General features: G+C 37.3%; 1 protein-coding gene, 1 non-coding gene and 1 pseudogene across 3 annotated transcripts; 2 read left to right on the forward strand and 1 right to left on the reverse strand.

Annotated features, from left to right (window-relative positions):
* Nucleotides 1–7207: 7207 nt before the first annotated feature.
* Nucleotides 7208–129114, reverse strand: CDH7 (cadherin 7). Of its 2 annotated transcripts, none has more exons than XM_065889895.1 (11): nucleotides 116965–117174; nucleotides 73466–73760; nucleotides 69698–69817; nucleotides 62514–62681; nucleotides 59815–60002; nucleotides 42759–43012; nucleotides 29879–30015; nucleotides 28501–28622; nucleotides 27736–27853; nucleotides 23386–23637; nucleotides 7208–7740 (listed from the first exon to the last, which is right to left on the reverse strand). In XM_065889895.1, the coding sequence occupies exons 1-11, from the start codon at nucleotides 117172–117174 to the stop codon at nucleotides 7247–7249; spliced, it is 2358 nt and encodes a 785-aa protein (XP_065745967.1). In that variant the 3' UTR covers nucleotides 7208–7246. The 2 variants fall into 2 exon arrangements, with proteins under 2 accessions (XP_065745967.1, XP_065745968.1); XM_065889896.1 differs by lacking the exon at nucleotides 7208–7740 and adding an exon at nucleotides 129066–129114 and having other exon boundaries at nucleotides 22981–23637; nucleotides 116965–117369.
* Nucleotides 129115–174110: 44996 nt separating this feature from the next.
* TRNAG-CCC (transfer RNA glycine (anticodon CCC)) lies at nucleotides 174111–174183 on the forward strand. The gene has a single exon. It is a non-coding gene; the product is annotated as a tRNA-Gly (tRNA).
* Nucleotides 174184–191432: 17249 nt separating this feature from the next.
* LOC136132898 (large ribosomal subunit protein uL4 pseudogene) lies at nucleotides 191433–192758 on the forward strand (annotated as a pseudogene).
* The last annotated feature ends 95600 nt before the right edge of the window (nucleotides 192759–288358 follow it).

Genomic DNA, 288358 nt, shown 5'->3' on the forward strand with positions numbered 1-288358 from the left:
TGAACATAGATGCAAAAATCCTCAACAAAATACTAGCAAACAGAAACCAATAGCACATTAAAAGGATCATACAACATAATCAAGTGGGGTGTATCCCAGGAATTCAAGGATTCTTCATTACACGCAAATCAATCAATGTGGTACACCATATTAACAAACTGAAGGATAAAAACCATATGATCATCTCAATAGATTCAGAAAAAGCTTCTGACAAAATTCAACACCCATTTATGATAAAAACTCTCCAGAAAATAAGCATAGAGGGAACCTACCTCAACATAATAAAAGCCATATATGACAAACCCACAGCCAATATCGTTCTCAATGGTGAAAAACTGAAAACATTTCTCTAAGATCAGGAACAAGACAAGGCTGCCCACTCTCACCAGTATTATTCAACATAGTTTTGGAAGTTTTAGCCACAGAAGTCAGAGATGAAAAAGAAAGAAAAGGAATCCAAATCGGAAAAGAAGTAAAATTGTCACTGTTTGCAGATGACATGATGCTATACATAGAGAATCCTAAAGATACTACCAGAAAACTACTAGAGCTAATCAATGAATTTGGTAGAGTAGCAGGATGCAAAATTAATGCACAGAAATCTCTTGCATTCTTATACACTAATGATGAAAAATCTGAAAGAGAAATTAAGAAACACTTCCATTTACCATTGCAACAAAAAGAATAAAATACCTAGGAATAAACCTACCCAAGGAGACAAAAGACCTGTATGCAGAAAACTATAAGACACTGATGAAAGAAATTAAAGATAACACAAACAGATGGAGAGATATACTATGTTCTTGTATTGGAAGAATCAACATTGTGAAAATGACTCTACTACCCAAAGCAATCTACAGATTCAATGCAATCCCTATCAAATTACGAAGGGCATTTTTCACCGAACTAGAACCAAAAATTTCACAATTTGTATGGAAATACAAAAGAACCCGAATAGCTAAAACAATCTTGAGGAAAAAAAACGGAGCTGGTGGAATCAGGCTCCCAGACTTCGGACTATACTACAAAGCTACAATGATCACGGCAGTATAGTACTGGCATAAAAACAGAAATATAGGTCAATGGAACAGGATAGAAAGCCCAGAGAAACCCACACACATATGGTCACCTTATCTTTGATAAAGGAGGCAAGAGTGTACAATGGAGAAAAGACAGCCTCTTCAGTAAGTGGTGCTGGGAAAACTGGACAGCTACATGTAAAAGAATGAAATTAGAACACTTCCTAACACCATACATAAAGATAAACTCAAAGTGGATTAAAGACCTAAACGTAAGGCCAGACAGTATCAAACTCTTAGAGGAAAACACAGGCAGAACACTATGACATAAATCACAGCAAATCCTTTTTGACCCACCTCCTAGAGAAACGGAAATGAAAATAAAAATAAACAAATGGGACCTAATGAAACTTCAAAGATTTTGCACAGCAAAGGAAACCATAAAGAAGACGAAAAGACAACCCTCAGAATGGCAGAAAATATTTGCAAACGAAGCAACTGACAAAAGATTAATCTCCAAAATATACAAGCAGCTCAATATAAAAAAAAAAAACCAATCAAAAAATGGGCAGAAGACCTAAATAGACATTTCTCCGAAGAAGATATACAGATGGCCAACAAACACATGAAAGGATGCTCAACATCACTAATCATTAGAGACATGCAAATCAAAACTACAATGAGGTATCACCTCACACCAGTCAGAATGGCCATCATCAAAAAACCTACAAACAATAAATTCTGGAGAGGGTGTGGAGAAAAGGGAACCTTCTTGCACTTGGTCTGTTGGTGGGAATGTAAATTGTTATAGCCCCTATGGAGAACAGTGTGGAGGCTCCTTAAAAACTAAAAATAGAACTACCATACGACCCTGCAGTCCCACTACTGGGCATATACCCTGAGAAAACCATAATTCAAAAAGAGTCATGTACCACAGTGTTCACTGCAGCTCTATTTACAATAGCCAGGACATGGAGGCTACCTAAGCGTCCACTGACAGATGAATGGATAAAGATGTGGCACATATATACAATGGAATATTACTCAGCCATAAAAAGAAACGAAATTGAGTTATTTGTAGTGAGGTGGATGGACCTAGAGTCTGTCATACGGAATGAAGTAAGCCAGAGAAAAACAAATACTGTATACTAACACATATATATGGAATCTAAAAAAAAAAAAAAGGTTCTGAAGAATCTAGGGGTAGGGCAGATATAAAGACGCAGATGTAGAGAATGGACTTGAGGGCACGGGGAGGGGGAAGGGGAAGCTGGGATGAAGTGAGAGAGCAGCATTGACATATATACACTACCAAATGTAAAATAGATATCTAGTGGGAAGCAGAGGCATGGCACAAGGAGATCAGCTTGGTGCTTTGTGACCACCTAGAGGGGTGGGATAAGGAGAGTGGCAGGGAGATGCAAGAGGGAGGGGATATGGGGATATACGTATGCATATAGCTGATTCACTTTGTTATATAGCAGAAAGTAACACAACGCTGGTAAGCAATTATACTCCAATATAGATGTTAAAAAAAAAAAAAATGAGGCAGTTATCCAGATAGCTCAGCTAAATGCTCTCCCCTTAGCACCCAAATCCTTTTCCTAATTTAGATTCTTAAAGCAAAGAAAATATTGCTCCCTTCCGTTTATCACACTTTCTAGTCTTATCGCCTAAAAGGCACTTGCCAAATAACAATAATACATTGGAATTAACAAGATAATATTAGATTACTTTTTTAAGGTCGCTTCAGACATACTTTCCAATGTCCCCCCTTCTCACACACACACAGGCACCTGTTCTTTTCAGTTAAATTCTGAGCCTGTACAAGTTAGCATAACAATGAAAAAGTGTCAGAATATCACTCACACTGGCTGTCTTGTTTTTGCTTGAAAAATTACTCCTGGAATTATACTTTACAGTGCCTGCCAAATCACAGCCTCAAATAACTTCCGTTTTTCTTAAGGGCTAATCCCACTCCTCTGAAACCATTTCAGTTACACTCAAAACGTAAATGCTCTTACTCCTTTCTTGCTCTTTTGATTATGACGATGATGTGTCAGCTAACGTTACTGCGTTAGCTTTTCTTGCCAAATTTGCATACACCGTGGCATATACGCGCAATATATATTAATAATTTAAAACTGACTCTGTATTTAAGATCAAATAAACTATATAGACTAACAAAGTGAATTTCCTTAGCTATTAACTGTAATATATATTCCATGTGCCCCCAGCCATCACTGACCAGAAGGAGTTAAGTTGAAGCTTGCTTTTAATCAACTTTAATTAGATCAACTGTAAATAAACCTTCAAATAGTGACTTAGAAACAATTAGGGTAACTAAAACAGTTTGTAAGTCAATAGATGTCAAAATAACATGGAAAATATTATGATTAATATTTGTAAGTGCTTAACGTCTTTGAAATATTTAATTAAACAAGGTGATTTTTGCCTCTTGCAATATATCTAACTTTATTTTAAGCTCTTCTAGATTTTACATTTGAATATAATGCTAACAGTCTGTCTGCATGTAAATTTCTTTGGGCCTGTGGGCCGTACCACAAATACCACTCCTCCCTTGTATAACCACCGTTTACATGAGAATTGCCAAAGACTGCTCATCATCCAGTGTAGTAAATGTAATTGTGCAAGAAGTTAAAGTAATTTAAAACATTCTCAGAGGGCAGAGTGAAAAGGCAGCTATCATTACCAAAACATTATTATTTCTTATCTGTGTCTAGTAGTTATCTAACCGCAACTGCAGTCAGCCTCAGCTGTGCTTCCTGTCAAGGGAGGAAGTTGACCACCTTCATCTCGGCCATTGCTTGTACAAAGATCTACTCGTGGCCTCCACGTAGCATCTTTTCCTCTTGTCTGCTTCCTAATTTTGGTGTACAGCTGACTTTGGAATATCGCTTTAGCGTAGAGATTGTTTTGTGAATCCAGAATTATAATTTAGGCTTGATCTGCAAAAGTCCACTTTCTTTTAAGACTTAGTTGTCATATTCTTTACGCTGACTTAAAATTATGCAAGGATAACAATCCAGAATAGAGGTCTGGGCCTATTTCCTTGACCTGGACAGTAACAAGTGAAATGCACATATTTTTTTAAGAAATTAAATTGTCCAAAAATGCATTACCTAATGTATACCTTGAGTTTCCAGTGGTGCTCCCATAGGGACAAATGGAAAATATGTAAACTTACTGACTTCCCAAACTGTTGTCTGCACTGGGAATTATTAAGCCATTGCTTTCCATAACGAAGTGGGTCCCCTCCCTTTCTCCCTGTAGCTCCAAGGATCTGATACCAGGAAATCACTACCACATGAGTCTGTATTTAGTAGTAGCACAGGACGTAAAGTCCTTTCATGTCATCATTATTTGATATTCTATTCACTCACAGTATATTTACAACCATCAGGTTTCCTTTTATAATTAAGCAGCAAAGTGTTGGTAAACATTTCACAACTAGTTCTATGGCGGAGGGGTGGGGAACGTAGTGTTTGGTGATTTCCATGGTGGTCTAAATATTACCACCAAGGCTGACCTACCGAAATGATATCACTAGAAGCAGAGGTGGAAAGACATATGCATAATTGGTACTTAGGAGTTGGTTTGAGCTGGCTCCAGTCCACCACGGAATTTTAGTGACTAGATAATAGGTATTTATTTAAATGCTTTTGGAGGATCTTGTAACAAGCTTTAACATTGATTTTTGTTGATCAACTGTTTTAGTCTCTGGGTTTAAAGGAGAGAGCCTATCTCTCAAGTATCATGTCAGATAAACATATACAGCCTTAGATTTCAAAAGGGAAAAAGAAAACTAAAATAACAAATTCACCACCATTACAAATAAGCTTAGCTAGAGTACTTCATAGAAATTCCATCTCTATTAGGGACATTCTTCCAGCCATCTCAAGATTTCTTTTAAATACCATTGAATCAAGTTCAATATTGTATTGTTATCATTTTCCACACATAAAATAGCAATTGAATATATGCAAGAATTTCAAATCTTTACTTAAATCTGAACTTTTTCCCCCAATCTATTGCTGGCAAAAACGAAATTAAAAAAATATGTATATATATAATATATATTTAAAAGGAGAGAGAGCAAGGTGAATGATGTGATGTTCCTTTTCTAAAATACATTCAAACTTACATTTATGCAACAATCAGCAGTTTTGATATCATAATCTAAAAGTACTATTTTATCTTCTTGCAGACAACAAGGGGCTTATTAAAAAACTATTCTCATTAGCTTGCTGATGTAACACCTATATAATTCCTGCACCACACTCTGATTTTATGAAACTGGGTAAGTGTACTATGCTTTACTTTTTTAATTTGAAAAACTTACACATGTGACTAAAAGTCATGAACAGTATCATTTACCATTATAAAATTGATTTTTCATATGTATATTAATACAGCAAGAAGCATCTAGTCATGAAACAACGTCTATAAAACTTTATTCAAATGAAAGGACTGTTTGCAGATAACCATATTGATTGAACTATTTATTTTGATGGAGCTGAAGGCCACTTTCACATACTTCATTTCTAAAGATGGGCTGCAATTTTACAGAATCCTACAGTTTCTCCTCATGTAATCAAAAGATTGATATTCTTGTTCCAGTGTTCGTCTTTCAGAAAGCAGCACTTTTAGAAACACAGTTTCCTATACAGTGTCCACTATCTGTAGATGTATTAGGAACCCAACAATAAACCCTTTTTTAAAAGGAGAAAAGAAAGAAAAAACTAAATTCATTCTTATGTGAATATATTCACATTAAACTAGTATTAATCTAGAAAATAATGTTAGGTAGAAATATTATTTTAGTCATAAAATTCTTCTTTCTCAAACACATGTGATCACTTAATTTTTCTCCTCACTTTGGCACATCTAAACAGGTATAGAAAGTAGACGGTGCTTGGTTAATTCTTGAGGAACATATTTGCATCAGAATTTAATGGTGGGTTTTGAAATTTATAACATTACATTGTTTAAGATATATTCAAAAAATCTGTCCTTTACTCAATATTTTTACAGCGATAGAGGGTGAGGGAAAAACATTCTTGAAAGTCTTTGGAGCATATAGAATTTGTGACCTTGAAAAATCAATCTTGCATCAAAGAAAATCTCAATTCTCTCTGAAATCTTCCTTCTATAGTACAAATACTTTCTTTCGATGTTTTGTAAATTTTAATGGCTCAGACAAACAACTTATACGTCCTTGTAGCTGTGTCCCTCTCTGAGACGTGAACAGCAACAGGCCTCAATTGCTCTACTATTTTTTTTTTTTCCATTTCCATGCTTCATTTTCTCCATGTAGCTCGGACTGGAGAAAAATCAGCACGTTCTGATGAGCTTAATATTCTGAGGCAGGAAGATGGACCTGAACTGAGTGGAGATTGGAGGTCCAAAATAAATGTAACACCATGTGTCAAATAAAAAAGAAAACATAGTCTCCTGTACAAATCAGAAGAGATAATAAAAAAATCAACGAATAGACAGCAACTTTTCTTCATACCTACACAAGCATCTCAAAACGACTGCCAACTTTAAGAATGATTTACCTTTTGCTTATTTGGAACATTTCAGAATTTATTTGCTGAACAATGGTTTATGTTGCCTTAAACCAAATTTTATTGGCTTGTATTGGAGGATTGGGGAGGATTTTCTAAGAATATTTATATTGCTAAATAAAAGGTATTTGCTAACTGACGGCAATAAAATTCTGCTGGATGCTCTAATCTAGCAAGCTGAAAGCATCACTGTGAATTAAATTTGTCCCAAGTTTTGATATGCAAGAAGCTCCAGGACTTTTCAATCCTGGCATATCATGTTTTATTCCCCTCCCTGCCAGTACCGTGAAGGTATGTACAGGACACCCTGGCAACACTGACAACACAGGGCACTACTTACAGAGGTTAGGTGCCTTTGCAGGTATCTGAGAGTTGCTATCTATTCACAAACCACTGAGCATTTCTTTTTATCAAAAAGCCTTCAAATGCTCAGTCTGTGGTCAGTGCAGTCCCTTGGATAAGTCTAATGAAGATATGCTTCACCAAGGCAGAACCCTAAACGGTTAAAAATGGAGAGAGATTTACAACCATTTCCTCTAGCAAGTGGAGTTCTTGTTTTCTGTATGTAGTGGTGTTTTGTTTTGTTCTTTGCTTTTATACTTTTTCTTCAGTACATTTCAAACTACCGTTCCAGGGCTATGAGTACAGACTCTCCGGGCCAGTTCCGTACATGTCTGCGAGTCGTTTAAAACGCGGTCCCCAGTCACTAAGGTAGTCGTAATTCTGATCAGAGTTTGAGCTGATGGAATCTAGCGAGCTGAGCGATTCAGCCACCGAGCCATTTCCTTCGAAGGCGTATGTCTGCAAGGAATCGTAAGGCGGGGCGCAGGGGTCAATGTCGGCTTCCTTCAGTCTTTCCCAAATAAATTCCCGGAAAATGACATTATCTGGGATGCTTTTAAAAGTCGGTCGACTCAAGAACTGAATTTCTGGAGTCACATCTCTCCGGGTCTTGGTGTCTCTGAGGACGTTGAGGTTTCTGAGCGCGGCCATGTCAAAGGCTTCTGTGTCTTCCTCCCCCCCACCCTCGTCATCGTATCTAACGATGTTTTCTCTGATATCTCTCTCTTCGTCGAAAATAAGGGGCTCTTTTTTCCTTCTTCTCATAGTAACGATCAGGAGGATCAACACTGAAACAAGGAGACAGCAAAGGGAAAGTTTCAGTAAACTCGCCGGCCGCTCCCTCCCCCTGGCGAAATTACGCCTCTGATGTTGATTTCAGATTTTTCTGCCCTTTAAAGGGAAATGAATGGGCCGCCTACTTCCATGGGAATTCACAGCAGTAAATGTGCTAAAATTGCTACAGCGCCTTTAAAATAGAACACTTTTTATACATCAAGAAACCCTTTTCCACACCTGTTCAGAATTGATGTCTCCCTCTTGAACGTAACCCCCAAAGCATTTGACAGAGCAAATGGAAGGACCAGGGGAGGATAAATAATTTCAAAGCCATGAAACACCAAGGGATTTTTTTTTTGAACTCCTTAATTGCTGGAAAGGCAAAGTGACATTCATAAATGTTTGGGGGTCTAATTTAACAACTGCAATTTCAGAAGGAAATGGATTATAGCATTTGGCTGGGTTCTTTGGAGAAATGCCTAGTACTTGTCTATGAAACTCAGCTGTTAAATAAAATCCAGCATGTTCAGACCATACACAAACATTAAAACCTTCTTTATAATAGAGTCCCACTTTCACTGAGCTTGGTTTTTATGTATTATACCTAGAGAGAGAGTACAGGTTGTGAGATTTTTAGCAGTAGCCAATCATCCCTTTAACATTAGGAATTTTCTTTCCTATATCAAAATTAATAAATGATAAAGCACATGTTTGCACTGGAAAGCAGAGAACAACTACACTGGCTACTCTAAACAAACTGAATATACTTTTGTGCCTTTTAATAAGGACAGCTCTCCCTCTGTATCTGCAGGTTCCACATCCAAAGATTCAAGCAACTCCGGGGCTGAAACTATTTTCTTTTTTTAATTCCAGGAAGTTTCAGAAAGCAAAACTTGGATTTGCTTTACATAGGCTACTATTTTATATAATATTTACATTGAATTTACAACTATTTATATAGCATTTACATTGTACTGGGTATTATAAGTAACCTAGAGATGATTTAAAACATAGGGGAGGATGTGCATAGGTTATATGCAAATACTATGCCACTTTTATACAAAGGACTTGAGCATCCTTGGAGTTTGGTATATCGGAGTTCCTGGAACCAATTCCCTACAGATAGAGCTGGCTGACTATACACTAATAAGAAGGTGACTACTCTGCTCTATGAGTGACTGAATGCTTGCCGAATCGGGAACACATTAGATTTCATGGCCTGTTGAATCAAGTTAAAATGAAGTAGAAAGTATTCTTGAATTTTGGAATTCAAAAATATATGTTAGTGAATTATCTTTAATGATCTGTCTACAAGTTATCTTTTTAATAATTTTTAATCCCAATATTTTTTTTCCTGCAAGGTCTAGGAGGCCCAAAATATACACTAAGTGGATTATTGTTTGGGGTACGTTACTCTCAGCATAGTTTTAAAAAGGACTTTGAAATATTTATATTTAAAATACCTTTTAAGGTATTTCTTTGGCATTAAGAATAATTTGAGAAAAAAAACATAAAACTAAGACATCAAGGTAATTCAGAGTAATTAAATGTAATGACTAGGGGTGAAGCATATTTCAGCCTTCAACTCAATCTGCTTTAAAAAACCAAAACTCTAAGGATTTATTTAACCAAAATGATTTTATTATCAATGAAAAGTATATGCTTTCTTAAGTATGTGTCTATTTGTTCTCTATCATCAACAGGAATATGACTGACAAAGATATTTTTACGGGAGATCTTTGGAAATAGTGGGAAATCAATTGTTTACTGGGGCACTTTTTTATTTCCTTTCCTATTTGACCCTGGCCTATTGCTCCCCCATAAGCTTTATCCACAGCCTACAATTTAGAAACTGAGATACATTTCTGAACTTTCTGGCCACCTTCTCATGTTGCCATGGCACATAAGTGCTTAATTCTCTTTTCTTGATATTATTTACTACATTTAAATGTTATCAACTGGCTTCATCAGAGTAGGAGACGTAGTTCAAAAGCCAATGCTTTTGAAATGAATGAAATACCATTCATTTCCTGTCTGTTCCCATAAATATTCTGCCATGCGTCTGCCCTCCCTGCTAAGTGTATTCCCAACCCTGTCTCTTTTGGTCTTCTGAAAATTAGCATTTCTACCACCCCTGAAGCCTTTTAGTTTTCAAGCTCCATGCTAGAATGTTACAACAAAGACATGTTTACAAGATTAATATGTTTCTGTGCTAACATTCTGGTATTTAGCTTTGCTGTCAAGAAGGCCTTGGATAAAAGTCCAGTCTTTCCAAATATTAGCTGTGTGATCATGGGCAAGTAACTTGAACTGTAGCCATATGTGACGATTATAGCCAAGTTCAGGGCTCACAGGGTGGAAAAGAGATTGGGGGGTAATGTCGGTAGAAGTAAACAGAATGCCAGGCACTTGCCGGTGTACAGCAGAGATGTTTTCATTGTTATCCTCCGACCCACCAGGAATGTTAACTCAAAATTCCGTGAACACAGCAAGTGAAGACACTGTGTTTCTCCTTTGATCAAGGAAAAACAATGAACGAAGTTAGGTAACAAGCAAAGTAGAAGGTGTATGAAGTATGCATCAGGGCTTGTGCACTAAAGATTAAACTGGAGAGAGAGAGAAGGCAGTAAGGTGGAAAATGATGGTCTGTACACAGGACGTATCTTGTGACCTTCACAGCCGTTCTCTGGGGTAGGTAATGTCCCATTCAATGGTTGTCTCAGACATGTGAAACAACCTGTCTGTGGTCAGTGTATTGATAGTAACTCGGGGTGAGGTGTACTCCTGTCTTCAAAGCTTTTGCACTTTCTATCACACTGTGGGCTTAGACCTTCCACAGAAGGTAACTGAGATACAAGCCGAGCACTCAGGTGACAATTGCTAGCTTGGAGGAAGACACATCAGGAAATCTGAATAAAAGAATTTTAGATTTATATACTTTAGTTTCTGAAACTTTTTACATAGTCTCCCAGAAATAAGTGATTGCAACAGAAAGGTGGACCAAGAAAGACTTCTCGTTAAGAAATCAAACCGAGTAAGACATGGAATGGAGAGGTAGCAGGGAGAATCGTGATGGGTAGGCAGGTGGAGGTAGGTGAAGATGAGAAATCTGTTACACATATTGGAGGGCAAAACTGAGGGGGAGCAAATGTCCAATTGAGTACAAAAATCGGATGGAAGAAGTGAATGGGCACAAGAGTAATGAGGGTATGAAGAAGAGAAGAATTAGGTAAGAATTAGATGCCCTTTTCATTTAAGTCAGTGTCTAAGAATGCAAAACGTTTCCAAGTTCTCAATTTTCTTTCCTTCTTATAATTACAACGGATCTTGTCATAGATATCTACATCTCACAATTATTACATTCTGTTGTAAGTGTATTTTCACGCCACCAATAATACACTTGCCTTTTGACCCTCAATTATAGTGTTTAGTAAAAGTGAAATGTGAGAACCCAGGGGTGCATCAGCCCATGGGTCCAATGCCCATTAAGCATATTAATATCTTATGGTGTTTGTCTTATTTTCCATTCTTGCCTGAAGCTGACGAAAAATGTGAAGTGTTTTAGAAGGTCAGACAATTTAACATTTCAGTGACTTGGGAGAATATTAATTTCTAACTGCTTGAGCACGCTATAAAAAATAAATTTTAACCTTTACGTGGAACAAGTATTAACTGTTCTTCAGAGGTTATGGAGATAATTGCTGTATTAAAAGGAATATTTTCTGCCTAAGTAAGCACAAGATTATATATTTTAAGAGGTTTTATCATACATCTTTTCTATCATATGGACTATATACTTCTGAGTGGAGACAGAAGGAAAGGTTTAGGTCTAGTTGAAGTCTAGATGTGTACTTGAATCGTGCTGGTTTGTGAATTTATATTCACTGATGTGCTAACCATTTTGTGCATTTGGTATAGTGATGCTATGGTGCACACGGCAGTAGACGTGACACATTTCCTCATGGAAGTTACAATTAAATGGGGTGGACAAATATTCACCACACAAGAGAACGGTATGTAAAAGCAGAACAGTGAGAATTCTTCCTAAAGAGGGAAGTATGATCTTTTAAGGCTATGTATTAGGGGAAACAGGTTAGAGGACGCCTTAAGGCAGAGTAACCGAAGGCTGAGGGTGGAGATGTGATACGGAAGAATATCCTCGGCACAGTCAACCAGTGAGCAAAGGTGTGAGGCCAATGTGTGGGTGGAGAGCAAAGCAGGAAACAGGAGGGAAGCCAGGAGACAGGCACCAGCCAGGCCCTGCCGGCCCACGAGCCAACTAGCGTGAAGGAGGGCACAATATGGTCAGGTGTCTTTTCTGAAAAAAAATCATTCTGATTAGACTAAGGAGGTAGGGAAGAGTAGATGTGAGAAAAGAAGTTAGAATGCATAATGTTGACCTAATTTCTGATTTTAGGATTCAGTTTCCTAATGTTTGATGCAACATTCTCCAAGCATTCCAGTATGTAGGAAGTAAGTGCTGGGCGCTGACAAAATCTAACGAGGTTCCCTGCATCCAAGTAGCTCACTGTGTAGGCTATATTTACACAGATAAAGAGAGTTCAAGTCGTCACGCAGTTCGTTTTAAGAAGGTACAGACACGCATGGGTGCAAAGCACGCAGACCAGGAGACCACCAGGTCTCCCAAACCCGAGAAAAACAGAACAGAAGATGGAGAAAAATTTAGAAGTTGATACTATAAGTTAGTGAACTCCTTTATTCTAACCTTCACTGTGGTGTGTGTCAGATACATATCCAGACAGTTAACCTGGAACATGCTTTCTACTGAACCACCTTGGCAGTATTTTAGTCTTACTTTCCTAACGCACTTCCCAGTGGCTAACGGTAGAATTATTTACCCAGAACTAAATAGAATTCTGCAGATATAATCTGATCACCACAAAATGCTGCCGGCTTCTAAATGACGCTACTTACACTAAAGAATAACTTCTTCCATTCATGTATTAACATATTTCAAATACTGAGTCTGGGCTTCATTTTAAACCACTCAGTCATGTATACTACCATCAGGCCAGTTTTCCCCATCCTTAAAAATCTGTAAAAGGTTTTTGTTTTCATTTGCAAGACTATATGTAAACCTGTGAAATATCAGTTTCTTAAGATTAACCCATTGTTTATAGACTTCTTCCAAAAGGTTAGTGCCTGAATTTCATTTAATTCAACAGTATTTTTACTGAGCACAGACCTTCTAAAACTGTAAGCCCCATAAGGGCAGTGATCTTATTCTGCACAGATATATCTAGAGCACAAAAAACAGTATCTGATACTAAGATTTCAATAAATATTTGTTAAATTGACAAAGTACGGGCAAGCTACTATGGAGATATGCAGATAGCTCTTGCCATTAAGTTCAGTATTTTATATAAGAAAAAAATTATTATATAATACAACTATATAGCATTATAACATACACTAAGGAAATATGTATTGGAAGGTACAGCCAGGATGCTCAGAGAATGCAGACAAGATGACACTAAGGTAAGACTTGAAGGATAAGCCAGCCTTCACCAAGAAACTTATAAACATTCAGAATTTCTTATTAGTCATAAAATACTTGTCTAAATCTTCACTATTCAACATGGTAGCCATGAGCCACAAGCGGTGAACAAGCGTTTGAAATGTGGCTATTCCTATTTAAAATGTGAATTGAGATGTGCTCTAAGTGTAAAATGTCCATGTGATGTTGAAGACTTAATTTGTTAAGTAAAATATATTAATAATTTTATTGATACATGTTAAAATTACGATAGTTTATACTACATTAAATTAAATATATTATTAGCATTTATTTCACTTTTTAAAAAGTTTTTGCTAATGAGGTTCCTTGAAAAATTTTAATTACATATGTGTTTCACACTTGTGAATCACAATGTATTTCTTTTGGACAGTTGATCTAAACAGAAGATTTGGGAATACTAGAAAACTGAACTGCATATGGTCTTAAGGTATACTACTCTTATAGTAGGAGATTTTATTACCAAATGACATATTGAATGGTGAAAATTATTATACTACAATTTATTAGGTGTAACTGAAAACTGACCTAAATGAAAACTTGCTAGCGCAATCAGGCTACAAGTTCAGTAATTTTTTATAATTATCCACATCAATGGGCAAGTAAACTTAGCTTTTAAATAACTTCTACTTCCCCCTGCCTGTTTCCTCCTCTCCAAAATGGAAATAATAGTACTTACTTCAAAGAAAATGTCTCATAGTAACTTTACAAAGATTGAGTTTATATTTGTATAGTACTTAAATAGTGCTACACATAGTAAGCACTGTGATTTTGTTAAAAATTTTGTTTTTCTAAATTTCTATAATAAATTCTTACACAGTTCAGTTCCTATCTTTGTGGTCTTGCTAAAATTTGAGTCATATAAGTGGTGCACAGAAAGAAACATACATTTTGCCATTCGTACACGTGTGATTTTGATAAACCTCAGTTGATTTAGTTAATGTGTTTGGTATCTACTCTCTTCCATTGATTGGGTGGTATAATAATGAAGAATAGAGATACCAGGCCTATTCATGAGGGGCTTAAAATATGTAACAAAGGTAGTAAAATAAGCAGTAGAGTGTGATAAGTACTATTCACTGATTCCCCAAAATATTTGTCCTCCTGGGTGCCCTATGCTAGGCCTTGAAAATATAATGGTTTTAAAAAGATATTAAGGTCATTACTCTCAAGGTGCTTTTATATTTGAGCAAGGTAAACATTTACTAATTGTGATATGTGCTACAAAGGAAACACAGGTTCATGATAAAGACCCACGGGCATGAGGAACACCTAATTTAATCAGTGGTTGAGGACATTCCCTCTTTGAAGGTAATACTGAGCTGGGGCATAAAGAATAGCATGAGACCAACAGGTGAAGGGAAGCAGAAAGAAGGTTTCAGAGACATGGGGGCATGTTTGAATCTCATGGAAATACAGGCCCTGTGGCTCTTCCTACTGGGAGAGTGAAGGATCAGATAGCCTGATGCCATCAAGAGGTGAGCAGGTGTCAGAATGTGCCTTGCTTTGTGGGCTGTGAGGAACATCTGGATTTCATATAAGTATATGTGACACTTCTGAAATGCTTCAAGCAAAGAAATTATGTTTTAAAAAGTGAAATGATAGGAAAAATACAGGGGTACTAGTGCATTCGCGCTGTGATCACAGATGGATGTCACTGGAAATGACATCTAAGCAAAAGATTTAAAGGATGAGAGAAGTCAACTTATCATTTTGTCTGGATTTACGTGCTGTGTAATCAGACAGATCCCCAGTAACAGAGGGCCAAACTTTGAATGTGCACTTATGAACCCACTCTATTAGTTGTAGTCACAAAGAATAAAGATTTGTAATTAATAAAATTCAAGTGTATGATTGAGATAAATTAGATATCAAATATAGCATTTTTAACTGAAATTTAAACTGAATTTTAAAGTATCCAACTGCAATAATCTTTAGACTCTAAAAATCATATATTCTTATCTTTTTTTCTTGAGCCCATGTATAACTCCAGGGCTATTAATCTGAAAATATAATCTAAATGCTTTTAACCTGTGCCATATCAATTTTCCAGGAAAATTAGAGAAATAGGCTGGATCTCAAAAGGCCTAAAACTGTAGAATGTTATGAAATGGGAAAATTCAGGTCCGCTACTTATGGATAAATGACAAAATCTAACGTTCTTCTCTACTACTGAGTACATCTAAACATTCATGGATTCATTCAGTATGCATGTATCATATGCCTTCTCTATTTCACATCAGCATTTTATGAGATGCTATGTATACAATGATGAAATAATGCTTGGTCATTGCCTCCAAAAGCAGGAGTCCACCAGAGGAGATAGACAAAGAGACAAACCACAGCCCATGAAGGATGCTCTAAGACTCTTTTATACAAGGTGTTATGCAGCCCCTAGGAACAGTACCCAGCTTGGACTCAGAAGCAAAGGAAGTAAGTCTTGACTACAAAAAAAGAGTTACTATTTGTGGATTCTGGGGAGAGGTATTCCAGGAAGGAGGAGCAAAGCATATAAGAAGAGGTAAAACAAAGCAGGATGAGTCTGAGAAAGTGCAACTCTGCAATTTAAAGTACACTGTGAGTGGAGAGAGAAAAGGCTGAACTGGGAGGGAGCATTTAGGTCATAGACAGAACGTGATTCTAGTCTGTAGACAATGGCGAGACACAGAGAAGGTGACTCTAGTCTGTAGACAATGGCAAGACACAGAAATCTTATTTTAGGCTGGGCACGCTGCAATCACATTTGCTTTTAAAAAGCTTACTCCCTCTGTGGTCCTGGATTGGAGCTGACAGAGACTGGGGAAATTACCATAATTCAGGGGCGGAAAGATGGACCATGGACAAAATCAGGTGCAACATCAAGGGAGAGAAAGACAGACAGATTCAAGAACCAAAGTAAAATGAACAGCACTTAGGGACTGATTGGCTATGGAGGATGGAACAGACAGAAGAGTGAAGGCTGACTGATTACACCCAAAAAACACTTAAAGTAGGCACTAAATCAAGGTAAGAGATAGGAATGTAGGATGATTGTTCAGTGTATGGTAATTTCAGATTTCTCGTGTCAGCAGTCCACCAGAACAATGACTGTACCTATCTAGATCTGCTGTTTAAGATCCAAACCAGAGATTTGCAAAACATCTGCATATATGAGATACTGTTTTTCATGTCTCAAGACAGGAAGAAGTTTAATCACAACTGAAATTGATCCTTCCTTCTCCCAGAATAAGTATCACAAAATTCCTCTCCATTAAATATGTGAGTTAGAATGATTTCATTTAAGGCTCATGTGAGACAGAAAAACTGACCTAAGTACAATGAATAGTTTATGCCCAAAGGCAATTGGTATATCTTGGTTGTAATGAAGCATAATCTCATATTTAACATACTCCCAACCTTGAGAGAACATGTTTAGAATTGTGTAAGTGGAGGACATTTTAAATTAGACACTCAGAGTTCACCAAAGACGTCCTAAAGTCACTATGTGAAACAAAGATGGAGTTGCCATATCCACAGATCTACAGGTGCTTCCAGAGACACACAGGTCTTTCAGATTAGAAAATACGTAGGGAAAAATACCTTATAAAGGACATCCAGAAGGCAGTCTGGGCTGTGTTTGGGTCCTGGGTCTGACACCTTATAACATTGTACATGTCTCCGCTAATATACAGTTCTCTCATACAAAACGTAGGAATAGCAATAACAATACTTAATAATACCTGCTTAGGAAATATGAGAATTAAATTAGGCAACACTTGTAAAGCACTTAGTATGAACTTGTTCAGTGTAATTCATTGTTTAGAATAAAAGAAACACATCTGCTATAATAAATTAGCAACTATAGTCTGCCTGTTATTACCACTAGGACTGCTATGTCAAATGTTCTTTCCTTACAGATTACGATGGGGATTTATCTTTTACATATTGCCCTCATTTTTTTCTCTGCAATTTAACATTTTTTGCTTAAGTAACACTATCACTTACAAAACCAGGAAACTAGTTTCCTGTTGAACCAAATCATGAATGGTCTCCACAGTTAAGAGCAGAGCAAATACCGTTTAGGTCTTGGTAGATCAGGGAAGAAAAGGGAAAAGATGCATGACAGCTAAACATCCAGCTGGCTACCCTGGACACACTGGAACTGGAAAAGCTTGAATTCCATGTAGTAGACAGTGGTTTCCACAAATGCCTTCTCAAACCTGGAGGTGGGCCAGTCTAATTAATCCCCACTGTGTCTGAAGAGCTAGAGGGGATGTTATAGGACTTCAATTACTTGGACTTAAGGTTGAAATAGGGAAAGAACAAAACTTAATATATAGTCAATTCAGTGGCAGTTTTAGTGAACAGGAAAAAACTCCTCTGTACAGACTAAAAGAAAGAAACTAGCTGTAATATTCTCTGAATAGATGTGCAATATTTAACACTGACACCATACATTAAAACAAAACAACTGAAATACTTTCCAGTTATTTCTGGAAAAACCACTGAAGTAATTAAGTGCTTTCAGCCTGGTAGGAAAAAAACTGGGTATATCAACAATTACAAATTTTACTATGACAGGACTTCCCTGGTGGTCCAGTGGTTATGACTCGATGCTTCCAATGCAGGAGACATGGGTTCGGTCCCTGGCCAGGGAACTAAGATCCCATATGTTGTGAGGCATGGCTAAAAAAATAAATTTAAAAAATTTTTAAAAATTATGTGAAAATGCATAATGAAATTTTTGTTGGAGTAAAATAGTTATTCAAGCCTTAGATTACTAAACTATCTTGCCACATATTGAGGACATCTTTCTACATGAAAAATAATTGCGGCATCTGCTTGATAATTTTATCATGAACTTTGAATATGAAAATAACATCTCCCGTTCAAGTGTACTCAGTGTAAATAAAGGAAAGCTCATGTTCTGATTTTTGGATCATCTCAGAGAATTCAGGTGCAAATAAATTATAGAGGATGACAGCAAGAGTGAGGAGACAGAAATCAGAAAAGAATTCACCCATAAAGTTAGAAGAATACAAATACAGGTGAAGACTGACAAATCCAATTTCACTTCAAATCTTGAGAAAAAAAAGAACTACATGTGAACAGCTTTTAAAAAAGTACTTGCAAGGTGTATTTCTTTTAGTTTAATCCAAAAGCAGTGATTGAGAAAAGGAGACCTAGAATCTGATGACTTAACAGCCACTAAATTATACCTCCTTTTCCTCCTCTGCAAAGGGCTGGAAATGATTTCTGTGATGCCTCCCAGTAATATTCTGAAACCTTCAGTACACCCCTTTCTATGTTACAAGTAGCTTTAATTTATCACATCAGTGGAACACAAACTTGGCATGTAGTGAAGCATGCTTTTTTTAGGCGTCTAAAGTGCAGATGTGTCCCCAGTTCCACTCTTAAATTGAACTTGATCCTCAAATTCTTCTCCCCTCTTCACCTTGCTTTTTTCTAACAATATTTGTTCAGAACCCTGAAAAGGAATGGGTTACAAACACTGGTGCCTAGTGTCTAGAAAGGAGGTGTTGTAAAAAATGAGTCATTTGTGCATCAGAAGTCAGGTTCATACCAGGCTGTGCATCCCATCTGCACCCCTGAGTACTGGCTCTGGCACCTGTCATAAAAACCCAGAGCCTATAACAGAAGAGACAGACCAAAAGAGTAAAAGGTCCTGGTCATCTGCTCTAAAAAGTTAATCAGGTGGCAAGATACTCTTTCTGAACTGAAATGCTAATATTTGAACATACAGATTACTAGGCAGAATCCTTACTGGGAAAAGGAAGCTGTAGACAGAAGCATTGGGTTCCAAACTGTATTTCAGTACAATAGGCTCTGTTTTGACTTGTTCTTGTAGAAACTTTTAAAAAATGAATAAACTATGGAACATAAACATTTGATTTTTAGAAATGCAAGAGGCGTTCCTCAACTAGTGTCTCTATAAGGAAAATGCTCAAATTTAACAAAAAGAGTAGTCATACTTAAAATCCCCCAAACCTATGACTTTACCCTGAAATATATGTATGTATGTACACACACACTCATATCTATCACATGCAAGAATGAAGTCTAATACAACTATTTCACTTACTTTCAGTAACAGCTACGTAATTATTTTAAATGAATTAGAATCACCAAGAAATATAAATTGCAAGGAATGCCTAAGTCACAGATGAAAGTATTTTCTAAAATGAAGTAGGCTTCATTAGAGGGACACCCTTTAAAAACAAAAAAGTTAACTGCTGTGCGTGATTAAATTCTAGGTAATAGAATTTTATCTTTACTCCTTTGAAATCAGGTATAATCTAAACTGTCTGTGATAAGCTAGTCAAGTTCAGAAGGAGTCATCCACACATCATCTACCTATGTCCTTTTGGACATAGGGCTGGTACCAGTCCCTCCCCCTAGGAAGTCTGCACAAGTCCCTGGACCATCCTCACCCACCAGGGGGCAGACCCCAGAAGTAAAAGGAACTATTAATACAAACCTGCAGCCTGCGAAAAGGAGACCACAAACACATAAAACATTAAAACAACATTAAACACACCAACATTCACATTATAGAGATCCCAGAAGTAGAAGAGAAAGGGCCTGAGAAAATATTTGAAGAGATTATAGCTGAAAACTTCCCTAATATGAGAAAGGAAACACTCAAGTTCAGGAAGCACAGAGAGTCCCACATGGGATAAATCCAAGGAGTAACATGCCAAGACACACATTAATCAAACTGACAAAAATTAAATACAAAGAAAAAATATTAAAAGCAGCAAGGGAAAAGCAACATACAAAGGAATCCCTATAAGGTTATCAGCTGATTTCTCAGCAGAAACTCTGCAGGCCAGAAGGGAGTGGCATGATATATTTAAAGTGATGAAAGGGAAAAACCTACAACGAAGAATACTATATACCCAGCAAGGCTCTCATTCAGATGCAACAGAGAAATCAAAATTTTTACAGACAAGCAAAAGCTAAGAGAATTCAGCACCACCAAACCAGCTTTACAACAAACACTAAAGGAACTTCTCTAGTCAGGAAAGAAAAAAAAAATGTGTCCACAACTAGAAACAAGAACATCACAAATGGGAAAGCTCACCACTAAAGGCAAACATACAGTAGGAAATCATCTACACACAAATATGATATCAAGACCAGCAACCATGAGAAGAGGAGGGTACAAATACAGGAAATGGGAAATGCATTTGAAATTAAGAGACCAGAAACTTGAAACCTCCTCTCTCTCTCTCTCTCTCTCTCTCTCTCTCTATATATATATATATATATATACACACACACATACATATATATATATAGCTATATCAAAACCTCATATGAACTGCAAACCAAAAAACAAGATACACACAAAAAAGAAAAAGGAATCCAAACACAACGCTAAAGATAGTCATCAAATCACAAAAGAGAACAAAAGAATGAAACAAAAAAGACCTAAAAAAACAATTCCAAAACAATTAACACATGGCAATAAGTACATATCAAGAATTACCTTAAATGTAAATGGATTAAATATTCCAACCAAAAGACAGACTGGTAGAATGGATAGAAAAATAAGATCTGTATATATGCTGTCTACAAGAGACCCACTTCACATCTAGGAACACATACATACTGAAAATGAGGGTATGGAAAAAGGCATTTCATGCAAATGGAAATCAAAAGAAAGCTAGTATAGCAATACTCAGACAAAATAGACTTTAAAGACTGTTACAAGAGACAAGGAAGGACACTACATAACGATCAAGGGATCAATCCTAGATGAAGATATAACAACTGTAAATATATATGCACCCAACATAGGAGCACCTCAATATACAAGGCAAATTCTGACAGCCATAAAAGGGGAAACCGACAGGAACACAATAATGGTGGGGGACTTTAATACCCCACTTACACCAATGGACAGATCGTTCAGACAGAAAATCAGTAAGGAAACACAGGCCTTAAATGACACATTAGACCAGATGGACCTAATTGATATTTATAGGACATTCCATCGAAAAGCAGCAGAATACACTTTCTTCTCAAGATGGACCACATCTTGGGCCACAAATCAAGCCTCAGTAAATTGAAAAAAACTGAAATCATATCAAGCATCTTTTCAAACAACAATACTATGAGATTATAAAGTTACAGGGAAAAAAACCCTAAAACACACAAACATGTGGAGGCTAAATAATATGTCACTAAACAACCAATGGATCATTGAAGAAATCAGGAAATAAAAAAAATACCTAGAGAGAAATGACAACGAAAACATGACGATCTAAAACTTATGGGACACAGCAAAAGCAGTACTAAGAGGGAAGTTTATAGCAATAAAATCTTACCCTCAGGAAACAAGAAAAATCTCAAACCTAACCTTACACCTAAAGCAACTAGAGAAAGAACAATCAAAATCTAAAGTTAGTAGAAGGAAACAAATCATAAAGATCAGAGCAGCACAGGGAACTCTATATTCTGTAATAACCTTTATGGGAAAAGAATCAAAAAATGAAAAAAAAAAAAATATATATATATAATAAAACAGATTCACCTTGCTATACACCTGAAACTAACACAACTATATACCAATAAAATTAAAAAACAAACAGAAAAACACCACAAAGGAAAATCTTTATCTTCTCATCTAGGTTATCCAGCTACTATAAAATACACAACTTACCTCTTAATATTTTTTGAAACCTGATAGAGAAATAATAAGCACTTTGCAATGGTTCCATATTTTTCAACTTAGTCCCTTATACTCTAATTAGACTTTAATTGGGAATTATTTGCCATTTCTAATGAATTTCTAAAAGTTTTGGCAATCTATGTGAAGCTATATGAGAAAAAGTTTATTTCCTTCTAGATATATTTGGTTAGCTGAAGTTATAGAAGATAATAACTTCCATTTTTATGAGATCATTTACACAGTGTATTAGTGAGTATGTTTTAGCTTGGTTAATACGTTGAGAACTTGCTTCATTGATAATGCTTAAAATTTACTCAATGTTCACTAGATGGTTGGCACATGAATTATCTCATTTAATTTTCACAACAACCTTATGAGTCTAGTTCTATTCTTTTCCCCTTTGAGATTAAGAAGCTAGCCTTAGAAGAAGTAATGTTTTCCTGGTGAAGAGCTAGTACATATTGGAGGCAGTCATAAAAGCTAGGTTTTATCGAACTCCATAAATCTTGTTTTTAAACATTATACAATTATGGCTCCCATTGCTAAATTTTGCATTTACAAAAATATAAGTGAATTTACAAATTATATTAAACCCCAAGAAAACACAGAGTACAGGCTCAGATGCAAAATTAAATGCTTACTGTCCTTGCTGTAGGAAGGTACACTTTGCCCTCACAGAATGTAAAGGAATAAACCCATTACCCAATGCCCATGTTGGATACCTCCCAATTTTTAAAAGGATGCTGCATAATCTCTTATAAAACTGCAATTCTAATGAGTTATAAATCTAACCTAACCACATAACAAAGTAATCACGGAAAAGTACGATTAAATGTAAATTCTTCTTGGGAAATTTTGCACTGCTGAAGTTTCAAACCTTTTAAGATTCGCAAATAATTATAAAACCCACCTTAAATCTTAAGAGAGGTAGGATGTAAAGCCATCATTTCTTTTTTTTTAAGCCCCCATATTCACTGGTCTTTTTTCATTATGTATTTCAAACACACAGGCAAGAATAGAGACTAATATAAAGAGTGTTCATGTCTTAAGGAATTAAATATCATAGATTCCACCCAGGGCCATTATTTCTAAAATAAGCATATTATCAAAGCAACATAGAAAAAATTCTCTTTACTCTAATACAGTTCCCGGAATTCTAAAGCAAACAGCTGGGAGATATAGTAAATGTTTTAAAGATCTTGAAAAAATTCAATTTTAAACATAAGCCATTTATCTTCACTTTTTAAAAAACATGAAATTGATAATTTTTCTGAGTTATCACTGGAAAGTGTGGCCAGTGATCATAGATTGCTCTGTGACCCAAATACCATGGATTAGAATATCTGCATGTGTTCTCAAAAGGTATGAAGAGGAAAAGAAAAAAGTTCTGACCTATGGTGGTGTGACTGCTCTTACAGAGCAAGCATTGCAAACAGTACCTACCCAGTAATGTCAGGACACAGGCCAGTATTGCGATCAGGGCTCCCGTGCTGAGGCCAGCAGGGAGGACGTAGGCCTCGGCGTTGCAGGTCTGGGCTACCCCATCTGCATCACAGTCACAGACACGGATGGTGAGGGTGTTGGTGCTGCTAAGTGAAGGTGATCCACTGTCCACGATGAAGACTGGCAGATAATAAACAGATTGCTCCTGTCTCCGGAAGCCATTTCTCCTGGTGAGAATTGAGGCTGTGTTGTCTAGAATAAAGAAAGCAAATGCATGGAACACAAGATTTCTGATGGACTCTGTCCCACCAAACTTTTAAGGACCTAAATGTAAGGCCAGAAACTATCAAACTCTTAGAGGAAAACATAGGCAGAACCCTCTATGACATAAATCACAGCAAGATCCTTCCTGACCCACCTCCTAGAGAAATGGAAATAAAAACAAAAATAAACAAATGGGACCTAATGAAGCTTCAAAGCTTTTGCACAGCAAAGGAAACCATAAACAAGATGAAAAGACAACTCTCAGAATGGGAGAAAATATTTGCAAATGAAGCAACGGACAAAGGATTAATCTCCAAAATTTACGAGCAGCTGATGCAGCTCAGTATCAAAAAACAACCCAATCCAAAAATGGGCCAAAGACCTAAATAGACATTTCTCCAAAGAAGATATACAGATTGCCAACAAACACATGACAGAATGCTCAACATTAATCATTAGAGAAATGCAAATCAAAACTACAATGAGGTATTACACTGGTCAGAATGGCCATCATAAAAAAATCTACAAACGAACAATGCTGGAGAGGGTGTGGAGAAAAGGGAACCCTCTTGCACTGTTGGTGGGAATGTAAATTGATACAGCCACTGTGGAGAACAGCATGGAGGTTCCTTAAAAAATAAAACTAGAACTACCATACGACCCTGCAGTCCCACTACTGGGCATATACCCTGAGGAAACCAGAATTTAAAAAGAGTCATGTACCAAAATGTTCATTGCAGCACTATTTACAATAGCCAGGACATAGAAGAAACCTAAGTGTCCACTGACAGATGAATGGATAAAGAAGATGTGGCACATATATACAATGGAATATTACTCAGCCATAAAAAGAAACGAAATTGAGTTATTTGTAGTGAGGTGGATGGACCTAGAGACTGGCATGCAGAGTGAAGTAAGTCAGAAAGAGAAAAACAAATACTGTATACTAACACATATATATGGAATCTAAAAACAAAATGGTTGTGAAGAACCTAGCCAGGACAGGAAATAAAGACACAGACGTAGAGGTGGACTTGAGGACACAGGGAGGGAGAAGGGTAAGCTGGGACGAAGTGAGAGTGGCATGTACATATATACATGACCAAACGTAAAATAGATAGCTAGTGGGAAGCAGCCGCATAGCACAGGGAGATCAGCTTGGTGCTGTGTGACCACCTAGAGGGGTGGGATAGGGAGGGTGGGATAGGGAGATGCAAGAGGGAGGAGATATGGGGATATATGTATATGTATAGCTGATGCAGTTTGTTATACAGCAGAAACTAACACACCATTGTAAAGCAATTATACTCCAATGAAGATGTTAAAAAAATAACTAAATAAATTAAAAAAAACTTTATCTGACTTAAGTCACTCTCCTTAGCTTCTTTTGACAGGGAGCTGTATTTCCAAATATCGGTTCGTGTGAATACATTTTAATACGTTTATGTCATGCTATATGGTTATATCCAAAGAAACAGTTATAAAGTAAAACTGAACGGGAAAATGTTTATACATCATTTATTACATTACCTGCAACTTTGTAAAAATCACATATACCTTTTTACTAATCTTAACATTTCAAACCATATGCTTATAAAGAAGATAATAAAAATTAACAGGTTAAGTATCATCATCAGATAGCATAGGTGAAATTTCCAATCCATCTTTTCTTGGACAAGTTCCAAGCCCAATATAGAAGTAAGTAAAATAAGCCACTCTAGTTTTAATTAAAATGAATATGCATAGATATTCAAAAGAGGAATTATTGTGTAATTTTTAAAAATCCATACTGGTACATAGGGTTACCAAAACACCATGTATATAAACATTTTGTCAGTGATAAAATAGGTCATTAGTGTTTAATTTATAATACATTCAATATTCTGTTTCATCTAACCTATTATGGTAATTATGAAACTTAACGGTGATCAGTAAGTCTGTATGACACAACTGTGATTTCTATATCAGAAATAGATTTTTAATCTGCTAACAATTGTTCAGTTAACTTAATTAATTAATAATGGAATTTATGTGATTTTAAAATTTAGAGCAATTAATGAAAATATAATGGAAAAGAAGGAACACCAGGACCATAGTTTTACCCAGTGTGCTTTATCCAGTGACATGAAAGAATGAACAATAATGAAAGAGCAAGCTGAAATCTGTTCTGTCTCGAACAGCACAGAACAGCAAGCGCACATGAGACTGGAATTATAAAATGTAGTAGGAAGAAAAGTGTTTGGTTTTCAGATTCCAGCTGGTAGGTTTTTATGTAAACAAATCTTTTATTTTAAAATGTATGAATTCAAGAGTGTTCGTTAAAAAACTACACATGCAGTTGTTGAAGCATATTGTCTTGAGTATGTTTCTGTACCCTTGACACACCCCTAGTCTTTGCCTTACAACCATTCAGATGTTATACATATTTATGATTTGATACACAAAGTTTTTTCAGAGTTCTTGATTTGTAACCTAACATGCCTGACATCAAATCTCACACACACACACACACACGACACGTTGAGGAGCACATGCTAAAATGCCCAATATCTGATGTATATGATTTTTAAATTTACAGCAATGTTCCCATGTTGAGGAACATAATGTTCACAAAAGAGATCATAAAATTCATCATGTTCTGTATGTGCTTCCTAAAATGGAAGTCAATGGATGAACTGACGTTCTTTCTTCCTATTTCTTATGTTTTCCTCCAAGATTCCCACAGATGAGGGAGCTCTAGGCTTGCCCTTGGGGAAATCTTTCAACTGTGTGGCTGTGTCAATGTCCTGGAAATCCAGCCATTTTAGTGCCTGTGCCCTCCTACAATCATGGTGGTACTGGATGGTAACAAATGGGGGAAACGTTCAGGCCCTTCTTGGGAAAATCATAAACTCCCCTCTCTGCATTTGTGCTGGATGAATGCAAATACTGAGGATTGTCCTTTCCAACTATGGTTAAGTCAGAGAGTTTGGGATTACCCACACAGAGAATGTGCTTCCTTTTATGTTACTACAGGAAAAAGACAGTATCCTCATTTAGCAGAGAGTGGGATCAAAAACATGTATTATTTTCAGATTGAATTTCTGAGGCCAAAGTTGAATTTCCTGCAGTAAAATAAGTGGTGACTTCAGGCAAAAGCACTTATAACGTCCATCTCCTGAAAGCAAGTATTTTTAGATAAGCCAGACTTAACTAACAAATTTATTTCTACATTGTGTTTATCTGAAAGCTGAGTAACACATTCAAACTTGAAGAATTACATTTCCTATATTGTTGGGGTATACTCCTTTCTCTATACAGAGAGAGAGAGAGAGAGAGAGAGAGAGAGAGAGAGAGAGAAAGAAATGTATTCAAAATTAGACAATAGATAGCAAGTTCTCATGCTTCCTTTGAAAGTTTTTACAATTATCTATATACTGTCTCTATGTCTAGAAGTATATATATATGCTTATATAATTGAGCAAAACCAGAATCTACCTATAGATATTTGTAATAATGTTTCTATAATGACATTTATAAAACTGATTAAGAGTGTTTATCTTTGAAGCAGAGAAACGGGATTTGGGATGATAGGGAATTCTTCTTTTGTAATTTTATATTTCTTGGCATAAAGAGTATATTTGTTATTTGCATGGATTACTTTTCTTTTTATGTTAAAAATAAAACGATAACTGATGTTGGCATTGAAATATTAAGTCATATTTTCCTAACCTCTCAGGTTATGCCTAGGTAGTATAATCCTTGTTAAGGCATTTAGCTGGTCCTCAACCATCCATAGATACTCTGGATGAAGAGCTTGGTATACAAGTAAGGAAGCAAATGTCTAGAAGAAAAGACAGAGAGAGATGGATCTGGCTTCCCACCTTCTTTGGATTTAGGCCTAAAATGATGTAAGTAGCAGTTTCTTCTTCATGACAGCAAATCCATAGATAAAAATTACTTAAGGGGCTCACTGCCCTTTAAATTAATGTCCTCGCTGGTATGAAGAAAAAAAAATTACATAATCAGCATTCCTGAGTGAGAAAAAGTACTTGCTTAGAAAGCTTCTACCTGTTGCCTCCTCTGACGAAAAAAATGATACCTTACCTTTGTTATCTTTCAGTGAGAAGTTGTGGTTATTCGTTGCATCCGCTGTTAAGCTGAAATAAAACTGGTGTCCATTGGATGGCTCATCTTTATCGACAGCACTGATTTTCTGGATAACCTAGGAATAGAGAATGTAACACTTGAAAGCATGTTGGTGTGCTCGGCTGTTTTGTGAGCCAGGACAGATGATAAATACCATCTTCCTGACTGAGCTGTGTGAGGAGAGGGGGCAGGTGGTGGTGTCAGGTGTACTAATATGAACCCAACCTAAAAAGGGCTCTGAAAATCAAATCATGTCCTTTTCAAAATTCATATTTGAATTTACTTTTGTGAACCTCAGAAATAAGCTGTACCAACTGATTACACCATGTCAGTAAACATCACAGGACACTGAGAGTATGGGTGAGTAGACCGAACACTTAATTCTTACAACTTCAAGGTACTTAAGCCCCGCTGTGTAATGTGGGAAGCGGCCCAATCGAGCTTAACATGCTGTATTTCTCCTTAAAAAAGCCTAAGCCCTTAACCGTTTAGCACAGCTTTTACAACGTTTACCTTTTCTTCCAGAGGAATTTTCATCATCCCAATTAAACAGAATTTGAAAGTTCCTTTAATATTAGTTTATGCTACACATCAAAGCGTGAGTTTTGCTGAAACATGCTGATTATATTTTATCTTAAAGCTGGTAGGATTTCAAAGGCAACCGCCGCTGGGCATCTTTAAAGGAATCACGAAGGAGGAGCGTGGCATTCTGGAGACTCTCACCTGGCCTGGCTGGGCATTTTCACAAACGGTGGTTTCATAGTCCATGGCAAATTCAGGGGCGTTGTCATTGATGTCAAGTATAGTGATGGCCACGTAGCCTCTTCCTACCTGAGATGGATTCTCTAATAAACGGGAAAACGTTTTATCATTTACAGGCACACCTCGTTCTATTGCACTTCACTTGAATGCGCTTTGCAGATACTGTGTTTTACAAATTGAAGGTTTGTGGCAACCCTTCATCGAGCAAGTCAACTGGTCCCATTTTTCCAATAACACTTGCTCACCTTGTGTCTCTGTCACATTTTGGTAATTCTCATAATATTTCAAGCCTTATTATATTATGTATTATGGTGATCTGTGATCGTGATCTTTGATGTTCCTGGTGTTCCTACTATAACTTGCTGAAGGATGGCACGACAGTTAGCATTTTTTGGCAATAAAGTCTTTTTAAAATAAAGTCTAAACATTGTTTTTTTTAGACACAATGCTATTTATTATATACTTAACCGATTACAGTATAGTATAAACACAACTTTCATAGGCACTGAGAAACCAAAACATCTGTGTGACTCCTTCATTGTGATATTCACTTTACTGTGGTGCCTGGAACCGAACCCACAATATCTCCACGGTCTGCTTGTGCTCAGAGTAAAGCTATTACTCCAACCTCATCTTACTTAGGAAACTCATAGTTAAAACGATTAGAATCAACCAAAAATGTTTGCCTCTCTAAAGCACAATCTAATAAGGAAATGACTAAGACTTGAATAAAATCTAGAACCACAACACTGTAGACTTTAAAGGGAGCAATGGAAACTCTGATACAAATGTCATACACACACACACAGTGACAAATAAGCCAGGAATTTCAATATTCTTTGATGCTAGAGCCGATTTTTGTATGAATATGTGTATATATTATGTACCTATTACGTATGTATATAACATGCACACAGTATAATTATGCATTGTTCTCTCAATGTTTTTCTTATCAAGGACCACAATTAGTTCCATATGAAAATGTAGAAATCTGAGTGTCTTGGTTAGAGATCAATTTACTATTTTTTTGTAAACTATGGGACCAACCCCATGTCAGCATAAATGCAGCACAAAGTATGACCACAACACAAGCAGAAGCCCTCTGAGGGTAACTCGGGCCCATTATTTTATGGTAACCTCTTTTCATTAACTTTGTAAGTATTAGCGAATAAAGTTAGAGAATATAGATATCTCGCAGCTTGAAATTAGAAATTTCAAATTTTTGCTGAATTCAAACAAACACCTAGTAAAATTCAAGTCGAAACTGTAAACTCATGTCAACCCATTCTCCACTCTCAACGTCCTCCATCCTAATTTAATGTTAAACCTTACAACTTACGGCTCTCCATTGCAAGGACTGTGATATTATGAACAGCATTTGTCTCTCGATCCAGAGATTTGGCAGTTGTAATAACTCCACTGTTGGCATCAATATTGAAGTATCTCTCCAAGTCTGTGTTTCTGTCAATTGAATACCTAATTGAATATTAAAAAAAAAAAAACACTTCAATATTTGTTTGATTATAATTTGCTGAATTTATTTCATTAATTGCACAGCCAATCACCAAATTCTGCTGGCTCCACAATCTGTCATACTAACATAAAATATGTCTAGTTTAAAACTCCACCAGTGTTCCAGTTGATTCATAACCTGCTTGTCAGTAATCTCTGCTTTTCTGTCCAACAGTACAAAATAAAGACAATAGTATAATTATCTTCACAGTGGATTTGAATATGCCATTATAAACTCCAAACTGTGTCTCCTAAAAAACATTCTCATCAGATTTAGTAGCCCTGGTCACGATTAGAGGTCCCTCTAAAATGAAACGCATGTAGACATCTAACCCATTCACATATACTTAGAAACATCTTTTGTTTTAATAACACCAGCTTGGTCTTAACCTTTCTGTTTTTATATAGCTCACTCAGGGGCCTTGACCAGGGTTCCACAGACATGCTTCAAAGCAGAACCCCTCAGTGTGGAGAAAAGGGAACCCTCCTACACTGTTGGTGGGAATGTAAATTGGTACAACCATTATGGAGAACAGTATTAAGGCTCCTTAAAAAACTAAATATAGAACTATCGTATGGTCCAACAATTCCACTCCTGGGCATATATCCAGAGAAAACCATAATTCGAAAAGGTACACGCACCCCAATGTGCATAGCAGCACTATTTACAATAGCCAAGACATGGAAGCAGCCTAAACGTCCATCAACACAGGAATGGATAAAGAAGATGTGGTACATATATACAATGAAATATTACTCAGCCATTGAAAAGAATGAAATAATGCCATTTGTAGCAACATGGATGGACCTAGAGATTACCATACTAAGTGAAGTAAGTCAGACAGAAAAAGATGTATATCATATGATATCACTTACATGTGGAATCTAAAAAAGTGATACAAATGAACTTGTTTACAAAACAGAAGCAGACTCACAGACTTTGAAAACAAACGTATGGTTACCAAAGTGGAAATGTAGGGGGAGAGATAAATTAGTAGTTTGGGATTAACATATACGATATAATCAACAAGGACCTACTGTATAGCACAGGGAACCCTACTCAATATTCTGAAAAGAGTCTGAAAAAGAATGGATATATGTATATGTATAACTGAATCACTTTGCTGTACACCTGAAACTAACATAACATTGTAAATCAACTATATATAATCCAATATAAAATAAAATTTTTTGAAAAAGTAGAATGCCTCAAATGACAAATATTTTGGCATGTAAAGGATCTTCTCAAAATATCTCTATCTAAATATTAGCAAATAACTACCACTCTACTCGTATTCTTGTTCAATTATGCTATTTTTTGATTCATATACAAAATTCACCCTTCCCTCATTAATGACTGTCTTCAAATGCCCTTGTCTTTCTAGGTGGGTGAAATAAGGACTCTCATTTAAAAACATAATTACACAAATGAACAAGTGAACAAACATAAACACACCCACTTTCAGAAAGTATTGTTTCCGTAGTTCAACTACGAACCATCTACTACTAGTCTGCTATATAACAAGATGCAAGAAACTTAAAAAAGAAAGAGAAGGCATAGGAAAATGTTACAAAAAACTGACCACAGATCAACAAATACTGTTTTTGTGCAGCAACAGGTATTTGAGAATATTACAAAGTTATTTTTTATGGCTTCTGTTTTCTTGATGGCATAGGAGACATGGTTGTCAGCTGAGACAGAGAGGAGGTGGTGGTTTGAGGAGGAGAGAAAATTCCTTTTTTTTAGAAGAGACAAAAATGCATATACTAGGGAGAATATAATAGAATAGCTGAGCATCGTGGATTGCCCCTTTGAGACTTATGTCCATTGACTTAATGTAAACCCAGTCATTCCGTTTGTCTGTCTTGCTTTGTTCTCATCTAAGTATTCGAAGATGCATAAAAAGGAGAGGGTTGGGTTTAACCAGTCATGGACAATGAGAGGAGAGGAGGGTTAGGAGGATAAGGGTACCAACATGTGAGTGATGATAATGAAGGTCCACAGTCTCTAAGTTTGTAAGAGAGAACTGAGGAAATAAGGGAAGGCAGATTGACATCGAGAAGATTCTGGTAGCACCAATCGGTGGTGGGACTTTACCAGGATGCAGAATTGCTGGAGTGGGAAGTAGGTGACAGAGAATGAGATGCCTGAAGTCGATTTTCAACAGTAGTAGTGTATCTATGAGAGTTAGCAAGCCAAGGCTATGTTCATAAGAATCTATGACAAAACCGAGGCAGAGAAACAGATCATTAAAGCCAAGACGACCAAGAAAGTGAGAAGCCAAAAGTGATGGTGGGGAGAAATAAAATAATCTGCATACTAAAATCCTCAACAAATCAGTGTGATTACTATATATTTGATGGTTGCTAGCAACATGAAAGATTTTGAGTAAAGTATGGTGATGCATTCTACAAAAGAGTTGAGAGTTTGAAAGGGAAAAGAAAATTAAATAGTTTGAAAATGGCAAAGGCAGTACAAAATGTACTCGCCCTCACCTCCGGGATCTGTGCTACATGAGATATGAGAGGAAAAATAAATCTTGAAGTTTCCCCATACCCTCTACTTAGCATCCTTTTATTGTAGCTAAGTGTCTTTATTCAAATCAAAATCAAACCATTCTACTTGAGCTATCCATCCTATCTGCTGACCTCAAGAATGTTTTTCCTGGGATTTGGATCCCTTTCCATCTATATAGCTTTTTTTGAATCAAAAACATGTGTGTTTTCTATTTTAAAAAACAAATTTCTTCCATTTGTGTCAAGTTCATCGTTGGCCTCCATATTGTCAAATCCATGGTTCACTTTTCTGTTCTTTTATTACTTTCTATCTCATTTAAATTTACCACAATTGACCACTGACGACTCCTCAAAACACATTCTCCTTCTGCCTTTATTAATACCACGTATTCCCTGTTGTTCTCCTACCTCACTCTCTGCTCCTTTCAGTCACCTCGGCTAGTTTACCCTCCCCTTTGAGACCTCTGACTACTCGCACTCCCCCAAAACCTTTCCCACGGATTCCCTTCTCTTCTTGGAAAAACACTTTTCCTTGCAACTTACAGAGTCCTCTATAGCTTAACTCACTTCTATATTTTTGATGACACCTACATTTATATAAAATCTCCTTGGCCAAACAAACTTACGTACTGAATTACTTAGTAGAACCACATAAATACACAATGTGCACTGAAATGTAACATGCCCAGACCGATGTTGTCTCCTAGCAACGCCCAAACCTCCTCCTCCCTCACGCGTTTCCACCTGAGCAAATGACACTACCAGTCACTTGCTTACTCAAACTAAAAACCTAGATTTGTTTTCCTTTCTTGTCCCTGCATCCAAGTTGTCAATAGTACTTGACGGTAAATGATATTCCAAGCTACCGCCTACTTTAGCCTAGACTTTGCATCTTTTTACTCCTTATCAACATACTTCAATTCTTATTGTCTACAATCTACTTCCCACACAACAGCCCTGCAAACAAGAAATGAGTTTATTTAATGTTAAAAATAGACTTTAATTTTCAATTACATAGAAGACCTAGATTTTCTCCTCTGAAATGTTGCTTTAGTCAAAACACTATATGCCAATATTTCATAGTATTAACGTATTCTCTCTCTATGTATGCAACGATTATACATATATAATTATTTAATTATATGTATAAATATATATTCTATGGATATATATATAATCCAATGGTAATAGAATAATTAATATTAATGTTTGACATGAAGATTGTAACTCAATACCCATGCACTCATGCATCAATCGAGCCAAAACTAAGAGCCTGAATTGTTCATTTTTTTCAAACTACTATGGTAATGTTTGTATATTCAGGAAAAAACAGACATTTAGATTCTTACAAAGCAAAAAGGCCTTGAACTCGGCATATATCTGTCTTAATGAGTTCATGTAATCCCCCACTGAGCTAAAATCAATAACTAAAACATTTGCCTCTATTATCAGTAGTCTCAAAACTCCCAGCACTCGAATAAAGGATATTAAACTTGAGAATTCATTTAATATGTTAAATATCTCCAACTTCTGTTCACCTCATAGAAAAACCCCTATATCTTTTGGGGATGTAGTTATCACCTATGCTTCTATAAATTTTGAGAAGAATGGACACCAAAGTTTCTATCATCCAAATATTAATTATTTCTAAATCATCAACTCTGTAGCTTCCACTTATAACTTGAGTGTATCTTTATTTTTTATTATTTCTTTTAAACTCTTTTCTTCCAGTTTTACTGGGATATAATCGACATACAGCACTATATAAGTTTAAGGTTACAGCATGATGATTTGACTTACATACAACATGAAATGCTTACCACAATTCAGTATATTTTTAAATAGTTATAACTCTTACTTAGCTTTCACTAAATAGCCTCATATATATGTATTTGGTATTTTGTGAATTATTCTGATATTCTTATGTCTCCCTTTCACTGATTCATACATTCAGCAATTAATCTGGAGGACCTGCATGCGACGCTCTATCTCAGGAAATACAGTATATAAACAAAATATTTTGAAAGGTAGCAATCTATAATAAGTATTTAGGAGAAAACCAACAAATTGCTATTCTCAATGAAGGAAACTGGGACAGGTGTGGGAAGAGACTGAGGAATTATCTTGAGAAGAGGCGGAAACCTGGGCAAGGACCAGGAGTAGACAAACCATGGAAAATAGTCACAGTGGTTATTATATTTCTTAATCACAAGGACTTGAGATACGCCCAGTATTAAAGGGGTTCCCTATTTTCTACCAGCCCCTCTGGACATGCAAAAAGCGAGAATTTATGTGTGAGACATTAGCTAATGATAAAGTTACCTGAAGGGGGGAAAAAAAATCCTTAACCAAGAGAAATAAAGAAAATATGGGCACTTTTTAGAGTGAGCGGGGGAAATTGTCTCTGAATTAGAATCTGGGAGGGCTGAGTGAGCCAAAAGAGAGAAAGGGTTCTGAAGAAGTTGGGAGAAGCACACTCTTTGCAGCTCCGGATCTACTGGCTTAAGGACAGAGAAATACAGTTGCCTGAATCAATTAGAGGCTGAACAGGAAAGAAAAGGACTGGTGTTTCTCTAATCATGCCCCAAAGTTATCTTTAAAGCAACTTCTGCTGCAGGTAGTGGTGTGCACACTCAGAACGATCCCTCTAGTTTCCATAAGTTACAACCTAAACTACTTGACCTCTTTCACTGTATGTTGGAGTGACCAATGAAAGAGATCACTTCCATATTTTTGCAGCACCAGCAGTTAAAGCTTCTGCCCTCTCCATTTATTATGCAGACACCTCCAAATCTCAATAACCAGCCTCAACCCTCTTTCTGAGATTTCCTAAACTACTCCAGATACCGGCAACATCTTCAACTGAAGCTCAGAATATCCAAAAGCAGATTCATCAACCTGTCCCTCCCTCTAAATATACTGAGAATGTAAAACATATACATTTTTTCCTAATCCTCAAACAGCTACGTAAGGTCATGTGTGACAGACTTTTACTCGCACGCCTAATATCCACTTGCCCTTAGTTCTTACTAATAGATCCCTGCTTTTGTTGGAGGCAACCATGTGTCCAGCTGAAAAACTACACTTGCTAGCCTCCCTGTAGATGCAGTGTCCTTATAGCTAAGGTTTAACAGATGAGATGCAAAAGAAAGTTGTGCTGAGCATCACTGAAAAACTCCCTCAAGGACACGACAGAGCTGCTAATTCAACTGGCGTTTGATTTTTGCCCCTTCCCCTCTATCTCATGTGGGACATGAACACAATGGACAGCAACCCAAAAGTCATCTTGTAAATATGAGGTGATGAGTGCCTGACACAAGAAGCCAAGCCCTTGATGACATTATCCTGCCAAACTGTCAGTCTTTGACTGCCTGGCTCCAGACTTCTCATTGGTAAGTCATTAGCGTTAAGCTTTGTTTCAACCAGCCAAGCACAATTTCTAACTAAGGCAAGCAGGTACCATTATTGCTGTATTTCAGTATTGGACTTTAAAGTCTCACAGCTGGTTGTTGATGGAACCAGGATTCAGAACCGTGTCTGTCTGAACCATCTTTCCAGTATATATCACATCACACATAGATGAGCTTTTAGTCTCTACTACCTACAACTCTAGAATTCAGCCTCTTTTCATTTTTTTTCCACTGCTTTATCCAAAACTCTAAGACAGTTACACTGATGTATTAATTGATTAAGTGACAATATGGTGTGTATCTCCTTTCCTCGTGTTGGCCCTCCTTTACTCCTATTTTTTCCTCCTTCCAATTACTGTAGTCCTACAACTCCTTAAAGATAATCCTGTCCTGGTAAGGCACCAAGCCTTCCCAATTACTTCAGAAATCGAGCCTTTTTAAGAAAGCCTGCAGTACATAGGGCCCATGGACTTCACTACCAGCTTCCTGTGCTTCACCACCACGAACCACAGACTGGGCAACATTTATAGCCACAATCCTGCATCAAACCTACCGTACTAATTTGGGCTTTTCATTCGCCATTTGTACTCTTCTGTTTCTTTATCTGCAAAATGAGAAAATTTTACAAGATGATTTCTCATTTCCAGATTTAACATTGGATTTTTTAAATAAGTTTTCGCCTAAGATCTCTCCTCCAGCTAGATAACAAGTGGGTTGGGACCGCATCTTATACATCTGAATATCCTCGGTGTTCCGTGCATCTGAAACAAAATCAATCCCCTAATAAATGCCTGTAGTTACAAGTGCTGCTGTCCAATGAGCTGTGAAGATGGACTAAAATGGCCCTCTCCGTACTCACAGGTAGTATTCGTATCACCCAGCTACGGCTATGCATGTTGATAATCACAAATAGAGTACGAAGGTGAGTGGGCTACATTAACACAAATGCTACTCCCTATATGGAAAAGATAACGTAACAAACGCCGACAAATCTGATCAATAGAAATAACTGAATCATCTGAGTTGAAACCTTAATCGCTTAAGAAATTTATGCACATGTGTGTGTGTGTGTGTTGCTACAAGCAGTGTACAGGTTTTGATACCGAACTTGCTAAAACCCTAGAACCACATTTTCTAACTAGAGTCATGTTTATTTATAACAGCAGAATGTTAACGCTTGCCTTATAGGGCTTTAATGAGAAATAAATTACTTCAAAATCAGCTATTGAGTTGAGTACTTCGTGGCGCCACTGTCTGCAGCCTCACCCCCTTCTTCTGATAATGGCAACTCAATTTTCCCTTGTGGATTTCAACCTTCCCAATCTCATGCAATCTTGATGGGACTCACCATGAAAACGCCCAGAACTTCCTGGGTAAGAGATGGACACGTGTCCTAAGACAGGACTAAAAAAACTTTTCAAGAAATGTGAACCTTAAACAGAGCCATGAGGAAAAAAAGGTGTCAGTGGTGCATCCACTGCCACGTTCAGAAGACACCGTCAGCTCACTCCTGCTGCTCGTATTTATAGAGAAACCTTCCTCCTCTCTTTTCTGAAGACTGGCTGTTCAGCCTTCCCTTTAATTCTGTGAGATAGTCACATAATTTAGATTAAAATAATATGTACAAATACATGCATGTATACAAGCCACTTAAAGTACACACTGAATTATTCAAACACCCCACATGTGCTCAGACTAGTCACACTACATAATGTAATATCCGATACTATTTTATCCCCTTTTTTCTGAGGACATACCATACCAGGAATGCCAAAAGATCCTGCAGGTGAATATTATTATCATCCTTGTATCCTTGAACATAAATACAACGCGAGCTCTGTATTTGGATTGTTAGAAATGCTGAAAATGATCTCCATTACTTCTCAATCACCCTTCTTCAAATCTGATCTTATTTGTAATAATATGTTTCAATTCATTGGCTGTTTTAAGCACAGGGACTTTGGGCTGGCTGTGCTGCCTACAGAAATAAATGTGCTGATTTCATAATACAGCACTAGACTCTTAGGATATAACTACGTAAAACATAAACAGACCTTACGTCTGGCTTGTCCAAATCCTGCCATCCCTCGAAGTCCAGCTCATGCATACACTCCTTCAAATGAAGTCTCATGTCCAATGACCTTGGAGTGATTAGTATTTATCTCACAATTTACCCTCTGACACAGCTGCCACTTTTTCCCCTTGTATTGTTTAACTCTTATGGAATCTTATTTCTTCAGCCAGATTGTAAGTTCCTTGAGGTGAGGGGAAATGTTTATTCATCTTTGTTTTTCCTGTATTTTCCCAGTGTCGTGCACAAGGCAGGTTTTTAATCAATGTATGTTGAGTCACTGATCAGTCTATGGATGCTGACATGAAGAAGTCAGTCCTCTGAACACTAGGCTGTGCTTACAGTTTTTACCATCTTACTGATGAGAAACACAGAAGCAAAGCTTTTACTCTTCAGAAAAATGATGAAAATCAGCGGAACACAATCTGTCCTTCCAAGTTCAATAGATAGAGCCTGATATTTGGTAGTTGGGGCCAAAATTTACATGAAATGGTAGGCAACTGCATAAAAAATACAAAGCCAGAAACATGCCGGCCCTCAATTACCCACTTTTGCTTTCAAAAATCTCTCTTTTTTTTTCTACGTAATCTCAAGTATTACCTAATTTCCAGCTTTGGCTTCTAATTTTCATATCAGGAAAGAGGACGGCAAAGTGCACATGAAATGCTGGGCCAGGTAAGCCCTCCGGATAGTGGGCAAGCTGTAACAAGACATACCAGTTCACAAAGGTGTTATATTCTGGCCAGCCGCTGGGCTCCGGGTTCATTTAATCTTTCAATCTACTTTTGCTATACTTCTTTTTTTTTTTTTTGCGTTACGCGGGCCTCTCACTGTTGTGGCCCCTCCCGTTATGGAGCACAGGCTCTGGACGCGCAGGCTCAGCGGCCATGGCTCACGGGCCCAGCCGCTCCGCGGCATGTGGGATCTTCCCGGACCGGGGCACGAACCCGTGTCTCCTGCATCGGCAGGTGGACTCTCAACCACTGCGCTACCAGGGAAGCCCTGCTATACTTCTAAACAGTCAAATGGAACCAACTGGTAAGGTTCCAACAGTAATGTAGATGCCGTCATCCTCTTTTAAGGAAAGGACAGATGCAAAGAGCTTTGGGTTGGTACATTAATGGAATAGGTAAAAAAAAAAAAAAAAAAAACTAGGCAAGGCATGGGTCATATGGGAAGAAGATCTCAATTTACCTTGCTGGAGGCAAGTACATGTATTTCTTTCTAGAATTCTAATCTCTTGCCCCATATATCAGAAAATATTCCAAATGTAAATGGCATATGCTAGATTTCAGTATTACACTACAAAGAATGTCAATGAATTCAAACTAATTATCCACCCTCCCATACTCTTTTACAATTCAAATACTATTGGCCTAATTTTAACGATGAAACAAATACTGCTTTTCCATTCCTCTAAGAACTACGATACTCCTAAAGGTGCAGAAGCGCAAAGCTCACAACTGTAAGAGTCTTCAGCTTCCATCTCAGCCTGGAGATTCACGTTTCCTAGGACCTCGGCAGACTGTGTGATCTACTCCTCCACTGGCCTCTGTTAAGAGGGCTTACATTTTGATAGTTACTTGAGTGCCCAATGCAAATACATGTTTATGTCCATTAAACGACTATGTAATATTTTCTACATATTGGAAAATATGTGAATACAAACCAACGTTCAATACAGATTGCCAATACAGTTGCTTGTAAAATATGTCTCTCTTCATTGACTTTATTGACCTTGAAATAAAAATGCCATGAAAACAATAAACTATAATAATAGCGATGTACAATGATAGTACATCCTAACAGTTTAGTCATGACTGACAGTTTAAAAGCATCCGTTATTTTCCCTTTCTCACTTAATCTTCAAAAACCTTGGGACAAAGCAGGGATTAAGTGTTGCTTTTCCTGGGTTATATGGAAACTTAGGAGGCTAAGTGACATCCCCTAGGATACTCAGAAAACAGCAGTGCTGGGAAGAGAACAAGTCTTCTAGAGAATGTCACTGCTAGGAGTACCCATCAACTCACCAAACTACACAACGAGGAGGCTAGCCTCTTATAAGAGATCATAAATGGACAGGAAAAGAGAAATATGTGAGAGACAAATTCAGAAACAAATAAGCTATGAGTGATTGTTCTGACCTTATGAAAAACAGTGCAAGGCAAAGAAATGTTGCAAGAATACAAGCATTAAGCCTAAGTCAAGAAATTCATTTTACAAAAGCAAAAGAAATATTCACACACACACAACATAACATTTCAGTTCACTCTGAACAAAATCTCTCCCTATTTGTGCAACTTAGAGATTAGAAAAGGATGTAAGAGGTACTAACCTGAACTTTCAAGGTCACCTTGATTAGTTTTAAGAAAATAAAAATGAGGTAAAATTACAGCGCTGGCCAGCTGCTCTTTCATTGATGGAAGTCACAGAGATCTTCACCTCCAAGGTCAGCAGAATGCAGCCTTTGGCCCTTTCTATCTCTGTGCTTCAGGGAGCAGACACAGAACTCACTTCACCTCAAACTCAAGTCACTACCCACTGGGTCCTACTCTCCCTTCTCCTTCCCCAAGTTATTATATAACGTTGCATTTTTTCCAAATAAAATATTATTAAAAGTGAGATATTTACACTGAAAGGCTTTAACAGGATAATACACAGGAAATGGGTAAAGAAAAAAATTTAAAAATAAGATTAAAATATCAATACCATAAATCAAAATTTTCTTAAATCCTCTCACTCAGTGAAGTACTGAATTGTGATACATATTAGTGTGTCTCTTTATTTTCCCAGATCCTCAATTTCATGAAAGCATTCTCTCTTTCTCCCCAGTAAGTTAAGTGATTTAAGCAGAAGTCAGACTACCCTGAGTAGCTGATGTATGACTACGATTGTACTGTGGTTGGTTGTTCTTGGGGGGAAGGAGACAAGTATGTCACTAGAGTTGCAATGCGATAACAAAACCCAAGTTCACATTTGTGCACATCAGTAGGACTCGGTAGATGGAGCTGAGCTTAAGTCAGGGAGCTGTTTGACAATGAAGCCTGGGCTATTACAGGGAGGAGGCGAAGGCTTACTCCATCTGCGTACATCTGTGACCCACAGATATTCTAGTGCACAGAAGGCTACATTCTTAGAAATGGTTTATGACCACTGCATTAAGAGTAAGATAGCCTCCATATAGCCTGAATTTCTTGTAAAGACAGAGAAGCAATGAGTATGACTTCATTTTTGGAATCAAAATTGGTTTATACCAATTCTTTACTAGGCCATGATATTACTGTCAAACAAAAGAGAAGGAAAGGAGAGTACTAATTACATATACACACACATATATATGATTATTATTTACATATAAATAATAAAATGTTATTTAATATTATTAAATGTGTATAATAATTTATTTATATAAGTAATAAGCCTAAATTGGCTTATTATTTTAGGAGGAAAAATGAATATGAGCTCTTAACTAAAAGTCATTGTCTAATGTATAGATATTTTTCTTGATACTCTGCAAGCAATGCCCAGACGTAGTTCAGAAGTTAGCTCAGAAGCACTTAGCAACATTAAATATCAGTTAAATCTAAAAGTTAGATCTGTTGTTAGCTTTTGTAATCAAAATCCAAACCATGACACTGAAAAATATTACTTACGAGCCCAAATTAAGACATGAAATACAATGTAATTTCTGGTATGTTCTACATACTCAATTAAATATTATTAAATATTTACTTAAAAAGACGTGCTTTATTATGGGCTTCCCTGGTGGCGCAGTGGTTGAGAGTCCGCCTGCCGATGCAGGGGACACGGGTTCGTGCCCCGGTCCGGGAAGATCCCACATGCCGCGGAGCGGCTGGGCCCGTGAGCCATGGCCGCTGAGCCTGCGCGTCCGGAGCCTGTGCTCCGCAACGGGAGAGAGGCCACAACAGTGAGAGGGCCGCGTACCGCAAAAAAAAAAAAAAAAAAAAAAAAAAAAAAAAAAAAAAAAAAAGACGTGCTTTATCATATGCACACACACAAATACATGCATATACAAAAACATGCATGTAGCTCTCAGATTGTAAAACTATAGTAAAAAGTGTGAACTGGAACGTTGTGATATTTTGAAACGCTTACATATCATCATTCTGTTAGTACTACAGAGTTGGTTATAACGATGTGTCTACTCTCTCTACAGGACTATTGAAAGGACATTTTTAAATAGTCCTTATATAGAGATATGGTATTATTTTATTTTTTATAAGTGGAATTAATAAACTAACAAACATATACTATCCATATAGACCAATATACAAAAGGGGTTGCTGAAAAATTAACCCCTAATTTAAATTGTTTATAAAATTAGTTTTCTAACATCTGCATTTATCCTACAACAAGGACATGCATCACTTTCTCTCTGAACACAGTTTGTGTTGAAAGAGCTCAGGATAACTGGCTGAATAGGCACATCAGCTCTGCTTGTGGATGACAATGGTGCCTAAAGACACTGCCACACAATAATGGCCTTGGATAATCAGGTGACACATTTTCGAATTACTAAAATGTTGCATTGTTCTGATGTTGTTTCACTTCTGCAGCTATGGCTCAATACGTATACAAAACTGGTTTTTGTTAGCTATGACCCCAAAGCATCATAACGTAGAGACATGAGTTGTGAATAAAGGCACATTGTTGCAAAATTACAGAAGAGGAGAGCAGTGAGCTCTTACCTCACAGGGCTGTTGGAAGAATCTGGGTCGTGAGCTGCTACGGTCCCAATGATATTCCCAACTTGGGTAGCTTCCGACACCTCCATGGGGTACAGGGGTGACGAAAACACAGGGGGCTCGTCCACGTCTTCCACAATTATCTTCACGGTTGTCGTGTCGCTGAACGGTCCCAAGCTTAGAAAGCGAGGGTCGGCATCTCTGTTTGCAGCTTCTATCCGTAGCGTGTAACTTGTTTTGGCTTCAAAATCCAAGTCCTATAAAGAAAGTTGTTAGGAAAATTAAATTACGGCAAAGCAGAGCCTTTTCATTCATGCGCATCAATAAGCATAGTATGGACTCAGCCAGGAAAATGCACCGTCAGCATTCCAAAGTAATAAATAATAATGCCAATCAGAATCCTTGCTGCTTTCTGGCTCATAGACAGTGTGGTAAGTACATTTGAGCTAACTTAATCCACTCTGCCGCGGTACACTGCATGGGCAAATGCAGGTCTTTAGAACATCATTTGAATGACAACTGCTAGGATTTTAAAATCTTTTCCGAGAGGACCTCAAGGTAGTATTCTTGAAGCATGTAATTTAACTGCAGTATCCAGGGGTGCACATTAAAAAGGAAGAAAAATACAACTTTCCGTTAAATTTCTCATTTACAAGGTCATTTTCATTGATTTGGGGGACTCCTTTACAATCCTTAACTTTCAAGTGTTCCAAATGCAGCTGTAGCAGAAGAGGTGGCATATCGAGGTTATACAGCCTGAACACACAGCTGATTCTTCTTGATGAAGCACCCACTGTTTCTGTCTTCAGTATTCCGCCATCAGTATACACTGTCTCTCTCTCTGTCTCTATTTGTATTAGAGGGTTGACAGTTATATTCTAGAATCACCATCCTGCAACTTTTCAACAGGATTAACATGCTAACACTTTTCTCAAAAACAGTGACCAAGTCAAACCATCTGGTAGCTTAAAAAATTGTAAGGGCAATTCAATGTTGTACTAATGAAGCACCATTTGTTAAAAAAAAGAATTCTATGCCCAACAGGTAGAACTTGTCTGTGACAATCACATGCTTCTCTTTCTTCGAGGGGTACAGAGAGTCCCAGCTTGTTGTGACTTTCAATCTCAATCTCACCACTAAAAAACTGTCCCAAAATATTTGTTACATTTAATGATATAAAAACAAAAACTTCAGAAAGAAACCAGTAGAAATACTAGCACATATAAAGCATAATTTACTTGTCATTTTTACGTGTTATTCAATAAAAAAGCATTAAGAAAAACGGGCTAAAATGTACTGCTGAGAACTGTAATCTAAATGTATCCATCATGTGTATGGGCGTATGTGTGCCATATATGCTATATATATGACAAAATGTACATACCACTTATATAAAATATAATAACACATATATATAAAACATAAAAATATATACTATATGTGTTATGTGTGTTTCCACATAAACAGGACATGAAGAGATTCCATGGCTCATCTCTTTTTTGATATATGAAAAATATATAAACCAATACTCAGAACAGGCTCACAATATCTCGGCCAGAGAGCGCTTTACTCAAATGTTTATCTGCTTAACGGTTGTCTCATCTAGTAGACTGTAAGCTCCAGACTGTTTTGTTCAGCACTAGCATTCCCAGAATTGCCTATTCTGAATTTGGTACACTGAAAGAACTCAATACATTCTTAACGAATTAGGAAAAGCTAGAAGGTAGCTATCCAGGCCTCAAGAGCCTCAAAACGGAACTACACCTTTGCCCCAGAGAATCCGGATGGCTGAAGCGGGAGGTAGAGGAAGAAAGAACCAGGTATATTGCTTTTCTTGACTATAAAAAACTTCATATAATTACTGCGGGAAAACCAAGTTTTAATTCTTATCTGAGGTCTCACATGAACATCCTGGGGCACGTGCTATACAGTGCCATAAACAGCACCTTATTAATAAATTCAGTGATATTTTTATGAGGCTACCTTTTTTTGTCTATTATCTAAAAATATTTCTACCCCAATGGTCTTCAACCAAAGGTAAGAATCAGAACCACTCAGGGGAACTTTCCAATACATTCCTGGCTCCTTCCAAGAAGATTTTGATTCAGCAGACCCAGGATGAGTCACAAGCATATGTATTTTGAAAAGGCTCTTCAAGTAATTGTGCTGCAAATCCTCTTCTAAGAAACTTGACCTCTTCGTTATAATTTTCTGGGGCCTATACATGTAATCCGATATTTAATTTGGGTTCTGCTAAAGATAAAACAAAGCATTCTTATTTACCTAAATGCATTTACTTAAGACACTCTAAACATACTCACACATAGCATGAATATGAACCTATTCAGTTTGTAGTCTTTTTTATTTTTACTTTTTGGCCACGCCATGCACCTTGCAGGATCTTAGTTCCCCAACCAGGGATTGAACCCGTGCCCTCGGCAGTGGAAGTGTGGAGTCCTAACCACTGGACCTCCAGGGAATCCCCTCAGTTTGTTCTTATAATATTTATAAAACTGATAAATTAGCAGAGAAATATTACTTTTATATATTATGTGTCTATGTAAGATAGACTATGTAAAAAAAAAACCAAACACCCTGTTTACCATCTCCTTTTCAACTGACTCAAAACCACAACTTTTTTAAAAAATTTAATTAATTTATTTTTGGCTGTGTTGGGTCTTCGTTGCTGCACGCGGGCTTTTCTCTAGTTGCGGTGAGCGGGGGCTACTCTTTGGTGCAGTGCGCAGGCTTCTCATCGCGGTGGCTTCTCTTGTTGCGGAGCACAGGCTCTAGGCGCGTGCGCTTTGGTAGTTGTGGCACGCAGGCTCAGTAGTTGTGGCTCGCGGGCTCTGGAGCGCAGGCTCAGTAGTTGTGGTGCATGGGCTTAGTTGCTCCGTGGCATGGGGGATCTTCCCTGGCCAGGGATCAAATCCGTGACCCCTGCATTGGCAGGCTGATTCTCAACCACTGTGCCACCAGGGAAGTCCAAAACCACAACTTTTAAGATATTCATTCCGGTTTACCAAAGGGACAGCTAGTCCTTCTGTATTCGAGTAAAAGTTTGACTGACTTATGAAAGAATAATTTACATCTACTGCACAAATGAATGCAATTATTTTATGGCAACTTGTTTTTTTTTAAATGTGTCTAAAAGACAACAACATGCAGTAAAGACATCTGGATGCTGCCAAGTCATAAAGAAACACAGGATCACACGTGATGATTGGTTGCCTAAAAGCTATTCTGAAAATCGAGCAATGAAAGAATTCATATGAAAGCCTATGAATCAAGGTTCCAGACGGAAGGAAGTGCCACACAAAATGATTTTCAGAGCAAACCGGAATCAGCCAGACTAGTTTGCAAAGAAGGGTGTGGTGTGACAGATAGGACTGTTAAGCAAATTGAAGAAAAGGCTTTTGCAATAAAATGTTAATTCCTGTTTCTCTTATTGATTTCTACAAAAGCAATACGTTCCATAACTATTAGATTTAATAAGCAAGGTTATACTCGGCGAAATAAGTTAAAATAATAACTGGGGAAAGACAAAGAAGAAGGAAAGGGAAGGAGATAAAGGTAATGTCTAAACAGATTCTATTCAATACTTGAAACTACGTAGCATTGGAGACTAGATATATTTGGAAATTTGACCAAAACACAGTTCAAGCTGCAGCTCACAAGAAAATAAATATGTAGGATTATTAAAGAACCTGAAACCAATTATTGTCACTTTGACCCAAACTACGGATGCCACAGAGAAGTTGCTTTTTCATCTGTCAAGTGACATCTATGTCAGAGATGCTGAAAGAGAAAGCAGCTTGTTGGACATACTCTTTCCTAAGCTATCAAATAGGGTTGTTGAAATGTATTGCCATCAAAGGATGATGAACTTTAGGACTGAAACAGTAAGCATTATAACTAAGACAGTGGTCAGCAAAATTTCCCTGTAAAGACCAGATAGTAAATATTTAGGCTTTGCAGGCACCACGTCCTCGGCCACAGGTAAATGGACTAGCTTGGCTGTGTGCCAGTAACACTTCACTTACAGACACGGAAGTCTGCTGAATTCTATCTAACTTTCACGTATCCTTTTTTAAAATTTTTTTCAGTCACTTAAAAATGTAAAACCTTCCTTAGCTCTTGAGCTGTCCAGAGACAGGCAGGCAGTTGTTTGCCAATCCGTGGTCTAAGGAGCCCCAAATAATATGCTTCTCTTTCCAGATCAGAGGTTCACCCCTCTTCCTCCCACCTTTTCTTTTTACTACAATTAAAATGAACTATTCACTATAAATAGCATACTTTGTCCCTTCTAGTTTGTATCACCTGCTGCTCCCTCCGTCTCATATAACTTTGTCTGCCATTTTTCTTACTGAAATCTTTTGGAGACCAGCTCTTTTCTTCTTTATGAGTGATCTCATAATCCCCTCACCTAAAACTAAAACTTCTTTATATTTATAGAGAGCTAACTCCAAAAAAAAGTTTTACACACATCTTTAATGTGCATTTTAAAAGACAGAAGGTTGGTATTATTGAAACTAAGTAGCAAAGAGCTCCAGTGAAAGCCCAAAATTTTATGTGTACTTAGGGGCAGACACACTACGTGAATTCCAAGCCACATCTGTCCACCACCCATGCCGTTTCTGCTAGAACAAGCAGGCATTGTTCAAACTCTAAGAGCAATTAGGGACTCATGGTGTATGGCATTATCACATCTAGGTATCTGCCTACCTCACCAAGTAAGTAGGGTTGCTGTAAATTGTCTATAAATTTAAAGCAGCTGGAACAGTCATGGACCCAGAGTAATTACTGTATAAGCATTTGCTGTTACTAGTATACTATTATTAGCGCCATGATTTCCGGCTAGATTATGAGCAAATCAAATGGAAAGTAAAGATTATGTCTTTCTCTTCTGTTTCCCCCATGACACCTCGGCCTATATCTTTGGCAAAGTCAGTCTATAATATTCATCTGTTACACTCAAAACAATTAACTATCATAAACAGTGGAGACTCATTAGTTCTCCCCTGCCATTTTTAACTTCCTCAATAGTAAAAACCTAAGTTAAAATATCATCTTGAATTCATTTAATAAAATCATTACACTGCATTTTTCTTTCTGCATATAGCTCGCCTTCTGGTCTATAGCCAAACACGCTCTCGTTAAGCTCAATGACCTCCTTTAGATCTTGTACTTTGGGCCAATGCTGTTGTTGATGTTTCAGGGACTGATCCAAGTTACATCATTCAGGAAATTCTTCCTTCTGTCCCTGTAACCACGGCTTGGTACCATTGGGGCTGGGGGTGTGTGTGTGTGTGTGTGTGTGTGTGTGTGTGCGTGTACGTTGAGACTATGTATATAGTGTCTTATGTTTAATACTGATTTTGTACAAAAGAACTGAGACCATTCATCATCTTTAAAAGCATTTCTTTCTCTGGAGCTTCTAGCTGTCTTTGGGATCAAAGCATATACTCTGTTGCTTTCAATATCCTCCCTACTTGATCAAATCAATATAAATCATTTTTCCTACGTAAATGGGCTTAAATGTAACTGTACCAATGGAAAAGAACCCACAATCATAACTTTCCCTTTATGATTAATTTATTCCAAATAAATCTACTACCCAGAACCTTAGACGTAATCTACAACCCTGGACAAGGTATCTTAGCAAAGAACAACTTTGTACATTTATATACAATAAGAATTCTAAAGTTCTTCCCTAAGCACTTTCCAAAAGCAAAAAACGCCATTATTATGCACAACTGCACTACTGCCTTTATTTCCCCCCGTCCCTGGGTTATGTCCAAGAAGGTCTTATTATCTCTGTCAGCTTGACTAAATGTAGACAGGCTTCTTCCTGACTCTAGGCCCCTGACCTACCTTTTCTTAGAACCAATCTTCAGCAAGAGTCTTGCTCCAAGTTACAAAACTGCCTGCTATCATGAAAATACAAGAAAACTTACTTTTCCTTTGGGTAAAGCAAATACAGTGTCACCTACACCCCTGCCCCCATTACACACACACACACACACACACACACACACACACACACACACACTCCAGCTCTTAAAAAATTCTCCAGGCCTTTGTTTCACCTGAGTTGAGTTTACACTGAATTCTCATCTCTCTCTCCTAACTGCAATATCCTTGTGGTCTTACTTGTTTAACTCTGTCCAGTGACATTTTTGCTTTCACAGCTACAAGTGATTTTATCAGCAGCATGCAGCTTTTACCTGTCTTGAAATCTGTGTGAATCACAAAACCTAGATCCAGATTTGGGCAATAGGTTATTTTTTTATAGGGAAGAAGGGAAGAGAAAGACGTGTTCTAAATTGTTATATATGTATATATATATATACACACACACACATAATTGTTATATATATATATGTAATAATTATGTATAGAATGGTCCACATTGATGCCCTCAGAGAGGCTCAGGTGTGAAGGGGGAGAAGACCTCTGGAAGTTTCGCCAGCTCTGTGGGTGTCCTCTACAAGGGACTGACCCTTTCGTGTCTGTCTCACTGTGCTAGGCTTTGAGATCTATGAGAGAAGCCAAATGTATAATCTTACACAGGTAGGTAGGTAGGCAAATTTAGAATAAGCAGTAAAAACTTACAGGGTGTCTCCATGTCCATTTTACATTTTTATGAGAGTCATTATTTTAACTTTCAAAGAAACCCATACTTTAACACAGCTGCTTCTCAGGTGCTCGATACAAACATTCACATTTTGCAAAGATCACTTCCACTACGTAGAAAGTGTCTGGTGCTCTACAGGTAAACTGGGACCCTGAGAAAGGGTCCAGTTTATGAGTAACTGCAGAAATGTTTAAGCCTAAGACATTAAATTATGTCAAGCTATTAGGAATAAAATAAGAATACTGATATCAGGAATTATTATTTCCATTAGCTAGCTCCACGAGTGCCCTCTGACCTCCAAGAGCACTTACATTAACATTTTAACCTAGATATAAAGATCACTGAATATTTTTTTAAAAAGCAATTCAAGCAGGTATCCTAACACATCTCCATTTTGTAACAATTTTTTTAAAAAATTCTATGACCACCAACTAAATGCACACACATTTCAAATTGCTAATTGCACTTGTCTACAAAGAGGCAGTGCCATAGACGGCTAAACGTATTTCCCGTGAACAATACACATTTATATAGTCCTTACCCTGCGCAGGTTACAGTTCTAAGAGTGAATTTAGGTGGGCTGTTTGGATTCTATAAGCAGAAGGTAGAAAACAAGCCTTGCAAATGACTATATTCCTGCCTAGCATCAAAAACCTCGTTCACAGTATAGCTCAGATTGATTCCCTTACTGTGCTGAGGTCCATATTTCCCAGCATGCACTACTGACTGGACCAGGAACTTCCATGAAAGGGTCTCGATCATTTTCAGGTAAGCTGAATCCAGATTATGACCCAAAGACAGTTTAGTTTATGTTTTCCTGGGGACCTTTAGCAAATAGTGGCAACTATTAATTAATCTTGATCCACACAATTACTCTGTGAGTAATGCTGACAGTGGAGAGGAGATTCAAGTGGAAGTCAGCTGATCTGAGATTCACCCTTACCTTTGCCACTTCATGCAAATGTAACCTGAAGGTTTTTTAGTTTCTCTGGAGCAGAGCTGGGACCCAAAATCTTTTTTCTTCTTTCACAGTATCCACAATATTTTATAGCTCCTCTCTCTTCATGTATTTCCCCCCCATCGCTCCTTGAATCTGGGTCACCTGGTCTTGCTTCGATCAATATAATGTGGTGGAAGTGATGTTGTGTCGGTTCCGGAAATCAGCTTCAGGAGACCATGGAGCTTTTTTTCTTGCCATTCATGGAACAAAGCCAGGTTAGCTGCCGGCTGCTGGGAGGCACACTTCCAGCCTCTCTTGTCATTCCAGCAGACAGACAGCCACCTCTACAGAGGCAGATCCACCAAGCTCACGAGTAGCTGACCTCTGACCCATGTGTGAGCCCTCGTAAGACCACCCTGCGGAGGCCCCACCAAACTGCTGACCCATGAAATCATGACCTAAAGAAATAATGTTTTAAAGCACCAGCTTTGGGATGACTTGTTAGGTAGCAGCTGATACAATCACAAAGAGGAAGAGAATAAAAGTGGGTGACTTCACTTTCTGACATGTGATGGCTGCATCTCCAGGGAAAATGAACCAAAACAGACTTGAAACGACCAAATGAACTAGTGGCAGAGAGATCAGATCTAGACGTGGAAATTTCCTTGAACTCCAGGCCTTTGACTCTTATCATTCCCTTATTGGTTATGTCCTGTCTTTACTATATAACATAGATTCCAGGATCCATCAATCCCCTCCCTCTACTGACAATATATGCAATTCTTTTTAATGATCTAAATATGAATTTTTTATTTGCTTTGTTGATGAGTTATTTTTAAATTCTCTTAAAAGATCTTAATCCTGGAAGAATACAATAGATTGCCTTTTCTGAATCTTTCTCTGCCCTAACTTAAATTTGTCAGTTTCACCAAGTAATGTCTAAAGCATTCTTTCCCTCCTTTTATATGCATGCTCTATGATGTTCTCAGTCGTCCCTTTCATTTTAATTGCCATGCATACGCTATGACCCCCAAACCTAAGTTTGCACTCTAGATCTCTCCTCTAAGCTACAAACCCTCATTCATGACCTTCTAGATATCACAGGTAATGCAAATATATTCCAAACCATTTTAATCACCTCCACACTCCCATTCTAAAGGAACAGCACATTTTTCATCTAGCTACTCATACTAGAATCATTAGTTTTATCCTTAAATTCTCTCTCCAATTTTCCTTAGGTAATCACTAAATCCCCTCTTATCTACTTCTTAAATATCTCTTTCTTGGAATCCTACCCATTGAAACTAATCTAGGAAACAACACACCATGGAAAAAGACAGAAATAAGGAAAACTGTGCATTATCTGTGACTTGTACTAAGCGAAACAAAAAACCATGAAGGGCTCACTGGAATATGTCTTTGACATACACATATTCTGAGAAGATTGCTCTGATAACTGCCCAAATCAAAGAAAATGGAAAATACTCCTAAGGAACAGGGTCCTAGTCTCTTTGATCAACTTTCTTCAAAGAGTGTTGCTATCTTATTTTTTTAAGACCCTAAATTCATCTCTAATCTTGACTATTTGAAAACGAGTAAATTTATACTCGATTATACTCGAAATATGTAGAGAACAGTCTATACACGTGCACCCACGTGCGTGATGATTAAGACGATGTTAGGATCCACTTATATATACACAGTAACAATGGGTGGAACAAACTGGAAAATATAATCTGAAATTCAGATGTTCACTAAATTAGAGTTATTGTATTAATCTAAAACTAAAATCCAAAATGTATGCTTTTTCACAGTCAAAGGAGACACATATCTTTCCTCCATTTTGAGAAATGTGCATCCACAGCGGCAGGATTACTTAAACAACATCTTTGAAAGAAAAAAATGTAATGAAAAGAAGAAAAATAAATTGGAAATGTTGTAGGTTTCATTTTCCTCTACCACACATCAACAGCATTTATGAAATACGGAAATACATACTTGACTCTGGGAATTACCGCAAGCAGCAGACAAAGGACGCGTCTCAATAACAAGACAGCAAACCCAGAGCTCAGAAATCTGCAGCTGAGTGGAAGTTTGACAGGATGTGGCATATTCTAACCCTTCCTCTCCCACAGGGAATGGAAGCCATGTTATCAATACCTCCCCAACACTGCTCTATTATTTGATGGTTTTGACTTCATTCAACCTTATTTTAGGGTATGGAAAATGAGGAGATTATGAAGATAGCAGAGCAAGAATGGGCCTGAAGAAGCTTAAATATGTTATTTGACAGTATGATATCAGCCACCGTACAAGTCATCCCCGTGCCAGAAAATGGATGTGTACTTATCCTTCATAGGAAATGCATTTTGATAAATGCTCATTTTTTACTGTACTGTAACTCTATGTAGTATTTTATAGAAGCACAATTCCATAGGTAATCCCAACTGAGGTCTTACATTGAAAACTGAAGTACGTTAAAGGTAAGATTGCCATACCTCAAAGGAAAAATAGAAGACTAAATTTCCTACATTGTAAATTATGATGGGGAAATGTAAACAGAAAGAATTCTAGGTAGAAAGAAAGACACAGTTTTCACTCACATGGGATAATACTTATGTTTATGCTTGGTGAATTTTGAGGCCCTATGTAAAACTGGTTATAAAGGGTATCATCAAATCATTCATAAATGGCTACAGAAATAGACTGTACTTTGCTTTAACGGTTTAACACTGTGGTTTTGTTATCATTTTTTAAAATACCTAAAATATATAAGCATGTCTATTCTTTATTTTTTGCGGTATGCGGGCCTCTCACTGTTGTGGCCTTTCCCGTTGCGGAGCACAGGCTCCGGACGCGCAGGCTCAGCGGCCATGGCTCACGGGCCCAGCTGCTCCGCGGCATGTGGGATCTTCCCGGACCGGGTCACGAACCCGCGTCCCCTGCATCGGCAGGCAGACTCTCAACCACTGCACCACCAGGGAAGCCCAGCATGTCTATTCTTAATGTATAGAAAGGATAATTGAATTCTGAAAAAATAATTCTATGGTAACATCTATACAAATCTTTAGCCTTGTGGATTCTGCATATTTGGTCATATGCAGAATTTATATTTCTATATAAGACATTGGAGCAAGAATAGCATACCTGAAGATAACTTTTTACAATTCTGTACTTCTTTTTCTAGCATATGTTTTAGAAAAAGATTGTTTTTCTGTTCTTCTCTCCCTGCTCCCAAGTTCACCCTATGCAAGTATAGCATATGTAGATGTTTCAAAATATGATAATAATTTGCTCAAACTGGAATAAATCTCATTATAACCATGACAGTGCATTGTTTATGAAAAAGCAACAGACTAAAGTTTTATTATACTATAGAGTAGAGAGAAAATAAGTTCAGATGATTATCAAGCATGGTTCACAGGTACAAAATAACTCAATTCCAATAGAAATGGCTATCTAAATGGACATAGGAACTCTATTATCCAAATGTGAAGTAATACTCTGAGACACACATCATCAGAACAAATATACTTATGTCTTTAACAAAAAGCTCATCAACATCTTAGCAGTGCCTGGTTGTAAAGGTTTTCCTATAGTCAGGAGAGCCTGGAAAACCTATGAACAAACGGTTCATATTTATGGACTGTCCATAGCATTCTCTAGTTTATCTCAGTGAAAATTTTAAAATATTCTGAGAACAATGGAAGAAGGCTTCATTTGTCTTCTTTCAGAATTTCTTAGTTTTAATCAGAATGCTCTTGTGACTCAGATTCAGAAATCCATTCTAGATTTCACAAATGATTCTCCTATTATCTGGTCATGAAAAGAATACTGAATTTATGGGACTCATATATGTTTTCTCAGACTCTGCTCAACTCGGAGGGGTCTCTGGAAATGTTTTAGCTGGAATGGAATATAGACCCCCACTTACTGAAATCTTGATAAGTAGAACTGAAAATCAAAATCCTGTCCTTGAGTGTCGTAAGTAGTTGTTAGTTCTTAACAGAGAGAATCAGCAAATCTTCAGAAAGGACTTCCTTCATTCTGAGAAAAACACTCCAAAGAGAGTTTAGTTAAAAAAAAAAAAAGTAAACAAAAGACACTCTTCTGAAATTGAGAATCAAGATACTGTTGGCTTCATGATGGAAAAGCGCTTGGATTTGGGAATAAAGATTGCCTTTGTGAGATCACACTGCTTTAAGATGGAAGGTTTAGGGAAACGGACAAGAGGGATGGATATTCCACACACAACTTCTAGTGGGCTGAAGCCATATGGTTGGATTGAAGACCAGAGCTCATACACATGTTCTCATGAGCTATAATGGAGCTACTGATTTGTAACTTACTTCTGTAGTTCTCATTACTGAAAGCCCTCCTTAATTCTAATAATTTTTCAATAAATTTTTGGAATTTTCTAAATCTATAACCTCATTGATGATTATTTTACCACTTCCTTTCAATTTGTTGTATCACTCTGTCTTAATCTCTTAGTATAAAGTAGCTTCTTTTCAGACTAGCTGGAATAATAAAAATAGTGTTGAGTTTTGAACAGCAATTTCTTTAAAAAAAGGATAGATTTAAAAATTTAAAAGCTCAGGAACAATGAAAATAGTTTTGGAGTGAAGCAATGATAACCAATCTTAGGGTAATGCCAAAGAGAGTAGGAAAAAACACGAAACAAAAAAACAAAGAGATAAGATCTATTATGGATCAAGAAGGGACAAGAAAAGAAACCAGAAAAGACTTTAAGGCTTTAAACCTAACAGTAAAAAAGGTGTGCTACTTGACTGTAGCCAGGAAAGTGATAATATTTTAAATAAATGTTTAAATAAATATCATTAAAATTCAGTGCTTTGAAAAGAAATGCTTTGAATTAGAATTATCACAGTCCCAACAATAAGGGTTAAAGAGAAAATAGCAAATATAATTTTCTATTCCGTAGCATATTTTATTATAGCTGAAAGTAAAATACCTTTTAATATTTATTGTTTGTAATCCACTCTCATTTGCAAAGCACTGTACATATATGTAACAGTGGCTTGCAAAGGAGGCATAAAGAGCCCATTCACTTACACTGCCTCATCTCATGCCAGCATCCCCTCCTCCCACACTGTGCTCCAGTAAAATGGCCCTATTTCTAGTTCTCTGAGCTTAACGTGCTGTCTCATATGACAAAGCTCTGCACAGGTGGTTACCTCCATAAGAAAGTCTCCCTCCCCCTGTCTACCTGGAGAATAGCGTTATTCATCTACTACGCAACTCCTTTCTCAGGTCATGTTCAAATCTTTAAGAGACTAGGTGGGACCAACCAGTTGGCTGGCAAATGGGGCTTGGGCTCTCTCAGACACTTCTACAGAGACTTAGATATTTGCCCAAATCTTTGGGACCACAGCTAAATTTATGGAAAAAAAACATGGTAATACATTTTTACTAGACCAGCTCCCAACATTGAAGGGATACACATGCGTGCACACACACCCTTCCTGGATCAAGAAAAACAAATTGTGGTACAGACAATTTTACTTCCCCTGTTTAATTATTTGGTTTAAAGAAGGAAGAATGGGAGCAATATTCCAGTCTTAAAAGATGAGCAACAGGGCTTCCCTGGTGGCGCAGGGGTTGAGAGTCCGCCTGCCCATGCAGGGAACACGGGTTCATGCCCCGGTCCGGGAAGATCCCACATGCCGCGGAGCAGCCGGTCCCGTGAGCCATGGCCGCTGAGCCTGCGCTCCGCAACGGGAGAGGCCACAACAGTAAGAGGCCCACGTACCACACACACACACACACACACACACACACACACACACACACACACACACACACACACACACAGCAACAGTAAGTGGGCACAGGAGCGGAGCATAAGTGAGTCCTGCAGGAGGGAACGTTTGAAGACCGAGAAGAAAATTTATGTTGCTTCTAGGAATTAAAAGTGGCTTAGGGTCTACTCTAGATCTTTGAATAAAACTAGGAATAGTGGGATATGTATCTGGTAAATATAAGTCTAAATAATTCTAGGGGTCCAAAACTAGCTCTTAGATGTCCATGTAAGGAGTTGGAATATGAGCCTTATTTGAGGTTTTTAAACAGGAGAAGCCCTGGATTAATACAAAACTAATACTAAGGTACAGTGCTAGGTGTAGTCACTGCACATAAAATGTGAATTGCATTTTTGAATAAATAAAAAACTTCTCAAAAATTAAAATATTACAAAGTAACAGTACTTTTTCATCTAAAAACTAGATTAACCTCTAATACCATAAGCAAGTTTTTCAAGTGAAAAGAATTCACTGATCACTAAAGCTTGAACTGCAAAGTAAATATTGGGTTGGCCAAAAAGTTCACTTGGGTTTTTCCGTGAGACGTTACAGAAAAACCTAAACAAACTTTTCGGCCAACCCAATATATCATTTCCACTATTTTTAATTAACTCTTAGAGAAGCCACTTTTTATGTTTATTTCAATATCGGTAAGAACTCTGTGTTGGGTTGGTTAGGCATTGGGATATATGAGCAGAAAATGCAAAACTATAATTTTTAAAAAGGAGTCTGTGGGTGGAGGGAGCTTTGGAAATCAGAATTAGGCTGATGTATACCACGTAATTACCTCGATATCTATTATTTATGCAGGAGTGTGTGGAGAAAGGGTAGGAGGAAAGTGTGGAGCAACATTTGCTAACACTAAAGATTTTCAGCGTGAAGAAAACTAAGAGTAACTGTTATTTCCACTTATTTCTATGTAGATATTATCCGACTTGGCTCTATGCTTTACAGAGTTCAAAGTGAACAAGATTCTCTTCATTAAATATTAAACATTTTACTGGTTATTTACGCCACAACAGTAAAATTTTCCACCATCATTGTCTCTCAAGATTTTCCTGTACACTGAGTGTGCTTAATTATCCAAAGGCCATCACTGACATTATATAAGAAAACAGAGGAGGAGAAACAATAAAAATTAGACAGTATTCATTAGAAGCCACTGGAGAAAATAAAACTTATTTTTCATTGTCAATAATTTAAACAGAAAATAACACAATTTTGATCTCATATTTAGCATAAGAAATTACTGAAACATTTAGCTAACTTCCCATATAATGACAGATTGATAAATTTTTAATTACCAATTATTGGGCATTTATTAGGTACAAATATCACTCACTTGGCTCTGCATGGGTAGAAATCTGTAGTATCAAAATTTTTTTAATCCATTAATCTAAATGCTTATAGGATTTGGAATGTTTTTGAATCTTAATTCATTACACAGAGGACAACAATGTCTTTTTCAATACCTGAGAAAGCTTCAACAACACATTAAATTTCAGTCTAGTGACTGACATCTCTGTGACATATTTCTGCATTTGGACAAGAGTTTTCATCAATACTAAAAGTAGATCAAACAGTGCTGTTAATGAAATATATTTTGGTTTGGTCATTGAATAATATTCTTATGAATCTAGGAACATTGTAATTATAATAACGAACGCATATTATATATTGAAAAACAGTGAAGATCCAGAAACAATTACTGTTATCATTTTAACATTTTCCTACAATTTTTATTCTATATAAATGAAAATTTGAAACAAAGGGTCTGTAAAATTTTGGATACTGCTTTTTTCATGTAATATTTTATACAATCATTTCCCATATTAGTTAATATGCTAATACAATGTCACCACATCATTTTGATGATGTACAAGATTCTACAATTTGGAAATATCAAAAATTATTTAACCATTTTTTCTTTTGTTGGACATTCTATAATGATTCCATATGTTCACTGTACTTAATAATACCTTCATGAGATTTGAGAATTAAGTAAGAAGGCTTTAAATTACTCAAGATAAATCCTAACAGATATTAACCACTACCTAGAACAGTAGTAATAATTATTTATGTGACTTTTATATCATTGTAAGTTATCATTAATTTTTACCTTGTAGTTTGTTTAATGAGTTTTATGCTGTGAGATTAAATGCATTTTATCCAGTTTTCTTAACAGCTTTTTTTTTAAACAATTCTCTAAAACTTCTAGAAATAATATCAAGGAACTGAGTATAAAATTTTTTCTATTACTGAATCAAAGATCTCATATCAATACATATATATTTGTATTTATATATTTCTTCAATGATTTATGCTGTCTCATTATATGAAATATACATGTGTTCAATAAAATAATTTCAATATATATTTAAAACTTCTGGAATATGAGCAGACTGATTTCAGATGAACCTCTGAAATCTTTGAGCAGCATTGCACCTTAGTGCATTCCTTTTATTTTAGACAACAAAACAAAATATTTTACCAAGAGTTGGCCTAGCCTACTTATTAAAACTTTTTTAGACAGACTGTCACCAGCTGAGCTAAAACAGCAGCTGTCCACTGGAAATAATTGCAGAAATGTTTTGCCCATTGGCCTGAAATTGAACATATGTTTTCCTATAACAACTAAAATATAACTTTCTTTATTGATGTGTTAATTATTGAGGAGTGTTAATTACAGAGCTATACACCTGGATTGTTACACTGGCATAAAATCCCAGTATCTTGAGTGTGGGCATTTTCATATATGTTTTAATTTTTAGTATTTCAAACATTTGAGAAAGTAAGACTATATTCTGGAACAATTCCTTTTGATTTTTTTTAAAATTAAATCTCTTTTGCACTTATTTTTTAAGGGATTATGATAGGCTTCACAACTTTCCATGCTCTGTTTATATAAATTTTTCAAATACTTCAGTTAATATAAATATTAAAAAGGAATGGCTGATAACGTAGCTAGTCTATAACATTTCAGTTTCTAGTTCCAAGTTTATGTATATTTTCATGTATGTGGAGTGCTTTCTAGTTGCTTACAAAGGCTTTTGGATGATTTTAGGGTTTCATTACTAAAATAGTCAACAAAGAAGAATATTCGGGGGGGGATGAATTGGGAGATTGAGATTGACATATATACACTCTATGTATAAAATAGATAACTAATGAGAACCTATTGCATAGCACAGGGAACTCAACTCTGCTCTGTGGTGACCTAAATGGGAAGGAAATCCAAAAAAGAGGGGATATATGTATACGTATAGCTGACTCACTTCGCTGTACAGCAGAAACTAACACAACATTGTAAAGCAACTATACTCCAATAAAAATTAATTAAGAAATAAAAGAATATTCATCTCACCAAGCAGGTCATTTAAAACGGCACATTTGCCAGTATGCTTTTCTGTTACAGAGCTTAGATAAGAGCTGTGGGTTTGCTCAGAGAATAGAACTGATAGAGTGTAATTACACGTTACTCAATTTTCTCTACAATCCTGACACATAAAAATAAATGCACAGCATTTTTTCCTAAAATTAAAATAACAATGGTCCCATAAAGCCATTCAATGTGTCTAACACGTTCTTCCATCAGAGCAGACAAGTTTTTTCAATAATCTCTATGATATTACCTTCACAGGAAACAAAAATAAATATTACCTTCTGTATAGTAATGATTCCTTCCTGTGAATCTTTGTCAACAGAAATCTTGAAAATCCCGAATCCATCACCATCCACAATTTTGTATTCCATTTCAGCATTAGCTCCGATATCTGCATCGGCAGCTTTAATTCTGGCCACAACGGAAGCCACCGGCAATGATTCTGGGACGTTATACTGGTACGACCCTGTGAAATTAAAAACAAGAAATGAACAAAACCTTACACCAAACTAACCAATAAAAATTTAATTATTTGGCTATTTTGCACCATCTTTGCTTAATTTGTTTTTATTTTTTTGAAAAAGAAGATAACAAAGCAATAAGATGCATATGACAAATTTCATGCAGCCTCAATAAGTTTCATGGAAATAATTAGATAATAATCAATAAGTAAGAGCAGAAACAGATGGCCTGGGGAAAGGCATGAGGAGATCCTCCATTCCGGTATTTCTAGTGCTGAGAAATATGCTACTTTTAATAGTAAAGGTAAATTTCAAATAATTATAAATACACTTAACATTGAGTATTGACTATAAAGAATTAAAATGCAATTAATACAAATATTGAATATTAAAAAATTAAAATAGTATAGCTTAGGCCTCAAATGGGCAAAAACCAAGCCTAAATAGTTCTGATTACTCAATGTTGGAATTTCCATAAAAGTATCTTTTGCTGCAAAAGTTTCAGAAAACTGGACAAGGAAGCTGAGGAAAGTCAATATTAAGTCTTCTTTTAGCTCATAAATTTACCAAGGATAAGAATTATTTGTGTGAGCTGGATGTAGAACTGATTTGGGGCACAATGGTACAAGAGCAGAGGCAATGTTATTTGAACAGGAGGAAAGAGAAGCCAAAGAAGAATAGTAACTTTTTTAAACTTTCTTTTGTAAAAACTCTTCACCATCCCTCAACTCCCCCCTACCCCTCCCCTCAAAAATAAATAAATAAATAAATAAAAATTTTAAAAAGCCAGTTTGGGAGGCAGATGAAGTACGTCCACCATCCCTTTGAAACTAGGCAACAACCCCTTCACCTTTGAAACTAGGAAACGTCCCTTCACTGTTTTCCTCTAATCATCTACTTTTTCCTGCTTCCTCCCCCCTTTTCCATTTCCTTCTGGCTGCTAACAGTGGTGCATTTGCACTTTCTTATGAGGAGAAAAGAAAGGATTCTCTTTGACACAGAGAAAGGAAAATGTATCCATATGAAGGGACCACATTCTAGGCTAAGAATGATTGCTTTTGCAATTTTCTACATTTTATAAACTGTTACTGATTTTAAAAAATGATTACAACACATACTTACTATTTTTGAGCGACCCTTTCACATATCTACAAGTGTCCTTAGGAAAATCCAAAAATTTCAAGGTTAGAATAGTAACTAAATGGTAGAGAAAAATCTCAGCCAAAATGAAAAACCTAATGACATATTTTTGGCTTCCTTCACTTTAATAAGTAGGGGAGTATCTAGTAAGCTAGAAAATCCATGCTCTATCCTATCAAATCATGTCAACTGAAACCACAAAAATTCTAAGTGTCAATTCTTATCACTGTAGTTAAAGAGAAACAGCTAATTCTATTATCAGCCAAATATGATCGCATTAATTGTTTTGTTTATTCTTCATCCTCCTCTCCTCCCCATTGTAAGCCATCAAGGACACAATTAAGGATAGGTTCTTTTTTTTTTTTTAATGTTAAAGTTAGTGGAATTTTCTTTATTTTGCCAGGAGGTATTGAAATGTCTGTCGAACAACAATATAAATATTAAAAATATGTAAAATAAAACATCTAAAGAAGCAGTATTTGAAGGAAAACGTGGTGGCACTCATATTTGCAGAGAAAGTGTCCATGTTTAACATTATTAGCTTTAAGATCTGTTCATAAGGGAGCTCAGTTCCCTATTTCTATCAGACAAGAATTTAAAAACATTGTAGTTTGTATGATTTCCTTATTTTCTTGAGTATTCTAAAGAAATACCACACACATTTACAAAAAAGCAGAAAAAAGGCGACTAAAAGAGAGTGAGATGAAATGCTTTTTTTACAATCAGGACAGCTCTACCCAAAGAAATTACTTTTTTCCTCTTGTTTAAAACAAAAGCCACTTTGGTCAAAGAAACTAAATTGAGGGAATGCAGTTTTCTGGTTCTTTGGACTGATTTCTTTTGAAATGCTGAGCGTTTGCATAAAAAAGATGTGGTAGGTACCAGAAGGAATGTTCAAGGTACATGAGCTGGTTAAAAAAAGTGTGGAATGAATAGTGAAGTTCAGGACTCTTATTTTTATCTTTAAAAATAAAGCAATATTTTTAGCGTAGAGAATTCACGAAGCGTATCTGAATGTTACTAATTGGCAACAACCTCATAACTTACAGAATGTAAAGAGTAGCATGTCTTTGAATAAAAAGATTAACGCATAAACAAACTTCACAACTGTCTAGTATTCAAAGTGTGAACAAAAGAAAAAGCATATTATATTTAAGAGAGAAGTAATACAAAGATATAATTACTTCTAATTATTTTCAATACCCTTATTATTCCATATTACTGAATTAAAAGTCATGCCTCTGCTGAAACTGGGGGAGAACGTAGTTAAGATAATTATTTGTTTGAGAAGTATTTGGAAAAACTCCTTTTTAAAGACATTTTTATAATCTGGCAAGAAAACGAATGTGCTTGCAACGTGCAACAGAACAGCTTACTTCGAGGAAAGCGAGGCGGGTTGTCGTTGACATCAGTTAGGGTCACGGTGACCGACGTGGTTCCAGAGAGCCCTCCGTTTTGACCAACCATATCCTTTGCCTGAATAACAAGCAAATACTGGTCTTTAGCCTCTCTATCCATGTTTGGAAGGGCGGTCTTGATGACTCCTGTAAAATTTCAAATCCCAGTAAAATGCATCATGAATCACTGCATTTATACTAGCGAAGAACACTGATATAGGTAGAAAATAGCTCTTGATTTGTTGCCTTTTGTTCTGTTTTTTCCTTTTAATAATTGCAATGCATATTAAAGGCCAAAGGGATATAATAATTATACACAACATCACAAACACAGAAAACACTGTAATGCGGAAAAGCGGAGAGAGAGGATTATCTTTAGATTTTACGGAAATGTATGGTTCAGGAAATACCAACTTATAATAAATAAAATATACTCCTCTAGAAGAATGGGCAGTGGCCTGTACAAGTATATGACAATGAACCTCTCTTTTTCTCTTTCACCCTCTCCAACAACTTAATTCCCAGTGATGTGAAATCACCACAAACCTTTTTCAGCTATGGTCCCTAACTCTCTTCCAGCTACTACCTCTTTTCCAGCAAAATAACTATTCCATAAATAAAAGGAATGAGAGTTATGTATGTTTAATAAACAAAACACCATTCCAAACTATGCTGCTGGATGACTTTATGCTGTATCTAAAGGTCTGAGAAAAAGTACTATAGATGAGAATGACTGTGTTAATGGAAATCAAGACACTAAAAATATTGATGTGTTGTATTGTTTCTTCGAACCAATTGCATTTAATGTGGATAGCCTTTAAGACTTCAGAGGTATGAAAAATGGATTTCAGACCTTCATGTTGCTTGGTAGGAAAGCTTGACTCAATAATCATTGCTGCACTAAATTAGTGGTTTTATATTAATAACTTTAATTATTACATAAATAGGTTAGGTAATAGTATGTTTATGAGATAGAATTTCGTTTACGCTATATGTAAATATATAAAATGACATTATATACTTAATATAATATACTTAGTATATGCACATAGAGATTATGTCAAATGAAAACCTATGTATTCAATATTGCCCTGTACAGATCTCAAAACTAGCAATGAGGCCATCTTTGCTAATTAGATACCAGAAGGAGTCTAGAATCCTACTTAATCATTTCCTGTACTTCTATCATTCCCAATGAAGACATCTTACCTACCTACCTAGAACCCTTTTATCGACTTTGTTTGAAAAATGTCTAATCATTTTATTAAACAGATTCTAACTTTTAGAGTTTAAGTCAGAACTTAAATCCCCAATGACTCAGATGTGAGGAACAGGAACTCTGGTATCACGGACTTCTCAGGGGCAAAACTGGGCTGTTTGATAAAGGATGATTCTTTGGGAGAACATAATTGTAAACAAGTTGGGATAAATGTTTTTATGTTCAGCATAAAAATGTTTTTATATCCTCCAAATTTACAAAATGTTTTTTAAAAGCTGCCAATTTAAATTGTTTAAATGCTGATTCTTCCATGGACACACGTAAAAATGGTCTCTGTGTGTTATATTTCAGCCCTAAGTATAAGTTACAAGCCTACATTATACTATATCAGGCCTTCCCTATTCTTCACAATATTCTACAGTTCCGTAAATATTCTAGGAGTGGGGAATAGATGAGAAGATCTTTCAATAGTTTAAGAATAACTTAAACAATGTTACTGGTTCTCAAGATTCCAAGCTGAGTAACACTCACACCATCTTAAGAAACCTTATTGTTACTTAGTTCTAAGCAGTAGCTATCAAATGCATACACACATATATATACACATACATACCCCAGCAATATATCAGTATTTTAAGCATTTAAATTATACTTCCTTGAGTAGGCCATTTGTTGTTATTGCTGTTGTTTTAACAATCACTTATTCTAATACACTATACTGGACGCTGTTGCTACAAGCACAGCAATACAAGGTCTAAGTAACCCTTTCACTGAACTCTTTCGGTTATCTACACACTGCTTAATCTCTGAAACATCAAAATGACAATCAAAAGAAACGTAGTCATATACCCATTTGGTTCATTGATAATTGTCTGAGACATAGATATTCTTCTTAGAGCCATAATGATTCTATGAGCATTTCATGTCTGTTCTTCAATACTTCCCTTAACTCTAATATATAAGGCATTGAGTACTGACACCTCACTAAGACACTCTGTTACCAAGCATAACAATCTTTGTCTAAGAGTTCTGGGACTTACATCTCTCTCTCTCTCTTTCTCTCTCTCTCTCTCTCTCCCTCCCCCTCCACCCCCCCCACCTTCCCTTTGCACTTTGATGTTAATCATCTTTACTTGTAATACTTTTTTATACATTGAGCATTGACAATCTTGAATATTTAACTAATGGTGCATTTCATATAGATCAAATATTAGTGAAGTTCTAGCAAAATTTCTTACTCATTCAGTTTTAATTTTTAATTTCTATTCATCTCTCATTTTCCTTCCAAAATCAACATGTGTGAGTTTGTACCCTTGCCCATGTATTATGATGGAGAGAGGTCCATAACATCTCAGCTAATCAGCAAAGAAAACACAGCCGCCTCATCTTCTCATGGTTTTGCTGAGCAGCGTTATTTGAAAGAAAACAGAATTATCAGGGGAGAAGTGTGGTAGTAAAAGTTACTCACTTATTTTTCACACATCTAATTGTCTCTTTACGAATGAGCCTATATATAACACTCCTCCAAAGCAAAAATCATCACAAAGTTTGCAAAGAAATGCAGGTGGCAAAGGTAATTTCCAAATACCTCAATTATTAAACATATTTTTTACAAGAATGAAATAACTGGGAGAGAAGTGAATTTAAATAAGAACATTCAAACATAATAGATTTCTAGTTCTATGGCTTTTGCTAGCTTTTTACTTTTGAGTATCAACTGTATACATTTGGAAAAGAATTCTCATATGTTGGATTTGATCTGCATTTTGCTGTATATTATATAGACACACACACACACACACACACACACACACACACACACACACACAAGAGTTGTTACTATGTCTCTGAAGTGGTAAAGGCCAGTCTTGCCTAATCATAAGCTTACAGTTCTGTGAGGTTTTCATGGGAGAGGATAATATTTAATTTTAATAGCCAATAATTTTAAGCCACTTATGATGAGAAGAATATATCCTGTAACTCTTTAGAAAAGAGACTGGCTCAGATTTTTGGCTTTCTGAATAATCATTTTTCTATAGATGTACATCTGACCAGTAACCCAGAACTTTTTATTTATTTATAATCCATGTCCACAAAAAAGTATTGTGTATGAACCATCAATCACTAGTATTATGCAAAAACTGTCTCGTTTTTGGTATGGAAGTAAATTTTCAGATGTTTTCTTATCTCCTACCCGCCATCAATGTTTTGTTTTGCTTTTTAAAGCATATTCTGTTATCATGGAATCTCCTTAAGAATTCAGATGTGTACATTTCTGAAGTCCATTCTGAAGCTCCGGATTAGTCCCAGGAGTCTAGGCAACCACATCAGTCAGGTAACACAAGACTGGGCTATTCATGCTGTCGGGTGCAAGATACATTAGATGTACAGGTGAATCTCTTCCGGTAAGTTTGTATTCTTTTCTAAATTTTCTGTCTAGGACTTGTACTATTTGGTTTCTCTACCTCTAAGTGAAGCGTATAACAGAACCATAAAAACATGGAGAAGAGCCAACAATAGTAGAGATGGAAGCTTCTGGATCATCAAAGGATTACAGAGCTGGCATCAAATAAAGAGTCGCTGAGTAAGGGAATGTCGTTACATCTCCTCACTCTTGTGAGAGGATGCCCTGAGGAAGCCCTGACAGGAGTGAGGGTCCTCTACACCATGAGCCATGCCACAGGATGGAACGTGCATGAAGGGTGTATTAGGGACGAGGGCTTTGTTACAACTGTATTACTTACCTAAAGCTAGGATGTAACAAGTATGCATGTAATCTCTAACGCAGGCACCACAGAGTCACACCTCTATGTTTAAGAAAGAACTCCTAAATGACAAGTGATATTTGACACTCCAACCATTTTTCAAGGCCAACTTCATGGCCTTGTGGTCTGTGCAGTCACACACTGTCCCCATGTCTGGTTTCTGCTCTGCTGATGACGTCTGAAATCCTACTAATTTTAGAACAAGAAGCCTGCACTTTCATTTCAAATAGCAAATTATGTAGCCAGTCCTGCCATATATGAAATAGATTGACAAACTGGATCTATTTGCTTGTAGGTTACAGACTAGATAAACACATTAGAATAATTCTCGATCTCCCTGTGAACTTGGGGACATTATGAAGATAGGTGATGAGAATCTTTTTTTTTTTTTTACATCTTTATTGGAGTATAATTGCTTTACAATGGTGTGTTAGTTTCTGCTTTATGACAAAGTGAATCAGTTATACATATACATATGTTCCCATATCTCTTCCCTCTTGTGTCTCCCTCCCTCCCACCCTCCCTATCCCACCCCTCTAGGTGGTCACAAAGCACCTAGCTGATCTCCCTGTGCTATGCGGCTGCTTCCCACTAGCTATCTACCTTACGTTTGGTAGTGTATATATCTTTGCAGTCCTTTTAATGCTACATTATCTTGTTTCTAGTGCCATTCTCTTTGCTTGCTGAATTGTCAACATTGTTTTTTGCAGCTACTCACATCCTGGCTTTGTGGACTGAGAAATTAACGTAGAAAATACACTTACCCTCTGGTCATGTGGCCTGTAAGTGTGCTACAGATGGAATACATGCTCAGAGTAGTTTTAGCCAGGCTAAGTTAATGATATGTGATTAACAAATAGTAATGGTTATTATTAATATTACTAATATTACTCCTTTTTAAAAAAGAAATTAGAGGTTAAACTTTCAGAGATGTATTTAACAGTGATTTCCTAGGCCTATTTTATATAATCTTGATTTAACATATTTTCAGCATTTTTCCTGTCAAAAGTTTTACATTCTTCTCAAAAGGCCTTAGATTTGGAGATGTGGGAAATAATGTTATTTCTTACATACATTAAGAATCATACACCAACTAAGGAAGACTACTTCAAACTGTCTACACAGCTTTTCATGCTTGTAAGACCTGAAAATTCTCCATCCATTTCTGTCAGAAAAATAGAATTCCATTTTTTTTTGCGGGGGGGGGGATGCACTCTCTATATTATGATAGCAGAGAGGACACAACAATCCCTAGAATACCTCTGCACAAATGACTATATGAAAGAGAAGTCCCAATGATTACCATGATTACAGCATTAAAAACTCTTAACCAGGGCTTCCCTGATGGCGCAGTGGTTGGGAGTCCGCCTGCCGACGCAGGGGACACGGGTTCGTGCCCCGGTCCGGGAAGATCCCGCGTGCCGCGGGGCGGCTGGGCCCGTGAGCCAGGGCAGCTAAGCCTGTGCGTCTGGAGCCTGTGCTCTGCAACGGGAGAGGCCACAGCAGTGAGAGGCCCACGTACCGCAAAAAAAAAAAAAAAAAAAAAAAAAAAAAAAAAAAACAAAACTCTTAACCAAAACAAAATTAAATGAAACTTTACCTCCTGTAATACACGGTCCTTGAGATTGAAAATTAAAATTAAGTTTGAAGTACTAATCACGTGATGCCATGACACAGACTATTGTCCAGTTGCTCAACAGGTGAGGTCTTACCTACACAGGGCCTATGAAACACCTATTATCTTACAGCAAAGCTAAAATCACAAGCCAATCATTAGTAGCAGCAAAATATTTAACCCTTGGGATTAGCACATGCTATTTTTGAACAGGTTATATAATGCAGGAGGTATACAATTTGTGGGCAAATTGTCAGAAACCTGTCAATGTCTTTCTAGGCTGCAGAGTAGATATAGAAGGGAATGGGTGGGTGTCTGAATTTAGGTTCTCAGATCCATCATTAAATCAACCACGAGCACAACTTCTACATTCCCAGGATTCAGATGATAAACCAGATACTTTCATTTACTTCTCCTTCAATACTCGCTGAATCAGAACTATTTCTCCTCTATCAGACTTTCTAGGCAGCTTCCAGACTTTATCACAACATTGGTAAAAAAATATATGCCACGGCCTCTATGAAAATTCTAATGAATGATGAACTTGCAACGAATTTACTGGTCTGTTTTTGCACAACTGTCATTCTCAAAAGACACTTAAAATGTTTATCCCCCCCACAGTGATTTGAGAATGATTTGATATTGCCATTTTTTATAATATGAAAAACAGGGTAAGTGGCATTAAAATATTCATTTAGGATCATAAGTACTATCAAATTTTCAAAATCACAAAGTTGCTATTTGAGGAAGAATTATTCTCCATGATAAAGGCAAAATTATTAAAATATAGAGAAATTTTAGATTTTCACAGTGATGAAGAAAACCAATGGCTCACACCCACCCATCTTCGCACCTGCCCACACTTCCCTATACCCAGAGCCAGGGGAGCAGAATAGATAAAATATTATTTTATAACCAAGAAAATAGTGTTCCAAATTAGAATCTTACGGTATATAAACTATTTCATCTTCGAAACAAAACAGAATATCTAGCCAAACAACCACATATTGTATCCAGGCAGCTTTGCAATTCATAATTTTTTTTTCTGAAATGAAAAGTCATTTAATTTAGTTTTTGATTTAGCAGATCATCATCCTAAGTGTTATGTTTCAACTAATTTCCCTGAGAAAAACCAGCCCCTGGAAGGACAAGCTGAACCTAGCACATATTCTACTGCATGGCAAGGAGATTTTGCTTAAGATTTAAATTTTACTGTGTGTAATTCCTATGTGAATTAATTAAATAAAACAAAGCAAAAAAAATTTAGAGACGATGAACATTTTCTTATATAGTCAAGAGGTAACAGCTGAAATACTTTTCAATATCTAATATTTTGTTTAATTTTGGTAGGAATACTGATAAATGTAATAAAATATTCTTAAAATGTGCTAATGTCTCTATAAATAATATGCTGTTTATTACCATGGTACACATATTGAGAGAACCACAGTAAAAATAGTGTCTGTTATCAATTCCAACTATACTGAATAAAAATAACTATTATTAATTCTATGCCAAGATATAAATGATGACTTTACAAAGAGAGTTGCATGTCAATTTTTACCTGTCTTTGGCTCCACTGAGAAGTATGGCTGTCCTTGCAGGATACTGTAGACCACTCGGGCGCTGTTGCCGTATGTAGGATCATCGGCATCCGTTGCTGTCACTTGTACCACTGAGGTCCCTACGTGCCAATCCCAAAACCAATGAGTTAAAAACTCCCAAATGCCACAAAACATAAGAACTCACAAATCGCTAAAGATTCTACACTAGATTTGTTTTTCACTTTTAATTTTTCTTATTCTAAGGTACATGAAAAATTGATATATTTTATTTTTTGCCTAAGACAAACCCCAAAATATGATAAATGATAATTCATCCTTCAGAAATATTTAAGGGACATGAAAATATGTTGGCAAAAAAATAAGACTGATGGTGCAAGTTAGGCAGGGATATATATTCAGAAGTGGATGGGACTCAAATTTTAGGCATCTCATCCATCAGGGTTGGGTAATAAATTTTTATCAAGAGCAATCTCTATAAGTCTCAATCACTGTCTAGAAGGCAGCATGACAAAAACTAACATCGTGACACTCAAATCACTGAGGCAACCTCACTGCTGTAGCAAAGTAAAGCCAGACAGAAACTGAAACTTCATTAACTGAATAAAGCATATTCAGTTGATATATTTAACTGGATATTAAGTGGCTACTGTGTCTCTTCCTGTAGTAGTTTTATTTTTCATTTGTTTTCCCTAATTGATTTAAAAACAAAAGCACGAAATGAAAGTTTAAACCAAACCCTCCCAAAGGAGAAAAAGCATGGCAACTTGAAAAATCACAACATTGGTTGTTTTTCTACATTTCATATGACAGAATGTCATATTGCTCTTCCTTTTACTATGCATTCACTTATTCCATATGGAAGGCATTTAGTGTGATCTGTTCTTTTTATTTCCATTTGGAATATCATCTTAAAAATATTAGCTACTCACATTTGCTTAGTTTAAATATTTAAGCACATGCTATTTTATCATTTATGACACAGCTGACGGGGATGGGACAAATCCCTTTCTGTTTTCTTTTAAGGTTCAAGTTGGTTTCTAGTAAATTCTTGAAAATATGGCATTTTTAGTCTAACGTCTCTTTTAGATATATTCCTATGTAGATCTCCCTCTCTAAATGCCTTAAATAAGTCACCAATACCCATCTTATTGTAAGTCTATTCTCTTTTCCAGATTATGATTTCCCTTACCAATTCTATTTTCTTTCAGATTGGGTGGAAAATTTGAATATGTATGTGTGTGTTGTGTATACACACACACATTTTGTAAATTCGAAAGTTTTATTTTTTTTTATTTGATAGACTTAGGAGACTGTGCTCTATGAATGCTTGGTAGGACCAAACAGTGAATGATGTATATTTAAAAATCTTTTTAACAATTAGATTTTGACTATTTTAAAATGTTAGAATCAACGACTTTGATGCTCCTCTATAAGGAAATAGAGAACATCTTTACAGCACCATCGTTACAGCAATATTTATTCTCGTGATACGGTTAAGTACCGATTTCCTACTTCACTGGAAAAGAAAACACCTTGAAACAAACAAAATAATGAAAACTACAGTAAATTTTGTTGTGTATAATTTTTTCTGAAGTGTTCGTTAAATAATTTATACACACGCACAGGCACACAGACGTATACAAACACACATGCACGCACACACACACACACTTGTATTGTCACACTTATCTATGCTCTTCTGGCAACAAATAAGAGATCCCAGGGACTTATGAGTGTGTTTCAAATCTTAGTTAGTTCTCAATGAAAAAAAAGTAGGCCTAAATAATAAATACTGAAAACTTGTGTTGTATATACCATACTATTCAGTGGCTATTATAACTATTTGGTTAGAATTAAACACTTTGATAAGCTGTCACTATAAGTCCATAGGATACATTTTATGTAGACAATTATTGTTCTTAGCTCAAATTTTGATATTAACCAAGTGACCTCAATTAGTGTCAAGTAAATCCTGAAGACACTGAGAAATCATTTTCTAAAAAGTTCTGAACCTGTTGGAATCAAATAACTAAAATAACTTACACATGCACATAATAATCACGCTGTTTGATATCAGAGTGGTACCACTGGAACCAAAACTACAGTGCATTATTCAGCCTCTAGAACAAAAAGCTCACAGTAATCCAATTTGCACTGCTGGGTTCTACACAGGAAAGGAAAACCTTAGCAAGCCCATGAAGAATGCCCAAAATGCCCAGGAGAATTACGGCATTGAACTGAATTGCTTCAACACACCTCAAAACCTCCTGTTTTTCTAAACATTACTACTGTGGAGAGGACAACGTGCCATCTCTTTTCTCTAAAACCTCCCAAATCTTGTTGCTGCTGGTGTCATCATCGTTGTTGTTTTTGTCATTAAACAAGAGCAGCAGGAAGCACTCTGAAGGAGTGGACAGTATTGAGAAGTGTGAATAAGCCCGTTTGGTCAAAGAAATATTTACACGGAAGATAATTATAGTGAGATGCTGCCACTGAAGTTCAGAACTTTTCCTGTCCGCAAGCATCGATTCCTCTGGCTTATTTTCAGTTCGTATTTCTTTAGCAGCTTGAGCCATGGTCCCAAAATAATGTTCCCTCTCCAAGCTGACTGGAACAGAAATTTAGGGTCACTAAATTGGGCACATGTAATACACATCTTTGCAATTCCACTCCTCTGCATGGCAGATGTGTGGATCGAAAGCTGGAATGAACACAATGACTTTTATTTAAAGTAAAACGATCAATCAATCAATCAAGTAAAACAAATCAAAGACTTGAGTTGAAATACGTGTTAAAATACAAGTTCGATTATTATTTTAAATAAACTTCCCCCTTCAATACTATAAACAACAGGAAATAAAAGATATAAATCAACTGGTCTCTATTCCAGCCCCATCATTTTTTTTTTTTTTGATAAGATCATCCATACCTAAATTACATACTGGCTGAAAACTATTCCAAAGGTACCTAAATCAGTGGAATTTAAAAGACAGTTTAATAGTATTTGAAATACAGTATATGCTAAAGGTAATTTACTTTCCATTTTTCCAGTAATGGAGCAACGTCAAAAGGCCTTTGAGTAAAACAGCCTTCATTATTCTTTTATATATCTCACACTGAGTATCACTTTACCATTATTATAAATTCAGTATAAATTTTCATGCATTTAAATTTCTGGAGAAATCACAAAAAGATTAGTGGTGGCAGGTGGATGGACATTTACAGGTTCAAGCATACTCTATAAGGAAATAGACCAGCTGATTCTAATATTAGCCTAGCTACACTGCCGGCCTTGCCTGATACCCTGGCCCCCAGAGAGATGCTTAGAATAGTGAATTCTTATTTTAACATGGGGAGAAAGGAAAAGAAAAGTAATAGATCATCACAGGGCTGTGCCTAGAATGATTTTTTTTTTTTGGTTTGATAATTTTATTGTGTTTTTTTTTAAAACTTCTTAGGCATAATTTGAATCATTTTTTAATTTTAAATATTAAATTGAAAAGGGATTGTAAGACCTATGTAATTTCTTGAAGACACTGAGACAGGTGTGTAAAAGGAAGAATTTCCTAATTTTCCGTATAAATAATGTGTCAAAAAATAGAATTTGGATACTGGCTACTAACACATCTCAAACATTCCCCTCACACTAAATGGCAATGTCTACACAAATGCTAATGTGGTTTCTTCCCCAGTATTTACGGTGATTTAATTTTAAATACAAACCTCCTAAAATCAGATGGTACAAGACCAACTTGCTCTTTACTTACCCACAGGAGACATTTCGGGAACTCCGGCAGTGTACGGGCCATCCAGGAATTTAGGTTCGTTGTCATTGATGTCCTGAATCTTGATGACGAACTCCGACTCGGGCTCCACGGGCTTGTTGGTTAGCCGGTCCAGCGCCTGGGCGCGGAGGGTGTAGTAGGCCTGCTCCTCGCGGTCAAGCCTCTTGGTGGCATGAATATCCCCCGTGTTCTCATCAATAATGAAAATGGAACTTGCCCCTTCGCCTGACAAGATGTATTTGATGGAACCATCTCCTTTATCAACATCAGAGTGAAGCTGGTGAAAAATTCATGTGAGATGAGATTAACTTACAAGCGAGTCAGCGATATGGAGATATGTCAAAATAATTCTTATGTCAGGCAGGAGCATATGAAATTTTACTGTTCTTGGAAAGATAAGCTGACGCATTTTGTGCACAACGGAAACGGCTATTAGAATGTGTTAGCTTGCACTTGTGAGCAAGAAATTTCATTTCTTCCTGTAAACAGTCTCATTTCCAAAGGAATTTTATACCATTCCCAAAGTTAGGAACTCGTTGTAGTGTTATTTTTGATTTGGTCTGTCCTTGCCAGTTTTAGCCATCTTCTTTGACCAGAGCAGACATTCAGTAACCATGCATAATTGGTTCATTTGATCGTATTCCAAGCAAAGGGACTTGCTATAGAACATTTGTAACTTTAGATCTAATATATTCTTTAATCTGCTTAGAAATCGCCACATCCTTTAAGGGTGCCCTTCCCTCCCAACTCCCACAACTTTTCAGGATTATTAAGGATGGATGGATGTCCAGTCACTAAATTGATCTCCAAATCCTGTTCTATATTTTAAAATTTGAAGCTGTAAAAGAAAAATTACACTGCTCTCTGAAGTAGGAATTTTAAATCAATATGTTCCTAAGACTTCAACGAAAACCTTTCTTGAAATACCAAGAACAGCATTAGATCTGCATGATTAACCCCGGCTACGGCTCAGGGGCAGCCCCTACTGATTTGCATTTCATATCTGGAACTGTCCCTTCTGTATGTCAGAACATTATGTTGAACAGAGGAACCTGAGGAAACTCAGAAATAATTACATATTTCCCTGAACTTCATAACCTGAGAAATACAGTGCTCAATCTGTAATTTCAACCATCTTTCATCCTCTATAACCGCTGTGATTCTGGACTGCAATTAATACAAACGCAAGAACCCAATTTACCAAATAACAAGGCTGTTCACTGCCCTGCAGAACTACGTTTGCATTCTTTGAAAGACAAGGTTCAAAAAATGTAAGATATGGGAAACTTAGGCAAGTGGACGCCCAGTCCATTTCCATCCTTAGCTGTTGAGGATACTGCTTCTGTACCACGAACTCCTGTAAGTGATTCTTCCATCGCGCTGTAACAGCTATGTTTATACTCGGCTTCAGAATACTTAAATACCTGATTTATCCTTTAGTTTCTGTAGTTTTCGGTTAGGACGAAATGATACCAAAAAATTAATTTCTGGCACAAGTTTTACTTTAGCTTTGTTCAGTGTGGAACACTGCAGCATGGTTATCCAGCATACGGAGAAGTCGTATTCTTGAAATGTGATGAATTATTTAATTTTCTTAAGTCATTCTCAGGGTGACTATTACATACATAGCTCCCTCTAATTTAAGACGAAGCAAGCTAAGAATTACTATAGTTTGAATTACTGAGCACTCCTGTGTGTCAGGAACTACTGCTAATGTTCTCTACATAGTAACTCATTCCACGCTCACACTGACTGACTTTATTATCCCTTTAACAGATGAGGAAACTGAGGCAGACAAAGTACTTTGCTGGTCATGCTGCCAGCTCTCCATGGCAGAGCTAGAAGAATGAAAACCATTAGGCTGGTGGAAAGCGCATCCTCCACTCCCTACAATGGGGATCCTGCCTCTGGGGGAGAAGCTGTGACCTGTGAGGTGAGGACATTAAAGTTGCCACAAAGGAGAACTCAGGGCAGAAGGGTACAGACAACCACTCCCACCTGATCACTCCCCAAATCTCAAAGACGCTCAGTGTTTCCAGGGGTTTCCATCAACACGTTTTGTGATGTACCAGAAGGGACCTTTCCTGACGTTACAGAAAAGCAATAAACCACACTCAACAACACAGAGCAAAAACCTGAGTCCAGAGACAAATGCAGATGACAGGCGAAAGTAAGTTGCTTTTCAGCAGCTAATAGCTCAAGTAGTCCCCCCTTACACACACTTCTCACAGTCATTCTCCCAACCCCTCCTCGCCCTTGATGACCACAAACATACAGAAGTTATACACAGGCTGCGTCTTTAATCAAAGGTTTGCTATCTCTCTAAATATCACTAGGGGCTCCCATTTATAGGACCAGCCCTTATGATTCATTAAACTAATTCCTATCAACTGACTGCTGGCTTCACAGCGTGGGGATACCATGTGTTCCTGGGGTATTCAGGTAAGGGAGAGAGGATGCATTCCTTTCAATACAGAATGTACATGAAATCCTCACTGATCTCCAGCCTGAGCTCTGATGCCTTATCTGACGTTATGCGGTATCGTTAGTTGTTCTCCATTACTGACAGCATAAGAACTTAAAGGTAAAAAAGGTTCATACTGGGCTCCCCTGGTGGCGCAGTGGTTGAGAGTCCGCCTGCCGATGCAGGGGACACAGGTTTGTGCCCCGGTCCGGGAAGATCCCACATGCCGCGGAGCTGCTGGGCCCGTGAGCCATGGCCGCTGAGCCTGCGCGTCCGGAGCCTGTGCTCCGCAATGGGAGAGGCCGCAACAGTGAGAGGCCCGCGTACCAAAAAAAAAAAAGTTCATACTGCTTGTTTTTCCACTTCTTCAAGGATCAGAATTCTTCTCTTCTACCTCTAACTGCCACCACCATCAACTGCCCGCCCCCAACCTACACAGACACACCCACACATCTATTGCAGGAGCTCTGAAATACCACCCTCCCCATCACTGACACTCTTCTCTCAGCTGGGACCATCACTAGGCTTGTAACCACTGCTAAAATTCACGAGCATAAAACTGCTATGAGTCTCGACTCGGTGTCCTTGCAAGGTTAGTGGAAGCATCTTTAGTTGAAAAGCGGAGGACCAACTCTGGAATGTTAAGATGGATGCGTACATAATTATCAGACGATGCAGACACTGAATCTGTGAGGCTACACCCACGATACTATCTTTAATACGTGGGGTGAAACCCCATGCTGTTAGGAAAAACTATTATCCTTCTGTGCTGAAAAAGCATGCTCAGAAAAGAAAAATGCTGCAAGTGTAGAAGGACTGAATGGCCTTAAGTTAAGACACGTGTCTATGTAGCCCCACCCTTACCCCCACCCCACCCGCCAAACGCGCGCACACACACACACTCATGCACAGTCTTTATCAATGATGATTATGGAATAGAGTAGGACTCTCCACAGTGAAAACCTCTGGCCAGGAAAAAAGAATTCTGCGGTCCCACAATATGGTAAGTGAGCAAATAAGCAATAATAAATGAAAAACACAATAAAAAACAACGATTTGCACTCTATTTGGGGCAGAGTAGAATTCATGTTGTTATGTCTATTTCACTTGCCAATAGCCTTGTAAACATGATCTTGTAATTCATCTAAACAATAACAACAAAATCTTGATTAATCACCAGACAAAACTCACTTGTACTGTGTCCCTAAATCCTTTTCGAAATATGTGTTGTGACTCCAAAGTAAATATTTACATTAAATATATAAATTGTTTTTTGTTGTTGGCAAATGAGCACAAACAGTAAGGAGCACAGCCCTCTTAGCTGAGTCCAGCTCGTGATAAGGCAAAAGAATAAGCAGGGAGGAGATCTAAGTATTATGCGAATCCAATGTCACTATGCCAGCACTGTGTACGGTAACAATGTAAGAAACATGAAACTGTTGGACTGAGTTATAACCTACACAGGCCAGGATGCAAAGCATACTTCACATACACCTAAGTATATTCTGTTTAGTCATCTGTTATGGCTCCATCATCCCCCGCTCGAAGGAATACGCACTCATGACCTCTAACATATCAACCCATTCTCCAGTCCCTCTGAACAATCACCCTAACTTGGAATCTTCAAATCTTTCACTTGGGCTATCACAAAACTCCCCAGTTATTTTCCACTTTTAATAACTCACATCATCGAGGCTGTTATAGTGCACGTCAGAAATGATCTCCCTAAAACATGCACTGAATTATGTCACACCCCTCATCAAATAATTGCTCCCCATGGGCTCTGGGTTTAACTCCAAATCCTAAGCACTCGGCTCCATGTGGCCGTGTGCCATCTCCCCAGTCTCTCTTTCCTGCCACATCCCAGAGGGCCCTCTGTGTCCCAGGCACGTGGGTCTAGTTACCACTGCCTGAGCAGAGCAAGCATCTCCATCTTTTCCAGACACGTCCTCCATCATCTAACCCACCAACTGACAACCAACTCTACTTAATCCAAGTTCCCTCTTACTGAAGCCTTAACAATCCTAGTTTTCCCACATGGCATGTTGTTTGAATTTCTATGACAAAATGCTTTTAATTCTGCTTTATAATGAAAATCTGGTTGTTTTCCTACCCAATCCCACCTTTAATGTATAAACTCCTTAAGAGCTGGGTTCTTTTTATCAGCATATTCCACATTCTGAATAAAAAATTTGTTGCAGTGAATTTAGTAAATTTTTAATCCACACTGTAAAACAGGAGTGCTTGTTTTAGTTCAATTTCTATCCTCTTAAGTTTTAATAGCACTAAGTAAAAAGAAAACAAACTAAACAAAAAAACATCCTGTATCTCTGGTTTGTCCTCCCCAATCCTCTGAACCGCGAAGATGGAGTTCAGATACCTCGTTTTCTATGCCCAGGGTAACCTGCGCATTGGTACCTTTGTGTTCCCCAAGAGACAGAGCCCTGGAGAGACAGACACGCTTTCTTATTCCTGTTTTCCTAGGTCTTATACAGTACTTCACACACACACACAGGTGATTAAGGAGGGTTCGATAGACCCTTGGATGTCCTCAGATGGCAGAATCTCATGTCCTTGATTTTTTAATCCACCATTTATTTTTTACATTTAAGATTGTAAAGAGCAAAACTAAAAACAGATCAATGCACTGCAGTTACGACAATTTTCTTACATTTATTTAATCAACTAGGTCCTGATATGAACTACCTGATCTAGTACTTGCGATCCATCTGCTTAAAAAGTCTGAAAATGGAGAATATTCCTCAATTTAGCAAAGACTGAGGTAAAAAAAAAAAAAAAAATCAATTCAATATGTTGACCAACTTTTCTTCCCTCTATGAACGTCTTCAACTCTGCTTGTTATCTGATCTTACTGCTGATCTTGTCTTTACTCTCCTAGTTCCCCTCCTCTATATTTATTTATTTTATTTTATTTTATTTTTTGCGGTACACGGGCCTCTCACTGTTGTGGCCTCTCCCATTGCGGAGCACAGACTCCGGACGCGCAGGCTCAGCGGCCATGGCTCACCGGCCCAGCCCCTCCGCGGCATGTGGGATCTTCCCGGACCGGGGCACGAACCCGTGTCCCCTGCATCGGCAGGGGGACTCTCAACCACTGCGCCACCAGGGAAGCCCCCCCTCCTCTATAAAATGGAGATAGAAATGCCTGTACTTGGACTTCACTGAACAATTGTGACAACTACTTGAGATATTGCAGTAGGATGTGATTCGTAAAGATAAATTACTATAATGTCAGGACTGTACTTTGTAAAGCAATTATACTCCAATGAAGATGTTAAAATTTTTCTAAATAGTTATATAAAAAAGAATACAGACATAAGATGAAACTATTGGGACAGAGATAACGTTTATCATGAAAGTCTTGACACTAAAAATATAAAACTACACAAAAGCCTCTGTGATCCTCACTGAATATATATGATGTAAATAATTAGTGTTATATTCAATTTTTCTATAACGAACATTTGAATAAGAAAAATGCAAAATGCATTATTATACTACTACATTTGTGTACAGAAACGGAGTAATGAGGGCTGAACAAAAAATACGCATATGTTCCTTTGAACACCATGTTAATCCATCTGAGAATGATTTATACTGAATATTAGGCAAAAGATTTCTAAGGTAAATTTTTTACCACTGATTTACTTATTATAGATTCTTGATTTTTTTTAAGTTTAAAAATATATTACAGATTGTTAGAACTCACGCATTTTACTTTTGCTAAACTTGTACAAGGTTAAAATTATAAGTATAGAGGGCAGATTTAAACAATAATTAGCAGAAATAAAACTGCTTGAATATACACATTACATGCAAGTTTTCTTTTTTCATTATGCTTTTTAATAGATATTTTCCACATGCCACTGGATACCATGTAATTATCAAGCTGTTGAAGAAATATTACAGATGAAAACAAGTGTATGAGTAACTTTTTTTTTCTGGTTGAAGTATTCCTAATTTATAATTATCATTGTGGTCCAGGGTAATGGAACACAATTTACTTGTGAAGCATCTTTGAGGAAGATGTGTGGTTTAAGAAGTATAGGTATTAATTATTACACATACACATAGAATAATAAAGGAAAGGGAAACAATTCAGGAAGTACTTAGGTAAGGTTAAAACTGCCAAGAAAATCTCATTTCTTTCTTTTTTTAACCAATAGTAAATTTTAAAAAGGAGGGACTTCTATGATTATTTTTATCCTCAGGAAAAGTTCACGCTAACTCAATGGCAATAAACACTCATTCTGGGGTCTCAGTACATACTGAGTAGCAGTGGTACAGATGCTAGGTCCATGCAAAGCAACCAGAAGTATGGCTGCTGAATCTCCACTCCGCTTATCCTGCTGCCTTGATCGCACTTAAATCCCAGTTTATCCCTGGTTGTAGATCAGCATCCTAAATGTCCACCTAGCCTTGAACCCTGAAGTGAGGATAAAATGAAGTAATGCATTTGGAAGTATTTTGTAAAATGTCACTTTCTATCCATATGTAAGTCCACAAAGAGCTGTACAATGAAAGTACCTGCCCTTCCTTAGTGGGGGAAATCTTGCTTTTGTTTGAAAAAGTTCTACATTTCTGTCTAAGGCATGGTTACTCGGAGCTTCACGTGAAGAGCCATGTCTTTTTCACCAGGGACTGACTGATAAGAGCTCAGAGAAGCATTTTCCATTCCACACACCTACGTGCAACTCCCTAAAGAAGGCTCCACAGCACTTGTCCTCCCCTCTTGTCCTCTCTCGGGTTGCTGCCTCCAGGCCACATCCAAAACTTTCAGCCAACTTAAAAAATCTGCGCGGAGTCAAATTCTTACTGATCAAAACTCCCCGTGGGCTAATTTAATCGTGAGAACATCATGTCTCCGATTCACGGCTCCCAGCTACTGCCTCGTTCACTTCCTTCCAAACACCAAGTCGTAAACCAGAAGCAGTTAGAAAGCAAACCCCTGGAAAGCTTCAGCTTTCTTCGCAGGAGGAAGAAAAATTTGCTTTTTCTGCAAATATATGTCACAGGAGGCCAGAGCACTGCTATGGAAAGAGCAGTCCCGGGACTGGGTGCTATCAGTCTAAGTCAAGGTGAGTATGGAAACTGAGAAGAAGGGCTTAGCAACTTTCATAGTCATTTTACAGAGTAATTTAATGTCTCTTGAGCCCAATAATAATAATGAAAAAGGGGGATTTAATTTTTTAATATAAGCAATTCATTTTTAATGCAGCAGCAAAATTATTAGGAGGTCAAAACGAAGTATGTCCTGAGTTCTTAAAAACCAAGAAGCTTGCACACAAACAGCAACAATATAAAACTGGGTCCTTCACCACAGATCAGTTGAGAAGAACTGGGTCACTGGAGAAAACCCTACGTGAAAGCTCTTTTGAATGTCTGTAGGCAGTCACCAGTCTAAAACTCTTTTCCTGTCCTAATATCAGGGAAGACTAGAAGACACTGGCCTCCATGGAGGTACAGGGCATTCTGAAGAGGCCATCCTTAAGATGGGCACAGATGTTTTGCACATGGCATTCTGGAGAAGGCATTCACATATATGTCGCAGAGGATGACAGCATCATGTAGTTGCAAAGTATTTCCTGAAGTCTTCTGCACTGCATGGCCTTGTGCGTTCAAAAATATAAACAATAACAGTTAAAACAATGGAAATATAATTTTGAAGTCTACTTCTGGGGGAGAAAACTTCAACACTCATCTGATTTAAGAAGAGAATATTCTATTTGCAAACAAAGCAACTGACAACGGATTAATCTCCAAAACATATAAATAGCTCACACAGTTCAACATCAAAAAAAAACAAACAACCCAATCAAAAAATGCATAGAAGATCTAAATAGACATTTCTCTAAGATGGCATACAGATGGCCAACAAACACATGAAAAGATGTTCAACATCACTAATTATTAGAGAAATGCAAATCAAAACTACAATGAGGTATCACCTCACACCAGTCACAATGGTCATCATCAAAAAAATCTACAAACAATAAATGCTGAAGAGGGTGTGGAGAAAAGGGAACCCTCTTGCATGTTGGTGGGAATGTAAATTGATACAGCCACTATGGAGAACAGTATGGAGGTTCCTTAAAAAACTAAAAATAGAACTACCATACGACCCAGCAATCCCACTACTGGGTATATACTGTATCTGGAGAAAACCAAAATTTGAAAGGTTGCATGAACGCTGATGTTCATTGCAGCATTATTTACAATATCCAGGACATGGATGCAACCTAAATGTCCATAGACAGAGGAATGGATAAAGAAGATGTGGTACATATATACAATGGAGTATTACTCAGCCATGAAAAGGAACAAAATAATGCCATCTGCAGTGACATGGATGGACTTAGAGATGGTCATACAGAGTGAAGTAAGTCAGAAAGAGGAAGACGAATATTGTATAATATCACTGATATGTGGAATCTAGAAAAATGGTACAGATGAACTTATTTGCAAAGCAGCAATAGAGTCACAGATGTAGAAAACAAACTTATGGTTACCAAGGGGGGAACGGAGGGTGGGATGAATTGGGAGATTGGGATTGACATATATACACTACTATATATTGAATGGATAAATAATAAGAACCTACTGTACAGCACAGGGATCTATTCAGTACTCTGTGGTGGTCTAAATGGGATGGGAATCTAAAAAAGACTGGAGATACATATATATATATATATATATGTATGTATGTATAACTGATTCACTGTGCTGTACAGCAGAAACTAACACAACACTGTAAAGCAACTATACTCCAATAAAAATAAAAAAAGAAGAGAATATTCTACCCTGACTTATCAATTCTGATACAAGGATAATATACATCCAATGTGGCCTGATGGACCAGTGTGGACAAAGATATGGAGAAACACAGAACGTCACAGATGACACAGACTAGGATGGGGAACAGAGAACAGGAGCTCATCCAAGAGGAGAACAGACAGTGCCGAGGCCATTCAACACTTACACTTACAGGTCAGATCTTGAGGGCTGACCGTTAACTCTAAATTCACAGTAACTATGTACATGTATTTGTAAGCTGTGATATCTATTTGGTAAACTTGGTTTCAAATATTCTTCACTGGGTATTTAGTGTTTGTCTAGTTAATCCCTTCTGACATCTTTTTTAAAGTTACAAGTTAAAAGTATCCCTTTGGCAGGTATTAAAAGTACCAGGTTGAAAGCACCACTTCAGCTATGACCTGGACTACAGGGATACAACTGACATTACTCTTGGCGCCCAAACTAGATTGTCCTGGTAAAATAAAGTTTGAATCAGGCCTGTTTCTGTCTTCATCTAGACACTCAACATCTGTTAATCAACTATTCAAAATAAGTACGGAGTATATCCTACAGGTCAGGTGTACAGGTGTGTATGGATGAAGACAGAAAGGGACAGGGTGGCAGAGGCAAGCCTAAGGCATTAAACTAAATAGTCCCCATGGTCATGAGACCATCTACGGAGGCGCAAACTGTCAGAGCACCAGGTTCAACAAACAACTGCAGTTCTGATGACCACAAAAAAGCACCCACAGAAGGCTACGAAATCATATAACAGGGAAACCAAGCCAACCTCAGGGGTTCAGAGAAGTGCTTTTTAAATAAAAGATATTTAAGTTGAGACAAGGAGACTAGCAATTAGTAGGATTAGTCTAGTAATGAAGGGCAGAACTTGATGTCCAGGAAGAAACTTTACTGAATGATGGAATACATTCCTTTCTATGGATAGTCAGAGTGAGAAACACACAGGATCCACTAGTTTATAATACGGAATAATTTTTGCATGTGATATATTAAAAGAGGCATCATAGTACAAATATATTTTATAATCTACCTTCTGTAATCTGCTTAATTAAAAAAATTTAAAAGACTGCAGAATAGTTCACTGGTGTTAACCTGCTGTTTGGCTAATGTACTTATTACTTTTTGTAGTATGTAGGGCTCTTGCATCAGAATTACCTGGGACATTGGTTAAAAATGCCAATTTTGGGGCTCTATCTTAAGTCTACTGAATCAGAATCTCTTTGAGTTGGAAACAGGAATCAAAATTTTCAACCAGCATCCCAGATCAAAAATTTTTGGTCAAACAGATAATACCCCTCACACACAAACCTGCTTATGTCAATAATATCATGGTTGAAAATATAATAGTTTATCACTTTTAATTCATTTGTATTTATAACTTCTTCTATATAAGATTATTGAATAACATTTTCTCTGTGTTTTGATTTATTTATATATTTTACTTAAAAGGGAACTGTCCCTCCTCTAACTACCAATGATACAGGGAGAAAAGTACAGTGTATAACTTACGTATCCACCAAATAGGATGTGGTACTTTAAACAACCGCTATATTTAACTTTTAAACCATTTTAAAATTATATCAATTTTCCATGGGGTGGGGGCAAACAATTTTATTTTTCACAAAATTCATGTTTCAAGAAACCTAAGAAGAGTGAGAAGCAAATTTGTGGACTATTAGGTAGAAGTATGTTTTGGTGATGCAAAATTACAAGGTATTATGAATGTAAACTGCATTTTCTGTACACAACCAGTTCATATTATCAAGATGCAGGGATGCTCTTAGGTTCTAGGCATCCCTCCGGGACCAGAAAGATAAACGAAGAAAAACAAAATGCTCTGCTTATATTTTACATGAAGTTAGTACCGGTCAGAGGCAGACAGGCAGAGAGAACATTAAGGTGGTGCAAGAATTATAAGTAACAGAACCCGGGACACAGAAACGATGCGTGTCTGCTCAAAAAATTAACATTTTCATCTATCACATGCTTATTATAAAAAGATTGGAAATATAAAGCAAACAAAGAAAGCGGGAGTGGAAAGAAAATATTTATGATCTCAAACCTCAGAGGTTATTCTCACACCGGGGACTCCCCTCTAGGGGATCCATAGTGGGTTACCCAACCCACCCCCCTTCACCCCAAGGGCTGCAACACTCACTTCAACTGCTGGAAGTGCTAGAGTCGGTCTGCTCTCAGCCCTTTACCACTTGCTGTAGGAAAACACCCACTATTTGGAGACAGATGCCTCCTCTAATATCATACAGCTTCCTGGGGCAGGTAGAATACACAGGACCAGGGACTAGAGTTACAGTGGGAATGTCCACGTTATCTTCACTCCTACTGACCTGCTTGGAGACATGTGCTTCCACTCCAAGAGCGAGGTGATTCCTCCAAGTTCATGGTATCCTCTGCCTTGTCTCTGGACTCCCCGCACCAAGGGACCAATGCACAAGGAGAAGCATTGCCATCCCGGTAGGTGTAATTGACCTTAATCACCAGGAGCGTGCGGGCTTCCATTACACCATGGAGGCGGGAAGAACAGGCTTAGCATCTGGGCACTTGGCTGTCTCCTGATACCCTCTTGCCCCATTCTGATGTTAAAAGGACAAGTGCAAAAGAACCTCAGCCCGAGGCAGGCTGGGTGATGAGAGGAAAATGATGAGTGCTGGCTGTAACCTGGAGATGGGCTACAACACCAGGGGCTGTAGTTCATCCTACTGACCTTCTTGTAAATCCCACCAAGAAAAGAGGTCAAACATGTTGTGTTGGAGCTACCCCCTGAACTGATTACCTGAAGCAAATGGATGTGAGTGGGGCAAGGGGGGCCTCTAGGGGAAGTCATGGCAGCCACCCGGGTCAACTTCCTACCTGACCCCACGAAACACCGGGAGTGCCAGGGGCTGATGCTTCTCAGCTCAGTTCTTCCTGAACACTGTCACTCACTTCGGGGACGTTTACAAAGCTGGCAAATTGCAAAAGCAACAAAGACAGCCACTTTGCCAAAGGTACTATTTCTTTCTCGGGGGCATCCCACAGCCAATGAGTGGCTGACTTAAAACTTCTCCCGCTCCCCCGATCCAGGACAACTTTGAAGAGCCTTCCCAGCTCCACACATCTTCAAAGGCTGGCCCCCTTCTAGATTGCAACCGCACAGCAGTTCAACTCCTCCCTCCACCCAGCCCTACTTCCCTCCCTCCCTCACAAGTCTTGATTCTGAGAACCACGCTAATAAATCCCCTACAGGAGTCTGTTCCCTGGATGCAGGTAACTAACTCAATGACTAAAGAGTGGCAGAGCTTGGCTCTCCGAGGACATCTGTCCTCATGCACACCACGCCTCCTCCTACAGGGGCATAGGAAGGTGAGAGGCACATTTGCACAATTTGGTGAGAGATGTATACGTATAGACCAGAAGCAGAAACCACAGAGGAAGAAGCTTCAGGGCGGCAAAATTCATAAAAGACGTCGCCCCAGGCAGAATGCCGCTTGTTTCTTTCAGTCCATACCTGATACACTCTTTATTTTTCCCACGCTCCCAAATGCTTTGATTTTTACAAACTTCACACTGTGAATGAACCAGTCACAGGGGTAGGGAGGATCCTCTGTGGGGTTTTTCATTTGGAAAGAGGAAGAAGCACAATGGCCTTAACTCACTGAGCCCCGGAGCCAAATCTCAACGCATCTCTCCTTATACAACCCCCTCAAGTTCTCCACGCAAGTGTCTTCTGTTCACCCAAGTGGGGCGACGCCCAGACCTACTACAGAATAGTTCAGTTAGAATATGTGTCCATGGGCACAGGCTTTTTTATTATTATTATTATGTTTAAAAGCTCTCCAGGCCACGCTATTATATACCCAATGCAAGGACTACAGACCTAAAGGAAGAAAGGAATACAGAAGGAGCTGAGAGGGAAATAGTCTTCCATTTTACTGATAATATCATTTTGAAAAGCAGAGGAAAACAGGTTTATTAACTTGAAAAAGAAGTGAAAATAAGCATGTCTGCAGAGCTTAGGCAGTAATTTGCCTTAAAAAAAATCTCTGGCATAACTGCAATAAACACGAAAGCTTCCTAAATGAAAAATAAACCTGTTTCCCATGTCAGGACCTTCCATGGGATATGTAATTGTCTCATCTAACATATAGCAGGTATAAGAAATAAGAAGGCTATATTTTGGCTCAGGTGACCTAAGAAGAACTAAGACACATTTTCTCTTCTCTCAAGAGCAGTATCATTTAAAAATAAATCAGAAAAGCCAAGTCCCTGCTGAGCCTTCTCAGCACCCAAGGCAACCACAGAGGTGTCAACACCCTGCCTTCCTGCTGCTGACAGTCTGGATTTCAGTGTGCCCTAAAGATAAAAGTTTCTATAACGAAATGTAATAAAGTTAGTAAAGCTATAGGAACGTAGGGGAGTAAAACTTGCCTCCCCCCCAAAAAAAATGTCTCTTTGGCATGTGGATTATTTTGAGCTGAAAACAAGACCCAAAAATTTCAGGAAATAACTCTGACCTGCTCCCTGACTGCCTAAAAGAATTTTGATGGAAGGCCTGTTCCCCGAATAGAGCTATAACCAAAGACATCAGCAAAGGATATCAGCTGGGTGTGGGGTGACGAAACTAGGCAGGGCCTGGAGACCAGAGGCCACTCTGTGCCCCATTGTCTCTGCCTGACCCAGCAAACACTTGTTTACCAAACGTGTGCTTTTATGGAAAAGCCTTCCTCCCCCACTGAGGTCCCAAACCACTACCCCCAACATCCTCTGTTGTCTTTAACTGAAGATGGTAGTTAAGGTGAGGGTTTCAGCCATTTTGGCAAGTGTCTCAGTTCTCCCGGGTCTCTCCCACGTATATATGTTATTAAACTTTTGTTTGATTTTTCTCCTGTTCATCTGTCTCATATCAATTTAATTCTTAGACCAGCCAGAAGAACCTAGAAGGATAGACGAAAATTTCTTCCTCCTGACACCAGCTCACAATTTGCTTAAAATAATTCAACAGAAGTAACTAGTTTCTGATTTAAAAATCTATGTCAAGAGCATACATAAAGTAACTTTAAAGGGTACTGCAAAATAGTCTGCTACCTAAACACATCTGGCAGGATAAGGGTACTTATTTTAAAGAAAATGTTATTAATGATACTTATAACGTCTGATATCTTAGGCACAAATTCAATTAGCGTCGCTTACAAATATACACACTAAGAAAACCCATTGCTCTCTCTTTGAGATTTACAACATTATACATTTTCTCTGCTCTTCATCCCATCACATTACAGATACACGGTTTAGATGTACTATTCTATTTCAATCTGAACCACCCAAAACTCCTTGCAGCAGTGCTGAGACGATAATGATTTCCTGGTAGAAGCCTGCTACTGAGGGATATTAATACAAGGAAACATTCCTGGAGGGCATCATTTTGGGCGGGTATTTTCTATTTTGCTTCTATTAACTAAAACTTCCTTTGCTGCAGACCCCCCAAAAAATAAAAATAAATTTAAAAGTTCCAGCCGAATCTCCCTTCTTTTACATTATCTGTGGTTTAAAAAACAAAAAGTCCATACCGGAATCAACATGTATGGTTACGTGTCAAATATAAAACAATTAGTAGTCACCGCCACTAGCTGATTCTGGATTGCAATACTATGTGAACAGGGACCGCTTTAACCATGATGAAGTGATGACAGAAAATTTTCCTGCTGGCGATCAGATCCAGTCTAACTCAAAATCCTATCACTCTTGTTAAAGAATGCAGCTCCTCTATTCCTTTCTGTACCCTTGCACTTCTTCGCCTTATATTTGCAATCCTGACTTTTAGCCACGCCGCTTCACATACTGTTTTATAGCTGTCTTATGCAAATAGCTAATAGTGAGAGCTAATATTTATTGAGTGTAATTAGGTGCCAGACGCTGTGGTAAAAGGGCCTAACAAACTTCTGTAGCGGGCATTATTGGCCTAATTTTATACATGAGGAAAGTGTTATTTAACAGGATTAAGTGCTCTGTCTAAACTTACATAAAAAGGTCAGACTTGAATCTACATCTTGCCAACAACAGAGTGTATGCTACCCAATCTCATCTGTACCATGCTGCCCCAGCCTGTCTCCCACCAAGAGATGAATGACCTGTAAGGTCTTAGATTCTTGCATTCCCCGATATGAAAAACCCAGCCATTAGTAAGGCAAAATGTCAGCTTAGAGCTACTGAACTTCTGAGTCCCTCCCGCCCCCCTGCCTCCTGGTCCTGTGAGCCTTGCCCCTACACAGCTGTCAATTCCCAATGCTCTGCCTCAGTAGCCCACCTCCTGTCATTTTGTCTCCACCTCCACCTATCTCTGCCCTGAATCGGGATTTCATTATTTCTCACATGATTTAACAGCGAAACAAATCATACTGTCCCAAAACACTCACAGACTCTCGACTCGTCTCCCTTCCTCTAACACAGTGTTAGGTGACTGTCACAAGCATCTCACTGAAATACAACAGTTGCATCACTCTCCAGCTTGAGATCATGGATGGCTCCCTACAGCTTTCCACAGTAAAGATCAGCTTAGCATTCAAGGTCTTCAATGGTATGAGCTCAATGACTGCAAAGTGTACCATAATCATATATTCTACCACAAACGAAAAAGAAACCTGTATGTTATCATTTTAAGATGTCACTATTTGTACGAGGCATCCCAATTTCTGAAGGTAAAATGTGGCAGGGGGGAATGCATCTTATAATTGCTAGAATGTGCTGTTCTTTGGTTCTTATCTCCTATTTCCTACTTGTCATTCTCCCATAGTCTTCCTACACTCCCCCTTCTGCCCTGGAATGCGACAGGCTTTGCAAAGCAAGACACATTGCCTAAGGCTTTCTACAACAAATCCATCAGATTTCATACCAAAATTATTCCCATTTTGCATTTATCTAACATGAAAATCAAGGAAAGTCAAGTAAAAGTGAAAAGAGCACATAAAACATTGAACATCATATGTTACTCAAGAAAACGTGATGACACCAGCTTCAATAAATGACAGGATTTTGTTTAGTACTGCCACGGCATGCATTTTCTCCAGAACATCTTTTAAGATGATCTTTTTTTTTTTTCCAAAATCAAGTCTGCATTGCAATCACACTGAGTGACAGTCTCCTCTGGTGACAAGTACAGCGTGATGAGTTGTTGTGAGCAATTTATAGTTACCACCACTAACGAAAAACCTCATCTAATTCTTGGAGTGCCAATCTATAGACCGGACTGTACCAAGACTGTTATACAAGTTTTTAATGCAGTGAAAACTGTTTCTGTTTTGTAATGAAATGGAAATAAGTGTATTCGCTGTAATTTCTCATATGTATGCATATTGATAAAGGGAAAAAAGTCTCAAACTTTGTGGGATGGAAAATGAGACGCCCACCCCTTCCTTACAAACACTCAAGTTAAGAAGGATAATTGTTAAATCCCTCAGCACAAATAAAAGAGAAAGAGGAATCAGAAGCTGGATGATTCATGGAAGAAGGGGAAAGGAAAAACTATTAAACCCTTTAAGCAGGGTCTCAGAGGTGGGATAGCCAAGGACAGAGCTTCGGAGGAGGGCTGGTTAAGTGCAGTGCTGAATGGCACTCCCCATGGCTTCACATAAATGTAATAACGATATATATTTTTTAATGTTGCAAAATGCTAGGTGTAATTTTTTATGGAAATCAGTAAAGACCTGAGTTTTGGTACAGGCCAAACAGAATCAGCCTGCATGGATGAGAGGGCCTCTGGAAACTGGTTAACAATGAAAATAGTGAAAAATGCTCTCAACCAGAACACCCTGCCTTTTCCTTTTCTGCTTTTTTTCCAGTTCTCTAAGATGTCTTCCATATGTTTTGCCACCACTCTTGAGAAAAGACTGGTCGCAGCAGACATTCTGGTACTCTGCGGAATGCAGCTAGAGCTTCTAAGAGCCATTTTTTAACACACAGAATGTCAGCCTCAGGAGAACTTAAGAAACATAGCTAATACACCACTGCAAAACAAAGAGTTAATGTCGTTTTCAAAACTCAGTATCCAAGTACCATGTAAACAAATTAGCCTACTAAACAGAAAAAGGTTATTTAGTCAAATGCCATTTAATTAAAAGCCAGAGATATCAATTTAAATAAAGGCCAAAGAGAAACAGACAAGGATTAGGAGAACTAGAGAACATATACAACTATGAGGGCAGAAGGAATCCAAACTCGTCAAGTTGTATCTGTTTTCTCAATAGTTCTGTCATGGTCTAAGCAAATTATAAAACTAGTGACAAGAGTTTTGGGACAGAATCCTAGAGTAAGCATTCAATTATTATTATTATATATTTGATCACTTAATATGGCCCCTAAGAATTCCAGTGGAATGTCTGGCATCAGTCTAAATAGACAGTGTCTGTGACCAGAACTTTGGGGCCAAGGTTTGGTCCCTCCGCTTATTAGCTATGTACATAACGTTCTTTCAGCTTTAATTTCTTCATATATAGACGTTAACTAATGATAATGTTTCCCCCAGCCTCAAAGAGGTTCTGTGAGACTCAAGTGAGATAATGTATTAAAAAAAAAAAAAAAGTGGCTTACAAACTACAAAACACTAAATAAAGAGCAGTGTTTATTATGTTAGTGCTATCTGATTAAGAACACCACATATAGAGTCTCAGGTGAAACTACTTTACTTATATGTATGTATATATGTATGCCAAGAGCAAACTGATTAGAAGTGTAACACTGAAACATACACATAAGCATGTATACACATATGTGTATATATACACACATACACATACATACACATACATACACTCATACCTGTTTTATGTTTCAAATGGAGAAGATAAGCATAGGGACCAAAAGACAGAAGTGTCCTTTCTAGTCTACAGATTAGATCCTCCTTAAAGCATTGTACAAATTTATTAGGATTGTTGCTTCAAAAGCAAGAAATTAATGAAATCTTCAAACATTTTTTCTTATTTCTGAAAGCCCTTTTGTAAAGAGTTGTTTTTTTTTCTGTTCCATGTCTCTAAATAATGTACTATTACATATACCTACAGTGACGCATTAAAGTATATGATGCTTTGTAATTTAGCGGGTGCATTTTGAGCTAATTACCTTTCATAAATAGCCCACAACAATGGCTTTTCTACAAAAAGCACTAAGAAGATCATTTAGAGCAATATTTTAAAAACTATTTCTGACTACCTGGGTGAAGAGGAAAAGAGCAGTTAGAAGTGGGAGAGAAGCTAAAAATGAGTGTATTGTACCTTTTTTTGCCCTTCACTCCCAAAGGGCCCTGTTAATGACTAAGCTCAAAAGTCAGCTGCTTCTCCATTGAGTCATCAATCCTAGTGCTTGTGCTTCACCATCAACCAGGTTCAATAAGTTGTTTTTCTCACCCACCTTCCATGTTTAGGGATTTGAATGATTCATTAAGGAACATCTCCAGGTGGATATCCCTCAGGCAACTTCAAATTCAACACTGGCAAATTGCATCTTAATCTGTTATTTCCCATCCTGAGCCAGAAACACTGGATTTCTCATCCAGGGTACAGCACTTACTATGTGGAAGGCACCTTTGCTGATGCTGTGGAGACAGCAGTGAAAAAGTAAACCTCTCTTCCCTTATCTGCATCCCTCCCAACCTTCTCAACTCCACATTTAATTGGAAACATAATGACTTCACCTTCCAAATAAATGTTATTCATTTTCTTTTTTATCCTCCTTCCCACGACTTTATTTCAGTCCCCACCACCTCTTACCTGAAATACTTAACCATCACTGAACTGACCTTCTGCCACGAGTCTTGACCCCTTCAATTTAAAACCCTGTGACACAAGCAGAGTTTGCCTTTCTGAAGCTCAAATAGGCTCAGAGCCATCCCCCAAAGTACCAAAAGACAAAAACAAACAAAAACTTCCTTAGCAAGTATATTAAAATTTCATGATATGGCTCTTGATTCATGGCTGCCTCTCTTCTCCTTTTTGCCCTATTCTTTGGCCATCTGAATCACTTACAGACCCTTAACAAACTGTATTTTCTCACATCTCCATGCCTTTGTACTGGCTACTCCTTTGGGACAAGAAATCTTTTTCTCTTGTCCCATTTATTTAGGGACTGCTTTCTCATCCTTCAAGGCTCAGCTGAAATATTACCTCCTCTCTAAAGACTTGTCTGATCTCCCCAGGCTTCTTTTAGTGCACTTATTTGTCTACTGCACATTTATAAAACCCACTATCAGACAACACTTAGATTATCTTTAAGTTTCCTCACTGTGTTGTGACCTACAGAAAGGACAAGAATCGTTTTTTTGCATTTATATCCTCAGTACATAGCCCTACGGGTGTACAGCCCATGTACTTCATAAATACTTAATCAAAGAGTAAATGAATGCATATCCTGAAAAATATTCATGATGACATGACTTCTTATAGGACCGTTACAGAACCACTTTTTTAGAGCTCCACAGAACAGCTTTTTTAGAGCTCCTTAACCCCCAAATTTGGTTTTCAACCAGGCCCATTTTCTTAGCTATATGGAAAATCTGAACTTGGATAGGGTGGATCTGTCTAGAGTCTTATTAAAAACTTTGACTCTCATGAACTGACCATCCGGGGATGGTTTCCATCTTAAGAAAAGCCGGTATAACTCTGCTCCTGCTTCTTCCCTAAGAAGCCACAGAAATAGCACTCTGCTGTTCTCTAGATTACACAGATGTCTAGCAAATGGCATCGTGAGAAAGGTCTGCCTGGTCAGTGAAGTGGTGACTTCCAGGACGCTGTGAACCACTAGAAACTCGAGCATTGGTACTACTTGAGCAGAGAAGCAGATGGCCCCGATGAGCTCTGAACCGGATTATCTCTAAATATACCTGCTCATACCAGCATGGCTTACAGCTGCCAAAGTGAACTCTACACATAACGTGGCAAATAGCGTTTCTTCCTTCCTTCTTGCTTCCCTTCTTCCTTCCCTCCCTCCCTCTCTTTCCTTCCCTCTCCTCTTCCCCACCCCACCACCACTTTCTCTTTTTTAATTTCAGATTTTGTGTGTGCGTTATTCAGGATGAGCAGTTTGATAAAGCCAGCTTAAATTCAGTGATGATGACCCAAGTGCTTTCCTGTTTTAAAACTGTTTGGTAGGGCTTCCCTGGTGGTGCAGTGGTTAAGAATCCACCTGCCAATGCAGGGGACACGGGTTCGAGCCCTGGTCCGGGAAGATCCCACATGCCGTGGAGCAACTAAGCCATGTGCCACAACTACTGAGCCCACGAGCCACAACTACTGAAGCCCGTGCACCTAGAGCCCGTGCTCCGCAACAAGAGAAGCCACCACAATGAGAAGCCTGCGCACCCCAACGAAGAATAGCCCCCGCTCGCCGCAACTAGAGAAAGCCCACGCGCAGCAACAAACACCCAACACAGCCAAAAATAAATAAAATAAATTTTTTTTAAAAAGCCTGTTTGGTATTTAAACCTCTTTGATGATTTGAGCCAACAATGTAGAAGTTGGTATACAGTCCAGCAGAAATAGCTCTAAGTAATGAAAATTCCACTGTGCTTGAAGGTTTTTGAGGAGAGTCATGTGCATTAGTGGTACTTAATAAATGCTCATTCAAATAACCACCTATTATTTCAGGTGCCCATTTTATACCCAACTCTGCACCAAACCAGCCACAGTCTGGACAGTTTAACTTTAATACGTTGTTCACTTGATGAATCTGGATCGATTCATGATTTATACAAACTTGTTTTGTGTGTGTTCAAATGAAGGACAGAGTAAGGAAAAATACTGAAAAAACAAAAATCTTTAGAGCTACCTTTCTTCTTGCTTAAGATTTTAAGGCAAGATTTCAGTGCTTTCATTTCACTAAGATCGATCCCACTAAAGAGTAAAGGTAAAAAAAAAAAAAAGAGTAAAGGTGATTTACGCTTCTCCATTCTTCACACTAACTGGTTACTTCCTTTGCCTTGAGTTTCACCAACTTATTCAGGAAATACATCACCCATACATCTACGGAGTGCAAGAGTCCTATTAGTCTCAGTCTACTCAGAAACTGTAGTTTCTTAGCTATATTCATCTGTGGAATATATTTTAAAAATACTTATATCAGACCATCTGCTCAGTGCTGAGAATGCAAAAATGAAACACAAAGATCCTCCCTTAAAGAGTTCACCCAAGAGAAGAGCCAATTCCGCAAGCAGGGAATTATAGCTCTGCCTTTTTACACTACTGTCCTTGCCTTTATGTATCTGGACAGCCCATCCACTCTTTTATAGTGTAGAAATCAAAATTAAAGCAGCTCTACTTTTGTTTTTCTTCTATCTATACCCTTATCACTTAGTCCCAATCTGAAATTTAGACTAAGATTTCTTGAAAATGTGTGACTTGTATTTGATAACCACTCTACATCCTCATGCTTGTAAGAAAGTTTCTGTCATATCTTGTGGAATGAATGGCAAATACTAAGTAAATTTTTGTTAAATTACATTGAACTTATACCAAAACGACCTCTACCAGTGAAACAGAGCAGGACCCTATGGTCCTTCCCCCCCATGTACTCCACCCGCCTTTTGTTTGTAGAAAAACTTTAGCCAAAGAATAAATTCAATCAGAGAAGCGAGAAAAATGCAGAAGCAAAGCAGAGCAGTTAAACAGGACAAAATAATAATAGTTTAGTTATTCAGTGAAGTCAAGGACCTTTATTTCCTCCTCAAGGGCTATCCATAGGCCATATCCTCTGAGTCATTTTGTACATACTGAAACTCCCACCAGGTGGAAGAAGTTAACTACATGATGACCAGAGTGCAGCCATGACATAAGCCACAATTCCAAGACCTGGCCTCAAAGAAATGGAAACAAATCCACTCTGGAACTAAAGATTAACTATACTCAAAACAATCGAGATGACTCTGATCAGACCACTGCATGACCAATTTCCAGACGACTGTCAGAGCTGACTGTGCTGTTTCTGCATGTAGCTCCCTCCCTCCACCTATACACCCCTGAAACTCCCCTTTAAAAGCTCTTGCCTACTGACTGTCATAGGAGCGTCAGCCTTTGGACACGAGTCCGCCCTCTCCCCTCTGGGTACTGGCCTCCAGAATAAAGCAACCTTTCCTTTCCACCAACCTTGCCTCTCGAGTATTGGCTTTTGAGCAGTAAGCAGCCTGACCCCACTTTTGATAACACCAGCAACAACAGAAACAACGCAGAAGTTAATAACCAGCTCCCTCAAATCAAAGTTTCAGTAATCTTCCTTAGACCACTGACCACCTAAATATATGTTGCATAATTCAATGAATTTAAAACATCAATTAAATGAAATGTTTTGCAAGAAGAGCCCTTTCTATTCATATAAACATGCATACACACACATACATATCAACTTTCTACTAAAATTAAAAATACATACTTTTTAGTAAAAATTTCCGAAGTGTTTCACGCATGACTTTCAACCTGCATATGTCAATAAATGTTGCTAATGATAATTATCCTTAATTTGTTTTGATAAAAACACTTAAAATGTAACAGTCTTTTGTCAGAAATAATGAGTTTTCATTGATGGGCATGAAACCAAGGAAATTATTTGACCCAGAGAGTTATCAACGCTGAAAGCTATCCTTGTACAACATGATTTTGAACAAGAACCCAATCCCTTCGGAGACATTATGTTAATATATTCAATTAAACATTTTTCAGTCAAGATTTCTGGTTTGCTATGCAGAGGTGGGTTTACTCTGAAGCTAATGCACCTTAAGATTTTAGGCTCCACAATTGCATAGGCCATTTCTAAGACCCAAGGGACTGGGGGGAAGTGGTTGGCTTAGCAATGTAATTACAATTTTGTAATTACAATCCAAAAGCAACTGTTCCATTTTTTTCTTGTGAAGCTTTAGGACCCACAAAACATGTACCTTTTTCTGGTGATCACCTTTTTCAATGTTAGGTATGCTCCTGAAACATCATATATCATATCAAAATGTTGCGCTTGAAAAATACTTCCTCATCCCTCCCTATTATACAGTCAGGTACATTCACTGTAGAAACACAAGCCTGAATCTGTGTTAAATGCCACGGTGAAAATTTCCTCATTACCAATTCACGTTATAAGCATGTTAATGGGAAGCATTAACTCAGATTTACTACCACCATTTACTTCGTGTCAGGTAATATCTCTGGGCCTAGGGAACCAGAATCGACATGCCAATACATGAGGATCATGTAGCTGCAATGAACACTACAGTTATTTATAACACATTTTAAAGTGAATGTTCAGTATCTTATTATAATATGTTACTTTAAAAAATTCTTTTGCTCTTTATGATCAAACATTTTATTTCTTCTATTTAAAAGTTTAATTTTTTTGTAATCTCTGTTTTATTTCCTTGCGTGGAAAATAACTCTCCTTCTAAATCAAAGTACTTTACAGTCACAATGGTCATGCTTTTTCTTAGACTATCAAAATCAGAGTAAAATACTCCCTTCATAGTATATACAATGAACTCTAAAACCAATGACCCTAGGAAAATGATATATATTTGGTTCCCTAAACACTATTAGACATTTTTCCATTAAGTCTTGTTACTTGAGTTTCTTTCCAAGGATTTTAGATGTTCTCCTACATATAACATCTACTACATTGGGAAGAGCTGTCTCGGAACAATGGCTAAGAATATATTGTTAATGTATTTTCTACAAGCATTGAGTTTAAGAATGAAGTTCTTAAATGACCAGAATTTGCCTCAACAATAACGCAATGAATTCCATGCTATCACTTTAGCCAGACATATTTTTACTAAATTACACTGAACACAGTATATAATCTCTACCAGATTGCCGGCATATTTTAAGGAAATGATCCAGTTTTCATGCTGTCTCTATAGATAACTATATATTATATTTGTCCCTTTTGTCTGAGAATTATCCAATACAAATATGTATATTTTTACATGACATATTAATATGGCACATATGCTTGTTTTGTGTACGTCACGGTTCTCTAATAAATAGTATAAAAATTATGTTAGATGCAACATATTGGATTTGGTCAAATCATAGTTTAAATGCATTGCTTTGTAAGTGGATCATTGCAATAAATTAACCAACTTCTAGTTAACTGAGGATCAATCCAAAAGCCATTCATTGAACTGTAGTTACTGCAAACATCATAAAAGAACACAAGTTCAATTTCCTAATTATCTGTTTCTCCGCCTGTCTGTCTAGTGGATAGGTGGCTCCAGAAGGGACTTATGATGGCTTATAAGGATGCTAAGTACAACAAGATACTAAATAAATGAAGCAAGGCAACACTAGAATAATAAATGTGGCAACACAAAAAAGGTTCAGTAATAAGAGGGAGTCAAAAGATGCTACTAGAACTTCTTTTCATGTTGTTCTTTGTGGACGATCAATTAAACTCGAAGCATCCGGAGAGGTCATGGGCATTCTCTCTCCAACAGTCGTGAGGACCTGTTTCTGAGGACATTTTTTCTTTTAATATATTTCAACTACATTGTCATTATATCAAAGAACACTTTACTAAAAGCAATTACACAGGGGCCAGGTGGGCTGACACCCCCCCTTCCTCCCTGCGCTCATATGCTACTCACTCCAAACCAGCCACAGCAGCCCTTTCTAGTTCCTCAGACAGATCAAGCCACCCTCTACTGCTTGGATTTACTTTCCCCAGGTGTCCACTTGGTTCATCCTGCACCTCCCTTTGGGCTCTGTAAAAATACTATGTCCAGTGAAGCTGACCACTCTTTAAACAAATTACAACGTCGCTATGGACACTCTTTACACCATTCCCTTATGCATTTTTCTCTAGATGATTTGTCAGAGTCTGTCATGCTCTATTTTTATGCATCTGATCTTGCCAGGGTTCCCCGCTAGGATATAAGCTCCACTCTACTCTTGGTGCCTTACTCCGTCTTCGGTTTCAGCCCTTATCACTACGCCCTAATTGTCTCTGCTCAGAATTTCCACCAAGAAAGCCTGATAAAATGTGGCGTTGTACAATTGTGAACACTTTGCAAAGTCTAAGTCAGCGATCCTCAAGATGTTTGCTTCAACCCACCAAGGTCCTCTTGAGGGGCCATGAAGAGGTGGGTTAGAATTTCCATCTGTACCACTACATTTTCCATAGGAACCCTTTGCACCACAAAGGGCTTAGTTAGTGCTAGAGTTAGTGCTAGTACCTGACTAAATTTGGTATTCATAAGCTAAAGCTAGGACGCAATTATCATTTATAGACTCTAACTCAACATTCTACAAGAAATCTGGTTGCCAAGATACAGTGCAGTGTTTTTGCCAACCTCCTATATCATATATGCACATGCAATGAATTGAAAATTCTGCTTTCAGAGAGGATGCTGTATTATCTCCTACATTTTGAGCTTTTCAGAATTTTCAACTATCGATGTTCTTGCTTTGTCATTATCTTACTGTTAATTTATCTTCATCAACATCAATTTACTTTTCCTCTGGTTTATTTATTTAGGGGGATTAGTTACCTAATAATTGGATGTTAGAGTGTCCATGCATTATGGTCCAAAACACGACTCATACATATCCTCTTTGCTAAAGTAGGTACAGCTTAACTTTGTTATTCCTAGATTCTGTATTCATGAATTCACCTACTCGTTGTCATTTATTTGTTTGTAATCATTTGTGGACATGTGCAAGGCAGCAAAAAATTTGAGTCTCCTGGTTTGCCCATTCCTAACCAAGGTTAAACACTCTGGCTTTCCTGTTTCAGCTCTCATATTGTAAATAAGTGCTTATTTTGCAGTCTGTTTAGTGCCACTCTTTTGTGTATTTGTGTGCTTTTTATTGGTGCTTTTACTATTTAAAGTGGTCCCCAAGTGTAGTGCTGAAGTGTTCGTAGGCACAAGAAAGCTTTGACGTGCCCTAGGGGGGAAAATATGTGTGTTGGCTAAGCTCTGTTAGGACATGAGTTATAGTGCTGTTGGCTGTGAGTTCAATGTTAATGCTCAACCACATATATATCAATATATATATCATATATGTTATATGTTATATATAAAATAAGGTGTCTTTAAACAGAAACACATGTAAAACAAGGTTATGTGTTAATCAGTTGATGGAAATGTGACCTGAGGCTCACAAGAACCTAACCTCTAATGTTCCCCAGGATCAATGGCTCAGTATTTGCTCATTCAGTGTTCATGGCAACTTTATAGAATATAATTACCATAAATAGTGAGAATCAACTGCAGAAACATAACCACCCATCCAAAGGAAAATTTTGCTCCATTTTAACACTTTTGCTATCCTTATATTTCATTTCTACCTACAAGTAGAAATCAACCAACAGGATACTTAGAGACCAAGGACGTTTGCCCTATTTAAGATAGTACCTCTCCCTCTTAAGTGGCAGACATATTAAAATGTGGCAGAGGAATGGTAAGGAAAAGAGGGAGAGGGAAGAGAGGAAAGGAAAAGGGAAAGGTGAAAATGAAAAGGATTTGGATTGCACACATGCTGTTATGTATTCCCTTCTGATAACATCATCTTTTAAAATACCTAAAAGGTTGACTTGTAAACACAAAATTATTTTTTCGTTAAGTGAAATAGCTCTAAATTTGTACCAAAAATCACATTCAAGTACATAAAATGCTCAAGGTAAAACAGTTATCGTATGTACATTTGCATATATTTGCATGAAATCTATATGCATGGTCAGATTATATTCATGATATTTTAGAGAAAAATATAAATGTTGTTAACCTGATTTCTTATTTAAATCGAAGTTTCTCTTCTCAATTACATTTTATCATCTACTAACTGTGGTTGACATAAAACGTAGTACATGTATATAAAATGAAAGGTTGAACAGGGCCAATCTAAAGGGCACTAAGAACCACCATCAAATCTTTCTGAGTATTCAGTGTCAATTCTCTGATGAAATGGCAATGGTACAGCCATAAGACAGAATTAAATTCGAGTTTGGCAGATGTTCCTCTAAAACGCTACAGAGACTGTCAATTCCTCCCATTCTATCTCCATCTTGGGCAGTTACTTATCTATATTTTATAGCTCCACGGACTTCCAAAAAGTATTGGGGAGGACCATATGTGACTCAGGTGGAGACCACAAGTAGTACAACTGAATCAGTGTCAGAGATTTGGGGAGGAAAATCCTCTGATTGGTTTCTCTGCCGAAAGGCCAAGACTAGAAGCAAGACAACTGAGGATGCAAAATCTAAAGACGAACGCATTCTCAGTTTTAGGCAAGTGCTAACCTTGACCTCGTGTTTCCCTGACAGCAAGAGCCTTTTAAGGGTGAGGGGCATAGGGCACAAAACTTAAAGCGGTACTCATTCTCATTTGTTTAAGTTCTGATGGTAGAGAAATATGAAGGATGGCATGTACCTCTGGGAAAAAGAGTACACCAGTTTCTCTATGCAGTTTTCTCCCATTTGGGTTTTGTAACTTAGCCCATCATGTTCATGTGATACTGTATGAGTTCAGGGTAATGAGCTTTTGAATCAACATGGCACCAGCTCTTGATAAAAATAATAATGCCAGACACTTAGGTAAGCTTAGCATTTTGTTGTAGATCAGCCAGCATGAAGTAAATACAAAGGAAAAGTCATTGACTCCCTGAAAAATACAGATTAAAATCACTAAATGGCTGATGATCAAAGCAGAAAGAAATCTGAGTGAATTTAGTTTCTCTATGCAGACATTGTTACAAAACCAACAAAAGGGGCACTCATAATATTCTTAGGTATACTTACTTTTTAATATAAGAATATGGTACACTTATGTACCATATTTTTATACACGTGTTTTAAGTTGAATAATAGTTATACTTTGGTGGTCTGTGGGAGCAGGGCATGAATTATTAGAATTCTCACATCATAATGTAGGGGATAAAGTAGAAAGATTACCCCCAAGTTATGGGATCAAACTGTAGTGAAGAGTTTGTGAAGCCAGAATACGTATTCTCTCCACTCAACTAGATACTTCTATTTAGATGGATACATTTGCTCCAAGCTGAAGAGTTTTTCTTTTCACCTAAAGGCAAGCCTTACCGTAGAGATCATATAATAAGCCTCCTGTGAGCTTTTGGGTGGGTTTAGCATCCATTTTATCTAGAAACCTTGAGGGTTTTCATGTTCAAATGTATAGAATTTGCCCTTAAACTCATGCGGCTTTCATTTGGATATAGTCAACTGGCTTGATTATTTTTATACGTGAAGAAATACTTAGCTACAGAAGCATTAAGTCCCTCTCCCTTTGTACCATACATCCTTTGGATGATTTATTTCAGCATCCTTTCATTTTATTTATTTTTTAAAAAAGGGGAAATCATCTCCGGCCTTCTTTTTCCCCTCTGGCTTTTCTTTAATTATACTGTAGAACACCTGCCTACCTGAACGAATTCCTCTGCGAAGACAATTCCTAGAAGACTAGCAATATTTCCCAATATGTACCCTCTGTGTCCCTCCTTCTGTGTGTAAGTAAGGCTATCAAAATTGCAAAATATTTGGTTTCTCCTTATTTATCTTTCCAATGACACACATATACCAAAAATACCTGTTTCTACAAATATTAAATTATATCAAGATGTTCAATCCCCTTTCTTCCCTCAAAATGTCAGAATTCCACTACTCCAAAAATGTTAGGCAAACAGTATTAATTCTCAACAGATGTTTAAATGCTACCATATCTGGAACAAAACTGAATTAATCAAACTCAGTTTCTGAATTCAGAACTTTATGGCATATGGGATGGGTAAACCTTAGCAAGAGGTTTGAGCCAAACTTCAGACTAAAGGAAGTTCTGACCTCAGGCATAATCTTTAAAAAAGAAACAAAAGGGAAAGAAAGAAAGAAAATTAACTGAGAGATTAACAAGCAATCGCATTTCTCTAGCTCCATTAAGCATCACTTTTCTTCAGCAGAATCCTAATGGCATTGGAATCTCTTGCCTCCTGGGAAACTCTCAAAGATGTCATTAGCTTTCTAGATTTGGAAAGTATTTGAGAATAAAACAATCGTGTGTGTGTGTGTGTGTGTGTGTGTGTGTGTGTGTGTGTGTGTGTGTCCTGCCCTTTCTTCAAATCTGTGGTTTGAAAAGCTGTCCCATGGAATTTTAAATCTGATTTGATTCTGAATATGTAAAATTTAAAACAGTAGCCAAATCCTTAAAGTGTTTTTAGGGTATGTATCAAATATTACTCATCAATAATGACCAAGAGAAAGAGACTGTCCAAGTGTACTTCATCAGTAATTACCAAAAAAGAGTATATGTGTTGTAAATTCTGTTCCTAACCTAATATTGTATAAACATAACGAGTAGCTGCTTTTCCCATCAGAAGTAACTGTTATTTAAGGTTTAGTATTTTATACATTGCAAAGTATTTTAACAGATATTGTCTGTTGGAGGTTCTGAGTCCAACTCTGTGGCGATGGGAGATTTGGCACCACCGTCCCTTCATAACAGATGAGCACACAAGGAAAGGAAATTTAAAAGACTTGTCTGTGGTCATGAAATGTGCCAATGTGAGGGATGCTGCTTGGGTTTCTCCTTGTTTTCTCCTTAGACTATAGGTTCTTTTGAAACTATGCTTTAAAAAGAAAACACCTAACTCAGGTCAATTATAGAAAGTAGTGACGGACTGCAAAGTAAAAGTATGTATCACTATTAACAATAACAGCTCACCCTTCATGAATGTTTCCTATGTATCAGAGATGAAGTACTTTACATATTATGTTATTTAGTTCTAACAACTGTATTACATAAGACCTATTATTAAACCCATTTCACAGAGATAAAGTCGATAGAAGCTGAGTGCAGTTAACCCTCCGTATCCACAGATTACGCATTCCTGGGGATTCAGCCAACTTCGAGACCCACAGATAAGGAGGGCCAACCGTTCTAGGCCATTTTATATAAGGGACTTGAGCAACCTCAGATTTGGGTATCCTTGGGATGGGGCAGAGGGGGTCTTGGAACCAATCCCCTGCAGATACTGAGGGATGTTATTTCCAAGTAAGTGGTGATGGTGAGGGTCACATTTGGATCTCCTTGCTTTATGAATCTGAGTTAGGATTTCACACCTAACTAGGCTAAACTCCCTCTCAATGCACTGCCATGATCTATCAGTTCATTACCATTTGTACTAGGTAATATATCCAAGGGTGATCATGTAAAATGCAAACTGTCACATAATTTCCAATTCCCTATGAGAAAACAAAACAAAAATCTTCCCTCTTATTTTTCTAAAGCCCTTATCTGTGGGGTTTAATCCCCATTTTCTTTTATCCTCTACACGTTTCTTATCAGACAACCAACTGAAATCATGCTGCTGCTATCTTTTGTGTTGAACATTCCAGAAAGCCGCAAAATAACCAATCTCCTTCCCCCCATCCCTTTTCTCTTCATTTATTTCCTTCAGTTGGGTTTACGGCAGGCTTTAAAACAGTGCCAGGGCCATCATAGGAATTCTGGGGATGGTAAAGTCTGTGATCCCAGGTCATCAGGGTGGGATAACTATCATTCAAAATCCACACTTGTCTCCTGGGCCCCATGTCTTTCCAGTGGACTAGGCTGTAGCCTCAAAATAGGCTGAGAAACAGCAGTAGCTTCAGACACTCCCAGTACAGCCCTGAGGAAATCATGCTCACTTGGATGCATCAGTCAGAAACATGTGGAAAACGCCGTGTCCAGGGCCCACAGTCTCTCCGATGTGTTACTGATGAAACAGGCTGTCTCTCAGCCTGGAGACCTGTCTGTGCCAAAGTATTCAGAGTTCTTAAAATTGCGCTAAATGTACTCTCGAACTTCTTACCGGAACAGTGTTTGGTACTCTAGTTATATAGGCTGTATTTATGCAATGTTTAGAATGACATATTAATAAATAAAGCAATCTATTTAAAAATAAACAAAAAATCTATGGAAAAGGCTACTTTAACTTTTAAAACCAAAGCAGAATGCTGAGACACCTGAAGGAACGAGTAAGAGAAAGCAAATACTAGCAGTGTGTGTAGGAAGCTTTCAGAATGTGCTGAGGTAGAAGAGAGACTAAGCTCCTCGTTTACCATTTTTTTCCTGAGGAAAAAAATATTTGGAGAAATTGGTTTTGGCTTTCCTAGTTAACATTCAATTTTACTATAGCTTCCTCTTAGCATATTCACTAGTTTTTTATGATCATATCTATTTAGTCCAAACCCTAATTTTTTCCTACATTGTTTTCTTCGAGATAATAATAATGCTAATAACAATAATAGGTAATGCAACCGTGTCTTGTGTTAATGGCACAGTTCACATTAAGGGAAACAAAAGTCATGATTTTTCTCTTTTGAACTGATTGGATTGGTTATAAATTATCGAGGTTTAATCCTGATCATCATATTTCAGGACATTGAGAAACATCGCTGAGTCTGAGGAGAGTTCTGGAAACCATGTCATAAATGAAATACCTGAGTAAAAGAGTTCTTTAGTCTTTTCAAGCGCTCAGTTTAAATGGGGAGAGGGGAGTACCAAGCAGCTGCCTTCAAATATTTTAACAGCTAAATATAATTCAAGTTCCTAAAAGCAAGAGTTGTCCCAAAGCTTAATATCATCTCACACCACCACTCATGGCATCCCACGATTTCGTGCTTCCCATGCAATCAACAGCCATCTGTCCTGAACATCCAGGCATGACGCTTGGTCCAGGCACAACGCTTGGGAGTGGACGTGACCCCGTTCCTCACCAAGCTGACTCACTTTTGCAAATACACTCCCTCCCTTTTACACTTTGTTTTATGCTTTCATATTTACCCTATCTTTCTCTTTATGCTCACCACAGCCTTGTGAGGTTACTGTTGTTCCTATTTTATAAGTGAATGGCATGAGAAAAGAAGGTATCTGCTTGAAGTCACACCATTGTTAAGTGGTGGCCAGTACGCAAACCCAACTCACGTGACTGTGAATTGCGTGTTTCCACCACACTTCCTGTCCCGACTAAAACACAGACCTGAGGCTGCCTGATCAACCACTGGGGCACTGTACATAGAATTCCTGAATTTAGAAAGAGATGAGAGCAAATGAGCTTTAAAGTTCCAAGCAGATCTACTCTGAAAAAGAATTCAAGTTAAAATAAGAATATATTATTTTTCTTTTTGATGAAAATATTTGATTTTGGGTTGGCCAAAAAGTTCGTTCAGGTTTCCCTTAAGATCTTAGGGAATAATCTAAACGAACTTTTTGGCCAACCCAATATAACATTTTGAATTCAATATTAAGGGCACGTGATTTGAAAAAAAAAAAAAATCATTTTATGTGAAACCGAGCAGGACCCTGTAGGGCTCCTGGGCACAGAAGCCTCTCTGTGTCCCGCATTTCTTGTTTGTAGGGAATAGGCTTCAGCCTCCGTGAAGTTCCCTGAGCTCCAAAGGGCAGGTTCAAACAGTTGCTAATTGGGGAAGGGAGGGGATGCAGAGACAAGGGAGGAACAGTCAAGAAACAATAGTGCAGCCTTGGGGAAGATCCTGGTTCCCCCTCAAGGGATACACAGAACAGTATCTTTGAGCTCTTCTGTAGAAATAAACCCCCCAACAAATGCAAGACGTTAACTACTTGATGAAGCATTCTTCATTCCAGAGATGTCACAGTTTGATAACCTTGAGAACCACAGAAGCTCATCAGGAGACCACCTGAGGCTGGATTAAAGGAATGAAGGCCCTGCACACAGGCTGATCCTTATCAGCAACCCTGCCCTTGAACCAATGCCATAAAACACCTCACCAAATCCACCCCCAGACTGGGACACACAGTTTTGAGGGCATTAGCCTACTGTGTCCCCCTTTGCCTGGCAAAGCAATAAAGCTATTCTTTTCTACATCACCCAAAACTCTGGCTCCAAGATTCTATCTGGCACTGGTGCACAGAGGCCAAGTTTCAGCATCATATGTGATACTGTGTACCTCGTGACCAAAATTACACAAAATACTTCTTTTTTTGTGTGTGTGTGCTAAATTCCAAGAGAGGTCATTGCTTGAAAAAATAATAAAGAGAGCTACTGCATGACTGTTGAAGCCTCTCAAGTAGCTTAAACTCCTCCCCCCATAAAGCTTCCATTTCTCCTACACATTCTCTAGCTCTGGATAGAAAGTTAAAACTAGAGGACTGTGGAAAACTAGACTTGATCAGTGTGCCCAGAGTTTACAGAAAAATCAAACTTAGACATAAGTCAGAAGCCATAGACAGTGTGAAGAGAGTAACACTGAAAAAATATATATATATATAAAACATGATATTAATCATGTGAATATTAGTTCCCTTTTGTTTCTCATCATAAATCCCATTGTGAAATCTTAATTGGATCTGAAACAGAATGCACTTCTTTCTCTGACCCTAACCCTGACTCCTCACTCATTTGTATATATTCTCCATCAATTGTACTCACATTTCCAACAAATGATCTAATCAATGGGAAAAACCAGTCTCGTTTCAGATCATTACACTCCACAACTGCTCTCCCAAATTCACTGAACACGGCGTTATGCCATAGCCAGAAGTCTATTTGCAGGTGTTACAATGATTAACCAAAAAGATACCTTATCCTTTGTAATAAGGCTTGTATTTTTACTTTCAACGTCAAGCTTTGCAATACTATCCCATCATTCGACACGAATCTTTGAAAAAAACAATTTTCCAAGGTTGTGTACCTACTCGACAATTCAAGTTACTTTTATTTTAGACATGGCTCTGTGTTTCTTTATATAGTCCATGCATGATTTTAGCATTACAAATAAGCTCTCTCCATTGTGATACAGTCATGTGATTATTTCTCATCTGTTTCTTCAGTAACCATCTTTAACTATTGATGGCTTCACTTTTCTTAGATAGAATTAGGTTGAATCCCAATGCCTAGAGCTCACCAGTATCTGCTTCTCCTGAATAAGCAAAATGAGTTAGCCACCTAAATTCAGCTGTTATGATTCAGCTGAGAAAATTATACAAACTGTTAAGGAGAGAGTGTATGAAATACAGAACTGAGTTTCTCAGATACATTATGAAAAAGAAAATGTCAACTTTTACTTCTTCATTTCAAAGAACCAAGTGCAGAATGTGTAATCTCTCACTCTCCACACAGTTTCTGCTTCAGTGTGGACCCTTAAATGACTCACAAATCAGAAAAATCTAATTTAAGTATGGTTTGACTAATTTCACTAGTGATCATCACAAATCTTTCAAACTCACATCTGTTGAACATTATGTATGTGTTGTCCAAATCTTGATTGTGTGTTTTCAGTTAAATACCTTAAAACATGTCAGCATTTTAACTAAGAAGACAAGCAAATACCCTAAGGGAAGCATTCTTATCAGATAATTGTGCACTGTTTACACACAAAACTTGCTGGAATGATGTTTATCATTTCGGTTCTTGTAATTACCATTCCTGTAACACAGCCCCATCTTGAGAAATTACTCTTCTGCATTCATCTTACAGAAGACAAGGATTCTAGCTTAACTAGAAATGTAGATGGCCTCCCCATACTACCTTGGTTTTTTCCCCCCAGATCATTTGGGCACTCTGTTATTTGTGGGTGTGGTGACAGGAGAGACAATAATCCTCAGGCTTTTGTTCTGAGAAGACCTAAGGCTGGCTGAGGCCAACATGAGTATTTTCCTGACCATTTCCTTTTCTCTAGCTATTATTTACTGGAATGTGTTCAGACCTTCTCTTATATTGAAATGTTAAGCCATGAGGTACAAAAGTAAGCTAAGCTGAGGCTTGAGCCTATCTTGCTCCATCTTTCCACACCAGCTCACTGGAGTACTACACTGCAGTGCAGGGCCAACCAGCTACCAATGCTCCTAATCTCTTTAACCCCTTCAGGGATGGGCTAATGGTCTTCCCACTTGTTTGAAGGTGTACTTTTATCAGTGAAAACTCCTTAAGTGTATTATATATTTCATATACCAAAAACTAGAATTTTTTAAAGATGAGATGATTTTTAATTGAAGTCCTAAATATTTTCCTTCTAGACTCTCAACAGTTTGTTATTTTTCCATACCCTATTCTGGAAATTTCTGTTCTAGGGTTCATTTCGAATATTTCTGTGTCCTGGCTTAAATACCATTTTAATCTCTCCATTATCATGCCCTATTATTCTAACTATGTTCAGTTTCCAGATTTATTAAATTTTAGGAAGTAGTATATAATAATTTGAGAGCCCTTGTAAATATATCTATCCTCTCTTGAACATATGCCATTTTAAAGGTAAAGGTTTCAAAAACATATGTTAAGAGGCCTTGATAATAATGCAACTAAATCTGACACTTTGAAGAAAATATTATTCTTATAGACATAAAACATCTTATTAACACTTTTCCAGAAATTTAGTTTCCAGATTTGCCTTCTAACTCTTCTGAATTATATCTCTAATGACTGTCCCCTTCCTCTACTTATTGTACTTCCAAATGTATCTTTTACCTCCTCTCCAATATAAGAACTCCTCCTTCCTAAATCACAAGGCTTTTCTGAAGATTAATCGGTACTGACTGTGAATCAGAAATGTTATAGGCTCTACCAAGAATCATTAAGAGAAATTCTCATTACTAAATCTTTCAAACATTAAATAGAATACTATTCATTATTTAAACTTCAACTCTCTTATGAATATATTAAAATGTAAGACATTCAACTGCATTCTCTTGAGCTACTTCTGACGGTACCTATTATTTTTCAAAGCAATGTTTTATTTATAATCATGAGGGTTAAATATTTGTGGCACACTGTACAGTATAAAACAGTTCTTTATCTTTTGTAAGCAATGGGGGAGAAAGCGCTTATTTAAGTATAGATCAGTAGACATCTTCTTGGAATCCTAGACTACAGAGAGCAGTCTTGCATGGTTCAGAAGAAAAAAAAAAAATCAATTTGCCTGAGACATCCTAAATTGATGTGCTTTTGAGAAACAAGATCAATTACTCCATAAAAGTATGGATATTACCTGACAGCATTTTAGATTTAAATTCCATCCACGTTTCAGACAAACCCACAACCTCATCCTAAAAATGGACAGTGGACCTTAATGAATCATTCAATACACATCCCTCAAACCAGCGGTAATAGTTATTCGAATCTATAACGACAGCTTAGATAATTTTATACCTCCCTTCAGGATTTCGACACTTTCAGACGTTTTTTCAGCAGAAGAACGTGGCAGATACCCCCTTGACCAAGTGATCAAAGTGAACATCAGTATGAATGAGTCCTAGCAACATCCTGTGCCTCCTGACAAGATGCAGCGAGGAAGGTGCACCACCACTTCTGTGGAATTCTTGCCCAAACTATTGACACATCACCTGACACGTCTACAATAGAAAGAAGCATGAAATTAACCCAGATTGTGAGAGACTCTACCAAATTACTAGTCAAGAAGGACAAGAGATGACTTGAGGAGACAAGACAAATGCAAGATGTAATACTGGATTGGCTTCTGCCAGAAAAGCCACTTTACTGTAACAACCGGATAATTCCGAGTACAACCGCTGGATGAGTAAAGAGTACTATACCAATGTTAATTTCCTAGTTTAAACAATAGGTACAGTCATGTACGATGCTAGCATTCGGAGAAGCTGGGTCCTGGCATGATACGTCTGAAATGATTTCAAAATAGTTTTAAAATTTTACCTATGTGATCTCTATTTTACAGGTGAGAAGACTGTAATTTATTGTGTTTTAGAGCATTGCTCAAAATAATGAGGAACTTGCCAGTATAACCCAGGGTTTCTGCTTACTGATCTTTCCACTATATAAAGCTTTCCACTATATAAAGCACCCAATAGTTTTAGAAGACTCTGTCCTACTGGGTTTTTTTGGGGGTTTTTGTTTGTTTTGTTTTGCTTTTTTGGCCACACTGCACGGCATGCGGGATCCCAGTTCCCCCTGCAGTGGAAGGGTGGAGTCTTAAAACACTGGACCGCCAGAGAAGTCCCCTGTCCTAGTTCTAAGAAGATAATCCCACCTTTTTTTTTTTTTTTTGTCTCTGATATGGAGACTGAATAAAAGGATCATGAAATCACAGAGGTTTTCCAGGTATCCTCATGAAAGCGTTTGTTCACAGACCCATGAATTAGTGCCTCTGGTTTATCCACCTCCACAGCTGTAGATCAGCTGCAGGACTGACTGTTCTCCATTGCCATCTGGTTACCTGCTCGGCTTATCAACCAGACTGAATGTTATGAAAGAGGAGAGTTTATTTTTTTAAACGCTTTTATCTAGCACAGTCCCTAACACAGAGTAGGCATTTAATAAGGATTTGAAGAAGAGGAGAAGGAAGGGGAAGAAAGAAAACACAGGATAGGCTGCACAGCACGCGAAAGATTTAAGCGCATTTATACAAACTACTGTTTCTCTCCAGTGATCACAATCATTAAGACAGATAATCAATGTAAATCAGACAAAATGATTAGGATGAAATTTCTCCCACTCTAGGACTCAACTATGTACGCTTAAACCAGCAAAGGCTCAGTGACTGTCCTGCTCATCTAATTCTGTCATTTATCTTGGTGACTTACAGACACCGCTGCAGATTCTGTGACTCCGTATCAATGAGCACAGCGTAGAAAGCTGACCAAAAAATTATAGTGCACTTACTATAGAAAGGCCCCATATCATCCTTTTAGTTGGTATCTTGTCTTTGCACTTAAAAACTCAACATAAATACAATGTAAAAACACAACGGGTATAGACTGAATTTTTCTTTTATGATTTTTGCTTCTACCATCACCAAATGGGTAACAAGTGTGTATAAACACACACATTAAAGACAGCATTTTTAAACGATTTTGGTCAACACAGACAAACAATCAGAAAATAGAGCCAATCTAGGCTATCTAGTTTGACTATAATTAGGTTTATAACCGTAAGTCCCTATCCTCCAACTTTTAGTTGTGTAAGTAGCACATGTAAAGTACTTGGTAGCTAACTACAACCTTCACTTCTAACCTAAGATAACTTTGAAGAGAAAATAAGCTATATTAAACTGAATTAATGGTAGGTGTCTGCATTTTAGTGGCAAAGCCTGATATATTTTATTTTCATTATGGTTTTGAAAGAACATACAAAGACTTGGGGTTGTTGATTTTATGTGAAGAAAATGCATTTACCACTTGATAGTTATACGGGAGTTTTATAAGAGCTAAAATTAGCTGCCAAAAAAATATTTCTAAGAGTCTGAACTTATTTGCATCCCACAGAGCTTATCCATGTCCAAATTCCTTTTGAAGCCACCAGGAGTTCCACATTTCTACCGGCAAAGTAACAAGAAGATAAAAACAAGGGTCTTCACAATTCACTCTGGTTATAAAAATGTTACGAAAATGGGTTTCCTATGCACACACAAGGAGAACAAACTATTTGCTTTCCTCTAAGACTGGAACCAATTTCAGATAATCTACATATTTAAGAGGATGCTTTTGCTGTTTTTTTTCCCCCCGAAATCTATAAAATGTAAATTTTACCATGATATAAATGCTCTTCCCTAAGTACTTAATATTGGGGATTATTTTCTTTTTGTGTATCTAATATGAATTAGTCCCGCTAAGGAATCTCATTTGTAACCCAATTCCTTTAGTGCAACCTCTTTTCAAGATGAAAATTTCTTTTCTGGAACACTGAACAAAGCTTTGGTGATCAGGAGACAGAGAATCTCTCGGTGAGAGATACGGCTGAGGTGCTTAAATGCATCAAAGATGCTCACCAACACTTTCAAGCCAGGTGAGATTGAGAGCAGAGTGAATTCTATACTGCATTCCTCTGTCTTTGATTTCGACTAGGGCAATAGGCATAAATTCTCCCTGAATGAGGAGGGAAGAACGGGGAGCAGGAAAGGCAAGAGTGATGTTAACAGCTAGAGAAGCAGACTGTAGAAGAGGAAGGAAACACACATTTCAGTGCAAGTGATGGCCTGGAGCACAGCAAACGGCTGGCAGCCCATTACGGGGAGCAGAAATGAAAAACACTTAATACCTGGAACTGAGGCTGGGTGGTTTTGTAGACAAAATTTTTTGTCAGACGGTTAGGGGACATTAAGTGAGAAATGCCAAGGTGAGGAAAAGACTGGACTACAAAAGTACAGTGTGATGCAATCAGATGGCTGGAAACTGCTATTTCCTATGCACTTCGAGAGCCAGGTCAGGGTGATACAAAGTCACAGGGAGAAAAGGATGGCCTCCCCACTTCATTGCCCCTGTAGAGGGACAAGAACACAGGTACGGCAGCAACTCAGAAATACTTTTAAGGAAAGGTGCACTATTATTCTTTAAAACAGAGCTCCATACAGCACGATGACGCTAGTTAAATATATCATACTGCACATTTGAGAAAGTTGCTAGGAGAGTGGATCTTAAAAGTTCTCAACACAAGAAAAAAATTTGTAACTATGTAGTGACAGATGTAAATTAAGACTTATCGTGGTCATCATTTCTCAGTTTACACAAATATCAAATCATTATGTTGTACACCTGAAAATAATGTCAATTACACCTCAAACAAAAAAAAGAGCTCCATCAGAGTAATGACTAATGACACCTTCCTTATGTCAACACATTTAGACTCAGCAGTTTTTCAACTCGTATCACAAGAAAACGATGGGATGCTAATGATAAAGCTCAGATCCTAACCTAGACCGAGGTCTGTGCCCTGCAGGCCTCTTGGTGAGGGTTCTAGTAGAACTCCTGGCCCTTTCCAACAGACTGTTCTACTTTGGTCTTGAGTTATCACGTTAAACAAACTCAGTAAATTGGCTAAAATAATAAGGTCATAAGCTATCTTGGGCCCTCTCTATCCTCAATGTCTAAAACACCAAATTTTATTTAAGTGTAGAATAATTTAACTGAACCTGTTGGGCATCAGCCATTAATATGGTCTCCAAATTTGAAGGCTAAAAAATACCCGTTCAGACATGATTTCTCTGACATTTAAGTCCTTGTGTTTAAGGACTGAATCATTTACCCACTAACCATATTTTTGCCATAGTCTTATCCTATACAAATATAAAGACAAGCTGTATTTCCATTCACATCCAACACAGACCGCTCCTCTAATAAACTGCATTAAGTTTAAAATAATGTCTACTTTCATCTGAAGGATCACAAATATAACACTGGACACAACACAATAGATTATTCACAACCCAGTTAATTTATAATGAAAAGGTAGTGAAATAAATACCATGATGTCTAGATTAACGTATGTTCCAAATATTTTTATCTCATTATTTCTCAGTAAAAACACGAATTACAGACATCATTATTCCCATTTTAAAGATGAGGAAGTTACAGTTTAGTAATAGGCAACTTAACCAAAATCATACAACTAGTAGGAAATGCCTGAGTCAGCAATAAAACTGAAGTCAATTTGACGCACACTGTATGTATCCATTATGTGATTAAATAAAGGCATCAAGTTTACCAAGGTCATCATTTATATTTTCCAAATTACCCAAATAGCTATGTTTTGTCAGGAAGACTCAGAGTGTAGCCATCTAACCAGCATAGGTTAAATATGCATCTGTGAAAAGTAAGGATTAGGTTCCTTCTTTTCTTCCCTTGCTTATCTGCTTATCCATTCTCATCTAGAATTTTCTGTTCTCTCAGTCCTGTAAAAACTTCTGGTCATAGCCATTACCTCCCTCAAGGTAAAAAAAGGAAGATATATCTATTGTACATACCCAAGTGATCAAAACTGGACTGAAGTCAAAATTATTCCTATAACTCTGCCTATTCAGACCACCAACCTAAAAAAGACTCATCATCTCAAACAACCTAAAGGATTCACGTTCTCAGCCACCTTTTCTCAAGCGAATGTAAATCTCTCCTTTTAAAGCCTTTCATTAGTCTGCTCTATAAATTCTGTTTCCATCTCAAATTATTTTATTGCCCCTTTTCTGTACTTTAATCAATTCAGAGTTTTTTGAAACCTATTTCCATCCTGGGCTTCTCTGGTGGCGCAGTGGTTGGGAGTCTGCCTGCCGATGCAGGGGACGCAGGTTCGCGCCCCGGTCCGGGAAGATCCCACATGCCGCGGAGCGGCTGGGCCCGTGAGCCATGGCCGCTGAGCCTGTGCTCTGCAACGGGAGAGGCCACAACAGTGAGAGGCCCGCGTATGGAGGAAAAAAAAAAAACCTATTTCCATCCTGAACATTTTACTGTGAAGGACAGTATTGAACTCCTCATATACAGCATTCAAGAGATAAGCACGAACTTGTTTCCTGCCACATAAAATCTGCTAAACGATTGTCTGATTAATTGAAAAGGAGGCACAGAATATGTGCTACCTCATTAAGGAACCACACAACTTCTCTTAGAAAAATAACAACAGCACATAGCCCAGTACCTTCACGTGCATTTGGAATTTAAGTAACCTAGAGACATGCATTCATAATTTTAAACTGACTTACAGGGATTATTTCGATATAAGCATTTTAAATTGTTGTGGTGAAGGGTACAAAATTTTAAATAAGGGTTTTTTTTAAATTTTAAATTACACTGATTTCAAAATGTCAACCTCACCCAAGCAACTCCATTTAAAACCAAATTAATGGAAGTATTTTAGTCATGTTTAGAAAATTGGACACTTGTACAAAAGCGTGATTTCACCTAATAACTACAGATCCTTATGAAGTAGTTGAATTATTAAAGACCTGTCCACTGAAAAAAGTTTGATGAATTTCTCAAATTTTCATTAAAAATGAATGAAATTCTGAGCTAGATTTTTAGTCACTGACATTGCATAAGGTTACTGCTTTCACTTGATTCACAAGAAAACGAGAGAGATGGAGAGATTTAATACATGTAAAGTATAAATGACAGTGCTACTGATAACAGTAGAATGGCTATGAAAAGAAATATATACATGCACCAAAAAAACAATTGTGTACATCCTTTCTTAGGGCAGAAAAATGCTACGACCAGGCTAAAAGAATTCCTAATCCACACCCCCAGAAAACTTTAATGTATTCAAATCCTTTTGTTTACAACACAGTATCAGTATTTGTACAATATAGAGGCCTTCAAAGGAAAACAAGCATATATATAATAAAGACTACCTTGACTTATGTAGATACCTATCAAGAAAAATAGATTTTTCACCCTTACCTAAGGTCTATTCAAATGAAACGATGACCCATGGAATAAAGTGCAAAGATTCTTCCTCAACCATTCACAGTTGAAAATATACTCAGGGAAAAATTCCTCAGTTTGCTGTGCTTCCCTTTATCAGGAATAGATGCATAAAACTGACAGTGAAAAGCATAAATGCAGATGTATACATGTCTCGCCAACACACTCCACTTAGAAACCCTCCACCAGTGCGCAGAACCAAGTTGAAAAAGCTCAGGAAATCTTCACAGACATGAAAATAATCAAACCTGCAACAGACTAGAAAGTGGGAACACAGTACCAGGATGGTCGGGGCGGGGGGGGGAAAGGCCACGCCCCCTGAAGCATCCTTCAGTTCAAAAGGAAGCCCCTGCCCAGATACACAACCAGAAAGAAGCTGTGAAAAAAAAAAATCTCCATCTGGCTACCAATTGGCCGCCAAATAAATACACCCCAAACTGCCCACTGTTGGTCTAATAACACTTCTCATGGACTTCTGTTCACATTCATTTTTAACCAAAATGTAATTTTAAAAAGCAAATTTTAAAAATCCATTAAAACAAGACTACCACTAAGAAATGTAGGTTTGAACTGCTTGTGATTTAGAAGCAACAGGCACAGTAATTACACTTCGCAATTTTTAACTGCAAGTATCAGAAAAGGCTATATAAGCATAAGTTAGTTATGAGCATTATTCAACTAGTAACCCCCAGAAAGAAGCTCAAAAAGCAACTGGCTGGAAGAACCCACTAGTCTTCAATTATTAGTGAATATTCTTGCTCTTATCTTGGAAATGACAGCTTTACTAACATGCCACAATCATGGTAAACTAGGCATCTGTAGGATCCTCACCTGCTCCTAGGAATAAAGCATCACTCCCTAAATTGTGGCTACACGGGATGAATAACACCTGGATTACAGTTTCAGTGTGGCTAATGAATGCCAAAAACCTCGCAATAGTTCGTGTTTTCCATCCCCAAAGCAAAAATTAGCAGTTCTCCATTCAACCACACACATTCACAACAATCATTTGTGACTTTGAAAGGCCAAACACCCTACCTTTCCTACATAGAGGGGGTCTGAACCCATGTACTCCTCCAGCACAAAGAACTGATTCCACACCCAGCTGCGCTTGGTCCGGGACCTCCCTGATTGGAAATAGGGCTTTGATCTGGACCTTGAGAGTTCTGCTTGACTCATCCCAGAAAAACACAGGAAAAGAGCTATTAGCTGCAGAAAATGGCAGAACTCCACTTTGCCCAACTTCATCTTTTTTTTTCTTTCTTTTTCCTGTGTAAGAAAAAAACCTTGACAAGAGAAAAGGCACAGTTCCAGTTGGCTTAGTAGCTCTTGCCTCCGGCAGGGTGTCAGCTGGGAGTCCAGAGATAATAATTTGTAGAGTGTCCGGTTGGGAGAGGTCACAACTGCTGAATAACCTTCGCCAAAGAATGGTGTAATAGGTACCTACCAGAACAAAGAGAAGAGCTGGTGTCAGAAACCGAAACACACAGTAACTTTTAATTTCCTTTCATTTACTAACTTACTCTTGATCTTCCCAATATATCATTATTTGTATCATCATTAGAATATGAATCATAAACATAGATATAAAATTGCACAAACTGTTGCCATATTCATAAATGACATAAATACTGCTGGTGCAGAATTATCCTGATTCCATAATACAACCTTAACGTTTCGTGGCTCTTCTAGCGCATCCTAATTTCGAGCATATGATTTAATACAAACGGAGCAACACATCAGTTAAAAAATCACTTTAGTGCTGGCGGTTATTTTTCTTTTTTATTATAGTCAGTCTCATTCGCTGGTATTAGAATATGAAATCCAAGCAGCTCAGAGCAGGGGTTTAACCAAATGCAAAGGACAGATGCTGGCTTCAATCTCTTCTGTAAAACCGTAAAGAGAAATAAAGAGGTATGAGGTGCTTCAAAACCGGTTGATTGACTCTGAGTCACAGAACACCAGCTGTTTTGACGTGTTCTGATTTGATTGTGATCAGCTGAAAAGCTCAGTGGTCTCCAATTTCTACCCTTCAAACTTATTGTCATGTGTGCTGTGTAGCATGTTCCGTTATTCTATTGCACTGCAGTTATTTGCTACTTTACAAATATCTACTGAACCTCTTGCAGCACGGCTTGTACATAGTAGGGTCTTTCTCCATCAGCATGGATGGGGTTGAATTATATTGATCATCAGAGGGCTGAGAAGACTATTTGTAAGCCTGATTCATAGTTCTATGCACCCAGGAGGGGCCTTAGCAGCAGCACAGAGAACATCTTTTACCCTGAAGTCTAGTTCTTTCAGTTACAGAATTCTGATTATGCAAGAGATATACAATCAGTTTACAAAACCAACTTCCCAATACACCCCAAAACACAGAGGAATGAAAATGTATGACAGTGTTCACTTAAATCACTGCACTGCACGTTGGTTTATGAATTCATTTGACAACCTATAAATAAATCAACAATGGGATAATTAAGGCGAAGGATTAACACTTTTTTTTGAGGAACAGGAGAAAAATAGTTTTAAGAATATGAAGCCACACAATAGCTCCCGATCATGCAGAAAATACACTATCTTTATGCCAACTTTTCCATCCTTCTACCTTCTCTCCTGTAACAGCAATGTCTGCTACTCGTGAAATGATTTCTGACAGTCAAATTGCTTATGGAAAATGCCATATACAGTACAAGAAAGGTGAGATGTACTAAACATGTTAAAATAGTCCACACAACTGGAAGAAACAGGTTGCATGTACCGAGTTCTATTCAAATGAACATATTCCTGTGAAAGATACCTCTGTAAAGCTGTGAAATTCCAAAGGACATTCCAGAATAACCCACGGAAAGCTAACTGATGTGCTCTGAGAACCCCCAGAAAGGATAAACTATTACTGGAGCATGTTAACTGCAGTCTGTGCACTGAACACCATCTCCTAGAATCCAGATCTCCCCTCTGATGATCAAAAATGAATTTGGTCCATTTAGAAAGCACTCTAGAAGGGCGAGTTGTTCTACCCTTAGAATTATAAGCAAGACGTAACTTGGGGTCATCGACTGATATTCCATTGGAGGCCCCTCAGTTAGGTTGGAAGTTCATTGTAGGTTGGTCTGAGCTAACCCACCTAAGAGACAAGTTACCTGTCTCAGCTTACCTGTAGTTAAAGAAGTCAAGTAGATACTTAACCTAGGAAATGTGCACTGGTGTAGGGATTTGTCTGTGATGACTGGGAATCAGGACCAAGGTACTCGTGGTAAGTGGCCTTTAGGAGGAAGCACAGGGATGGGCACGGGGTCCCCTTCACAAACCAGGTTCCTGGGGATGGGGGATGGGTGGGTTAGGGTTGTGGTGACCGGACTGAGACCAGCACAAGACCCCTTCAGCCAAAGAACATTTCCAGTTTCACCACACTCCTTCCTCAAGAGACAATGAATTTTCTCATAAAAACAAGGCCATAAATGCTTTGGTCCCTAAGACAAAATGTTTTTAAATGTGCTATGGCCAAATGATGTTATTTAGCCTACTCTATGGATTAAGGGAACTTGATAACATTGTTTCAGTGTGAAAATGTACCCAACCTCTAAAAAACTAAATAGCAAATGAACTTTTGGGAATTCTCGATTTGGGGAGTTGTTATAATTAAACACCGGCCAAGTCTGCGGGCATATGCCTCAGACAAAGATTCAAATTCTGAGACTGTCATGTCTTAGCTATGTGATCTTGGACAAGACTTTTAAATTCTGAGAAGTTCCAGAGATGAATCCTCAAGCCTCCCACTTACAAAATGAAAATGTTAATAATTTGATCTAACTCATAGGATTAAATAAGCAGATCATAAAAAGCTAAGGATGGCGCCTGGCACAACTAAAAGCACTACATATATATATATATATATATATATATATATATATATATATAGAGTGATTTTTTTTTTTTTTTTTTTGGACCGTACCCCGCAGCGTGCAGGATCTTACTTCCCCAACCAGGGCCACCTTCAGTGGAAGCGCAGAGTCAGAACCACTGGGAAATCTGTGACTTTTTAAGTTTGAAACTAGTTATGTTAAAATTAAAGTTAGTCTGTGAAGTGATGTTAGTTTTCAGTTTAATGCAATCTATAGTAAAATGTTTCAAAAAATTCTTAACACTGAATGAAAACATTCTTGATAGTTCTGGTCGGTGCCAGAGAACTAGGCAGATCGTAAAACAAAGCATCTAGATGGATACAAACAACGGCAACAAAAAACTTTCTTAAGACAAGAACGCAATTTCTTTCCCAAAGCCATGTCCTCTGTTATTATTATAAATCAAAGATTGGTATCAGTACTGGAGAAATCTATTTGAGTTCACTCAGGATGTTCACTGATAAGAAATATAATCTGGACTGGGAATAGGGTCACCAGACCCTCCATCATTTGCTGTAATGATCTTGGATCCCTCCGGGATTTTATGTTCCACATTTGCAAAATGTGGGAGCTCAACTATCTTATAAAGTTTTTTTTGTTACAGGTCTTAATTATATAGAATTGCTTTTGTTGCCTTTTTTTCAGTTGTGAAAAAGTACACATTGTTAATAATTAAAGGGTAGAGATATTAAAGAAAGCCATAGGAACGTAAAAGAAGCATTTTGTGTATTTATGAAACTTAGCATGAATTTTAATGTGAGATGCTTTAAATTACTCTTCTTGCCTCCTGATTATTTCTCTTCCATACAAGATTGTGGAGTTACGGAACTAGCTAGAACATATAAAAGAACGGAGTGATAGAAAATGCAGGGGACACAGGTTCAAGCCCTGGTCGGGGAAGATCCCATATGCCACGGAGCAACTAAGCCCGTGGGCCACAGCTACTGAGCCTGCGCTCTAGAGCCCATGAGCCACAACTACTGAAGCCCGTGCACCTAGAGCCCGTGCTCCGCAACAAGAAGCCACCGCGATGAGAAGCCCACTCACCGCAAGGAAGAGTAGGCCCCGCTCGCCGCAACTAGAGAAAAGCCCGCGCACAGCAACAAAGACCCAACACAGCCAAAAATAAAAATAAATAAAATAAATTAAAAAAAAAAAAAAGAAAGAACAAAAATGCCATGGGTCACTTGAGTCACTGAGATGATAATATCTGCGAAGGAAAGATGCCTGAGACTTCTGTACCTCCTTACTTAAATCAGGGCCTTCAAAAGCAGTTAGAACTAATATAAACCTTGATGAACACGGATGTTTGCCCCATCTCTGGATCCTAGTATCTCGAACAGAAGTTGGCATTGTAACTGACATTCAGAAAGTATTTACAGAATGTTTCTTTTCATTATAATCACCCTCATTTTTTTAATATGAAAACTTAACCATATAGTAAGTCAATATATAAACTCCTTGGTTACTCTACCATGTTTATAAGTCACAATCGCTTTGAGAACAATTCCATTATATTTCTCTGCAGGATCTGAAGTATTTGCCAGGCTCTTGAGGCAAATTTCCTTTAACTTTCTTGAAGGTCTACAAGAGCGTACAAGGATACTTTAACTGGCTTTGTGTACATTGGAGGACGAAATTCTCTTTCATGAGGCAGAATACCCTTCGTGCAGTGTGCTTGTAAAATCAGAAAATCATGCGTGAAAATCATGCGTGAATGAGTGTGATCTGAGCAGGGAGTTTCATAAGACGCACATCAACACTTTTGGTAGCTACGAACTCTGCCAGGAATGTACACCTGATAACAGCAGGGGGAAGCTGTGTGGTCAAGGGTCAGGTGTCCCCAAATCCTTGCCTTGCTTTCCGGTCAGATCTAGTTTTCAAGGTAAAGGCCAGTACAGCAGTTCAACCCAGCTCATCCTGTCCAGGTTCGGATATCATGAAAGAAATGAAAGGCCCTGAAGCATCATGAAAAACCTTCAGTTATTTGTGGTCATCAACAGAAATAATCAAGACTTGAACTTGAGATTTCCTGTCGCGTAACCTCACCAAATAGGCTTCCCATCTTCACACAAATGTCAACATGTCTAAAGGCACCACAGTAACATTTTTGCCACATAAATGAAAAAAGCACCCAACCAATCACAACTGTTGACTTTTCTCGCAATGGGTTAAACATTGCCTCACTAATCTGTGCCCCAAAGCAGAAACCTGCACCCTTCCTTCTCAGACTTCCACACTGTTCATCTTCTCCCTTTCTTCCACCTCCTCTCCTACCTGAGTTTCATATATAGGCGTTAACCAGGGGAAAGTCACATCAGAAGCCAGCAGAGACCTCTGCGCCCAAGCTGTGTCATGTGTCATGTCTCCTGTGGGAAAGCTTAGGAGAGTGGCCCTCTGGAGGTCGCAATTGCTTACCTGGTCACCATTACCAGCTCGGGGAAAAAAAAGACAGCGCAGAAAAATAATGTGTTGGTATACAGTTAAGTAACTTCTACAAATCTGTGTCAACTTCTGGACAGTTACAAATGGGTACCATTCTAACTTTGAGGACAAAAACAACAGGAATAGGTTGTATCTGAGGAGAGAAGAACTGAACAGAGGCCAACCACAGATGTTTGAAAGAACACTGGTGACCGCTTCGGGTCTGGTAATTAATCTAAAATCTAAAAAAATCTGGGTTAGATTTAAAACTATTTTTTTTTCCTGCTCTGATATTTTAAAGCTAAAATTTATAACTTTAAAAATTTATAACATTAGTTAGGTTTTTGTTTTTTTGCCAAACCAAAAATACATGAAAATCACCATAAGTAATACTGTGATCAAGGCGCAAGAGGGAGGGGATGTACGTATACGTGTAGCTGATTCACTTTGTTATACGGCAGAAACTAACACACCATTGTAAAGCAATTATACTCCAATAAAGACGTTAAAATACCCAGGCGATAATACTACTACATATACGTAATGGGATTGGTTGTGACAAATAAAAGAGTTAATATACATTAAAAAAAATACTGTGATCAGCACAAAACACCTTAGTCGGAAGAATGCAAAAGGGAACTTCACAAAGGAAATCTTCAACAGATTGGAGCAAAAGGGGGAAAAAAAAAAGAGGGGTAAGTATCAATCAGGCAGTATTTACTAAGTCAACATAATTTGTTGACCTGAAATCACTTTATCACGCTACCTTTTTGTTCCAATTATTTTTGTTCAACTAAGTGGCAAAGAATTACTTCCAAGTAGATAGTTTATTATTCACTTAACCTTACTAGCTAATACCATTTTACCCAAACGGATTCATGATTATAAAATTTTCTTGGATTTTCTGCTCCACTTAACACCTGTGGGAAACTACTTTCAAAAATCAGATCAAGTGACCATGATGCTCTTAATCAAATGTCTGTTCAGAGTGAAAAACAGCGACTAAAAATCCCTTAATAACAAACAATGTGTTTTTACGCATCAGCATACCGTTAATCAGCAAAAGGGCCAATCTGCCAGCGCCTGTTCCATCCAAATTCAAGGCAACCTGCTAAAAACATGACAAGCAGCCTAAAACGTAACCTGTTCAGCCACTTCCATTAACACAGAACCATGAGAGGAGCACAGGCACGTGCCTAATTACCAACTAATTCATACTCGCTAAACTGCTTTTTTAAAGGCACACAGAGCTATCTGCCTTCTAGAATTCATCTGAGCTATCAAATATGACTATCAATTATATTAAAAGGAAACATATTACTACTTTAGGTTTTGCAGCACTTAGTCAAACTGGAAGTGTTCTTTGCCGTCCAATATAAATAAACAGTGGCTTACCTAAGTTAAAGACTTTATACCATCAGTTTCTCCAAATTACAGGCAAGGAACAGATGCTCAAGCTCTGCGTGTCTGGAGTTGCATCAGACACAAGTCTTCTGAAACCATTTTGAAATATACTTAACTGCGTACCATGCTAACACATAGTATATTACCTACTGGTAATCTAAAGACGACTGAAAGACATTCTACCTCTCGGTTAAAAATGGGTCTAGTTCACAATTACGTGGAACACAACAGTCTCAAAATAAATTCGGTAATTTGCACCTGCTATGAAAACAATTGTAAGAATGACATTTGAGGACTGCCAGTGAAACACTCCATGAGAATCAGAAAAATCCACAATGGATAACTGCCATACATCTCTAGAACATAACCGTTATTCCCCTAGACGTTTTGCTCGCTGGTCTATAAAACATAGTAGTACAAGAAATCGCAGTGGTTAACAATAACAAAATGGAAAACAAAATCTTGCTGTGGGCCTGCTGGGAGGAAACTGTCATCTCCAAGTCTGCCTTAAAGTTGAACTACATTTTGACAAGCAACATATTTTTAAGGAATCCTTACGAAGAGTGAACAACATGCATGTTTAAAAGTGGAAATGATACCACTTCACAGCAGTGGTCAGAGGGCACTATGACGACATCACCACGGCTTTTAGAACAACCTTCTATAAACTAGTTCTTTTGTATAGTCTGGCAAAAGCAGTCTGTTCTTTTGGGGATACTCCTTGGGTATTTAATGGCATTATTTAAATTCAACAGAGATGCTGCCTCCTGATTTAATGTCTTCATTAAAGACCTTCATTTGCCCTTACCTTCCCCAGGACAGCAGCTACCTGTCACCACCGAGGTCCTCACTGTGATTTATCTCTATACGCAAAGTTAGAGTAGTCTGCTTTGTAAAAAGGATAATACTTGTTCATTGTTATTTTTACTTATTTTTAAAGCAGACCCACTTAACACATTTTGGGGAATGCAAAGGGGGAAAATGATCTGTTCTAATCTCCCATTCATGAATGAGCAGATGCCATGAGGTTACAACAGAGAGAAAGGAATCCAGGATAAGGAGCATTTCAAGAGCTATGGCCACACTTTAGTTGTAACTGTCACACACACACAGAGAGCTTCTAGAGATGATGTCTATGGGATGGAGAGAGAGCACAGTCACTTTAGTGCTGAAGAAAAGTAATCGCTTGGTTCTTCTGAGTGTTTATGTTGCAGGGGGCGGCGGGGGGGGGGGGGAGAAAGAAAGAAAGAAGCCCCCAAACCCACTGCTACTGATGTTTGAAGATTCCTCAAGGACCACAAAACTGGAATAGGCATTAGAAAAACCTAAGGCAGTCTTTTCTTTCTTGACTAACAAAACCAAATTCTGCAGAATCCTACTGAAATGCCCCAGGTCACACAGCTAGTCACTGATAGGACTGGGCATGACTGGTTGCAAAGATCATTTAAGGTGTTTGTTAAATATTTCTCATTCTGATAATGAAGATCTTTCTAATTTATGACCTTTCGAATTTATCGTCTTCTCCAAAAGCCAAGAAAGGTAGATTTGATCTTCCTCAAATTTCTGAAATAACCATGAGTTTGAACTTTCAAAGTAGGAGACCATCAGGTTCCGTCCAAAAGGGTCAGGACAGAGAGTAAGAATAAGAGGGGGAAAGGAATCTCTTGCTCAGGATTGTATGTTTATGTTACAAAAAATGGAGAGTGAGCTGTACCCAACTTTAAACGTGACTTTTCCCTTCTAAACAACTCTGGCGATCAATAATAATAATAATAACTTCCTACTACGCTGTAACACTATGGGAGTTAAGTACCTCCAGTGAAATTTGAATAATAGTCCATTGACTGTTTTAGAAACGGTACCAACTCAGGAAAATATCTTAGGATATAAGAATGCATATTGTACGGTAATTTAGTTGTTGCTATAAATCCTATATTTTGAGATGCTTCTCTGTTCCTAATGTACCCATGAGAATCATTCTAGATTTAATATTGCCATCTGCAGTTTTTACTATAGAAATATACTATCATTTGTTTCATCTCTATACCATTTAAAGTTTAGCATTAACTTCGATAATTTTAATGCTGATGAAACAGCCCTCTTCTTTTGTACTTAAAAGGTATAATTCTTTAAATTTTAGTTAGTGAGGCTGGGGACCCTCTGTGATATGTGACTTTTCACGTAAAGAAACTGTGATCAAACCCATTAGCTCCCTGGGCCACATAACATTACAGCCACAGACCACAACCTCCTGCGGTTAACTGGCCTGAATACTCAGGCAGGGGTCCTGGAAATGAATCCCATAGCCTCATAGTTTGCATCTGCTTATGAGACAGGGCATGAAAACTTCTCTAAGTGGATTACAGAATCATTTTCAACTATGCCGTGGGTGAAAGGAATGAAAAAGAAAGAGGAACAATAGTTTACAATTAACTAGAAGAAGCCTATGTAAATTAAAAAGAAAGTGACAAAGCACAGTCCTTCTGAGCTATTTATAGAATATCTAGATGGTAAAATTATATTTAAAGGGCTTGTTTCTTCATACATTTACAACATATCTCAGCAGGATCAATCTTCACTCTTAATTTACCCTTGCATTTACACTGAGCCAGGTAAGATTTACATGACTTCAATAAAAGGCATCGCGTTTCAGTAAACATTTAGTAAAACAGCCAAAAAGAAATTCTACCAGAATGAAAATCTCGAGTATAATCTGAAATGAATGTAAGGACATGCATATCTGCATATTCGTTTGCACTGATAATTTTGTCAGTGAGGAGTCTTGCAGAACAAGGGGAAATGTTTGCAGGGGTATCTTTCTGCAGAACCAGCAGATTCCCAGAGGAGGCACTCAAGTGCTGCGGGTTACAGCTAGATCTGCTCTGCTTGTCAGAGGCTGAGGAGATGGTCACACACAGAATGCTGATCACACGCCTTCCTTGTCCTCAGCTCCCCTTTATCACCCAATTTAGAAGCAAGTGAGTCCTTCCTGCTAAGGAGAGAAGCTCCCATCACTATCCCTTTGCAATTAACAAAGGTGCCTTAGTTATTTTAGAAGTTTCTGATACCACCAATTTCAGAGAAGGCTTTAAAGCCTCCCAATCAAGTAACAAACCTTTTTGCATGTGAGAGAGAACCATGATGTGATACGAACTACTAAGGCAATAAATGCAAAACCTTATAAAATCGAAGGAGGGAATCACTGAGGCATAAAAATTCACACACTGAACAATTTATGGCACTTTACAAAAGATTTCTAAAAGATTTGACAAAGTATTGGGCTTGACACAAAATTTACTTCCTCACGTCAGTATACATTCTGAGAAGTTTCTATCAGCTTTGCCCTAAACAAAACAAAACAAAACTAAACTAAAACTAAAATGCTGAATGATAGGGAGACCAATAAAGAAATCACACCTTAGGAGAACACAGTGGGTGGATTTTTAGATCTAGGAAGGCTGAACAGTGGCCGACTCAGGATTCTCTCCATCCTCTCACCTTCACTGGATACTGAAAACTAGAGTCAATTCAAGGGTAAACTGCAGTAATGTAGATGCTTTACAATTACCCTTTTATAAGAAAGGGAAAAGCTCTGTGCTATTAAATCAGTAAAAGTGGACTTAAGAAGAGTTGTGAGCCTGTCAGCTGATTGTTAACACAATTCTAATGACCTACTGCAGCCCTTAATCACAATATCTCACGTTGTAAGTGCACAAATGCCCTTTTATTAAGGCTGCAAACCTTAAGGACTTTTAGCAGGTTGATGGTCTGCTCTGATGATTGTTTTATTTTTCTTTCCACAGACAGGCTTTCACAGCTAGCTTTACCAGATAAGACTATTAAGGCTGGTTGCTACCTAATTGCTTCTGCCACTCTACTCCACATTAAACACTGATATAAGCCAGACTTCCACAAAGTTGCCTGTTTGACTACCTGCCTCAATTCTTTTGCATTTTAATTCACACTGTCCCAAATAGCCCCAAAATGATTCTTAATATATTGCCTTTTACATATAGTAACAAGAAAACAGCTTCTGTAAACAAAATCTAACCAGTTCTTCTGGAAAGAAGTAAGTTTGGTGAGTTACTGAAAGGTTTCCAATGCAGTTACTTTCTTCCTCAGTTCTTCACTACCAACTTGTCTTTATAAAGACACACTTAAAACTACTTAGATGTCGCTGGCAGTGTATCAATGCAAACTTTCCTTTTAAAAAAAATGGCTACTACTGCCCCTACACTCTTAAAATACACATTTTTGTGCTGTTAACCTGATTTTTTTAAATGCATACTTGTCACATACCTCAAGCCATATGTTCACATGTTACTTACACTTTTTTCTGTTTTTTCCCATAAAGTTTTGTCTACTTTTGTGTGAAAACTAATCTGAATACCTGCCTGATTACAGGAATTATGAAGGCGAGTCTTAAAGATGTTTCACTTAAAAAGTGATCCAATAAAGAGAAGATATTTCTTGCAAGGTAAAAGGCGTTTTAAGTATATTCGTGGTTCAATTTTCAGCTCTCCAAAGCCTTGAGACACCCAATCCTTGATGGTTTCTTCACAGGTTCCCATCTTCCCACTGCTGGGTGAATTCAGTGCCAATCTCTACTCACCTGAACTGTATCTAAGAAATCCGTAAGATTAATGATCTAAAACGTGAAGCCAATAAAGACAATAGGTCCTTCCTCGTGCATCCACGCTGGGAGGCCGAATACCCACAACCAGCCGTGGACCAGGTGTGCCCACGAAGAAGTCCACCAAGCATTCAGAAAAGCAGGGCGCCCTTTGAACGACGCACGCCTTGGGTACAGCCGGGCGGAGGGGAAGCAGGATGCCTAGCAGAGGCCAGCCCTGCGGATGCCCGGCAGCAGCAGAATACTAATTACAGGAAAAAGCAAAGCACCCTTAGATGAGCTCCACCTTTCCGAAAGGTACACGGAGTCTACGCAGATGGTCAGCTGGACTCCCGCACGCTCAGGCACACACCCCTTTGCAGTCTCAGACCGCGGCAGAAGCTGGACGCCCCGCCAGCGCGGAGTTTTGCCCCTATCCATCCCAGGTCAAAGCAGGGTCCCTCGTGCTCCTCTTTGAGGAGAGCGGACCAGATTGCGTGCACCGCTTCACCTGGAGAACGCTGCGATCTGCTCTCTCCCTCAACTCGCCAACTCGCGTTGCACCTGGTGTCCATCAGCACCGGCTTTCCGGGCCCCGCGCCCTAAGCTCCTCCAGCCCGCCCTGCCCGGCGGAGCCGTAGCTCAGAGCCACCGAGCAGTAACTTGGGGACGCCAGGGAAACTCCACACGGATCCCCACGCCCGCCTCCCGCCCGCCGAAGAGTCCCGCTTCCCCAGGCGCACGGCAAGGGCGCGCTTCTGCCCGGCGGCGCCTTCCCCGAACCCCCAACTCACCTGGGGGCTCGCTGCCCTCTCCGCGGCGTCCGGCGCCAGCCACCCGGGCGTTGGCATCCGAAAGGGGGCGCGCTCAGCAGCCGGGCGCCCGCGGGTACCTCGAGACCCAGTGCGCGCAGCTGGGCGCACGGGGCGGACCCGCGGCGCCCGCTCGGCACCCGCTGCGGCCGGCCCGGCTCCGGCGCCTGTTCCAATCACAGCCCTCCGCGCGGGGCGCGGGGCGCAGGATGCGGGGTCCCTGTCCGGGCCCCGGGAGGCTCAGACGCCAGGTCCGGAGCGAGCGGGCGCGCGCGTCCGGAGAGAGGGCGAGAGGGCGAGTGGGCGGGCGCAGGAGAGATGGAGAGGGCGCGCCGGGGCCGGGCCAGGTGGGCGGGAGCGGAGGAGGAGCGGGTGGTCGGCGGCGGGCGCCTGCAGACAGCGCCGTGCGTGGCAGGACCCGCGAGCTGCTGAGACTCCAGCACCTCCCGGAGCCCGAGTGAGGGCTCTCTGCAAGGAAGCCGCTCCGCCGCCGCGCGCGCACTCTCGCGTGCGCACCCCCGCGCTTCACTCCTCCGCCGCCCTCCTGACAGCTCGGTGCAGACCGAGACCTTCGCAGGAAAATCCAGAGGAGCGGTGAAAGTAGGAGGGGCAGCAGCCCATCCATCTCTCGGCGAGGTATTTGCATCGGCAGCGCGGAGCTGGAGGCGAGTTTTGGGAATTTTTTCCAGCGACCTCCCCTCCCCCCCCCGAACCTGTCGCGGAAGCCGTGATCAATTGAGCTCCTGAGGCATGAAGGCAAAGTCATAAAACTAATCAGAACTTACAGTTTTCTTGCGTGATAGTTTTGCCCTTTCAATCTCCTCGGACTGCCCTAGTTCTACTTTCTCTACTTGCAGACAATTTCCTCCCCTGCTGGGCTCCCTAATGCAAAACTTCCGAGGCGTGTGATTTACGCGCAGGGTGGGAGAGAGGACCCTTGCGAGGTGGGGAAGGGGCTCTGGTCTTTTTTTTAGGACGCGCCACAGCCAGTAGAGTTGAGCACGCTTCGTTTTCCTTTGCTCTGGTGCTTGATTCAGCCTGATGACGAGATGGATGTTCTGTCGTAGGGGTTAGGAAGGTTGAATAGATCATTTCCAAGCGCATTCGTTTTCATTTTTCTCATTCTGTCAGTGGAACTTGCCCTGCGTCTCTCATCCATCCTTAACAGTGATTCTCCAGATACCGGTCATGTGGGCACAGGCTCGTCCGTGTAAGCACCTCTGCTTTCTTGCTCACTCGGGCACACTTGCCCTCCCCCCAATCCAGCTCCTCCTGTCCATTTAGCTTGCATTTTCCCTCTCATCTAGTTAGTATTTAAAATTGAATTCTATGCTAATAATTCTAACAGCAAACCTTTTTAAAGCTTCTATTCATTTCCAGATACCACGCATGCTATGCTATTTACTTACAGTTGCTTCATTTTAAAAGTTATATTTCCAGCCCTAAACCTCTCCAGCTCCTGGTCTGCTTGGATGGCCATTTCACAGTCCATTTCCATTCAACTGTCAGCCATCACCCAAACTCTGTACGTTTAGAACAGACCTCTATCTCTGCGTAGGTACCGCCTTGGATTTCCCAGTATGTATTTCTCTTTCAGCACCCACCATCATTCTTCAGGTAGCAAGACATTAAACCTTGGCTTCATCTTTGAGGACTTTGACAGGATTTTCTCTGTGAAAATCCTCAATTATTCCAGCTAATATTACACAATCTAGAACTTTACATTTTTCTGGTGGCCTTACATACATCTGTCTTCCTTCATCTAATGAATTTGCTTCTGGGATGGGACCTATCCTTATAATTGTTCTGGACCAAACGCTTCAGGAAGGCAAAGATTGATATTCAGTATGATTAACACACAGCACATGTTCAACCCTTAGCAAATATTCGTTGAATACAGAAGTGAATGTTTGTATCCCATCCAGCATTAAAACAAATCTGAGCCCACCGACCTGTTTGTAACCAGTTCATTGACTGCCCGGATCTTTCATCTGTAAGAGATGGTGTATGATCCGGAATCAGGTACTGTACCATATTTATTTATTATCTTGTTTTAATCAATGGCCACCACATAAGAAAGGGAAAAAATTGGAGACCTTTTCTTAAAACGATATTTTGGTCATACTGTTTCTAAAATTGTCCTCAACTTTTTATTTTCTTGTGCCTCTGCATAAATATTGATCACCAGTTTGGGCTTCCATCCTGAACCACATGTTTCCATGCTACTTGCCTTCCTTTTTAAAAAATATCCTTAAACTATAACCTTGACACAGATTCTAGAAGGGGTGAGTTAACCAGAATACTAGTTCTGGTTTGTTCATCACAGAGGAAAGGCAAGGTTCTTCTCCACCTAGAGAGTACAGTGTAGAAGGCAAGGGTAAGAACAGTGGATGCTTCACACAGTAACTGAGGGACACCCTTTCGTTTGGGGAGGTCAGGGATGGTCTCTCTCTGAGGAAATGGCACTTAAGCTGAGACATGTTGATGAGAATGAGTTGGACTTGAGAAGCTCTGAAGGAAAATGGCCTGGACAGAATAAACAAGGACAAATGTTTGCAAAGGAAAGAGTTGGGTATATTTGAGAAACAGAGAACACAGCACAAGGGGGAGAATCAAGAGGGGTTATGTTGGAGTGGTGGGCAAGGGACAAGTCTTGTAGGGCCTTCTAGGTCCCTGGATGGTGTTTGTATTTTATTTTTAGGAGGAAGCTCAACATTAGGAATGACAAATAAAGGAATTGCTCCTCAAGTTTACACCGTGGTCAAGTTCAAGGACAAGACATGTTTTTTTCTATCCTTTCTCCTGTTGCATCCTTTTTTTTTTGCGGTACGCGGGCCTCTCACTGTTGTGGTCTCTCCCGTTGCGGGGAGCACAGGCTCCGAACACGCAGGCTCAGCGGCCATGGCTCACGGGCCCAGCCGCTCAGCGGCACGTGGGATCTTCCCGGACCGGGCACGAACCCGTGTCCCCTGCATCGGCAGGCGGACTCCCAACCACTGCGCCACCAGGGAAGCCCTCTTGCATCCTTCTCCTACAACTTTTGGTTGATTAGAGAACCTTGTTTTCTTAGAAACACAAATAAAAAGTCACTGTACTAGATAAATCCCAAGATGCTACTGAATGTTTAAGATTCCATGAAATACAAATGTAAGTCATGGACTTCCCTGGTGGTGCAGTGGTTAAGAATGTACCTGCCAATACAGGGGACATGGGTTCGGGCCCTGGTCCAGGAAGATCTCACATGCAGTGGAGCAACTAAGCCCGTGCGCCACAACTACTGAGCCTGCGCTCTAGAGCCCGCCAGCCACAACTACTGAGCCCATGTGCCACAACTACTGAAGCCCGTGCACCTAGGGCCTGTGCTCCACAACAAGAGAAGCCACTGCAATGAGAAGCCTGCACACTACAACTAGAGAAAGCCCACATGCAGCATTGAAGACCCAATGCAGCCAGAAATTAATTAATTAACTAATTAATTAATTAAATAAATTAAAAACAAATGTAAATCATAACTGCATATGCTTGTGAAATTTCATGTTGCCATATAATTTTCAACTTTATGTTTTACTATTTCTATTCTTATATATAACAATCTTTTACAAATCCTCTCAGTTGAAGGTTTCATTTCTTCACTGTCACTTAATGCTGTACACAAATTTGGTAAACGTCCCCCTTTCTTTCCTACTTAAAAAAATCCTCTCAATTTATTTTCATTCTTGATTAAATCAATAAAATCGCCTGTACCAGACCTGAATTTTGGAGAAGGAGGAATTAAAAAAGGTAAGAGAACTTTGCCATGATTTCTGTTGGTGTGGAAAAGTATTTCTCTACATGTTTTATCTCCCAAAGCAAATTTGGTGCAAGTACAACGTTTCTGATGAGATTGCTGATTCAATTATATTCATATTCATTCCATCCTGATCTTACTCTAAAACCAGAGATGTGGCTTGAGTATCTGGCAACTGACGACAGAAAAAAGCTAATCACTGAGATCTGAGTACTTCTAGCAATTCTGGGGAGCCCTGGGTAGGAAATCATAGATGTGGCAGAAGGTAACAAGCAGTTACATAAGGCAAGCTCTCAAAAAGTCGGATCATTTATAGTTTCCTGTAACAGTCTCTCCCAATATAAACGTGTGGATAATAATAAAAATGTATCTTCATTATGTAATGCTTAGAATTTTCCTGAGTATGTCTATATTCTTCAATCTATTTCATCTAATTAAGTATACTTCCATTTTGTAGAAAAGAAAGGACTTTGTAGGAGAGATTTCTAGCTCTCTACAGTCATTTACTAACTTGGTAAATATGAACCCATACTGTGTGATCCTTAGTCTAGGGTTTGAGAACACAGAGATGAAGATGTAGTTCTTATCTTCAAGAACCTCCAACCTATTGCAAAAATAAGAAGGTGTATACATCTCCATACACCGCCATGAGCATTGTGATCAGGTAGACACAGAATATCAAGTGTAGAAGCATATAACATGACAAAAAGTATCGAATGGGAAGAGAAAATGTTTGGATTGTACCATGAGAACAATGCGAGAGCATGAGGAGTTTTACGAAGGGAAATTATGATGATGACTGTATGAGAAAGCAACACCCTGGCAGCCTTGCGCACTGAAGGTGAGGAAATGTTTAGGAAATTACTGGAGAAATCCAGGTGAGAAAAATATTGGCCTGGACTCTAGTTGTGGCACTAGTGTATGAAAATCCCTTGCATGTCATCAGAAAATATAAATAGATTTGAAGATTTCTTGAATGCAGTTATCAATAACAGAGCATAAATGATCACTGAGAGAAGAAAGATGTGTGCCTAGGATTAGCATCATGAAATCACCCCTCCCCCACCCCTTGACCGCATCTCATTGGGCACCGTGCCCCTCGCAGTTGCTAGACTGAACAAATCCAAAGTCTGAGATGATACAATTTTGCTGCTTAAGGTGCTCTCAAGGGCTCCTTGTTCATTATCCAAGCAGTCAGTCTGTCCAAAAATGAATACTTCCTTGGAGAGTACACTACTTAGTTAAAGGGCCCTGAATATATTCACAGAGCAAGGTCAGCACGCAGTAAGTTAGAAGATGCAAGGTTGTCTATTGAGGAGGAGGGCAACAGAGCCACAGTAAGAACACAGGACTAAGGTCTCATTTAAATCAATAAAAGTGCCAAGCATGGAAAACCTTGAAAGCATAAGTAAAATGAGAAAGAAAAAAAAACTCAAAAGTCCTTTGCGAACTCACATATCACAAGGTAGATGCGTCCCAGTGGGTGGTACTCAGATTTATGAGGTGATACAGTGATGCTCATGGACCAGTACTGAGGTTTCCATTCACTTCAAATACACAGTACAGAGAACTTCCACAGCGAAGAATAAGATCTATTGGTTAAACAGAAAAACAACTTGAGACATTTTAAATCTGCCTACCTGTATATCTTATGCTTTAGATTATAGGTAGCACACTCCTTACCCCAACTATTTAGAAAAAAACCCACAGAAAGAAAATGGGAACAAAATGACCCATGGAGGGGTCAGAAAGCAAGGGTGAAGGATTCATTTTTCCCCTGTTCTAAGCAAAGGAAGTTGCCCAGACTATCTTTCTAGAATCCTCCAGATATTCAAAGCTTCTTCATGGGGCTTCAGAATATCTGAGATATTGTGGGTCATTGGTTACCATTTTAAAGCAGTAGAGCTTCCTGCTGCTACATGTCAAATTTCTCAACATTTTCTTTCTGACGAACAAACACAAACAGATAAACATCTGACTTGGATTTGGTATTAAACGCCAAAGCAAGGGAACACTTAGTTATTTAAATAGCGTACGATACCACTGATGTGCAATTGTATCTCTGGAATTACAATAGTTGGAACACAAATTACTTTTTAAAAAGCGGCTCAAATCAAAATTGTCAGAAATAACATAGCTAGGCCTGTGCTGTCTCTTGAATTATAGTTGTTCCATAAAAGCCTTCTAAAACCATCGGAGAGAAAAGCGATAATGCAAATTCCTGCTAAACATTGCTCTATCACTCTGTAATAAAGCAGAGAATCTTTTGGAAAAAAAAGTGGATTTTCACAATAAACTCATTTCAGAAATATTTATTGAGTGTGTGCTGTCTGCTGGGTTTGATGCCACAAATTGCAGGAACTAAAAAGGAAAGTAATGCCAAGGCCCCACGGAATATTCCAGGCACATGCAGAACTATAAAAAGGGGAGAGATGAGGCTAAACTCGGTAAGAAAACCATAAGCATCGAGGTATGGGATTTGAAGAAGGAAGACACTTGTTACTGGAGAGTCTTAAAAGCATAAGCCAATATGACCTTTCACCTGGGTCTTGGACAGGACTAGGGTATAGACAGTAGGAGACGGCAGAATATCAGGAGACTATTCAGAGAACCTCAAACAGTCTCCAAGGAGCAAAGGGATTTAATAGGGGAATTTTTTTGTTGTTTACATAGAATGAGATTCTTATACAGAATCCTCTGCTCACCTAGACAGAAAGAGGGCTCCCTAAGCATGCGTTCACTTGTTCAGCTTGTGCTGGGACACTTTCTCTGCCTGTGCACTAACCTGATTGTTCCCTGCATGCAGACTCAGAGAGCTGGCTTGCCCTGGGTTTTCCAGGTTTTATAGCTGGTGCCACTAAATTATATTTAGCACTGTCCTAACACACATAAAATGTGCGTGTAGGAATGACCCTACTTCCAGCAGCTGCATGGAAACAACAGTACAGCTCTCTGGAGTATGTGACTTTGAGGCTAAACTCATATTCAGAAAGCAAATCCAGGAAGGGAAAATATGAGGAAACTATATACCTTAGGAAGAAAAATTAGATGAAATGAGCCAGTTTCTACAAAGGAAGGTAAGCATGCTTAATAAAATATCGAAGACCCACCACCCTAGAAGATACTTGTGGTTAAGAAGAGCAGTAGTCTTTTTATGAACTTGAACTCCTCCGATACCAAAGGTGATATCTCAAGTAGTCATTATCTTTTTGAACTGCAAGTGATTCCACTTTTCACTGTTAGGTCTGAATGATTAAAAAGGGCAACCAGCATCTTTCCTTCACTTCATTCCCATCTGGCAAAATGGTCACTCTACACCCCAAATTAACGAGGGCCTCTCACTACAAAAGAGTCAATAAGAAAACTAACTTGATTGAGACAGATGTCATATATGAGGACCAACATAAACAGACCTTATGGACAAAATAAGGCATGATATTTTCTAACGCATTTGTGTATTTGTGTGAGAAAAAATTGTGCTGGAAATGAATCCTCATTATGCCACATTTATTTAGTTAGGGCTTTTTACATTTAATGCTGACAGGAAAATGTTTTACTTATCGTGAGGAACTTAAAGATTTCCTTCCAAATAAATCTGTGGTTATGAATCATGGTCTGAAAGGGTTAATGGGCCTCAGTAAGCAACTGAATTACCACCAGTCACGGAGGATAATTGGGCTCCATACCTTATGCATGAAATGACCTACATAAGACACCTTTGATGACACTTAAGCATATTCCCTCATTTTCTCAACGATGAAACTGAAATTCAGGAAGGTTAACGGGATTGGTTCATCATCTCATGACAAACTCAAGGTAGGGGAATAAGACGCTAAACCCAGTAATGAAAGCATGCTGGCTTGTCCGCAGGGCAACAGCCAATGCAGGATTCCAAAACCCCTAGACATGTAGACATAATTATTTGATATTTTGCATGTCAGATATCAAGAAGGATTTTTTGGTTTATATTTCATAGCTTTTCTAAGCATGAGAAAAGAATTTGGTTGTAGCCATTCTCATTTTTAATTTGACTTTTTTATAGCTTGGACTCTAGTGGATTTATAATGATTAAAGTTGAATATATTTTCACAAATAATTCTGTAGACGTGGCTTTCCATCACACCTTAAAATTTTATTTAACTACTAATGTAAATCATAATTCTCATTCTTAGAAGAGTAAGAATTGAATGAGTCTGTCGCTTTAGGGGAAAAAACTCCTATATTTTGGAGAACTATAAAGTCAAATGAATAGCTCACGGCAAGAAAGTAATTTGATGTTAGAATCCATATTGATGGATAATTCAGTTCCTTTATTGTATGAAATATCAAGTAGTTCCACCCAAAAGTGAAAAAGCTAAATAAGTTTTTAACCCATAGTTAATGAAGAAAAATAGCTCTATTACTTGTTAGAAAATTATTAGGTATTCTTTAAACATTTAAATATTCCCCTATAGATTTAAGACAAAATATATCTTTCTAAATTTATGAAAGACAGCTCCTTAACCGACCTTGCAAATTTGACTAATTTGAGTGTCATGTGTGAGTGAATACATAACAGAGCAAGACAAACAAAGTTTTAGGTGTTTTAGTTTGTTTAACCAAGAGCGCTGTAATCAGTGCTCCTCTGATTACATCCAACCTGCAGACAAGTTGGGCCCATATAGTGGTTTTGTTTGTTTGTTTGTTTATTATTTTTATTCATGTCTTCCAGTATTTGTTATTGGAAGATTATACATACATGTCTCTGTTTCTGACTTCTCTTGTTTTTTCTTTATTTTACAAATGTTCTATCTATATACATGTATATAGATATTTTTCTTTTCTTTTCTTTTTCTTTTTTGGCCGCGCCGCACAGCTTGCGGGATCCTAGTTCCCCAAGCAGGGATTGAACACAGGCATCCGGCAGTGGAAGCACAGAGTCCTAACCACTGGACCACCTGGGAATTCCCTCTGACTTCTCTTCTACACACTGAAAATCTGACACACTTACAATTTCATATTATAAAGTATGACTAATGTGAGGCCTCTCTGTTCCTTGAGATGGGCATATACACTCCATTTCGCCACAGTTACTCCTCAATGTGACTGTTGAGCCTTTGTAGCTGTGTTAGTTTACAATCCCTAATACTGAAGGTAAGATATCTTAGTCTCCTCGCACTTCTATAAGAAAATACCCTAGACTTGGTGGCTTAAACAACCAACACTTATTTCTCACGTGTTGTCTGGGGACTCCATGTGTGAAATCAGGGTGCTGGCAGGTATGGTTCTGGTGAGAGCCCTCTTCCTGGCTGTAGACAGACTGCTTCTTGCAGTGTCCTTGTGGCCAAGGGGGAGAGGTCTATTCTCTTCATTCCCTTATTTGGACACCAATCCCATCATGAGGGCTTCACCCCAAGACCTCATCCAAATCCAATGATGTCCCAAAGGCCCTGCCTCTAAACAACATCACACAGGGGATTCGAGCCTTAACATATCAGTTTGGGGGGAAACACAACATTCAGTGCATAGCATAAGATACGCAAGTAGGCAGATTTCAAAGTCTAAAGATTTTTTTTCCCATTTAACCGTTAGACATAATCAGATCTTGTTATTCTTGTGCTTGGATGTTATGTATACAGTGTATTCAAAGTGAATGGAAACCTCAGTACTAGCACAGCTGCATTCTTATATTACCTGGGAAACCTTAATACCACCCACTGGAACACACCTACTTTATTATACGTGAGTTGGCAAATGGCTTTTGATCTTTTTTTTTTTTTTCATTTTACACATGCTATCAAGGTTTTCCATGCTTGGCACTCATATTGCTTTAAATGGGATCTTAGCATTTAGATAAATCTATTAGAATAGTAATCTATTAGAAGCAAGAATAGCAAAATATGAATCATCCCATTTCATGAAGACTAGTTACGAAACACTCAAGTAATTTTAGCTCCCCCTGTCCCAAAAGGATGGTTTAGATGCTAATTAATACCCAATTTGTAAGGATTCCTTTCTTTGAAAAATATAGTTATTTCAATTATGCCCAGCGTATGCTTCCATAACACGTGATCTTTATACAGTATTCCTAAATTCTACTTTTTACACTGAATTTGTTTTGTTGTTTTTACTTTGGGCTTAAAAATGGAAAAACTTGCTAATCATTAATGGGAGTCATAGGAGGCATGAATACAATACTGTAATTTTATTTTTACTCGCACATATATGAGCAGATTCGGAAGTATAATAATGCGGTTAGACTAAAAGCAATATTTGTACAGGCTTTGAAGCACAAAATTTTTAATTTGGAGATATAATACATTATACCCATTTAAACTAATACGTTTAAAGAGCATTTTAAACAATTATTAAATATACCATGCATGAATGTACTGTGTTGGTACAAGAATCTGAGTATCAAAGGACCCATTATGTTTTTTAAAGAAACGTATAAATTCAGATATTTTCAGAAGTATTTATATCTCTTTTTTATAAAGAGAACATACATCATAATCATTGAAATCTACCCAAATCTATCATTCTCTTAATAGACACAGATCTAAATCTTTAGATTTTTCTTTCTATATATTCTTTCAAAATTGTGTGAAGGATACCAAAAACATATATCAAGTCAATAAAAGTTTAGATACTGGAATTCATTTTCATCTGTTGGCTTGTTTGTTTTAAGAAACAGAAGACGGCGGGAGGCACACACATAATCAGCCATATCACACCTCATGTGTATGAAAGGATGTCATGGTAAAGAGTGAACAAAATTGCTCCGAAAAGTATCTTGCACAAAAATCAGGTAACTGTTCCTATATAAATTACCTAAATTTAATGCTTCCTGCAGCCCAAATTTAGGGAATTGGAGTCAGATGAACACATCAAACTCATGGGAAAAGACATAATCAGTGTGAAATATTCATTATGACCAAAAAGAAAAAGAACCTAACAATTGTTCTCCAAACTGTCTGGAATTAGGATAAAAGTTAGTAAGGAAGCTGGGAAGTAACAGTTGTGAAAGAATGCAAAGCATACAGTCTCTCACATTTCTGATTAACTGAGCTTAAGATGGAGGTATTGAGAGAAATAACTTTTCCACAGTTCTTTAAGTCCATTAAGCACTAATTGGGAAAGATTTTTTTTTCTGGCAGTGTCATCAGGAAAGAAGAGGAGAAAACCCTTTCTTCCTACCCGTTCTGACAGAAGGCACAAAAGGCCTTAACTGTGTATGGGGGAAACATGCCCACGCTCCTTTCAGTTGAGGGCTTTTATATCACCCCTGTCAACAGGAACTCAGTCTCCTTCTGAAACTTATTGTCCCCGGCTAAGACCCCTGTGAAAGGCAACAGATGTTGCTCAGATCATACCAGCCTGTCCGCTATCCTGTTTCATTTTTCAAGGAAGAAAATAAAGAAAGCGGATGAGAGAAAAGAGCCCCAGCCTTGCTTGACATCCTTGGACCGTTTTGCACTTGGGCAGATCTGTTTGCACACAGTCTCCTGGCTGGGCAGAAAAGGCTGAGCCGATTCCATTCAGCTGGAGGTCACTCCTAACACGGCGTTCGGTGGGTCTCATGCCTTTCACACGGAGCAGCTGCCTCTGACTGCCAGAGCAAATTGAGGTGATTCAAGCCACCAGCGGCGCATAACGATAACTTCCATTCACTGGGAAGGGAGGGAAACGTTCAAAACAGACCAACTGGGGTCGCTCACAATAAACCGTAGGATTAGATTTGACACATTGGATATTAAGACATGGTCATATTGAAAAGTAGGCCATAATGACAAGAAATTACAAGATAGTTATGTGAGTGACAATAAGGAAACACGGTACTTGGGCATTTATTAAGTTACACCTAATTATCAAATGCCCTATATTTCTGGGTTTTCCTGACACTTGAGGAATTCTCACTGTCACCTAGATAGATAACAAACTCCTCAGGTGCACTTGACACACAGGGAAGGCTGACAACATTTATAAAGCAAAAACATCCATTGAAGCAGGAAGTGATCTGAAGCAAAGTGATGGTTAGGCAAAGCTGGATAGATCATCTTCCGATTTAAGCATAGAATTATATGAGCAGTTTAAAACTAATAAGATAGACTTATTCCAAAAACAAAGCAGTAAAGGAAAATATGTTCAAATAATAATAGAAATTAATTACATAAAAAGTAGCATAAATTGATATAAAAGATGCTATCATTTTTAAACAGGGCTTTTGAAATGGTTAAACAAAGAAATTTTAAAAGGACATGTTTCAAAGAACCCTATTTACTTTAGAAATAAAATATCCTATTTACTTTCTATTAATTCTATTAATTATTAATTTCTATTTACTTTAGAAATAAAATATCCCTAGTCCATTTAGTAAGATAACATTAGGCAAACACTATCTAAGAATAGATGAGTTTCTTTTTCTTCTTTGATGTAATTATATTCCTTAATTTACTAGCGTCAATTCCACATTTTTGAGTTCCCAGCATGTATTATTGGGTTAAAGTTCAGGATAATTATTCCCTAAGGCACATTCAATCCCAGACCTCCCATTCATAGGCAGTGGTGAGATTTTTATATGTTGGAATTTTTGCTTCAGAATATTTTTCTTCTTATCCCCACTAGAACTGCAGTTATCAAGAACAGGTAATATTCCTTGTTCATATTCAAAGAACTTAGTAGAGAATTTTGCGTAGCATACGCTCTCAGTCAGTAAATGAATTATGTTTAAATATTAATTTAAACTACTTTGGTATATAAGACGTCACAAAAAATAAACAAATACAAATATATGAAAGACACTACACATTTTTCCAGTGTCATAAAACATAAAGCATGCTTTTCAAACAAGGTAGTCACCTCCTAAATTACAAGGGGCAAATTGTTTTGTCAGTGAGAACTCACTGGCCTGGACACTGGCCTTTAAGTGAATTCCATGGCCATTTAAATAAGGATTGGCTCTAATGTTTCTGAAAGGATGATCTAAATTCTGAGTGGTATTTAATACTGAGTTCTTCTTCCATGCGGCCTCTATATTTTGTTTCTATGTGTAGCCCTTTCCCTGATTGGCAAGTTATATATTCTTCAACTCACTCCTTCCCTAATATATCTTATGCCAAGAAATTATGTCCCTAAAGTCTAGAATTCACATGGCTTTTGGAATTTGGCCATCAGTTCTTTTGATGGGTTAGATGCAAATAGAAATATTTCTTCAAGATATACGTGCTGTGAATAATGAAGATGGGGAATGATAGAATGGTATCTCTGTTTGGGAAGTTAATTACCCTGCTGATACCAGTGCTAATAGCTCCATAACAAATATAAATTCAGTGTATTGATCTGCTGGAGTCCAGTCCAGAGGGTGTCTGGTAACACAGTAAAATTTACAGTGAAATTAGCAGCAAGGAAGTTATTTTATGACTATAAATTGTCATAGAAAATCAATAAAGACGTTTGGCATAGGGAAAATGGAGCCAATGATACATTTAAGAAAAAAAGTAGCTTATTAATGAACCTCTCAAACCACTGGGGGCAATATCAACTATAAATAGAACAGTTTTTCAAAAAAAGCAGGTGACCTGAAAAAGATGTATTAAACACTCATAAGTGCTTCTTCTTCTCTCTCTTTTTAGAATAACATTCAAGGATTAACAACATATTTAACCGGTGTAACTCTAGGCAACAGGATGTGAATGAGAGAAAATGATCCTAGAGATAATTAGACATTCGTATGAGGGAGGGTAGCACGTGCAGTTACAGTACACTGGCTGGATAGAATCGCACCAGCTATTCCTCCTCATGCTTCAGGGCAGCAGCTGCTCACCAGATGGGTCAGGAAGATATCCCCCCCCCCCCCTTGGTATAGCATTGTGAAATTAAATGTGTTATGGGAGGTTTTTATTCCTCTTAGTGCAATCTGGCACTGGCCACTGGACGAGATGTACCCTCTGTTCAGGATAGTAACTCCTCTTTTTTCTCACCAAATTACTGCTTATGCCAGTTGAAGACATGATCTTTACCTTCATGGCATTAACTTCAATTCTTAAAGAACTTTGAGTTTTCACTGAACATCCAAAGGGAGGTTCTCAATTATTACTGAATTTGTGTTTGTCTTTGTTGAATCAATAATAATAATAGGAATACAGGTAAAGGATGAAAAATATCTGCCATGTCTATGTAGCCAAGACTGGCAACCGCCCATCAATATCGATCTTTCTCTTATTTGTGGGCATTTGAAGAGTGTGCGTCTGTCAGCCTGCCTTGAGCTGAAAAAGGTCAAGATCCCAAGCACTCCTGGATGGAACGTGTTGGGACTGGTGTGTGTGAATTTCACCTCACTTACCTAAGAGGAAAGCCCTGCCTCTTCTCCTCTACCCTCCCCCTTCCCAGGTCTGAAAAGACCATGTCCAGGGTCATCTTGGAAGCTGCGTGGTGTTGACTTAAAAAAAATGCACAATGTGACAGTTGCGAGTTAAGTTTTATTTGGGGCAAAATGAAGAATTTAGCGCTTTTCTGTGTATGGGAAGATGCAAGAGACTGGGTTCACTGAAATCATTCCTCTGATATGTACCTCAGCTATCTGGGGCCAGTATCAGGTGTTTTCACTTCCTGAGTTTCCTCAGGGCTCACGGTAGGGAGTGGCTGCTAAGATGGTAGGTATTCTTTTCAGCCCTGAATTTCCTCAGGGCTCACCGGCTCAAGCTGGAGGGTTGCAATTGTTGATGACTGTGACATCCTTTGTTTACTGATACGGCAGGAAATCTTCCATTTATAAATATTCCATTCCACTTATAACTATTCCATTTATCAGAGGTAAACATGGCAGAGCCCCTGTCGGCCCTTGTCACTGGATGGTTTTGTTGCTCAGAACCTATCTTCCCTGAAACATTATCTGAAAGACAAATAAACTTCTATCTTTTTGGTCCGTTGCCTTTTGAGTTCTCTCCATTATCGCAGTTTGCCTACCTTAATGCATCAGCAATTTTTATTTTCACACGTTCTGTGAAATTCAGAATCTCTAAATAGCTACAAGGAAGCTTTCATAGGAATTCAGAATCTCTAAATAGCTACAAGGAAGCACAGTGTAAGTGTATTTATTCACTTTTAAAATTTAATGTCTGAAAACGTATTAGATACGTATAACATTCAATTTAAATACATCCTACCCAATTTGTTTAAGTATCTCCTTTTTAAAGTCCTTTCCCTTCAAATTTGCTTCTACTAGACTGAGGTGCTCTTTTAATCCCATCATTAAACTGTACAGGTCTAGGCCTATGTTGAAAGTCACTAAGACTGGAAGACTCTTTATTTCAGGGAAACTGTAGTACCTATGTTAGAAGCCAAGATGCAGTGCACGCAACTTATTTCTTGGCTGTGATCTCTATGCTTTACGTTGTTGGAGTCACTTATCCTGGAGCTTCTCTCTTTGGATTCGATCCTAATAATATATATTATAGAATCATTGCTATTGTGATCGAAAGCAGCCTCAAACATGGAGCTGATTTTTAAGCAGCAGGAATTTGCTGTTGAGTTTTAAATTGTTTTCCTGTATTTATTCAGTCACATGTATATGTTTTAACTTTAATTAATTCTATTTTAAGAAATTTCAAATGTGCTATTTAATTCCACATGATTTATAGCAGCTGTCTCCATCTATAAAGTGTGCTCAGACAAATCTTTTCCAGCAAATGAAGTCAGAACCCCGATATCTCACCCTGCTTACCATGGGGACTTCAGTTTGACTGTTCTCAGGGATAATCCCCAACCAAAGATAATCAGGAGGGAAAGAGAAATCCGGTGTAGAAATAACACAGTAGGAAGTAGCAACTCCGACATCCTATTGGGTTGGCCCAAAAGTCTGTTTGTGTTTTTCTGTAACACCTTATAGAAAAGCCTTAATGAACTTTTTGGCCAACCCAATAGATATTATATATATTTTATTATATATATTATTTTATACATATATATTACTTTATAAAATATACATTTTCTCTCTACTAGAGCCTTGTGTAAGCCCCTCTGATACTCAAAAATGCTTCTGCTCTCCTCAGAAGCTTATGGCCTGCCAGTAGGAGTCTTCACTGCACAATTGCACAAGTCTACAAGACTTTTGGAAAGGTTAAAATGACTTTTTGAAAAGACTACCATTAAAAATCAAGTGAAAACAAGAAAATCCGATTAGTACAGAAAATTATAAATAAAAAGTAAACGTTTCTCCACCCTTTTGATTCCCATTCCCTCTTCCCCCCTGGAAAACCACTTTTAACACTTCGACAATTTTGTATAGACCTGAACTTCACTTTCTCTCCTTAGGGAGTAGATTTCCTCACATAAGACCCAGCACATACAGAATAACCTAAACATAGCTGAGATTGCCAGGCCTGTAGGTCACCCTGAAGAGTGAACTTGTGTTCTGGCATGCCAAGTGCAGGAACCGTAGGGAGGTGTCCCAGGAAGTTTTGAGAAGGGTCAATCTTAGATGACAAAGAGAAAACTGTACCTTTTGATACAGGTTCATGTTAGATTCGCAAAAGAATCATAACGTAAATCTCAAGTTTAATCTCAAGATTGGTCCAGCAACCCTATACCCTGGTTTTCCTGGAACAGTCCTCTTCTACACCCATTGTGCTATTCTGTGCTCCATCTCACTCTCAAATGTGATCTGGTATTGAACTCTGAACTATATGCTCACCCTGGCTCTAGGACAGTGTTGCGTGCAACATGCTACCATGCAGTTTTATCTAATCCTGACCTTCGCTTTGCCAATAGTGGCAATTATTGACATTTAATTAAGAAAAGTTGCAATCAATGAGATGCTGGGAGTCTTAAAGACATTCCTATCTGTCTCCCAAAAGCTTCAGAGGGAAATAGCCTCAGATTCTTCATAGTTCAAGGGTTGGCTCTACGTCTAGGTGGCTTAGAAAGCTGATTTATCAACATACCAGGAGCAGGAGGGGTCTCCTGTTACCTGAGCCCGAAAAGGATGATGCATGCCAGCTTATCAATTTATAATGAGCAATCTAATCGGAGAGGCAACCAGACGCTCCACCTGCAAGCATGCCACGTGGGAAGCCACACTATAATCAGGCTGTTACTTGGTGAATACGAAGTCAGAAGGAGGCTTGTTAGTTACGTGATTTAAACGTGTAAAGGCATCCTGCTAAAACAGACTCATGCGTGCCTACCCAAGCAGCTTATTATTTGCTACCGTGCTTCCATTTCTGACTAATCTCTCTTATTATTTTACTTCTCTAGATATGTTAATCAGTTTTGTTTAGTTTTGTTCTCCCAAGCCCTGTCCCAGAGCTATTGTCATCTCTTTAAAATGGCTTCACTGATGTTTAATGCAATCCATCAAGTGCCGTGGGGTGGGAGGGGGGGGGAGTGTTCTGTCCGCTTCTGAAGTCCTTCTTTCTCCACTAACCTCAGAACTCTGCCAGAACTCTGAGCAGAAACGTTTCCCAGTGGTTGTGAGATGGAGAGATGGAGGGTCATATCTCGCATAAAAGCCCAATAATTACAGTCACTTATTTTTACAGCATATGAAAATTAGGCTGTCACTTAGAAACAAGCCTGGCGTCTGAGCAAGGGGCACCTGAAACACTTTTGACAAACAAACAACAGCAAGAAAAGGAAAATATTAACAGTGAAAGACGTTATAAAAGATCGTCATCATCAGAGTGTATAAGAGGAAGTGGCTTCTTAAGATTGATGCAGGGAATGCGCACACAAATAAGGATCTGCTCTATTGGCAGGAACTTCCTTTCATTCTCTGCATTGTATTATATCATGCCATATCCTACCACACGGTAAAGTAAACATCGGTGTTTTATTGGCAGACAGTGTACATGGTGCATTTTTTAAGTTGTAGCATTTGTTCAAGGACTTCTTTTGTATTTGCTAATAACGTCTACCTACAACATTGATGCCTCTATGATTCAATTACCTTTTTCTTTAAATCATTACAGAACCTCCTTTATATTTTGAATGACTCCTTAGACCAGCCAGGACTATGCTGTGAAAACAACTGATATTGACAAGCTAGAACTGATGGTCCCGGTGGGTGCGTGTTTGCTTTTCATGTTGATACAACCCTTATTTGGGGGACACTCAGCATGTTCCAAACGAAATTCACTGTTCTCTCTGGAAACATCTAGTCTTCCAGAGTGACGGCCTCTCCCTCTGTTATTGTCACCACCCATACGAGGAGCCTTGGAGTCACGTCTCCTCCTTGATTTCCCTCACCCATCACACCCACGTGGGAAATAGCATTGCCACTCCTATTTGCCTTCCTCCTTCCCAATCTTACATCAGTGCCCAGTTTCAGTCCTGAGGCATCATCTCACTGCAGGATGAGGGAAGAAACTCCCCATTAGTCTCACTGCCCCTATTCTTTGTATTTGCTTCTCTTTTTCTCCCTTCTCCTGCTGCCAGTCATTTTTCTAAACTAGCTTGGATGTTGCCAGCATCTTCTCCCCAAAACATGTAGGGTGTCCTTATCGTCTAAGGGGACACGTCAAACTCCCTAGCCGCGGCTTTCAAGACCCTCCACGCTCTGCCACGTCCCGCCTGGCAGCTCTGTTCTCAAGCACAGATGGGTGCCTATATTGACTACTTATTATTCCCAAAAAATTGGCCACATTTTTACGCCAATTAACTTTGCTCAGACTCTGTGCTCTCCTTCTATATCAAAACCCCATTCGACCTTTAAGTCTCTATTCAAATGTTATTTCTTTCATAAAACCTGCTCTGAACCCCCGGTAAGAACTGTTTCTCCTGCGAGTCCACAGCACGGCATTCGTTTCCTATTACAACACTTATGACTTTATGCTTTATGTTCACGTATCTCTTCTGTCCCCGCCAACCATCAGTACAGCCTTCTTGAGATTGACCACGTGTAGCCTTTGAACACTTAGCTTTTCAAAACGTCTGTTTGCAGTAAATGCTAGCTAGCAGATTATCATAGGGATTGGAGAGGGAGTGACACTGACTTCAGACTTTTTTTGCCCCTGGGCTTTCAATCTGTCCACGAATAATTAAAAAATCAGATGACCTTCTAATCCTGGGAAATTAGGGAGCTGGGTAATCAAGGATTAAAGGAACACTGGAGCAAATGGAGGCATCGCTTATCCAACCTGGAAAGAGTCTCCTTAGTCAATAATGTGAGTTATTTCATGCCAATGCGCCAAACTTCTGTAAGACTCAAAGATTCCTTTTATACTAAATGGTTTATAATGATCACTTGATATCCTGAAATGAAGTTCATAGATAATAAATCCATCATGCCATTTGTGGCAACATAGATGGACCTAGAGATTATCATACTAACTGAAATAAGTCAGAAAGAGAAAGACAAATACCATATGATATCACTTATATGTGGAATGTAAAATATGGCACAAATGAACCTATGTACAAAACAGAAACAGACTCACAGACATAGAGATCAGACTTGTGGTTGTGTGTCAGGGGTCGGGTGAGGGGGAGGGGGCGGGATGGACTGGGAGTTTGGGGTAGTAGATGCAAACTATTACATTTAGAATGCATAAACAACAAGGTCCTACTGTAGAGCACAGGGAACTATATCCAGTCTCCTGGAATAAACCATAATGAAAAAGAATATAAAAAAGAATGTATATATGTGTATAACTGAGTCACTTTGCGCTATAGCAGAAATTAACACAACGTTGTAAATCAACTGTACTTCAAAAAAACATAGATAATGAGCCCATTTAGCCACTTACAATGACTAAAAAATATCAATATACTGCCCCAACAGAAAAATAAATGAGATCAAAGAAACCAATTTATGTTAAGATAATGTAAATTTCAATACATAAATGCTTGCAGTGGGCCCAAATTACCCCTACCAATGTCCCAAATGCATACACTGAGAATCACGGATTTAGACGCATCTTGGAAGGGCAGAGGAATTGTTTCTTTTGGGGGATCTAGAAAATCTAACCCTGGCTTTGTGTGATGCACTCAAAAGAAACAAAATGAGGAACAGTTGAGTCAGTCTCAAAAGCCGGGGGTCTTCTCTTTTTTGTTACATTTAAGAGCAGAGAGGGAGCTGGTCAGCACTAGAATGGAGAGGATGGAGTCTCCTGAAGTTAGCATGACCATAAACTCAGCGAGGAGCACAGCATGTCCAGAAACACGGTTGATTTGCCTTAAAGAATATACTGTTGTAAGGCCAACTGGCCCGAGGCAGGGGAACACAATCAGCTTCACAGGTTGCATCAGACCGAAATTCTCCGGACCACCCAGTTCCAGGAACTGACCTGGGGACTTTGAACCCAGCCCAGCCTTCCCGCCTTTCGAGGGGCGGGACTAACGGTCCCCCAGGATACCCGAAAAGACCACCAAATAAGGAATACCCTGCGCCCTCCCAGATTCATCACACCCCTTTCCCTTCTTCCCCTATAAAATCTTGCCCAACCCTCGCCCGGGTGCGACTTCTCTGGCCCCTTTCTCTCGGACCAGTGAACCTCGCCCGGGAGCTCTCCCTAATGAAGCTCACTTGAAACTTTCCTCTGTTTCGCGGTGCCGTTTGTTAAGATCCGACCTTACAACTGTTACCTGTTTGTTTCTTCAAATCTGTAGTCTAGCGTTAAAGCAGTCCTGGGGGTTATAACATCAAGGGGAGTCTTCTGCATCCTATTTTTTTTCTTTGAACTATTTCCTCAGAATATTTTTTTAACCTAAATTTGTTGCGAGGAAGACAAGTAGGAACAAAGTAACAGCCTAATACTACCACTACCAGCTGTGATGTTGAGTGTGTGAAAGCATTTCAATCTAAAATGGGGCTGCACCTGAAATGTGGACTCTCACGAACTTGCCCTCAGGTAAACAGAATTTAAGATCTGAGAGACTGATTTCCGACAAAGGCCTGATTTGCAGACCAAAGCTTATCGCCTGACCAATGAACATCTACCAAGCATCTCTCCCCATCTTCAGGTCAATGGATTTACTGCTTGGACTCTGGCTGGACTCCCCCGTCTTTGCACTCCTTGCCATCAATACAGCCCACCCCCAAACCCTCAGCGCGGTCGCCTGTCGCTGGCTACACTTTGCATTTCCCGAATTGAAACTTCTCTGCTGTTCCCAGATACCCTTCATTTCCAGTACTTTGAGCTTGCCTCAGTTTACCTCTTTATGTAGGCTGACAAAGGTTTGGCATAGGTTCCATGACAGCATGGCGCCTGGAACGTTTCCCTTCTTTCCCCACCGGGCTCTTCCCTTATCAGTGATAGCTTCCTAATAAAGCTTGAAATATAATTAAATTCTAGGGTCAAAACTTTTTAGAGTTGGTAAGTCCATTAAAGATATATATATATAATTCAACCCTCTCATTTCACATGTGGGGAAATAAGTCCCCAAGAAGTTCAGTGACCCTCCAGAAGTTTTGGCTTAGTTAGTTAGTGCCAGCGCCTGGCCCGGAACCCATAGCAGCAGCCTTCAAGCCCAGACCTCTTTCCCTCCTGACTTGGTGCCGTCCTGAGTCGTGGGCAGCTTTAGTTCTTCCCGACTCTGCCAGCACACAAAGCCCTTATCAGCTGCCTTTACTTCCTCAAATATTTTTTCTTCCCATGGTTCCCCTCCAGGTGCATTTCTTCTAGCAACCCGTAGAACAAAGATAAACATAAAAAGCCATGAATCCTCATCTGAATTGGCCTCCAGAATGTGTATCTTTCTTTTCCCTTATATATATATATATTCTCTACTTTCAATCAGTTCTCCAAGCCAGCCGGTTTGACTTGATAGAGCACTGAAATCGTTTTCTACCTTATGCCCTGTACTTTATTGGGCATGTGATTATTATTACTTTGAGTTTCCATTTCTTCACGTGTGGAACAGGGTAATAATATTTGTATCTCCCAGAGTTCCTGAAGAAATCAAATGGTAGAACGATGGCACTTTGTAAACTGAAGGGCATTGAACAAGTACAAAATATCTATGTTTTCCCTACTTTGAATTTCATGGACATAATAAATGAACTCTGGAACCTTCCCTCAGTCATTCAATTTCTGGGTAATCTTGGGCAAACAGCATTTCCTCACTCTGCTGTTTTCTCACCTGCTTAAAAAAAAAAAACCAACAAAAAACCTGTATTGCAGAATTAAGGGTATTAGACTTAATACATGTGAATCGCTTAGTACAGACCCAGGCACACAGTTCAATAAATGGGACTTGTATGATTATAATTATTATTATTTCCCTAAAGCCTCATTTATTTTCTGGTTTTCCCTACCCATGTCTTGATACCCACAGCATTTCCATGATATATTTGGATGGGTCGTTTTGTTTCTGTTTTAGAATTGTATCATATTGACTCATGAAGTTGTTACTGAATCATCCTGTGAGATTATTTAGTGGCCATAAATGATGCTGCTTTATCCATTCTGTTGCAATAGAATAATGGAAATGTGGAGTACAGCATGTCTGATTGCTGAATGCAATTTTCACCTATTTTCCCACATTTTTAATAACATACTTAAGCAAAATGAGATGTATATGGAAAAGTTGAATATCTTGCTTACTCACTATGTATCTTGTTACTAAAAATCCCTGTACCATAAAAGAAAGTAAAGGGAGTTTCTTCTGAAATACTTCATATTAATGATATTTCTGACAATAAACACATGACAAGGAAAATTGTAAAAGAAAAGAAACAATATCATTCAACACTGATTTCTTTTTCCAAACTGAATATTTTAATTATCTCTGTACCCCTCTTCACATTTAAAAGAGAGTAGAGTCTTGCCTCTCTGACAAAAACAAAAAACATAAAAACAAACCCCAAAAATCATACAAAATAAAATCTAGAACATCACTAAATAGTCTAATTTCAAATTGATGCTAACATGTTTGTGGTATTATCATTTTCAGTTATTTCTACAACATACATGGAAAAGGGAGCCTTCTGTTATATGCAAAACTATTTTTTAAAATAAATTTTTTTCCACATTGTCTATAGATCTCAAAAATCTTCATTGTACTGGATTTTCAGGCATTGAATCCCTTAAATGGACATATTCCACCTGAATGTAACATTTGTATAGTGTACTCATTTAAATTCTTCATAGTTACAAACATTCTCTCCAATCTAAAGAAAAATTAGACTAGGTGCAAATCCTGTAAGAAATCTGAAGGTAGCAAATGGCTCATCTGTTTTTAAACACTATAGCTCACTCTTTCCCTCTTTAAACACTCCAGCATTCTCTTTAAATGATTGTAGATACTAAATGGCCACAATTATGTTGCTACATATGAATGTGGTGTTTGATGAATGTAACTCCAACAATCACAAAGCAACAGAAGTTAGGAGGAAAATGCAATAAACTAGCAGATGAGATCTATCAGAGAAAACAATTTATTACAGATGGCAATGATAACTCGGTATTCTACTTTCTATTATACAAAGCAATGATTGTGTTTAGTCCTTAGACTGTGTGGGGCGTGTGTCTTTAATATGTATACAGATATTTTATGTAATTAATAAAAACATTACAGAGGAGGTATGCTAGATAATGAAAATTAGACCTTAACTGGGAATCTGAATGTAAGCCTTCCAATTTGCTTTAAAAAATGAACTTGGGAAACACTTTTTTTTTTTTTTTTTTTTTTTTGCCGTACGTGGGCCTCTCCCGTTGCGGAGCACAGGCTCCGGACGCGTAGGCTCAGCGGCCATGACTCACGGGCCCAGCCGCTCCGCGGCACGTGGGATCCTCCCAGACCGGGGTACGAACCCGCGTCCCCTGCATCGGCAGGCGGACTCTCAACCACTGCGCCACCAGGGAAGCCCAGGAAACACTTTTAATTTGTCCTTATTTTACTTGTCAATTAAGTCAGTGTCCTCTTACAAAGTATGCACTTTTGCCCCACCCAGCGGCCACCTCATAAATAGCCACTGTTCCCATGAGTAAGAGAATTCCTTCCCCAGGTGAACTGGGTACTAGAAACACAAGGGCAGAAGTTCTCCTTGTGGCTGACACTTGTCCACGAGGCTATCATTTCCATCAGTGATTCTGCCATCTGCACTGAGCAGTTGGGGCAAACCCACTAGCGCGCCAGGAGCTTCAGGGCGACCACCAGATATTTCCTCACACAAGAAGGTCTACAAAGTCAGCTGTGCACCCATCCCAACAACCAGAAGGAAGAGGAGACACACAGCTATGTAGCAAGATTGGATTGGTGAGAGGAAAAGGAGAGAGATAAGGCAATGAAGTGAAAAGGAGTACAGATCCAAGAGGTTTTGCTCCATGTTAATTCTGTGAATTGGACAATTCATTTCACCCCTGTTTCCATATCTTTTAAAACATGGATAGTTACATTTTCCTTGCTTATACATTAATGTACGGAGAGAAATGACAAATGTAAGTGATACAGTAACTGGGAAAAGGTAAAATTTTTACAAATTGCAGGAAAAGATTTTATATCTGCATTTTGCAGGCCACATGTTATTTTTCTTTGTGTCTTTTACATGTATGCATGCATACTCAGACTTAATTTTACAATCAGTACAAAACTGTAAGAAAATAATAAAAAAGTATTGATATAATTATCCCATTTTAGGAAATTATTTTAAATAAATTAATGGTTTTAAAAATATATATTTTAGATTTTAAATACTAGGATTCATATAAAAACAATGCTACCACGGCAACCACATTAGCAAACTGAAAAAAGGGAGAGACTTTCTTTTTAACTGTCTTGGATAACAGTGTGAAGTCTGTAAAGATATCAAATTATCCGTCAGTGTAAATGAATACAATTTTCTCACTTGCCATTCTTCCAAATCCTCTCAGAACATGGACACTTCTATTATCTCCAGATCTCACAAGAAGACATGGTATTCCCTTTTAAGTAGAATTTTAAATAATTCCTTTCATACATTCATTCAGTTAAGCATTCATGCATTCTTTAGAGTTACTCATTGTACTCTTAACTTGTGACTTGGTCCTTAGTAGAAGCACATTTCCCATGCCCCATAAGGGATGGCACAGTCACAAGGGGAAAAAAAAGTAAGTAGCATTGATTATGATAGGGTAAGGGTAGAGGTAAGCCAAGGTTTTGTGGGAAAACGGAAGTACTATCCCCAAATAGGTATATCTGTGATTATTTTCTAACAAACTTGTCATCCATATTAAGTCCCAGATATTGAGAATAATTCTAGCTAGAATCTGTACCTGTCATAAATGATGAGGTCTTTATGGGAACTTGGTTTCCAAATTTTGGCTAGATTTTTTGTTTCAAATTGTGGCTAGAAGTCCCCTGGGGTCTCTGAAACCTTTCTCAGGGGTTAGCTAAGTCTTGTCTTTCTGGCTGTATATTTGTGTGAGGCTGGATTTTCTTCATATTCTTCAAACAAAACAACATATCTTAACAATACGATGCAAAGGCAAAGTGAGACTCTCTGTGTCTTTTATAAAGCCAGACGTTAAGTACATGTGCAAAAATGTAAAATGACACAATTTTTTTTCAAAAATATGATTTTACATAAAGTATTTGTTAACATGGAGTCTCTATTGTTTTTTAATTAGTTAATAAATACATATTTTAAAAATGTCTGCTTCAATTTATACTACGGTAAATATCAGTATGTATAAGACACATTAATGAAAACTCTTAAGTCCTCAGTAATTTTAAAAGTATGAAATGGTTCCCGTCCTCAGGAGCTCATAATCTAATGTAAATTATTTAATCAAATATGCGACTTTATATTTTTAATGCTTTTAAAAGTCACAATTCAGAGAAGTCAGCATTTCATAGAAGATAATTTTCAGTATTACTTGAAATATTACATTAGATGAAATAATTTGTTGATTTCTTGTTGTAGACATATGTCTGTACATGAAAGATTTCTAATGTTGTTGCATCTAATTTCTGATTAGCAGGTTTTTAAAAAAAAATTTATTACAGATATATTTTTTATTGGGGCAATATACATATGTGTGCATGTGTATATATATATATATATATATATATATATATATATAAAACACAAAATTTTCCATTTTAACCATTTTAAGTGCACAGTTCTGCAACATTAAGTATAATTGCAATGTTGGGCAAACATCACCACTATTTCTAAAACTTTAACAACAACCCAAACATAGGTTTTGTAACGCTTATACAATAATTCCCTATCCTTCCCTCCCTCAACACCTGGTAACCTCTAATTTACTTTCTGTCTCTATGAATTTGCCTACATATTTCATATAAGGGGATTCATGTAATATTTGTCCTTTTGTGTCTGGATTATTTCACCTAGCATATTGCTTTAAGATCCATCCATGTTGTGGCATGTATCAGATTTTCATTCATTTCTAAGGTTGAGTAATATTCCATGGTATGCACATGCCACATTTTGTTTATTCATTGTCTGTTAATGGTCACTTAGGTTGTTTCCACTTTTTGGCTACTGTGAATAATCGTGTAATAAACATTGTTGTACAAGTAGCTGTTTGAGACCCTGTTTCTAATTCTTTTGGGTATATACTTAGTAGTGGAATTTCTATGTCATATGGTAATTTTATCTTCATCTTTTTTGAGGAACTACCAAACTGTTTTCCACCACATCTGTAACAGTTTTTGCTTCCAGTAGCAATATTCACGATTCTTTGTCTTTTGAAAATTTGATTATAAGGTTTCTTGGTGTGAGTCTCTTTTTGTTCATTTTACTTGAAGTTCTTTGAGCTTCGTGGATGTTTATATTCATTTTATATTGAATGTTTAACTTCCTGAATATATATATCTTTTGTCTGTCATCAAATTTGAGTAGCTTTCAGCCATTGCTTTTTCAAATACTCTCTCCGCCCTTTTCTCTCTTCTTCTTCTGGGACTCCCACAGTGTATATGTGGGTTGGCTGTTTGGTGTCTCACATTTCCTTTAAGTTCTGTTCACATTTCTTCAATTGTTTTTCTTTCTGTCCCTCAGACTTGATAATTTCCATTGTCCTGTTTTAAAGTTCCCTGATTCTTGCTTCTGGCTGCTCAATTCTGCCTTTGAATCCCTCCAGGAAAGTTTTCATTTCAGTTATTGTATTTTAGCTCCAGAATTTTTATTTTAGATTTTGTATCTCTTTATTGATATTTCCGTTCCCTTTATATAACATTTTCTTGATTTCTTCTGCACCTTCCTTTAGTTCTTTGAGCATCTTTAAGACAGTTATTTTATTTTATTTTATTTATTTTTTGGCCACGCCACGTGGCTTGTGGGATCCTAGTTTCCTGACCAGGGAACGAACTCGGGCCCCCGGCAGTGGAAGTGTGCCACTGGACTGCCGGGAATTCCCAAGACAGTTATTTTAAAGTCTTTGTCTAGTCGATCTGCCATCCAGTCTTTCAGGGACAGTTTCTGTTGATTTTTTTTTTTTCTTTAAATGGGCCACATTTTTTCATTTCTTTGCATGGTTTGGAATTCTTTGTCGAACACTGTACTTTTGAATCTAATAATGTGATTTCTCTGGAAATCACATTCTCCCCCTTCCCCAGGGTTTGCTGCTTTTTGGTTATTTTCCAAATTTGTTTCTGTTTGCTTGTTTGATTATTGCAGGTTGTCTCTGTGCTAGGATCAGTCTGAGGTATAAACACTAGGTCTTCTCAGATCTTTTTGAGCCTGTGCCTTTCTCTGGGCATGTGTGATCACTTTCTGATTTTCCCTGTACATTCAGATGTTCTTGAATGCCCTAGTCTTTAATGTCTGGCTTCCAAAGAGGAAAAAGGAGAAACATGAAGGGGCAAAAAATGGGTGGTGGCCATTTACATACCCTGGAAATCACTTCAGCAGGAAGGCGAGGGACTTAACAACAATGGGGGTGGGTACTACAAAAATGGCCACCCACCTCTTTGTTGTTGCCTCAGTGAATAGAAGCAGCATTCACTGATCAGAGCACAGATCCACCATATTTTGAAGACTGGATTCTTTTTGCCAACCCTGGCTCATGCAAAGTGTGTGCAAGCTTCTCCAGGATCATGTGTACAGATGCCTCTCAGAGGGCTGAAGGGTGGAGGATTGGTTACCTGAAACTGTTCAAAGAGTTGAAATTGACGGAAATTAACTGCAATTTTCCCTCCAGACTTCCCCTGGAAATTTGCAAGCTTTCAATAGACTCCAGAGTTCCAAAATAGTTACATCAGACAGAATCTACCAGTGCAATTGGTGTCTAGGTGGGGAGACAGCTTCCTGGTGCTTCCAACTCTGCCATCTTCCCATAATCTTCCTGGTGCACATGTTTTTAATCCTTATATCTTTTTGATGAATTGACACTTTTATCAGTATATAATATCCTTCTTTGTCTCTTGTAACCTTTTCCCTAACAATCTATTTTGTCTGATATTGGTATAGCTACCCCGGCTCTCTTTCAGTTACTATTTGCATATAATGTTTTTACAACCTTGCAGTTTTAATCTATTTGTGTCTTTGGATTTAAAATAACCCTCTTGAAGATAGCATATATTTGAATCATTTTTTTAAAAAGTCCATTCTACTGGCCTTCCCTGGTGGCGCAGTGGTTGAGAGTCCGCCTGCCGATGCAGGGGACACGGGTTTGTGCCCTGGTCCGGGAAGATTCCACATGCTGCGGAGTGGCTGGGCTCGTGAGCCATGGCCGCTGAGCCTGCGTGTCTGGAGCCTGTGCTCCGCAACGGGTGAGGCCACAACAGTGAGAGGCCCGCGTACCGCAAAAAAAAAAAAGAAAAAAAATCCATTCTACCAATCCTTGCCTTTTGGTTGGAGAGTTCAACCCATTTCTATTAAAGCAATTCCTGGTAAGGAAGGAATACTTCTGCCATGTTGCTATTTGTTTTCTGTATGTCATATAGTTTCTTTCTTTCTTTGTTTCTTTCTGGCTCTCATTTCCTGTATTAATACCTTCTTTTGTGTTTAGTTGATTTTTGTTGTTGTTGTTGGGTTGTTTTTTTTTTTTGGTAAATCTTTTGATTCCTTTCTATTTTCCTTTTGTGCATATTTTAAAAATATTTTATCTGTGCTTTCCATGGAATTACATTTATCAGCTCAAAGTTTTATAACAGTCCAGTTCAAATCAATACCAGCTTAATTTCAATAGCACACAGAATCCATGCACCTATACAGCTGTCCTCCTGCTCTCCTCTATGTTGTTATTGTTACAAAGTATATCTTTATAAGTTATGTGTAAAGTAACATAGATTTATGATTACTTCATGCATCTATCTTTAAATCTTGTACAAAATCTTACTTATTTCGTACTTTTCCTGGGAATGGAGTGTTTCATAACTTCTGTAATCTAACTTTTACAACACTGCTCTTTAATTTGAGAAAAATCAGCCATTCAAGATTTCTCACTGTGGACTAAATCTATAAAGCTAATTGCCTTTTCATTTTTTATACAATCAGGTCTTAAAACTGAATTGGTCATGAAGTGTTCTCTTCTCAGTTTATTGTCTATTAAACATAATTTCACACCCACTTTCAATATCACATTACATACACACATGTCAACTGAATTATCAAGCACCATGAAAATCTAAATATTATCAAATAATAATTTTACATTTTAGAGAAAGGTATTTTTAACTTATTTTTTCAAGTTGTTAAATTGATAAAAGATTAAAAAGAAAATTGTACTATTATGACACCACTGATAATTATATCACTGACTTTCTGAATGGAGAGTATTTTATGCCTTAGTTTCTCCAGATTCAAATCAGTAATTATAATAGATGCCTATTTAAAAGGGAAGATAGCACCATCTCTAGACTAAAATAATCTTTTAATTCTAAAATCTTCTGATATATATATATATATTTTTTAATGAGGCTCAATTATTGCTGTATTATGATTGACATTAAAACATATTTATAAACTGAAAAAAATTTAAGAGCTTGGCCGATATCACTTTTATTATAAAAATCCTTTTCCTTTTGTTTTTTAACACTGAAGCCATATTGTAAAGGATCTTAAAGGCTAAGGCAATGTTTCAGTCAGGTAGGCTCTCATGAGTTTTGTGACCATAAAGAGTTTCATCTGCTAGCTTCATCTTTCCCAAGTCCACAGTTTTCAAACTTTCAGTTATTCCTTTAAGTTTGTCAATAAATGTAGGTTCAGTCACCAAAAGGCTTCTACTAAAATAAAACTCCATGAATTTGGAGTTTTGTGGGTGGGGAGGTGTCTCTTCTGATATCCTTTTAGAATCGATTAGTCTTACTAGCTAGTTGCCATTTGTAGAGGTACATAAAAGAATCCTGACTGAACAATAAGGGTGTGCAGTTAGCAGTTAATGTCCTACCGTGGTGTCTGGCAGCATAAGAGGCACCTACTTAGATTAGATTTCCCCTTTTTTTACTGTCTGTAAAGTAAGTGCACACACATTCACATACTCAAAAAAGGAACAAAAATGGTATTACAGAACCTTGGTACATTCTTCCCCCAAATCTTGAAGTTTTAATTTTTATATGCAAAAGTAGTGACAGATATTCAACTTTTAAAAAGTAATAATGCTACTAATAATATTAATGAATTGTGAAAGGAAACTTGTCTATTCAAATAAAGCAATGAGCTTGATCCAGTGGAGGATACATGTGTACACCTCTGGATATTGGTGCTCAGCCCACTGCAGAAGCATAAAAGCAGGCATAAGTCTTGTGTCGGGGAAGCTTGGTAGAAGCAGCTCAAACCAACTCAGCTCTCTGGCCTGATTCCAACACTCTCCTCAGAGACGGCAGCTTGCTTGATCATTGACAAGGTGCAGAATGCACTGCGTGGCTTATCTAATCATTCTGCATTGGGTGTATCTCTCGGCATACATTTCAAACTTAATTTGCACTTCGGATGGATAATTTATTTCAACTCTCACTTTTTAATTCTGAGCATATGAATTAACCCAAATGTATCAGAACTAAATCTGAATAATTTCCAAGGAAAATAACTGTACTTCATATGAAATATAGTAATATCGATAATATTTATAAAAAAATAATAATTACCAGAATAACTTAGTGGCTCATAAATCACCAGTAGAGATGTAGACGGTGATTGTATTAAGCTTCCTGTTCTTTACCTTTTTAAATTATGATTAAAATTATTCAATTTGTTTGGAGTTCCGATCCTAATCCTCAAGTAAAACATATTTAAACATGAAGGATTTGTGTATTGATCTGTTAAGATGTGTCCTATGACTCCATTTTGGTTGCTTAACTTCTCTGAAATTCAATTTCCTCATCTATAAAGTAGAAATATTTCATCTCATTTATAATGTAGACAAGTTTCCTTAATCTTTCCCTTTGCACTGAGAGCCATTTATGCCTAATTTGTAACATCCATACAATGGGACATTATGGAGGAGCTTTTAAAACGTGAAGCATAGCTTTATATCCTCTTCAGGAACATGACCAAGATATGTCAAGTGGAGGAAAGGAAGTGCTACACAGACTGTACAGCAGACTGACACGTCAGTGCTGACTGACATGGTAGCCACAGGTCACTTAGTCACAGGTCTCTTGGCATGGGACATGTAGACAGTTCAAATTAAGATGTGCTCTAAGTGTAAAACACACCAGTTTTGAAGATAATGTATAAAAGTAGGAGGAAAGAAGGAAGAGAGGAAAGAAGGAAGGAGAGAAAAAAGGATGCAGAGAAAGAAGGAGAATAAAAGGGAGAAGAGAAAGAAAAAAGACAGATAAACATAATCTCCAATTCTAGTTTTATCTCCCCAGTTGCTTGACCTCCCACTCTGTCCCTGTGTAAGACGGATACAAAGAGCTCAGGAAAATCACCAAGGGACAGTATGAAGCCAGTCCCACTGCACCTTGGTTTAAGTGATATATTTATATTACGTCCTGGTTCTGGAGGACAAGCCCCACCTCCTTCACCCTTAAACCACTGATTGAACTTCCTCTGCACACACCACAGTGTCCACCTGTCTGTGACAAAGCCTTGGTGTCTCCCTATCTCTTTGGGGGAAAAAGTTCCATCCAGATACTGTAGCTCCATGTTGGCACCCCTGCTCTCACTGACCAGGTGTTTCTACACTTCCACCCACCCTGGGTCTGACACTGATTTCTCACTATCCTTGTCCCATCTATGCCTATCATTTTATTGTCTGAATCGCAACATATTCTCTCAGCTTCTTCTTTCCAATGCCAAGTGCTAGTTTAAGGAAGAGATACAATACTGGTTTTACAAAAGCAAAAACTGAAACACAGAACTATTGGGACAAATCTTTTTTTGTTTGTTTAGTTCCCTGCCCAGAGATCGAACACGGGCCCGAACAGTGAAAGCTCTGAGTCTTGGCCTGTGGACCGCCAGGGAATTCCTGGGACAAATCATTTTTTAAAAACTTAGTAGAAATGAATACTTGCCTGGCTTGGCTTTTTTTTTTTTGGCCACGCCATGCTGCATGTGGGACCTTAGTTCCCGTGACCAGGGATCAAACCCATGCCCCCCCGCATTGGAAGCCTGGGGTCTTAACCACTGGACGGCCAGGGAAGTCCCTTCCCTGGCTTTTTAAAAATGTAGTTTGTTTTTATTCTTTTATTTTAAAAATGTAATGCACATATTTAATTTGATTATTTAAATAATATTGTACTGTGTTTCCCCATTACATTAAATCTTCTACAAGCTCATTGTAACAATTTTCTTTGTGGAAATTAGATTCTTTCTGTTTTTTGTTTTCACAAGTAACTCTGTAATATTTACTCTTGGACATGTATCATTTCACGTCACTTATTACCATGATAACGTCCTAGTAGTTTAACTACTGAGTTGAAATCACTAAGCTTCAGGACATATAATTTTTTATTGGTACATGCAGACAGAAGTTACACCCATTTTTACATTTACTAGACGTGAAAAAGAATGCCTGTATCACTGCATCTATTCCAATCTTGAATATTCTCATTAAATAATTATATTTCATTTTTTAAATGTTTATTTATTTATTTAATTGTGTTAAGAACACTTAACATGAGATCTATCATCTGGAAAAAACTTTTAAGTGCACAATACATCATTGTTAACTATGAGCACAATGATGTACAGCATATCTCTAGAACTTATTCATCTTCCAATACTGTATCTTCAAGACATTTAACTAGTTTAAGTCGTTCTAAACCCACCACTTTTGGTGGGACTTCTGTCCATTCTTAACTAAGATCTACATTATGACTGTGTACAATGTGGCAGATTATCAGGGCCAGTTGCTGAATTATTAAAAGTTTCCTTTGTTTCAGAAGGAAATAGTGCCAATTGAGTAAATTATTGATTTCCCCCTTTTTTATTTAGCCACTTGTAGACTATATGAAGAATCCATAAAACCAAGAAAACTTTGATCAATTACTTGGAATTTAGCAAATTTAACAATATACTTGAATAAAAGCCAAGGCCTGTTTACATTTTATCTAATTTTGAAGCTACCTTCTTTTAGCATCCATTCATAAAACTCTCTTCACTCCTATTACTGAATATTTTTCATTCAGAAGGTTATGTTTGAAGGGGTGTAAACTTTTATAACTAACATGTGAAACCAATACAAAAAGATTTTCTGTGAAGTAAATAGGAATTGTTTAGATCAAGTTACAACATTTAGACTAAATTTTTACAATGTAAAATGTTGATACTTATTTCTTGAATAGTCTATAAAAATATCTCATTATTTTATACTAAATCCCTTTCTAAATACTTTGCTCCACTTTGAAATCATCTTACCTTTATTTAAACGAGTATCAAATTTCAATAATTCACATAAGCTTTCATAACTCTCTCATAAACTATATGTAAATATGAATTTATGAGTAGTTTCTTGTTTGTAAACCAAGTGCATTGTAGTCACAGAGAACTGAATATATACATTTAAACCATTTCCTCCAATAAATATTCATTTATTATATACAAAATAATTAGAATTTATCAAAAACTTTTTTTTCAAAATGCTTTTATCATGTCATCAGAGTGATTTCTACAAATTGATATTCATTTACTATAGCCAAAATAATTAGAATTCATCAAAACTGCTTTTAAAACAGTCTCAACATGTCATTACCAATATCTAAATATGTACCATTGTTATTAAAAATAAAACTAAAAAATAAAGAGGAACCAAAAGCAAAAATATAAATTTTCATGTTAAAAAGGCCTACTCTTTAATGGGTTTAGTCAACTTAGACAACTAATTCTATTATCACAGCTCAAATAGCTAGTTAAGTCCATGAAAAAAATGATTAAGAAGTAAGTCAGACAAAGAGTTGGCGTTAACCATTGTTTAACTGCTTTTCAGTCCAAACAGATGAACCCCTGTAGAAATATACAATGACTCAGCTTTCTTATTGTTGACATGAACACAAGGGACTCATTAAATTCACCATAAGCCTGTCAAGACTGAACTACACAATTACTCAGACACTGCCTCCATTGTCCTTCCAAGGATTCTCTCCATTTGGAAGACACTTGAGTTTTTGAGATGACAGGATCATACGTCATCAATTATTCTTACATCTAGAAAAGATTTTACCGAAAGAACTGTACTTGCTAGGTGAATGAAATGATTAAGAAAATTAAATAAATAATGAAATGGGTTTAATCAAAAATACCAAAAAGAAATGGGTAACTAAAATGTAAAGTGGTAAAGTATTAAAAGAAAATGATCAAGAAGAACATATCTATATTTAGTATTATTAAGTATGGTGCACTATTGCAAAAAAAATAATTTTTTAAGAGCATTTCTTATATACATTGTGGGTACACTGTACATTAGCAAATAAAATATAATAACCTCATGTTGGAATACTCTGGAAAATATAAATACTTTGGAAACAAAAAAAAATTCAAACTCCACTTTAACGATAATATATGCAGTGGGATATCGCACTCTTAATAACTTAAGAGTGATTTTAGGTAATGGTAAAATATTTAAACGAAAATTGAACAATTTAATCAGTCATGTCCATATTTTCTTCTATAAGAAGCCAAACTACTGGAGTTTGAGACATTTCATTCAGAGGTTTGGTGCTGTACAGACAATATTAATAGAAATATCACTTACTATAAAAGAAAGGTGTATTTTCATTCTTTTTTTTTACAATTGTCATTGGAGTATAGTTGCTTTACAATGTTGTGTTAGCTTCTACTGTACAGCAAAGTGAATCAGCTATACGTATACATATATCCCCTCTTTTTTGGATTTCCTTCCCATTTAGGTCACCACAGAGCACTGAGTAGAGTTCCCTTTGCTTTACAGTAGGTTCTCATTTTTGTATTTTTGTTGTGAAAGAAAATAATTTTGATTTGAATGAGTAAATAATCAGCTTCATTTCAATCACAAATACATTTGCTACTTTTTTATATTTAAAGAAGCATCTCTGCTTAAGATTAGTAGGCAAACTGTAGAGTCTCCCTAAATGCCTAATAAGATTCAGAGAAAATTTTATCTTATTCATTTACTTTTTTTTTTTTTTTTTTTTTTTTTTTTTTTTGGCGATACTCGGGCCTCTCACTGCTGTGGCCTCTCCCGTTGTGGAGCACAGGCTCCGGACGCGCAGGCTCAGCGGCCATGGCTCACGGGCCCAGCCGCTCCGCGGCACGTGGGATCTTCCCGGACCGCGGCACGAACCCATGTCCCCTGCATCGGCAGGCGGACTCTCAACCACTGCGCCACCAGGGAAGCCCTTCATTTACTTTTTTAATTAAAAAATTCTGCTTCAATGATAAAAGAGAATATTTAAATTGGTGGCTTCTCTTTTAGTGCCATTATATAATAGACAATCAAATATTTTTTCCTTTTGCATTTTGCTATTCTTTCAACAACGCTCCTTTTTGAGATCTTGTTAAGAAAAAAAATTTCAATACTGTACATACCCACACATTACACTTATGAATATTTATATTTGATTTCATAAATGACATACACTGTGAGGAGCACAGACATCATTTGAGAAAGTTTTGCAGTGCTTACAAACATTTAACTGATGGGTAAAATGCAATCTTCTCCAAAGCAGATGGTACTCCTACTTCTTATTTCTAAGCCTTCATAGTGGGATGCATTTTTCCCATTCTTTATGTCACCACTCAATACACCCACAGTCAACTTGAAAACAAAATCTAATCTGAAATTCAATCTTTATAAATGTGGGATTTATTCTGCAGCCTTAATTTTCTGCAATTTGCAAATATGTTGTTATTTAAATGTATGAGTAGTTATTTATTTTTTAATAAAAATCTTATAATAGAAATAATCCCATTGGTTAATGAAAATTTCAACTGTGTGTCTATAAACGTTTGGTCTCAAATATTCCCAGTCCTCACATACTTAAGAACTAAAGTACAACGATATATAATAATGTCATATATATATTATGCTTATAATATAAAATTAAGTAAAATATATAAAATTCAAAACTATAAATAGAATATAAATATCTAACTACATAACATGATTTAAAATAAAGGAGGAATACTTTATAGGTACTTTATAAATTAAATTTTAAATGCCTATGTAGAAATATTTTCTTATTGCTCTTTTTATTAAATCCACAACTTCTAACTCTTAACTACAGAAAAAGTTACTAAAATTTATATTTTATTTAAAGTTTATTAAACAACCTTTAACTTTAAAATGGTAGTTCTTTTATAATATTTTATTTTTTGAATGGACATTTTGATTATTCTCAACTTTTCATTATTATATGATATATTTTATTGTAGTACTTGGACTCAACATTTTTGTGTTTGCAGAGAAATCACATTTCTTGTAATGAATGGTCTAAATGTAAAGATTCTTTCAGGACAAACACTGTTTTCACACCAAGACTATACTATTAACTATACTAGAAATGAGAGCTATTAATGGCTATCATCACCTAGATATTAGAGGGTATGTGTGTGAGATTTCTATTAGCAGCTATTCCTTCTTGTACATCCCTTAGTTAATAAATGGCTAAATCTACCACCTCCCCAAATACTAGCTCAAAAGTCACTTTCTCAATTAGGCCCATCCTAACAACCCATTTAAATGACAAGTCTCTCTCTAGAATCCTCACTCCCCTTACTTTGTATTATTTTTTTCTATAGCCTTTATCACTTTCTCACATACAACATACTTATTATAAGAAACTAAAATTTCCCTTGATATTTATAGTAGCTACACTCCTGGAATTCTCAGTGTATTATACACCTGCAAAAAGTGATGGGCTACACCTAAATCTATGTTCCACACTCACATAATTGAAACAGATTTTTCACCTATTTGAATTCCAGAGAAACATTTGAAAGTCATGGCAGGAGACACTTTCAATGAGGGGACCTCCCTGAACAGTTTAGAACTTCTTGTTTCACTGATTTCCACCCAGCAGATGCTAGTAACATTCATCCATCCCCATGACAACTAACAGCCATCCCCTAAAATGTCCAGCCCCTCTTAGGTGTGGTACTGCTCCTATTGTGTGTCACTACTTGGACGGGAAAGACACCTTGCCCTCTACAACAGGAACAATTTCTAATAACATTGCTGATGATTTTTAAGTTTTGTGATAGAAAGTAGAATGTGTTTTCAAATGATAGGCACTATTTAACTTGTACAGCAAGGTCCTGTGCTGAGAGGGAGGGAGAAATTGGGATAAATTCGAAGAGTTGAGAAGATAAGACAAAACCACACCACTGTGTGGAAGAAGCAAGAATATGAAAGGAGGATGAAAATAAATACATACATACATGTCATATATGTGTAATGTCACATATATAATATATCTATATGTAATATAGATATATGATATATATGATTTATTTTTATGCCCTTTGCGATTATATGGGGTTTTTTTTGGTAAAATGGTTCAGCAGATCTAGTGTAGAAAATGCAGATATTGGGTCTATTCAACTCTGAACTTATTCCAAGTTGCTACAACTAGTGAGAAAGAAAAGCTGAGTTTATTCACAAGAATAAGGTCAAGGAAGAGACCCTGGAGTCTGTGCTGGAAAAGAAGCAACAGTGGAAAAAGGGGTTAGAGGAAGAAGGAAGAGGACATCAGGGTTTTGAGGTCTCAGTGATGAAAATCAGTAGTTAAGGCAATAACGGCACATAACAATTAGAAGAACCAGACCATGTAGTCATAGAGGATAACTGATTTTATGATTTCAGAAAATTAAACAATCTTTGTAGGCAAAATCTTTCTCCGAATCTTAAAGCTACTTTACTCCTTAGTTACTGTTCTATACTTTGTTGGTTTTTTTTTTGAGCCTCATGTGGATTTTTTATTCTGTTTACTTATCTTGGAATGACGAGTTGTCTGGCACATTCAGTGTTTCTAGGAAAAAAAAAAGGTGTTATGGCTTACCTTGTGTTCACTCACTGTCCATTGGGTATACTTCTCAGATAGCATCAGAAAAGAATTTCTGGCCTGAAGCCTTACATTTTCATATTCAAGCGGCAATTTGGTGGAGTTTCTCTTGGCTCAAGCCAATGGAGTAAGGAAGACCATTTAAGACACTTAATAGCATTTGTTTGTGTTCTAAACAGAAAGCTCACACATCACCCTGTTTAGTAGAGAAGATAAAAAACAAGCAAACCTGGGCTTCTCAGTTTGTATACGTTGGATTGATGATAGAATTTCTAGACCCATTACCTGGGCTAGGAAATATTTATGTGTTATAATTCTACTTGATTGAGGTACAATGGTCTCAAAAAACTATGACATCTTTTTCTGTCACTATGCTAAAAGAATTCAGAAAAAAACCTTTAATCCCCAGTAGGTACAACTAGCAGCCCTCCTACTAATCTTGCTCCCAAAATTTAACACATTGGGGCAACACCTCACCGGATACCATTTGATCAATCTTAGTGTCTCTGTTTTCATTCTCCCCTTTAAAATCTTACATTATGCATAATAAGTGATACTTGAGACAGAATAGCAACAGGAAAGCAGGTAGACTATGATCCCCTGAAAATCTTCTATCCGTGCAGTAGGTGGGCAGCTTCCAAATTTTCTGTTGGCGCAAATTCTGGTCTCTTACCAGTGGGAAGCTGTGGCACAGAACCAAATCATATTCATACCATCTGCTCCGATTGGCAAAGCTCATGTCAGCTGCCAATTGTGCTTTTCAATTCAGCCCTGTAGGTCTTGTACTTCCTCTCAGATTATTGTAATGTTTTGTAGTTTTCAGTGTTCTTGTGAGATTTGGTGTTTCTGAGTCATCGTAGATGTTTTAAAGAAAAGCTGGTGGAAGCTTAGTACATTTTAAATTAAAAATTACAGGTATAAATATATCATTGAAAGATACTACGTTTCTTCTTAGGTTGCTATTATTGTTTAACATGTGAACGTTACCAATTTTTATGAAAAGATATCTTTTTTCCTCTATTTTAGTTTCCTTCTAAAGCTTTCAAATTTAGAAAAGTCTTTCCACCACAAGAACCAATAAATGTTTATCACTCCTTTGCCTTACTTTTGTTCATCTGGGTGTTTTTGTTTATTTGTTTACTATAATATGTAAGATCAAGGATTCAGATAATGTTGGCTAAAATTGTATTCCCTGATTTATTGGCTGTGTAACCTTGGGTATGTTACTTAAATTTTCTAAGTCCTTGTACTATGGATTATAAAATCTAATAGTTCCTGAGCTTTACTAACTCCTAGGGTTACATTTCAATTTTCAAATTACTTGACCTATCTGAAACATTTGATAGAATAGAAGATCCTTTCTATTGGAATTTGTTTTTGTCTCCACTATAACATACCATCCTGAGCGTTGGTTCTGCAGATGCTTTCTTACAGTCTTTTTTTTCCACCCCTACTTTAAATATTACTGTTCCCCAAGATTCTCTGTTGTTTTTTTCCTTCCTCTGTTTGTTCTTCCTGAGTAATCTTAATTGCTTTTATGGATTGAATTTATCAGTACAAAGATTCGCAAATTCAAATCTCGACTTGCATTTCTCATTAGTATCACAACCTCGGTATGTCCCAAACTGAATTTACCTAACCCCCAAAAGCCTGCTCTTTGTGTGACTATTATCTGAGGAGTCATAATCAGGCACTAACCTAAGAATCCTCTTTGACTCCTTTCTTCCCCATTTATTATAAATGAAGTCATTAACTCCTCCTACCTTGATCTCGAAAACCTTATCTGACCCTTTCTTACTTTCCACCTGGACTATTGTAATAGCAAGGTCTCAGGTCTCCAAGCTTCCAGATGGAAGGAACCACGTCATTCCCTCTCCACAAGGTCAGGATTCTGAGAACATAGTTTAGTTATATTACTGCATTGATTAAACCCTGTCAAAATGTCTCCTCCCCAAGTAAGAATAGCTTTAGGGTGGTTTTCTACAATCTACCTAAGAAAGATAGAAAATAGTTATATGATTGAGAGAATACTGTTGCTGTGGATAGAAAGTATTGTTTTCAGTCTGTTTGAGGGCGTTCATATGATGTTGAACAATTCATTACTAAAGAAAAATAATGATAAAATGAAATAAAAACTCTAAAAATCTGACATTATAAAGTAGATGAGAAAGTACACATGTATTAATTAAGATTATAAGGACAAATTTATTCCAATAATAAGCATAAAAATAAAAAGTTATATGGATAGGTTGCAGAGTAGTATACGTTTATAAAATATAATCCAATAAATACTATTTTGAGGTCAATACAAACTGAAGAAGCTCTGAAAAGTAATTTTAAATACAAAAAGTAATTCTTGACACAAAATAATTAATGAAAAAGAATCACTTCATATATTGGAGAACAGTCTACAATGAAGTTGTGAGGGACTATTTTGAAATAAGATTTGTCAACCCCCAGAAGAATATGTAATTTTTAGATTACAGCATTAGTAAATACTTATATCTGTCTAGAAATATATATGCTGAAAATGAACGGAAATATTGTGATAGGGTGGAATAATGGCCCTGCAAAGATATAATATCATGACCTAATCCCTGGAATCTATGAGTGTGTTATGCTACATGGTGAAAGGGAATTAAGGTTTCAGATGGTTAAAGTTGGTAGTAAGCTGACTTTAAGATTGGCAGATTATACTGGGTTACTCAAGTGAGCCCAATATGATCACCCTGGTCCTGAAATGTGGAAGAGGAAGGCAAGAGTGTAGGTCAGAGAGATGTGGTAATGGAAAGGGCAGGAGAGATGGGCTGAGAGAAGGATTCGACTCTATTATTTGCTTTCAAGTGGAGAGAGCCATGAGCCAAGGAATGTGGGTGGCTTCTTTCTAGAAGAGAAATGAGTTCAGCCACGGAGGAAATGGAGACCTCATTGCTAACAACTGGAATGAACAAGGAAATAGATTCTAACCAAAAGTTCCCAGAAAGAAACAGAGCCCTGCTGACATCTTGATTTTAACCCAGTGGGACCCATGTCGAACTGACGACTTAGAGATATGGTACTCGCCTACTCTGAGTTCACCTCTATGTTAGCACGTATTACAGTATATTAAACTGCCTATTTACTTATGTTGCCCGAGTCTGGTAAATCTGAAACATCAGGCATGTAGCATACTTATGTTTATATCACCGTACATAGCACAATAGCTACCACATGGTAGGGCTCACCAAATATTCACTGAAAAATAATACAAATGAATAATTGAACAAATAATTGAATAAGTGAATTCATACATATATATAGAACACCATAAAATTATGGTGTTCTATGTTTTATAAATTTACATTAACAGGTTTAATACTTTCCTTATGACTTTTAAAAATTGGGTATTTATTTGTAAATTGCCTTTTCTTCCAAATAGGTTTATTGGTTAAAGAAAAATGGTTATAAAGAAACATAGAGGAAAAGGTGATCTGTTATCATCATATGTACTCTATAATGAATTATTTGCCCAACAAATTTCAACTGGAAACTTGAAATGTTATGATCACTGAAACTATTTGGTGAATATTAGCAAATTGGTAATCATGTATGAGTAGCACTTCCTGCCAGAATTTGACTTGTCGCAAAGGTGAATCAGTGATTCCTGTCAAAGAAAAAAAAATGCAGCCTAGGTATAGGCTATATTTTAGTCATATAATGGATATATTTTTAATTTTAAAGATAATTCCCTGCTATACATACCTAGGATGTACGTATATATCCACTTACTATGAAGGGAGGTGAATGATAAATTGGATTACAAATTGGCCATAATTCCTTGAGACTTGGCCCCTATAAATCATCACCTATATTCTTGTTTAGTGTGATGAGTTCACTTCTTTATTATTTCCCCAGTGAAATAACTATGAAACTTGAAAAAAAAAATCAACATTCATGTGATCAATTTCAAATGTGAATATTTTAATAATACAAATTCAAGTCTCTGTTTTGAAGAAAAAAGCAGTGCTGCTAATTTTTCAAAGTCATCCAGCTCTTCCTCATCTATGTCCTCAATTGGCATCAGTTTTTTTCCCACCAATGGAGACAGCGCATCCTAGATGCAATCTCCATGATTTCACCCAGTTAAAATGCTTCCTAATTCAGCTTTAAAAAGAGAAGAGCTAGCTCACTCTATTTGAATAAGCCCTGGTTTATTACAGGCAACAGAATGATCAAATAAAAGCCCAGCTGAATCTCAGTTATAGAAGAGATCTATTCATTTATTCTGTGCACTTAAGTGAAAGCTGTGTCAGCGTATCATAGTTTAATAATACTAATCTTGATAACCCATTATATTTTTATAACAATTATCTCTCTTTCTTTCTGTTAAACATACAAGTAGACTCGTTAATCCATGCCATATTAAAAAGCAAACAATTTTCTTTTCAAGAAGATTAATAAATTTGCCCTTGCTGGTTTTGTAATTAAAAGAGAAAATAGCATGCAACACAAATCAGATAAAAGCAAACACTGCTCTAATTCAATTATATATAAACATGAGTCATCCCTCAATTTCATCTAAGGATGCTGACCAGCAGTTTTACTTCTGAGACAGAGATCGTGGATAAGAAGGATTAGACTTTCTCCCTATTGTACTTTATTTCTATGAACGAAACAAACTCAGTAATGCTCTGCACAATATATAAAAATCAATGAGTACTCTTTCTTTTTAAATCTATTATTCACCTTCTTATCAAACGGTAGTCCAAGTGTTCCTCATTTATCATAATTAATCAGTTCCTGAAAATGGACTAGATAATGAATTTTTAGATAGTGGGCATCTATATACAATTCATTTAAATAGGAAAAACAGTAATTCATTTCCAATCTATACAAAACTCCAAATTTCTTCATATGTCTTAAAAACATTGTGAAATACCTATGTAAAAACCCACAGAGGAGTTGTAGAACACAAATTACCCAATTACTTATCAATGAATGGACTTTGGTGGTTATTAATTTTTGCATAGCATGATACTGTACACAGCAACAAACACAAATCCATTTTTTTCTAAACTGCAACAAATAAATACCATATCTACAACGACTATGTCAATTAAGATACAAACTCTATCAGTTTTGAGTGTAAGTGGTATGATATTAAAATTACATAAGGACAACAGTCATAAACTGTGATGGACAGTCATTCAAGTCTAATGTTATTAAGAATCAAAATATCATGATAATAACAGAAAAGGAATTCAAATAACACTGAGAAAACCTGCTGCTTATTAATGGAGGTTTTGTTTAAATGAGGTTTGGTAATGAGAGGACAGAGATGAAGGAAGCAGTATGTGTATGGGTGGCAGGTTAAAGTATTGATACATGCCAGTGAGAAGGCAGGGCAACAGTGTAGGTTAGAGGTTCATCAATTACCGAATCCGAGAAACCCATGTACTCGAGACTACGATAACTCCAGGGATCCTAATAGCGTAAGACCAACTTGTTATGTTTTTAATGTGATACATCTGCTCATATTATGATTATGCTCACTAACAAGATCTTTTCCTTTTTATTTTTTGCATAACCTAAAATTTCAACGAACTTTTTGGCACCTGGTGTTCATAGCTACTCATCTTCCTCTGCCTCTGGTCAGTGATGAGTATCAAAATGAATACATTAGGAGTAAGTTCTTTACTATTTGATGCTGACACTTTTGCAACATTTTCACTCTTCACTAAATCCTTGCCTCTCCGGCAGATATAAGATATATTTAATTCTTGGAGAGTGAGGTGGTCAGACAGTACCCGAACACCTTGAAAACCAGCAAGAAAATGGTAAAAACACTTTCTCCCATTCTCTGTTCTTTGTTGTGAAACTTTTCTTTCAAGCCTGAATGTCTCCTTGATGCCAAAATTCTTTTGTGAATCCCTCACTGAATCCATATTATCTCAATCAGCACCCTGAATCAGATACTGCTTAGAATATGCTGGGAAGGTTGTAAAGACAATTTGGTCCAAAACGTTTCAATAATCATGGATTAGGAGGCAAAAATCTCACTTCCTTATCACCTCCGTAAATCAGTAACTCCTCCCTAAATCAATAAATTCTTGAGGAGTTGCCTGTTATCAAAGAGTGCTGCCTGTAAGATCTTTCCTTCTTGCGTTATAAATTTCTCCAGTGTTAAATAACCTCCTTTCTCACTTACGCTTTATGATTTGAATACTATATTACAGGCAGTACACTCTCAATGTTATTTTAAGGGCCCTGGAGTTTGGGGAGTGATACACCAACAAAGATTTTACTTCTATCTTTACAAGAATACGGTGAGCCTATCTTTGGGCCTTGAAGGAGCCAGTACTTTTAGTCATCTTCTGATATGTTCAGAAAAGTCATTTATTTCCAAAGAGCCCTGTCTTATCAAATGAGAATATTTGCTTTGCAATGTAGCTAACATGTTACCAGGAAAGCATGGTGTAGCCTTATATTCTACATAAGCTGTTTCATCTGCGACCTTCAAATTACAGTCATGAACTACTCTAAAATCTCCCAAACTATCAGAAAGTTGCTTTGAAACTCAGTCCTTCAATAATCTCTTTGTTTCATCTTTTTTTTTCACTTCTTCAAAGACTCTACAACATTTTCTGCTATATCAAGATTCTAAACGGCAAACACCCTGCCTATGGCTTTTTAATCTTCTGCAACGTTTATCTAGTATTTCAAATATATTACACAGTGCTCAAGTATCCTAGTGAGAACATCCAGAAGGAACAAAACTCTCATAAACCGTATGCATGGCACAGCTTATGATTTTTAGGCATATACTTCTCTCAATAAGCTTCCATACCAAATTTTCTTCTATTGAATGAGTTTTTCTAGGCTTCTCTGGCTCATCTACTTTCTTCCCAGGATTTTACACTTTACATAAGATTTTCTTTTTTTTTTTTTAACTTAAAAATTAGGAGCCTGCGACTTCCCTGGTGGTCCAGTGGGTAAGACTCTGCGCTCCCAACGCAGGGAACCCAGGTTCAATCCCTGGTCAGGGAACTAGATCCCGTATGCATGCTGCGAATAAGAGTCCGCATGCCACAACTAAAGATCCCGCATGCTGCAACGAAGATTCTGTGTGCTGCAACTAAGACCTGGCAGAGCGAAAATAATAAATAAATAAACAAATAAATAAACAAATGAATAAATATTAAAAGAAGAGGAAGCTATAAGAATGATAATGCACAGCCACAAATAGAAGATGCAATCCCATCAGAAGTACAGCTGAGATATGACGGTAGCTCACCATGCAGCCTCTCATTTAGACTCACACAACTTAAATGTTTGCTCTTGCAAGAACGTCTGCTATTTGTTATAGCAGACATCAAGTTTTGGGAAAATTTCACAAGCTGTTATGGCAACTGGAAGAGTTAAGATAGTAAGGGATTCCTATGTATTTTATTTCAGAGGTTTCTAAGTGAATTCTGAAACAAAGGTGAAAGGCATTTTGGATGAAGTTAATTTGACCTTCCCCAAATTCAAACAACTATTTGCAGCCCATATCCATATCAGAAGGAAAAATAAAACCCAAATGGTCTATTTTCAGTTCAGCCACTGAGAAGCTTGTCAGCAACTGGTTGGTGAGTAACTCGATGACCTGGATGATCTCTTCCAATCCTAAGAATTTTCAATACACTGACCTTTGTTAATCCATATAATCTGATATCTTTCAAATGTAAGGATGGATTAGACTATAAAAAGCTCTGACATTTTTCCATTTACTTCTTTAGTAGCCAAGACAGCATAAAAAAGCATGCTGTCATATATTAACCCCAATGTCTTACCCTCCCCAAATTAGGAAAATAATATAGAAATAAAATTTAGGTTTATTCAATAAAAATTTTGCCCACATCTGCCATTCATGTTCTTGCAAATAGAATACATATTATTTAAGATGCCTTATTTATGGTAACTGCTCATTTTGCCATGATTATATTTGCTTATTTAATTTGTAACATACTTATATCTTCTTTTTTGCATAGACTATAAACTCTTAGAAATGATGAATTATATAAAATTCTCGTTTCTATCTTTTAAGGCACCTATTCCATTACCGAACAGAGAGTCAACCTTAACAGTCCTTGGTTTCTTTGTTTGAAAAATAACATGTTTTTTTGGACTGCATGATCTCTAGTTCTCCATAAATCTAAAATTCAATGATTCCATCAATTATTTTAATCAATTTATTACTTGGTATGATTTTGAAAAGTTTTATAAGATAGAAGTTTTGAATCATGTATTATAGAAAATAATAAAATAAATTTATACTGAGGCTGATCATTTGCCTTATTTCTCAATGACAGAGGTAAACTACTGTTTTATATTCTTTTAACATTTGTTAGAGATGGTCTACATAAATCTGTTAAAGTGATTCACTCTTAGTAATTAAAATATGCCATAGCATCTTGTCTTCTATCCAGAGAAAGGGTAATTATTTAAAGGTATTAGGTATTTTTTTTTTTTTGGTATTAGGTATTTTTTAATGTTTTTAGTACTTTATAAACAACATGCTATAATGCTGATCATTTAATAACTGATGACAAAGAATATCACTGAAAAATCTTTGTAATTCAGCTCATATTATTTCTATCCAAACCAATTCTCTGTAGGAAATAATGCCAGACAACAACACTATAAAATCTGATGGGATTCTTTTCAAGCAAGCCTACTCAGGAATGATATTTTAGGTTTTTGGGTTTTTTTCTTGCACTTGAATATAGCAGAAATTGATTGAATTTTTCTCAGTGCCTGTAGTGCAGCAGCTTAGCAATAATTTGCCAAAGGTCTGCAGTGGCTCTTTAGAAGGCATTTTATTTAACAACAAATGTGTAAACTTGATGTTATTCTATGCATTTCCTGTGGCTTTAAACCATGCCAATAGAGAAAATTGGAAGAGAGGGAAGTTATTAAGAAAAGTAAAACTATATGATGTTCTTGTGAGTTAATTATTATGATCTTTTAACCAGTGAGGCTTTTTCATCCTCAAACTATCCAAATAATTGGTCTTAATCTCTACGTTACACTTTTCATACATGTTATTCTGCATTATGCCATTCTGTATGATTTAAGGGAAAGAATATATGAATTGAATTCTGTCTCCCCTCCCAAATCCATATGTTGAACTATTAACCCTCAGTACCTCAGAATGTGAACTTTTTTAGACATAGGGTCTTTAAAGAGGTAATTAAGTTAAAATGAAGTCATTAGGATGGTTTCTAATCCAATATGAGTGGTATCCTTATAAGAAAAGGAAATTAGGACACATACAGGTCTAGATGGAAGACGATGTAAAGACATAGGGAGAATACAGCCATCTGCAAGCCAAGGAGAGGGCCTGAAACAGGTCCTTCCCTTCAGCCCTCAGAAGGAACCAGCCCTGCTGATAACTTTGATCTTGGACTTCTAGCCTGCAGCATTATGAGAAAATCAATTTCTGCTGTTTGAGCCACTCAGTTTGTCGTACTGTGTTACAGCAGCCCTAGCAAATTAACAGAGAAAGTAAAGCAATATTTGTATGATTAAAAAGGTTTTTAGAAACATCCAATAATGGATGAATGACAGAAATCCAGGTGGGACAACCTATCTCTAAAACATAACTAGATATAAAGTGTTGCAAGAAGGATCTCTGGGGTCAAAGTTGAACACCATTCATACAGAGAAACTGTAAGTGAGCAAACAAATAGAACACAAAAAGAATGGCATGGCTAAAATAGGGGAGCAAAAATAAAGATAGGACGTAAGTGATTACATTTATTAAGCAAGAGGAGATTATGAAATTGAACTTAAAATAAATAGAAGTTTTACAGGTTCAAATGGGAATATGATCATACGTGGTTGTAAACATAGCAGGAATGAGGTTGTAGGCATGGCAGTGCAGAGTCCTGTGGGGAGTAATGAGCTGGAAAGTTTAGAGAAGAGAAACATAGCAAAAGTTGATAGAAGGTAGAAAAGTCGGGAGATTTGAAAAGTGCCAAATCATTTATACTTAATTTTGAAAGCAACAGGAAGAACCCAAAATTTGGACCAAATGTTGACCTTTCTAGACCTGACTTTAAGGAAGATAATTCCACTGGCACTTTAGACAGCTGGTGTGAAGGGAGTACAGATTGAAAATGAGTCCCAGGATTCCTGTCTTTGCACATACTGAACTATGAAAACTTGCCAGTGGGAGAATTTTTCATTTCACTTATTTCACTTGCCTTTTTTTCTTAAAATTTGTTGAATGTCAAACATAACGAATACGCCTTAATTTTTTCATGTGTTCATTAGTGTCTTGGACCTCTAGCTAAGGGGGTACATTACATTACTGCTGTGTTCCATTTCATTTAGCCTTGTATGTTTGGATTCTTTGGATGGAAACTGATGAACATAAAGAGATTGAGGAAGACAGGATGATGGTCTGGATTAGAGTAGTGGTTTTTAGTGCACATGCGAATCTCCTGGAAAGTTTGCCAAGAAGAAATAAAAGAAAAAAGAAAGAAAGAAGAAGCAGATTGCTGGACCGGGCTCGCAGGGTTTCTAATTTAGTTGCTTTAGGACAGGGATCTTGAGAACTTGCAGGTAATACAGATGCTGGTAGTTCCAGGCAACTGAGTTGGAGAAACAGAACTGAGAATGGAAAGCAAAGTGGGTGGGAAAGAGCACTTTCTAAGTAATCAGATTGCTTCAGTTTTGTTCGTTTGTTTGTATAATGGAGTGTACTGTGAGGTTTAATGGAATCTTCACTCACTATTGGTTCAGGAATATTGTCATTTTCTTCCTGCTTTTCTTGTTAATGACTCTATATCCTTTCATCTTTCTATCTTCCCTTTATTTTCTCCTTCCTCTTCCTCATGGAAGCTCTTACTTCCATGCTTCTTTCATTTTACCTTCTTTTTCTAGATTTGTAATATTCAAAAGGAAGTGTCTCAAAAAATAATGTCTGTAAAATAAGAAATTCTATGTAAACTCACTTTTCTTACCCTGTGTTTTGGGAAAGAAATGTACTGTTATTCGTATCTAATTTGAAATTATTAATAATTGTATTAGTAAGCATGGATCGACTTCCTTTTTGATGATTACTTTTATTAGCTTAAAAGATGCATACATCTAGATGTGTTCTTAAGAAATTGATATGTAATTAGAAACACTTTATTTCAATCAAGGAAAATTATGCCATCATGTATCAGAATAATAATGCAGATTAAATAACATATTTAACAGTGATTATTATGTACTACTGTGCCTCGTGGATACCTAGTTTGTACTTTTATGAACATATAAGAACATTAGCAGATAGTCCGGTGGTCTAGTAACGTGCATGGTATTTGATTCATGTGATTTTTTTTTAAGGAAAGCATTGCAATATTCAGTAGGGGTTTAAAGTAGTATAAATAGCTCTGTACTTCTGGTAAACTTCTGTCCTAAATCACAGAAAAATAAAGTAACATTGTAGATGTTGTCTATTTCATTCATGTTTAAAGTACTCTAATATTTTATAATTTTTCTCTACAATTCAAGATGACCTCTCTTCCAAAAAGTAAGTATTATCTGAAGTTCTGGCAGCATTTGCTGTTGTCAAAATACTTTTGTCACTCTCTTGCTTGTTATATATTACTACCTGACCAACAGATAATAACATTTCTGCGAAACAGTGAGTCCCTTGTAATTCAGTTAAGTTCAATTAGTCATAACATCCCGCGTGTTCTTGTAACAGGCAACTAGAAATAGAATCTACAGAAAACTCTATAATTCATGTTTCTTCTGAAAAGAAATTCAAGGCAGCAAAAAATTATAGTCACAAGTATTAAATGCTTAATTCTCAGGCTATGTCTGTCTGTGATATTTATACCTAAGTGCGCTAAAATGTTTATCGGTTTGAATTACCTGCATTGTCCGACATTAAACAGTGAGAAAGCTTACTTTATTTTTCTTGTATATATGTCATTATTTTTTTTTTTTTTTTTTTTTCAGTACGCGGGCTTCTCACTGTTGTGGCCTCTCCCATTGCGGAGCACAGGCTCCGGACGCGCAGGCTCAGCAGCCATGGCTCACGGGCCCAGCCGCTCCGCGGCATGTGGGATCTTCCCAGACCGGGGCACGAACCCGCGTCCCCTGCATCGGCAGGCGGACTCTCAACCACTGCGCCACCAGGGAAGCCCTATATATGTCATTATTAATTGAAGACTTAAGTGGGGACATGAGGAGTAGCCAGCTTTCCGTTATTATCTCTAAAACCCAACAAAAAGCCTTAATTGGTAGTTGTGAAAAGATGTCTGATTAAATTGGGAACACCAGTAGTGAACTATTGGCTAACTGGATACATCAGTGTTGAAGCATTTTTCACAAAGGTTGTCTCTATTTCTTTATGGTTGATTTGGGGTTATTCAAATTCAACACATAAAATAACAACTGCAGTTTTGCTATTGATAGTATTTCAAATCAATTCTATTTGATCTACTAATCAATTAATATCTTTGTCTAATATGGAAAAGATCCATGCTGAGATTTAACAGAAACTTATAATTACTATAAGACCTTTATTAAAGTGTAATTGTGAACAAAAAATCTAACACCGTGGAGTCATTTGGAAGATTCAGTAATAACTCACTGCCAAATTAAAGTTGGGGCCTTTTAGATGCAACTATTCGCTTCTGGAAAACAAATGGAGGAGAAATAGTTAAGTGTGACCTTTGCCTAAATCAATTCAAACTCATAAGGAAAACCTGGAGATGGTACTGGGGCTTGTCTTGCTCAGAGAACTCCAGTTAATAAACTACTTTCTATGAGTTTTATTGTTCTTGCAGTTAAGGACCAGTACAAAGAGAATAGCAAATATTTCTAAATTATAGAGCCAGTATATCAAGATTCTAGGATATGTATCTTTTAATATGATCTCACCAAACTTTTTTCATCAGCCTTTTAGCAAGCTGTTTCATGGGGAATAACATTCTTTACTTAAAACGATCTGTGTTTGAATATCAATCACATCATTATCACCTGTAAAGAGAAATGTGAAGACATTGCTTTTAAGCATCTGCTGTGCTGATGAGACAGAAACAGAAGCATGTAACTCACCAGAATGTAAGGGTCATTTCTCCAGTTTGGTAGGAGATTTGCACTTTGTGGTAGACAGAATAATGCCCCTTGAAAGATGTCCACATTCTATAATCCCCAGATCCTGTATTATGTTACCTTAAATGGGATTTTAGTTTCCTAGGGCTTCCATAAACAATTATCACTAACTGGGGGACTCTGAACAACAGAAATTTGTTCTCTTACAGGTACGGGGGTCAGAGTCTGGAATCAAGGCGTTAGTGCGGTTGAATCCTTCTGGAGTCTGAGGGAGAGTCCTTCCCCATCCCCTCCCACTCTCTGTGTCTAAAACGTTTCTGTTATTTATAAGGATACTCCTCATTGGAAGTAGAGCCCACCCTAATCCACAATGATCTCATTTTGGGATCTTTAATTACACCTACAAAGATCCTTATTCCAAATAAAGTCCCATTCTGAAGTTCCAGGTAGACAAATCTTTTGGAGGCTACTGTTCAACCCACTGCACGTGGCAAAAGAGACGTTGCAGCCATGATTAAGTCTCTTGAGCTGGGTAGATTATCCTGGATTATCTGGATGCGCCCAATGTAATCACAAAGAGCCTTTTAAGGAAATGGGTAAGGCAGGAAAGGAGACGTGGCAATGGAAGCAAAAGACAGAAAGGAGAGAGAGATTTGAAGATTTATACTGCTGGCTTTGAAGATGGAGCAATGGGCTAGGAGCCAAGGAATGCAGATGGCCTCTCAAAACCGGAAAAGACAAGGAAACGGTTTCTCCTGCAGCCTCCAAAAGGAACACTGACCTACTGACATCTTGAATCGAGAACTTCTGAACTGCAGAACCCTAAGATAATGAATTGAAGCCTTAAAGTTCGTGGTAATTTGTTACAGCAGCAATAGGAAACAAATAACACCCTGTCTCTCAAATTCATATAATCAAGAAATATTTACACTCTACCTTCTTGTAGGAATTTTTATAAATTGTTAAGATTCAGATTTCTAAGCCACATGGATGATATACTTGCAAATGATTACAAATTAGTTTGCTATTGAATTCCAAAATCATCTTTATAAGAATTTATTAGTAATGGAATTTTTTTCTAAATTCATCTTTGTCGTCGACACAAAATAAATACAGGATTATGAAAAATCTTGAATGCTCTCTAAGTATAATTTTCACGTGAAGAAATAAACCTGTTTGTATTTTATACTTATTAAAGATACACCTGACAAATTCTTGTTGTCTGTGGATACCAATAACATGTTTCATCAAATTAGGGAGCCTACATAATACTAATGGTTCTATTTAACTCCATGTTGCTCTCTAATGTAATGGTGTTTCACAATTAGAAAAAAATCCATTATACGTCCACATCTGACAGGTTTTTACTCCACAAAAATTTCAATTTATTTGAGCACTAACACTGTAGCTGGCAACAATTTTGGAAAGTTTATTGCTAATGCAAAAAAAGAAAATACCCTTGCAAAATTTACCACAATTGTTTACTTTCTGAAAATGAGCACTAAAACATTTGCATAACATCTGCACTGCTTGGAGGGTTGAAACACTAAAGCAATTAGCTCTGTGTTCTATAATGCATGTTGCAACTCAAGCAACGTTGAAGTTGAGCTAACTTAATATTTAGTTAGAAAAGAAAGGCACTTTATTTGCCCTTTACTATTAGTTCTTCTTTAAACTGCCCGATCATGGTTAATGTGTTAAGAGTCTTGTTTTCAAGATAATTCCAGGATACATCATTTTAAGAAAAAATCTCTAAGGGATCTTCATTTAGTCTTTCTAATATGTGTGTGTTTACATCTATTTTATATACTTGAGTAGTACAAATTTTACACAGCAGTTTTAGTGTAGTCTATAAAGCTGCATGTTTCCTATAAGAAATTATAAGGAATAATTTATAATAGCAATATGCCAGAATAACTATGTTATTCAAGATTAGATGCACTGACCAATGCTTTTCAAATTTTAGATAAATATCGTACCTACAATTTTATTTTTAGGAAAATATGCTATAACTAAGTAATCATGTTGTACTTTGTTTTTGAATAGTCATAAGATTTGACAATAGACTCCTGATTTGCAAATACATTTAAATTGGCAATTTAAAATTTATTATTAAGTCACATTAAATTCTGCATTAAAATCACCATGATTATATGTACTATACCTTAAATCTAGACACATCATCAATATGTAGCTATGTACATTCCACAGGCAAACTTTAGTAATAAAAAATAAATGAGTGTTAAAAAAGGTCTGCTAATTGGAAAGACATGAGTCATCTCACAGCTGAACAGGGCAACATTCAAACAATTCTGTAAAACACCTACAAATGCTAACTAAATATTAATTTGATAAAAGATATTTTAATGCATGGCTATGCCTGCCAGAAAGGAAGGGAAGTGACAGGTATCAGCAATGCAGAGGTCAGTGAGAGCAAGAATGGTGGGTTCTCAAGTTGATGAAAGAGGCAGGTAATCCTGTTTTGGTGGAGAAGGGCAGGTAATGCAGAAGTGATTAGTGGGTTTTAAAACCCAAGCAGGGAAAAAGAAAAGGATGAGGGCTCTAGCTTGCGAGATTGGGAGTTAAAATTGAAACCTCTGCAAAAAGCTGGGTTCCTGAAAGGGCTATAAACCCTACATAGAAAAGACTCACACATCTGTCTACCAGGGGCAAAGTAAGAAAGCCTGACTAAGCCATGTGTCAATGTTCAAAAGCAGTAAAATACAGTAACCTTCCCTCAAGACACTGATAAGCACAGTCCTGGCTCTGTCAGGTTTGAAGTTTGAATTTTCACTCCCTACATGGGCTTGTGGAGGAGGAAACCCAACATTCATAGGTTGGGTCACATTGTGTGGCTGATTATCAAGTGCTTCCTCTGTATCCAGGGACCTTTGGAGGGCATCCACACTGGACACACGTAATAGCACGTTTCTGAGTGCGTCTACATTCCTCTTCCCCCAAATCCCTTGTTATTGGAACCTAATCTTGCTCCAAGTGCCTGAACATCCAGCATTTCACGCTCAGGTCATCTCCCTTTCCAGGCAAAGTGAGTAACTAAATGTGCTAATCAAGGCTGATACTGAGCGGGGGAATCATTCTGTTATTGTCATCTTGAAGCTGGTACCTGCTATGAGACAGTTTTCTCTAAACCAGGTTAACATATTCCCCACTTCAGTAAACAGGTCACAGGGAAGTCCCCTGGAGATTCCAAGATTGATTGTAGAAGCAGTTGTCATCCAGCATTGTGGACGGAGGCAAGCTGAGGGTTCTACTACAACTTTGTTTAGCTTTAAGACTGACTTATCATTGATGCCGTTTAGACCATTTCTAAAGGACCATGGTGTGCTTCTCAGCACAGGCAAATCTGTATCTAAGTAGAGCAAATGAGAAGCAGGTGATGCTGAGCAGGTTTGCTTGTAAAGACACCTCGAGTTTTATGATTTGGCATTTAATCACTTGGGTGACACAGCAGAAAAGCAAGAACGTTTCTCAAAAGTACAGTTCTTTGGAGAAGAAGGTATGGCTTTGTGCCAAAACCCTACATGCAGTTGATAGGGTTCATATATAAGTGCCTGACCAAATGTGCATACAGTACCCTGTCCATGGACACACACAGCAACCAATCCTATCGACTCAATGATAAGGCCCAAATGTTAAAGCTGCTGACATTCCAGCGCGAATCAGATGGGAACTTTTGCTTTTTTCTTGTTCTGTGTTCAAATTAAAGCACGGCATTTTATTCTACACTTAAATATCATGTGTAACATCCTTAATTTTAGGGTTTGTTTCTTCTAAAATCCAAAAAGGTCTAACAAGAGGTGTGTGCCTTTTAAAGTGGTAGTGGCATATAGCACAACATCTTTCTCTATGATGTAAAAATAATATCCAGATTATTCCAGACTATTGCAGCCCTCTTCTTTGCACAGAAACTATATTTTCATGAAATGAAAATATAGGCCCAATATTTTCATGGGATTCATTTGTCTCCTCTAATCCTATGAGATTTTCTGTTCTCTAGGATCTAGCAATAAATAGAATGATTTGGCTTCATGTTATTTTAGTGATGGGAACAATTCCGTTTCTTTTGGACTAAACTGTGGACAGAGTCATAGATCGATGCAAGCCTGTGACAGCACAGTGAATGGAGGTGTACTGCTGGGCTTGCCAGGTATAAACCTCAAACAACTTCTAGTGTTTTCAATACTTGTCAAGAGGGGCAAACAAACATTCACCAAATCACTGGCTGTATACCAGATGCCAAAGCCTGTTTATTTACTTTGGTGAAAACAGATGGCATCTAGAGCAACAGCTTCAGCTGGAGTCACCAGTGAATTAAGCTTAGAAAATCCACTGTTGTTCTCTCTCATTCCTCCATCTTCTGCACTTACAAATACTGACAATTAAATGGAAATGTGGTAAAAACTGTGACTACCTCTGAATTATTTTAATCCTTATGGTAATAATGAGACCTCTACATAGCCGAGATATGGAAGAAACGTAACTGCCCATCAACACATGAATGGATAAAGAAGATGCGGTATATATATATGATGGAATACTGTTCAGCCATAAAAAAGAAAGAAATTTTGCCATTTGCAACAACACGGATGGACCTGAAGGGTATTATGCTTAATGAAATACATCAGATAGAGAAAGACAAATACTGTATCTTTTCATTTATATGTGGAATCTAAAAAATAAAACAAATGAACAAATATAACAGGAGGAAACAGACTCATAGATACAGAAAACAAACTAGTGGTACCAGAGTGGTCAAGTCTGGCGGGGAGCGGCAAGATACGGGAAGTGGATTAAGAGGTACAAACTACTAGGTATAAAATAAATAAGATACAAGGGTGTAATGTACAGCACAGGAAATACAGCCAATATTTTATAATAACTTTATGTTGAGTATAATCTTTAAAAAATATCAAATCACAGTGTTGTATACCTGAAGGTAATATAATAAGTCAACTAAACTTTAATTTAAAAAAAATTCAGGGCAATAGTTTTCCAAAGGTGATGCTATAGCTTATGCAAACTGAGTCAGAATTTAATAAAAAACTAGAATATATTTATAACCATTGAAAAAATTGGATAAGTGAGATAAATCACTTAAATTCTACTGACAAGCCAAACAGGTGGTTTGGACCTTAAAATAACATATAATCATCTTGAAAGCATTTATCCAATGATTATGAATACCACACACAAGTATCTGCAACTTGCCTTATGAATCTTGTATAACTTTTTTTTTTTTTTTTTTTTGCGGTACGCAGGCCTCTCACCGTTGTGGCCTCTCCCGTTGCGGAGCACAGGCTCCGGGATGCGCAGGTTCAGTGGCCATAGCTCACGGGCCCAGCCGCTCCGCGGCCCAGACCGGGGCGCGAACCCGTGTCCCCCGCATCGGCAGGCGAACTCTCAACCACTGCGCCACCAGGGAAGCCCTTGTATAACTTTTATACCAAAGACAGTAGGAAAAAGAAAAATTATATTCCAAAGTCAAGAAAAATGTAAGTATAAAAACTGTAAATATTAGAATATTAACAAATATAAGTCAGCAAATCATGTTTGTAAAACCTAATCATATAGGACTTATCCCAGTTAAAATATGTAACAATTATTTGACATTAGGAAATATATATTTTGCTACATTAACAGAATATTATCTTAATCAATGCAAAAATGCATTTAATAAAACTAGACTCTATCCATGATAAATACTCGTAGAAGTATGGAATAGAAAGAAACATCTTTAACCTGATTTTAAAAATCTGTAGTAAAAATTCTATAATTAAAATACCTATAGTAAACATCGTATTTCACGCTGAAATATTAGAAGCACAGCAGCCACTGAACCAAGTTCCTGCTTCACTTCAGAATTCAAGCTTGCCCTGATACACGAACGTTCACCATAGTGATAATCCCCACGTTATGTTATTTTAGAACTTGAGGAAATTTAGAGTATGTGTATTTCAGCCTCTTTATTTTACTGTGAGGAAACAGGTCTGAGTGGGCTTAAGTGATTTGTCTAAATTTATTCAACTAGTGATGAGTGGAACCTTGACTAGAAGCCAGTGTTCTGTGAAATGAAAAAAAAAGCCAGCTAAAAACATGCTGGTTTGGGTCAGCATACACACACATACACACACACACAACACACACACACCAACTATAATCAATCTTGTTTATTAATTGTTCACTATTTATTTAACAATGAGTATTAAGCCCAGAATTAACCTTAGTCACTTTTGTCTCAAAATAATAAAAGAGAGATGGAAATGTATTAAAAAAAAGAGAGAATTTAATAATAAAATGATATAACACCAAACTATGCTAGTAAATGTAATTTATTATATGGGAAAAATGTAGAAAAAAAAAGAAAAATCACTTTTGTTACAGTTCTATATAAAATTTGGGTGGTCTAAAAGGTTATCAGTTTTGATGACATAAAGCTGAGAAAAATAAAGTGCAAATTTCCTGGAAATCTGAAACTCAAAATATTTCATCGGAAGCCATTTACTACTTTAACCATTTGGCAGAAATGAATATATTACACGCTCAAAACAGCTTGAAGGACGAATAAAAATAAGTTTGAGGTATATCTTTTGTAAGTTATCTCTAAACGAAGGCTGTTGTTATTCTATTTTCTCAGTTGATTCCGCTGTCTTGCTGGAATGAATATCTAGGGTTGGGAGATTACACAATTTGTTTAAGATGCTAGAAAGCTGAAGATTTATGTGAAATCTCCTGAACTGTAGTACACTGAGCAGGTCAAATAAAATCCATCCTCAGGCCTACTATCATACAATTTGTAACCTCTCCTTTAGACTATGAGAGTATTAAATTAGTACTCATGACTTAATGAGCTTCTTATTTATATACTGTATCCTTTGCAAAAATCATACTGGCAGCCTGCCTCATTTCTCCTTTCTCTTTATTTTATTTATTTTTTATTCATTCATTTATTTTGGTTTCAAGAGAGGCAACCTACAAATCATGGTTCTTATTAAAGTGTTTTGAGAAATATTGAGATAGACGAAAAGACAAGGGATTGATGTATGTGTAAATGGTACAGAAATGGGAGAGAGAGGAAAACTAAATAATCGACGCAAAGCAAAATTGCACTGAACACTTGTTAAAAGTGTCAAGGAAGACTGTATTCAAGACTATTGTAATAAGGTCAAGTCTCCTGCTCAAGACTTGTGTAGTAGAAGAGAGACTGAACTCAATCGGCTGGAGAGGAGGAAGGACTTTTAATTGCCGGAGTTAGTTTACGGAAAAGCGCTAGAGGACCTCAGCGGGGGGGTTTGGTCAACGTGAGTAGGTCACCTTTGCTTGTTAATTGTCACGTATTAACAAACTTGGGCTGCTGCCCCCCAGCGGAGACTGGGAAGGAGGCGTATTATCTTAGATGACTACATTTCAAAGGGGTAACTCCCAGGTCTTTGAGCAAAATGTTTCTGGGTTGGAGAAGATTTCCATCTCAAAGGGGCAGAGGAAGAATTTACAATCACAAGTGTTCTAAACGAAATTTTCTAAGGGAGGTCAGGGGCCTATCCTCAGGAAGAAACCTGCCTGAAAGTTAGTTAAGATAAAGGAACCGTTAAGCCCATCTTGGTCACTGATAACCACGATGGAAGTGGAGATTATGATTATCTTTGCGGAGTATATTAGGTGCTTTAAATTTCCAAGGCAACTAATTTGAACAATAGGGAGATATGAATGGATGAGAACATGTTCTGGTTTACTGAAAAAGAGCCTGACTAATTTCACCAATTAATACACTAGACTAATTCTTGTTTGTGGGATCTTTGCTAGGGAAGAAGGGTCTTAAAATGCAAGCTGGGGGTTAGGGTAGGGACTAGGGGGCCAACAGAGGAAAAGGAAGAAACAGATTTTTTTTTAGTTTAATTTGTACTTACACTATTAGTGAGACTCACATGGCTTCTAATCAGAGAATGTTTCAGATATATATACATAAATATTTATTTTATGTATTTATTAAATTGGGCCCCGTCCTCCCAGGGGGCACAGCATGAAATGCAATACAGATCTAGTCCTCCACATGGTTTTTAACATTAGATGAGATACCATAAAAAACTGACCCCTATTTTCTAGGTTTTGTACTTATTAAACCCAAAAAGCCATAGCTCAATAAAATGATATAACTCTTATTCACCTTGATTACCCAAGTACAGGTTTTCCTGCCATCCTAAAGTAGAGCGTTTCTATGAAGCCTTTTAGAAGCCAAAATGGCATAAAGCAAAGAAGCAATTACCTAAGGACATATCGTGCTAGGAGGCACAAAATAAATCAAGATACAGCACAGATGCTCACAGATGCAGTTCGAAGCTATGGTGGCTTGATGCTAAGATGCTTAGTTCCCTGGGAAGGAGATTGCAGGTGCCACTCTCACGGTTTGGGGTGCCTGCTGCCTCTACATCAGCTGCTACAAGACGAACCCTGAATGCTATTTTCACTTTTCACCATTTTTTGTAAAAACAAAAATCCTCTTCGGATTTCTTTTGATTATCAAAAACAGGTCTAATGTACTAATGTAGGTCTTTTGTGAAAGTGAAGTGGTGTATAGCGAACTTTTGAAAAGCAGAGAATACCCATACATAAATTCCTCCCATGAGTGTTGGGGACTTTTTTGTAACAGCATTAACTTTTTACAACACCAGGGAATTATGCATTGCACAGCACAAATGATGTATTAAACCCTGGTGGATTAGGAGTACTGATGCACTTTTTAAAAGTGCCATATTGTTCTATTGGATAAATTGGGCATTGGGAGGATGGAGATGTAAAATTCAGCATTGATTTCAGCTTCTTTGTACAACTGGACAACCAGAAGAATATATTTTCAAAATTCAAATGGAACTTACTGTGGCATGCTAAATCATTTTAGTAACTGTATTTACTTTGTATAGCATGCTGCCACATCTTTTGAACAGTGGTCCTTTTCTAAAATTCACAAGGTCTTGGGTAAATTATAGCTTTTAAGCAATTTAACTTTTTTTCTTTTAGCTATTGCTAAATATGCAATAAAAACTGCATATAGCTTCATTTGATATAGAATAGAATTTTAGTGTCATAAAAATACAAAGGATTTAGTAACTATACCTTTTAAAAGAACCTCAATAAAAGATCTTTTTTTCTCAGTGTATATTTCAATGAAACTACTAAAACTGGACTCAAAAGACTAGCCCTCGGACTTCCCTGGTGGCGCAGTGGTTGAGAGTCCGCCTGCCGATGCAGGGGACACAGATCCGTGCCCCGGTCCGGGAAGACCCCACATGCCGCGGAGCGGCTGGGCCCGTGAGCCATGGCCACTGAGCCTGCGCGTCCGGAGCCTGTGCTCCGCAACGGGAGAGGCCACAACAGTGAGAGGCCGGCACACCAAAAAAAAAAAAAAAAAAAAAAAAAAAAAGACTAGCCCTTACTGCTTCTAATTAATCTTAAAAGAATAAGTTATAAATTTGTAATGTAACGTGATGAAAACACATGAGACATTCATACTTTAGCATATTTGAATCTGAAGAAGTCTTGAAAATTGCTAGTACCACTTTCCTTAGAAATAAATGGATGTGATTTGTATTTTCCTGATGGTTAATGATGTTGAGCACCTTTTCGTGTACCTGTTAGCCATCTGTATGTCTTCTTTGGGAAAAATATCTATTTAGATCTTCTGCCAATTTTTATTTGAATTGTTTGTGATTGTTTTGCTTTTGAGTTGTATGAGTTCTTTATGTATTTTGGATATTAGCCCCTCCTTATCAGATATATGATTTGAAAATATTTTCTCCCATTCAGTAGGTTGCCTTTGCATTTTGTTAATGGTTTCCTTTGCTGTGCAGAGGAAATGAAAGTGGTTTGATGTCATCCCACTTGTCGATTTTTGCCTTTGTTACTTCTGTTTTTGATGTTGGATTTAAAAAATGATTGCCAAGACCTATGTCAGGAGCTGACCACCTATATTTTCATCTAGGAGTTTTATGGTTTCAGGTCTTATGTGAGGTGTCACCTCACACCTATTAGAATGGCTGTTATCAAAAAGAAAAGAAATAACAAGTGTTGGAGAGGATGTGGAGAAAAGGGAGCCCTTGTGCACTGTTGGTGGGAATGTAAATTGGCGCAGCCACTATGGAAAATAGTATGGAGGTTCCTCAGAAAATTAAAAATAGAACTACCATATGATCCAGGTATTCCACTTCTTTGTATTTATCTGAAGGAAGCTTGCAAAGATATATGCACCTCCACGTCCATTGCAGCATTATTTACAATGGTCAACACATGGAGACAATAGAATATTATTCAGCCATAGAAAAGAATAAAATCTTGTCATTTATGACAACATGGGTGGACTAAAGGGCATTATCCTAAGTGAAATAAGTCAGACAAAGACAAATTCCACAAGATCTCTCGCATATGAGAAATCCAAATCTAAAACAAACAAAAAAACCAAAAAAAAAACCAGGCTTATAAAAAGAAAGAAAGAAACGGAATACTGCTGTTGACCCTTGAACAATGCAGCATTTGAGGTGCTGACCCTCCGTGCAGTCAAAAGTGTGCATATAAGTCACAGCCAGCCCTCTGAATACGTGGTTCCTCCTTGTCTGTGTTTTGGCATACAGGGATTCAACCAACCTCAAATCATGTAGTACTGTAGTATCTGCTACTGAGAAAAAAAATCTGTGTATAGGTGGACCCCCACAGGTCAAAATTGTGTTGTTCAAGGGCCGACTGTAATCTCATAATCTAAATGTTAATAATGTTATCCAAAAAGATCTACTTATCAAAATTATATTGATATTTTTATGATAAAACTAATATTTATTCTTAATCAAAAGTTCATCAATGTTTTTCATTGGGTTAGAATGATTGCTAATTTCAGATTATAACTGCTCATTTTTGTTCAATAATATACAACCCAAATGCTGCATAGAAAATTGTAAGGATAAACAGAGTAATAAGCAATATTAAAAAGAATATCAAAGAATATTAAGATAAAGACGTTTTTAAAAATCAGCCTAAATTACATTTACATGCACATTAGATTATATTTTTTAAATTGGTTTAAAAAATTATGGAGATATAATGTAAAGCATGGTGACTATAGTTAATAACACCAAATTGCATATTTGGAAGTTGTTAGAAGAGTAGATTTTGCTTTTCCTGTGGGAGCCGCCGGGCTGGGGGGAGCGTGGCCTTCTCCTCTCCCGCCATGGCGTGTGCTCGTCCACTGATATCAGTGTACTCTGAAAAGGGGGAGTCAGCTGGCAAAAATGTCACTTTGCCTGCTGTGTTCAAGGCTCCCATTCGACCAGATATTGTGAACTTTGTTCACACCAACTTGCGCAAAAACAACAGACAGCCCTGTGCTGTCAGTGAATTAGCAGGTCATCGAACCAGTGCTGACTCTTGGGGTACTGGCAGGCCTGTGGCTCGAATTCCCAGGGTTTGAGGTGGCGGCACTCACTGTTCTGGCCAGGGTGCTTTGGGAAATATGTGTCGTGGGGGCCGCATATTTGCGCCAACCAAGACCTGGCGACATTGGCACTGCAGACTGAATACAATGCAGAAGCGACATGTCATCTGCTCTGCGTTGGCTGCCTCAGCTTTACCAGCGCTGGCCATGTCTAAAGGTCATCATGTAGAGGAAGTTCCTGAACTTCCTTTGGTAGTTGAAGATAAAGTTGAAGGCTACAAGAAGACCAAGGAGGCTGTTTTGCTTCGGAAGAACCTTAAGGCCAGGAATGATATCAAAAAAGGCCTACGGCTCGCAGCGAATGAGACCTGGCAAAGGCAAAGTGAGAAACCGTCGCCGTTTCCAGCGCAGGGGACCCTGCATCGTCTATAATGAGGACAACGGTATCATCAAGGCCTTCAGAAACATCCCTGGAACTACTCTGCTTAATATAAGCAAACTGAACATTTGGAAACTTGCTCCTGGGGGGCATGTGAGACGTTTCTGCATTTGGACTGAAAGTGCTTTCCGCAAGTAAGAGGAGCCGTATGGCACTTGGCGTAAAGCTGCTCCCCTCAAGAGTAACTACCACTTCCCCATGCACAAGATGCTCAATACAGACCTTAGCAGAATCGTGAAAAGCCCAGAGATCCAAAGAGCCCTGCGAGCACCACGCAAGAAGATTCATTGCAGAGTCCTGAAGAAGAATCCACTGAAAAACCTGAGAATCATGTTGAAGCTAAACCCATATGCAAAGACCACGCGCCGGAACACCATCCTTCGCCAGGCCAGGAACCACAAAATCCGGATGGATAGGGCAGCAGCGGCACTGGAAGCCAAATCAGATGAGAAGGGGGTTCCAGGCAAGGAGCCTGTGGTGGGCAAGAAGGGAAAGGAGGCTGTTTGCGTTAAGAAGCTGAAGAAGCCAAAGGCTTTGGCGGGAAAAAAGTCCCTAGTGACCAAGAAACAAGCAGCTGAAAAGAAGCCCGCTAAAAAGAAGCCTGCAGAAAAGAAACCCACCACAGAGGAAAAGAAGGCTGCGGCATAAACTTAAATTTGTTTATTCGGCAAAGGTCAAATCATTTTGGACGGCTAATTTTGAATAAAGACCTGATCAAAGAGAAATGAGAAACATAAAAAAAAAAAAAAAAAAGAGTAGGTCTTAAAAGTTCTCACACCAGAAAAACAAATGTTGTAACTATGTATGATGACACGTCAACTAGACTTATTGTGGTGATCATTTCACCATGTATACAAATAGCAAATCATTATTTGTACACCTGGAACTAATATAATGTTATAGGTCAATTATACCTCAATTTTAAAAAAGTGAAAAAAAATTGGTTTACAAATTAAAGAAAAAACTAACACAAAGCTGAAGTTATTTTAGATGATGTGTTTGTTAAATTTTTAACTGAAAACTTTAAATACATCTTAATTTCAATGTGTTCATTAAATACTGAATCCTGACAGGTACTATTTTACTGTAAATATTTTTCCTTGGCCAAATATGTGTTTACCAGCTTGTACATCAGGCTCAATTCTATACTAGAGTCTCTTTTCAAAGTAAAGAATGCAATGAGCTTTCTTAAGAGACTCAGCTTCTACAGCCTTGCGGGTTTCACAGTTATAAACAGCTAGTGGTAGAGGGCACTGCTGTTTTAAATAATAGTGTTGTGGGTCACATTTTCAATTCTTTTGTTAGTTTGTTTTCTGACCAACAGCCTCACTTCTAAGTGGCCTGATCTAATTTCTTCCAGATTATAAAAATCAATACAGGTTAACATGACTGATGCAAGAAACCAGAATGAAAAAAACTGAAGTTACCATATAAGTCTATAAACTGAGATTTACTTACAAATGTGCTGCCCTAATTCAATGCAGAAAGACTCGACGGATAAGACAGAGCAACACACTCTGCCACTGGATAGTAAGTAATCGAGTAAAATGTTATTTCCTTAGTCCTTTTACCTATTACTTAATTATGAATAAAGGTGACTTTTAAATTGTAAAAATTATACATGATTTGTTAATTTAGCTTAACTTTTTTTTAACATCTTTATTGGAGTATAATTGCTTTACAATGGTGTGTTAGTTTCTGCTGTATAACAAAGTGAATCAGCTATACATATACATATATCCCTATATCTCCTCCCTTTTGCATCTCCCTTAACTTTTGATCATCCCTTTATTTAAATCTACAAAATTAACTCCCCTTTCATATCATTCCCACCTTTGGGTGATCAATGTCATAATTTATGTTGTGGAGATAGTAAAACAACTTTTCTCTCTCATTACCTTCTATTCTTTTTATTATTTACATTGTATTTTTAAATTTTTTTCTCCCAGCTTTACTGAGGCTTAATACTTTATATTACCTGATTACCAGGCTTATTCAGGCCGGTTACGTGGAAGGATTTCGCTTAATCCCAAAGAACAAGGGTGAGGAGTAAGAGAAAATATTATGCACAGACATGTATGCAGAGCTCTTCCTGGAAGCAGAAGGGACTCATGCCTCCCCAGGCAAGTAGGGGAAATACCATCATTCAGCACGTGAACATCAAGACACACACAAAGCAGGTGTTGCGCGGAGCAAATGGAGCGACTTGAGGGATGGACCGCGATAAGGCTGCAGAAACTGAAGAGCACGCCACCCATTTTCCAAGAGAAATTTTCAAACTTCTTAATACATTTTTGCCTTAATCACCTTTAACTTCACAGTAAAATACCCTTGGAAAACATATCATTCATCTTTACATGTATTTATAGCTCAAATATGTATTCAGAATTTTCCATTAAGAATAATATACTATTCTTACTTTGCCTGAATTCACACAGGAGTAATTCTCTACAGAACTACACTTCATTTACTTTTTAAGTGTGTAGCTCTGGAAATGATTTGAATATAATGAAAATGCTATTAAATACATTTTTGTTGAACAGAGTAATAAACCTCACTCACTTTAATAATCAGAATGTAACCCAGTCATTCATCTTCTTGGAGAACACTGCATGTCTGCTATAAAAGGTAACGGAGCTCTGAGTATGCCATTTCTCCTATTTTAATGTCAAACCAAAGCCAGGAAAGAATTATAAGGTATGACACGTACATTGTTTGCTAAAACCAAACTCACAGCACTATATTTATGCCCTGGGTGCAAAAATCCTAAATGGACAGAAGGATAAGAGTGGCTTTATTTTACAACTTTACTGGTAAGAACTGCATAAAAGATATGTAAAAATGGTGGAAATTCTAAGACATCTTGGGGAATTATAAAGAAAAGTACATAAAATTATAGTGTGAGGAAGTTTGAGGAACACGTTTTGTGCTACTGAACGCTGGTAGGACTCTGATCGAAGGGTGGAACTCATTCAGGCCTCCTCAATTACAAAATAATAGTTACTTTTCTTTTCCTTTTGTTTAAAGCTCCCATATGAATACGCTTGGGGGAAAGCATTATTCCTTTTAGAATACTACTGAGATTTGAAGATTCAATGGTTCAAAGAATGTGGGGTTTAATGCAAAAAAAAAAGATATCTTTTAAAAAAGAACATGACTTGTCTATTCCACAGTTTAATCTTAATCTCTCCCCAGATAAAGCATATTCCTGTGTAATATTCTCTTAATATGAATACCATCATCTAGAAACATTCTCCATTAGAGTTAAGACTTCCTTAGCATCACATGGACTGATTGCTTTCATTTCAAAAATAATATACTTAATTGCATTCTTATTTTTTTAAAAACCCCTAAGTTTCTAAAACAACCTGGTTGCATTCATGTTAGGTACTCCAGTGACCCTTAGTTATTACAAACATATTATGAATTATATGTAATTAGCTGCACTTACCTTCTGCACTGCTGCCCAGACTGGAAACGGCAGGATCAGCTTTGATTCCGCTCAGTCTCAAACCTGCACGATTCTCTGTCTTAATTTGCATTCAGAACACCACTGCGTTTGACCCGGATTGTTTGGGAGGATCCATGACTTTAAGCTCTTTATACAGGTCATGCTCGAGGCACAAGACCACAAGACAGGGTTTGAATTAAGACCAGGTTTGGGTTTGCTGAACACTGTAAGGCAGTGGCTTTCAACCTTGCCAAAACATTGGAAGCACCTGGGGAACTGTAAAAAACATGTTGATGCCTGAGTCCCACCTGCAGAGATGATGATTTAATTGGTCAGAGAGCGTTGCAAAAGTTCCCCAGGTGATTCTACTGTGCAGTCAGGTTTGGGAACTACTTCTCTTAGCTGAGCATTGTCTTGCAGAGAGGAATGTAAGCACGACTGGATTTTGAGAAGGTATGTGGATGAGAGAGGAGAGAATCTGAAATTTTTGAGAGGCAAAGTCGTGATGATTAGTACAGGAAGATGAAATTTTTAGGGAAAATTAAAACAGGTGTTGGAAAGGATCATCAGGCAGTCGCGCTGTACTGATGTGTCATATGGTGCTCTCTTCTATGTTCTCATACTCAGTAAATGCTCTGCAGTGTTGGTTACTTGGGGGATGGCTATATGTTGGCTGAGATAACGTTCTATCTCTACCAACCTACCACCCACAAGTCAGGGGGGGCCCTTGACAGTCCCTCCACATTCTATTTTAATTCCCTAGTTAACTGTCAGTCTCCTGCTTTAATTTGAATCTCTTTGAGAACGATTTTATCTTTTTCATCACTGTGAAACATTGTAGTGTGCCTGATAACTCTCTAAAATTCAGCAAATGTTTGTTGAATGAATATTGAATAATGACGAAGTTGAATGAATGAATAATTTAAGATTACTTTTGCAATTAGTTCAGTCTTTTTGGGCAAATAAACAAAATATTCCCACACAAATACTGACTTTTCTTCTTTCTTGCCTTAGAGTTTTCAATATTGATTCTCCTTTAAAGTCTCAGACGAGCTCTTTCGAGACCCAGGACTCAGCTGGGGGCTCCTTTATCCCTTTAAAGAAGCTTCTGAAAGGGGTAATATGAAAAGTGACATCAAGGATAATAAATATACTGTGAATTCTAGGAGAGAGTTGCCTTGATAAAGCCTCTCAGACTTAAATAGCTCATCTTGGCTATCTAAGAGACGTTACCCAAGACTACTTCTGCCCTTGGGAAGAACCATATGTATGATGTTAAAAGATTAGTGTAGTGTGACAGTGTCAGCTTATCTGAGGAAAAATTCTCCTTCACAGCCAGCCAGGAAATATCCTTACTGAGATATAGTCGAACAGCCCCAAATTCTGATTTAACAACAGGTATGCTTTGCTCTTCTACTTTGGGCGTACCCTGACTGTTCCAGCTGACTGTCTTCTATTCTATTCTAATATTCCCCCTGTTTTTACACTCTACCCTCTTTCTCATCACTCTCCCTCTGACATATTGATGAATTCTCCTAGTCATCTCTAGAACCCACATTAACCCTTCTAACAGATTATCGTTTCACCCTGTGCTAAAGCCTTCTCTTTTGGGTGTCATGAGTTCCAGCAGTTCACCTTCTGCACTCCACTGTTGTCATCTATTGACCTGAAAGCTGCTCGCCTCCACCCACATTCAGTGAAGACTTTGGCAACAACCTTACTGTTCACAACAACACCTCTCATTTTCCTGGACCACTGTTGCTACTCAATTGTACTTTTGGTCCATAACAACTTTCATTTCCATCTCATGCTTTAGATAATCTCTGATCACAAACTCCTAGGCTTTAATCCCACTGAATTTATCCTTTGCTATAATTTGGAACTCCTTTCATAATTCTCTTCTGTCCCACTATTTTCTCCTACTGATGTAACTGGCTCTCTGTTGTATCATTTCAACAACTGTCTTGTTTTTATACTCAGTTGCCTCCATATTGTGTCTTTCAGTTAGAACCAACCATTCCAACTCTACGTTTGTCCACTCTCAATTGTCTGATACAGCAACCAGTAGCCACATGGTCTATTTGGCACATGAACTATGACAAATCTGAATTGAAATATGCTGTATGTGTGATACACACACCAGAATTCACTGACCTAGTGTAAAAAAAGAATGTAAAATCTCATTAATTACCTTGTTGTGATAATCAATTCACAATGTGTATATATATATATATATACATACCTATATATAAAATCATCACTTTGTACTCCTTAAATATATACAATTCTTACTTGTCTATCATACCTCATTGAAGCTGGAAAGAATTTTTTAAAATTACAAATATGGCTTGCATGCGTGGTCTGCATTATATTTCTGATGAGTTATGCTGATTAACACGTGTCAAGGAACTTACGTCCTTCATTGTCAACTCCTGAGCATTGAACTTGGTGAGAGAAATCATACAAATAGGTGTATTTCTAACCTAAAGGGTCCACTTCTGGCCTAAAATGACCATCACTACTCCTCAGACAACCTTTAACTTGTCCCCAGAGAATGCGAGCCCTAAACTATCTCTCACAATTCATACAACAAATGTGTACTGAGTGCCGACCATGCCAGTCACCAGGTTAGGAGCTGAGGATGGAGCAGTGAACAAGAGATAGGAGTCCTTACCCTCACGGTGGAGTCGGACAAAAAACAAGGCGCATCAGGAAAATATGTCGTTTGTTACACGGATCGAGTAGCTCTAGACTAAACTGAAAATGTGATTCAGGCAATCGGGATGGAAGATGTTAACCGAGGAACACTGCAGAACTTGTAGACAGTGTCCTGAAAAGGCCTCAGTGAGGATGTGGCACCTGGAGGAGTGCAGAAGCTGAGCTGTGATTCTTGGGGAGGAGCCTTCCAGGGAGAGGGAACATCAAGGGCAAAGTCCCGGCTGAGAGTGGAGCACAGCTAGAGGCCTGGACAAAGGCCTCTGTGGCCGGAACCAGGGCGCCAAGGAGAGAGAAGCAGATGGCTCAGCGAGTTCCCGAGTGAGGATGGCTGTGGGGGGCGGAACACAGGCAGATCAAATAGGTCACCATGTGGACTTTGGCTTTTCTGTCAAATATTTGGAGTGTCTTGTCCAGAGGGGTCATGCGATCAGGCTTAATTTTAACCTGACTCTGGATGCAGCACTGAGAAAAGAGAGAAGAGAGGTGAGGTTAAAAGCAGGTAGAATGGTTATGAGGCAACTGCAATAATCCAGGTGAGAGGTGAGGGTGGTTTGCACCAGGCTGGTAGCAAAAGAAGAGAAGTGTCTTCTCGACAGAGGTAGTGAAAGCCTCTTGGCTGAAGCACTTCTCTGTGTCCAGATAATTTACCTACACCCCAACTCAGCTTTCCCTTTTTCCTTTTGTCAGAGGAAGCGTGACCCCATCCCCTCATTCGTTGTCTGGATCCAGTCCACTTGCTACCAACCACTGTTGTCTCTAACGTCTTTCCCTATTGGTTCAATAACTAAACTTAAGAAAATGAGCACTCCCTCAAGCATTCACTCTCTTCCCATCTCATTGTTAGCTCTATTCTTTTTCCTCCTTTATAATTCCTGTCTCCAGAATCTCACCTCACCATTCATCTCTCTACTGCAAAGTGGCTCTAGTTGCCACCACGACAGGAAAATCCTTTTGACCTTCTGATTTGGAACTTCTTAGATAATTTTATTGGACATCTTTGTGGCATTTGATAATACTGATCATTCTCTTTTGGAGTTTGGACTTTCCTCTGTTTACATTTATGTTGCCACTGGTCTGTTAAACACGAGTGCATAATCATATTTTACTTAACTTTGGTCTCTAATATCATGTATATAATTCAATTTTATGTACCTGGAGCTCATAAACATATATATATACATAAACAAATATATAAATAAACATTTATATATAAAATGATATACATACATATATACTATTTATATATATAACGGTTAATTATATAAGAATATTTAATCTCAGTTTCTATAGAGACTACTCTTTTCCTTTGTTCTTTTATTTCTCTCATTGAAAGAATTCAGCCTTCTCAATGGGTCTGTGGTAACTGTCTCCCCCAAATTAATGGAATTGTTTCCCTTTGCTCATACATAAATTTCAAAGACAGAGACCTCTCTGCTTTCAAGGAAAGAGGATCCAGGGTTTTAGTTGCTAATGATTTTGGTCTCTAGGCTTCAAGGTCTATTGCAAAATAAAAGGAGTTAGCTTTCCCCCCTGCTCTGTGTATGGGTAACAGAAGTTTTAAGTTAGGAGTCATAAGGCAGATTGGCAAGGGGGTAGGTGAGGGAGAAGCTGCCTGGGAAACGTTGGGTTAGTGGATCAAGAGACCCCACTGGGCACTGAGCGAGGGCCCAGAACAATGAACCTAAGTCCTGCGAACAGCCGACCGACACCAGCTTTCCTGTGTGTGAGAGCCCCAAGACCTAAGCCTTTTTATCCGTAGGAGTATCTCACCAGTTGTCTGTGTAGTGGGATCTGGCCCTAGTCTGAATACCCCAGGTGGACCACACTTCAGTGCTCAGGTTACGTGTCAGCGCTAAGTTAGGAAGGCAGCAGAGAGGCGGGACTGACGTCAGGCACAGGGGTGCCTGGGGCTGTGGGTGTGGAGGGGAGGAGGCCCCGCTCTGAGGCCTGAAGGGGGAGCTCTCACGGGTGCGCTGGTTACCGATGACAGTTCTGTCTGGATGGGCCTCTTCTCATCATCACTGTCCAGATTATGCCTACCTCACATTTCATGGATGTTTAGCTACAGATTCAAACGTATGGGTTCTCCATGGCATACGGATAACAGAAACAATTTTAATAAAGAGGATGTTTGCACATAATGGATTACAACATATATTCAAATCACTTTATAAAAGAAAAAGGTTACCATGTTTCTAGTACTTGATATGAACTTAATTGGTTTTACTAATTTATCTAAAGAAAAAATAATGTGTCAAGCAGAAAGGGAGACTTTATCCAGGAAAGGCAGAATGGAAAGAAAAAAACAAAAACAGCTAAAAAAGTCTGTGGTTTTTCATATACTCTGGGTGAGGAGACAACGCAAAGACTTAAGTATTTCTGTGCCACAGAGAAAAGCTTTCTATATAATGAAGACAGAAGCATGAGTTTTTCTCTGGATTTCTCTTTTTCTGCCACATTTTTCCCTGATGGCTACTGATCATTGTGTATCCAGAGTGAAGATGATAAAGCCAACGTGACTACGTGACTATCCGGATCCCTGTAAAATCCTCAGCAGTTTTACTCACTGCTACTCTAACTATAAACTTACTTAATGTGACTCAACAGTTGGAAAAGAGAGACAGCTGTGGTATGCTGACACCGCAGAAGGCTTAAAACTACCATTCTTTCCAAGTCAAAAATCTAACCGATTGTTTTTGAAATTCCTACTGAGTTTATTTTTTTCTTTTTAGTTTTAACCATGATCTTAAAATATAGATATTTCTTATGAAAACCAAATTTCTTACCTCTTTTGAAAAACTGATCTCACAATCTGTATCTCCACATGGCCACAACTGGCTGGGGTTGACTAGAATGTGGAAACCTGGTAACTTGAAAATCCAGGTAGATGAGCCTGGAACTTTTCTGTCTCTTGATGGCTCCTTACTTACCAACCACTGTCAGGGTCAAATTCTGGTTTTAAAAAATATAAATGCCTGGGCCTCACCCCAAGGCTTTCTCAACTTGGAATCAGGAATAGTTTACAAACTCCCCAAGTGATTTTATTATGCAACCAGAGTTGAGACCCACTATTCTAGACCAGTATTTCTCAGCCTTAATGTGTATTTGAATCAACACACACCCTTGAGTCCGGAAGCTGGCACTTTGGAGAGAAGCCCTTTGACTTAGCTCTGTGGCTCCCAGTTTAAAATGAACACGACTGTGCCTTAAACACAAAAAAATAGGACTATAATAACAGATGTGGCTAAAAAGTTAAATAGCTTGGCAAAGGTACCACTAAGGAGTATGGGTTCACATAGCTCAGTAGAAGGGAAGCATAGTAATTGGGAAAATGTAGAGCTGTTTCCTACCGAGAGTCCTCAATTTACCAGTGACACTGGTAACTTTCATCGCTGGTTTGGCCACTGATTAGTCTTTTGATGGCTCACTAGTTGTACTGTTCACTAATTAGCCCCAGCATTGAATCTCTTTTCTTGGAACAGCACAACTTTATGCATCATTATTCCTCCCTTAAGTGAAAGAAAATTTTAAATGAAAATTAATATTACTGTGAATACATTATATTCCTCCATTGCATTTTTTCTCAATCAGGAGAATATTTTTCCTTCTATTCATGTTGTCTGCTCATCCTGCCCATTAAATAGTAGGTTGTTAGATTCTTAATTATTTCAAATGTTGTAGTTCATTTACTCATTAATGTGCTCAGTCACAAATATTTATTGAATTCCATCTGCATGGTAGGCAGTTAGAATCAGTAATAAATTAAGCAAACTTTATCAAGGGCTTATAGTCTAAAATTTTCTCATCTTTTCTTAAACTTGGTCTTATTGTTCCTAAAGTTGTATCCATTTTTTAAAAAATATATCAACTTTTCAATGCAAATTTTAAGAAAACAGAATTTCTTTCAAAGAGCTACATAGAAGTTTTGTTACCTGAAAACTGGGTTCACCTCTTGGTGGTTGTTGAGCCAATAGACATAACCAAGCCAAAGTGTGGGAGGAGGAAAGATTTATTACTTGCAGCAAGTGATGGAACTGAGCAGGACCCTGTGGGGCTCCTGGGCACAAAAGCATTCCTGTGTCCCCCATTTCTTGATTACAGGAAATAGGCTTCATTCAGCCTCCATGACTCTCCCTGAGTTCCAATGGTCAGGTTCAAACATTTGCTAATTAGGGAGGGGAGGGGATGTGGAGACCAGGGAGGAACAGTCAAAAGAAACAACAGGGCAGCCTTGCGGCAGGGTCCAGGTTCCCCCTCATGGGATACACATAACAATACCTTTGAGCTGTTTTACAGATATTGAAACCCCAACCAGGTGGGAGAAGTTAACTGACTGCTGCCCACCAGCACGTAGACTCTAGACTGGTTGAAACCAGAAGGTTGATGATGCTGACTCCCTATTACCTCACCACTAACCAATGAGAACAATGTCCATGAGCTGACCACGCCCTGCTCCTTGAACACTCTAAGATGCCTCACTACCCCCTCCAGGTCGGGACACACAGTTTTGCGGGCATTAGCCTGCTGTGGCCCCCTTTGCCAGGCAAAGCAATAAAGCTATTCTTTCCTACTTCACCCAAAACTCTGTCTGTGAGATGTAATTTGGTGTCAGGGTACAGAAGCCCAATTCGACTTCAGTAAGAACACTGGGGATCTTTCCCAAAGCAATGTTTCCCCGAACAGCAAAACTGGGGAAGTTTTAAGCTAAGGGTACATACATATTCATAAAGGGGTTTGAGCAGAGGAGAATTCATCATAGAATTGGGGCAAAGGTCGACAGAGTTCAAGCTTTAGTTGACTGAAGTCAGGATGGTCAACATCATCATTCCATCCTCCAACTGGGTGGGGGCCTTAGTTCCTACACAACTCAAAGGTATATTAACATTATGTATTTCCCTTGAGGAGCAACTAGGACTGTATCACTGCACTATTGCTTCACTGCCTTTCCTCTGTTCCTGCATTCCTTTGTTACCTTAAGATCATTAATTACCAAGGCCTGTTCAAGGGCAAGCATTGTGGCCAGGCTCAGGAACAAAATCGCTTAGCGCAAAACGGGTTCTCTTATGTCAAGAAAGCCATGCCTGGTTCTCTTTCTCCCAGGACCCCCTAACCTATCTGCTTACAGTTTATCTCCAATTTGTTTATAAAATACAGATTAAAAAGAAATAATAAATAGTGTTTCTTATCTTCCTTGGAGTTTAGCATTGAGAGCATACATCTATCTATCAAACACACTAAAGAAGATGATATTCTTAGTTTTACTTTTGTTAAAAAAACAAAATTCAACCGAGTAAATTTGAAGATCTAATTGGTTTCATTAGGCAATTCATGAATCAGGCAGTGTCCAATCTGGTAACTAGCAGGGTGCTCTGAGGGGTTGTGCAAAATGGAATGTTTTTACAGGAAGAAGGGTGGGGCAAGGGAGCTATTAGCAAAAAGAAAAGAAAGTGTTATTTTTAGGCCAAGACATGGGGGAAATGGGGGGAAGGAATTGCAAGCATTTAATTGTGTAGATTTCTCTTCTCCCTGGGTGGGGAAGGAGAGGGTCATGCTGGCAGATTACCTCATTGGTGCTGACCGGAAAATTCCAGACTGGTTAATGAAGATTGCATTTCTGGTGAAGGCTGGAACTGCAGTTAGGTTAGGTATTAAATCTAGTTTTGGTATCATTGGCTTTAGTGCAAGTGACACCATTTTGGGCCTGTGGTTTTTCTCTTTAATACTTTTGACCAGAGATGGACGTACCATGGAAATAAGGAAGCTTAAGTTGCAGGGCTCCTTACTTCCACTATCTCAGGATACTTATTGATGTATGCATGTGGTCATATACATTTATTTTTTTAATTTCAAAAATTATATACTTTAACTAAAATTATTTAAGATTGGTGTCTCCTTCCATTACGACATTCCTCCACAACACTTTTCCTATTTGGGATATCACTGGAATGGACCGAAGTAATATGGGAAGGAAAACAGTCTGGGAGACCTACGATTTGAAAAAATGTTGTTGGGAAAGTATCATTAAAATAAGAAAGAAACTGCAAACTCCTGAATTGAAGGTACATGTGAATATTACATTTATTTAGTAAAGACCTGAGAGAAAATGTAGACTAAAATTAATGAAATGCAAAACAAAAGTAATAATAAATTAAAATAATTCTGACACTGAGGTGCTAATTGTAAAGAAAATTGATTTCAGATCACACCAATAACAGTAACTCATACAAAGGAAGCAATAAATTTTGAATACAAATAATTCATAGGCTTTTGAATTGTTTGATAATCCAATTAATGAAGTGGGATGAATCATATAAACATGTTGGAAAAATATTTAAATTTCTTGCTAATGTGTCATGAAATACTGATATGGACACAGATGACATAAAAATCACAATATAGCATGAAAACCAGGACATTAGTGACAAATTTATGACTAGTGACTTTTATCAGTTCAAACAGTATTTAAGATGAGGTATTGCAGAAGGAAAATTGAGGTGCCCTGAAATCCTACATCCTAACATTTATTTCTCACAGTTTTGGAGGTTGGGGAGTCCATGTTCAAGGAGCTGGCAAATTCAGTGTCTGATGAGGGCCTGTTCCCTCTCCCTGGTCCACAGTAGAAAGAACGAGAGAGCTCCCTGGTGTTTCTTCTTCTAAGGGCACTAATCCCGTCTATGAGGGCCCTGTCCTCATGGTCTAATCACCTTCCAAAGTGATTAGATCCTCCTAATATGATCACAAAGTGATTGTATTGGGGGTTAGGATTTCAACACATAAATTTTAGGGGGACACAAATATTCCATCCCTAACAGTACCTAATGAATGAAATAAGCAGAGTCTTGTGATAGAGAATAACAAGAGAAAAGAATGCTGTTTTAGGTAAGGTGATAAGAAAACCTCCCTAAGAATGAGAACTAAATGTTACACCTGAATGATGAGAAGGAGGCAGCTATGAAAAAAATCCCAGGAAGAAATCCATGCAGAGGAAAGAGCAAATACAAAGTCTATAACAATATTTGGTGTTACACGTTTTATGCCTACTTCTTAATAAACTTGCCACCTCCTTTCTTATTTGGTTTTAATTAGACAGATTTTTATAATATTCCCTCTGTCTGATTGAGTATTTTTCATGAAAGATACTTAAACGTGTTGAGGAGTACCAGCTGCACAACCAGTTTTGCTCACCATCTATGCTTCAATGAATAAGGCTCAAAAGACCCCTGGAATCCTGTTTAAAATGAGCTTCCATGCAACTCGATACTTGTATTGAATTAATTATGAGGAAACAACGTGTGGTGACACCTGACAACTAATTGCATCACTAGCGAAGGAAGAGTCCTTGTTAGGGCTGAGACAAGATGATTCATGACCTCAGTGCTTATTGAAGAAATGTTATACTTGACAGCTTGCTGAAGCAGCTCTTTGAAAAGTAATGCAGCAATTCATCACCTTCATAATTGATAACATTATCCTATAAAATGATTTCATTTAAGGACAGAAAAACAAAAGATACCATTTGGAAGGATGTAATGAAATTGAACAACCAAAGAAATTTGAAATATAAAAGCACACTGTGAGAATAATAGTCTGCATGAAGTCTATTAGTATGCACTTTGTCTTGGTCATAGGGTCAGATTAAGATCACAGGAGTCAGTCTGTCTAAGTTAAAACTCCTGTTCTTTCACTTACTAACTCTTTAACCTTGCACATCCATTTAAACTTTTTGTACCTCAGTTTCTCAACAATGAAATGATAACAATAATATTTACCTCATATGTTCATTGTAATCGTGTAACACAGAGTTTTGCAAGTAATAGCTACTACGATCATTATTATTTGGACTGATTTTTTAAAATATTAAATTTCCTAATTTTTTACCTAATTGTGTGGAGTTTCACACAACTCCAATAAGTGGAGATAAACAATCTGCTGGTGATTTGGTAAAACATTATGCCTTCAGGCTATGGTGTTAATTATGATCTCTTTCCTTTGGTTACATATAAGTCTACATATAAAAATCTAAAGGTTTAGAGTATACTAAATGCAATGCTCTTAATCTTAAATATAAATTAATGATAAATCCCATATCTTCCACTGAAAATGAATTTCAGTGAACTGAGATAGCTGAAATTTACCACCTTAATACAGCACTCCTCCTGTGGTAATTCTTGGTGATGTAAAAAATTTCATATATGATCCTTCCAATATCTTGGGACCTCTCAAACATCTAATCTCCTCCCCTTCCATGATCTTCAACCTCAAATCATAGCTTACACCGTGTCATTATCAGTAACTGCAAGGGCATCCCACTCTCTAGTTACCCTCAACTCATATTCCAGAGCTTTCCTGGTCTCCCCAAGTACCAGCCAGAAAAATTCATTATATACAATGGAAATGTAAATGAGGTTAAGTAAACACTTTAGAAATCATATTGTTTTGGAGAAAGTGACAATATCTCTAATTAATATATTAAAGTATTAGGCATCAAATAACTGAAAAAATGGAAATAAAATTGGAAATCTGAACTGCAAACTTTTTTAGGTCTACAATTAAAGTATGGGCTTTCTACTTTTTATCTTGGCTTTCTTCTACATGCTTTATTTTCAGGAAATAATTGCAAATTTCACATGCAAAAGATAATAATTGAAAGCACTATAGACTGTTCTAACTGGACTTCTGGCACAGGTAGAATATTAAACCAGAAGTTCAACAGGCATTGACTGTGTGCCCAAATGTATTTCCAAAGACAATTAAAAACAATTAGTTACTATTTTTCTATTTTCTTCTTCCTTATTGAATATTCTAAGTTATTAATCATTCCTCTAATCTGAGTACAGACCAAATGTCATCATTTATGGTCTACTTGCTTATATCCAAGTAGACAGTCACTCAGGTGACATTTGGTGTGTACGGGAACATATTTTGGGAACTCAGCCAATGAATTTAGGACCAAAATCACAGACAAAATCTAACAAGATGAAGTTTGCTAAAGGCAGTACTGTTGTTGACTATCGTCCTCATTATTATGGAAAATAATTGAGTTCACATAAGGTAGACAATCTATTTTGAATACCTGTTTATTTTTCAGTTCATCATTTATGCAAGAAATGTATATTGATAGCATTTCTGACCTTCCATAAAGACGGATACAACTTTCACAAGCAAAAACAGAATTAAAAAGGAAAGAGGAGCAGTCTAAAAACCTTTGTTATGAATAAACATATCTATTTCCTGGAATCTCTCCTTGTAACACACTCTTTCTCAAACCAAGGACAAGTTGAGGTTTAAGGCTGAACCCACATCGCTCTCAGTAGTGGGGAAAGAAGAGGCCTAGCTTTGTGATAATAACAAACACTGTCAAGTGTTGAAGACACATCAAGAACGTTACAGTCATCGGAATAGACAAGCCATCAGAGTTTCTGGCAAACTCACAATGTTGTAGAGACAAATTTCTGAGTTTGGGAAGGACAAGGAACCCCAAACTCGAGGGTTCAATCCCAGAGAGAATGGAGATATAGAGAAATGAATCTGACGTTCCAGTTTTCCGCTGGCTGCTTAGGTCAATTTCTTAAGCTGCATAGGGCCAAGAAATAAAAAAGGTAAGTTCAAAGCCTCTAAAAAGCAAAGTTTTTAATCAGTCTTATAGTGCTAGGAAGACAAAAGTTGGAAATAGGATCTGCCAAGTAGGAAAGAATCTAGAATATGCCAGCTCTCAGTGGGGAACCTCAGTTCTCTAAACTGTAGATGTGGGATAAATCAGAAGGACAATCTTACAAAAACTGTACTCAAGCTTAAATGAGCTTAGTTTCTGCTCTACTCAAAAAGTAATAGACTAAACTCACTCTAGAGAAAAATAACATTATCAAATTCTCAAAAACATTCCATAAGTAGTATCCAGCTACAGTGGGTTGAATTGTGTACCCCCAAATTAAAATGATCAAGTCCTAACTCTGGTACCTGTGAACGTGACCTTCTTTGGAAATAGGGTCTTTGCAGATGTAATCAAGCTGCAATGACATCACACTAGATTCAACTGGGACCTACATCCAATGACGAGTGTCCTTATAAGAGAAGAGAACACACAGAAAAACACACACATAGGAGAAAACATTGTGATGATGGAGTCAGAGATTGGAGTAAAGTGGCTAAAAGCCAAGGAATGCCAAGGATCACCAGTAGCCACCAGAAGCTGGAAGACACAAGGAATGATTCTTCCTTAGAGCCTTCAGAGAGGACATACCCCTGCAGACACCTTGATTTCAGACTCCTGGCTCTCAGAACTGTGAGAAAATAAATTTTTATTATTTTTGGCCAACCGCTTTGTGGTACTTTTTTATAGTAGCCATAGGAAATAAATACATCAGCATTCAATTATACATTACCAGGAATTTTAAGAGACAGACATAGAGAAAATCAACAGTGGATTCAGAGTAACAAATGACAGTTATTACAATTACCACAATAACTACGAAACATATCTTCAAGAAAATATATAAGATTTTGGAAACATTTTTCAGCTAATTAAAATTTATGGAAAGGTTAAGATGAAAGTCTAGAAATTAAAAATATATATATATGGAAAAAATTATGATTCAGATAAATAATTTGAACAGCACATTGGAATCAACTGAAGAGAAAATTAGTAAACCATTAGAAAGACTAGTAGAAAATATTCAGTCTGAATATTGGAATGTCAAAGGAATGAAAATATGGAAAGTACAGAAAAATATATGAAATGGTGAAAAAGCCTAACAGTTGTATAACAGGAGTCCCAGGAAAGTAGGAGAGAAAAAATGAAGCAGATAAATATTTGAAAAGATAACAGTTAATAATTTTCTAAAACCAATGAGAAACATCTCTCTGTTTCTTCAGGAAACTCTTTGAACACCAATAGGGTACATAAAAAGGAAACCACCCTAGATTTTCATAACATAATGAAACAAAATCAGACAACAAAATAGTATCTTAAAAGAAGTCAGATAATAAGGGTATATTCTTAAATGGAGCAACAGTAAGAAAGAAGACTAAATTTTTTTAATGAAAACGATGGAGGAATGCACGTATTGAAATTCAGAGTTCAGTGCATACAAAAGGAATAGTTGAATAGCAAAGATTTATGTATTTGTCCCAAGAACTTAGAAAAAGAACAGAACATCAAACTCAGAGAAAGTAAAAGAAAAGCATACTGATAAAACCAGATAACGATAAAAACAGAAATCAATGAAAGAGATAATAAATACACAATGAAGAGAATCAGCCAAACCAAATATTTCTTTGGGGAAAGAACTAAAATTTATAAATTATTGCAAGGTTAATCAAGAAAAAAGAAACAAAAATAGCAGGAATAAAAAAGAGACAATAGCAAAGATTCTATGGATTTTAAGAAGTTCAAAAGATGATATTATAAGCAACTATGGCCAATAAATATTAACTTTTTCAAGAAAATAAAATTGCAAACATTTTTTAACCTTGGAACAGGCAAAGATTTTTTTTAAAAAACTGATGTAAAATAAAGGAAAACATAGATCAATTGGGCTACACTGAAACTAAGAATTTCTGTTCATTAAAAGACATACCATTACAATTATGAAAAAGAAGCGACAGAGTGGAGGAGATTTACAATATTTATATCTGACAAAGAACCTGTATCTGAAATACAAAAAGAACTTCTACAAATGAATAAGAACAGCAAAGAAATTCCAAGTTTTAAAAATAGGCAAAAATCTTGAGTACCCACTTTACAAAATAGAACATACATATTGTTAATAAATATATGAAGATCTGTTCAGACTTTTAAGTCATTAAAAAATACGAATCAAAAACACAACACGATCCCACTAACGTGAGAACCACTACAGCAGCAAAAGGAAGAAGGCTGACAATCAAGATCGAAGGAATGTGAATGAAGAGCAATTGAAAAGCTCAAACAGCAGTGTTTTACTCTCGCTCATATCACTTTAAAAAATGCTTTGTCCTGTACTCTGATGCAGCAATTTCCCTTACTAGGTAAATACCCATCAGAATTGTTTCCATAGTTTATCAAACACTGCTATTCATAACACCAACAATAATAATAAAAACGTCAACCAAATGTTCACCATTAGAATAGAGAAGGATATACTACATTACAACAAAATACCATACAGCACTAAGAATGAATGAACAGTTGCTATACTCACATCAGATTTGAATCTCACAATGTTGAATGGATGAAGACACATATATACTGAATTATTCAATTTATTTAAAAAAATCCCAAAGACAAGCAAAAATGCTATATGTTAGAATTCAAGATAATGGTTATTTTCACGTGTGGCTTACTTACTGGGAGAGGTTATGAGTTGGGGTTTCTGAGGCACAAATCATATTCTATTTCATGATGTAAGTGCTCATTACATTTTTTGCTTTCTTTTTAAAAATTTATTGTTTTGTGTACTTTTCTGTATATATATTTCAAAAAAACTTGTTTAATAAATAAAAATGTTAGAACCCATAATCAAGGGTGAGGTGGGCAGTGGAGGTCAAATCACTTGGGCTTTAGAGTCTGATAGGTTTCGGTTTGAATATTGGCAGTGCAATTTCTGGTCTCCGTGGCCTTGGAAAAATTACTTAACACCCCTGAGTACTCAATTTAATAATATTAAAAAATTAATAATACTTTTTAGACATAAATTGCCTTCCTCAGTAACAGAATGTACATTGTGTTGTGGATGACAATGTGCCTATCTTTTAAAAGAAACAAGCAAACGTGCAAAAAACAAACAAAACTATTTTTCATTGTGTATCACTGAAAATATTTTAAATTTATTCTCTATGGCCAGCGCCAGTAACTACAGTAAAATTATGAGATACTAAATTGAATAATTCATGGCTTTTTCTCATATGGAACTCACAAGTTCTTAGGGAAAACAGAGAAAAACTATGTTTCATTTAAAAATGTAAGTTCCATGACAACAGGAATCAAGTTTTTGTCTTATTCACTCCCTTAGTCTCCTGGCCCAGCATGAAAATGTTTACTGCAGTAAGTAACAGTCACTAAGTATTTGTGAATTCAACGAATGAACATGAAAGTAAAGTGCTATCATAGAAAAGCTCACATGTTACAGTGGGAGAATGAAGAACTGTGTGCACCTATTATCTAGGAGTGTTGGAAGACTACACAGCAGGGGGAAAATTAATTTAGAGCTTAAAAGATAAGTAGGCATACATCAGCCTGGCTTGGTGGGAGAGGAAATTGAGAGAAGTGTAGCAAAGCAGTAGAAGGCTTTCTTAGCAAAGAAGACATAAAGTACTGAGTTCTTTTTTTCCTGTTAAGCAGAACAGAAAATCAGAAGTTAAAGGAAAAATAATGAAAGAAGCAGTGTTTCTACAGTAGTCTAAATTCTCTTTAAGTTCTCCCTACAGCTGTGATGCACTGGCTTGCCAATTTTGGTGACTACCTTGGCCTCTTATTCTGGGTAACTTCCAAGACCAGTTGCTTTCCAGATATCTCCGCTAGGTTACTTTGTTCCTTATTTTTCCTGGGTTCTGTAATGTCACTGAATAACTAATGTGATCAATGCATTTAAATCACGGTAATAACCACTTATTTCTAATTTCTGAGATAGTATTTCAATGCCATACAATATTTAAATAAGTAGATCTTTAAAGGAATGGATAATTTGAGGATTCTAACCTCCATGGGAGATATTTTGGGACATATATGACTTTTTCCAGTGGACTCAGACTTTTTTTTTTCTTTTACTTTATTGAGATATAACAGACATATAAAAGTGTAATATATTTAAAGTGTACAACATGATTATATATATACACACACACACACATTGTGAAAAGATTCCCGTGATCAAGTTAACACATCCATTACCTCACATATTAACTTTTGTGTTTTGTTTTGTTTTGTTGAGAAAGGTGAGGTTCTACTCTCTTAGCAAATTTCAGTTATACAAAACAGTATTTTCAACTAAAGTCACCATTTGATCTCAGGCCTTATTCATCTTATAACTGAAAGTTTGTACCCTTTTACCAACCTCTCCACATTTCCACTACCCCCAGGCCCTTGCAACCAAAGCTCTACTCTCTGTTCCTGTAAGTTCAACATTTTTCGTTTTTTACAGATTCCACATAAAGTTACACCTTGCAGTATTCTATCTGGCATATTTTACTTTAAAAATGCTCGCCAAATTCATTCATGTTGTTGCAAATTGAAGGATTTCCTTCTTTTTTAAGGATGAATCCCACATTTTCTTTATCCGTCCATCCACGAATGGACACTTAAGTTGTTTCCATACTTCAGTTAGTGAGAATAATGCTGCAGTGAACATAGGAGTAGGTATCTCTTTGAAGTCCTGATTCTGTTCCTTTTGGATACATACCCAGAATTGGGATTGCTGGATCATATGGCAGTGTTTGTTTGTTTTTTTGTTTGTTTTGAGGCGCCTCCCTGCTGTTTTCCATAGTGGCTGCACCAGTTTACATTCTCACCAATAGTACACAGGGTTCCCTTTCTCCACATCTTTGCCAGCATTTATCTCTTGTCTTTTTGTTGATAGCCATCCTAGCAGGTGTGAAGTGATATCCCTTTGTGGTTTTGATTTGCATTTCCTTTTTTTTGACCCCTCCGTGTAGCTTGCGGGATCTTAGTTCGACCAGGGATTGAACCCATGCCCTTGGCAGTGAAAGTGTGAGTCCTAAACCCTGGACCGCATTTTGCACCCTGATTTGCATTTCCTGATGATTAGTGATGTTGAGCACCTTTTCATATAACTGTTGGCCATCTGTATGTCTTCTTTGAAAAGATGTTTATTCAGGACCTTTGCCCATTTTTAAACTGGGTTATTTGTTATTTTGCTATTGAGTTGTGTGAGTTCCTTGTATATTTGGATATTGACCTTTTATCTGATATGTGGTTCTCAAATATTTTTTCCATTCTGTAGGCTCTCTTTTACTTTTTTTTTTTTTTTTTTGCGGTATGCGGGCCTCTCACTGTTGTGGCCTCTCCCGTTGCGGAGTACAGGCTCCGGACGCGCAGGCTCAGCGGCCATGCCTCAAGGGCCCAGCCGTTCCGCGGCATGTGGGATCTTCCCGGACCGGGGCACGAACCCGTGTCCCCTGCATCGGCAGGCGGACTCTCAACCACTGCGCCACCAGGGAAGCCCCTGTCTTTACATTTTGTTGACTGTTTCTTTTACTGTGCAGAAGCTTTTTAGTTTGATGTAGCCCCCCCACTTGTTTACTTTTGTCAGGCTTCATTTCTTAGCTTTACTGTTGCGTCCTATGTTACGTCTCGCCTGATATCCGGGCACAGATGCTACTCCTTGATACTGAGCTGCTCCTCTGTGTAACAGTTCCACAAATGACGCTTGCTTCTCTGTACCTCCTTTAGTCAGCAAGCTGATAGAGACCAATGTTTATTCCCTGTTTTGTATCCTTTGTGCTCAACAGCATCCTTAGTAATCAGAAGTCACACAATAAATATTTGTTGAGTGAATAAATGTATACAAAATAGGCAGTGTCTATCTTAAAGGAGGTGACCTGGTAATAATCTAGAGTTTCTCCAAATAGGCAGTTTGCTTTAAATGTACATAAGCTTGTTCTGAACTTGAGTTTTCTAGCAGATTTAAGGATTCAATTTTCTGGTATGAAATCACCAGAAGGTTTTAATTTTTCATTGTTAATTTCTGATTGTGATTTTCTACTCCCCATAGAGCTTGCCTATGACACCAGCTGAGCTGGTGGCTGACTCAGGCCTCAGGCAGCAGGAGGGCTTTATGAGGATATGACCCAGGGCAGAAGGTCTGTGGTATCACGTCCTTGGTTAATCCATTGATCAACAAACTCAAAGACTCTGGAAGGAGAGTATGACCCAAAGGAGACACTCATTTCCCAGCAGCATCTACAGGGCAATGGTGAAAAGAAACAGTAAATATACCATTGCCGTGCCTCAATATTAATAATGAATACGTTGCTGCATCAGGCACTGTTGTTTGGCTTCTAAAGCCCATTTCATCCCTCTATCTTTACAGCAATCTTATAGTTCGGGTGAGATTGACCCTTCCCTTCACTGCAGGTAAGGGCCTAACTGACATGAAACATATAATACAATCTCACTCTTCTTACCCAGCAAATGGTTCTATTGGGCAGACCAAAGCCACCGATCACATCATGATAGTGCCCTGGCCACAGCCATGGGTTCCTATCACGGAAGAGCAATCAGAACGTTTAAAGCAGTATTGACAGAACTATAACTTCACTTTTGACATCACCAAAATGATTTTTAAAGTACATGTATAATACAACGGAAGCTCTTCTGTCATAAGGAGTGTGTAATTTACTGAAAGACTCCTGCTTTTTATCTCTTTGTTTTGATTCAGTTACCATTCTGTATATTACACAGTCTCAGTGGTAGTGATGTTTCCAGTGGGATAAAAATCAGTTCTTGTGGGAGTGAAAAATTTAGATATGACCATAGTGTGTGGACCCCAAAGCACACTACCTAAACAGATGTACAGTATGTTGTGGTACCAAATTTCACGAAGTAAGGCCATTAGAGAAAAAAGTGTATCTTAGAAAACTACAAAGAGGAGTGGTAGTAAGAAAAAAAAGGTTGAGAAACACTTCTATGGATCATCTGTGGTAAAATACAAATTCTCTAACAGATTATGTTTGCGTCTTCTCAGAGCCTACTCCACACTCTTAGGTGGTATATACAAGCTAATTTTATTAGTTCAAGCAGTCCCCTAACTGGGAGGCCAAATCTATAGAAAGTAAGTTGTAAGACTGTGATGTGTCTCCAAACTAATTAGATGTGCTCTGGGAATGTCCTCACCTCTGTGGTGGGCCCAGAAGCCAGGAGCAGAGCTCCCTGAGAAGAGAGCTGGTATGTAGGTAACAAGGGCTAAATGAACTCAAGTGTCAGACTGGCTGGCTCTCCTAGGCAAAGAAGAAAGGGGAAGAGAGGAGAGAACAGAGGGAAGAGGAGAGGAGGGGGAGAAAGACCCAGTGAGAGAGAAGTCACAGTGTTTTGAACCTAACCTCAGAAGTGACGAGCTGTCACTTTTGCATATTCGATTCCTTATAAGCAATCGAAATAACTCAGGGGCTTGAACACCAGGGCCCCAGAGCGCCGGGCTCCCTCTAGAGGCTGCCTACCACAGGCCTGCCACTGACCTTCACAGTCAGAGCCCAGCTCCGCTTAGCAGGTCCTTCTTCAAACCTGCCCTCTCACTCTCTCCACACCTGCCTGACTCTCTCAGTGCCTTCTAGCCTCTGGGCCTCCTGCCGCAGTACCACTGTTCCTATCGCCTCCTGAAAGCCCCTCCCTTCCTCCTTTGTACACTGAACTCTTACTCATCTTTTGGATTTTACACTTATTCCATTATTTCCTATTTTTCCTAATTGCACCTTAGGTCCTTGGATAGGGTTGCCAGATAAAATGTAAGACGCCCAGTTAAATCTGAGCTTCAGATAAAGAATGCATAATTTCTTTTTAGTATAAGAATATTCCAAATATTTCAAGAGACATACTTACGCTAAAATATTATATGTTCTTTATCTGGAATTCAGATTTAACTGGGCATCCTGTATATTTATGTGTTAAATGTGGCAACTCTACCTGGGAGGGACCTCACAATTTCCCCAGTGCCTAGGTCAGGTCGGGCCTGTAGACACTCCATCAATATTTTTTGGGTCTATGAGTGATAATTTTTATAGCTTTTCAGAATAGATAAGTTATACAAATCAGGAGTACAATATTTATTAGTTAATAAATCATGATCATTTAGAAAGACTCATTTACTGTACTTTTAGGCAGTTTTCCTTTTTGATGAGCTGATATCAACTCTTCATAGTGAAGTAATTTGTGTCCAGTTTCTCTTCATCCAGCAAATCCTGGCTTTATCACTCACTGTCCACTAGAGAAAGAAAACTTTTTTAAAAGTCCTTTGAGAGACAGAATTGTAAAATGGAAAACTTTGTAATTTTGACAGAGCAACATAAATGCTTTGAACCTCATGTTTTTTTTGTTTTTGTTTTTAAATTAAAATGACAGTAAAAGTAGGACTGCTGTGAGGATTAAAAGGGCCAATGAGAATAAAGTAGTAGGGAGAACGCATTGCACTTAAAAGGCATTTAATGAATCTCCCTTCAGTCCCTCCTGACCTCCTCCTTGGATACATATCTCAGAGTAGCCAAGAGAAAATATATACACTGACTGTGAAAATAGGAAGCCTCTAAAATTCATGGAAGACCTCAAAAGCGAAGAACATATTTTCTTTACGTTTCCAATCCATTTAGGGAATTAGTAATAAAGGTAGTTGAGACTTGAATAAGTGTGTTTTTTGTTTTGTTTTACTTTTTATTTTATTAGAGCTGAAGAATACAACAAATCTGCTTGGGAATAAAGTAGGTATATAGAATAAAAAGAGGTGTCCTATGTGATGATTTCGATCTTAAGCTCTGACAGGAAATAATAATGAGCTTAAATAATGCCAGATTAAGGAACTAGAATCAGAAGGATCACCAAGCAGGGGGAGGCAAGCTTGCAGTGCACGCCCTCCACTCAGACTGCATTGCTTAATTACTGGTTCCATGCCAGGTTACTAATCACTATCAACTGTCACATGTATTTACGGCTTTCCCGACAAGAAACCGACAGTGCATTGACACTGTAAAGCTTGGGATTTCTGTCAAGTACGTGTGCCAGGGCAGGACGCTTACGTGGGGGAGTGCATTATACACTAGCAGCTAGTGCCGACTGTTTCTGAGGGATTTTTATAGAGGTCTAACTGACATATAACATTATATTAGTTCCAGGTGTACAATGATGATTCAGTATTTGTATGTATTGCAAAATGATCACTAAAATGTCTAATTAACACCTGTCACCGGTTACAAAATGCTTTTCTTGTGATGAGTACTTTTAAGATCCACTCTGCTAGCAGGTTTACGGCAGCAGTTTAATTAGTATAAATAGTGTTTAAAATGTCATAGAAATCTGTAACTTCTCATACTTTATTTCTCCTAATGGAATCTGGTGGGGAATAATACACTTAGGAAGACTGCTAATCAAGACAGTCAAAATGCACCATACTTGGAGATTAGATGTTAGGTGAATAGTTTTCAAAAATAAAGATTTTTTGAATGAATATTTTAAATCATTATACTCAAATATATTAGTAGTGTTTATTAATATGCTAAAGAGAGAACAAACTATTGTTTCAGGTATATCTCTTAATATGATCAATCCAAAATTATCTGTCTTGTTTGATAGGAGTATGTAATTGTGAATGTACAGATTTCAAGCTGGTTAAATAATTGGAGACATGACATCTATTAAGAAAATACCCTGTTTCTGATTGACTGGAAAAGGTTTAGCCTTTTTCTTCACATACTAAAAATAATTTAAGTGGACTGACTCAAGAAGCTATTACTGCCCAAATCTGCAATTCTGTTTATGAGGACATCGAAAGAATAAAAGCTCAAACTTGATTAGAAAATAAACATTTGGCTTAGAGGAGATGTGAATTCTATCATACAATATTTACTACATAATTTTTTTTTTTTTTTTTTTTGCGGTACGTGGGCCTCTCACTGTTGTGGCCTCTCCCGTTGCGGAGCACAGGCTCCGGACGCGCAGGATCAATGGCCATGGCTCAAGGGCCCAGCCGTTCCGCGGCATGTGGGATCTTCCCGGACCGGGGCACGAACCCATGTCCCTTGCAATGGCAGGCGGACTCTCAACCACTGCGCCACCAGGGAAGCCCTATTTACTATATAATTTTTAATACACCAACATCTAATTTTGTGAAAATAATACTACAGACTGTTAGACTTTTAATAGTAGTTCATTTATTTTTATTTCCAGTTAAAAAAAATTTTTAAACACGTTTTACATTTCTTCCTTCTCTTAAAATATTTGAGTTTTAGAAAAGAAGTTAGAGTTGACTGCTTCTTACTCATATAAAAAAGTGACTATATTAACCACGTACTCCTATAATTTTATCTAGATAATCTCTTTGCATGATTTGTCTCCCTTGTTACCTATAACTCTTTGAACCACACCTCACTGCTCCTCCTTTTTCTCCCTGCCCCTCCTCTGACTGTTGGGAAGCCCTGGAATCAATAACACCAAGTTCACGAACCAGTCATGAGTGCTCATTGATCACAGAGATGAGACTTTCTACTAGACATCCCGTGTGAATATCGAGCAGGCATCTCAGATCCATTATGTTCACAACAATCCTCTTGGTCCCCTACTCCCTCCAGAAAAGGCTGCTTTGTGTCCCAAATCTCTGGTCCCATGATTTATCCACTTCCTGAGTTAGAAGACTAAGCATTATTTTAGGTTCTTTTTTCATCTTCTCATCCAACATTGCCTTTTATCAAGTCTTCTTACATTTACCTTTAAACTATAGCCGAATCTAACTCCACATCTCCACATCCACTGCTAATATTCTGGCACAAGCCTCCACTATCTTATACTTGCCTGGACCACTTCCTAAATGGTTTGTATGCTTACATTCTTGACTTTCATTGAGTCTGTTCTCCACTTAGAATCCAGAATAATCTTTTACAAACAGATCAGAGCATGCAACTCCCTTAGTGAAAATGACTTCTCATCTCATAAAGGCAAGGTGTTAAATGTTTTAAATGGCCCACGAGTGCCTCTACAACCAAGATGAATCTTTTGCATCTCACTTGCTATTCTTCTCTCCGTCTGTTTTAGCTACACTGAATTCATCCTGCTCCTAAAACATACCAAGTCCACTTCTGCCCCAGAGAATATCTGCTTCCCCCTCCATCCAGAATACGTTTCCTGATATTTTATAACAGTCAGTCCTTCACATTATCCATGTCTCTGATCATACGTCACCTTCTCAGGAAAGATTTTCCTGATTCCTTCACCCCAAACAGTATGATCTCTTTCAAGGCAAAAAATTGCACTGGACAAAGCTAAGCAGGCAAGGGTACTGAGATAGGGGACAAAGGCCACAAATAAGTCTGACCTCGACTTGAGCGAAACAGAAGGAACAGGGCTTTTAAGAGCTGGGGTAAGGGAGCAGAGACCTTAGACCATCTGTGTTTACTAACTGGCTTTACCCAAAGGAAAAGTAAACTCTCCAAATCTTCATGACAGGAGGTATTTTTACACCTTGGAGCAAGGTATCCACTTAAGTGAGATGCCTACACTATCTTCCTCATTAGTTACTTTTCAAAGGGATGGTTCCCAGGCCCTTGACAAATACATCCCTGCGGTGTGAAACTGGAAAGAGGCCTTTAAAAGTTATACATGCCAAAGGGGCGGAGAAAGAGTTTATAATTATAGGCATTCTAAGATAAATGCTTCCGAAAAAGAGAGGTCAAACACTTTCTTATACACTAGCAACAGAGAAGTGGAATTTGAAATTAAAAACACAATATCACTTACATTAGCACCCCCTAAAATTAGTTAGGTAAGCCATAAAAGGGGAAATTGACAGTAACACAATAATAGTAGGGGACTTTAACACCCCACTTACGCCAATGGACAGATCATCCAAAATGAAAAGAAATAAGGAAACACAAGCTTTAAATGATACATTAGACAAGATGGACTTAATTGATATTTATAGGACATTCCATCCAAAAACAACAGAATACACTTTCTTCTCAAGTGCACGCAGACAATTCTCCAGGAGAGATAACATCTTGGGTCACAAATCAAGCCTTGGTAAATTTTAAAAAATTGAAATTTTATCAAGCATCTTTTCTGACAACAGCACTATGAGACTAGATATCAATTACAGGAAAAAAACTGTAAAAAATATAAACACATGGAGGTTAAACAATATGCTACTAAATAACCAAGAGATCACTGAAGAAATCAAGAGCAAATCAAAAAATATCAAAACAAATGGCAGTGAAAACAAAACGAACCAAAACCTGTGAGATGCAGCAAAAGAAGTTCTAAGAGGGAAGTTTATAGCAATACAATCCTACCTCAAGAAACAAGAAACATCTCAAATAAACAACCTACCCTCACACCTAAAGCAATGAGAGAAAGAAGAAGAAGAAGAACAACAACAACAAAAACCCAAAGTTAGCAGAAGGAAAGAAATCATAAAGATCAGATCAGAAATAAATGAAAAAGAAATAAAGGAAACAATAGCAAGATCAGTAAAACTAAAAGCTGGTTCTTTGAAAAGATAAACAAAATTGATAAACCATTAGCCAGACTCATCAGGGAAAAGACTCAAATCAGTTAGAACTGAAAAAGGAGAAGTAACAACTGACACCACAGAAATACAAAGGACCCTGAGAGACTACTACAAGCAACTCTATGCCAATAGAATGGACAACCTGGAAGAAATGGAAACATTCTTAGAAAAGTACAATCTTCCAAGACTGAACCAGGAAGAAATAGAAAATATGAAGAGAACAATCACAAGCACTGAAGTTGAAACTGTGATTAAAAATCTTCCAACAGATCTTCCCTGGTGGCGAAGTGGTTGAGAGTCTGCCTGCCAATGCAGGGGACACGGGTTCGTGCCCCAGTCCGGGAAGATACCACATGCCGCGGAGTGGCTGGGCCCATGAGCCATGGCCGCTGAGCCTGCAAGTCTGGAGCCTGTGCTCCGCAATGGGAGAGGCCACATCAGTGAGAGGCCTGCATACTGCAAAAAAAAAAAAAATCTTCCAACAAACAAAAAACCCGGGGCCAGATGGCTTCACATGTGAATTCTATCAAACATTTAGAGAAGAGCTAACACCTATCCTTCTCAAACTCTTCCAAAATAAAGCAGAGGGAGGAAGACTCCCAAACCCATTCCATGAGGCTACCATCACCCTAATACCAAAACCAGACAAATGTCACAAAAAAAGAAAACTACAGGCCAATATCACTGATGAACATAGCTGCAAAAATCCTCAACAAAATACTAGCAAAAAGAATCTGACAGCACATTAAAAGGATCATACACCATGATCAAGTGGGGTTTATCCCAGGAATGCAAGGATTCTTCAATAGATGCATATCAATCAATGTGATACACCATATTAACAAATTGAAGGATAAAAACCATATGATCATCTCAATAGATGCAGAAAAAGCTTTCAAAAAATTCAACACCCATATATCACAAAAACTCTCCAGAAAGTGGGCATAGAGGGAAACTACATCAACATAAGAAAAGCCATATATGACAAACACACAGCCAACATCATTCTCAATGGTGAAAAACTGAAAGCATTTCCCCTAAGATCAGGAACAAGACAGGGTGCCCACTGTCACCACTACTATTCAACACACTTTTGGAAGTTTTAGCCACAGTAATCAGAGAAGAAAAAGAAATAAAAGGAATCCAAATTGGAAAAGAAGTAAAACTGTCACTGTCTGCAGATGACATGATACTATACATAGAGAATCCTAAAGATGCCACCAGAAAACTACTAGAGCTAATCAATGAATTTGATAAAGTAGCAGGATACAAAGTTAATGCACAGAAATCTCTGGCATTCCTATACACTAACAATGAAAAATCAGAAAGAGAAACTAAGGAAACACTCCCATTTATTACTGCAACAAAAAGAATAAAATACCTAGGAATAAACCTACCTAAGGAGCAAAAGACCTGTATGCAGAAAACTAGAAGACACTGATGAAAGAAATCAAAGACGATACAAACAGATGGAGAGATATACCATGTTCTTGGATTGCAAGAATCAATATTGTGAAAATGACTGTACTACCCAAAGCAATCTACAGATTCAATGCAATCCCTATCAAATTACCAATGGCATTTTTCACAGAACTAGAACAAAAAATTTCACAATTTGTATGGAAACACAAAAGACCCCGAATAGCCAAAGCAATCTTGAGAAAGAAAAACAGAGCTGGAGGAATCAGGCTCCCTGACTTCAGAGTACACTACAAAGCTACAGTAATCAAGACAGCATGGTACTGGCACAGAAACAGAAATATAGATCAATGGAACAGGACAGAAAGCCCAGAGATAAACCCACACACATACAGTAACTTTACCTTTGACAAAGGAGGCAAGAATATACAATGGAGAAAAGACAGCCTCTTCAATAAGTGGTGCTGGGAAAACTGGACAGCTGCATGTAAAAGAATGAAATTAGAACACTCCTTAACACCATACACAAAAATAAACTCCAAATGGATTAAAGACATAAATGTCAGGCCAGGCACTATAAAACTCTTAGAGGAAAACATAGGCAGAACACTCTGACATAAATCACAGCAAGATCCTTTTTGACCCACCTCCTAGAGAAATCGAAGTAAAACAAAAACAAACAAATGGGACCTAATGATGTTTTTGCACAGCAAAGGAAACCATAAACAAGAAGAAATAACAGTCCTCAGAATGGGAGAAAATATTTGCAAATGAAGCAACTGACAAAGGATTAACCCCCAAAACATACAAGCAGCTCAATATCAAAAAATACAAACAACCTAATCCAAAAATGGGTGGAAGACCTAAATAGACATTTCTCCAAAGAAGATATACAGATTGCCAACAAACACATGAAAGGATGCTCAACATCATTAATCATTAGAGAAATGCAAATCAAAACCACAGTGAAGTATTACCTCACACTGGTCAGAATGGCCATGGTCAAAAATTAAACAATAAATGCTGGAGAGGGTGTGGAGAAAAGGGAACCCTCCTGCACTGTTGGTGGGAATGTAAATTGATACAGCCACTATGCAGAACAGGATGGAGGTTCCTTAAAAAACTAAAAATAGAACTACCATGTGATACAGCAATCCCACTGCTGGGCATATACCCTGAGAGAACCATAATTCAAAAAGAGACATGTACCACAACGTTCATTGCAGAACTATTTACAGTAGCCAGGACATGGAAACAACCTACATGTCCAACAATAGATGAATGGATAAAGAAGATGGGGCACATATATACAATGGAATATTACTCAGCCATAAAAAGTAATGAAATTGAGTTATTTGTAGCGAGGTGGATGGACTTAGAGACTGTCATGCAGAGTGAAGTAAGTCAGAAAGAGAAAACCAAATATCGTATGCTAACACATATAGGTGGAATCTAAAAAAGTGGTACTGATGAATGTAGTGGCAGGGCAGGAATAAAGACGCAGATGTAGAGAATGGACCTGGGGACATGGGGGAAGGGGGAGCTGGGACAAAGTGAGAGTAGCATTGACACATATACATTACCAAATGTAAAATAGAAAGCTAATGGGAAGCTGCTTCATAGTACAAGGAGATGCTTTGTGATGACCTAGAGGGGTGGGATTGGGAGGGTGGGAGGGAGGCTCAAGAGGGAGGGGATATGGGGATAAATATATGCATATAGCTGATTCACTTTGTTGTACAGCAGAAACTAAAAAAGAAAACCTAGAATAAAATGGTTGATTCAAAAAATAAATAAATAAAATAAAATTAGGTATAAATCTATCAAAATACATACAGTATCTATATGAGGAAAACTACAAAATTCTGAGGAACAAAATCAAAGAAAAACTAAATAAATGAAGAGATATTCCATGTTCATAAAAGGGAAGACTCAATATTGCTAAGATGTCAGTTCTTCCCAACTTGATCTATAGATTCAATGCAGTGCCAATCAAAATCCTGGAAAACTATTTTGTGAATATTGACAATTGACTCTAAAGTTTATATAAAGAGGCAAAAGTTTTGGAATAGGCAACACAAATTGGAGGACTGACACTGCTCAACTTAAAGACTTTTAATAAAGCTAAAGTAATGAAGACAGTGTGGTGTTGATGGGAGAATGGACAAATAAATCAATGAAACAGAATAGAGACCCAGGAAAAGACCCTCATAAGTACAGTCAACGAATATGTCATAAATATGTCGACTGACCTTTGACAAAGGAGCAAAGACAGTACAATGGAGCAGTTTCTTCATAAAGTGGTACTAGAACACTTGGACATCCACATGCAAAAAGATGAATCTAGACACAGACCGTATACCCTTCATTAACTCTAAATGGATCACAGACCTAAATAAAATGCAAAACTCTAAAACTTCTAGAAGATAACATAGGAGAAAACCTAGATGGGTATGGCATCTTGGGTATGGCAATGACTTTTTAGACACAGCATCAAAGATACCATCCATGAAAGAAATAATTGATAAAGAAGATGTCATTAAAATTAAAAGCAGTAACAGAAGAAGGGGAAAACAAGCTACACACTGGGGAACAATATTTGCAAGAGACACATCTGAAAATTAATTGACAATTTTGAGGATAATAAAATTAGAAAAGGTGTTTTCCTGTTTCATTCCCATCATCTGTATTTATAGGGAAACTCATGAGCTAACACAAGTATTTCAAAATAAACTTCCCCTTTGCTTCAATATATCCAAAATCTCAAGTACAGAATCTCAAAAGGGAGATGATAGCATGTCTTTGAACAAATTTGGAGAGGAGGGTGAGAATGAGGAAAATGACTTTCATGGCCAAAGGCTCTTAGAAATCAGGACCTGGGGCAGAAGTTCAGGTGTTAAAATTGTTGTGGAGTGCACTCCCAAAGCAGAGGAGGGATATGTGAAGGAGCCGTTGCTCAGGCTCACTGGCTCCCTTCACTGAGGCTCTCTAAAGCTGCTGCATTACTGAACCACATCTGCAACAGGAGACACAGAGAGAATTTATCCATCAAGGGGTGCACAGCACGGCAGGACTTGAGGTCTTATAGGCACATGCCTGTGAGTCTCCTGAGGGACCAGCAGCAGCTGCCCACTGGGTTCAAGCCGCAGTAACCCCTGGCTTTCCATAGCAGCAGTGGTGGCAATGGAAGAATGGACATAGTACACACTCTTTCTAGGAAATCCCCAAACCCAAATCAAGGGAATTTCACAAATCTCTAAATTTGACACTGTCCACTCTGTGGGCCACTCACACCGGTCTGCACCATCTTGTAATAACTAGATTTTTCCCGGAATCAAAAATGACTTTTTTCCTGGGGTGGGATATGAAGGTGGAGAGTAGACTCCATCAGGTGCTAGCAAGTTGCCATCTCTTAAAAAGAACTAAGAGGTGCTACATAGCTGCTCCTGAGTCCATCACTATAACCAGCATGTCCCTCTTCTACCACCAACACTCAATTTCCTTCACCCTAGACAGCACTTCAGCTGGTCTGGTTTGCTTGTCTCGTTGTATGATCCAAATCTGAACCCCTAAGGGGTTTGTGTCCTTAGGCATCTTACCCTTGTTGGGGCATAGTTGCTGAAATGAACTATTTAGAGCCGTCACTGGGCACCACAATACATCCCAGTGAATGCAATTGTTTCCGGACTTCCTCCTCTTTGCTCCTGTGTGGCAGCTTCCCTGGAAGCTTATGATAATCAGAGTTGATTATCCCTTCCAGTCTTGTAACTCCTTCACTTTCCTTCTGGTACTTTGGCAAAAGGATACTAAAGTGATCAGATGGCAGTCAGAGCTCTCAGTTCAATGGAACCTGACAGAAGCTTTCTGCCCTTGGGAACCACAACTTCTAACTGGCAGAGTTTAAGATTGTGGACTGAAAAGCTTAAATTCCACAATTAAATCCCTGAACGTGGTGGTGATAGAAGCCAGGTCTGCTTTGACTCTTTGGTTCCTGTACCTATACATTGCAGATGTTGGGGATATAGTACTTTATATCAGCCACTGGGTCAGTGCATATACCTCATGATGGAGGATAGTGTCCCACATCCACAAATTATTTTTCTTGAGTTGGCACTTTTAGCTGAGCTTCCAAATTGGCTATGTGTGGCTAATAATGCACGTAAGACCGGTCCCACTGTGCCACTGTCATCCGCTACAAAAAGGTTTCTTGGTCTGAGGCAATATGTGTAGAACTATTAAGTCCATAGAGCCAGCACTCTGACAGAGAAGCAAATCTCTATCCAGAGCAAACACTGATTCTAGTAATGAAAAATAGCTTGCCTCCTCCAGGGGCCAGGGGTTCAATGTAATGGAACTTCCACCAGATAACTGATGGTCACATGAAGAAATAATGCCATATTGAGGAATCAGCTTTGTTCTCTGCTGCTGCCAAGGTAGGCATCCAGGACTACCAATAGCTGTATCAGCTTTGATGAAGTGAAAGCCATGTCACTGGACCCACGCAGAGTTGCCACCATGGCCACCCCTTATGGGCCAGGGGTCAAGCAGTCAACTGCCAAGGAATGAGGCTGGCTAACATCCAAGGTCAAGTCATCTTGTCCACCTACTAGTTGAGAGCCTCCTCTTGGTTGGATGCTCTTTGGTGGTCATTAACATAAACTCTATACACTTTGCGTCCATTTCCATAGGGACATCCACAGGGTTCTTCCCCAGACTACTTTGTTCTCCATCTTCCAGTGTTGCTTCTTCTCGCCGCCCAAACACTGGCCAACCCATTTGCTACCGCCCAGGAGTCAATGTGCATTCATTTCTTCACTGGTATCAAATGAAAAACCTGTGTACTACTTGCAGCTCTTCCCATTGGGAGGATTTCTCTCCACAATGTTAGCTGCTTCCTAGAAGGCTGAGAATTGATAGGGGTCCAATGCTGACCACCACCAACATATCACACCAACCACCCTGAGAAACAGATCCAAGTTATTTCCTTTTCTGTCAGTTGGCCATAGGTGTGAGTTGAGGGAGAAGCATCAGTACAGCAGATCTAATGATGGGCGTGGCGTGATAGGTACATGAGCCACCCGCTCATGCAATTTACATATGTTTTCTCAATTTTTCCTGGTCCATTTCAAATAAACCATTTCTATTTGACAATGGAATACTGGTGTGTTTGCCTGATATTATGCTTGGTGGATCTAATAATATGATAATACACAGCTCGTAATGGAGTCCCATGGTCAGGCACTCAGTTTTTATGAAAGCCCTATAGCCTAAGAGGTATATGTGTGTTAAAGGGGGAACAGTTCTTTGACCCAGAATGACATGGCCATGCTTCACAACCTTACCTGTCTGCTCTGCAATTTTCTTATAGGGGCTTGTCAAAGATACACAGCATCCTTAACAATGAGAGCATCTCTAGCATTATTTGGATTTGGTTATATGGCCCTTGTTTCTCTAGGTCACATTCAAAATGATTTGCCTTCTATATCAGTCAAGGTTCTTCAGAGAAACAGAACCATATATATGGGGAATTTATTACGTGGAGAAGGATCACATGATTATGAAGGCTAAGACGTCCAATGATTTGCCATCTGCAAGCTGGAGGTCCAGGAAAGGTCGACGGTGCGATTCAGTCTGAATCCAAAGGCCTGAGAACCAGGGGAGCCTGTGGTGCTAATCCCAGTCTGATGGCTGAAAAGATGTGATAAGATGTCCCAACTCAAGCATAGAAGCAGGAAAGAAAGGGGTGAATTCCTCCTTCCTCTGCCTTTTGTTCTGTTCAGGCCCTTAATGGACTGGATGTCCACCCACATGGGTGGGTTTCCTTTACTGAGTCCATTGATTCAAATGCTAAACTCATCTGGAAACACCCTCACAGACACACCCAGAAATAATGTTTAATCTGGGCACTTGTGAGAGTGAAGTTGACACATAAAATTAATCATCACATCTGCTAAGTGACTTAATAAATAGATTAGGCAGTATTTCCACGCTACTTCTGAAATCAAGGAGTCCCAAATGCTGCAGTCTTTGTCGGGGAGGGGAGGTGAGGAGCAATATTTCACCTTCTATCTCAGAGAAGATGCTCAAGAGTGCTTCAAAGTTCTGGATTCCTAAGAATGTACCAGTGTTGCAGGCTCCCGAATCATGTTGGTGTTTAGGAGGCAGAAGAGTTGCTCCTACATTTCTTGCTTCCCCTGGCGTAAGTTCACCAACTGAAGACAGCAACAATCTAGGGCCTCAGTAGACACAGAAACCCCCCAGAGGGAGGGGAAGTGTGGGTGTGTAGCAGTAACAGAGGAGCCAGAGTACTGTCCCAAAGACACTGGTGACAGAGCAAACCTTTGCAAGGGCTGCTTCAGCTAGAAAGCAAAGCAAATGCACTGACTACAACATGCAGAAGCTGGAACCCCTATGTGCCCATTTATGAAGTTTTTATATAAATTAAGATTTTGTTTGTAATATTTACATACATTGTGTAGCTAATTATTAGTCATTAATTAAATACCAAATGATCATCAAAGATTGGAAGGTAACTTCAGTATGAGAAATAGAGGCGAGCAGAAGGACAGTCATAAGCAAAGAAAGGATTCTCTTGGATTAAAAAGTTTATCGTAGGGCTTCCCTGGTGGCGCAGTGGTTGAGAGTCCGCCTGCCGCTGCAGGGGACGCGGGTTCGTGCCCCAGTCCGGGAAGATCCCACGTGCCGCGGAGCGGCTGGGCCCGTGAGCCATGGCCGCTGAGCCTGCGCGTCCGGAGCCTGTGCTCCGCAACGGGAGAGGCCACAGCAGTGAGAGGCCCGTGTACCGCAAAAAAAAAAAAAAAATTTATTGTAGAAAGCTAAATGAGTGGAAAGGCTACCTACATAGCTATGTAGCTATGTAGGCATGCTTACGTATGTAGGTAAAGGACCAAGGTAAAAAAAGTTAGTAACTTAATCTGTCTGCATTCGTACTAATACCCAGCAGTATCCATCATTTGTATATTTCACATCCTTCCTAAAGTAGTAGTTCAGCCATTAATTGAAGAGAATGTTCAACAGTTTTGATAACAGCTATTTCATGCAATACAATATGCAAAATAATAATATGAAACGTATGTAGTAACAATTAAAATCAATTATCTGCAGGACATCATCTCTGCTCTCAGTCCTTAGACATGTTAAAGAATAAAAAATAGCACATATAGTCCCTATCAGGTTATACTTTCCTACTTCTTACGGCAATGGTATCTACTAAAGCAGAATATATAGATAAGGACAATATTTTAATTCTAGATGAGCAATTAAATTATCAATTGATATTGTTTACTGAACACATCTTGTATGTGATTTTGTGTAAGACAGAGGCCTTAAAAAAGATTAAGGTGGAGATTTGTAAGTAATACACATGTGGAGACCCCTTGAAAGTTCATGTAATATGCCAGTGAATACAAACGATGTAGTATGTCTAATCTTAGCAACTGCAATCAGACTCCAATTAAACGAAATAAAAATGTTCACAGATGAAATACAAATGTACTTAAAATTTTTAAATTCAAAGCTGGGACTCTGGCTTTAACACATGATTTTACCTAGGCCTTAGCACAACTTACAGATGAAAGAAGCGTTTTACCTCCTTCTGGCCCTTAACGTAATGAATATGACTGAATTGGGTTTCGGGCATATGCCCCCTATAGGACATTGAGTTCTGTCCTTTTGAACGCTGGAGCAGTATGGCCTTGAGGCTTCATCTGCTTCTTTCTGTGTGTATGTTTTAGATATGAAGAAAAAGATAAGAGTTAACATCTAAGTTTTTACCTGGAACTTGGCCACTTAGATTTAACACAATATCTATTAATCACATGCCAAAAGCACTTTATGAGGAGACTAAAGAAAGAAACTAGGTTCTGAATTATTTACTCCCTGTCACTCTGTACCTGGCAGTATGGTTATATCCCCCCACATTGTACAAGTTGTATATATAGAAGTTACTTTTTCCTTAGATGTTAGAAGACAATAGGCCACAAGGAATATATGCTTCCCACACAACTTGTTAGCAATTTGAGCAAAAGAACAGAAGAACGTGCTCTCTTCTCATTCCTAGGGTATTACTTGGATGTTGTTTCACTCTTTGTCAAGGTGTTCAATCTCACCTTAAAACTTCAATGCTAATCCCACTACTGGGCATATACTCTGAGAAAACCATAATTCAAAAAGAGTCATGTACCAAAACGTTCACTGCAGCACTATTTACAATAGCCAGGACATGGAAGCAACCTAAGTGTCCGTCAACAGATGAATGGATAAAGAAGATATGGCACATATATACAATGGAGTATTACTCAGCCATAAAAAGAAATGAAATTGAGTTATTTGTAGTGAGGTGGATGGACCTAGAGACTGTCATACAGAGTGAAGTAACTCAGAAAGAGAAAAACAAATACTGTATGCTAACACATATATATGGAATCTAAGGAAAAAAAAAAAAAAAGGTCATGAAGAACCTAGGGGTAAGACGGGAATAAAGACACAGACCTACTAGAGCATGGACTTGAGGATATGGGGAGGGGGAAGGGTTAGCTGTGACAAAGCGAGAGAGTGGCATGGACATATATACACTACCAAATGTGAAATAGATAGCTGGTGGGAAGCAGCCGCATAGCACAGGGAGATCAGCTCAGTGCTTTGTGACCACCTAGAGGGGTGGGATAGAGAGGGTGGGAGGGAGGGAGACACAAGAGGGAAGAGATATGGGAACATATGTATATGTATAACAGATTCACTTTGTTATAAAGCAGAAACTAACACACCATAAAAAAAAAAAAGAAAAAAAAAAACAACCAAAAAACTTCAAAGCTTGTTCCAAGAGTAAACATTTCACAAAAAGTAGCCAGGCTGCTGTCCCTTGTGATCAGTTTCTATTAAGCTCTACTCAAGAGATTCAGGGGCAACATTACTCTGGGGCAAACAGAGTGGCAGCCTGTAGTGGGCAGCCTGACCTCCAGGGCCACCTGCTGCAGCCAGCCGCCCATCAAACTGTCCTGCTCCACAGGAAGCTCTCTGATGGATGGGGCCTTGGCTTTTCTGAATACTCTCCATAGGTAGCAAATTGCTGGCCTAGACATCAATACCCTAGTAGGCTGTGTAGGACCACTCAGAGAAGTGTAAATCAGTATGTCAAGTAATATTTTGCTGTACGCTTTCCCTTATTATTAACTCTTCCAGTTCATTATGATAGAAAACAATATTTTTAAAAGGTCATTTGAAAGAAAGAGCTGTCGCTTTTACATCAATAAATACCTTGGGCCCCATACAATTCAACAATCCTAAATACTTTGCCATTTGATGGCAGGATATTAATCTAGAGCCCAAATACCTATTAACATCTCTGCCCTAGTTAGAAAACATGCATTTATAGTTGAGTCAAATTATAAATCTTCTTAACACTTGTAGAACAAAACATCCACATGTACCAAGAACACATATGGGTGCCCTTCTTGTTCTCTTGAGTCTTCCCAGTGGGGCTTAGCAATCAGAGAGCTATTTGCTCTTAAACTGCATTTTTATATTGTTGAGCTCTTTCTCTTTCCAAGCTGCCTGAGGTTGTGAGGCTGCCAATAGATTCCTTTTCCGCTCTGACATGGTTTATAGCCAATAATGACCTACAAAATTCTGTAACTCATCCAAATGATAAAAACTGAAGCATATAGAGAAATCCCACGTTCTCTGTTAGGGAAGGTGGCCCAGCCTCCCAGCAGTCAGACTCCCTGTCCCTTTTAGTCCTTCCTGATTCTCTTGCAGAACAGTCTCCTGATAAGAGGCATTTGGAAACACTAACTAGAAAATTATGAAACCACTGAAATATTTAATACTGTTTTCTTTCTCTGAAGCTTTAATAAAGCTTCTGTCTTCTATGAGAGTAAGAGGTAGAGTTATTAATTTTATTTTTGGCACCCAAGGAAGATGTTCCACTTATACCAGAGAGGTAAAGAGTGAATAAGTAAGAAATAGAGCTAAGTTTTTTTTTAGGTCTAACAAATATGTGCTAGAGAGAAACCTGGAAAGATTTCCTTTACCTCTAAAATGGTTATGAAATAAGACTACCATCTGCAGAAATAGAAACCATAAACTCTTATTAGTATGCAAAAAAAAAAGACTTTTCTCAGTCTGTGGTCATTTTCAGCTGGCAATCTTGCTCCAAAGAACAAATGAAGTATGTGTTTTGCAGTCTTAACATTTTAAACTGCATACTTCCAAATCAGATTAAGGGAGTTACAAATGGAAAAAATAAATTTAGCACTTGGAAAATTGTTTGGTTTGAAATTTCTTGTAGCACTGAACATGTTGGTGAACAAAATGAAAATTAAAGCTTTGTATAATTCAGTAAATGAAGAGAAAACCAAATTAGCGCTTGGTTATTTCTAATTAAGTAAAAAGTGATTATCTTAATTAGACAAAACTGCCATTTCAGCAAAACTTTATTCCTGATATTTTGAGACGATTTCGTCAATATACTTTTGGAAAGAATAATATACCAATCTCTTAGTCAATTTTCACCTTCTAATTTTTGCAATGCATCATTTTACAAAATAAATATCCTAGTAAAGATTTACTTTACAGCATATGAAACAGTGCATAAGAATATGCAAACACATATTGTAGAGTAAAAATATGCATCTATAAACGTCTGTGTTAGTGTAGCTCTTAAGAGGATGGAGAAGGGGTAGTTTAATGGAACTAGTAATGCAGTATCAGATCTTGTTTGCCCATCTAGAAATATTTGTAATATTTCACAGTAACAACTAAATTATTACATAAAAAGATAGACAAATCTTTCAGGGTAAAACTATGGGTTCCCAGTAAACGTTTGTCAAATTGCATTTCAAAATGTGATCTCACAGTGCGTGTGGGCCCAGGGCTTACCTTAAGGATGGGAGACGCTCAGTGCTTTGGTGTCTGTGCCATCATGCTTCGTGGCACATAGTGGTTCATGACAACCAACCTACGTGGATGCATGTAGTTTGCAAGTTCCTTGGCAAATTCCTATGGTTATTTAGCTTAACTTGGTAGTGAGATGACCTTTGTAAATTACATGTACGGAAGAGAAAAGGTTTTATATTCAAATTATTAGAATTAATATTATCAGACAAGACTATGGAAAATATTTATTGTGTGTGCTACATAGAGGCAAGGGGGCCACAGAGGCCTGTTGCTAGTTACTCACCTCTTTCACCCAAAATTACAGCTGGTCCTTGAACAACATGGGTTTGAACTTCACAGGCCCACTTGTATGTGCATATTGTTCAGTAGTTTTATTTTACAGATCATTAACTAAATGTGGGGAAAAGTTTGTGTTTGACTAGAGATCACAATATGTGGAATAAAAAAAACTAGGACCAAAAAATTTGGTCCGATTCTATGCAAACTGTTTCATCTTCCTGCCCTGGGTGAGTCATTTCTTTTGTTTTGAGGCAGAGATAGCAGTATTCCGATTTTCAACTGTGTGATGGGCGGAGTGGCTCCAGGGTCAAGTGTACAAACATTTTTTGGGTAGGGGAATGTGACGCAGTATAGCTAATTAGAAGGTGATAAATGGCTTAGAGAGAAAAGCAGGGAAGGAGAAGATTATGAGGAAGATGGGGGATGTGGTCTAAATTAAATTAAAATGTCAGAAAAAGCCTTACAGAGATTGTACAGCTTACGGTGGAAGACAAGCTTATGGTGGAAACAGGCTTCATGGGTATCTGGGGGAAGAATATTTGGGGCAGAAGAATTGGTTAGTTCAAAGGTTATAAGCTTTCGATTTTATCACCCAGACTTTCTTTTCTGAAACGGATCACCAAGCAATTACCCTGTGCAGTCATTCCTTTCTAGCCGTGCTGAAATTTACAATAATATATATCAAAAATTTGGTGTAAAGCAGGTGTAAAGCAAGTTAGTTAGTGAAGCACAAATAAATATCTTTATAAAATAGGCCTGGAACATAGATTTAGGTCCTGAAAACTTGCTGAGCTATCCGACTGCATCAGGGGATAGGAAGAAAACAGCCACGACTCACTTTTCTTTCTTCTACCTAATCCCAAAGTGTAAGACTACATTATAAGACACTTCAGCATATCATAAAAGGTTAGACAAGAGGTTTGTTGCCTTTGACCAAATGTCATTTATTATACAACTTATTTAACACAAAATAGTTCAATTTGCTCTTTAACGTAAATTACAGAGAGTGTAACAGAATAAAGTTTGAGTGCACTTCTTGTAAAGTTGCCAGTGGAAATCTATAGCTCATCTATATGCCTTTTTCGAGCACCTTTTAAGAATTGTAGTGAGAATAAGGATATTATAAGGGAATTAAGAGTGATGAATAATAATATTTCAAATAAGAAAAGGTAAGTTCTTCTGAACCCATCATTTATCGTCTATATTGGAGGAACATTTAGTCATGAGGCTGCTCACATTTCATAACCAAATTAACAACTTGGTAATCCAAAAAGGCATGTAATAAACATTGTAGAATGAACATTAATAAAGTAACTTCAGAAAAAAGCCTTATTATTCTTAATCAGGTATTTGCAAACTTCCAATTTCTAGTGATAGCTTCAAATAAAAATTAACTAACAACCATTGTTCAGTGATGTTATTTATTTCAAAATTATATTTTCTCTCTTTCATGGACAGAATTAGTAATTATTCACAGTACCATGTCTATAAAATTAAGTAAAAATTTAATATGATTTGACAAATAAATGGATGAACTCCTGAAAACTTTATTGATTCACTGGCCATTAAACAACATACAGCTTGTTAGATTATCATCTTTCAGGGACCACAGTCATACTCTTTGAGTTTTATATTTTTCTGTTTTAAGCATATAGGCTCTACCTATATTTTTTCTTAATTTGAAAAAATTAAACTTGGCTAGTGTCTAAAATCACAGATTTGCTGATCATAGATCATTTACTAATCAAGATGATATAGCTTCCTACCCCCCACCAAAAGATATTCAATTATTCTATGGGGTTTGGCTTAACATTTCTTCAATATATGGATATCGTTCTATTAGATCATAAGTATTAACCTTATATATTGAAAGCAATCAAGTCTGCATAGCTAATTATTAATTTTCTTAAATATAAAACTACGAAACCATTTCCATTTATGGGGAGATATAAATCTGACTCATGGTTAAGCAGGTATTTGATGCATTACTCACCTCTCTAGTTATCTCAAATGAAAATCTATCTATCTATCTATCTATCATCTATCTATCTATTAGATACAGTATAGGTAATACATAAATATAAATGTATGCATGCCCCATAAATATAACATTGTAGCATTTTATTAAACGCTGCATAAGAAACCAGTTTAATGTATGCATTTTTCTAATTTTGATTGGTATCTAGATCTTTTTTAAGGCTTATGATTACCTCTGTGAAAGGGATGGTGGCATGATACAGAATTCATTGAGCTGCTATTGGAGCCAGCTACAATGAAAGAGAAAAAAGAAGTTTGATCAAGGTCACACCAGGATTAACTCTATCTTTGTAAAAGAGTGCCAGGGGATGCTTAATATCCACACATGGCAGAAAAGACCTTGGTTTTACACTCTCACCTGAAAGACCCTCACATACTCTACTCAATAATTAATTTACTTCTGAAAGAATGGAGGTTAAGACAGGTGGGATTTGAAAGGAAGTTTAAATTCTCCAGTTGTACACTTAGGAGAACTCAGTACTTTGCAGTTTATACTTGTGTATGAGACATAATTCCTAACCTAATGAAAGTATTTTAAGTGTAGTTTACGTGTTTCATTCTTTCACTTCTCCTATCTTTATGACAGGATATAGTTTTGGAGCAAGACCCCAAGTTAGACTCCTACCACCCCTCCCCCCATCCCCCCAGAAACTAGGGTGTTAACTTCTTTGATGATGACATTTCAAAGAGATGGTTCCCAGGTCTTTGAGAAAGATATTCCTGTGTTGCTAAGCCGGTGAGAGGCTTATATAGCTTTTGGAAAGATTTACATACATTTCAAAGAGACTGAGAAAGAAGTTATAATTACAAGTTTTCTAAAGTACATGCTCTAAAAAAAAGAGAGTGAGGAAGAATTTCTTCCCTTATTTTCAACAGGAAAAATTAAGCCTCTTATTTTTAATTTGTATTTGCCCTTACAGTTTTTTTCTCTATTTTTAATTGCTTTTCTGTTTTCTTTTTTTTTTAAGTTATAAATCACAGTTGACTGGTCTATTCTTACACAGTCTCCCAATTTTTGTAGCTTTTGAGAAAGTTTTGAAATCAGGTAGTAAGTTCTACAAATTTGCTCATCTTCTTAAAAATTGTTTTGACTATCTAGGCCCTTTTCATTTCCCTATTAATTTTTGAATATGCTGCTGCAATTCTGATTTGGGCTTCATTGAAACTAAAGGTGAATTTAGGGAGTATTGCTAACCTGACAATATTAGGTCATCCAGTCACAAAGGTGACATATTTTCCATTTATTTGTCTTCATTAACTTTCAGCGATGTCTCTTAGTATTCAGTGTATCTGCCACACACTTTGTTACACATTTTATACTTTGTGAGGCCAATGTAAGTATTTATGACATTTTTCCATTCGATTATTGTACAACTAATCCACTATTTTCTTGCCCTTGCAATCTGCAACCTTACTTAATTCATTTATTATTCCTAATAATTTCTTAGGAATTTTTACATGCACAATTAATCATCTGCAAATAAAAGTTTTACTCTTCCTCTCCAAAACTTGTGACCAAGTTGAATAGGAACATTAAGAGTGGGTGGGGTAGGCAAGGCACTTGAGGCTGCAAAATGTAAGGATGCATCCCCTGCTCTCAAAGTGCAGACCCTGTACTTCAACATCCTGATGGTGAGTGTCCCCTTAGGAGGGCACTTAACAGGGAGGCACCCGTACATAACTGTGAGAGGATCATTTTTATGCGTTCACTTCTCTGTACCAGAAGTGCAGCCATCCCTACAACTGAATTTTAATTCTTTCTGTTTAAAACAAAAGCACAAACAAAAACTTTAAAAACCTGTAGTTGTAAAACAATTATTACTGTAGTCAGTTTTGTCAAGTTTGAATAAATCATAATTATATCAAATTTTCTGAGGAGGCTCTCATAATTTTGACCTAAGTTTATTTATGGTAATAGTACATAGAGACTTAGGATCATGAGACTTCCCCATGTTTAATGCATAGCTCAGATTCTCATGCGTTAATTTTGGAAGAGAATTTAGGAATAATCTAAATATAAATAAATAAATGAAAAACCACCATTTACTGATATCCTCTTATTCCAAGCACTACACCAGTTCCCTCCCTGTCCAATTTAGTCTTTCCAAGAACCATGCAAATTTGATATAATTAATCTCCACTTTACAAGTGAGAATACTGAATATCAGAAAGAAAAAAAATCACTCAACTACATCCTCACTGTGTGTTACTCATGGAGACAATCCTTCAGAGCAAGAATTTTTAATTTAAATTTTATTTTTGTGTGTGTGTTCTGTGCATTGATATATTGCAAAGCCTACAAGAATGCCAAAGCATCAGCACTCATTTGACATCTGTTGAATGGATAAAATAATTTTGATGCTTAGTTAAGTTGCATTTCCATTGTTATCTCTGTTTTTTGGTAATGGTGTACCTCTGACAATATATATGTAAAAACGACTGTCATATTTTGTACTTATATTCGAGGGGGTATCTGTTTCTTTGTAGTAAGGCATTAGGGAAGGTTCAGGACTAACCTTTAGAATTGCTTACACCTTATAAGTTCACAAGGGGTGCTGATTTCAGTTTATGCTAAGATAAGGTAAAAAGTTCAAGTCACGAAGCATGAACCATAAGAAGAGAAATGTTTTCCAATAGGCGAGTGTGTTGTCAGGGTATGAGCCATACTCATGATCCAAGCCACTAGCCTACCAGAAGTGTTGTCCACAGGCAACAGAGCACAGACAAAGGCTTCAGGCACCAAAGAAGGAAACTACCCCCAATTAAGCCAGTTTCTGAAAATAGAGACAAGAAGAAAATCTAAAATAAAAATAATAAACCCAAAGAGAGAGTACATAAAAAGGGCTGTGTCCTGTGGAACAAAAATGAAACAAATGAGTAATTGTTCATACGGCTTGGCTAAACCTAACAGACAGTAGCTACATTTTCCTGAGTGAAGTTATTGATAGTACTGAATGCTTTATGTCAAGATAAATCTTGCAAGAGAGAGAAGACTGAATCTACAGAATTGGAACTTACTGAGTTTATTGAAACTAACTAAGCAGTAATTGACAGAAATAATCTTAGTTAAGAGGGCTATTCAAAGAGTAGGTTTCATGTCTAGCCTGGGGAAATCCAAGTTGTTCCTAGAACTCGGTTTAGTGTTTTTGAGTCTTATTGGCATACACGGCATACAAAATATATAACTGATCTAGCTCTCAGGGAGCTTATAGGCTTATGTAGGAGACAGACATTAATAAAAACAGTATCATAATTATAAATGTATTACATAAGACTTACAATCTGAGATTAGTGCTGTGAAAGAAAGCAACAGGCTTAAAAGAGTGTGAACAAAGACATATGACCTATACTGGGGCTTTTGGGATCTTTCTGGAGAAGACAGATTTTAAGTTAATATTGCAGTTATGGGTGACCAGATTTCCTAGGATACATACAAAATGAAAAGAGAAAAACAAAGGATTGAACCTTGAGGAACTGCAGGATATCATTTCTCTTAGAAAACAAAGAAGTAGACAGACAGGTAGGTGGAGAATAAGAGAGATCGGTCCATGGAAGTCAAGGGAAGAGCTATTTTCTAGAAAGTCTCCTTCTGTGAGTTGTCCACTAGAGCAGTGGTTCTCAACATGGTGGGTGGGTGGGTGAGTTGGGGTCCTAAGGAAATTCGTCATTACCTGGAAACATTTTCGGTGGTCACAGCTGGGGAGGGAGCTACTGTCATCTAGTGGGAAGAGGCCAGGGATGCTGCTAAACATCCTACAATACAAAGGAAAGGCTCTCACAGCAGGTTAATAATCCACCCCAAAGGGCTGTGATTCTAAGGATGAGAAACTGACACTAGTGTGAGTACAAAGAAGATAATGTAGCCACAGAATTGTCTCGGCACTCTAAAGAGTGATTGATGCCAAGAGCTGCTAATGAGAGGTGTTTTGGTAAGGCAAGCAGAACACCTGGACATTCTGGGAACGTTATATGGGAACCATGCAAGTAGAATGATAGGACTAGGGTAGTGACTGTGGAGATGCAGAAAAATAGGAAAAGTTCACGTATATTTCAGAGACAAAGTTGGCAGACCTTGCTGCTGAGGGTAAGGAAAAGAGATGTGCATCAAGATTGTCTCAGTTTCATTACTGTTGTTGGTAATAATATTTTTTATAAATTTTAATAAAATTTAATTACATAAATTTTGAAATATTGTGTATGTTTACATAAAATTTTAGGAAATTTTAATGAAATAAAAGTAGAGAAAGATAGATAGCACATTTATTAAGATTACTAATATGAGAAAGACTGAATAGAAGAATATCTGGGGAAAAAATGAGTCATGGTTTGGCATGCTAGGTTGCGGCTGCTTATAAAACATTCAACAAAGCTATCAAGTAATTATTGCACTATAGGCATTTGGATTCCAGGAAATTTCAGTGATCAAGCTATTGATTTAACAGTGAATGACCTTTAGATGGTGTATAATGTTTGGGGATTAAATAAGATCTCCCTTGGAGATCTCCCCTAGAGACAGTGTGTAGACAGTGCATGAGGCCAAAATCTGAGCCCTGGACTATTCCAGCTTTAGGAGACAAAGAATAAAACATCTAGCGTGCAGACCTAGAAGGGGCAGTGACTAAGGTGGGAGGAAAATCATGAGAGGGCATCGCACGGAAACCAAGAGAGGACAGTGTGTCCCGGAAGAAGGAGAGTTATCAGGGAGGAGTGCTGTTACAGGCTTGACTCCCCAGGACATGGAGACAGGATCTGGGAAGAGGCAGCTTACAAATTGTCTAGACAAGATTTGTCACTGTGAACTCATGGAGACTCCTCCAGCCTAGAGGGGACAGAAAAGACTAAGGAAGAAAGGAAGCAGAGTCAGCAAACACAGGCAGCTTGAGAGGGGTGTTGCTATGGAGAATGAAGAAATGGAATGGAAGTGAAATCTAAAAATGAGAAACATTTTTATAATATTAAGATTATACACACACATATATTTGCAATATAATGCAGTGGTTACTTGATATCTTCATTTGGATAAAACCTAGGATGCCAGAACATGACTCATTTGCATTTTCCTCCCCAAACATGTTTCTCTCCAGTCCTTCACATATCATTAACCTTAGTAAATGAATCATTGTGCACTAGTTTTTAAAATCTTTTTGTGTATGTTAGACTATGCTTTATGATTTTTAATGTTCCCCTCCGTTTATATATGTTTTCTTTCTTTTTAAAAAAATTTTGATGCATTCAGTTGAAACTCCTCTGGAAAAACGGAAGTATCAGTGGGTTAGAAAATTTTTCTGGAGTGCTGGAGTGTTGACATGGGAATAATTGAGTTCATGAGTTAGGAAAATGGGGTGATATGTTCAATTTGAGGAAGAAGCTTCCTGGTAATGTAAAGATTTAAGCCAATCCTACGGTAATAGGTAGTTGAAGGAGGTAGAGAAAATATATGTTAGAGGTTAGGAGGAAAAGGGTCTAAACAACGTGTTACTTGTGATGCTGAAGTTATCAGGAATGACCGGAGGGAATTCAGAAATGGTGGAGGGAAATTCAGTCATTCAGTAAATGAGGGGAGCTAAGGAGTTGATTGGTAGCTAAACATAACGAATGAAAGTAGCCAATGGTACTATCTAAGGTCACGAACTTAAAAAAAGTATTTGGAGATGCAAGAGAAATATCTGAGGTTATGTCAAATCATATTTAATACTTCTGATTACTGTTCAGTTTGTCAGTATTGATGCAGAATTAAAAGTCTCATTCATATAGCCCATTTTAAATTGGTATTATAATAAATACTAACAGGAATACTTAAAGAGACACATCACTGAAAGCAGCTTAGGTAGAACTTTTTGCAAATGGAGAAGAGGATATTTTAAATTTTGGGTTCAAATATCATTTGGAGTTCATACTGCCTCATAAAGCTGTAGAATCCTTCTACAATATAAATGGCTTTATCGCTGTTGGAGCAAATGGATTGACAGCTTGCTGAGTTTTGAACTATCTTGAATTGTTCTGGAAATCTTTCTCTAAGGCTAAATAGTATGGCACCATAATTACTGAGTTTAGAGGAGGGAAAGGCAACAAGGACACCCTTGAATAAATGAAATGTCAAAGCAGGGTTGAAGGCAATAGTCACGCCTGGCATAGAGGAAATCCTTAATGACATTTTTTATGGAGTTCAAAAAAATCACTGCAATTCCCTTTAACTGACGCGAGGAAGAGTGATCTGTCAGCTAGAACACTTAAGGCTAGCAAACTAAATTGGTTTGAGGCATCCGGAAGTACACCAAATCTAATTTAATCAATAATACTGACACACCAAAGAGACGTACAAAGCGATTCTTAAAACAAGGAATAATGTGGATTTTTATCATGTATCACAATTTTTCCTTTTTAAAATCCTGATAAGTAAAATTTAAAGTAATATTTATGTAGTTTCACGTTGTCTTCAGTTGGAGCAAGTAAATTATTTTGTTGTTCCCGTTTGAGGGATAAATGACTTAACATGTAATTTTGTATACTCCTCAACACACACACACACAATATACAGCTTCACTGTAAAAAACGAGAGGATTCCATTACTTTTTTTCCCCTTTAGTTATGTTTTAATCTCAGTTTAAAACATCGGCTAATCAGAACCCTAGCAAGTACTAAGCATGGAAAATTCTTATCTTTTACTGACTCAGCTGTCTTTCAGCTTCCTTTATCTCAAACTTATATGTTTCTAATTGGGCTATTTGCCCAACATTTTCACATTTCAATATTATGATTGACCTTGAAGAAATTGTTCTGGGATTCCACTGATACTGGTAATTATAGTTCCATTATGCCCCTCCTTAACACAGGAGATATTTAGACTTTGATCAGTATATTCATTGCACTTCTTGATGGATAATCATAATGCATTATTTGCTGACTTTCCTGCCACTCTCATTAATTGTCTTGTCACAGTCCAGAAATATAGTTGCAAGACACTTGACATGCGTTTTGCCAGAACTTATCACTCCACGCTTACATTTACTTGGTGTTTAATTGTTCGCTTCCACTATTAAAGCCTCGGTTTATTATTTATTGTAGCTTCCTGGCCCCCTATGGATATAAGCAGCCTTCACCATTCTTATCTCCTTCTGCCTGCTTCTTAGCTGTGCTCTTGTAAACTTAGGAGTTCCACAGTATTATAAAAGAGCCCAGAGAGACCTTGTCTTTCATCTCCTTCTGCCTGCTTCTTAGCTGTGCTCTTGTAAACTTAGGAGTTCCAGAGTATTATAAAAGAGCCCAGAGAGACCTTGTCTTTCATTTACGCTAGGATTTAGGGACAATCTATTTTTAGATTTCATATTTTAATGTGTAAACTGAAACCCTATAAATATATTGAAGCTTGTGAATATTACTAGTTTTCCTTGAATCAAGGACATTTAAATATACGATCCCATCTTAATCTAACAATCTAATTTGGGAAGGGGGTGGGATTCAAGCCTTCCATCAGGATACAACTATGTTTAATCTACGTATTTGGGCAAGGAAACTGGGAGGGTGACACACTTTTTCTTTGGTCATTTTACTTCACCACTTAAACTACCCTAAATGACGGTCTGGGTCAAGACAGGGCAGCTCATATTTATTTGTGAGGAAAAATATTAATAACAAGCTGTGTATTCCCTTGACCTGATAGATCGTTCTCACGGCCTTTTGTGGATATTTCAAATCATACTCTCCCCAAGTGAAGCACATGTTTTATTCCTGATATTTTGCTGACCTATCCATGTACTTGGTCATATTAGTGAACACATTTATCACTGATACCCCCACACCATTCCAAGCAGTTAGGTGCTTCCTGCGAGTTTTCTAGTGTATTTCCTTCACTCTCTACACTTTACACCTCTTCTCATATTTATGTAATCGTTTATTTATTTGTTTGACTCCCTCTTCCAACTTGGCCAGTAGATTTTTAGATCTCCCTGTTCCCAGCGCCTAGCAGATGGGAGGTTTTAGTGTATATTTATCTATCTACTTATGTATCTATCCATCTATAAAGATGAAAAAGAAAAGTAAAAAGTTCATAAGAATGAGTAAACTATTCTCCTCTTATAAACTACATATATATCAAGGGAGAGATAGATCAAGAACTGAAGAAGAGCTATAGTCATATAGAGTGCAGACAAAGGCAATTATAACTGTTACTTGGTAAAAATGTTTACTTAACCCATCTACACACTGCATTATTATTTTCTGTTTTATCTAATTACCTGATTTTAATTTTGCTTAATTATAGATGATCATTCCAATATTTAACCACATTGCTGCCTAAGGAAGTAGTAATGTATTTTTTTTTACTCTACATATGCTTTCCTCTTTTTTTCTCACAGTTTCTTCAAATGAGCTCTCAACAGCACCTTCTTAGCATGAGTGTTGGCTTTTCCTGTTGCCAACCTTCCAGTTGGAGTTTTCAAATAAGAAAAGATTTAGTTGAGAGACAGAAACTGAGTAAAGATAATTTTACAGTTTTTAAAAAAAGAATACTGAATTATACAAAGTTGACATTTCTTTTTTATGATTTTTATCTCTTTTATCAATTTTATAGTAAAATAGCATAAGGATAAAGAACATTTAATAAATAAAAACAAGAAATTATTTTATTTAGAACAAGAAATGATTCACCTAGGAATGCTATTTTTACAATTAAAAATAAAAATAGTGTTCTATAATATTTAAAATCATGATATATTAAAAATGAAAATACGAAATTCAAACAATTTCTTCTATATTGTATAGAAATACATTTGTCTTAACCTTACTTGCAGTCAGAGAACTAGATTGCTATAAAATGGATAGGCTCTTTTGAGTGCCATTGAATTGATAGAAGCCATGTGTAAATAACGTATAAAAACATCTCTTGATTATCTCCAGTTACATCACAAAGTATCAACCCTGTCAACTCCCACAACCACTTCACAGCTCTAAACAGCTTGGGGAATAAAGCCCATTTATCATGATCCAATGCAGTCTTTTCATCCTTAGCCACCGGGAAGGAGTGTGTGTTTTTTTTACACAAAACCACAAGTGTATTTGGATGTTGAGAGGTGGGAGGAAAAATGTAGAAAATCTTTAAATTTATTTTAAAAAATAAGTTATTTAAAAATATGTTTACACACCTACTGTCACACACGTCCCAAAGGCTGTTTGCTTATTCATGTGTATTTTCAAAATTTATTTACGATGTGGAAACAGCTCTGTTTTTATTGAGTGTAATCCAATTTAAATTAATATGTCTCAAAATAATTCATGATTTACCAGTGAAAATGAAAGCAGTCCTTCAAGTGTGCTTCTGTTTAGACAGTTGTTAATCTATACTACATTGAAAACAATTCAGTACTTCACACCATCTGTAAAGATGTTTCATTTTGAAGATTCTCAGCTAATTCTCTGGATTTGCATAATACCTTCTATTAGATATTAATAGCTAACAAGATTAAAATGTTAAAGAATTTAGAGTTAAAGGCTGATAAAAATAAATTAACATTTCTATTAATACACAATAGTTGTTAAACATACCTTTCACCCTAATATGAGTACTTGATCAATTAAAACATTTGCTTCATAATCTTAAGATTAGAATGAAAGTCAACTGTTCTTACCCACAGACATCTTTGAACATATCACAGTATCACCCGTTCTCTTTCCAGGGTACATATGCTGAGTTAATACATGACTGCATTTCTTCCATTAGCACTCTAATAACGCCTTTTTTTTTTTTTTTCTGCCTCAGCTACACAAATTAGATATTTGATTCATTGGGTAACTGTGACAGGACAGATTATTTATCGCTGTCTAACAAAATGAAAAATAACCCCGTAAGCTTTTCTAAATCAAGGAAAAATTTCAACCTTATGTAATAAACTCAGAAATTTAAACCTTACTACTAATAAATATTTAGATGCATTTTTAATCCTTTAAATTTTATGTTGGTGTTTATATTTTTTCTATGTTATTCTATAAATTATAAAAGATTAAAGAATATTTTATACATAGAAAAAATTTATTTATATAAATCTTAATATTTTATAATTTTCTGATTCTGCCTACCCATATTTTTTTACACATCTGTAATCATAACGTAATACATTTTATACTCTGCTGTGTTCAACTAACACATGCCTTATGCATGCTGTGACTGGCAGAATCTTGGCCCACGTGAACTGTGTTCCCTGGTGTTGTGTCTCTGAAAATGTTATGTCACTTGAAAAAAGGACTCTACGAATATAATTACAGTTATTAATCAGTTGAATTGAAGATAAGAAGATTATCCCAGATATTCTGGTAGGCCCAATGTAATCACATGAGCCCTTTAGAGCAGGAGAGAAAGTTGAAGAGGTTTGAAGCAAGAGAAAGATCTGATGTGCTTGAAGAAGGAGGGCTTCACACGGAAAGCATGAGAAATAAACACAGTCTATCAAGAACCACTGTACTCAGAAGGGGATCCAGACCTCCAGATGAGAACAACAGCCTTGGCTGATGTCCTGATTTAACCCAGTGAGATCCTTAGCAGAGAATTCAGACAGATCGCTAGACTTTTAACAAACAGGAAATATGGAATGATAAAAACAGTGTTTAAGTTACTAAATTTGTGGCAATTTGTTACTCAGCAATAGAAAAAGGATACATATGCCTTTTCCTAGTTGTCATTATTATTCAACATTCAGATTGTTCCATTGATATGTAATGTGGTCACTAGTGTTACAAGTAGTGCAAAAAAAGAAAAAGGTAGAACATGGTTTAAGCCTTCAAGAAATCCCACAATATAGCCAGAAAGGCAAGTAGTCACAAAACAAGTATTGCAATATCTTCATTATTTGCCACAAATAGAGAAAGGTGTTCAGGAAGAGTCACAACCATAGGAGGAACTGTTTTGTCTGATGGAACTTGAGTTCTGTCATCTAACTCACTTCCAACATCACATCATTAGCTCTATTTCCACTAACGCTGCCCTAGTTGAGTGGTTGGAAATAAATAGAACCTGTAAATAGGGGATTATATTAAAAGATCAGACTGGCAGTATTACATGAGCAGCATTATATTACGCCAGTAAGGATGGACAGACCTAAAATACGTTGCATGTCTAGGGGGTTTTCTGTAATCTCTACTTGAGCAGAAGACCAAATACGAAGTGACAGTCGGTAGTTTGGAATGGAATCATTTTAGGGACGTTTAAGGGGAAGCAACACTTGGTTGCCTTGTATAGCAGGATACGCAGGATGCAGGAAGGGAAATGGTCAAGATTTACTCCAAGACTTCTAGGCCTGGCTACTGGGGAAGAAGATAAAATGAAAAGAAATGAAGTGGCTTTAATAAAGCTATTGGTCAGAAGAGGGAATATAAGGAGCTGATTTAAAATAATGTCTGAATTAAGATATCATCTGTTATAAGTAGCAGAAACCATGTCTCAGTCTTCAAAATACCTAAGTCCATCATCTCACATAACAGCACACAGGGTTGGTAGGTTGAGCGTTTCAATAGTGTCATCTAGAACTCAAAATCGTTCTCTTATTCTGTCCACAACATTAGCCTCATTCTAAGACTACTTTCTCTTGGTGGTCTTCGGATAACTGTCTGCAAAAGCCAGGCCAAAACACTTCCCTGTTTACTCCCTGCCTAAGATAGAGAACATTTCTCCTACCCATGATAAAACCCTTCTCTTCAGTCTAAGTCAACTTAGTCACGTGTCTCCCTTATGACAAAAGTAGTCACCAGCAAAATATGTATTGGTTTAAATTAGGTTTAGATTTGTCCAACACACTAAACAGAATATACATACTCAGTTTATAAAGGTAGTAAAGGAACTGAATAACTATAATTTAACCCTGCATTTTATAAAGAAATTGAAGAGGAAACCACGTGGTCTATAACACAAATGCCGTCCTGTTAGATAAGCGTTGAAGGCATCTGGCTTGTCAGAGGCTAATCCAATATGGCAACAAGAAGTTCTGTTGGTGTCCCTTTTCATTGTCTTCCACGGTCCTAAATTCTTTCTTTGGAATAAACTAATACTTTGTCGGTCTTCCTCCATTCCCTCCATGTTTGCCTCTAAAATGAGCATTGGGGAGTTTGCCCATTTGGGGATTGCCTTATGGATTCTTTTATACCTATGATCATAAATCAAATTTCAGTCTAAGTCTGTTTACTAAAGGGGCACATAGTTTTATTATAATAATGAACATTTTAATAGTTTTGAGGACATTTGTCTTTTTCTAAAAAAATTTTTATTGGAGTATAGCTGATTTACAATGTTGTGTTAATTTCTGCTGTACAGCAAAGTGAATCAGTTATACATATAGATATATCCACTCTATTTTAGATTCTTTTCCCATATAGGTCATTACAGAGTATTGAGTAGAGTTCCCTGTGCTATACAGTAGGTCCTTATTAGTTATCTGTTACATATGGTAGTGTGTATGTATTAATCCCAATCTCCCAATTAATCCCTCTCCCTTTGCCCCCCTGGTAACCATAAATTTATTTTCTACATCTGTGACTCTATTTCTGTTTTGTAAATAAGTTCATTTTTTTAGATTCCACATATAAAAGATATCATATGATATTTGTCTTTCTCTGTCTGACTTACTTCACTTAGTATGGTAGAGGACATTTGTCTTATAACATTAGACTATGGATGTTATTTGAGGAAACCACATTTGTTAGACTATCAGGGACTCAGTTAAGGTTGTAAACTATGGTCATCACAGAAATAGGAATTTACTCACCAGCTGTGCATTACTTAATCCACTATGACCTCACTGATCCACTTCTAATTAACAATCAAGTATGAATACTGAAGATTCTCTTAGAATAATATATACATATCTATTAGCATTCCACATTGTGAAAAAGTCATTTTACAAGTAAAATAAATGTTACTCTTAAAGAGTAATTTGAAACACAAGGCAGAAGTTTGATTCTCTACAACACTTTTAAGAAATGCTCTAAAATGCCCAATGCTACTCAAAAGCTAAGTAGGATGAAGATTGATACTAGCTAAGTGGATTTAAGGAATTAAAACCAGTCATGACATTACAAATAGTGTTTTGTAAAGAGTTGTTTTCCAACAAATTGTGGAAATATATGCCAAACTGAAAGGAGAGAGTATTGAGGAAGTGCAAGCTCCAGAGGCTGACCGCTCCTTCAGGACATTCAATATCGATGGGAAAGAGGTTTGTATGAGGGAGGAGTAGAACTTTTCTTGTTGTTGTTTTTGTTTGTTATATTGTGTTTATTTTCATTTAGGGAAGAATATATTATGTATTTATGCTTTGGATAACAAATGGGGCAGTTTATTCAAAAGGTTGAAGGTTTACCAGTGGAAGGAAATAATTTATAGAGGAATAACCTGGATGGCAGAACCTGAATTTATAATTTGCACATTGTGGATCACTGATATATGTGAGCATGCTTTTCCCACAATATGACTCAGGCCACATATTTGTTTTAGCAATAACAGGAGAAACTACTTCATGCATAAAAAAAGAGAGGAAGATGTTGAGTTGAGTCAATATACGAAGTAGTTTATTATAGAAACGAGGGAAGATGAGTGAGTTCATATTGCCTGACAGCAATCTTTCCAGGAAAGTACAAGTTAATGTCATCAGCTGAGAGTGAAGCCTCCAGTGAAGATTTTGATGTTTTTTATTTATTCCACTATGTACAAACGCTTTACAGATAATTATACTTCTTACTTGATTAGGTGTGAGAACTTAAAACCAATACCTAGTACCAGTTGTAATGCAACCTAGTGTAATCATGTACCATATCTTTCTAGCTCTAATTGATCAGACACTTTTGCTAAGTTTTCTTTTTTTCTTTTTCTTTTTTTTTGTATAGCTTAATTGTGCCTGGTTATAAAATGTTTGACTTTCACAAAACCCAGGACAAAGTTTGGTGATTTGCCGGAGAGGGCAGAGTTTAGAGGAAAAGTGACTCTTTAAGAGATTAGTCTAGGTGATGATGACACAGACTTAAACAAAGGGATTGGCAATAGGTCTAGCTTCCAAATATTAGAGAGAACATGATTTTATACCGAGTTGGAAGCGATAAATACAGGCGCCAACCTCTGGGTTACAGCTTTGAAAATAAATAGTGCTATAAAACCATGAAGAGAGCTAGTGATTATTCGAAGAGAAGGAAGAGGTTAAGAGGTGATCTGATGCTGTCACTTTGGGATATGTTCAGTCCATTATGTCTGCAGGACATACAAGTAGAGATAGCAATTTCATTAGTATTTTTAATGTAGATCTGGTGTTTAGGAAACAATCTCTGAAGCCAAGCATCATTATATATTTGATTACTGAGACGAAAGACAAGCCAATATTGACTAGGAATGACAAATATTGCTTTTTAAGAACAAAGCAGGAAGAGAGAATCCTGCGGGAAGGAAGGAGAGAGATGCATCAGTAGAAGAGACAAAGAGGAAATGGTCTTAGATGGTGGATCATAATTAGCATTTTCTGAGTATTTTCTGTAAGAAACTATTTACATAAATTGTACTTTTATTTGTTCTTACCACACACTTTCAGGATGCTATTACTATCTACCTTTTACTAAAGAAGAAGCTGGACTTCAGAGAGGTTAAGTAATTTGCACAAAGTTATCAATATAGGACCTGGCCACAGCAGAAACCCAGGTCCACCTGAATCCAAAGCCATTTCTTTTCCCATGCTACCAAGCTGCATCTGGGAAATAACTTTAGACCAAAACAATCTTTTGGGTCACTTATGTAACAGCAACTTGGGGATTCCAGGGCAAGTGGGTGTAAAACAATTTATGAGTGAGTTTTCTGCTGGTAGTTTTCCTTTTTTCAGTCTCCTAAGTCTATTAGGGAGATGGTTCTCCTTCTTGCTTTCCTGGGTTTCCTAATCATCTAGAAAGTCCCTGCTCTATTTCCCCTCACTCTTTGTTATATGACTTTCTCTGTTTCTCCCTCTCCAGGCAGAAGCAGAAAGAAAGACATCTCCATTATTATGTTACGTGTCTGCTCACCAGCAAAACAAATCCCCATGGCTCTCTGTTTCTAATCAGAAGGAAGTAATTTTCCTTTCTCACCTGACTGATTCTCCAACTTGGCTCTCAGAGCTCACTGCTCTCCAATCCCTCCCTCCAGGTACCCAGTTGCAAGTTTCAGTTAGTGCTACCGTTCACTCATTAAACATTTCACCACTGACTTCCTAAGTCACTGCTACCCAGCGTCCAACTCATTTAAGGTCGTGCCACTAATTTAACCAGTTCAGTTAAAAATCAAGCTAAAACTATATTAAACAACCTTTATGAGATTCTAAGATCAATCCTGTGCTGATCTGAGCAGATAGTAAAATGCCTGCTGACATAATCATAAAAATAATCACCATCACCTGTATCATCATCATCATCACTGCTGCCATACTGAGTACCCTCTAGGTGCCAGACAGTGTGCTATGTACTTCTCAGGCATTGTTCCCTTTAGTTGGTAATGTTTATACCAGATGTACAATTTAGTTAGTAGGATTCAATACATACCCATACACGTGAGGTTCACATGTCAATCTAGTTTAACACATTAGGTGTTATCATCACTTTACAGATGAGGAAATAAAGTTTCAAAGTTATACAACCTCTCCAGGGTAGAGCCAGTTTAAAATATGCTTTTCTTTTTTTTTTTTAACTTCTAAAGACATGAAAAGTCAAATCCAAGAAAGCTTGATCTACCAAAAATATCCAGTATACTTGTATCTAGATTTGTTTATCCACTAGGAAAGTTCATGGCATGTATAAGTACAAAATATGTACGAATGTGTAAAGTAATAGCAAGTTTCATTTCCTTAATGAAATGAAAGCAAAGATGAAACACTTAGGAGGAATCGCACTTCTATTTGAATGATCGTGGCTCAAATCACTGTATCTTCTACACTGTTATTAGTTCTTTAATTGTTTGGCCTTGAATCACAAGTTATATGTTACACTAAAACATAACCTCTCTGTCAAAACAAATGTTCACTTGTAAAGCCAGGCACAAGAGAAGAAATAGAATCCAGGCTTCAACTCAGTGGTGGTGGAACGTATTTTGTTTAAACTAAGCATCTGATACTAAAAATGTTCCTTTGAACAGTTGCTGAAACAGTCAGGGCCACAGATCACCTTGTCAGGGCTCTGACAGGAACGCTGACGTTTAAAGGTGAGTTCCAACTGTTTCCTTAATTTATAATGTAAGAATTCTGCAGTCACCTGTCTAAGGGAAGCAACCATGCAGGGTTTATTGGTCCCCAAGCACTTTTGACACCCATCTTGTTAGACCGCTTGTACCAATCAGCATTTTTGGTAGAATCTAAGCTGTTATCACCTATTTTTCCTTTTCCCAAACTTTGTGTCAGATAATTTTATCTAAATCTGGATGGGGAAACAAACAAAAGTCCTTAAGAACTGAAAATCCAATATATCTTGACTTGGCTAATGTTCAAATCATTACTCTATGGCAAAAACTTGTCCTCTTAGGGTTTTAAAGACTTTCACCATAAATAAGTGTTGTAGGTCTTATATAACATTTCAGCCAACTTACCAACCATATTTTGAATGCTGTTAATAAATCAGGCATCCCAAGCCCTGACTATAACCTCATTTTCCTCCCATTGCATTGTATTCACCAGATATCTTTGTCTCGGCTCATCCATTGATGTGTTGCCACTTACGAGCTATATCAACAAGGTCAAGACCTGACAAAGTCTAAAAAGACTCAACTGAGCCAAGCCTCATATTTAAGCATCAGAAAAATAGATCCAATTATACCCCCCAGGGTCATGTGAGAAAATTAAATCCAATAAAATATTATATAAAACCTCCTAGCCAACTGCCTGGCCTTTGGTAAGTGCTAAAAAATGTTCTTTTCTTTTTTCTCTCCATCTTTACTTTTCCCTTTAATTTACTTATATAGAAAATAACTCTCAGGTGGGACCTAATAGGAACTAAATAATTCATACTCATTCTTTAATTTACTTATGGGTCACAGGTTGATCACTTGCCACTTCACATTATCATCGTTTTGCTCTCTGGTACTTGGAGACAATACTACTCTTTCTCAGTTTTAAGTCTTAAGTGTAGCAGTAATCCTTAAGAATATATGCTATATTATCCTGAATGCATTTCCTTTTAAATTTTTTTCTATTTGTTTTGATGTTTGCTTGGTTTATCTTGTTTTGAAAAAAAAATTATTGCAAAGTGGAAAACATTACAGAAAAGAAATACTGAGTTTTGTGATCTGGGAAATATAGACAGAAATACGTGTGAATATTTCTGAGTTATCGAAGATAACCTTTTTCTCTCATATGAAACATCTGTAACTCATATGGCAAACACTTTCATCTTCTATTATTTAAAGTGTTCATGGTAAGATTGGATGGAAAAGGGGTGGAGAGAGTCATCAATCATACTTCTCTTTAAGATGGATTCCTTTACTCTATTTTACACTTTCAAAGAGTAGAAGGAAGAGCTTGTTATATAGCCAAGTGGGATACCTTTCCACAAATGCTTCAAATAGTTATACATATATATATATATATATATATATATATATATAAGTTAAATGTTTCCCATACATCTGAATCTCAATGCATTCTACATGAAAACACTTTTAGCAGTCCTTATGGATAGGTTAACTGAAGTCAAAGATATTAGACACTCTGTTTAAGGCAGAGAGATAAGAGTCCTCCTGTGAATATTTGATAACAGTGTTATATTACAAGGCTTGGGCTAGCATCTGCTGAGTATTAGAAAAGTGAACTAAGTGGGAAGAATAACATGAATGACTTTCATGTTGATTGACAGATTGATTGATTGACTGAGTTTTGTACCTAGATAGCTCATGTAACCTTGATTTCTTCATCCATAAATTGAAACAAATTATGCCTGTCTATCAAAAGCAATCATTTCTAAAATCAAGTTTGGTTTTACTGATGTAGATTACTTGGAGATCTTTACATTAATTTTTTTAAAGTTATCATCTCTTATTAATGATAATCATAGTCTTCTAGCAGAGAAAAAGTTCAATTTGCCTCCTAAAGTGTAACAGAGAATGAGTGACATTTGGACCAATACCAATTTGCTTCTTGAGGTGTATATATTATTCTTAACAGACTACTGCTAAAAGTTCAGGATCATTGCAGGCACTAAACACATGACATTATAACAGAATACTAACCGGTACGACAAAGTATGCGATAAATATGCATTAAAAATAAACAAAAACAAAACTTGTTCTTTAAAGCCAGGGCAAGGAAATTGAAAACCTGAAAGAAAATAGAAAGGAGAAAGGATGAAAGAACACTATATTTTAATTAATTATCAGTGCATTTCTAGGGGCTATGGTGAGCATTCCACATACTTCTATCTAATTTAGCTTTTTAACTATTTCACATATTTTACCTCACTTAGCCATTTTACTGTTTAAGAAAACTAAGGTTCATTTAATTTTATTAGTTGTTCAAGGATTCACAGTTACAAGATAGAGTGTAAGATTGTCTCGTAAATTCTATGTAGGGTTCTTTGTCCCACTTTGTGTTATATAAAACTCTCTTCTAGAAGGATGGTTGATAACCAGGGAAGGATTTGCTCTATGTTTCTCCTGATAATACAGCTGAGTCAATTCAATATGACAAATTTTAATGAAAGGGCTGGTTTGTGCTTGTGGGGGTTGAGTGACATCAGTGAACAAGACACATGGAGAGAGAGAAAAAAACAGCAATAAACATGGTAAATGAGTAAATGTATAATGTAATATAAAAGAAAGTAATAAGTGCTATAAAATACATAAAATAGAGTAGAATAAAAAGGATCAGACCTAGATAGACATTTCTCCAAAGAAGATATGCAGACCGCCAACAAACACATGAAAGAATGCTCAACATCATTAATCATTAGAGAAATGCAAATCAAAACTACAATGAGATATCATCTCACACCAGTCAGAGTGGCCATCATCAAAAAATCTAGAAACAAGAAATGCTGGAGAGGGTGTGGGAAAAGGGAACCCTCTTGCACTGTTGGTGGGAATGTAAATTGATACAGCCACTGTGGAGAACAGTATGGAGGTTCCTTAAGAAACTACAAATAGAACTACCATATGACCCAGCAATCCCACTACTGGGCATATACCCTGAGAAAACCATAATTCAAAAAGAGTCATGTACCAAAATGTTCATTGCAGCTCTATTTACAATAGCCAGGACATGGAAGCAACCTAAGTGTCCATCATCGGATGAATGGATAAAGAAGATGTGGCACATATATACAATGGAATATTACTCAGCCATATAAAGAAACGAAATTGAGTTATTTGTAGTGAGGTGGATGGATCTAGAGTCTGTCATACAGAGTGAAGTAAATCAGAAAGAGAAAGACAAATACCGTATGCTAACACATATATATGGAATCTAAAAAACAAACAAAAAAAATGGTCATGAAGAACCTAGGGGCAAGACGGGAATAAAGACGCAGACCTACTAGAGAATGGACTTGAGGATACAGGGAAGGGGAAGGGGAAGACGGGACAAAGGGAAAGAGTAGCATGGACATACATACACTACCAAATATAAAATAGATAGCTAGTGGGAAGCAGCCGCATAGCGCAGGGAGATCAGCTCGGTGCTTTGTGACCACCTAGAGGGGTGGGATAGTGAGGGTGGGAGAACCAAGATGGAATAGATATGGGGATATATGTATAACTGATTCACTTTGTTATAAAGCAGAAACTAACACACCATTGTAAAGCAGTTATACTCCAATAAAGATGTTAAAAAAAAGGACTCTATTGAACTATTAATTGTACAGAAAATTCTATCTGTTATTTAATTTATTTAGATTTTTTATTTTGGTTTTATTTTTCCTATTTTCAGTTTTCTTCCCCAAACTACAATATAGTGGACAAGTTATAAGTACATTACAGTAATTTTATTAGAAAGGTATAAATCAATTCTTTACAAGTACACTCAGATTTTTCAATGAAACATCCCAATTTAAACTTTTATAGATTAATGGAGGTGTAACTGATATGAAATAAACCACACATATTTAAAGTATATGATTTGATAAGCTCTGAACATGTATATACCCATGAAGCTACCAACAAAACTATGGTAATGAACATACTCATCACCTCCCAGAGTTCCTCATGACCCTTTTTGGCCTCTCCCTCCCATTCTCCCTCACACTTCCAGTTCAGGCCAACCAACTACTTATCTACTTTCTGTAACTACAAATTATTTTGCATTTTCTAGAATTTTAGATGTCCTTTTTTTTTTTAAACAGAACTATACTATACACTTTTCTGCTTTTGTTTTCATTCAGGATAATTACTTTGTGATCGTCCATGTTGCTGCATGAATTGATAGTTTATTCCCTTTTATTACTGAGTGGAATTCCATCGTAGAGATACACCACAGTTTCCTGATGCATTCATGTGTTTATGGCCATTGGAATTGTTACCAGTTTTTGGTTATTACAAATAAAGTTGCTATGAACATTTACGTACAAGTCTTTGTATGGACATATGCTTTCATTTCTTTTGGGTAAAATCTGTAACTATAATTATGTGTTTTTAATTTTTCCTTGCAGTTCTATCAGTTTTTGCCTAATGTATTTTGAAGCTCTGTTATTAAGATGTTAAATGGTTAGGATTTTTATGTGTTCTTGCTGAATTGACCACTTAATTATTATGAAATAAACTTCTTTGTCTCTGATAATACCTTTGTTCTGAAATATACTTTGCCTGATATTGTATTAGTTTTCTAATCATGCACAACAATTGACCACAATTTTAGTGACTTAATACAACATCCACTTATTATTTCACAGTCTCCTTGTGTCAGCAGTCCAGGCATAGCTTATCTGGCTGCTTTGTTCAGAGTCCAAGGTGTTGGCTAGAATGGGCTCCATCTGGAGGCTTAACTAGGAGAGAATCCGCTCCCAAGGTCATTCAGGTTGTTGGCAGAATTTATTTCCCTGCAACAGTATGACTGTAGTTTCTGGCATTTTGCTTAGTGTAAGCTAGAGGCTATCTTTGTGTCCAGGAGGCTGCCAACGGTTTCTTGTCATGCAAACTTCTCCCACATGGCCACTCATTTCATCAAGCCTTCACAAGGAGTCTCTCTCTCTGCAGGTAGGGCTTTGTACTTCCACTGATGAGGCAGACCCACCTAGGAAGGTCATCCTTTCACTTACCTCAAAGTCATAATGATTACTTACATCTGCAAAATTCCTTCATGTCTGACATTTTCTGTTTGCCAAGGCAAGTTACAGGTCCTGCCTACACTCATGGGGAGGAAATTATACAGGATGCAAACATCAGGGGGTGAGGATCACAGGGCAACTCAAAGCTTTGTTTGTCAACCACAGATACTAATGGAGTGACTCCAATTTCATTTGATTAGTGTTACTTAACATATTGGGTTATTTAACCCAATATGTTATTTTATATTTATATTTAACCTATACACGTCCTTACAGTTAAAGTCTTTTGAGGTTTTTTGTTTGTTGGCTTTTGTTGTTGGTGTTCAAGGCAGCATATAGTTGGATCTTGGTTTTTTGTGTGATCTTATTATCTCTCATTTTTAATTGATACATTTTGACCATTTACATTTAATATGATTATTGATAGGGATGGGTCTAAATTCACCATCTTGCTATTTATTTTCCATTTATTTACTTGCTCTTAGTTCTCTTTTCTTCTTTCTTTTTGATTAAGTAATTCATGATTTTATTGTATCCGCTGTTGGCTAATTATCTATTACTCCATACTTTTTTGAGCAATTGCTTTGGTATTTATAGTATATATTTCTAATTTATTGTTGTCTACCTTCAAGTAATATTATACCACATCACACATAGTATAAAACCTTACAACAGTATACCTCCATTTCCCCTCTCCCAGTCTTTTGCACTGTGATATATATCTTACTTCTATATATTTACAAACTGCATATTACCTCTGGTAACATTTCCTTACACCTAAAGGTCTACCTTTAACATCTGTTGTAGAGCATGTCACTAATTCTGACTTTTTCAGCTTTTTAATATATGATAAAGTATTTTACCTTTTTTTAAAAAGATAAGTTTGCTTGGTATACCTTTTATGTTGAAAGATGTGCTCTTTCAGTACATTAATGTTGCTCCTCTGTTTTCTTGCTTACATTGTGTCCATCAGGAAGTCTGCTGTCCCTTTTATTTTTGTTCTCCTGTACATAATAACCACCCCACCCCACCTCTATCCAGTTACTTTCAAGATATTCTCTTTATCACTGATTTTAAGTTGATTATGTAACTTACTTTCCTTTTTTCTTTCTCTCTTTATTTCTCTTTCCCTTTCTCCCTTCCTTCCTTTCTTCTCTCTCCATCTCTTTCTCTCGCCCTCCCTCCCTCCCTTCTTTCCTTCCTTCCTTTTGCTTACTGGGCATCTTAGATCTATTGGGTTATGTCAAGCAAGTAACTCCTGCTGCCTACCACCAGGAGCAGCAGTGCCAGGATATCTACCCACTGCTTGGTTTGCAGGTAGCGGACTCACCATGAAAGACACAAATCATACAGGCACTGGATGGAACAACACCTCACTCACATAGAGAAGAGACAGAGCAACATCAGCTTCTATAGTGAGTGTTGGTCCCCCACGTCCAACAGGTGTTGCCCCACAGCCAAGGCAAGGAGATGGTCTGCATGCACCCCTCTTGTGCTGTAGGCAAAGGATGCCATTCCTTCCCCACCAGGAGCAGATAAAGCAGCAGGGTTGGCCAGGTGCCATACGACACATTATTTAAGCGAAACAAAGAAGTATATGTCAAACCTGGAACAGGGAAGGATATTCCCAAACAAGGCAATATGCCCAGCGCAGGCTATGAGGGCTCCTGACTTCCATGTTAGAAGATATTTCAGGCCCAACGCACACTCTCATGCAGCCAAGCTAGGGCTGAGCAACCTGCACATGTCTGCCTTTCCCAACAGCTTGTAGCTCTAATCTGACTTAGAAAAATTTCATCCAGTATTCCTTTATTTTGCACCCCACTTTTCAGAGACTCCAATTACATATAAGTAGGCCTCCTGAAGTTTTCCTACAGCTTATTGATGTTTTATATCTTTTTATTTATGTTTTTTTTCTGTGTTTTAATTTGGATATGCTCTTTGCAAGTTTAGTAATTTTTTTTACCTTTTGGTAGTGTCTACTTAATCTTATTTGGTGTATTTTTTTATCTTAGATTTTTCACCTCTAGAGGTTTAATTTTTTTCTTTTAAAATATATTTCATATCTGTACTTAACATGCTGTATCTTTTCTGTACCTTCCTGAACATATATGATAGTTATAATAAATGTTTTCAAAGCCTTGTTTACTATTTCTATCATCTGTGTAATTTCTCAGTGATTTCTAAATCATTGATTTTTCTGCTTATATATGTCATATTTCTGCCTCTCTTCTATGCTAGGAAATTTTTTATTAGATGCTAAAGATTGCAAATTTTGCCTTTTTGAGTGTTGCATAATTTTATATTCCTATAAATGTTCTTGAATTTGTGCTGGGGCAAGACTAATTTGCTTGGAAACAGTTTGTTTTTAGGCTTTGCACATGGGAACACAGCAACTTTTAGTCCAGGGCTATTTTGACTCCCTATAGAGGCAATACCTTTCTAAGAACTCTCTGTGAAACCCTATGGATTATAAGATTTTCCACTTTGGCCAGTGGGGGCTTGAACTTTTCCTGGAATTGTTTCCTCTGCTTCTTTCAGTTTTTTCTTTTCTGGTCTCAAGAGTTCTCATATACTCCTTTGTTGATCAGTAGTCAGCTGAAAACTAGAGGTGGACCCTCTGCCCTTTTCAAGAAGTTTCTTTCCATGCTTCTCTGTTCCCTTTAGTACTCTACTCTGTGGATTACAGCCTTCCGACCCCACTAGATTCTAAGGTACCTCTCCTCAACTCAGGAAGGCTGCCAGACTTGGCCTCAGTGCTCCCTTCTTGCATGTCAACCTCATCCCTCTATGTGGGCAGCAGCCCTGGGCAATCATCAGGCACAAGTCATTTGTCTCTTCTCTCTCAGGGACCACTTTTCTGCCTTGTCTGATGCCTAATGTATGAAAATCATTGATTTTTTTGGTGTTATTTTTAGTGGTTTTAGATAGGAATATAAATTGATTCCTATTATTCTATCATGGCTGAAAAAAGCCCCGCCCCCCATTTAAATTTAAAGGTTTATTTTTCTTTTCCTTGAAATCTGAAAATAATTTAAAATACCAGTCTTGGGGCTTGCCTGGTGGCGCAGTGGTTGAGAATCTGCCTGCTAATGCAGGGGACACGGGTTCGAGCCCTGGTCTGTGAGGATCCCACATGCCGCGGAGCAACTAGCCCCGTGAGCCACAACTACTGAGCCTGCGCGTCTGGAGCCTGTGCTCCGTAACAAAAGAGGCCGCGATAGTGAGAGGCCTGCACACCGCGATGAAGAGTGGCCCCCAGTTGCCACAACTAGAGAAAGCCCTCGCAAAGAAACGAAGACCCAACACAGCAAAAATAAATTAATTAATTAATAAAATACCAGTCTTGCAATGTTTTACAGTCACACAAATCTCATGACATTTTAGGTATTATTTACAGAATCTTGCTAATTTTTTTGCTTCAAATCATGTTGTAAATTCTAATTCACTATAAAAACTTGACAGAAAACTTTAGGTTTTGATTTTATTTGATTGATCTATATTCAAATACATGATAATAATTAACGATAGTAATAATGCATATTCTGGTCAAAATTAGTTGACATTCTTGAACAGAAGGCATGCTTAAACATTCTATAGTGATAAAATTTTTAAAACTTAAATGCAATATATTTTCATGGACAGTTATGACAAAGTGGAGCAAGAAACTCACTTTGGGGGTTGTACATTTTGAATCATAAGCATCATGGAGGTAAATATTTAATAACCTTGAGCTCTAATGACTATCATGATATATACAATGGGCCTGTGTACTTTAAGCATAGTATTTTTTTACAGCTCAACTGAATCCTCTCTGTCTCTCTCTCTCTCTTTGTGTTTTTTTTAAATTTATTTTTATAATGTGTCCTAATTTGCTTGTTTTTACTATGTAGGGCATCATGACTTGGGCAAATTAAAAGTTTTCATGATGACATTGTGACAGATAAGAACTAGCAGGTCAGTTGTCTGGTGAAACACCAACTGAATGTCAACACCCTTATGATCCTAATAAAGAAGAACAAATGAAACAAAAGATCATCACACAGAGCATCAGAACCAAATTGTAATGGACATCCTGTGATCAATGATGACCGTGGGTAATACTAAAACAAGGAAAAATTAACAACATGACTGATACCAGGGATGACAGGTATCAACAGATGTTTGCCCCTGGCAGAATGAGAGTGAGACTCAGAAACAGAATTTCTGTAACTCTGACCATTTTTCAGCTCCAACATCTACCTATTAGCTAAATTATTAAGAAATGGTTTACCCTAAATCATGGTGCACTATAAAGAAATTAGAATACTATGAGTTTTTAATACAAAGAGACAGCTATAGGAAAATAAATTATGTGACTTAGAATTTTTACAATAAGGAGAATAATAATAACTTTGATCATTATTAAAAACCTTTGTTGAATATAAATGTTGATTTATAGACTAGGTTGCCTGAATTGAGTTTAGCATTCAGTATTTATAATAAGTTTGGAAGGCAGCTAGACTAAGAAGATATTGACTCTGGAATTATACTATTTTGTTTCAAATTCTGGCTCCACTATTTTCTAGCTGTGTGAACTTGGGGAAATTATTTAACTGTTCTACGGCTGAATTTCTCTGTTTTTAAAGGAGGATCTAAACTATATCTATTTTAGAGAATTCTTATGTAGATTCAATTAGGTAATACAAGCAGATCTCTTAGAGAAATGTTTGGCATATTAGAATATTTATTGCTTAAAATAAAGCAATAAAAATTGTTGCTGGATAAAAAATTATCACTCAAAAAAAAAAAAACCCTCTATGACAGTAAGAAAAATAGAATGTAGGTCAGATTATATAATCTTAAATACAAACACACACACACAAACAAACAAATCCAAATGGCATTTTTAGATATAAACAGAAATGCTTAGAAAGATTTCTAGTACTATATAATATTCTAAATTAATTCATAATTAGAAGGGCTACCATTATCAGTACAAGATGACATAATTGCAAAAAACAAGATGATCTTTCATTCCTTCCTTTCTTTCTATTCACATTTGAAGAATAATTTCAAAAAAGATTTGAATAAATATATTTTTAATGATTTCCAATAATATACTCAAAATACAAAGTGATCTTAATTGTTAAGGGGAAAAATGTTATGATTGGTCCCATAACCAATGAAATGTTTTGTGAAAACATTAAACATACTCTTATTGTTGGTTATCAGTGTACAGGGAAATTAACAAAAATAATAAAAATAATATATATTTAGTACACCTTAAAGAAAAACGTTAGAAACGTTGAGAATTAAAGTGTTTTATGTCCTTGTAAAAAACTTATTAAGAGTAGTTTGAACAGTGCTAGTCTTCTGATTATGTAACTTAGGATATGAAGTGAGGCAAATCTCCTCTAAGTTTGGATCAACTTCCAACATTTTATTCTTTGCATTTTCAGTGTCATGAAATATCTCTGAATTATTTTAATGGGAAATTTTCTCCTGTGTCACTTCCTCTGGGACGTCTACATCTTTTCTTCACAACCACCTTCCTCATTATGTCTAATCACTTCTGCATTTTATCAGGCAATTCTTAAAGTATCTCCCTGTGTTAGGAACTATTAATACTCTGATTTTCTGGGTGAAGAAACTGAGGCACAGAGATATGAAGTAACTTCCAATGTCACAATTAGCATAAGACAGAACCTGCTTCCGACTCCAGCAGTTTAACCCTCTAGCAGGGCTCCACCTGCTAATGCTTTGGATAATCTGGGTGATTAAAACGTCAACACCTGGGCCTTGCCCCAGGCCAATCAACTTGGACTTTTTAGAGATGAAGCTCAAAAGCTTCTCAGCTGAGTCTAAGGGGAAGACGTGGTTGATAGTTACTGCTTTGGGGCCTCCAAGCATACCCAATAAGCCTTAACAGCATTGAAAAACAAAAGATGAAAACAGACTATCCTGTAAATGGTGTAAAAACAATTGGAAACCAATAAATTTGATCTCCATTTCACACAATTCCCCTCAAAAATTCCCAATGGTTTAATGACTCAATGTAAGAACTGTCACTATATAGTTCAAATGCAAAAAGAGAATAGGTATATATATCCATGGTTAGGGTAGGGTAGAGAGAAAAAGACCAGGTTAAAAAAAAAATCGACCAAACCACAACATTGAAATGTTGTCTGCAAAATAAAACTCAAATCATTGAGCACACACTACTTTTTGTTATCACATCATCTCTACATGCACGATTTTCTCAATCTTTGTCTTCCAGTCTTTGTCGTGAAGATATGCTCTAGGTAAAATAGCCTACTAAGGTATGTCCCCTGGGGCTTGGTTTCAGCTGGCCCACATCATGCTGCACTAAACTGTATCAAGCAGTGTTTAAACACACTAGGAATACTGTGAATAGATTTTTGGTTATTTAAAAGTTCTGCAATTTGGCAGTCAATTTTAAAACTAGTTTTTCTTTATTCTAAGAAACCTCAAATGGCATCAATAAGGCTTTTAAAATATTTTTTGAGTAGAAAAGTATTTTGTTCTGTACTATTCTTTGATCAATTGTTGTGAACTTTCAGCTTTTAAAGGTTTTTATAATATTCATTCTTGAGAAAATGGTGCCCTTGTCAGCATCTCTAGAAGAAATCAGTATGAGTAATGGAGAAGAATACGTTCGCCGCAGTTACTATAGTAAATGATGGGTTGGGATCTTGTTTAATAATTTCTCAATAATTGATAGTCATACATATTTGGTATAAATAATATGTAAGAATGCTCTCAGCAAATATCACAGAAAATATGGAATCTCTTGTCGTCACATCTTTACATTATACTATGGACTGTGAGTAGCCTATATATTTCAGTAACGAGGCTGAAAGACATCCTTTATTTTTATAGTTTTGTTTTTAATTCCAGTCAATACTGTGAAAGGAAAAAAATGCTCCAGTAAGCTCTATTCTATAACTAAAGCAAATCTTTGGACAAACGAAATTATATTGAGAATTACCAAGTTTAATATAAAGGCAGTAGTTTACTTTGATTTAATAACATTTTGATTATCTAGTCTCTAAATGATACTGCATTATCTACTTTAGGCAGTGGCTCAAAATATTTTTGTCTATTTCAACACACCTGCTAGTTGATAATTACATGTATGGCTCACACCAGTAGGCAGACCAAGATTTGTTTTTCAAGTCTGCAATAAAGATAAACTTATGAGGTAGTTGTGGGAAATTCATGCCAAACTAAAAGCCAATGCCCTCTTCTGCCTCTGAGATTAAGAACCAAATCTTTAGAACACATAAGAATGAGCAAGACAGATAATCTGCTCAAGGAACATGTCAACTATCTCACAGTGCCTCCCAGGTGACTGCTGGAAGTACTGATCCTTGGAAAATGTCTTACAGTCCAGTGATTTGCACTGGGAACCACGTAATGCTAAGGAGACTGCTAAACTGGGATGTTTATAAACCCGAGGCGATGAATGCACTGGGGATGCAAAATACCCATAAAGTCAATTCTCGTGGGATTATAGTCTTCCAAAACCCAAGGCAATTCAAAAATCAATTCACCCCAACTTTTTGTTTTACAAATCAGGAACCACAATAAAGCGAGTCCAAATAATTTGTCTAAGGACACACAGCTAAATAAATGGCAATGATAGACTACAAACCAGACGCTTCCATTCAAGCATTCTTGTCATTAAAATTTCTCAACTCACAGCTACCCTGTGAATGAGTCATCTACTACGTCAGTCATGCTATCTTAGAACCAGCAACCAAGAACAAAATGCAGCTGTGAAAACCAAAGCGCAGCTCTGCCCATCCCAGTCACTGTCAAAGGCTTCTACTGTTTTCGGCATATCAATCATAGCTCAATAAAGCTGTTTTTTTTTCAATGTTTTCTATTTGGTAGGAAAACCTATATTATTAGTCTGTTACATTTTTATATCAGACTTGTTACCATGTGCTTATTTTACGTGAGATAATAACTGATAATTTATTGATGGTTAACTATGATCCAGGCACCATTCTAATTACAAATAATGTCTCATTAAATAGTCACCAACAATAACTTGAAGAATATGTAAAACCTGTGAAAGGAGGACTCATTATTGTAAAGAAAGGAAACCTTCCCAAATTAATTTATAGGCTTAATTAAATAAAATACTAATCAAAACCCAAAAAACCTAAAGTTCATCAAAAATAAACAGATTAGAATAGAAAAATATTTTTTAATTTTTTATTTATTTTGGCTGCGCTGAGTATTAGTTTCATCACGTGGGATCTTCATTGTGGTATGTTTAGTTGTGGCACGTGGACTTCTTAGCTGCGGCATGCAAACTCTTAGTTGCGGCATGCAAACTCTTAGTTGCAGTGTGCATGTGGGATATAGCTCCCAGACCAGGGATGGAACCCAGGCTCCCTGAATTGGGAGCGCAGAGTCTTACCCACTGGACCACCAAGGAATTCCCATAGGATAGAAAAATATTTTTAAATTAAGCATTTTAGTTTGAGATAATTGTAGAGACACATGCAGTTGTAAGAAAAGAAGAGTGAGATCCTCCGTATCATTTACCTAGTGTCTTCCAATGGTAACTTCTTGAAAAACAATAGTACAATATCACAACCATGATACGAACACTGATACAGTCAAAATATAGAACATTTCTGTGATCACAGGGGTCCCTATAAAAGTGCTGAACTTTGCTAGCCACATCTACTTCTTTCCTGCCAGCCATTTTCAAACATGACAACCACTAATCTCTTCTCCATCTTTATAATTTTTGTCACTTCAAGAACGTTATATGAATGGAATCACGCAGTGGGTAACCTTTTGGCATTGGTCTTTTTTTTCACTCAGCGTGGTTCTCTGGAGATTCATCCACTTTTTTATGTGTACCAACAATTCATTCATTTTTATTGCAGAGCAGTATTCCATTGTATGGATGTACCACAGTTTGTGTAATCACGTTACCTGTTGAAGGACAACTGGATTGTTTTCAGTTTTGGGCTATTATGAATAAAGCTGCTCTAAATATTCATTTACAGGTATTTTTTTGTGAACATAAACCTTCAGTTCTTGGAATAAACGTCCAGGAGGGGACTGCCAGGTCATATGGTAGTAGTTACACGTTTAGTTATTTTTTTTAACTGTCAAATTATTTTTCAGGGTGGAGGCATCATGTTAAGTAAAAAAGGCATGTTATTAATTATAAATACTCTATTGCATTCCCACTAGCAATGTATGAATGGCCAAGTTTCCCTGCATCTTCACTGGCAACTGATGTCACAATTTTTTTTTTGCCGTTTTGTTAAGTGTGTGGTGACATCTCATTGTGCTTTTAATTTGCACTTCCCAAATGGCTAATGGTGTTGAATGTGTTTTCATGTGTTTATTTGCCATATGCATATCTGGTAAAATATCTCTTCATATATTTGGCTCATGTCCTAATTAGATTGTGTCTTTACTGTTTTGAGACTTTTCCATATATTCTAGATTCTAGTTCCTTGTCAGATGTGTAATTTGTAAATAATTCCCTTCTAGTCTGTAGCTTGTCATTTCAATCTCCTCATGGAATATTTTTTAAAGCAAACTTTTTAACTTTGGTGAAGTCTAATTTACCTAGTTTTCCCTCTAAAGATAGTGTTTTTGGTGTCAAACCTAAATAATTTTTGGCCTACCCCTAAATTCGGAAGATTTTTTTTCCTAAAAGTTTAATAGTTTATGGTTACATTTAAATCCATAATTTATTTTAAATTTCTTTTTGTATAAAGTGTGAGACTTACATCCTGCTTCTTTTTTTCTGCCTATGGATGTCCAGTTGTTCCAGCACCATTTGCTGAAAAGTCTTATTCAGTTGAACTGCTTTTGCACCTTTGTCAAAAATCAATTGAGCATATCTGCGTGGGTCTATTTCTGGATTTTCTATTCTAGTTTTTATTATTGATTTTTGTGTCTACACCTGTGCCAAAACCACGTCTTGACTATGGTAGCTATGTAATAAATCTTGAAACTGAGTAGACTGATTCTGTCCATGTTACTATTCATTTTAAAAACTGCTTAAACTATTATAGTTCTTCTGTCTTTCCACACTGTTTTAGAATAATTTTGTCTATATTGAAAAAAACATCTTGCTAAGACTTTGATAGAAATTACATTAAATCAGCATATCTATTAGGGGAAAACTGACATCTTTACTATGCTGAGCCTTCCAATCCACAGTATTGCTTTCTATTCATTTATTCCTATATTTAAACTACCATTAAGAATCATGTTTCTGAAGAATCTTCAATGACATGGAAAATGCTTAAGCTGTCATGTAAAGTAAAAAAGGCATGTTATTAAATCATAAATAATCTATAAACTAAATAGTGGAAAAGATAATATGTTATGCATTGACAATTTTCAAAGAGAAAAGAACATTCCAAGTGTTAATAAGAAATTTTATATTTAGATTTTATTATGGTTATATGAATGGTCTCCATTATATTTTTTAAGAATATTAACATTACTGATTTGATAAATGTGTAGATCAAATACTTATCCAAAATGTGCTCATAATACAACTAATTATTTATAATTATATCCTCTATGCCTGTCATGATACCTTTCAATATCAAAGTATTGAGGAAAGTTTTATACAAATGAGTAAAAATATGAAGCTTTATACTAGAATATTTTCTATTTCTATAGTATGATTATACCTAATTAAAATTATGTTTTCTTTCAGAACATACTTCTTATATGTCTACTACTGACCAGTGCTATTGCCATTCACAGTATTTTCCTTAATTCTTATTAAATATCTAAAAGATTATTTCATTATCTGAAGGTGTCAGGAAATTTCTGTGAAACTACTCAGATTTTAGTTGTAAAACATAGTTTTATCTCTAGGATATCTGATTCCAAACTTAGGGACATTTTTCCCTAAAATAGACGTAAAGTTTTAAACATACCCGTGAAGAAAATATGGGCAAATTTTATGAGTGATTTAGATTTTCTCCATATTTCTAAGTTCACTTGCACTGAATGGGGATGGGAAGGATGGAGAATTTTTTATGCTTATATGTTTTATGATATTACTGAAATGGCAAGATACATATAGTTCACAGAATGAGGAATTTAGTTTATGGGAATATGAATTCTTCATGAATAATGCATAACCATGCCATCAGTATTTTTCCATGAAGTGAGCTCTTAAGTAATTCAACATAATTCTAGTAATTTTACAACGACAATAATATTGTTATAGATTTTTCTTCAAAGGTACAATTTTAAGATTATATCTGTTGTGTATTGAAAGATCTTCATGACACAAAATAATAAATACTAAGAGACATTTTAGCATTAGTTGTAATTGAAATCACTTGTAGTCTTACTATGAACATTACTATTAATAAGTGAGTAAAACTCAATTACTGGCAATATTAGCATTTCCCCGTTTAGAATAGTGAGATTTACCATTCGGTATCTGCTTAAATGATGATATAACAAGGTGATCAACATTCAGGGTATGCAGTTAATGAGTTAAACAGACATGTAGGCAATCAACCAACAGGCTGTCTATGTTGTGGGTAATTGTTCAGGCTCTGTAGCAGTACAGCCTGGCTGTGAAGTTCAGTTCCACTACTTTTTAACATTGAGACTATAGTTAAGTCAGGCAACCTTTCTGTATGCCAGTTCCCTCATCTATAAAACTGAGCTAATCATAATGCCTACCTCAGAAGACTGTTACATTAAATAGCAATAAAGGGGAAATGACTCCTGCATAGAAAATATTCAACAAATGTTTCATTGGATGTTATTATAATACACAGTTGAAGAAATTATCCTATTTTATGAGTTTAAATTAGATGGATGATGATCTAATCACTGTTTCATATTGACTTTTGAGAGTTTCCTGGGTACAGCATCCCCAGTTGGTCTGTGTATGGGAGGCATTGTAAAGACTGCTTAACTTTGGAAGTATGCAACATGACCCACCAAATGAAAGCTTTAGCAACTCATGTGTGCTATAGGAAAAATACTGTATAATTAGAGACTTATGAGGTATTTTACCTCTGTAACTGAAACGATTATCTAAACTTATAAAACACTCTTGGTAATGTCTGGCAGAAACTTTCCTTGAAGGACATGTTTTAAAAAGTGCACTGAATGTTAGAATGTTTTTACTTCATTTCAAAGTATTTATACTATGCATGTTTTTTTGCTTTAGAAATTGTTCTTAAGAGGAAGAGAAGTCTACATTTAAATAAAAATGGCCTATAAGGTATTTTTCAGAAATATGTTTAAACATGTGACATTTTTCAGAAGAAAGTATTTTGTGATAATTATATTCTCCATGAGTGCTGATTGAACTAATTAAAAATTGCAAGTCTTATCGAGATTATTTATTGACATCTATTTGGCAGCCTCATTTACTTAACATACCTCAGTAGTTTATTCTCTTATACTCAGTTGAGAATGGTAGCAGTAACGAATGAAAGTTGATAAATGTTTGATAAACAGATAAGACCATATCGCATCCTTTGTACTTCAGAAAATGAATCAAAAGCTAAGTCCATACACTATAAAATAACCTTTTAAATCACCTAGTAATTTAACTTGTGTTTTGCTTCTATTATCTGGAAATATGCAGTAGGTAACAACCATTCAGCTTTCTATTCTAATTGTCTCAATCAGTTCAATCTGAAGAAAAGCTCCAAGGTTAATTTTTGATTTATTAGTGGTCGTCAGGAGAGATATATTAGGGAACTGCATATGCCAATTCTAGAAATAACTGTATTCAAACTAGGCCCTACACGGGTAAGCTATGAATACGTACTTGGTATTGTCTTCCCAACAAGTGCCTTCTGTATTTCTCTTGTGCCACTCTTAGCTCAAGGCATAGAAATTCACCCAGGGAAATACAATCAGAGAACCAAGAAAGTGAAGAAAATATGGAGTGAAGCAGAGTGGGAGGGGAATTTTAGCTCTGCTGTTTACTAGCTCTGTGAGCTTGAAAAAGAAAATCAATATTTCTGAATTTTAGCATCTCATTTGCAAATAGAGTAATAAAACTTATCTTGCAAAATTGTGGGCACAGTACATATCAAGGGTATGGAAGGGTTCCTGAGAGGGAAAAACTCAACTCATTATCAAAGTAGAATAATTCTAACAAGCAGAACTATTAAAAAGTGCAATGCATATCCTCATGGATGTGACCATTTATTGTGATTATTGTAATGGGTTTCATGCTTTAAGAAGAGGGCTGCTTCAGTTAGCTCCAGGGATTTTGGAGTCTGATAAGTTTGGGTCAGTGTGAATCATGAAATTGACTTAACTATTTATACTTGTGATAAATGTGTAAGTGCCATATATTGTTGCTTTGAATACTTATTTCTCCAATTCTGCTAAAAAAAACTAACCAGAAAATTAGAAATTCTCCCTTTTTATTGATGTAAAAATGCCTTTTTTATTCGTACGGAAACATGTAAAAAATAGAATTCTAGAGCATGTAATTGAGAAATCAAGGCACAGATGGTGAACGGCTCAGGCAGTGAGACACAACGTAAAATGGGAAGTAGATTGGCTTGAATTCATTCCACAATATTTGTAAATAGCTTTCAAAAAGCATTGCAACTGCAGAAAATCAACTGCTTTCTTCAATATTTTATTGACCTTACCTGAGTCATCAGTATCACTACATCTATTAGTTAAATATAACTACTCCTTCTTTCCCTGTCTGCCGACTGAAAAAAAAAATCTGAATTATCAATTGCAGACTCTCATGAAAATCAAATCAAACTGTCATAGAAGCAGGTTTGGTAATGTCTCAAACTCTGTTCGAGATTCACCTGTTCAAGAACCTTACCCTAGAGGTTTTTCAAACAGACATAATATGTAAACCCCTAGTGAATGAAACGGTTAGGTGCAAGAGGCTCATTTCCAGGAAGAAAACCAACAAACACTTGAGAATATGTTTCTGAATTTGAATAAAATAAACCAGCGGGAAATTGTGGAAACTACTATCATTAACTTATACTGCACTGAGAGAAAGGATATCTAGACCAAATTATCTCTTGGCCATGAAATTTCTGAAGAAAGTATCTCATTATTAAAAATGTTAAGATTCAAGATTTTTTCCTATAAAAATAGATACTTTTCCTATAAAAATAGTTATTAAACATGGTGGGAGGAGCTTTGGAAAAGCCACCTGAGCTCGTGACCTCAGCAAGATGGCAGCATAGGTGGTTCCCGACATAAGCCCTCCTCATAGAAAGGCCAGACAGCAATTAGCCACAAAGGAGGTGCCCTTGTGAAATGCCCAGAACCTGGGGGTGAGGCTGAAGCATCTCTTTGTACCACAAACACCAAGAAACACTGTTAGGGGGCTTCCCTTGTGGCGCAGTGGTTGAGAGTCCGCCTGCCGATGCAGGGGACGCGGGTTCGTGCCCCTGGTCCGGGAGGATCCCACATGCCGCGGAGCAGCTGGGCCCGTGAGCCATGGCCTCTGGGCCTGCACGTCCAGAGCCTGTGCTCCACAACGGGAGAGGCCACAACAGTGAGAGGCCCGCGCACCGCAAAAATAAAAAAAAAAAATAAATAAATAAATAAATAAAAATGAACATTTGTTAAATGATGTTATTTAACTCATTCAGTGAAGGAACTAGGAAAACATTATAAATAGTTCAAAAGAGAATTCAAAGAATAGACATAAAATTACTGAGTTGTAAAACAGCTCAAAAACCATGAAGAGTTCTAGAATTGAATAACCCAAAAATGTGTTGTACGTAAACAGTAGTGGTAAAATAGTTCAGACATGGATGGCCTTGTATGATCCAGAAAATGCAGTGCTTTTTGGAAACACATTTTTCCCCCTAATGTTTTCCCCTCATTCTATGATAAATAATTTCAAAGAAAGATTATTCTGAATCACAAATGAAGGCTCTTCTCATTAGATCTGTACTGACTATTTACCCAGCTACAGGAAGAATGTAAATTTACCACATGGCCCTTTTTTAGTTTGTTTTGCTGTAAGTTTCATAAGGAATCTCAGATAAAGATTTTAAAATCATCTTAATAAGCTGTACTGAGGCTAGAATCCAAGCCAAGAACTCTCTCCACCAGGTTTTACCTGTGGTACCTATACATTTAGTTGAATTCTCAGTCCCCAAAATATCCTAAGTTTCCTAAGTCTGTCAGGAAGTGAACTTCCTTACTGACCTCTAAGGCTGGAATTCCTGTAAGCCAGGTACCAGTCCAGCTTTCCTATAGGGCTTTGTGAGCACTGCTCTGTAAATTCAACTTTAGTTGACTTAAAAGTCTCTGGTCATATCTGACTAAATGAGCATCATTCTTAAATATGACATTCCAAGCAAATCCTTGATTGTAAAATAAATTTTTCCAATTACATCCTCATAAATAAGGGAACAATTTCTTACTGAATCTATGCAAGTAACTATATTGCCATGAAAAGTAAAATTTTTTCATAAGAGTTTCAAATTCTGGGATGGGAGGGTCAGACAGAGCATAAGATAATCATTTTAAAATGTTTTATTTTAGCTTAAAAAATAATAATTCACTAAATTGTTTTGGGTTATAGGTAGCTTAAAAAGAAAGAGGGCCTCCTAATACATCCAGAAAATGGAACACTAAAGCAACGACAAGAATATTCAAAAGAAAACAAAAACTATACTCAACCCCTATCAGTTTACTCACTCCTACGTAATTAGTTTTTGTTTCATTGCTTGAGTTCGAAGTTTGGCAAAATTGTAACATACCTTGTCGCTTCTTTTCAGACTCATTTTTGCACCAACTATATCTCAAAGCAAATTACATTCCTCTGTGCAAACTTACAACTTTCTACATCCATTCAGGTTTTGTCCTTCATGCTTCTCTTTCTCATTCTGGAATGGCCAGACACTTTACTCTAGGTCAAAACTTGATATTTTCCCTTAATAAACAAAAACCTACCTCATTATCTTGTATATGAACAGCACTTCTCTGACATTATTGCTCCAACTTTCATTTATGTATACTAATTATAACTTTTAATCAGAGTAACTTTTATTTACAAAAAACCCCAAAAAACAATAAAATGGACATTGCGAACCTTCTGGTACACATCATCATTTTAGTAGACTTAAAAGAACTCATGAATACACAAAAACACAAGTTTTTACAGCAAAAACTATTCCTTAAACAATTTCTAAAAGCATCAAAAATGAACATGTTCATTAACAGACTGGCCCTATTGCATAGAAAGTAAGTTCTGAAGATAAAACTTCTTTGTAATATAAAAAAGTTAAAAGCTAATGTACATAAGCTTAAAATGTGAGTTAGTAATAAATATTTCAGTATTCTATCTTGCTTATGAATGACCTAGGTATTCAATTAATATCAATTAATTAATTTAATATCAGTCCAAAACATTGTTAGCTAAAATCTTGGAAAGTATGTCCCAGCTGACATTCTACAAACATAATTAATATTGAAATTGTTAGATTCAGAAAAATGATTCAATTTGGTTCAACACAAACTTACATTTTTTTCATAATCCTAAATATAAAATAGCAACTGGTGAAGATGTGGTGTTCACCTCAGGGTTCTGTGAATAAAGGACAGTTCAACAATCATTGTTGCTTTTGTTGTGGTTATCCATTTACAATGCTTGGTGTCAGTCTATTTACCTCTTGTAAAAATAAAATACAGTGTGTGTGTGTGTGTGTGTGTGTGTGTGTGTGTGTGAAAAAAAAAAAAGGATGAGACCAAATTAACAATTAGGCAAAGAGCTTTTCTTAAGAATGAATAAAGTTTATTATGTCTAGCATTACTAACCTTGATGTCTGTCCCCTCAATGGCAATGTTCTCCAAATATGTTTGCCAACATATTTTAAATTAAAAGCATGTGTATTTCCCTATACAATTTAAAGTTGCTATCTAAAATTTTAAATAGTTAGACTGGATACATTTTCTGGCATATTATATATGTGCTTTAAATATATTTCTATCAAAGCCTTGGGAAAAAAAAAAGAATAAAAGAAAGTAGTTAAGTGGAACTTTAAAGAGAAGCATAGATTTGGTAAAATCTGTTTCTATCCAGTGTGTGTTTCTTACATATCAACGGAGGAATTCACAATTCCATGCCCTGTTTGTTGAAGGGTGTTTGTGTTCTGGTACTACTAGATAAAATTCATTTATTTCTTACCACTCCTGGAAAACCTGACTTTTTTTTTAAGATGTGAAATAAAGCCATCTTTATTGAGACTTCCAACCACAGCATAAGGGAAGTCATCCCTAAGGAAAATTCTTCAATTTCAAAAGAAGCCTACCATTGAAATGTCATCCTTTTGCAATAAACAATTGACAGCATCTGAAGTGATTTAAAATGGCATTCAAAGAATAATTCAGGGGCTTCCCTGGTGGCGCAGTGGTTGAGAGTCCGCCTGCCGATGCAGGGGACACGGGTTCGTGCCCCGGTCCGGAAGGATCCCACATGCCGCGGAGCGGCTGTGCCCGTGAGCCATGGCTGCTGAGCCTGCGCGTCCGGAGCCTGTGCTCCTCAACGGGAGAGGCCACAACAGTGAGAGGCCCGCATACCGCAAAAAAAAAAAAAAAAAGAGAATAATTCAGGAAAACAGACTTTGGGTTTAACATAGATTCATTTTAGTAAGATTATCAGAAGTCTTCAAGTATTGATATTATAACTTTATGGGGAGATAGAAAATCAAAACCCTGGTCATCTGTTCAAACAACACTGAGAAGTAGTAACAGTTCTCATGTGACACAGTGATGGATACTCTGAAAAAACTGGAAAAATAGGCAGAATATTTGGTAGGTGAAAGAAAAGTGTTTCCTTGGGGGATAACTAAGGATGACATTTGAAAGTTTTTCACTGCAAGCAATTCTTACCCTTCAAGGTGGGGCATTTTATAGGAAATAAGCTTAATTTTGCTTCTCCCAACCACTATTAAATCTCAACTCTGTGAACATGGGAAGCTTTCACCAATACAAAATCAAAATCAAAATTTTACAAATCAGTTTTGAACATTAAGCAAGTCTAAAACCTAGCTAATAAAAAGAAGCTCTCCAACTGAAACAGCCAAACGTGTTTCCTCTCTGGCTTGTTCTCTTTTTTGCTTTTACTCAGTTTGGAATCAATTCTCTTTACTCATCCTGGGTATTATACTTCTTGTGTGTACTGAAATCTCAGTTTTATTTTTCTTTCAGTAAGCAGATCCAATCCAGAAACCAAAAGGTCAACATCTTGAACAAACCTTTCTCTTTTTTTCCCCAATACATTTTGACAATTGTATTATCTTTTTTCTTATCCAATATAAAAGGATGTCTCTCCTAACTGGTGTTGTGAAGTGTGCAGCTGCTTGGTGAATCATGCCTGATGAAACTGGTTTTCAAGGGTCAATCCAAATAAATTAATATAGTATTACTTACCCGGGAAGTCAAATAAAGGGACAAGTGTAGCTGTCAGTAACACCCTTCTAGGTGAACAGCTAATAGCTGTAACATAATGTATTCTTTTAGCATTCTGTTCTAATTTAGCAGATCAAACCAAGACACACACTTTCAGAAACAAACCCATAATCAATGTAGTATAAAGAAGGTAATAATTAAAAAGTAAATGGTAAGATTAACCACATTATTTTTGTCCTGTGTGTATTCAAATGTTTATACATGTAATTAGTTTTCAGATAATGGTAGCTAAATATAACTTGCACATTTTTCCCCAGAATATTTATGTAGCTAAATATAAATAGACTTTTCTGTATTCTCATGTCTCCCTTTAATTAATTTCACCTATCCCTTATTGGAAAAGATATGCACTACTTCCCCAAATTTCCCAGCATCCTTTCAAGTAGTCAGGGGCATGTGACTTGTTCTGGCTATCGGCATTGAGGATAAGTAATGTGGGTCCCTTTTTTTTTTTTATTGCGGTACGTGGGCCTCTCAGTGTTGTGGCCTCTCCCGTTGCGGAGCACAGGCTCCGGACGCGCAGGCTCAGTGGCCATGGCTCATGGGCCCAGCCGCTCTGCGGCATGTGGGATCCTCCTGGACCAGGGCACGAACCCGTGTCCCCTGCATCGGCAGGTGGACTCTCAACCACTGCGCCACCACGGAAGCCCCGTGGGTCCCTTTTTGATCTTTGCATTTTATATTTTTGAGTGCCTCTCCCATTCTCTCTTTTTCTGCACAGGTAACAGTGGAAGACGTTTTTCCAGAACATGTAGCTACAATATAGCAATGCCTTCATCAGCTTGGATCTCTGATTGATGCATGGATCAGAACGCCCACCAACCCACACTATACATATAACATGAGTACAAAATAAAAACCCAGTTTGGGGACTGATTTTTACCACCAGCATTACTACCTATTTGACTATAACCCTCTTAAGGCCACTAAATTAAGACTATATTGAAAAGTTACACCTTAACCCAAATCCATTTCTATGTCTCCTTCTGCCTAAGAAATTGTCTATTTTGAGGAATATTTTTATCCTCATATAAAAATCTTGCTTCTGCTACTTCTCCATACTATCTTTTATTTTGTATTTTATTATGGTCTTCTAAGTACTGAATTCTTCTCATTCTTTGGGGACATTGTGTTCTCATTCACAATACTTCCATTCTACACATTAATTTAGAATCCAATAAGATCAGCTTTATTTCCTTAACTTCTTGATTTTTAGTGATTTTCATCTGCTTTCCACTTTAGCCTCCTATCTTGAATATTAACACTTGAGATACCTAAAACACCTCAACCTCTAAAATGTTACTATGCCCAGTCTCGTATTATGTCCTACAAATTTTCTACTTCTCTTACCTCTTTATAGTCTCCACCATGGTTCTTAAGAATATCAAAACCCTCTGTCCTTAGACTTATGTCATTTCTCCTACTAGCAAGCACCTCCTCTTTTTACCTAATTTTTACTCAGCTAAAATCCCACGGTCAGTCTCTACAACTAACTGTTTGCCAAATGTTCTCAACATGCTTACCTAATCGGCCCGCCTACATGCCTGCACACGCACAAGTGCACACACACAGTAAATGCCCAACCTTGAATCAATCTGTTTGCCTCTACATTTTAAAAACCAAACTGTGTATTGTTCCTAAAGTAAATCCATAAAATGCATATTACTCAAATTTACCTAGTAAGTTGCACTGCCTCTTTTCTATAGTGGTTATTGATTAACTTTACCACTTTCCCCAACACCACCATCCACATACCACATTTGGATAGAATATTGCACTTTCCTCTTCAATGAGAAAATAGAAGGTATGACATAGATTTTTTTCTTCTTTTTTTTTTTGCGGTACGCGGGCCCCTCACTGCTGTGGCCTCTTCTGGATGCGCAGGCCCAGCGGCCATGGCTCACAGGACCAGCCGCTCCGCGGCATGTGGGATCCTCCTGGACCGGGGCATGAACCCGTGTCCCCTGCATCAGCAGGCGGACTCTCAACCACTGCGCCACCAGGGAAGCCCTCACATAGATTTTTAAAAAATCACTCCCTCAAGCAATTTTTAACTTCCCTCCAATCCTGAGTCATTTTCTTGATTCTTCTTCCCCATCACAATGAATGTGGTGACTCCCCTTCTGCAAAGGGGAAATCAATCCCATACATGTGTGCCTTTAAGTACCATACCCTCATTCTCCTTTACAACTTTCCTCTGTCAAATGTTATCTTCTTTCACCTTTATTTTTATATTCATTTCTATTGTTTTTTTTCATTTCACTATTAAGCATACTGAACATTAAAATAATGAAAATATTTATGTATCTGAGGATAATAATTAGCTTTATTTCTGCTTCCTATTGGTCCTATTCTTTTTAACTCTCTTTAGATTTTTCTATTTTGAGTTATTACATTTCTCCAGCTGTCTCAGGATTCTTGGTTGTTCATTTGTACGTGTGAATGAAAGACTAAATTGATGATGATCGTTGATGACTGGATCTTCCTGAATAAGAGGACCAAATGTAAGTTAGATATACACAAATAAACATTAATTTAATACCAGCATAATACAGCTTTGTGCCTTTAGTCTGGGGCAGCACTGAAATAAAAAAGCAAATAAATATATATTATACTGCCAAGTAGTAATACGAAGAAAAATAAGTAGGGAACCACAGAAGAGAATAATGGCTAGAGAGAAACATTCAAGTTAGGGTGATCTTGGGACTCTCTCTGGGAAGTAACACATAAGTACACATAAATGGAGTGATGGGCAAAGCAAAGCAAAGGTCTGAGAGAAGAATATCCCAGGTGGAAGAAGCAATAAGAGCAAAGGCCCTGAAACATCAATAAGTGTGACGCGTCAGAAGAACAGCAAGAAAGCCAGGCAGAGTTAGTAAAGGAAAGGGGAGTATACAATTAATTAAGAAATCAGGGATTAATTTGATTAATTTCCTAATCAAAAAAGTAAAATGTTTCAATATTGCCATGTCTTATCGTTTTCTCATGAAAAGTGTTCTTTAAATAATTTCTCTAATCACTCAGAGTGTTTTTGCTTGCTTACAAACCAGATCATCGGTTTTGGTCTCCACATGCATCCAGCGTATTTTGCCCTGCTTTGTACTTCTAACTCTCCTGGAACTGACCCACAGGACCCTCTCTGCTGCCACTGTTGCAGGTGCCTTTGATGTTATCATGGTGTCTATGTAAAAAGTACGCAGGAGGCCAGACATTGCTCATTTTGTGCAGAAACAACGAAATGGCCCTCTTCTTGACATTCTAAGCAGCACTTTGGTGCTCAGGCTCTGAACCACATGGCTAAAACAGAAGACCGCACGCTATTCCTCGTCTTCGCTCCTCTAGCTAGTAACTCAACACAGACACACACACACACACACACACACGTCTTTATCCTTCAAGGCAGATAACCGTCTTTCTGCAGAGTACCATCTTTATCTATATACAAAGTCAGGAAAAACATAAAACTGCACCTTGGAAAATAACCCAACGGACTTTCTCAACTGTATACAAACGGCATAAGACAACCAATCCAGAGATATATAATCAAATTTTAATGAAAGGTTGATACCTTAAGATTTCTTTAAAGAAAGTTTATAGTAGTCTGCCCAAAGCTGAGTTGAAGTGTCCACAGCTGGTACTAGAAAAATCCCTGCAGCAAAATTCAGATGATGACCCAGCTCCCTTTTATCATAATTTCAGACATTAAAATTAGAAAACGATTTATATTCCTAAATTGCTACATAATTTCAGTGGACTTATCCTGTTCTGTTATGTGTATGCGATGTGGTTTATGTGTATTGTATGTTTTACTTAACCCAGTGCCTAGCATACTGCAATATTCAGTAACTGAATACTAACTGTTTAATGGGAGGAAGCAAAAAAAAATACGGACTATAATTTGTTTGTTCTACCATGTGAATGGCATTATTGGAGGCAAAGTCCAAGTTTTTAATATTTTACCAAAGAAGCATCTTAGTATAATGTCTACAGATAGCTCTTCACTTCATATCTCACAATGAGGCTGTGACAGAGATTTGCTATTTATCAACATTTGCAGAATGATTTCAAGTGAAGGAGGTTGTCAGCTTCCTTTTAGAAATAAGATTTTTCTGGTTAAAGCCACTTGCTTTGGAATCATTCCAACTGCAAAAGTACCATGAGAAAAATTTCAAGTACATTACATTGAATTTTTATAAGGACCTAAATTAAATTTTTTTTTATCTCCCATTCCAGAGCCTTTGTCCTGTGTTGCTTGTTGACAGTAGCTCAGCTAGCTTTAAAAGATCTCTCTTCTTAAATCTGAAGGATTTCTTCATTAATCTTTCCCACATACCCAAAACACTTTTTAATACACCTCTCCTGCTTAGTTGAATGGAATCAGGTGTGATGTTTTGTTTCAATCATCCTGGCCTTCTTCCTCTGTATATATCTATCTCAGATATGGAACTATATTTGTTTTAGTCCAAATCACCAAAGTGATCAAAGTCAACACCCAGTCCCTAGTCATCCTTAAACAAGTTGCAGAAGAGAAAACTTAATTTTGACACATTGTATATGTGTTCTTTTTTCAAATGGGAAGTTTAAAACATGATAAATTATCTTTGAAGTAGAACATATTTATACACACATACAGGAATGTGTTCATACAACTTATTTTCTCTCCTCTAGAAGCACTGTGCACAGAAAGTAATCTTGTCAGAGGGCCTGATTTATTTCTCTAAGTGTTGTGTGGATACAGTGGTAAGGAGATATGCATGGGACTCAGCCACCTCTTTTAATTCCCAACTCTACTTGTAAAAAAATTTGAAAATGTTTTTGATTGAATACTTGGTTTGTTCTAGGGCTTTCTTGGTTACATTTTATACAGTATTTAATTTATCCTTTTTCCCCTCAGTTTACCACCACCTTCCATCTTACTTAGTGGATATGGAACTAAATTTTCCCTATTTTTCAACTGCCTGAAAGGTACTGTGTGAGCATAAAATCCTAGAGTGAAGATGCACCCACCCAGCCTCATCAGTGCTCCCCATTTATATTCCTACCTGCTGCTTCATATGAGATATTTCTTGACCTAGAGCTATTTTCAATCAGTATATGAACTCAAAATTGAAAATAGCAATTTATCTTTGCTTTCCCCCACAAGGTCAATCTTGTAAATGATTAGCACCCACGAAATATTGTCAAACTGAACTGAATCTTCATTCTTCAGTCTCATGACTCCCAGTGACTGGTGCATACCAGGAGCTGTCATTGGGGGATTCAGAAAGACAAAGGAGAGTGAACAGAAGCTTTCACTGTTTTGAGTGTCTAAATCTATAAACTTAAGTTAAAGGAATCTAAGCATCCTAGAAAATAAGAGTTGAAGGTGAACTCAGAAGGCGTTTACTAATAACTGTTTTTAAAAGCAGCTAAAATACACCGAGCACTTCCTTTGCACCAGTCACTGGTCTAAACCCTCGTCATTTGCTAGCTCATTTAAAAGCAAACTTATAAGGGGTGATATTATTATTACTTCCATTTTATAGGTGGGAAAACTGAGGCTAGGTAACTTCTTCCAAGTCAACAGCTCCCTAGCCAAGGTGTAAATCCAGGCAACCTGACTCTGAAGATCATACTCTCACCTTCTGCTGCTGAATCCTGTTGTTCAGGGAAATTAGGTTCAGAGATTAAACTCATTATTGCAATAGTTTTAAATTGCAGATTTTAGTAATTTGTAAAGGTATAAAGTATCTTTGCTTATATATTTTCAATAACATTTCGCTTTTGAAAAAGTATACATCAAAATTGTTAGCTTGTGAGAAGCCTGAACATTGTGGTATGAATGGTGGAAACTGAGTGTATAAGTAATTGGGTAAAATCTTCTAAAAATGTTGCCTTGAGTAACCTTGCTCTAAACACAGAGTATTCAAAGAGCACTTCACATGAAATTTATTGAAAGTGTGGGCTGACAGTTGTAATGTCACATGATTCTGCCACTTGCCACACAGTCTTGTATTTTCTTGCTAAACAAACTGCCCTAATCCTTATCTTTAGATAAGATGTTCAAACCCTAAGATACTTTTTTACCCAAATTCAATGAACTCTTGAATTTCTGTATTTTGCCATGTATTTAATATACATGACTCTCATTTACTCAGAAGCACCATTATTTGAATTTTACAGATGGAAACATCAAGGAACAGTAACCCTCCCATTGGTAGGGGCAGGAGATGGTGGGTTCTGACTCAAGGATTTGAATAAAGGGGCCAAGGGAGAGGATCAGTTTGGACAGAGCTAAAATTTGCATCCAGAATTGCCATGAAAGCCCCAGCTACTCTATACCAGACAGGTTTCCAAGCTGCTTGAACTTCTGCTACCTGGTGAAGTGTGGATTTCTTTTTGTGTTTCCTTGTTGTTTAAATCAATATTGCTTTAGACGACAAGCAGAACTTAGAGTTCAAGGATTATAACTCTTTCCATTGCTTTGCTTTCTCTAGTGCTCTGAAGAGTGAGATTTATATTCAATCATATTCTCTGACTAAATTGACTAAGTTGATCCCTGCGGCCAAAGATGATCACTTTTCCGAATCAAAATGTATCCTCTACCTTATGTCTTTCTTCCTACAAATTGAATAGGAAATAATACAAAACATATTGAATTGTTTTTTAATGAATATCAGCTTATATGTTAAAAAGTATTCTCTAATAATGAATTTTAATAATTATACTGCATAATGATATATATTTTTATAACTAATATTAGTGAATATTGACTTTTCAATACTGGAAATCAATATTTTTAAATTGTTATTTTTATAATATATAGTGATGTATAGCATGAGTCAACAAATATTTAGTTAGCGTCTTAGGAAAGACCCTGATTTACCAACCATAATCGAAGAAATCTTTTTAAATGTATTTAATTTTTCTAATTTGTTAGTTCAGGCATGCACCTCTCCACTCCATGAATTTACCTTAATGTACTGCTATCCTAGAGTTAAAATAAGTTACATTTTTATCTTCTGATACCACAGATATAAAACAGTTTTAGAAAATTACAAGATATTTAGGAGAAATAAATCGCACATGTCCTGTGGTGTGTTCCTAGGGAGATCATCCATCTCTAGAAGTCCTTGTGCTACATCTTGCATTCCTGGCTATAACATGATCCAAAGCCATTAAATAGTAAAGCTAAATACCCTCTCTATACCTTTATGAAAATATGACAGAATTTACTTTGGGGTAGTGTGGTACTTAAGAGACTACTTTTCTTTATAATGATTAAAGGGACATTGGAACAAAATATTTATTTGTATTTCTACCAATGTTATATAGGCAGCTCTGTAATAAGCCCCATGACTGGATTTTTGCCAAAGACTATCAAATACCAGGCTTAAAGCCTATAGGCACAACTGTTTGTGATAAATTACTTTTCATTTTAAGAAAGATACTGAGTGAGTAATTTTATGGTTTTCTGAGTTGAAACTTGGCATTACTGAATGAGGTGGCCCCGTTGATCAAAGAACCATCATTCCACTCTATAGTGAAGGTGCTATATTAGTGAACCAACTTGAAAACCAAAGAAAGTCCTGAGTGTGCTTTGTGACATGCCTCACATATCGTGGATTGCCTTTGTATTCTTTATAGTGATTCATTTTCATCTGCAAAGTAAAGAATGCTCTGAAATTTAATCTTAAAAACTGCCTTCTTCAAAGATGTAGTACACAGGAAAGAATATGGTTTTTGGAATCAAGATAAAACCCTGGGCCTGCCACTTAATAGTGATATGGCTTTGTTGCTGTTTTTTTTTAACTTTTTATTTTATATTGGAGTATAGTTAATTAACAATGTTGTGTTAGTTTCAGGTATACAGCAAAGTGATTCAGTTATACATATACATGTATCTAAGAATTTTGAAAAAGAATAGATACATGCATATGTATAAGTGATGTGGCTTTGTGTAATTCATTTAATTTTTTTATTGGTACAACTGGAAAAATATCAACTTACAAGGCATTATAGTAAAATACATAAAGCACATATAAGGCACCTAACACAATGCTTCCACAATTTAGTTTCTCCTTACATGGTACCTGCTGACTCTTTTGCATTTTCTTTTCATACTCAAATACTAGGTCACATCTGTTAATTTTCATTTCCCTTGCTCTTAATTTAATGTAGTATTTGTAGTTAAAATGAAGGTTAGATTCCTCTATTTTTTCTCCAAATTTTACTGTGAAAATATGGTTTTGTAATTTAATTATTCTGGATCTAAGTCTATTTATCTTTTCACTATACTAATGTCTCAGTAGTCTAATTTCTCAAGGTCAATATTATTATTCTTTTAGCAACAGAGACATCACCATAAGATATTAAAGGGTGAAATCAAGCCTTACAAAGTGGTCTACTTGCTGGCAGTGTACAGGAGCAAAATTTGCCACCCCATGTCTGTTTGGCATGAGGATTAATTTAGCCTGGATTTTTAAGAAACAGAAGAGTTGAGAGGTTTGTTCTTGTTACCTCCCCCTTAACTGCCTAAAACATTTTGGATAAAGGCCCTGTTACCGGAATAGAGCTATCACGAAAGACATCGGCAAACTGGGTATGGTGGTGGGGAAACTCAGCAGGGCCTAGAGATCAGAATCCACTCTGCATCCCCTGTCTCTGCCTGGCCCAGCAAACACTTGTTTTCCAAACATGTGATTTTCCATCTCCTTGTGAATCACCTTCCTTCCCTTTGAAGTCCCAAACCACTATCCCCAACATCCTCTTTTGTTTTTAGCTGAAGATGGTATTTAAGATGAGGGCTTCAACAATTTTAATAAGTTATTCAGTTTTCCTGGGTCTCTCCCATGTATACATGTTATTAAATCTGCCTCATGTTAATTTAATTCTTAGACCAGCCAGAAGAACCTAGAAGGGGAGAGGAAAATTTCTTCCTCTGTGACAGTAGATACAACATTAATACCTCTGAAATTGCCATCTACAGTCTCTACTTAAGGCCTTAATAAAATTTGAGCTTTACAAAATAGGGAAAGAAACAATAACTTTGTTTTATGATCAAAGATAGTGTTTCTTATTTTGCTTTAGTTTTTGGATTTAACTTATAGCTCCATTCTCTTTGACAAGTACAGCTAGCTTATGGAACTGTTCAACTATTTCCAAGGATTATCAAGACTCAAATGTTATTTTTACTTTTTTCAAATGGTATTTTTAGATTGCATAAAGAGATAAATTCACTACAAATGCTGAAGTTCTGAGACAAATAATTCTTTATGCTTTGTTTTATCCTTTTTGCCTTTCAGAATACATATTTGAGTTTCTGTGCTTGAGTTTTAGAATCCAAATTCTTTATATAGTGGTGGGCAGATCACATTTTCTAATGAGAATATGTACAGTATAGTGTTTGATTTTAACCCAGAGGAAATAAAAGGTATAGCCTATATTTTCAAAGACTTTTTACTTTTGAGTATAGCTGTTTCACTGTTTGTTCAATAGCAAAAAGATCATCTGTAAATAAATAGCTTCCTGTAGAAAATAAAGTATCTTAAATACTCTTCAAAAATTCCAGTGAGTTGTGCTGTAACCAAGAGAGACACAACTCATACTTTCTTTCAAAGGTTCATCTTGAGTAGGAAAATGTAAGTTTTGAATATTTTGTTTTCTTCTTAAGATATAAATAGAGAAGAAAATAATTGGCCCTTAGAATTTACTGATAGATTCACTTTTCCTTGACCATAGAAATAAAATGTGCTGTTAGCAATGATATTAAAGTGTCAACATAGCTCTGCTTATTAAATGAGTGTTTGAGAAAAATCTTTACAGAAATACTGTTATTATTGAATTGTTGAGTGATTGCAACTCATGTCCTTGCCGAGGCTGATCTAGAGGGGATATTTTTCAAAGCTGTCAGCTTGCTACTCCAAAGGTCTAAAAGAATGAAGACAGAAGGTATCAGAGACACTCCATTAACATAGACAAGTGTTTAAGATAGCGGAGTCACTGGATGGTGCAGGCAAATTTAACCCGCTTACAGTCCTGACTGTTTCCATATGACCCATTCAACCTCTAAAATGATTGACACTATTTACACACATACACATATTAATAATAAGCACATATTAGTATACTATATATCATATTTTTGCCCTAGCAAATTTTTTTTTGCGGTTGAAAACATATAACTTTATTTTTTTGGAGTAAAATTTCTTTACAATATTGTGTTAGTTTCTGTGGTACAGTGAAGTGAATCAGCTATATGTATACCTATACCCCTCCCGCATGGACCTCCCTCCCATACCCCATCCCACCCATCCAGGTCATCACAGAGCACCGAGCTGTGCTCCCATGCTATAAGGCAGGTTCCCAGTAGCTATCTATTTTACATGTGGCAGTGTACTGATGTCAAATCTAATCTCCCAATTCATCCCACCTTCCCTTTCCCCTCCGTGTACACATGTCCGTCCTCTATGTCTATGTCTGTTTTCCTGCCCTACAAATAAGCTCATCTGTACCAATTTTCTAGATTCCACATATATGCGTTAATGTATGATATTTGTTTTTCTTTTTCTGATTTACTTCACTCTGTACGACAGACTCTAGGTCCATCTACACCTCTAAAAATGACCCAATTTCACTCCTTTTCATAGCTGAGTAATATTCCATTGTATATATGTACCACATCTTCTTTATCCATTCATCTATCGTTGGACATTTAGGTTGTTTCCATGTCCTGGCTATTGCAAACCTTTTGAATTATGGTTTTCTCAGGGTATACGACCAGTAGTGGGATTGCTGGGTCATATGGTAGTTTGATTTTTCGTTTTTTAATGAACCTCCTTAGTGCTCTCCATAGTGGCTGTATCAATTTACATTCCCACCATCAGTGCAAAAGGGTTCCCTTTTCTCCACACCCCCTCCAGCATTTATTGTTTGTAGATTTTTTGATCATGGCCATTCTGACCAGTGTAAGGTGATACCTCACTGTAGTTTTGATTTGCATATCTCTAGTGATTAGTGATGTTGAGGATCCTTTTATCTGTTTGTTGGCAATCTGTATATATTCTTTGGAGAAATGTCTATTTAGGTCTTCTGCCCATTTTTGGATTGGGTTGTTTGTTTTATTGATATGGAGCTGCATGAGCTGCTTGTATATTTTGAAGATTAATACTTTGTCCATTGCATCATTTGCAAATATTTTCTCCCATTCTGAGGGTTGTCTTTTGGTCTTGTTTAAGGTTTCCTTTGCTGTGCAAAAGGTTTTAAGTTTCATTAGGTCCCATTTGTTTATTTTTGTTTTTATTTTCATTACTCTAGGAGGGGGGTCAAAAAAGATCTTGCTGTGGTTTATGTCAAAGAGTGTTTTTCCTATGTTTTCCTCTAAAGTTTTATAGTGTCTGGGCTTACATTTAGATCTTTAATCCATTTGAGTTTATTTTTGTGTATGGTGTTAGGTAGTGTTCAAATTTCATTCTTTTACATGTAGCTGTCCAGTTTTCCCAGCACCACTTATTGAAGAGGCTGTCTTTTCTCTATTGTATGTTCTTTCCTCCTTTGTCATAAATTAGGTGACCATATGTGCATGGGTTTACCTCTGGGCTTTCTATCCTGTACCATTGATCTATATTTCTGTTTTTGTGTCAGTACCATACTGTCTTGATTACTGTAGCTTTGGAAGTCAGGAAGCCTGATTCCTCCAGCTCCATTTTTTTTTCTCAAGATTGCTTTGGCTATTCAGTGTCTTTTGTGTTTCCATACAAATTGTAAAATTTTTTATTCTAATTCTGTGAAGAATGCCATTGGTAGTTTGATAGGGATTGCACTGAATCTGTAGATTGCTTTGGGTAGTATAGTCATTTTCACAATATTGATTCTCCCAATCTAAGAACATGGTATATTTTCCCATCTGTTTATATCATCTGTGATTTCTTTCATCAGTGCCTTATAGTTTTCTGCATACAGGTCTTTTGCCTCCTTAGGTAGGTTTATACCTACGTATTTCATTCTTTTTGTTGCAATGGAAAAAGGGATTGCTTCTTTAATTCCTCTTTCTGATTTTTCATTGTTGGTGTATAGGAATGCCAGAGACTTCTGTGCATTAATTTTGTATCCTGCAACTTTACCAAATTCATTGATTAGTTCTAGTAGTTTTCTGGTAGCATCTTTAGGACTTTCTATGTATAGTATCATGTCATCTGCAAACAGTGACAGTTTTACTTCTTCATTTCCAATTTGTATTTCTTTTATTTCTTTTTCTTCTCTGTTTGCCGTGGCTAGGACTGTCAAAACTATGTTGAATAAGAGTGGCGAGAGTGGACATCCTTGTCTTGTTCCTGATCTTAGTGGAAATACTTTCAGTTTTTCACCACTGAGTATGATGTTTGCTGTGGGTCTGTCATATATGGCCTTTATTATATTGAGGTAGGTTCCCTTTATGACCATTTTCTGGAGAGTTTTTATCATAAATGGGTGTTGAATTTTGTTGAAAGTTTATTCTGCATCTATTGAGATGATCATATGGTTTTTATTCCTTAATTTGTTAATATGGTGTATCACATTGATTGATTTGCATCTATTGAAGAATCCTTGCATTCCTGGGATAAATCCCACTTGGTCATGGTGTATGATCCTTTTAATGTGTTGGATTCTGTTTGCTTGTATTTTGTTCAGGATTTTTGCATCTATGTTCATCAGTGATATTGGTCTGTAATTTTCTTTTTTTGTGATACCTTTGTCTGGTTTTGGTATCAGGGTGATGGTGGCTATGTAGAACAAATTTGGGAGTGTTTCTCCCTCTGAAATTTTCTGGAAGAGTTTGAGAAGGATAGGGGTTAGCTCTTTTCTAAATGTTTGATAGAATTCACCTGTGAAGCCATCTGGCCCTGGGCTTTTGTTATTTGGGAGATTTTTAATTACAGTTTCAATTTCATTACTTGTGATAGGTCTGTATTTTCTAATTCTTCCTGGTTCAGTCTTGGAAAATTGTACCTTTCTAAGAATTTGTCCATTTCTTCGAAGTTATACATTTTGTTGGCATATAGTTGTTTGTAGTAGTCTCTTATAACCCTTTGTATTTCTGTGGTATAATATTTATGCACCCTACATAGGAGCACCTCAATACATAAGGCAAATGCTAACAACCATAAAAGGGGTAATCGACAGTAACACAATAATACGGGACTTTAACACCCCACTTACACCAAAGGACAGATCACCCTAACAGAAAATAAATAAGGAAACACAAGCTTTAAATGTCACAGTAGACCAGATAGATTTAACTGATATTTATAGGACATTCCACCCCCAATTGGCAGAATACACTTTCTTCTCAAGTGCACATGGAACATTCTCCAGGATAGATCACATCTTGGGTCACAAATCAAGCCTCTGAAAATTTAAGAAAACTGAAACCATATCAAGCATCTTTTCTCACCACAATGCTATGAGGCTGGAAATTAATTACAGGAAAAAAACTGTAAAAAACACAAATACGTGGAGGCTAAACAATGCACTACTAAATAACCAAGAGATCACTGAAGAAATCAAAGAGGAAATTTAAAAACACATAG

Source organism: Phocoena phocoena, chromosome 13 (assembly GCF_963924675.1).
Source record: "Phocoena phocoena chromosome 13, mPhoPho1.1, whole genome shotgun sequence".
NCBI classification, from domain to species: Eukaryota; Metazoa; Chordata; class Mammalia; order Artiodactyla; family Phocoenidae; genus Phocoena; species Phocoena phocoena.

What these genes read in the sequence shown, in the direction of transcription:
- CDH7 (XM_065889895.1), bottom strand. Translation starts at nt 117,174, where the DNA reads ATGAAGTTGGGCAAAGTGGAGTTCTGCCATTTTCTGCAGCTAATAGCT. An exon ending in TCCCGAAATGTCTCCTGTGG is followed by an intron (nt 69,818 to 73,465) that starts GTAAGTAAAGAG and finishes ATTGGCACGTAG; the next exon opens with GGACCTCAGTGGTACAAGTG. An exon ending in TCTTCCAACAGCCCTGTGAG is followed by an intron (nt 30,016 to 42,758) that starts GTAAGAGCTCAC and finishes ATATTCAATTAG; the next exon opens with GTATTCAATTGACAGAAACA.